The 252,320-nt window shown below is 45.4% G+C and overlaps 12 protein-coding genes and 1 long non-coding RNA gene across 19 annotated transcripts; 6 read left to right on the top strand and 7 right to left on the bottom strand.

Annotated features, from left to right (window-relative positions):
* The first annotated feature begins 14,280 nt into the window (after nucleotides 1–14,280).
* On the top strand, nucleotides 14,281–27,878 carry LOC108931373 (probable polypeptide N-acetylgalactosaminyltransferase 8). The gene is made up of 11 exons (XM_018747117.2): nucleotides 14,281–14,520; nucleotides 21,799–22,150; nucleotides 22,722–22,888; nucleotides 23,276–23,462; nucleotides 23,560–23,757; nucleotides 24,529–24,643; nucleotides 25,941–26,126; nucleotides 26,365–26,502; nucleotides 26,596–26,688; nucleotides 26,801–26,968; nucleotides 27,067–27,878. The coding sequence occupies exons 1-11, from the start codon at nucleotides 14,334–14,336 to the stop codon at nucleotides 27,184–27,186; spliced, it is 1,911 nt and encodes a 636-aa protein (XP_018602633.2). The 5' UTR covers nucleotides 14,281–14,333; the 3' UTR covers nucleotides 27,187–27,878.
* Nucleotides 27,879–30,229: 2,351 nt separating this feature from the next.
* Nucleotides 30,230–57,219, bottom strand: LOC108931570 (cat eye syndrome critical region protein 2-like). The gene is made up of 19 exons (XM_018747425.2): nucleotides 56,809–57,219; nucleotides 42,880–42,974; nucleotides 41,011–41,194; nucleotides 40,672–40,799; nucleotides 40,484–40,570; nucleotides 40,206–40,261; nucleotides 39,749–39,909; nucleotides 38,186–38,275; nucleotides 37,932–38,088; nucleotides 36,975–37,104; nucleotides 36,798–36,835; nucleotides 36,612–36,703; nucleotides 36,383–36,509; nucleotides 35,278–35,669; nucleotides 35,024–35,167; nucleotides 34,126–34,897; nucleotides 32,439–33,894; nucleotides 32,253–32,333; nucleotides 30,230–32,152 (listed from the first exon to the last, which is right to left on the bottom strand). Exons 1-18 carry the CDS (start codon nucleotides 56,926–56,928, stop codon nucleotides 32,276–32,278), a joined length of 4,287 nt encoding a protein of 1,428 aa, XP_018602941.2. The 5' UTR covers nucleotides 56,929–57,219; the 3' UTR covers nucleotides 30,230–32,152; nucleotides 32,253–32,275.
* Nucleotides 57,220–58,757: 1,538 nt separating this feature from the next.
* On the top strand, nucleotides 58,758–62,446 carry LOC108931571 (uncharacterized). The gene is made up of 4 exons (XR_001965923.2): nucleotides 58,758–59,547; nucleotides 60,384–60,690; nucleotides 60,828–61,439; nucleotides 61,890–62,446. It is a non-coding gene; the product is annotated as an uncharacterized LOC108931571 (long non-coding RNA).
* Nucleotides 62,447–63,241: 795 nt separating this feature from the next.
* On the bottom strand, nucleotides 63,242–68,206 carry LOC108931451 (V-type proton ATPase subunit E 1-like). Its single transcript, XM_018747201.2, has 9 exons — nucleotides 67,946–68,206; nucleotides 66,628–66,693; nucleotides 66,412–66,521; nucleotides 65,476–65,542; nucleotides 65,284–65,373; nucleotides 64,957–65,025; nucleotides 64,762–64,856; nucleotides 64,477–64,564; nucleotides 63,242–64,341 (listed from the first exon to the last, which is right to left on the bottom strand). The coding sequence occupies exons 1-9, from the start codon at nucleotides 67,976–67,978 to the stop codon at nucleotides 64,279–64,281; spliced, it is 681 nt and encodes a 226-aa protein (XP_018602717.1). The 5' UTR covers nucleotides 67,979–68,206; the 3' UTR covers nucleotides 63,242–64,278.
* Nucleotides 68,207–74,219: 6,013 nt separating this feature from the next.
* On the top strand, nucleotides 74,220–81,411 carry LOC108931494 (protein TsetseEP-like). 2 transcript variants are annotated; one of them, XM_018747263.1, is made up of 2 exons: nucleotides 74,220–74,301; nucleotides 80,021–81,411. In XM_018747263.1, exon 2 carries the CDS (start codon nucleotides 80,198–80,200, stop codon nucleotides 80,942–80,944), a length of 747 nt encoding a protein of 248 aa, XP_018602779.1. In that variant the 5' UTR covers nucleotides 74,220–74,301; nucleotides 80,021–80,197; the 3' UTR covers nucleotides 80,945–81,411. The 2 variants fall into 2 exon arrangements, with proteins under 2 accessions (XP_018602779.1, XP_018602778.1); XM_018747262.1 differs by lacking the exon at nucleotides 74,220–74,301 and adding an exon at nucleotides 78,328–78,460.
* A 3,424-nt stretch (nucleotides 81,412–84,835) lies between these two features.
* On the bottom strand, nucleotides 84,836–90,641 carry wee2 (WEE2 oocyte meiosis inhibiting kinase). The gene is made up of 12 exons (XM_018747466.2): nucleotides 90,544–90,641; nucleotides 89,542–89,828; nucleotides 89,225–89,439; nucleotides 89,056–89,107; nucleotides 88,208–88,377; nucleotides 87,834–87,955; nucleotides 87,596–87,742; nucleotides 87,374–87,481; nucleotides 86,922–87,007; nucleotides 86,642–86,812; nucleotides 86,219–86,367; nucleotides 84,836–85,265 (listed from the first exon to the last, which is right to left on the bottom strand). Exons 2-12 carry the CDS (start codon nucleotides 89,800–89,802, stop codon nucleotides 85,097–85,099), a joined length of 1,650 nt encoding a protein of 549 aa, XP_018602982.1. The 5' UTR covers nucleotides 89,803–89,828; nucleotides 90,544–90,641; the 3' UTR covers nucleotides 84,836–85,096.
* A 397-nt stretch (nucleotides 90,642–91,038) lies between these two features.
* Nucleotides 91,039–99,553, top strand: dennd11 (DENN domain containing 11). The gene is made up of 9 exons (XM_029248373.1): nucleotides 91,039–91,743; nucleotides 94,197–94,296; nucleotides 94,402–94,560; nucleotides 94,971–95,130; nucleotides 95,461–95,599; nucleotides 95,924–96,055; nucleotides 96,531–96,681; nucleotides 96,783–96,851; nucleotides 96,973–99,553. The coding sequence occupies exons 1-9, from the start codon at nucleotides 91,500–91,502 to the stop codon at nucleotides 97,166–97,168; spliced, it is 1,350 nt and encodes a 449-aa protein (XP_029104206.1). The 5' UTR covers nucleotides 91,039–91,499; the 3' UTR covers nucleotides 97,169–99,553.
* Nucleotides 99,554–99,627: 74 nt separating this feature from the next.
* On the bottom strand, nucleotides 99,628–105,576 carry agk (acylglycerol kinase). The gene is made up of 15 exons (XM_018747467.2): nucleotides 105,317–105,576; nucleotides 104,441–104,480; nucleotides 104,210–104,289; nucleotides 103,121–103,196; nucleotides 102,932–103,024; nucleotides 102,816–102,848; nucleotides 102,624–102,718; nucleotides 102,470–102,539; nucleotides 101,983–102,062; nucleotides 101,744–101,801; nucleotides 101,465–101,612; nucleotides 101,241–101,335; nucleotides 101,068–101,138; nucleotides 100,864–100,948; nucleotides 99,628–100,753 (listed from the first exon to the last, which is right to left on the bottom strand). Exons 1-15 carry the CDS (start codon nucleotides 105,424–105,426, stop codon nucleotides 100,622–100,624), a joined length of 1,266 nt encoding a protein of 421 aa, XP_018602983.1. The 5' UTR covers nucleotides 105,427–105,576; the 3' UTR covers nucleotides 99,628–100,621.
* Nucleotides 105,577–105,967: 391 nt separating this feature from the next.
* On the top strand, nucleotides 105,968–122,522 carry nup205 (nucleoporin 205). Its single transcript, XM_018747547.1, has 42 exons — nucleotides 105,968–106,033; nucleotides 107,074–107,216; nucleotides 107,647–107,818; nucleotides 107,946–108,090; nucleotides 108,216–108,375; nucleotides 108,473–108,701; nucleotides 109,190–109,354; nucleotides 109,612–109,787; nucleotides 109,874–109,990; nucleotides 110,119–110,256; nucleotides 110,414–110,564; nucleotides 110,758–110,966; nucleotides 111,072–111,254; nucleotides 111,364–111,414; nucleotides 111,529–111,738; nucleotides 111,853–112,090; nucleotides 112,768–112,957; nucleotides 113,228–113,348; nucleotides 113,456–113,537; nucleotides 113,619–113,783; nucleotides 113,932–114,056; nucleotides 114,186–114,300; nucleotides 114,383–114,532; nucleotides 114,652–114,726; nucleotides 114,936–115,093; nucleotides 115,203–115,283; nucleotides 115,436–115,627; nucleotides 115,739–115,940; nucleotides 117,963–118,061; nucleotides 118,348–118,496; nucleotides 118,812–119,003; nucleotides 119,318–119,439; nucleotides 119,541–119,679; nucleotides 119,813–119,939; nucleotides 120,052–120,125; nucleotides 120,832–120,963; nucleotides 121,082–121,208; nucleotides 121,300–121,466; nucleotides 121,631–121,760; nucleotides 121,856–121,981; nucleotides 122,067–122,143; nucleotides 122,225–122,522. The coding sequence occupies exons 1-42, from the start codon at nucleotides 106,006–106,008 to the stop codon at nucleotides 122,375–122,377; spliced, it is 5,985 nt and encodes a 1,994-aa protein (XP_018603063.1). The 5' UTR covers nucleotides 105,968–106,005; the 3' UTR covers nucleotides 122,378–122,522.
* Nucleotides 122,523–122,778: 256 nt separating this feature from the next.
* Nucleotides 122,779–157,849, bottom strand: fgd4a (FYVE, RhoGEF and PH domain containing 4a). 4 transcript variants are annotated; one of them, XM_018747539.2, is made up of 18 exons: nucleotides 157,716–157,849; nucleotides 143,247–143,336; nucleotides 136,883–137,023; nucleotides 136,260–136,422; nucleotides 134,493–134,916; nucleotides 129,660–129,749; nucleotides 129,297–129,442; nucleotides 128,982–129,138; nucleotides 128,251–128,389; nucleotides 128,007–128,065; nucleotides 127,474–127,620; nucleotides 127,195–127,367; nucleotides 127,075–127,105; nucleotides 126,366–126,449; nucleotides 126,149–126,274; nucleotides 124,528–124,671; nucleotides 124,301–124,441; nucleotides 122,779–124,207 (listed from the first exon to the last, which is right to left on the bottom strand). In XM_018747539.2, the coding sequence occupies exons 1-18, from the start codon at nucleotides 157,804–157,806 to the stop codon at nucleotides 123,953–123,955; spliced, it is 2,601 nt and encodes an 866-aa protein (XP_018603055.1). In that variant the 5' UTR covers nucleotides 157,807–157,849; the 3' UTR covers nucleotides 122,779–123,952. The 4 variants fall into 4 exon arrangements, with proteins under 4 accessions (XP_018603055.1, XP_018603057.1, XP_018603056.1 ...); XM_018747541.2 differs by lacking the exon at nucleotides 157,716–157,849 and adding an exon at nucleotides 146,770–146,844; XM_018747540.2 differs by lacking the exon at nucleotides 143,247–143,336.
* A 4,625-nt stretch (nucleotides 157,850–162,474) lies between these two features.
* On the bottom strand, nucleotides 162,475–201,983 carry bicd1a (bicaudal D homolog 1a). 3 transcript variants are annotated; one of them, XM_029247734.1, is made up of 8 exons: nucleotides 201,368–201,983; nucleotides 178,486–178,698; nucleotides 171,953–172,105; nucleotides 171,411–171,866; nucleotides 169,236–170,372; nucleotides 168,558–168,709; nucleotides 167,788–167,998; nucleotides 162,475–162,649 (listed from the first exon to the last, which is right to left on the bottom strand). In XM_029247734.1, the coding sequence occupies exons 1-8, from the start codon at nucleotides 201,584–201,586 to the stop codon at nucleotides 162,644–162,646; spliced, it is 2,547 nt and encodes an 848-aa protein (XP_029103567.1). In that variant the 5' UTR covers nucleotides 201,587–201,983; the 3' UTR covers nucleotides 162,475–162,643. The 3 variants fall into 3 exon arrangements, with proteins under 3 accessions (XP_029103567.1, XP_029103568.1, XP_029103566.1); XM_029247735.1 differs by lacking the exon at nucleotides 162,475–162,649 and adding an exon at nucleotides 163,190–163,529; XM_029247733.1 differs by lacking the exon at nucleotides 162,475–162,649 and having other exon boundaries at nucleotides 166,971–167,998.
* A 12,795-nt stretch (nucleotides 201,984–214,778) lies between these two features.
* Nucleotides 214,779–230,277, top strand: slc23a4 (solute carrier family 23 member 4). Its single transcript, XM_018747170.2, has 12 exons — nucleotides 214,779–214,826; nucleotides 216,294–216,434; nucleotides 216,793–216,950; nucleotides 225,905–226,064; nucleotides 226,499–226,680; nucleotides 227,282–227,402; nucleotides 227,601–227,757; nucleotides 228,028–228,281; nucleotides 228,536–228,700; nucleotides 229,169–229,277; nucleotides 229,550–229,645; nucleotides 229,850–230,277. Exons 1-12 carry the CDS (start codon nucleotides 214,779–214,781, stop codon nucleotides 230,113–230,115), a joined length of 1,857 nt encoding a protein of 618 aa, XP_018602686.1. The 3' UTR covers nucleotides 230,116–230,277.
* An 880-nt stretch (nucleotides 230,278–231,157) lies between these two features.
* Nucleotides 231,158–235,968, bottom strand: LOC108931416 (protein FAM180A-like). Its single transcript, XM_018747169.2, has 4 exons — nucleotides 235,888–235,968; nucleotides 235,665–235,809; nucleotides 232,217–232,314; nucleotides 231,158–231,484 (listed from the first exon to the last, which is right to left on the bottom strand). Exons 1-4 carry the CDS (start codon nucleotides 235,966–235,968, stop codon nucleotides 231,158–231,160), a joined length of 651 nt encoding a protein of 216 aa, XP_018602685.2.
* Between the last annotated feature and the right edge of the window lie 16,352 nt (nucleotides 235,969–252,320).

Below are 252,320 nucleotides of genomic sequence, written 5' to 3'. Positions count from 1 at the left end.
GAATCAGCAGCATGATGTTCTGATGGGATATCGAGGGTTATCAGTTTTCCTGATTTCTTTTACATTTTCTACATGTCTTCAAACGAGGCTATTCTCATAAGGACAAGAAGTACCGTGTGTACAAATGAAAGTATAGAATTCTTGTTTGAGTGCTTCTCCACACTATGGACAAAAACAATAGATAGTACTGCACAAAAACAAAACACTAAATAATGCCAGTAACAATAACAATAACAATAACAATAAATAACAATAGATAGCCAGAATACTTAAAAGTGAGGATACTTAAAAGTGACAGTGCAAGTAATGTGCCGGTGTCCTTGGAGGGGTCAGTGCAATTCTAGCTGCAAAAAGGTGGCACATTTGTGAGTGTTGTATGCTCGTACAGCAGTGGGGTAAAAGCTGTTCCTGTACCTAGAAGTGCGGGTTCGAATAGACCTGAGCCGTTTTGCAGATGGCAGGAAAGAGAAAAGTGCCCGTGCGGGGTGACTATGATCTCTCATGATGCACATCGCCTTTCTGAGGCAGGGTGTGGTGTAGGTGTCCTGTATTGCTGGTAGCTGTGTGCCCATGATTTCCTGTGCCGTTTTGACCACCCTCTGCTCTGTAGGGCTTTCTTGTCCTGTATGGAGCAGCTGCCACCCCAGGATGGGATACACCCCGTGAGGACGGACTCCACAGCACACCTGTACTGTAGAAAGTGGTGAGGACTCTAGTAGACATCCTGGCTTTCTTCAGACGCCTGAGGAAGTGGAGGCGTTGATGGGCCTTTTTGATGGTCGATGCTGTGTGCTCAGTCCATGTGAGTTTGGCAGTGCGGGTGACCCCGAGGAATTTGAAGCTGTTGACCCTCTCTACAATGTCCCCTCCTATGTAGATGGGTGCATGAACCGTATCCTGTTTCCTGAAGTCAATCACCAGCTCCTTAGTTTTAGCAACATCGAGAGACAAGTTGTTGTCCTGGCACCACTCTGCCAGGAGCCTCACCTCCTCATCATTGTTGGTGATCAGGTCCACAGTGGTGGCATCATCAGCAAACTTTATGATGGTGTTGGAGCTGTGACTGGCCACACAGTCATATGTGAACAGGGAGTATATCACTGGGCTCAGGACACTTCCCCGTGGAGTGCCAGTGTTGAGGAGGAATTTCTGCCAATGTGCACACACTGGGGTCTGTTGGTGAGGAAATCCAGGATCCAACTGCACAATGCAGCACTCAGTCCCAGCCCTAGTAGTTTCTGGATCAGCTTGGTTGGGATGACAGTGTTAAATGCTGAGCTATAGTCTACAAACAATAGCCTTGCGTAGCAGTTTTTATTATCCAGGTGAGACAGAATGGTGTGAAGTGTGTGTGATATCACGTCTTCAGTGGATCTGTTGTGGCGGTGGGCAAACTGCAGTGGGTCCAGAGTGTCTGGGATGGTGTCCTTAATGTATCCCAGCACCAGCCTCTCAAAGCATTTCATTGCAATGGGGGTCAGTGCCACTGGGCGATAGTCATTAAGGCAGCTCACTTTGTTCTTCTTAGGAACGGGGATGATGGTGGTGTTTTTGAAACAAGTGGGTACAGGTAAGCTTTTTAAGGAGGTGTTAAATATGTCCGTGAAGGCAGTAGCCAGTTGCTTGCTGCCAGTTGCATGTTTTTAAAACTTGTCCTGAGATTCTGTCCAGACCAGCAGCTTTGCAAGTGTTGACTCGGCTGAAAGTTTCTCTCACTTGTGCCACAGACACGGTGAAACTGGAGTCATGCAGCACAGTGGGAACTCATACTGGAGGGTCTTTGTTCGCTAGCTCGAAACGGCCGTAAAACACATTCAGTTCATCAGGGAGAGACGCACCGGCACCTGTCAATCTCCGCGTCTGTGGTTTATAAATTATAATCTGTTAGAGTTTGGATTACCTGCCACAACCAACGTGCATCTTGAGTGCAGTTAAACTCTGATTCTACCTTCCTGCTTTATTCCCGTTTCATGCTGGCAATGAACTTACATTTCTTGTACGCGTCCGTGTCTCCAGACTGGAATCCGGAGGTACACGCACAGATCTTATTTCATTTACATTTATTCATTTAGCAGACGCTTTTCTCCAAAGCGACGTACATTGGAAAAAATACAGTTTGTGCATTACATTAGGAGAAAAAGAGACATCGTTGCAGACATGTGATTCTTAAGTAAACCTAGTTTGTTTCTTTACACTTTATGCATCGATGTTCATCGCACAAGTAGGTGCACAAAACTCAGGATAGACGAATCCTTATCACCTTCCTTTAATTTTTTTTTAAAGGTACACAAACGTTTAAATACAATACAGGAGTAGCGGCTCTGTAAAGGCTTATCTGGGCATGATTACAAAGTTATAGTGCATTAACATTTACACCATACATGAGCTGGAGAGATCTTGGGCGAAGTGAGACTGGAAAAGATGAGTTTTCAGACTCTTCTTGAATGTAGACAGAGTTTCAGCAGTTCTGAGTGAGAGGGGGAGGTCATTCCACCACAATGGAGCCAGAACTGAGAACCTCCGCGCTTTGCCTTTCGTGCACGGGACCACCAAGCAAGCAGAAGTAGACGAGCGAAGGGGTCTGGTTGGGGTGTACCGGTTGATCAAGTGTCGCAAATAGCTAGGAGCACTTCTATTGATGCATGTGTAGGCAATAACCAGGGTCTTGAATTTGATCCAGGCAGCTATGGGAAGTCAGTGCAGAGAAACGAGTAGAGGAGATATATGGGAATGCTTTGGCAAGTCAAACACAACTCGTGCAGCAGCATTCTGTATCAGCTGTAGAGGTTTGATGGCAGTAGCAGGAAGGCCACACAGGAGAGAGTTGTAGTAGAGATGCACGAGATGTCACCATGGCCTGGACAAGTAGTTGGGCAGAGTCAGTTGTGAGGTAAGGATGTATCCTGCAGATATTATGCAGGAGGTATTGCAGATATTATCTGGAGGTCCGGGCTGTGGCTTCGATGTGCTGAGAGAAAGATAGACTTGAGTCAATCGTCACTCCTAGACTCTTAGCCGAGGAGGTAGGCAAAATGAGCGAGTTGTCCAGTTAGATCGATAGATCATGACAGGAAGACAGGCCAGCTGGGAGGTGAAGAAGCTCTGTTTTGGAGAGGTTGAGTTGGAGGTGATAATCAGACATCCAAGCAGAGATGCCTGACAGGCAGGCAGCAATGCATGCGGAAATGTCTGATGCTCCGGGTGGAAAGGAGAGGAAGAGCTGAGTATCATCAACATAGCAGTGGAATTTGAATCCATGGGAGGCTATGACCGGGCCGAGGGAGGAGGTGTAGATTGAGAAGAGAAGAGGACCTAGTACCGAGCCCTGCGGGACACCGGTTGAGAGAGGCAGAGAAGAACAATTTCTCCTCCAGAACTTGATAGGATCTGTCAAGCAGGTAGGATTCAAACCATCTTAGTGCCATTCCTTTGATCCCAAGTTGACTAAGAGAGGAGAGTAGAATCCAGTGGTTGACAGTGTCGAATGCTGCAGACACATCAAGGAGGATGAGGACCAAGGAGAAGGAGGCAGTTCTAGCCGACTGGAGAGCATCAGACACCGCCAGAAGCGCCGTCTCTGTGAAGTGACCAACTTTGAAACCAGACCGATATCCGTCAAGGAGATGGTTCCGGTTGAGGAATTCAGGTAGTTCATCACAGGCTGCCTTTTAGACAGGAAGGAGAGGGGGGGAGTCTGGTCTGTAGTTATGGACCAAATTGGGATCCAGGGAGGGTTTCTTTAATAGAGGTGATATGAGAGCAGTTTTGAAGGCAGCTGGGAAACAGCCAGAGGAGAGCGAGGAGTTGGTGATCTTAGAGATGAAGGTGGAGAGTTGCAGGGAGATGTTCTGTAGGAGTGATGAGGGCATCAGATCAAGCGAGCAGGTGGTGGATCTGTGTGATATCAGGAAGTCTGAGATTTCAGATTCGGAGAGCGGTTGGAATTTGGAGAGCACGACTTCACAGTGTCATTTCCGCGAAGGACCGGAGATCAGACCCAAGTGCAGGTGCTGTGTTTATCGAGGGTGAGACAAGAGAATGGTCGGGGTACAAGCGTGGGTCAATCGAGGGGCGAACGTTGTCCAGGGGATATCACAATACTCGGTAAACCAGAAAGACGAGAGCCAGATGGCAGGGGACGGGGATAGCAAACGCGGAGATAGGAGCAGGATAAAGAGAAAACAATAATGCAAGTGACAGAGCACAGGTGAGTGGTGAGCAGTGTCCGAGGAGGTTCCACGGTCTGTCCTCTAACAGGCTGCTCCTTTTATTGCCTGCTGATGATCGCCTCCAGTGAGAGGATGGGCACACCGCCTGGGGCGTGACACACAGGGAGGTCCAGCGCAAACCGGGCAGGGTGATGCTGAGATCTTGTCCGTGATTGCATTGACTTTGTCTCTGAAAAACAAAGCAAAGTCGTCAGCAATGAGAGAAGAAGGATGAGGGGACGGAGGAGGACACGGAAGTGATGAGAAGGGCAAAGAGTCTGTGTGGTTTTTTTAGTTGCAGACTGTATTTTGTTGTGGTAGAAGGAGGTTAGCTGAAGAGGCAGAAGAGTGAAAAGTAGCTAAGAGTTGTTTGTAGGCATCCAGGTCCGAGTGAGTCTTGGATTTTCGCCATCTTCGTTCTGCAGCCCAGAGTTTGGTCCCATTAGGACATGATGTATCAGTCAGCCATGGGGTGGCACTGGGGCGTGCTGGTCTGGAAGATAGCGGGCAGAGAGAGTCAAGGGAGGAAGATAGGGCAGAGAGGAAAATGTTAGTGGCATCATCTGTGGATAGATCTGAGAATTGTGCAGCAGAAGGGAGAGCGGACAGCATAGCAGAGGCAAGGCAGGAAGGCGAGAGAGATTTTAAGTCGTGGCGGAAGGTGACAATGGGTGCAGAAAGAGGCAAGGGATTAGTGGCGAGGCAGGGTTGGAAGGAAATGAAGAAGTGATCAGAGACATGCGGCGGAGTGACAGAGAGGACAGGACACAGGCCACAGTTGCGGGAAAATACAAGGTCAAGACGATTGCCTGCTTTGTGAGTAGCAGGGGACTAAGACAGGGAGAGGTCGAAGGACTGTAGGAGCAACGGAAGGCCACTTACATGAATGTCGTCGACATGCAGGCTGAAGTCACCCAGGAGAATCAATGAAGTGTTGTCCTCTGGGAGAGAGCTCAACAAGATGTCAAGGTCATCCAAGAAGCAGATGAGAGGGCCAGGAGAGCGATAAAGAACAACCACAACAAGAGTGATTGGGGCAGTGATGGAGACAGCATGCCATTCAAAGGAGGACAGATCATGCAGGTGGAGAGGGAGAACAGAATATTCCCACCGGGTTGAGATGAGCAGGCCTGTGCCTCCACCTCTGCCGGAGGGACGAGGGGTGTGAGAGAAGGAGTAGTTAGTGGAGAGAGCTGCAAGTGTGACTGTGTTGTCTGGAGTGATCCAGGTTTCAGTTAGGGCCAGGAGGTCCAGTGAGAGATGGGAGGCGTAGGCTCGTATGAAGTCAGCCTTTCTTACCGCAGACTGGAAGTTCCAGAGTCCCACGGAAATATCAAAGCAGGATGGAGGGTTTGACAGACGAGGATAAACCAGGTTACTGTAGCAGCGGGAGCGTCCAGGTATCCGGTGGTAGGGACATCACACAGCTCGGTTGCCATACACAACTTTAATGGTCGACATGTTTGACGCAACATCCCTCGCGGAACGCGCTGCTGGTGGACTCCCACAGATAGACTCCCTTGTCTTTGCACCCACATTCTTCGCACCAAGAGGCTGTCGCAACCGCTGCCTCTATGGGTCACCAGCTGCTATTTAAACCAGGCTACTTCCTGTCACCTGAGATCCCTAATCGAAATTGAAACTACTTGACGTAACATCCCTGCGTGAAGGACATTGATATCCGTTCAATTCCAAGAACTGCTTGTCCGGACAAACCGGTTCGCGGTGCCCTGCAGCCTAACCCAGAAGCACTGGGCGCAAAGCTGGGTTGGCTTACTCTTTGGGCAGGACATTCAAACTACATGCTCTATTTTTTCATTAGTTTTATTAACAGCAGTGGGTCACAGTAACAAAGAGACAGAGACAGCATACCGACACTGAAGATCTCAAAATGTTACTAATTATAATGAAGACGCACTGGAACTTCAAACACTGAACTGCAACTGTATATCCATTTATCCCGATATACAGTACAGTATCCTCAGACTTGGTGCTGATGGTTCAGTATCATTTCGCCGATAACTCTAAGTTGACACTAGATGGTGCATAAATTTTCGAGGTGAATTTACACCTATTCCCTAAACAGTATAACGAGAAACTGCTACAATGGCCTGTAAGAACATATGTGCGTTCTATTCAACCCACTGATTACGCTTATAGCATTTTTTCCTGTTATGGGACTGAAGACTATTTAGACAGGGACTCTTTCCTTTTGGTATAAATGAGCAATTTGTCTGGGAGGAACCAAAAACAGGATAAGGTTCTTAGATCCCTGTTTTTAGTGTCCAGTAGTATAATTTCAAGCATGTGGAATATGTTTTCTAAAAACTAATGCCAAAAGTATGTTTAATCTAACAAAACTTAATGGGAAATGCAAAAAAATCGACATAATAAAATTTTGATTACATTGTGTAATCTCACGGAGAACAGCTCTCAGGAACTGACAAAGTACAGGCGATAAAAAACCAGATTCCATGGTGAGTTTTTCCTGTTGGCTTCTTTATAAAAGTACACTTGCATAACTGTAGACAGGTGTGTAGGATCAGGCAGAAATCTGAGAAGCAGGTAGCTCACTGGTGTTCACCAGAGGTATAGTTGCTGTGGTTCATGGCATATAAGCTAAAAGCGAATTTAACAGGAATACATCATGCATAGCTCACAAGTTTGTTCAACTTAGTTACGCAAATTAATACCCTAATATAGTACTTGTTCCTCAATCATATGCTAAATATGTGTGCCACCTGTATGCTTAGCCACTCTGTGGGTTTCCTACAATTTGCTGTCCTACAGCTCCGAAAGAATGGTCTGATTTTTGGTCACTAAATGCAAAATGTTTCATAATGACCAGGTTGAATGTTTGGTTTTTATTTAAATAACTAAACTACAGAGGGGTGTGGTGGCACAGTGGGTTGGACCACGGTCCTCCTGTCGGGTGGGTCTGGGGTTCAAGTCCCACTTGGGGTGCCTTGTGACGGACTGGCATCCTGTCCTGGGTGTGTCCCCTCCCCCTCCGGCCTTATGCCCTGTGTTACCGGGTAGGCTCCCGTGACCCCATATAGGACAAGCGGTTCTGAAGATGTGACTAAACTACATGTGTGGAATAAATTTATATGAATGCATTTGGCTGTGCTGGCATTATGCAAATTAAGAGTACTTTATAGGCCTGAAAGACATCACAAATTACAAGACACCATCCCCCAGCACCGTGTCAACTCAACAACTAGCTGACGATTTGAATGAGTTTTATTGCAGGTTTGATAAACCCTGTCTCACACCCCACACCCATTCAGACTCTCTCTCCACGAATCAATTAACACCTCCAGTAACCCCCATCTTCCCACCTCCTGCACCTTTGATCTGTGAAGAGGAGGTGCGTCGGGTCTTCGTCAAACAGAAGACAAGGAAAGCACCAGGCCCAGATGGTGTCTCACCGGCCTGCCTAAAAACCTGTGCTGGCCAGCTGGCCCCTATCTTCACAAAGATCTTCAACAGATCACTGGAGATGTGCGAAGTTCCTTCCTGCTTCAAACGCTCCACCATCATCCCCATCCCAAAGAAACCCAAAATCACAGGACTTAATGACTACAGACCTGTCGCCTTAACGTCTGTGGTCATGAAGTCACTTGAAAAACTGGTGTTGGACTACCTGAAAGACATCACTGGACCCTTGCTGGACCTCCTGCAGTTTGCTTACCGAGCAAACAGGTCTGCGGATGATGCAGTCAACATGGGACTGCACTACATCCTGCAACATCTGGACAAACCAGGGACTTGGGCGAGAATCCTGTTCGTGGACTTCAGCTCAGCCTTCAACACCATCATCCCACACCTCCTCCTGTCCAAATTAACCCAACTCTCTGTGCCCACCTCCATCTGTCGGTGGATCACCAACTTCCTGACAGACAGGCAGCAGCTAGTGAGGCTGGGAAGATGTTCATCCAATACTCGCACGATCAGTACTGGCGCCCCCCAGGGATGTGTGCTCTCCCCACTGCTCTTCTCCCTGTACACCAACGACTGCACCGCTAAAGACCCCTCTGTCAAGCTCCTGAAGTTCGCAGATGACACCACACTCATCGGCCTCATCCGGGATGGTGACGAGTCTGCTTACAGACAGGAGGTCCAAGAGCTGGCTGTCTGGTGCAGTCATAACAACCTGGAGCTGAACACGCTCAAAACACTGGAGATGATTGTGGACTTTAGGAGAAACACCTCATCATTATCCCCACTCACCGTCATGAACAGCACTGTGGCAACAGTGGAGTCATTCAGGTTCCTGGGCACCACCATCTCACAGAACCTGAAGTGGGAGCTCCACATAGACTCCATTGAGAAGAAGGCCCAGCAGAGGTTGTACTTCCTTTGCCAACTGAGGAAGTTCAACCTGCCACAGGAGCTACTGATGCAATTCTACTCCGCAGTCATCGAGTCTGTCCTCTGCACCTCTATAACTGTCTGGTTCGGCTCAGTTACGAAGTCAGACATCAGAAGACTGCAGCAGATAGTTCGGACTGCTGGAAGAATCATCGGCACATCCCCCCCAACTCTCCAAGAACTGCACTCGTCTAGATCAGTAAAAGGGCTAGCAAAATCATTCCAGACCCCTCACATCCAGGCCACTTCCTCTTCGAATCCTTGCCATCTGGCCGGCGCTACAGAGCACTGAGCACCAGGACAGCCAGGCATAAGAAAAGTTTCTTTCCTCAGGCCATCTAATTCATGAACACCTAAATCTCTCCCCTAGAGAGTAAACCAGTGCAATACATAATGCTATTTATATTTATATTTATAACTTTTTATCACATCATATCTCTTCTCACACTCCCTTGCATTTGTAACCAGTGAGTATTTTTGTATATAATATTGGGTACTGTATATTTTTATATATTTTCATCCCTTATTCACATACTCTATCTTCTCATCTATCTTGCCACTGTCATTCTGTCTGTGCTGTGGAAGTTCCTGCCACCAAGACAAATTCCTTGTTTGTGTGAACATACTTGGCAATAAAGCTCGTTCTGATTCTGATTCTGATAGTATAGATGTTGCTGAACGTTAATGTAAAGATTATTGCAAAATGGTGTTCATTTTGCAGATGCTCTTCTCCAAAATGATGTACAGACTAAGTTATACAAGTATTTCATAGTACTGAGTTTATATCTGTTCTTTTATGATTGTTATTTTGATTTTGTCTCTGGCAGTGGTTGACATGTTTTCCAACTAAAGGTCACATGCTGAAGGAGTTTTTAAATTTTGTCTTTCTTTTTCTCTCTGCTTTCAGCCTCACCATGCCAAATGTTTTGGTTCTTGTTTTGATCCATCATCAAGAACTGCTCGGGGCAAGCCGGAGCCCCACCTAGCAACACAGGGCACAGGGCCGTGACTGGAGGGGACTCACCTAAGACAAGATGCCAGACTGTCATAAGGCACCACAGTCTGGATTGAACCTTGTCCCTGTTCCCCAGGGCCACCACACAGCAAGCCCAGGCTGAACCTGCCACGCCACCACACTTCCCTTGTTTCTATGGCAGGCTTTGGTATAGATTGTTAATTAGTCTCTGTTCCATTTGAAACATTCAAAGGCAGTTAAGTAAAATGTGAAAGTCTTTCTGATGCATCTGATAGTTGTTCATTTGGCAAATTCTCTAGAGGCAAGGACATGTTTATTTTTTTCAACCAAGGCTTCTGCCTTGTCATTCTTACTGTCACACAGAGCAAACTGGAGGGGTGGGTGTGGACCCAATTGCAGGATCATTTATTAGAAAGATACTTGGGGCTAGGCAATACTCTGAGTTGGGGGCAAGCATGGTTCAATCCGAGGCACAAACGGGGTCCGAGGGGAGAATCCGAAGACATGGTTGATGACATCTCAAAGAGGTTTCACAACCGGCAAGGAGCTGGGGGTGGTTTTTCTAACTGACTGCTCCGATTGCCTTCAGATGCTTAATTGGAGCCAGGTGCTGCTGGTTGTGGTGCGGGCATGGTCGTAACACTTACATAATGGCGCTTCTTGTTCAATGCCTTTGATATTAATAAGCCGTAAGCAGCACATCTAATCACGGTCACTGACTTTTGCAACTGTGGCATCATAACAGCCTTTCTGTTATTCTTGTTTGGTTAAGTTTAGAGAAGCTTCTTCACCTAGACAGTGTGGCTGTAGTTTCATATTTTTCTTCTTCCATATGATGGACTGGACTGAGCTCCGAGGTGTGTTCAGTGCCTTTGAGATGGTCTTGTACCCTTTCCCAGATCTTTGCTTCTCTATAATTGTATTCCTGACTTGTTTTGAATGGTCCTTTGTCTTTATTTTAGTTTGCTTTAAGGAAACTACCATACCTACCTCTACCATATTGTTGGAACTCATTTAGAGCAGGGGTGTTAATCCTCATAAATTAACAGAGACAAGGTGATCCATTCAGTTCCTACACAGAAGGAGAAACCAACAAATTGTTTAACTTCGGGGGGGTGCGGTGGCGCAGTGGGTTGGACCACAGTCCTGCTGCCTGGTGGGTCTGGGGTTCAAGTCCCGCTTCAGGTGCCTTGCGATGGACTGGCGTCCTGTCCTGGGTGTGTCCCCTCCCCCTCTGGCCTTATGCCCTGTGTTACCGGGTAGGCTCCGGTTCCCCGTGACCCCGTATGGGATAAGCGGTTCTGAAAATGTGTGTGTGTGTTTAACTTTGTAAGGTAATACATTGCACCTGAGCAGTTAGCCTTATTTTCACGAAGCATTTGAGTACTTTTTAAGTATTATCATTATTTATTTTTTAAATTTTTTTTACATTTTGAACAGTTTTCAGTTTATTTTCACATATTTTACACTGTTTTGTACATCAACCAGCAACATTACTTTATGTCACTGTGAACCCATGTTGCTTTTTTAAATGACATTCACACAGGATAAGATGTTACAAACCATGCACATATAACAATGCCTATTCACAAGGTCCAGTCCAACTGACCTCCCCACCTTGCACATGAAGCCACAAAGAAAAACATCCAGCACTGCCATCATACATCTCCATAACTCAGAACCAAGTGGCTTAATTTCCTCCCCAAGTACCACATTGACTCACAAGCTGCCAAATATGCACCTTCCTTTGTCAATGTTTCATTGATTTAAAACAAATAAAGTTTGCAGAAGCAGCCAGGTATTTTGTATCTTATTTATAATATTGTTTGTATCTCGAAAGTTCCATACCAGGAGGCGTGGATGAGGTTGTGAGGGCAAAGAGAAGCTGTGCATGGACCATAGGAGGCGCAAAGGGGCCGGTTGTCTCTGACGAGATTCCGTGGAGAAACGGTGGTGGACTGGCTACCTTTATACTTGATCTGGTTGATCAGGGTCAGGTACCTAGGGCGTGGTGCTGAGTGTGACAGATATGCTGTTTTTTCTTTTGTGAAATTTTTTTAAATTTTCAAAAAGGTGTTTTTAATGAAAGGGGTTGCGGTGGCACAGTGGGTTGAACCACGGTCCTGCTCTCGGGTGGGTCTGGGTTTCGAGTCCCGCTTGGGGTGCCTTGTGATGGACTGGTGTCCTGTCCTGGGTGTGTCCCCTCTCCCTCCAGCCTTATGCCCTGTGTTACCGGGTAGGCTCCAGTTCCCCGTGACCCCGTATGGGACAAGCGGTTCTGAAAATGTGTGTGTGTGTGTGTGTGTGTGTGTGTGTGTGTGTGTGTGTGTGTGTGTGTGTGTGTGTTTTTAATGTTTGTAGAACAAGTCTCAATGGCATTACAAAAGTGTGTAATGGAATTTTGTTGACAGACCTTTGTAGGAAGTCCTCCAGTTGCATGGTCCATGGAGGTTAACAAAGACATTTCTAGCAGTCAAATTAAAGAATTTAACTGCTATTAGACACTGTTGAGTGATGACAAATACAAGATTCTGGCATTCATTTAGTCCTTAAACAGCATTCCACAGTGAACTTCACAACAATAATATTGCTTGTCTCACTTTGCAGGCCCAGGCTATAGAGAACAGATATAAAGGGTGCCCAGAGGCCTACTTTGATAGGGGAACCAGTTATAATAAGCTTCAACTCATTTTTCAAAAATACAGTGGGTACAAGAAGGTCATGAGGCTTAATCTGCAAGAGTGTTTGGTGGAAGGCTGAACAAACTGGAAATAATTTCAGTTCAGTAAGCCTCCTTGTCTTGAGTCAGCTTTGGCTCAGATGTACACACACACACACACACACACATTTTCAGAACCGCTTGTCCCATACGGGGTCGCAGGGAACCAGAGCCTAACCCGGCAACTCAGGGCGTAAGGCTGGAGGGGGAGGGGACACACCCAGGACGGGACGCCAGTCCGTTGCAAGGCACCCCAAGCGGGACTCGAACCCCAGACCCACCGGAGAGCAGGACTGCGGTCCAACCCACTGCGCCACCGCACCCCTGACAGCTCAGATGTAAAAAACTGTAATAAATGAATATTTTTTTTAAATGCCTACAGAAACGAAAAGGTTGAGATTCTGATAGTAAATCACAGACTTCCGTCTAATAAACCAACAGACACACTCACCCGGCTCTTTGTCTTTGTGACATTGGCACCTGGGTAGGTGCCAGTCTTCTCTATTGCATAACACACAAAATATTGATAAGCTAATTGTTTCATCTTAAATAGGAGGGCCTAAATTATAGTTAATCATAGTTGTAGCCTAAAGTAAAGTTTTGCAACACCTGTTAAAAATTGCCTTTTTTTCTCAGTTGCATTAATTCAGCTTCAGACACTTACACCTAAGAAATATATATTTTTATTGTAACAACAGCAAAACTGGGTCACAGCAACATACAAAGGAAATGACAGAGAAATATGGAATCGACCACAAATGTGAAACCAGGTTGTTTCTCAGAAGTGTTGACTACTATGAGCTATTATTTGTATGCAGTATGCAGAGCTGTGTCATACAGGTCAAATCATAATATTATCTGAAAAAAGAAAATTCACCACTAAACTCTATATATAAAAAAAATATAAATACGGATTAACTGCACAACACAAAACAAAAAACAAAAACAAACCCAGACTATGAACAAATACTTTTACAACACTTTCCTTCTCCTTTGAGAAAAGCCACCAACTATATTTACCTCTTCTTAATCTTCATCCTCCTTGACCTGTCTGCTGCATGTAACACTGTCAACCGCCGGACTCCATTCTCCTGTCTTGCACAGCTTAGCATCAAAGGAACAGCACTGAAATGGTTTGAGTCCTACTTATGTGGTGGAGTTTAATAAGCTGGCCTAGCTCCTGGCCATCCCCTCAGCCTCTCTCAGCTGGTGTTCCACAGGGCTCAGTGCTGAGCCTCCTACTCTTCTCCAGCTACACCTCTTCCCTCAGCTCTGTCATCACCTTTTACATTGGAGCTCCAAACATTTCTTCATGTATCGCCGCTTGCCTCTCGTACATCTCTGCCTGGATGTCTAATCAGCACCTGCAACTCACCCTATTCGAAACAGAGATCCTTCACCTCCCTTGTAGCATAAACTCCTGTACTAACAACATGCTAATATTAACAACTTGCCCCAGCTTCAGCTAAGAGTCTGGTCCCGCAGCTGACTATCATAATATACGTGCATCTAAGATTGAAAATGTGGAGCAGGAAAATAAATGATAGATTCCTTAGTTGATGGGAATGGGTACTAAAACTTAAGCAAAGGATCACTTGGTGACTAGATTACTTGTTGTCACATCCCTGACCGCGTGTCCAACCACTGCACCTGCAACGCATCACGGAGACCTGGTACGAAGAGGCTGCCCGGACACCCCAGACCGCGGAACATCGCCTGAGCAACTGCAGCCCTATGCTATCATTCCGCGTTTCCCCTTCCGTTTCTGCTAGCTATGACTTCCCTTGCTCCTTGACCTTTTCCTCACGTCTCCTTGACTCCGGCTCCCGAGTGCTCCTGTTAACGATGAATGACAATCGACTGACCCTTGCCTTTCCCCAACTTTTCTCTTGCCATAAATATGCACCTGCACTTATGTCTCGCCTGTTGGCTCTTTGTTGGGAGCATGACACTAGTTTTTCCTGTTCTTGACCAATCTACAGCAGACTTTAAGTACTGAATACTCTGAGCGCTACTGGCAGGAACAAAGCATCCTCAGAGCTGAAAGTGTGTAACCATGAGAGTGTTAACATGGAGCTTCAAACGACTGGCCTTATATGGGGCCCCACTCTTTATTGTGGTCTACCTGTTTATACAGGTTGGAAATTTGAAAAATAACAAAGAGGCACCAGGCACCCAGCAAGATGGGAACACTGACATTCTGAAGAAATTTTCAGAAGTTGAAAACAATATCATCAAAATGTGTGAGTAAAAACAGGTGATTGTGATAATTTTCTAGGTAGAGAGAGGAGAGACTGGCTTAATTAACATTAATTTTCAGACATTTTCTTTCAGATTTTTTTTTTGGGTTTAGCACTTAGTTATAATATTACAAATGGATGTAAAGTGACTGACAAAAGTCTTTTTTAATCTAAAATTTACAGAAGGGTTGGGCAGCCACTGGCACTTGGACCCCCAGAGGTTTTTTTTTCCTCCTTTGCCTTTCCGTTGGGAGTCTTCTGTTCCTTTCCACTGTAGCCAGTCGGCTTACTTACAGGTTTAATAACTGCATGATTATTGCAGGAATTTTATGTATAGTCAGCTATCTGTTTCCTATGAATTTGTATCACTGTCTGAGAAAGCACTCAATAAAAAATAAATTGAACTGAATTTATGTAAAGGTATAGTTCAGATGGTGGGCACAGAGAGCTAAGAAAAACCAAATGAAAGCATTTCTGCATATATGTTTTACATAAAGCAAGCTTTGTACAGGCAAGTAGGACTATTTACATTTATCACATCTAGTCATTTAATCAAAGATGGTACTTACATTATTCCAGGTAAGTAAATGTACAACAATTTAGGTGCCTTTGTTTGTTCAACTACTTATTTGTTCAGAACTTCTTCAGTCAGAATTCCAACATTTTGATTTAATTACTCCCATTTTAATGTCTTAAAAGTGTAATTATAATGAGTTAGTGTGATGGAGTGAATCTGTAATAAACGTGTAATGGAACTGTAATAAAGCCCATAATTATGCTGTTTTGTACCCGCTGGATCATTGCACGGAAGAGAAATGGAGAAACTCACTTGCAAGTAAGCAATTTATTAACAATTTACTAAAAAAACATAGTAAACACAGACACAGTAAGGGGAAAATGACCAGGAAAGGGAGTGAGAAAATAATCAGTTGAATATACCGACAAATAAATTATTCACCAGTGTAAAGATATTAATGTACAAAGCTAAACTTGCTTTTCATTATAATATTCCTTTTATTTCACGATTTTCGTATCAGTACAATAATAATCCTTCTTTTCCATTTTTCCGCTCAACATTTGTGAATTTCGCCCTTTTATCTTTTATAAGAACAAGAAAAAAATTACAATTAAGCAGACGTAATGTGAGCAGTTATCAAAATCAATTTTTGACACGTTTTAATATAAATAAAGTGTCAAACTAGAACAAACAGGGCGGGTTCATAACACAGCAGTTGCGCCGCCGGGATTTAATCGCGTTTTCCAAATAACGATCTAAAATCTGTTGTGAATAGGAGAAGAAAATAAGGAAAAGCGACAAACAAAAAACAAGGGGGAAAAATAAATAAAGCAGTATGATGATCAATACGGAATACCGCACAGAAACACTTGTACAAAAGAGTTCATTCAGGTACAAAACATGTGTGACCACCAAGGGGGGTAACTAAAGACAGGAGTCCGCAAACACAAATTTTACTTCTCTAAATTACAGTCGGACTTTTCCATTAATCGGTTCATTTATTTCTACAAGAAACCAACGCAGTTTTAGTTTGAATTATGTAAATGTGAACGTAATTCATGAATTTTTCTCAGTCAGTGTGTATAAGATTTAACGTACAAAAAATTAGAAATGCGCGCGCACACACACACACACACACACATTGCTGAGCAGCCGTCATTTATACCTCTACCCATCTTTTCAAAGCAAACTTTTGCACTGGGCGGCACAGCGGGTAGCGCTGGTTGCCCGCAACTTGAGGCGTGCGACTGAACGTGGCTCCTTCTGTGCGGAGCCCCCGCGTTCTCCCGTGTTCGCGTGGGTTTCCTGCATGTGCTCCGGTTTCTTCCCACAGTCCAAAGACGCGAGTGTCCGCTAAAGCGGAGATTGTTAGTCTTCCCGGAAAAAGGTTTCAGAGAAATACCAGTCCGTCGCTGTGCCCCCCCCTTTGGGGAAATGATTTGTTAAATGAATAAATGTAAAATGGTATTCTCTTTGCATCAACATTTTGCTTGGGCGGCACAGCATGACCTGCCAGGTCCAGGGAATGACAAGGCTGGTAATAAATGTGGAAGGATTTTTATTCCTTAGTCCAGGATTTAAGTCAAAATACTGAGTAAACACAAGTATCAGAGGAGATCAAGCAGAACAGGAAACACACAGTAAAACTTGCAAAAATGAAACCACCCAGTTATCTTACCAGCGCCATCAGCTAGGAGCCTCTTCTCTCCCTCCGCGAATAAAAAAAATCTAATTCCAACTTCCTTCTCCAGTCTGTCTTTTTAACGTATGCGATCATTGAGATAAGTGGAAATGAGCCCTAGATTTAGCCTAACAAGCCCATGCAAGTTGTGGCTGAGAGCACTGGGAAGGGGTAATTGCCTTTTTCCACCATTACATCATGATGTAGTGGCCCCAGCAGTGTTACCAGAAACAAACTCAGAAGATATGGATCTGAGCAAGTTCTTTTTCTTATGAGCATATATGTCTTCCCTCCACCAAGGGTGCGCACAGTCGTTGTGACAAGTTTCCAGCCACTCCTGGCACTTCATGTTGAATTTAATTCATTTTTTGTAGATCACTCTTTTCACACAGTGACACAGCACTTGAACACAGGCATAGAAGAAAGAAACAAATACATCGGACAAGGAAACAAACTACAGAACTAGCATAATACATTATGAACGCTTCTATAAAACTATAAATATGCCTACTGGCCAAGGAGGAAAGGAACAAAAATGCCCAGCTGGATGTCGAGGGAGACAAAAGAACCTCTGTTCCCTCCTGGGCACACACAGACACACACACACTTTCCGAACCGCTTTTCCCATACGGGGTCGCGGGGAACCGGAGCCTAACCCGGCAACTCAGGACGCAAAGCTGGAGGAGACACACCCAGGACGGGACGCCAGTTTCCCTCCTGGGCATTCTAGATTAAACAACACTTCTAAATCAGATTACAAGTAACAAACACATTGTGGCACGCAGCGCCGTGGGTTTGGATGGGGCAAATAAGGACGCGGAAGCAGTGTTCATAACAAACGATTTATTTAAACACCAGTACAAAGGAAATAATGCTCTCGGTCCAAGGACCCCTTTTCCTCCAGGACCTGCGCTTACAGCCAGCCTGCCTTAGCACCCCTAAGCTCTCCCTAACACGGTGGCAGACATAGTCAACCCACCATTTCCCCCCGACGTAGCCCCAGCGGTTACGGACATTATTTACAGATTTCCCATAATGCAACTATTTACATTAAATCAGTAACGCGGGTAGTTACAATATTGTTACTGTATGGTATCTTAATTTCCCAGTTGATCATGCCTCATCCATCATGGCAGTTTGGTCATCATCTTCAGTCAGCATGGGGTGCTTCTGTAACAGCTGGCCAGTAGGGAGACAATGCTCAAAAAGATGAAATTGTTAGTAACTTACAACTTAAATAAAAAAGTTTAATACATATTGACACATTGTTTACCCCGCCCGGTATGGGGTCACCGGGGCCCCACCCTGGAGCCAGGCCTGGGGGGGGGGCTCGCATGCGAGCGCCTGGTGGCCAGGTCTATGCCCACGGGGCCTGGCCGGGCTCAGCCCGAAGCCACGACGTGGAGCCGCTCTTCGGTGGGCTCACCACCTGCCGGAGAAACCGTAAGGGGCCGGTGCATTGTGATTTGGGCGGTGGTCGGGGCCGAGTGCCCGGCCGACCCAAACCTCGGGCGCCAACTCTGGTTTTTGGGACTTGGAATGTCACCTCACTGGCGGGGAAGGAGCCTGAGCTGGTGCGGGAAGTTGAGAGATACCGTCTAGATATAGTCGGGCTCACTTCCACTCACAGCTTGGGTTCTGGAACCACTCTACTCGACCAAGGGTGGACTCTCCACTATTCTGGCATTGCCCAAGGTGAGAGGCGGCGGGCTGGTGTGGGCTTATTAATAGCCCCCCAGTTCAGCCGCCATGTGTTGGAGTCTACCCCGGTGAATGAGAGGGTCGTCTCCCTACGCCTTCGGGTCAGGGAACGGTCTCTCACTGTCGTTTGTGCTTATGCGCCTAGCGGCAGTGTAGAGTACCCGGCCTTTTTAGAGTCCCTGGGGGGCGTGCTGGAAAGCGCTCCCACTGGGGACTCTGTCGTTCTACTGGGGGACTTTAACGCCCACGTGGGCAGCGACAGTGATACCTGGAGGGGCGTGATTGGGAGGAACGGCCTCCCTGATCTGAACCCGAGCGGTGAGTTGTTATTGGATTTCTGTGCTAGTCGCGGTTTATCCATAACGAACACCATGTTCATGCATAAGGGTGTCCACCAGTGCACTTGGCACCAGGACACCCTAGGTCGGAGGTCGATGATCGACTTTGTATCCGTCGGCCCCGGATAAAAGCGGAGGAAGATGGATGGATGGATGGACATATTGACACAGCCGTGGGGGGGGGGGGGGGGGGGAACAACTGAAAATACAGCCAAGTGAAATTAAATTTCGTGGTGATATCCCCAAGTGAACATGTAAATCTGCAGTCTGGATTTGAAGACTGATATAGATAGGGCATTTCTGACAGTAACTGGTAGACTATTCCACAGTTTTGACAGTTTGTTCTGGTGTGTCCCCGGATGAAACACAAATGGCAAGAGGGAAGCTGTCCGTAATAAAATAAATAGCTTTTTGTGTTGACTAAGGTGAAGGATGTCAGAGGATGGCTGAATGCATCTGTCCCCGCAGGATAAGAACACAGGCAAACTAAGAAGCGTCTGCATCCAAAGTGCCCGAAATGTCCCTTTCTTCTTCACATCCAGGAAACACATCCACAAATTCCCCCAAGAAGGCTAGCACGACATCCACAGATCCTTTCACAGACCTCAGATATCACACAGCTGAAGGAGTTCTCTGAGGAGGAGTGGGGGAAAAAAATTCTCTAAGTTAAAGTAGGAGGCAAACAGACAATTACAAGAAATGCCTGCAGAAAGTGATTTCTGCTAAACAGGAGACCAGCTATTGAAGCTAGGGAGTGTACATATCTTTTCCACAGCAACTGCAATTCTGACCTTTTTGCAGTCTATTTTGTTGAACTAGATCACCTTTATCTCTCAATATTGTTCAAATGAAGATCAGGTATGCTGAACAACACCCGTCGTTTCATGCGGTGTAGTTGCTTGTCATCTCAATGAGCTCACTTAGCTCAAACATATTTTGGAGCTGTCAGAACCATGCCCACACGTCAGCGATGTCACAACCATGCCCACACCTCAGTGAGAAGCATGTGATAGTAATCAGACTAACTACGTATAAGAGCACCACTCTATGCTTGAGGAATTTCTAGGTGAGAGGGATTCCTGTGCTGGAGCACCCTGGGGCCATGGCCTTTGCCCTGTTTGCATGCCTTGTTGCACAAGCCCAGAATCCTTGCTGCCAAGTTTCAATTCCCTTGTCTTTGACCACCATCTAGGTTATCCCTTTTGAGGGATGTATGCCCCTTGATAAATGTCTTTTGCCTTGCCTTCAAACAAATAACCCACAGATCCTGTACTTGGGTCTTACCTCCTGCCCCTTGCCCTGGGGATTGGTGATAGGAGCACTTTAACACATCTTCAGTCAATTTTTTTAAATTTCTTGTTTAGTCCTGGATTTTTCAGCATTACCTTTTTATGTCCATGTTATTATCATCCTCTTTATTTTTTTAAATAATTTGTCTTAATTCTTGTTCTTAGCTGTGTGTTATGGTGCATATTTACACTGCAGAAGCATTGGAAACTTTCAAACTGTAATACAGATTCAGAGTTTCAAATAGATAAACAGGATATCTTGGACTCATGGCTGATGTGTCTCAGTCAATAATTTAGCAATCAGTGTGGAGATAAATCTGCCAATAATTTACATTGATTCATTTTGCTGAAGCTTTTCTCCAAGGCAACTTACAATTATTTACCCATTTATGCAGCTGGGTAATTTTTACTGGATTAATTTAGGGTAATGACCTTGTTCAAGAGTCCTATGGCTGGAAAGAAAATTCAAATCTGTCACCTTTTTGAACTAAAGGCAGCTGGTTTAACCACTACACTACCATTGCCCCTGGTAAAATCTGATAATGTGATATGATATATCCATCACCTTGTTTGGCATAAATTCCAAACAGCCTGTACCGTAGCAGAGAAAGCAGTCAATACAGATACAAAGGAGAAACACCTGGACTATACCACTGCAAAGTCTTGAAATACTGATTCTCTTTTTTTGACTGAAACCTGCAGCTGTGTTTCTTGTACTTTCACGGTTACTGTAAATAAATTACGCTTGGATCCATTTATCTTGGGGTATGGTATGTTACACCACTTGAAGATCCCCAAACACCTCCTAACTTTTCACCAAGCTAGAAGAGTTTTGAGAATCTCACAATTTTCAGGTAGCAATCTTGTGAAATTTCTGAATAAAAGGTTTTAACGAGAAATCACCGCTGTCCAAAAAAACATTGCTGCCCATTTCAAGTTTGCTAAAGACCACCTGAATGTTCCACATCACTGCTGGAACAATGTTCTGTGGACTGATGAGAGAAAAGTTTAGGTTCTTGGCAATTGCACACAGCATTATGTTTGGAGAAAACAAAACACTTTCTCCGAAGTGTGAAGCAAGGTGGAGGGAGTACAATGGTGTGGGGCTGCTTTGCTGCCTCAGGACCTGAAGGAATGGCAGTCACTGAAGGGCTAGTAACTTCCAAGTTGTATTGGAACATTCTACAACAGCATTTCAGGATGTCTGTCAGCGAGTGGCTTCTTCTCAGCAGATTGTTTATTCTGTTGTGACTTCATCGGATAGGTCAGAAGACGGACAGCTGGTAGTGTAGTGGTTAGCGCTACTGCCTTTGGACCTAAAGGTCACAGATTTGAGCCTCACCTGCAGCTGTAGTACCCTTGAGCAAGGTACTTTCCCTAAATTGCTCCAGTAAAAATTACCCAGCTGTATAAATGGGTAAATAATTGTAAGCTTAACATTGTAAGTTGCTTTGAAGAAAAGTGTCAGCTAAATGTAAAGATGGCTAGACTTATTTCCAAACTTGTAACAACTTTGTTTGGTAAGGAACCGTAGCTTTTTAATATATAATTCAAATGACGCATTAAGGTGTTTCTTGTGTCAGGTGATGGGTTCTGGTGAAAATTTTATAGGACAGATTGCATTATGTGTGCTTATAGGTTCAAATTCTTGTAATGAGTGACAGAATGTGAGAGCAGCTTGTATTTGTAAAAATCTGTGATTATTCCCATGCCTAACTATACTGACCGTTCCTCAAATTCTGCTCTTCTTCCTAGATGATCTTGTCAAAAACCTTGAGGACAAACAGGATAAGATTGAAAAAGTACTTGTGATGAGAGCAGACACTGCTCTAAAACAACCTCAAGACCCATCAAAACAGGAAGGTCAAAGGAAGGAGGAAGAGGACACCGACACAAACAGAAGCATGAAGAAAGGCAAAAAAGGGAATATTAAGAAGAAGTATGCACGGCTGTTTCCCAACTCTTACCTGTTCCAGAAATGGGGGTGGGACTTGCCGGAAGATGACCAGAGGGTGGCCCAGGATTTGTTTGAGCAGTTTGGCTACAACGTGTACTTGAGTGACAGACTGCCTCTGAACAGACAGCTCAATGACACACGTGATGCCAGGTGCTGTCTTCACTTTTTTTCCCACTTCCTTCTACTCCTCTTTCTTTCAATAATATAACTTTTTTTTTCACAGGATTTCTAACTGCCATCTCTGTGGAAACTAAGATTGTGCTCACTTCATGGCCATACTTTAGTTCTCTTTGGATTGTTTTGACATTATTTTTAAGATGTCATTTGATTTTTATTCGACTGAGTTTTCAGATGATCCTGTGAAAAAGTTTCGAGACGTTTCGGTGACAGGTGTATAACATGCAGTCTTGTGAAAAACCTAATTTAAGCAGAATTGTATGTATCTTTTATCAGCATTTGAAGTCATATTCTATAAAATGTTCATTTTGGGTACAGGAACAGTAGAATCATTTGTGGCAAATTTTGACAAAACAGTTATCTGGCTCTGGCATAAGGTTTACATAAATGGACATACCGTATTTTGAAATGTACAGGCAAAAAAATAAAATCTTTTCTTCACGTTACACACAAGCAAAACTTTGCTGTGTCCAGGAAGGCAAATTTTCTTTGTAAGAACAAAGACCATAATCCCCATTTTTTATTTTATATCTAAATTTTCAAGGTGTTTGGAGAAGAAATACCCAGAAGATCTCCCTACCGTCGGAGTGGTCTTGATCTACCTGAATGAGGCCCTGTCTATCATCAAGAGAGCCATCCGTAGCATTGTTGACAAGACACCAGCCAGACTGCTCAAAGAAATCATACTGGTGGATGACAACAGCTCCAATGGTTTGTCTAATGTTAAACTATCTAATGAAAGCTTGGACAGCTATCCAGTGTGGTGATCTTAGCAATAATAAAGCAATAATAAAGTAGCATAGTATTTGAAAACCTAAAGGGGCTGGTTGAAGTCCCATTCTACACTATTGCTGTAGTACTTTTGAATATTGTATGTAGCTTGAATTATGCAAGGAAAAATCCCTAGCTTTGAAACTGGGTAAAATACTGTAAGTTGCTTTGGAAAAAAGAATGCGTTAACTGATTCATTAGCAATAATTTTGGCATCACAAAACTCTAGCCCAAGTATAGACTGCTCCCTTCACTGCTTGTATTGTCTCATCATTGCATTTCTTTCCATCTCCATTTACATCACCGTGGTTCATTTTGATCAAAAAGAGGACCTGAAGGAAAACTTAGACTTGTACATCAAGTCCATAGAGAAGCAGAACCCAGGCTTACATTTCACCAAGGTCAGACACAGCCAACAGATGGGACTTTCACAAGCTCGTATCTCCGGGTGGTCGGCCGCCACTGCTGATGTTGTGGCCATTTTAGATGCGCACATAGAAGTCACTGTCGGGTGGTAAGCCTACAGAAAATATAAACCTGTGTTTTACTTAACTGAGATTTACATTGAATTTAAATACATATGGTTAATCATCATGTATTTACATTCCTAGGGCAGAGCCGCTGCTGACTCAGATCAAAGCAAACCGAACCACGGTGGTGTCACCCGTGTTTGACAGAGTGAACTTCGACAACCTGAATGTTGTTCCATACTACCCTGCTTCCCATGCCTTCGACTGGGCTCTTTGGTGCATGTATGAGTCTTTCCGGCCCGAGTGGTACAGCCAAAATGACCCATCGCTTCCAGGAAAGTACGCAATCCTCACTTGCTAAAATACAAATTTAAACCATGAGTGATTTTAAAAAGTGGGAAATATTCCCAGAAAAGTCTCCATTGAGTGGAAAAACGTTCTACTCGCTCTATTCCTCGTTCTACTATAGACAAATGTTTTCCTTGGTTAGAGTGGTACTAGTAATACCAGGGTCACAGATTCAATCCACTTGCCCTTAGTGCAACTTCTATTGGGATCTATAAAACTTCTGCCTATTGGATAATCTTTTTTGTATGGTCAAAACGCTCGTGAGTCATGGCTCTCATGAAATATGGTATACTCAGGGTGTGAGCAGTCTTTTTCTGATAGGAGTGTAATGTAATCATATATTAGTAAGTACTGTACATCAGTAGCAGGGGGCATGGTGGTGCAGCAGGTTTGGCTTATGCCTGTTCTCCAGTGGGTCTGGGGTTTGAGTCCTGCTTGGAGTGCCTTGCAATGGGCTGGCGTCCCGTCCTGGGTATGTCCCCTCCCCCTCCAGCCTTGCGCCCTGTGTTGCTGGAAATAGACTCTTAGTTTCCCGATCATTAATGACAATAATATGTTAAGAATATTGATAAGGTACACTTCTCTTGGCCCATGACAAGATGAAATTTGTGTTTTGTTCAGGCTCTCTGAATGTCTTTTATGTTAAATTTGATGACAGTGGAGTTGTTTCAGATGAGTATACCAAATTCCTCAGTCCAGCCCACACTGACGCATTTAGATGTCTGAAAATGTATTCTTCCGCTGTCCTACTGTGTTCGGCAGGAGCCCTTCGGTGATGGGAATTCTGGTTGCAGACAGAAAGTTCCTTGGAGAAATTGGTGCCTTGGATGGTGGGATGAAAGTGTACGGAGGGGAGAACGTAGAGCTGGGAATTCGGGTTTGTTTTTTCATATTGTAATTCATTTTCATATGTAATTACATTTCATGTAATTACAAGAGTGCTACCATCATGCTTTAAGACTTGACTCCTAAATAATGGTGCCTTTCACTGAATTTGCCAGAAAGTTAATGCAGGCAGTCCCCGGGTTACGAACGTCTGACTTACATACAACCCTACTTAGGAACCATCCCCATACTGACCAGAAATTAATTTTTTGTCACTCTTAAGTAACAATCAAATGAAAACTTCATAATTAAGCCTATTATATTAAAAATTCAAGTTACATACAATGATTTGTAATAACAAACAGCGATACTTTGCAATGCTTATCAAAACGTTGTGCGTCCACAGCCGTTCGTCGGCTTGTGGGCGCATGAGCCTGAGGTAGCACTAAGACCTTGTTCTTTTCAGTCGGACTGTCACACCCATGACCTCGCCCCGAATGTCCGTACCTGTTTGAAATCAAAGCAGTGGGGTATAAAGAAGCTGCACCTGCACACCCTGGTTGGGAAATCTCATTTGAGGAGCTCGTCTCTCCAGCACTCTCGCGTGAACCCACGACAACCTACCCATCTGTCCAAGTCCCTCATTCTCCTCATTCCCTCGTTCTTCTCGCTCCCCTGTTCTCAATCCCTCCTCATTCTCCTCACTCACATGAAAACGATCACGATTGAAATTAAAGTGGAAATATTTAAGCGATCAGAAAAAGGTGAAACGCCAACGAACGTTGGAAAAGCGAACACCAAAGTTTCTTTAATGTTAATACCTTTTCTCTCTCCTCTTCCTCTCGCTATTATAAATACTGTAGTAAGTTATTATTGTTATCATTATTACATCATTATATTGTATTATTACTGTATTGTTATATTAAAGACGTTAGTGTATCCAGAAGTGTTTCTTTAAGGTTTTTATGCATAGAAAGGAACACGATATATTAAGACAAAATCTGACTAACTGACATTAGATACCCACCATACCTAACTGTTCCGACTTACAGACAGACTGAGGAACAGAACTTGTTTTGGGGACTGCCTGTATATCAGAAGAGTTTACAAAAAATTCAAACTGAAAAAACATTTACATTATATATTTTTTATTTCATAATGAACATAATAAAACAAATAGCAAAAGAAGATTGCTGTTCACAACAGTAGAACGTTTTTGAAAAAAAATCACCTGTAATGATGTTTCAGCAAAAAAAAAAAACAACAAAAAAAGAAGAAGAAAGTGGAAAACACAATGCACTTCCTGCTTTCAAAACCTGAATCAACCATATACTTGTATATTTATGCAGGTGTGGTTGTGTGGAGGCAGCATCGAGGTGGTGCCCTGCTCCAAGATTGCTCACATTGAGAGGGCTCACAAACCCTACCAGCGTGACCTCAGCATCACCATGAAGAGGAATGCCCTGAGAGTGGCCGAGATCTGGATGGATGAGTACAAGAAAAATGTCAACATTGCCTGGAATCTTCCACTCAAAGTACAAGTCCTGCAGCATACGTTTTTTTTCCTCAAAACAAGAACTGCTAACTTCCTTGAACTATGACATGAGCTGCTTTATTGGAAAGTTTAACTCTAAAACGTCCCCTCTTCACAGGTTCCTTCACTTATTTGGGTGGTCATAAATGCACATCTGTGCCCCTTTTTCAGTTCAAACCCCTGGCCCCTAACTAGACTATGTATGCCCCCTACCCACATTCACACTTCCTCTACTTCAGGATCATGGCATCGATGTTGGTGATGTGTCTGAGATGAAGAAGCTGAGGGAAAAGCTAAAGTGTAAGCCCTTCCGGTGGTACCTGGACAACGTGTATCCCCAGCTGGATGACTTTGGTGATCTCATTGGCTATGGAGGAGTATGTTGTTTTTACATAATGAACCAGTTCCAGCATGTTCAAAAGAACTGGATTTCTGTTGGCTCAACAATCTGTATTGCACTGTGTCTCCAGCTGAAGAACCTTGACGCAAACCTGTGCATAGACCAGGGTCCAGTGCCTGGCCACGAACCCATCGCCTATGGCTGCTACTACTACAACCCTCAGGTAATGCCCCTACACATCAGCATCTGGCCCCGGAAATAGAGTGGCACAGTGGTGGAACAAGAACTCTGGTGTTACCATTGACCTCACCTGTCACTTTACTGCGGTGTTTCAGCGCACATACTACCGGACAAATGGGGAGCTGTACATTGGTGGTATAAAGTCCCACAAGTACAACAACAACAGGTGCCTGGTGGACCCTGGTACAGGCAGTACTCTGGGTTTATATGATTGCAAGGAGGCCCAGAAGGAGGATATGTCCCGCCACTGGGATTTCAAACAGGTACAAAGCTTGGTGGTAAGATCACCATCCAAAAGCATGTCGATTCCACTGAAAATGCCATCAGTAGAGGATCACCAATATTCTTGTGTGTTTTTCAGGGTGGAGCTCTCAGGAACAGAAGGACAAATAGGTGTGCAGAAATGATCAATGAAAAACTGGTGGTGCAGAACTGCACAGGACAGAGATGGGAGATTCTGTATGACGTCAGTGCCCCGTAGTCGCTCGACACACCAGAACCTTTTGTGAGATGAATTAGAATTCCTGAAACAGTGAAGACAGAACAATGCAGTTCAGATGCATATGAACCACAGGATGCACAGTTAGATGATTACTTAAATTTTCTTCATGGAATATATAAATATTTAGTTTAAGGTGGTGGATTTACTGAAGTATTATGGTGCTAATAACAATACAGGGGTATTTGTCACATTCAGAACAGTAGAGCCATGTAGCAAGGAGTTCGGCTTTCTTTTTCTATTAATAAGTTGAGAAATTGGTGTCCTCTTGTATGGTGAACTGGGTCATTTGTCACAGGGGGCACAGCATAGTTACTGTAGTAAAAGAAAAGTTTTGCACAAATACTGAAAGGCAGCATAAATCTTAATTTATTCTCATAGTCACTGATATTAAATCCCTGTCAGAGTATAACTGCTATTTTTGTGCCTTAATTTTTTTTTTTCCACGTGGGAGTCATATGAAAGAAAGAGCTCTATTTCTCTCTTTTCAGTTTTCTGCTAATCTTGGGTTTCCTGTCTGCAAATTTTTATTTTTGTTTTCCATAACTTGATAGGTGTGAACATTGTACTATTAATTACAGCAAGTTTGGGTGACATTTTCTGTTGAAATTCACCACTTGGAAGCTCGAGAGTGTGGTACAATAAAATATTTGAACAGTTATGTATTACTTCAATAAACCCATCTTTGCTCAATGTGCCATGTGATTCTTGAAACCGGTTTGTCATGTTTCATTTTCTTCCTGTATGTAAATTAGAATTGTGAAAAGTATGTCAATAACAAAGTGTTTCAGAGGAAAAGACTTATGTTTGTAAAACTTTGCATAACAATACATTTGCAGACATCTAAAATATTTGTACACTTTGAATACACAGTTAAACAGGTTTGGGTATAATCCTCTTTGTTCCAGGTAGAACATAAGGTGCCAGCAAGTCTCCTCCAGCCCTTGTGATCATGGGCAAGTCAGCTGACTTCATTCCAGCTCTTAAGGAGGCCAAAAACAAGGGGTACCAGGGGCAATGGTACACCGGTACACCCCTGGGAAGTAAAAAGAAAGGGAGAACAAAGGGTAACATTACAAAGGTAAAGAAAGGCATAACGAAGAGAATGAATGACGGACAATGCTTAGGATGAGCAAATATATAAACTATAGGTTTCGAGAGGAAAAAAAAATGACTAACGATACTCCGAAATTGTAGCTAAGATGAAATGGGAAGGAAGGAAAAGCAGGAGACACAGGCTCAGTGGAATGGCATTGTCATAAGCATTCAAAAGACCATGACCCAAAAGTTTGTTTTTTTCTTTGGTTAAACAATAACCCAAGTTCTTTTTTAAAAAGTTATGGAATTTAATGTGATTACCCTTTCATACTTTGAAAAGAAATATATTTTACTGCTATGGTCTACAACTGTAACTATCTTGGTAAACATGTGGATGATGAAATCATTTTCGTTTTTTTCCGCTGGAAAAAATTTCACTGTTTAACTTAATTTCCTCAAGGACTACATCCTCAGCTTGGGAGTAATTACCCTTACCAGGCATTATCTGATCCTATTTCGTTCCTGACGAGAGAAATTAAAGCAAGAGAGTGCAAAACAGAGGGTGCAAACACAAACACCTGAGTACTCAGGAGAGAGCGCCGGACTGCAGCCGAGAGCGCGGCAACACAATTCGTCTTACAACCTCACACAGCCACTTGGTACAGTTTTCATGTGGGACCTTAAATTATCACTTGGTACCAAATATCACAAGCTCAGACCAGATATGGCAGATCAGATACACAAAAATCCAGAACAATTAGCAATAGTAATAATTGCTGAGTGGGGGGTGCGGTGGCACAGTGGGTTGGACCGGGTCCTGCTCTCCGGTGGGTCTAGGGTTCGAGTCCTGCTTGGGGTGCCTTGCAACAGCCTGGCATCCTGTCCTGGGTGTGTCCCCTCCCCTCCAGCCTTATGCCCTGTGTTGCCGGGTTAGGCTCTGGCTCCCCGTGACCCGGTTCTCTGTCTCTGTGTGTGTGTGTGTGTGTGTGTGTGTGTGTGTGTGTGAGAGATTGCTGAGTGGATATATTCAAAAAAAAGAGTGGTACTGGGAGACTAGATGGTGGGAATGAGTGTGCAATGCTTGGGTATATCAGCATGACATCCTATCAAGAATTCTCTGGCTCCTTCTTATGAAGTGACAGTTGTGGCATTCAAAACAAAGAGGACCTGTCACCTCCACAGGTTTCTTGATGAACCTCAAGGCTTCAGCAGTGTTGCTATCAATGCAGGATTAGCAGAAAACAGGACCCATCAACTATACAAAGGCAGGCCAGACCGTTTGTCAAGAAAAGATGAAGTGTGAATCAGCACCCAAAACCAGGTTAGGGTTCCTGGTGATGGCACAGGACTGCCAGATGATGCCTGGCATAGGAAGGTACTTTCACAACCAGTGACCCCCAAGTGAAATCACTGATGAAACATACAGGTATATTGTAAGATACAAGATGTGTAAAAATAAATAAATAAATAAAAAACCCTCTAAAATGAATCTGAAAGTTTCACCCCCCTTGTGTAATTCAAGTACATGGATGCACAGGCATTTTATTTTTGCCAGGTTATTGATCCATTCGTAACCAAATGTTAAATTTTAGATTAATTACATTAGTGTACAAATGTGAACCTCTTTGGGAGAATATAAACAGGACGAGTTGTACAAATAAAGGAAGCCAGAAAGAAAAGGGGGGGAGCACATTCAAAAACCATAAAGAAATTGTGTAAAAGTTATTTATTCTAAGAAATGTACAGTTTAGAAAATATTTAAGTCCATTTTCAAAATAATCTGTCAGTCAGATACGAACTTGTAAACTTCACATGGGGAAATTAAACCAGAAAGTCTTTTTTTTTTTTTTTTTTTTTTAATATATTTATATAATCATCCGACTGAGGTAAATGTTGACTGTTTGAACAAAAAAAACCATATTTATATTAAGAACAAAGTCAAAATATACAAAATTTAAGGAAAAAATAAATATGATTCACATTAAATCCAGTCTAGTTTCCTAGTGCAGACAATAGTGAGGGTGGAAGAGCACGTTTCAGATTTTACCCAGAATCAACAGCAGAGGACAGTATAAACAATTCCAAGGCAATAAACCTTTTGCTACGCGGAGAGCTTTCACCTATCTTTTCGGCAAAAAGTAGCGGTGACAGCTCTTCTTTGCCCTGTCTGACTTATCTGCTCCACACACGGGAAGCATCTGTTCCCTGGCCACAAATTAATCCTGTTGCCAAGGAGACCACAGCATCCGGCTCCAGGAGGCACTGAGGGCGGGACATCTGGGAGTGGTGGCGACAGGACAATGGTGAGCTCTCTGAGGTAGTTTAAAACTCCATGGCCACCACGCCAGAAGGTGCCCGCGCTCATGGAGCACAAATTGTAAAGGAAGCAATCGGGAAGTTGTTTAAGCTTTTTAATTAGAAAAATAAGAATATATATAACTGACTGAACTGACACTGGGCAAAAGAACTGGGAGGGAAGAAACATGTTTGGAAAAAGACAAGATGTTTGTCTGGTTAAGTCATACGGAGCTGAACTTCCCGCACGTGCTTCCCATCAGAACACTATCACATTTTCCTAAAAATAAGACAAAATGCCCAAAGATAAAGCAAAAAAGGTCAAAATCCAGCATTGTAGTAACATCCGATTGCAATAAAATGACCACGGCTCCACCGGCTTCACAACACAAAGAAAGTTCAATGAAGTCTCCTGTGAAGACAACCTGTCGTCTGTTGCATGAACTGATCTCAAATGTCCGTATATCTCATTTTTAAAATACCCGTATTAAAACTCTATACCCTGAGGACTTTAGATCATTTTATGGGAGAACTGGATGCCCACAAAAAAGTATTTTCTGTAATACTACGCGCTACAGTTAGTACTAGAACTCTGCACTTGTCACAGTATGAAGCAGCTACACATGAATTTCCATTCCAGGACAAAAGTAATTTTTTCAGAAAAATTACACAAGGATTTTGATGCATAAGTAGTAAACATACTCCGCCTCCTAATAACTGACAGCAAAAATCATTCCAAGTAGTCAATAATCCTCCTGGGATTATGAGAGAAAAATTTCTCAGTACATAATTTTTTTTTCATGGCAGGGAAATGAATGTGTACAGTGTTTTGCGGTGAACCCTGTGCAGTGTACGTATCTACATTAGCAGAGACAGTAGTATGCCATGGACATAAATATATTCACGGTGACAAACAAAACCGCAAAAAATTGTTTTAAAAAAGTTCAAGGCCACTATTTTGAGAATGTGAACACGAATTACACAGTGCAGTGAGCCTATAGTCTTTAAACATTCTTAGAGCGAAGGCGACGTTCAATGCGCCCAAATACACCAAAACAGCGCCCGAGTAGATTGAGAAAAAGAAAAGCGCAAATGCCCGACCCATTCCGCGTCCATTCTCACGGGTACGTGAGCTGTACATACGATATGATTACTTACACATACATTCAACGAGTAAAAGGCAACACAGCAAGACGCCCTTTGTGGGTTCGGGACCTCTACAAATGGGCGGAAGAGTCTATAGGGTTTTAAAGAATCGTCTCTAGGCGTTGGCGGGACCATCGCCCCACATCATCCTCCATGCTCATCCATCCAAGAAGTCTGTCAGTGGTTGAACAAGATGAGGAGGAGGGATAGGCTCAGGATGAGGTGATGCAAGGAAGACTTGGTACTATGGCTGGTGGAAAGGCTCTCACGGGTGCAAGTGGCCCTAGGGGTGTGTTCACTGTCCAAACCAAGCAAGAACTTCACACAACTGGACTGGCAATAAATCCCACCGCCTTCAAAGCACAAATGCAGCATCCCATTCGGTAACACTGACAGGCAGGTTGAAGTCATCGCCATTCTCAGGGCAGGGAAGGAGGAGCTTGTCTTCAGTCGCATCACCATCCCTCTGCTGTGGAGATCAGAGTAGAAAGTTTCTGCCCTGGTTAGTGACACCAATGTACTCCAACTGTGCCCACCCACATTTATACCAGTACATTAAAGGTTCTCACCGGGACCGCTCCCAGCATGCTCCTCACACTCCCTGCTTGCTGCCAGGGTCCCTGGGAGGTCCTGCACACGTCACCTGCTGCCTGTTGTGCAGATATGACACGTCACATATCAGCATGCACACCAATAAGCAAGGACTGACAGTACTAGACAGATACCAGAACGTCAGAGTTGGAGTTTCCCCTCACCCAGGATGGAGGTAGTGCTCCTGAACCGTATTCCTCTGTTGGACCATAATTCCCTGGAAGTGGCCACCTGCTCTGGGGTGTCTGTACAAGGTCATCTGAGACTGGCCAGGAGGGTAGGGGAGGTGCTGCAGAGCCTCCATCAGGTGTGGGTGGGACCGCTGGGCAGTGTAGGGACCGCAGGGATACGGGTGGGCAGAGTAGGGGGGGCGAGGCAATGCATGCGGTGGTGGAACATCACCCTGGTGCACTCCGGGTTGTGTTGTGCGCGAGTCATACAGGAAGTCACCTGCATAGGGGGGTTGGGCTCCACGGTGACGCACTGCTGCATTGTGGCTATCTAGGTCCAGGATCTCCTTGGGGCTCTCGGGCTGCTCCGGGCCATTCTCCATGTGCGCTGGCTTCAGGGGGCTGCCAGCCTCCCGGCTCTCAGGCACCGAGCCGGGGGAGAGTAAACCACCCCCGGAGCCCTCCGAACCGTGCGGGGATGCGCTGCTCTCCTTCGGACGCCCGTTAACATTAGAAACCGTCGGCACATAGGCACCAGAAGGCACGGGATGACGAGAGTGATATGGGGAGCGCTGCCACTCCATTACTGGGAAGCCACCCCTCTTACTGCTCTGAGGCTGGGGGTAGTACTGCGGTTGCTGGTATGGTGAGAACATGCTGGTGTTGCCCTGGTGATTTGGAGAAGCCATGCGGTACGGGTATGCTGCTCCCTGCAGGTGATAGGTGGGATACTGCGCAGCACTGGGGTGGGGGTTCATAGGCTGGCCAGGAGACTGGCTGCCGAAGGCCTGATGGTTGGTGCCCGGCAGGGTTCGTCCCATGGGGATACCATACTGTGCGTGGAGTGAACCTGCAGAACCAAGCTGGCCCTGGGCTACATTTTCCTGTCCCAGGTGATGGGCTGCTTGGGGCTGTGTGGGTCCCCTGGAGGCCAGTCCCAGCCGAACCCTGCCCACCAGTTGAGTGTGAAGCTCTGATGAGAAAGCCTGTGGTTCAGGATGGCCATTGGCCATCCCAGGTGACCTTATCATGGTGGCAGCTGCAACATTCTGCTCTAGTAGAGGGCTGCCACTGGGTGCCTGGTCCACACTGTCCCCTAAGCTCGATTGGCTGGGTACCTGGGGCAGAGCGTGAGCGTGGGACGCAGAACGTAGGACAGTTTGTGGAGGAGAGTTGTGTGCTCGACCATCCTGTGGTGCATTCTGGGATGCGAGAGCTCTCTCCGTTTTGCAGGTTTCAGTGCCCTGAGGGTGTCCCGGTGCTGCCCCTGGCCCTGCCTCCCCTCTCTCTTGGTGTCTTCCCATGTCGGGGGCGGATGGGCTCTGCAGTGACCCACAGATCCGATTTGGGTGTTCCGTGGGGCTGGGGACAGACCGGCGCTCCTGTTCAGCCTGGACTGGGGTCACTCGGGACAGCTGGACGGCCGATTTGGACTCAGGTGGCGTCAAACCTGGTGGGACACAGAACACGGAAAAGTTCAGTTTGGTGTAACGGAACAAGTTATTTTCGGTGTGGGATGAGAGCTGAATATTTCAAGCTGATCACGTAGGTTCAGAAATTTTTTTAATTTTTTTTTTTTTTTTAAATTTTATGCCACAGTTCTTCCATTTAATGTCAAAATATTTTCTTCTATCTTGACCGTCATTGTGAATTCTTCTGCACTGGCTGACAGCTCTCTTACCCTGAGGTGCTGAATCCAAGTTTTTAGTGGGACAGCTCTCAGCTGTGGCTTCCCTTGCAGGACGAATCAACTGCATTTCTGAGCGGGGCAGATGCAGCGGGGCAACTGGGGCAGGGGAAGCCTGCGGAGGCTGCTGAAAGCCCCCCAGTTGGTGTTGTGGAAGGAGTGATGGACACTGGGGTCTTGCGGGTGGCCTTGAGGAAGCAGACAGCTGCTGAAGGGCGATCATCTCTGGACTCTCCAACATGGAGGCCAGGAGGGGCCGGGAGTCGTGCGGTGGCCCAGGGCTTGGAGAGCTGGAGGTAGGCATCCTGTACTGCCCATTGGGGGCATGATATCGCACTGTCTGGTCTGGCCAGGGCTTTGTGGGCGCGGGCGGCCGTCCCATGATAGAGCTAAAAGGGCGTTGGGCAGATGAGCTACTCATGACTTGATCCTGCATCGCGGGCCTTGCAGGCCGCTCGTGCCCTTCAGCGTTCATCCCCGGCCATGCGGCAGGCATAACCGCCACAGGCGGGCAGAAGCGAGCAAACGGGCTGTTTTGCTGCAGAACCTCTGGTACTGGGTGTCGACTCCCGGAAGTATAAGTCACCTGCCCTTCAGGAGATGGGCTGCAGAGGCCCCCGGACTGTAGAGCTATGGGACGTGGACCCAGAGAGGGACCATGAGTTGGCCCCAGATACGAATGCTGCTGGTGACAGGGATGCAGAAGTCGAGCCTTTGAATCCACTGGAAACCTGGGGCCCAGACACTGGCCATCGCCAGAAGAAGCCTGAGTAGACAATTCAAAATAAAAATGAGTAACAATAAAATGACTCCGAACAGGGTAACAATAAAATGACTCCCAACAGGGTAACCAAGCATTAAAATAAAATTCCCTGGAGGAGAGCCTGCACACCTGCATGTTGAAGTTGGGAGGTAGGCGCCATGTGTTCGGCTCCCCAGGCTTAGGCTCCGGAGGTCTCTGCCTAGGGAAGGAAAATCTCGAATCCATAGCCATGCGTTGGGCAAAGGGTGCAGGGCCATGGGGGTGGTGGGCCGGCTAAAGAATCGACATGAGTACAGGGTCAAAACTACATTTATTTAGAGTACTGATATCCATCATCAGAGTTCTGAACAAAGATTTTTGGCACCAGTGCATGTAGTTCATACCATCTGAGTTTGGTGGAACATGTTAGGATGAATGTCAGATGTAGGGCGAGGCTGTCCTGGCTGGAAGGTATGGTCTTTAGGCATCTCGTTGGTCCAGGGTGAAGGAGGGGGCTGGGGGCGCACACGTCTGTTCTCTTCCTTTGGGCCGCTACCTTTGCCACTGCCGCGGGGGTCATTAAAACGGCGAGCCTGTTGCTCGCTAGCCCGGACCAGGTTTTCAAGCCCGGCCTGACCCCCAGTTCTCTGCCCTCGGTTCCGGCGCCGCTCCCGTCGATCCCGGTCCTCGTTGCCGATGTTGAACTCCTCGTCCGTGTCACCCTCCTCCGCTGGGAAGTGCTTCAAGAGGGCCTTGGTGAAGCAACGCTCCAAAGACTCTGCCATCATGGTGTACTCTGGGAAAAGGGAGGAAAGCAACTTCAATCCCGTGAGGACATTGTAAGCAGGCAAAACGAAAATTTCAATCTTTCTGCTTTTAAGAGAAATTGAAAATACCGTAAGTTGAATACAAATATTCTTTTCGTTTCTGGGGTAGTGACCAAAATCATCAGTGCAATTTGCATCAAAGTTCGAATGATCAGAACTTATGACAGGAATTAAAGTAGAATGAAGCCCATTCTTGTGTGTATTCTTTTCTCTCTCTTCTCTCTCTCTCTCCCTCATTCACACACCCCCTGTTCTTCAGCAGGAGCAGCACACAGACCAGGTCAGGGGGCAAGATGTGACCTCTGAACCCTGTTCCCCACCATCCACAGAGGGGCTTCAGAGGAACCAGGCAGGAATGTGTTTCAATGGAGTCCCACTGGGCTTCATTCCCGCCCGTTACTGCCCAATCTTCAACATTAATCAAAGTCAGATGTCCATGGTCATGATCTCTGCAGAGACCCGTCACAAGCAAGAACTCAACTATCTGTAGACATGTCCCCACAGTCCAGCTTTAAACACACCAGTAAGATCAAATGCACTGTCAAATGCAGTTGCAGGCACATGGCTGTCATTGCGTGCAAACATTTAGGACATGTATCACACTGGTTCGTTTCTTACTTTTCTATCAACAGCTTCTCGGCAAAGACTTCAAACCATCTGGGTGAGAACATGGTGCCCTTACCGCTGTCCTCTCCGTTGTATTCCTGGCAGTTGTCAAACATGAGCTTCACATCAGACACAAATTCATCCTTGGCGAGGTACTGCCCTTGGTTCAGTTTCTTCTCAATGGTGGAAAGGTCCATTGGGGTCTGGGTACACAAGAACTTCCAAGTTCATTCCTATACATTCGTGCATTCAGAATAAATCCTGTTTGTGATACAGCTTGGTACAACATTCTCACATTTCCTCACCTGGATGATTTCATGATAGTTGGGGGCATAGGATTCATCTACTGGCTCTAAGAAGGGCCATGCATCCTTATGGGCCTTGAGGGCTTCCAGCACTGGACAGACCGATGAAAACATGATCAGTTAGGAAGCCTATTGTTCATTTCTCAGAGAACCTGGTTACAGCTCTGACTCAACGTCCCAGCCTACCTTTGTATAAAGCAGTGTAATCATCATCAATTTCATACCTGGGGGGAGCAGAAGAACACGGATAATCGTAAATATGATATGTTGTCTAAGTGCAACTTCTCCAGGCTGCATTTTGGAAATGTAAAAGCTTCTCTGAGGATAAAGAAGCCACAGCAAGGGGGTGCAGATCGCCCTTACAGTTCCTTGGTGCGACGGGCACGGCGGATGGGTGAGTGGGTGTCCAGGTGCAGCAGTTCAGGTGGCAGCTCCTTGCCTTGTGACAGCAACCATGCCTTCTCCTCCCGCTGCTGGCGCCGTCGTGCACGTTCTGAGGGAGGGAAAGGTACATAACTGAGAAATTCTCCAACATTCCATTGAAGAAGTCATTGGAAAAAGAACAATTTCCAACATACAATAAAAATGCCTTCAGGGCCCACAAACATCTGACATGACCAGTCAGGTAACACAACGCAGGAGTGATTTTGCCCTGATAAGATTCCAAGTGGCACAGCACCGCAGCAGGAAACGCATGCACCCCAGCAACTAGGCTGTGTGTTCGAGCCTGGGTTTGATACCAGCTCTGGCTGTGCAGGTTTGGTTGTTCTCCTCATGTTCATGCGGGTTTCCTCCAGGGGCTTCGGTTTATTCTAACAGTCCAAAGATATGTTGAGTGAATTTGGGAACGTAAATTTCCTTCTATGTGACTGACTGCGTGATGAATCCACTCAGCTTTGAGTGAGCAAATGATTACAGGTAGTTCAGTGCAATCCAATATTCTACCACACCTTGTACAAAGGCATCAGCTAAATAATAGTAACAACAACAACAACAACAACAACAATAATAATAATACTACATTATTACAAAGGAGGAGGACTCCTGGAATGATACCTATTCGACTCATGACCAGAGCAATAGACAGATTGTGTCATAGTTCAGAAAGGGTCCAATAACCCAAAGCAACAAAAATTTGTTATATAGTACTCTATCTTAAAGGTAGACTCAGTGCGTTCACAAAGCTATAAATAAATGAAGTGACTAAGGCCACTATAACCCCCTGTAAGAGAGACCATTTCTTCTTGCTCCACACCCTGTGCGGTGTTTCCACAGATCCTGTATCTAGCTTCCAGGCATCAGTATCCCAGCATGCCTCACCCTCCACTGCCTTAATCCTCTCCTGCTCCTCACGCTGCCTCTCCTCCTGCAAGAACCTCTCTTCTTCCCTGCGCTGCTCTGCCAGCAGTGCCTGCCGGTCTGCATCCTCCTCCTTGCGCTTCTGTTGCTCCACGTTCTCAATGGCCCTCAAGGTCTCCTGATGAAACACATACACACAGACATTCAGTACTTAAGTCCCACAGGGTCTCTACGCAGGAGTCTACAGAGGCCCTAGCGGTGGACCCGCCCCTCACCTGCTCTTCACGGGTGAGACGGCTGGAAGGTGGTCGGTGTGAGCTGCGAAGTGGAACGGGATCTAACCGTTTCTCCTTCTGTTCCTTCTCCTGCAACACCAGCACGAGAGCAGCTCATTACACCCACAGACACACACATGCACAGATGCTGACCCAAAAGTCCAGGCACTGCCCTCAGATCACCGGTGGAAGTCAAGAAGGGTCACGTGCCTGTGGGCTGCACACCACCCCACCCTCCTGCTCTCTACTCACCCCTGAATTTGCCTTCCCAAACAGGCCGCAATTATCACTGATTATCTTTCAAACCTCTCGAAAAAGCGGGGGGTGGAACTGCGCCGTGTGGAAACATTTTTCAGGAATAGACCACACATGTATTAAGGGGAAAATGGTCCTGGTGGACAGTGTCTTCTTCAAATTGGATGTACAGATTTACACTGAAGGAGGAGCTGCCCTGAGAGCGTGGTGTTGACGAACCAAATTATGTAATAAATATTTCCAAATTTTTGTAAATTACTGTATTGGAATATATCAATTTTAATATCGCAGACTATTTATCTTTGGTGTCCAAAACATGTTTTTTAAAACCGTTTTTTTTCCATTTTTGCTTTGTGTATCACACTTTTGTCTTTTTTGCTTTTTATTCTGCATGTCACAGCATTACAAGACCATGCATAAAAAAAGTTGCACATCTGTTACGCAAAATAAACATATCGCATAACATAACAAACAAATTACTTTGTCCAGTAAGCAAATTTAATAATTGTGTGGCTATTTCTGCAGCTGGCTGGCAACAAAAATGGCGAGGAAAAAAAAATAATTGGTTGCTCACCCCTGCATTACAGCATAGAGGGCCACTCTGTTAACAATGAGCGCAAGTAACAAAAATGAAAATGTAGAAAATTTGAGTTGGTTGGAAATTGGAAATTCTGAAATTATTGTCTATATTTGGATCTGTGTGTGTGTGTGCATGCAACGTTCTCTGCAATTGGATTCATAAAACCGAAATGTTGATCTCGAACGGGTGATGTCACCACTTTAGAGGCGGACCTATGATGCCCATTGAGTTCAGATATTCAGCCAGCATTTCATAACTTGTCAGACCAAAGAGCTGTCAAATTTTACATTAAATTCTCGGTTCAATCTGAACGTGTTCTCATTTAAAGCAGGTCTGACTCCGTACCCAACAAAAAAAAGTTAAAAGTCTGACACTTATGACTGAGCAACGCCATTTCTCCATTTTTGTGAGGTGCCATGAATTACAGCTGCGGCTACACTGAAAAATAAGTCACCTGTCTATGAATTACAGAATATGAGCAATCTGGTGAAGTGCCCAGACACCTTGGGCTGCTTGCAGCTACTGGCAGAACCTCCAAAGAGGGTGCAACCCCAGGACCCCCACCCCAGTGTCAGTGCCTGGGGGAGAGTCGAGCCACATGACCCTGTTAATTGGCCCGTTTTTACAGACACACAATGTGTTCCAAACATCGCCACTCTGGGAAACTCATTTCAGGGCATCGAGGAAGGTAAAAGGGGTGTGTTTGCAGCGGACCGCCACATTCAGACCTTGTGCACGATCATGCTGCTGATCTCTGGCAGGAAGTTCTGGCTGATGATTCTGTAGAGGTGACGAGCTTGAGGGGAGGTACTGTCCTTGAGGTTGTTGGCTAGGTTCACCCACTGCTCCTCAGTGTCGCACACCAGTGACCAGGTACCACGCTGCCGCTCTGAGGGGGCACAGGAGGATGGTATTATCATCATCATCGCCACTAGCAGGGAGGTGATCCACTAAGGACAGTTTCCCTTTGAACTTTAACTCCTCTGACCGGCATGGCGATATAAGATGTGATGCATTGGATGCCTTTTATATTACAGTATTAAAAAAACGGCATAAACAATTTCTTCACTTGTTTCCTACACTAATCCAACCATAGAGGCTGCAATTTGTTGAGAAAAAAAGCCCATATGTTGCTTCTCGTGGTCAGCAAAGCAGGAAGGCACAGCAGTAAATGCGTCCACACACCTTCGCCTGGCTCCTGAGTTTCCACGCCATTCTCCGTGACCACGGTGTCCACCTCACTGAAACAAACAACGAACGGGCTTAGCCGACACAGTGACCCTTCTGCGTTCACGTGTTTTCAAGCATCAGACAAGCAGAGGGATCAATCACAGCGATATGGATCAAACATCTCTGACAAAGCCTAAATTCCCAGCTAAGATCTGAATTAGGATTTTCCCCAAACACCGGTGGATGTGTAAAGACTGCTCTGCAAGAACACCACAACACTGGGTAAGCCCTACCTCAGCCGCTGCTCTTCCTCCAGCTTCTTTTTCTTAGGTGGCCTCCCCCTCTTCCTTTTCTCTGGAATCTTGACCTCGGGGATCACGCTACACAAACATGACACCTACTGACAAACCTTCCCCGACATGCCGGTGAAAGCCAACATCTCCTCATTAGATCAGAGGAGGTTCTGATAACGTGTCCTCACCTGAGTTCACCTGGCTTCGGCCTGACCGGCTCCTCCTTGTACATGCGTGTGCCATAGAAGTACCAGTAGAGGGCGCCATTTCCGTCCTGCCCTAGAGGCTCCACTCGCAGGCTGTCCGCATCCAATCCCTGAAAACGGGGTAAGTAATACACTCCAACCTCCGGACTAAAGCAGAGAACACCACCAAAAAGCAAACGAAGTGAGCATGTGTGTACAGGCTACCTTGCCCAGGATCTACTAAATCAATCATATCTAAAAGGAATGTCGCAGAAGAGGGAACAATGGGCCGAAGCACCGACATCGTGCGTCTCGTGTCCTGCGAAACTGCAGAGCTCGCACCTTGAGCAGGTCAAAGACATCGGCGGCGTCCAGCCGGTAGTCACAGAGGCGGTGCAGCAGCTCCACCTGCGTGCGGGGAGGCAGCACCTCGAAGGGGCCCTGCCGCAATGGATTAGGCTTTCCCTCCTCCAGCTCCCAGCGGTAATTGATGATGTCATCGAGGTATGAACTGAAGGACTGAGGTCTATGAGGAGCGGGGTAAAGTGGACGGATAAGTCACGTGGATTATCATGGGGGAGGACATGACTTAGTGGCACTCAGCACTTCTTACCGTGAAAACCCACGACTACAGCCTTGCAACGGTCTCTGGCAGTTAACGTGGTGCCGCCGTTCCCTGGGTGGGACTTATCATTCATTCACTTGCAAATGATGCCCTTTCAGATGCATTTGTTTTACAAAACACACAGTATGTCCCCATTCCTTTAAGGCTTTTGTGGAAGTCTCATAAAAGTCTAATCTATGCCAATGTACTGTAGTGGTCTTTTCAAAAGAATGCCATGGGTTTTGGTACTGAGTCGGAACGCCGTTATCGCATATACTGTGGAACAGGTAAACAGGCACCGATCGCTGGTCAGGCCTGACCGATGCGCTGGGACTTGTCAAGACCTTCGGTTCCTACTCAGATGCACGACAGGCTTGGGGCAGGCTGAGTACTAACTCAACAGAAGGGGGGGTGGGTGAGTGGCTTATCTCAAAAGAGCAGCGCCCTCTTACACAGCTGCAAGCCGCCCCCGCCCCCCACACCCACAAGCACCACGCCGGCATGGCGTTTAACACGTGCAGATGAAAAAGACAGCCTCCTGCAAAACCAGAGTGGAGCACCCGTCCCCAGAATACCAGCAGCTTTCTGGACAAGACACCCCATCGTGTCCAGTTAGTGTGCCAGAAGGCTGTCTGGTCCAATAAAGCGACCTGTCCCGTCTGGTTAACACGCAGCCCAGAACGCCAGCAGCTGTCTGGTCCAATACCTCATCTCCATGTCTTTGGACCAGATCGTAGCATAAGGCACAAGTTGTGTTCCATCTGGCAGAGGAGACTTGAACGCTGCACTCGAGCTCTACACTTCCCAGTTCTATAAATCCCCACCTCTCTTCAAATTATTACTAAACACAATTCATTACCTTTTTTAATTTATGGTCCATTCAACTGTATTTAGTTCATTCTGTAAAGTGTATGCAGTCGCGTAACAATTTATCAGGTGTAGAGGGGACCAAACTATTAGCAACAATAATCAATGCATACGCAGGCTTTCAGAAAGACCGGGGCCCCCATTAGAGCTATCTATGTGCCACATAATTTATGAAACATTACAGACGTAAATGTAATATGAAGCACTGACACTTTTATTCATCTGATGCTGTCCTCCAAAGCAACTTACAACATTATGCTACTTATAATTATTTACCCATTTATACAGTTTATGCCAAGTACCTTGCTCAACTGTATTAAAGCTGGAAGTGAGATTTGAACCCGCAACCTTCAGCTCCAGAGGCAGCAGCTCGAACTGCTGAACTATGTCTTGAAACCACTTCAGTAAAATCACTAGTTTAACCCCTCCCCAGAGCAGCCTTGAGGGACCCACATCAAACTCAACACACGCTCATGTACATGCTCCACACTTCCTACAGGAGATTCCCAGTGATATAGTCATATCCTTTTCCTGTGGATCATATTTACTTCCTGGCCAGAACAAAAAAGTAGCAGGAAGAAAAGCAAAGGGTGTTTATGGGTTAGTGACAGGAAGGCAGAGGCACATGTCGTTTACACGCACACACTGACAGCTGGTCGAACGGGATTCCACGTGTCAGGTGGGCTGTCTTGGTCGGCGAAGATGATCCCTGCGTAGGTCAAGGAGGGGCGGTCACTCACGTGATGTCCGTGCGCTGGTAGCATCCCTGCAGCAGGGAAGCGATGAGCTCCGCCAGGAAGTCGCAGTCCTGCTTCAACAGTGCCTCCTCCAGCTCCTGATAGAGGATAACGGCGGGGGTAGGGTGTAAGAGAAAGAGATCAGCCATGACCGAGTCCTACAGAGAACAAGGTAGATGCTTCCATTACCTCTACAAGAACACAGCAAGGTGACCATTCGAGAGCTGCCAGCAAGGTGTCTCCATAGCGAGATATTACATTTATATCTATTCATTTACCTGACGATTTCCTCCAAAGCGACTTAACATTGTAAGGGACTTACAATTATTTACCCATTTGTACAGTTGAGTAATTTTACTGGAGCAATTCAGGGTAAGTACCCTGCTCAAGGGTTCTACAGCTAGACGTGGAATTCAAAGCTGTGATCTTTGGGTCCAAAGGCAGCAGCTTTAACCCTTGCATGACAGGGCTCAACAAAAACACAGCGTGGCTGATCAGGACAGGCAATTTGCTTCAATGTTTGTAGTCGGACAGGTAGAATCCTTCATTGCTTGGCATGTGGTCGAAATACTTAAGAATTTGATGCAAACGGCCGTCACAATAAAGAAACCCTGTGTCATCACTAATTGCCTCATAATTTTCATTCTAATGCAATTTTCTTGCTGGAAAGAGCCCAAACTTGATAAAAGAATGCAAAACATCCCAAATATCTTGCTTTTTTGGGCATATATATATACACACACACACACACACACACACACACACACACATATATATATTACACTAAGAGAAACAAAAGTACACACACAAAAACAAACATTGATTAATCTGATTCATTCATTCATCCGTCCATTCATAAAAAACATGAAACAACAAGAGTGATAGAGGGAAAAGAATATCACAAAAAGGAAATAACCAGACAAAATATATGCAATAGTTTCACAGGGATATTTAATGGTAAATCTTGGTGCAATTCTCACCTGCTTATACATTTAAGATATTTACAGTATATTTATACTTTTTCGGCCATTTTTTGATGTTGTATTAGGAGCCTTTCTGTAAGTACGATTCCTTCTCACGATGCTCTGATCATCTCACTTTCATCACCGTTAACTTGGATATTTTGCATCTGGACATTTACAGATTTTAGTTCTTTCTGACATGCCCAACACAGAATTGAAATTTCCTGTGGATAACAAAACAAAAACAATTCGTGCTGAGCCCTGCATAAGACATCAAATTTTCGACAGGGCGATAAACGTACCCAACACCACAGATAGGGGCGAGCCAAAGCTGTGTGTGTGCATGGGTGAGGCGCCTGGTTTTGTTTATGTCTGTTTGGGTGTTTGTGTGTTTAAGGCAGCAGTGGGGAACAGTGTCACGTTTAGCCTTGACCCTTGACCTGGGCATTAACCAAGAGAGTAAACCCTAGGTACTCAAAGGCCTCAAGAATGAGAAAGCACAAAACATCTAAGACCACATTTAGGACATGCCTTCTCTTTCTGCCTCAGTCAATCAGGGGTTCGCAGAAGAAATACACCTCCTTGCGCCTCCCTCCGCAACACACCTCCTTTCGCGACAGAACCTCAGGCAGCAGCCGCCAGGAGAGAAGATCAGGATGTCTGACGCGGAACATCCAACCACCAGCCGCTGATCACATGATTGAGGGTTCAGTGGAGCCGTGGGGCTGTGAGTCCCCCACCCCACGTGACATCAAAAACCACCCACGGACCAGATGGACTGCTTGGTCACTTTGATCAAGGCACGGAAACACAATCAGGACAGCACTGGAGCAAACTTAAGACCTCCAGAGACGTCTAGGACAGGCAGGGCTTGGACCTGGTGAGAAGTGGAATATGGACCGGACCAATTCTGCAGGTACCATATATCAAAAGAGGATGACTCATACAAGGCAGCAAGTGGCACATGGTCAGAGCTGCAGTCTTTGGATCCAGAGGATGCAGGTTCAAATCCCACCTCCTGCTGCTGTACGTTTGATCAAGGTAAAATTACCCAGCTGTACAAATGGACTAAATCATTGCAAGTCACTTCTAAGAAACGCACCAGCACACAAACATCCTCCTCCACCCAGCTGACTGCGACACCATAGGACAGGAACCGTCCCTTGATGAGATCTCCACTTTGATCGCACTGGGGGGGGGGTTTCAGCACCACCCTGTCCCTGCCTTTGAAGTGCAATTCAGCTGCTTAGATGGTGAAGTGGAATTAATACTGCTGTAGTGTGTATGTGTGTTCAGTTGAACATTTAGCACAGCCCCCGAACACAATACAGAACCGTCCACAATCAGGCTCAGCCGGAACACAAAACGCTTGACTCATTCGGCTCCAGCCGTTGCAGCCAAATTCAATCCGGAAAGTTCTTGCAGCAAAGGCACGGAGGAGCTGCGGTGGTTAAGGTGTCCTCCCTGCCTCTACACGTCCCCTCACCAGGTCTGCACAGGATTTACACACAGAGCCACACTGAGTCACAGCCATGCCATCCACCGCCGCCGCCACCACCACCCCCTGCCCAGCCTCCTCCCGGCGGCCGTGCAGGAACACGATGAGCCACCCGAGCCGTGCGCCGCAAAACATGCTGGTGCGAGAACGCGCCGACATTTGCCACGCTGCCAGGATGACATTCCACCTGGAGTCACAGATAAAAATGCTGGAGATTTCTCACGCTGAGTACAAGACCCCCACCCCTGACACAAACACCTTCTCAAGCAATCGGCTTCAAGGTGTTCACGTGTCACCCTGGGTCCAACAGTGCCCCAGAGCCGGGTCAGCCTCCGTATCAGGAAGACCCGCAGGAACAGACACGTTTTGCCACTGTCCTCCCACCAGCTCTTTCTGTCAGGAATGGGGGAAGGGTGTCAAAGCTGGGTGGGGTGGGGGAAGGGGGGGGGGGGGCTCCATCCCGCCACAGGGTCTGGAACAACCCCCATGCCGACCACTTCTCCCCTCCTCAGGGCCTCCTCAGCATCAGCTCTGACAGCTGAAGAAAAACAACGGGGCTCTTCCTCCCACGAGACCCCCCCACCCCACACACACACACACACACACACACACACACACACACACACACCTCCCAACCCCAAGCAGGACAAAACAAAAACCAGTCCTGGAGCACAAGCACTCAAAAGAAGCAGGTCAAGAAGCGGTGGTGGTCCCCTTCGATAGACGCCATGAAGAAATCGAGTGCGTCTGCAACCGGGAACTGACATTTCCTAAGAACCGCAGTCAACCGTGTTTAACCAGACGGTGTGGAGAGTCTGGCCCAACCGGTCCACGTGAAGTGGCGGAACAGGGCATCGCACACCGTTCTCCCCCACGAAGAAGATAAAGAAGGCATCTGCCCTCAACATGGGGCAGTCACCTAAGGACCAGTGTGGTCCAGTGACCCAACACCCTACCGGATGTGACCGGAACGCGGTACACAAGTCGTAGATCAGGTTTCATTTAAAAACTTATTCATTTATCTGATGCTTTTCTCAAAAGTGACTCACAACATTAAGCTACTTGCACTGATTTACCCTTTTACACAGCTGGGTAATTTTACTGTATCAATTCATGGCAAATACCTTGATCGAGGGTACTACAGCAGTAGATGGGATTCAAACTTGTGATCTTCAGAACCGAATGCAACAGCTCAAAACATTACATTAGATTCATTCATGTAGCAGACACTTTTCTTCAAAGCAACGTGCATCTCATCAGCAATTCAACATGTGCATTACATCAACAAAACTGAACTCTAAGCTACCAGTTCGCAGCACCCGATCACAGTGCAGGTTCCCCTCTGGGTTTCTACAAAAATAAAAATCTTGGGGGAAAAAAACCTCACTAAATAAACTGTTTTATTAGAAAACCAGGACATCTGCCACCTGGTATATTATGTAAACACTGTATGACACATTGCCCCCCCGCGCTTTCGAAATGTTGTTTTGTAGGTGACACCAGATCTGGCTCTACACAGTAAATGCTACATATCTATTATATCTATTATACTATACCTCTTTTCTCTTTATTTTCAGTCATTAAAGTATATATATTTGTTCTGTGCATATACAGTACTGCTTGAAAGTGTGAGATACAAACCTAAATGTTAAATCTTTAAAAAGACTAAATGACTATGATTTACACCCCTGACTCTACTTACCTACTTGGTTTAACCAATGCAACTTGGGCTTCACTTATTTTAGCACCTGCACTGCTTCTGTGTCTCTACCACACACACACACACACACACACACACACACACACACACACACACACACACACACACACACACACTTTCCTCTAAAACAACATATGGAATTAGTCATTATACACCTATTATATCACATGAGAAAGATTGATTCTCATTAAATAACCATTTTGTTGTAAAACAAGAGACACGAGGGGTTACCACACTCTCAAGCAGCAATGTACAGCATTCACATTAAAATAATCGAAATTTTCATTATTTCCTTCGATGCACCTATTTAGAAAATTTAAAAAATTGCCATACGCGTTTGGAGACACTGAAGTCTCAGGGGTGTCGGACTGATCCTTGCCCTGGGGGGTGGGGGCAACACAAGTTCCAGAGACAGTCCAGCACAAGCATGGTAAACATGGGGCAGAGAGGTGCCAGTTACATCCTTAGCTAACGTGAGGAAGCACTAAGATCAGCTCAACAAAGCTGCTGGACTTATGGACAACTGAGGCCACCAGGGGGCGTAGCGGTCAGAGCTGCTGCCGTGACTCAAAGGACACAGGATCAAATCCCACCTGCAGCTGTAGTACCCTGGATAAAGGCAGTCACCTAAATTGATACAGTAACACTACCCAGTTGTCTAACAAGGTAAATCAGTGCAAGTCTGTTTGGAGAAGAGTGTCAGATAAACAAATGAGCATAAATGTGACATCGAGGGTTCGGGGCCCGTAGAGCAACAATACAATGAAAACGGAAAGCATGCCATCAAAGCCAGTCACGCCAGCTGTATTTACCACGGTGAGCTACTGAGTCCTGGAGCAACGATGGGACCCCTGCGAACACGGTACAACCCAATACCCTTTTCACATCAAAGCTCCAGCACAAAGGCTGTGAAAACGACTCAACCTAAAGAGGCATTTTCTGAAGCTCGGCATTTTCTCGCCACCCAGGGTTCCTCCTGAGGACCCCCGCCAAGCAGCCAGGTGGGGGGGGTTTATTGGGTGACAATGGGGCAGCCGGCAGCCCAACGACCTCGATGCCTTCCACAGGCATGCAACCGGTGCCCACAGTCCCGAGGCCCGGATCGAACGCTCACCGCACTCCCCCCCAAGAAGCGCCTTATTGCTTCTTTACTGGATCAACCGGCCTTTGCTAGGCAACAAAGTCCTACCCCATCCCTTTAACACCAGGAGCTTTAGTTTTATTACAGATTTCAATGGATGAGTCAGTCCCAGCCCCCCCCCCCATTTTGATCATGGGGGTGTATCCCAATGTCAGGGCCAGGTGTGATGTGAGCAAAGAGGTGGAGGTGGCAGGGAGGTGGTGTTTACGCTGGGGTGCGAGGGCCATTAACTCAATGGGTGTGGGGCTTTCTGGAGCCAAGCCCCCACCCGAACGCTGCAATGGTGAGCAAGAGGTGCCTTTCAGAGCTGAGACAAGGAACCTATATACTCTTACTACTTCCGGAATTTTCTAGCACATGACTACAGGCCAGGCCCCCCCCAAATTGCCAATTCAAAGCAAAGACCTACTTCTGGAAGCCCCTTGCGGAAGAGGGCCTCAAACCCAGTCAGGTGCGGTTCGAGGCACTCTCCTGCGAGCAGGAGCAACATCCATGCGGAAACGGACAGCATGCGGCTCTCGGCATGACCGCGTCCCAGACCCTTCCATGAACGACCTTCATTGTGTTTCTCGCGTTCGCAGATCAAAGACTGGATTTAACAAGATGCTCATGACCGTAAAGTAGGCAAACGGTCCAAAAACCGGTTAAGGAGCTCCGAAATGTACGTGTTAAGGCTCCACCCAGCACAGGTTGAATGGCACAGTAAAACATGATTTTTACGCTATCAGATATATTTACTGAGAAAGTGGTTGCAGTTTATCCGTCAGCAGCTAAAGCTTTTATTTTATACACAAATTTTGTGAGCGAAAAGTGGTGCCCCTTGTCATGATTGCTGTTACGGCTGAAAATTATGTTAAACTTTTCAAACATCTACCTACGGGGCGCCAATGTATCACTTACTGTATCGGTAAGGTAATTTTTACATGGCTGTGTGGATTCGTCAGCCATGGAGTAAAACCACACAAGGTGGTGGTCACCAAACATGCTACACACTACTGCTGAAACCCCATTAAAGACATTCCCAAATATTCAAGAAAGGGTCTCTAAAAATGTGAACACTAACCATTCTTAACTGTAATACAAAAATATATATTTTAGAGATTATAGTATTTTTAATGTTTTATCTTCAGCATTTCTGAAATAATAAAGTCAAATGTTCATACTATGTATTGCACAATGTAACAAAAATTTGTTTTTTTTTTTTGCATTTTCCAATCAGTTTCCTTACATTAATCATACTTCTGGCAACAGTTTTAGAAAAATATTCTACATTCTTGGAATTAGCGATTTTTGGCACCGGCTTCCAAGCACCAAACAAGCCAGTACCTTTTAGGATCCAATGCTTTCTAGAATGTTCTAGTGCCTTCTAGAATCTTCCAATGGTTGCGAAGTTTCAGTGCTTTCCTACAATATTTCAGTGCAGAAAAACTGTGTCATTGTTCTGTTAATGAATGGCCTTTAAAATCCTACAGTAAATTGTTCCTTATAGGTGTGAGGATAAATTCTCAAATTCTTGAAAAATTTTCTCAGAAATAATGTAAGCAGGATTCGGTGACTAAAACAACCAGTGGTATTGTTGTAATCAGTAAACTTTAATGACAATCATTGCAAAAACTGATAACTTTGAAAAATTTTTACATTGAGTACGAAATTTGATATTTTTAGTGTATCCGTTCCAGAAATCGTAGGCGATACGAAATTTTGGATTTCGTTTCTCAATTCAGGGCATCCGATTTACCGGGGGAGGGTCCTTTTCTTCTAGAGTAAGGCAACAAGAACAACAAGTGTAAGGTTTCTGATCGGTAAAAGATCTGCAGCAGCAAAATGAGCTGAAGATTAAGATCAACCCGCAAAAACAGCCGTTTGCTCTTCAGGCAGGTGAAGTGTGCATAGAAGCACACACCATGAAGAGATACAAGCTAAGTGAGATCAGTGAGCACGGGGGGGGGGGGGGGGGGGGGGGTTGATTAACCGGTCACACATGGACCGAGGAGAGTGCGGTCTCCAGGACGGAGCTCCAGGACGGGGGAGGGAAGGGAAAGGAAGGGAAGGCAAGGGAGGGGAACAATCACACAGCTGAGCGGATCCAAACGGGTCCAGCTGCTTCGTCTGAAAAGATTCAGGAGAGGGGAAAAAAGGTGACCCAGTACGGCTCGGAACGCTCAGACCCGGGGGCCGCATTCAAAGCGGAGAGAGCGCTCACCACCCCCCACCCCCACAACCTCTAAAAGGATTTTACAGAACAGGTGATGTTTCCCCACAAAGAGCAGTTTCCCCGGAACAGATGAGCCGATCCGGCTGGGCTTTTGTTCTGTGCTGCTGGGGCTGTGCTGCCCCACACCCCCACCACCAACCCACCACCAACACCCACCGCACTGCCCCGCTCCTCTTCCCTCCCCTCCTCACCCCACCCCCGCTATACAGGAGCACGATCCCACACCCTCTTCCCTCCAGGGCCGCGGGGTTACATTCCTGGAAATGTGGTCACAGGGCAGGGTCTGGAGAACTTACCAGTCCGGTGGGGGCTACATGACTGGGTCGGACTCACCTGGCCACACATCAGCGAGACTTTTTAATCACCAAAAACATCAACGGTCACCGTGGCGACGTTACTTTACTGCACATTTTGACATCCCAGACGACAGTTTCCGGGCGAATTAATGACGCCAGAGTCACCAAACGGTCAGCTGCGGTCCAACCCCCAACCGGCTCTCTCCTCGCACCTCCCCAAAGTCTCGGAACAAACGGAACCCTGGGAAACAGGAGCGAGGGGCGAGGGGGTGAGGCAGACTGGAGACGGAGACACGAAGCCGTGGGGAGAGCAACAATGAAGGCGGCTGAAACAAACCCCCAGCGCAGGCTGGCCCCTCACCCCCCCGACGCAGGCTGCCAAACCATCTGATGCACGTACCGCTGCATGCACTTGTCAAGTCAGGGTCCCGCAGTGGGGTGGGGGCCTGGAGTGGGGGGGGACCGCGTGTCAGAATGGAGCCAAGGGGTCGGGAAAGATGCTGAGTGTGAGAGTGCATAATGAGGGAACGGCTTAGAAACACCGTGTGAACAAGGTTATTGTGCCAGACCGTGTGTGTGTGTGTGTGTGTGTGTGTGTGTGTGTGTGAGTGAGAGAGAGAGACAGCTTCAACACACTCCAATAATGAGTCTGCACACGCAAAAGAGGCCCGCGAATGTAGTGCGGCGGCCTTCGGTGGGAGAGCGCGTGACCTCGACGATGTGCCGGTGCCCCTACGGTCACATGCGTTGCGTGTTTATGGCGCGGGTGGTGTCACCTGCGTGCGGTCGTACTACCCCATCTCGCTGGGGGCTGGATGACACTGCGGTTGCGCACAGAGCTGCGTCAGCTTTGGTTGGAGCAGAGATGGTTGTGCAACTGTCTGCGGGTCGAGAGCATTTGCGTGTTACGCAATGCTGCATACCGACGCACACGCATTAAGCATGTATGCTGACAGCGTGTGTGTGTGTGTGTGTGTGTGTGTGTGTGTGTGTGAGAGAGAGTGAGAGGGTGGTTAAAACAAAACCACGCAGAGTGACAGGCTCTTGCTGTCTCCTTGATGGACTCCAGTGTTGAGGACTACACGGTCACTGAAGGGGTAAGGTCCTCTTTATGATGCGGCGCACGCCTCCTGGAGCTTGAGCCATTGAGCCATTAACTACGGACGACTTCGAACCCGCAGCCAACGCTCACTTCCTCCTCGAACCACGAGCCACCACCATGTCCTCTCCCAGCATCTTCTCCTCTCCCTGCTCCGCCCTGAGATGTCATCAAACACTTTAAGGACATTGTTTTTAAATGCGACCGTCCTCAGCCCCTCTCCACCATGCATAATAGGGGTAAATCCCTCTGACAATCCAGAGCCGTACCCTGCAGAACCCCCAACCCCTCACCCCCCACGCAAACAGGAGCGCTCAGCCAGGGCATCTCCGCCCTCTAGGGAGGGGGTACCATCTGTGGGTTCGTCATGGTGCTGCCAGGGTGGGGCAGGGCTGCCTGCCGCATTGTGCCCTGGCAGGACGAATGTGGGGCGCTGGCACCAAATCCACCCCCCCCAGTTGTGCAGGGAGACAGAAGGCGGGGGGGGGGGAGTTGTGGAATCGGCGCCTCCCGATAAAGCAGAAGTGGAGAACCAAACTCACTCTGCATTTTCTCTTTTTAGTTGTACGACTTGAAATAATGATGTGGGAAATGTGAATGGCAGCACTGGTAAGAACGAAGTACACACTACGGTAAAATGTTAAGGAGGAGGGGAAAAAAAAAAAAAAAAAAAAAAGATTACAAGCAATATCAGAGGTCCTTCAGAGAACCCATGTGGGCTGTCTGCCAACCTCAGCGGCTGTGCCAGTTTACACCCCCACCAACATCCCCCCCACGGTGCTCCTATAACAGCGGGAGGCTCAGCTCAGCCAAGACCCCCAGCAAGGTGGCAAAGCACAGCGCCCAACTGCACTGGACAATTTGGCAAATCAGCATCCTGCCATAAAAAGGGTTCCTCAACCACAGCGTCTGGCCTATTTTGAGGCACATGATAAAATAGCAGTGGGGGATGGGGGGGCTTCGTTTCCGACCAGGCAAGGATAACCTGTCCGGCTGGATAACGCAGGGCAGTGGGGGCGGGGCCATGTCTTGTACACTCTCCCCTCCCGAGCTGTTTCTTGCTGGGCATCCAAATCGATGCCCCTGAAAACAAACCCACTGGCTACCAATCACACCCCCCCACGCTGCCTAAAAGAAACCACCGGAAATAAAGGCCAATCCCACCCCCACCAACCCGTTCTATAGATGACATCACAGAGATAATGAAGATGTATGTTCACAGAGTGTCGCTCGCATCACCTCACATCAGCCTGAGGTCCCACCCCGGCCACAGCAACAAGGAAATGGCATCAGCGGCAGGTCCAAACGCTGGCCAAGTGTCCATTCTCACACCCTGGAAACCATGGCAACGCCAAGGAAAGCTGGTCACGGCACCACCAGTCCAGCATAGTAATCCCCCCTGCACCGCAGCGCTCTCATCGAGACCCACAGTGCCGGTGTGTTCCGGGTAGATAACGCAGGCCTTGTGGAGCCATGACAACGGTCACGTCCAACTCGGCGGGAGCAGGTACTGGGCACCGGGGGTGGGGGGTTCAATCTGGACTCAGGGAATGTCAGGGGGCAGCACAGGCAAACACACGCTGACTCACACAGGCAAAGAATCAACACTGGGGCAGGGGGATGGGGGGTGTTTACTCAGGGGCGCGTCCTATAAATCCCACACCAGTGTGGTAACCCAACCCCAGTCGGCACAAAAACACCAGGAAAGGGCACCGAGGAACCCATTTCCGCCAATCTTTTTTTAAAACCACCTGTCACCCAAATCCAACCATCTGCTTCATAACAAACAAAAACACGCTGCTTACACTTGAAACGTCAAGGGTTAAATGAACTCGCTCCGCAGCCCAAGCCGGTGGTTTACCGCACCCAGGACAACACCTCTGGGCGCCGGGGGATGTGAGCTCGGCAAGAACAAAGCAAAGGATGGAGCCCCGCACTGCCATACCTCAGCAGGCAGTGAGTGGCAACATAAACACACCTGATACAAGTTCACCCAGAAGGGAGCCCTCGGAGGAAACCGCCTCTCCACGTGACCCGGAGGCGAGAGTTCCCGGGAGATCAGCGCTGCGGCTGCCAGGGAAACAGGTTTGAATCTCTAACAAACAGCACGCCGACTAAGAAGGCAGCGGAGCACCAGATTCCTGAACTGGTTCGACGCTTAACTCGTGCAACACGTCTGAATCGACATCGGTAAAGTGGAAACTACATAAAAACCGAACACCAATATGTGACATTTATTTTTGAACAATTAATACGGAAGCAGTGCAACTTGGAGCAACCTCAAGTGCAGAGACTGTGCAGAGACTATGTCCTCTGGAAGGAGCAGGCTTTGGGTTCACGTCTCGAGCTGAAGACAAAGTAGGGGCGGAGGTGTCACTCGCACACCTCTCAAGACAAAACCCAGACCTCGCGACCCGACCCACCCCCCGTCCAACGCCTCTGCGTGCCGCGACGCTGCATACGCAATCCTCTTACACCTGGATTTAAACACGTTTTACTGAACTGTCTGACTGCTTTTTATGGCGCGCCTATTTTGGGCAACACATTAGGGCTTTAAACAAAACCCCACATGGTGAATTACTACCAAAGCCCTATTACGCTTTATCAGACGCAGTAAATGACCCTAAATCCAGCCGCCTTGATCGGCAGTTTGGCTCGTGTTACCCTGCTCTTTGATGTGTGGGCGCCTGCCAATAAAGGAAACCATCTCCCATCCCCGATGCGTCGACGGCACGTCAGCGGCGCTGATGAATCTGCGGAGGGCAGTGGGAGTTGAGTGCTGACTCAGACAAGCCCCGCCCCCGCCTACTCAGAAACGATGAGAGGCGCACCTTTCAAACGCACAAGTGGTGTGTCATCTCTTGAAGCGCAAGCTGCAGACAGGTGATGGTGCGCACATTTTACTTCACGTAGGAGGGAGATCGTCGGTCGGCATTGAACTTGCATGGTGCATAAAACCAACACGAATGCCTTATTAAAACCTGACACAGGTGAGGATGCTTCCATTGGACTCCTGAGTCGCAAGCTGCAGAACTTGGAAAACCATCTTGGAAGTACATGTTCTTAAGAAGTTGACAAAGGGCCTGGCCTGATGACTTTGCGGTGATTTTGTGACCCCCCCGAGCCGTTGTCCATCACGCGCGGTGGGGTGGGGGTTTGTGACATGAAGCCACATAACATCACGACCGTTGTGGAAAAAAGGACATTCTGGAAGGTTTAACTGCTTCTGTCCAACAAAACATGGAATTTCATTTAAAAAAAACAGAAATCATTCTGCTTACATCATCAATTCTCTAGGCGCAAAAAGAAGTTTGAGCGTTTTTTTACTCAACAAAACTGGTTGATAATGCCAACTATCAATGACTGCTACGTGGAGGTATTTTCCTCATATTGCCATATCATCTCATTACTGTCAAGTGCTTCAACCAAAACATCCACGAGGCTTTAATTAGAACATGTGATCCACTCGAGACCTTCTCTAAACTGATGGATGCTGTACAACACACGTGGTAATCGTTTATTCCATAGGTGCGAAAATATCAAAAGCCTAACGGTGACATATCTGGAACCCTTAACGTCTTAATGTGGACGGGAGGACTCCGGCACGCCAGCAACCTTTGCATGTCACCTTGGATGAGCGATCAGCCTAATGAGATTAAGGCTGCTCCTTGAAACTGCCTTCTTAAAGCACCCAGACGTGTGTGTGCGTGTGTACGTATGCGGCGGTGCAAGTTCCACCGGTGCGGAATGTCAAATTACTTCCCCCCCCATCAGAAGGACCACAAGGCAGGAAAGCAACTATGAGCCCACCTCCCCAGACTCTCCAACCGCCCCTGAGCGTGGCTGCCAAAGTACCTGCGGCGCTTGTGTCACCGCAGCCATCAGGTTGTGGGGTCGCCGCCGAGGGCCCGTTGACGAACATCAGAAAGCCGGTGCCCCCGGAGCCCCAGCTAATTAACAAAGCAGGACCCCCAAGTTCTCTCGAACCAAGAGGAGAAAAGCAGCCTGGGGTTGCAACCCCCTCCTGTTTCCCCAATAACAAAGAAAGATGGCCAGTGTGTGTGTGTGTGTGTGTGTGTGTGTGTGTGTGTGGGGTCCCTTATTAAAGCACGATGTTGACCTTAATCATTCCGCTGCTGTCCCATAACCAGAGAAGGCCAACTGGGCTTTGAGGTAAAAGCCTGGGACAAGCATCCGATGGTAGAGAAGGACCAGAGCAAAGACAAGGAAGGGCACAACCGGAGGGACGCGCGTGTCGGCGTCTCCAGCAGGACAACTCGGGGAGGGGGGGTGGGGGAACCGAACTGAGCCGGAATTGGCCTGATCCTCTCAGGCACACGGCACACATGGCCAATGAATGGAGTCCTAAACCCGAATTTCGAACTCGAGTCCCAGGGAAAGGAAGGAGGTCGAAGCCCTTTGATCCGAATCAATCCAAACGTGCGGAAGAGTGGAGGGAGGAGGAGAAACGAAGAGCGCGAGAGGGGGGATCGATCGCAGGACCGGGAGTACCGGCGGGACCCCCCAGGGTCGAGCAGCGTGACCGTCCCCCCGCGTTACTTCCCTTTACCTTGTTACACTGCGTCTCGTGGAAACAAACCCACAACAAACAAACAAACAATGAGGTCAGAGGGAAAACAAACAAGACAAGAGTAGAGCACGAGGACACAAACTCCGATCCGATCCCGCTCCTAACCGCCGTTCAGCGATTAATACCGCCGTTTTGTTCCGACTATCGAAACAGGACGCGCGCGGATGATTGTACAATCACAATGTGTGAGTAAAGTTGTTGACCGAACGACCCCCCCCCCCGCGCAAACACAAACACACACACACACACACACAGGCGAGTTTAACACGAGCGCTGAGGTGAAGGGGGGGGCGATGGGGGGGTGCAGCGGACCGTCACCCGGGACCCGAACGGGACCCACACGCGACCACCAGGTGATCCCGGAGCACCGTAGCCGCGGCACGAGCTCTTTTTTTTTTTTTTTTTTTTACCTCGATCTCGAAGTCCGGCAGGCTGAAGGCCGTCCTGAACAGGGAGCAGAAGTGGGCGATGGCGGGCACTTCCCACCAGGACTGCACCTCTTCCACAGTTAGCCTACATCCCTGGAACATCTTCCAGCCGAGAGAGGTCCGGAGGAGGAAAGGAGAAGAAGAAAAAAAAAAGAGGGCACCGCTTCGTTCGTTGCTCACATTAGAAAAGAAAACGAGAAATAAACTTAGACAAGAAAAAAAAAAAAAATCGCTTCGCGACCAGCTCGTTTGCTCGCGCTCTCTCTCTCTCTCTCTGACTCGCGCGCTCGGGAGAGGGGGGTCGGCGACTTGTTCAAATCGGACAAAGTTTTTGTTGTTGTGGATGAGCACGCGGAGCCTCCGTGCAGTCAGTTGCCATTGCAACGCCGCGAGCGCCGCTCCAGTCTGCTTCAATGAGCGTCGCGCGAGCGGCGAACAGATGGGCGGGAGATACCAAGTGGGCGAGCGCGCGGGGGGAGCCTTGTGTCCAAACGGTCAACGCGACCCCCGCAGCGGTGCCCCGCGGGCCCGTGCGCTGCTGTTAAGTGTCTTGTAAGAATTAAACACTTGAAATATGAAAACGCGCCGGCTGCTGTTACAAAGTACGGCCGTTAAACGCGTGCCTATTGCGGTAGGTGCGGACCCCCGTTTAAAGGGAAAAGTAGTGAGGGTTGAGCGAGCTTGAAGGGGAAAAAAAAGGCGCTACGGCGGCGTGTCCCGAGGACGGTGTCCTGTGGTGTTGGAGCGTCGCGAGGAGAAAGACTGCGCGCGAGAGGGACGAGGGGACAAGAGGGGAAAACTCGTCCGAAGAACCGAGAAGAAGAGATGGAAGAAGGAGAGAAAAGACAAGAAAAAAGGGCGGAGAGGCACAGAAACGGGAGGAAAAATTGCTCTTCCTTTAAGTGTTGGATACTTACACAGTTACAGTACTGGTATTATATTCAGGAAGCATTAATAGAGATAGCCCGCAGGTGATCAATTTATTTATTGAATTTATTCTTATTAAAATATTGTTTGATTGATTCATTCGCCTTGACGTTCTTCACTTTTGTTCCCAAGGTTCCGAAGTAAGAAGATGGGAGCTCTTCACTTTTTAAAAATTATTGTAAATTGAAGAGTCTCCCCATATTACTACACACAGGTGTCATTTCTAGTTCAGTCACGCCTTATTACCCCCCACATCCACCTCCTAGTATCTTCAAATACACATACATGATACAATACATAGTGTTTAATGGGAATAAAGTGGCTATTTATGGTTTAAAATTGCCATGATATTTTTGAGGATGGAACACTTATGTAAATTAATCTATATATAATAAGCATTTCTGCAGAATCAGTTTGTAATATGCTGTGTTGTAATATATTAAATAGATATTTTAGGTGCAGCATGAGGACAAAGAGGCATTGGGCCAGTTAGCAGCTGGGCCCACACACACACACACACACACACACACACACACACACACACTGCAGTGTGACCCAGTTTGGCTCAGTGACGCTCGTGTTGTTCCCCCATCACCTCAAGGGCAGTGGCAGACAGCTGTCATGCTTCAGTCGATGCAGCGATGGGTTAGGGTCCTCGGGGAGACCCCGTCCCCGGCTGTACCGCGCCGTTGCTAGGAGACGGAGCGCGAGGATGTCCAAGGTGGCCGAACTTTGCTCGGTCAGTGGTTGTTCATCCATATGAAATGCCACTTCAACAATAGAGCAGTCTACAGCGTTTACACAACCGCGTTTCGTTTGGCCGGAAAATGCAAAATTAAACTTATGACGTGCGGCAAAATTCGGTGGAAAGTTCTTTCCTCACTGATGATGTGAGCGCATGGGTTTTTGTGAACCAGAGCCTATTTTTAATAATCACATACAATGTATATGAGACTTGTGTTGGCTGTTGATTGTGTTGGTCTTTATGTGTGTGTACACTCTTTTTTTCCATCAGAAGCCAAGTTTAGGTGGGATGGGGTGGCAGGTTTGACCGGTGCCTCGTTGTGTGGCAGGTCTGGCCCTCCAGTACTGCTTGGGGTGCATGGCAGCTCCGTGTTTCTCCCTGCGTTTGCCTCCCCCAACATGCGGAGGAAGGACCTGGTAACCCACCTCTGTTCCTCCCATGACTTGCCTTGAAAACCACACAATGGGTCGGGTTTGACTCAGCCAGCATGTACGTACGCACCCAAGTTTATCCCTATGTTTTCTGCCATCTGCAGTGTCTGAACCCACACAAAAAGTTTGGGAATGTGTGTACATTCTCCCCACAAGTAAAACATATTAACTGCTGCAGGAGCGTAACAGTGATTAGAGCTGCTGACTACAGACCCAAAGGTCATATGTTCATATCCTCCCTCAAGCTGCAATATTGTTGATTAAGGTACTAACCCTCAGTTGTTTGAGTAAGATTACCCAGCTGTATAAATGGATAAATAACTACAAGTAGATTAACATAAGTCTCTTTGGAGAAACATATCAGTTAAATGAATAAATGTAAAGATCCAGTACATCTCACTTAAGGTTATACCGATGCTGCTGTTACAACAACCTCAGATTCTTCTACCCTTTCTTCGGTATTCTTTCCAGAATGATCCACATTGCCTCAAACCCCTTGTCCTCCTGCACAGCCTCTTTCTTTATTATTAGAACACGGCCTAGTGGTTCACTTGCTCACATTGCAAAGTGAAGGTCCCTGCTTGAAATCCCACTTCTGCTGCAGTACCCTTGATCAAGGTACTTACCCTGGATTACTCCAGTCCAAGTACGCTGCTCCACAATTCTGTAAAGTTATGTGACATAATAAATCACCTTGGATAAGGTGTTCCTTAAGTAAAGGTTAATAATAATAATTACATACCATGTCTTTATTGATCGTAGAGTTATGTAATTAGCCAGTGTAAAGATGCCACACTTTAATACTGGCAGCATAGTGGTTAGCGCCACTGGTTTAGGCTCAGAAGGTCGTAAGTTCAAATCCTCCCTTCTAGTTGTGTTACCCTTGAGCAAGCTACACACTCCACGTTGCTTCAGTAAAATTACCCAGCTGTATAAATGGGTAAATAATTGTTAGTTTCTTTGAAGAAAAGTATCAAATAAATGTAATGGTGTTCAGAAATTGTGTTTCATTGTATGTTACGGAAACCTATCTGGGCACTGTATCAATAGGTCTTCAATATGAAGCTTCTTGCTGAATATCATAATTCATGGGGCTGCTGGTAGTGTAATGGTTAGAGCTACTTCCTTTGGATCCAAAGGGTGCAGGTTTAATCCTCATCTCTAGCTGTAGTACCCTTAAGCAAGGTACTCGTTGCTCCAGTAAAATTACCCAGATGTATAAATAGGTAAATAATTGTAACCTTAATACTGTAAGTTGCTTTGGAGAAAAGCATCAGCTAAATAAGTAAATGTAAGTACACTCCTAGAAGTATAAAAATGAAAACAGAAATCTGCATAAATATACTTCTGTATAATTTTGCTTACTTTTCTTTCTCTTTCTTGCTGCTAAACTTCTGCACCAGTTGGGATTCTGCCACCTGTGCCAGTTTCACTTCTTTTTTTGATTTCCGCAGATTGTTTTCTGCAGAGGCCGCCGTTGTGTCAAAGTGCCTAGTTGCAACCCGAGACCCCATGACCTGGGGTCCGCCTCCTGTGGCAGCTGTCACACACTCTTTCTGTCTCTCACCGGTTCCCTGGCCCTGGAGATCCCGCCTCCACTATGAGGGGGCATCCACAACGCTCCAAACATAGAAACTAGCAAACGTGAAACTCCAAAGTAGATCACACCAAGTTCACGTTCCGAAGGCTAAGGACATGGATTGTCACCAAGGGCTGTCTTTTCAAATCCCATGAGAATACCCTTGATATAGGTACATTAAGGTAAGTCACACTCGGTGGCAGAGCAGATAGTGATGCTGTGGCTGTGAGGTTGGACATGGGTTCGATCACCGCCCAGTCTGTGTGGGGTTTGAATGTTCTCCCCACATTGACATGTGTTTCTGATGAACTGTTGTTAGGTGCCGTCAACTGGATGTCGACTCACGGCGACTCTATGAATAGTTGTCCTGAAAAGTGTCCGGTCTTCCGCCAACTGGCTAAGATTTGGAAGTGGGGCATCCATGGCTATGGACATTGTGTCGATCCACTGCACAGCAGGCCTTCTTCTTCTACATTGACCTTCCACTTTGCCCAGCATGATGTCCTTTTCCATTGACCATTCTCTCTGCATGATGTGCCTGAAGTAAGAGAGTCAAAGCCATGTCATCTGAGCTTCCAGTGACATCTTTGGTCTGATCTGCTGCAATACCCACGCATTTGTTTTCCGGGCCGTCCAGGGTAAACGCAGGATTCTTCGCCAGCACCATAGTTCAAAGGCGTCAGTTTTCTTCCAGTCCATCTTCTTCACTGTCCAACTCTCACATCTGTATGATGTGACCGAGAAGACCACGGCTTGAACTAATCGGACTTTTGTGTAGAGAGTCACATCCCTGCACTTGAGAATTTTGTCCAAGCTCTTCAAGGCAGTTTTGCCAAGAGCAATTCGTTGTCGGATTTCCTGGCTGCTTGTTACTTCTTTATTGGTTATTAATCCGAGTAGACTGAAGTTATCGCTAATTCTCCTACATCAGGTATGAAGTTTTCCAGTTTGCTACTTGTGAACAGCTTCATTTTCTTCACGTTGAGATGCAAGCCCATTTTCAAGCTATGTTCTTTTGGTGAACTGGCCATGGTAAATTGCTCATATTGTGTGTGTTACATGAACAGATGGGTAAATGCACTGTAGGGAGTTTAATGTAGCATGCATTGTAAGTCACCTTGGATAAATACTATAAATACTCGCTGGATGTCACTTTAGAGAAAAGTGTCAAAAGGGAGAAAAGGAATAAATGGAAATATACATCCATATACTGTAAGATGTGTAAAGTGTTGTTTTGGATAACAGTGTTGGCTGAGCAACAAATGAGTACAATAATAAAGTATAGACGCACATTGTAAATCCTGAGACAGTCTGAATATTGCAATATTTCACCCTGGCGTGTGTGTATATATATTTTTATTTCTTTTTTTCACCTCTGCAGCCTTGGATGACATAGAAGAGAATTTCAGCAGAAACACTGCGCTGTATCGGCATCCCCAGCGCAAGCAGAGTCTGAGAGAACTCTGAGCAGAGAACTGCTGGCTGCTTCATGCTGCTCTGTGGCTGAACCCTCCCCCTGCCCCAACATCCCTTTTAATGGGGAGACTCCCTGCTCCTCCGCACTGGACCTTCCCTTGCTCCCCAGCGTGATTGTGCTGGGCAGAGGGAGACTGGTTGCCAGGGTGATGAGCAGGAGACAGGTCCCCTTCCTGCAGCCCTTCATGGACGACTGCGCTGCTACACACCTGGACAGTGACACTGAGAGGGGAGGGAGGAAGCTTTCATTTAGAGCATGTTGAAGGAGTCAAATTATAAATGCCATAGAACCCTTCCATATGCTGGCTTGAATATACAGTAAGTATACCTGTACAGGATGATACTTGTGAGGCTTCCACAATCTGCTGTTGATTTTTGTAGTATGCAATAATACTAGGGACTGTTACAAGAGTGGGTGCTCACACCAGCATGTGAATTTTTTTCCTTGCATAAAAAGGCTTTTTGCACCCAACAGAGAGAGGTGTGTGTGTGTTGGGGGGGGTACTATAGTCTCACTGGTTGCATTATTTCCATACAGCGAGACTCCCAAGAGCAGGTCTCTGCCACGTGCTGTTCGACAGCATAGTTACGTGCCGAGGTGAAGGTGTGCGAGACACACGGGATTTTCCCCATGCGCCAAACCACTGAGTGCGTGGGCAACTGAATCTCTTCCTGTTGCGGTCACTTAAAAGATTAGACAAGTTTAAACGAAGAAAAAATGACTGTGAGCAAAAATAGAGCTTAGCACTAGTTTACTGGGACTTTCGTTGGGTGGATGAGGTACAACGGAGAGCCAAAACAGTACTGGGTCAGAGGCTACTCTTTACGTGAAAGAGAAACAAATCTGAAGAGAGGAAACCTTCCACTCTGGCATTCACCAACTCAGCTGGCTATCAGCCTCTGAAATCACATGTGTTGGTGGCACTGAGCCTGGCAGCCCCCAGCCATGCAGTACCAACCTTCCACCACAAGAGGCAGCAAAGAGCAACTTCCAGGCCCAACATCTGTGTGCTCTTGTATGATCATTCAGCATCAGTTCCTCGGTCATTAAGTTCTGGGTGTCAGAGCATCGCCTGCTTGGGAGGCAGCATTAACACTGAAAACACCTGCAATCTCAGCCTTCTTCACTGGTGTTTTCCCATCAGTGTGTTCCTCACACCACCTTACCGCCATGCCGTTATTTACCATGGGGAATACTAGACTATTCTTTCCCGATTTCACAACGGTTGGAGAAAAACAAGCAAGAAAAAGTTTCACTGTTTTTGCAACAGTGTTTATTTGGTCATAAATATATTTATAGTTCCACATATACACACACAATACAGAATGGAAAGAAAGAGGTCCAGGACATGCTGCCAATAGACAGATGAGGTCTCGTTTTCCTTTATGCATGACGCCAGGCTGCAAGAGGCAAGTCCAGGAAAACACAGGCTGTTCTTGGGCATCAGAAGTGTGCAGCAAGTACAACAAAGGTTCAGTTATTACACAACTGGGTGACTGCAGATGTGTAAGATGAGCCCATGTAGACAATAGATATCCACTTTCACATCTGCTGGGCAGTTTTGATGCACCAACAACATAAACCAGTCTTCTGCGGCCTGGCGGGGAAAGGTGGATGGAGTCGCAGCACTAAACTACTTTAGGACAAGCACCTCCTTACTTGTGACCGATGTGTCAAGGCGTTACTAGTAAAAAGGTGTGTCTTTACAGTAAGCAGGTGGGATTGTCCTTCAGTTTCGCTCTAATGATCTAGAAGTCGAGCTCGCGGTGCTACAGTTCATTACAAATATGTTCCAGATGATCGCAGACCACTGACTCAATCCCTGGTGTGACAATGGTCAAGGACTTGTGTGATGAAGTTGGGTCTTCACATCTCAGTTCTATACTAGAAACAGGGATCTCTACTGTACACACATCATAAATTACGGCACTACTGTATAACATTCCTTAAACCCCAAGCGAACGCAGAACCAAACGCTTTTCCCCAGCAGCACCGCTAAAAGCCCGGGCCCCGGCTCACACCAGTACTTGAACGGACACGTTGAGCAGATGGCTGTGTGTTACTACTAAAATAACCACATTTCTATCTTATTTTACTACAGGAAACACTGACAAAACAAAAACGTCACCACATAACAAAAAGGGCCCTTTTCCCACAGGACACACGCACGCACACACATACACACAAACAGAACCATCTCAATAAAATAACTGTCAGAAACATCTAGTGGCTTTCATTCCTGCTGCTTTAAAGAGATGCCACACTTCTTTACCACAAGACAGCAGAGTCCATATTAATCCAAGAACTTGCGGTTTGGGTTGGCGCCGAACAGGGCTACTCGGATCTCTGGCATCATCTGCGCCAAAGGGAGAGGGGGGGAAAAAAAAAAAAATCTATTAGTACTAGTGAGCATAGGTCATTTTAAATTATTGTATATGAAGGTCTCTCTAAGCCTGTCCTTGAACCTGCAGCACTCTGCCAGCTGCCATACCTGCTGGGCCATGAGATCCAGCCTGCTCTCCAGGGTGTTGGACACCTTTATCTTCCCATCACCATTGTAGATCTCAATCCCTCCAGAGCTGGGGACACAGGTACATTTACTCATTTATCTGACACTTTTCTCCGAAGACACTTACAACGTTGAGCTACTTACTTTACATCTTAATACAGCAGGGTCATTTTACTGGAGCAGTTTAGGGTAAGCGCCTTACTCAAGGGTGAACAAGAGTTATGAGATGGAAAAGGTTTCCAGAGATAATTCAAAATGGGTTCCTACATGTCTGAAGGCAGGAAGTTCTCCTGGTCGATGCGCACTTCAAGATTGTTCTTTGCAGCAGCTTTGTAGATTGGGATGGTTTTCTGCACAGAGGCCTGAAAGGTAAACACATGCGTGCAAAAATGTGGTCAGAACACCTGCTGTTGTCTCACATTCACTACATGTCATCTGCAGCGCGGCGAACGGATCTCTGACCTGCACCAACGCCAGGTCCTGTTTGCGGCAGCGAATGGTCACTTTGGGCTCCAGCAGTTGGTAGAAACCCTGAAAACAGAAGCCAAAAGACAGTCCTTATGAGAGACAGGACAGATCGTGGTCCCGCTGTGGTCGGAAACATGGTAGCGAGCTACCAGACTGGGAGATGCGAATATATATTTTCAAATTGTGGAATTTTCCGTCACGTAATTCCGAGAGACTTTCCAAGAACTACCACAAAATCTCAGTGGATGAGTCTCCGGTGCAAAAGACATTGGACGAAATTAGTCACACGTGACTCGTCTCAAAGGCCAACGGTGAACGTACCTGTAAGATCAGACCCTCCATCAGGGCTGGGTATCTTGACGGGTCTTTTGCAACATTGGCCAACCTCTGACGAGCCTCATTCAGCAGGTCCTGGATACAAATATTGGGGAGACGCAGCCACGCTTTCAGTGGACTCTCAGAGTCACGAGTTATTGAATATTATAGCTTCATCTTCGAAGGATCGCATCATACCGCAATCATGTCATCGCGGGCCTTCAGGACCTTCAGCCTGGCCTGGTTCATCAGATTGGACATCTGACTGCAGGGAGGGAACGGTTAAAGCGTAATAAAAATATAATGAAGTCCTGCACCGAAGCGGAAATAATTCTCTTAGAGTTCGAGTTACGAGTATTTTCTACATTATTTTTAATTGCCTTCTTTTTCTTAAACTTACCCGTTTTTCTAGAAATTTCTGTCTGCAGCAGAGTGAAAATGACCTGCGTTTCCATGCCTAGCAGCCAGTATAGGAGTACAGCAGTGAGGGACTGTGTTTAGTCAACTCGCTTCCACAGTGTTTACAGCTCACATCTAGTGATTGACCTTTTTCGTCAAGTGACAGCTTTAATTTTCATGGGGTTCAGAGGCAATAAAAATGCGAACATAAAAAGTCAAACGTTTTTAAAAATATACTCCGGCTTTAGCGAAAACTTTTACGGAAAGTAACTGTAAATCAAGGGATGCCTGTATTATTAACCCTTTGTTTGTGCAGATAAGAAAGTCCTAAGTGGTCAAATGTTGCACGGGATGAATCGGTCAATGTCTGAACAGAAAATGTGGAAACGATAGGTGTTTTCTGTCATTTAAAATCAATTTCAATGTTGCTGTTTAATCATCTTATTTACTACAGAATTAGCTGAGATTTTTAGATTACCTGCCTAAATACTGAGATGTCTGTATTACTAAACTTTTGCTGGTTATGATTTAGTGACAAAAGCGATAAAAAATTCTTCTGCTGCCAACTATGCTTGTAAATTGAGGAACCAGTGTATCTATCTTTAAAAACATCCCTCTGCACTGAAATATTCTACACAGGCACACACTTCCTACTTAGTAAATTTGGAAACTCCAGACAGTCTTTTTAAACCTTGCGCTTCTTCATACTGCCTGGTGTGAAGTTGGGTGACTCACATTTTCTTCTGCTGCTCGATCTGCTTCTCTTTCTTCTCATAGTACTCCATGATCTTGAGCCTCTGGGTCTGCACTAGGCGACCCTTCTCAATGTTGAACTCCTCCTCCGCCTACAGGAGGCGACACATGCATGTAACCATGTAACCATCTCACCACTTTCCGCATTAATATCTTGCAGAATCACGGTACTGTGTCCGTTTCAGTCGAAAACTTTACCTTGGCATCAATTTCCTCTGCTTTCTCATTGGCCTCCTGCTCAATGAAAGCCATCATGTGCTTGATCTTACAAGGGAAAAGAAAAGGGGGATCAGAGATGCAACAGAGTATCACGATTTGGGGGGGGGGGGTGCACGTTCTCCTTTACTGATCCCAGAGGACATTTGCAAAACTGGGAAAATCTGCCTAAGGAATCATCGATATGTGGGCATCACATCAGTTATGGAACCGTGGAACAACGAAAGGTTTTCAGGTCAGGCTCCGCCGTAGCTCCAACAAAGGTACTTCACTAGCATTGCTCCTGCAAACCACTCAGCTGTATAACATTTACATTTATTCATTTACCAGATATTTTTTTTCCAAAGTAAATTTAAACATGGACACAAAATTATATACATGTATAGAGCCGGGTCATTTTTACTGGAGCAATTCAGGGGAAGTACCTTAATCATGGGTACTAGAGCAGGAGGTGGGATTCAAACCTGGGTCTGGTAAGTCCAGAGGCGGCAGCTGTAACCAGCATGCTACGTGGTGCCCGCAAAAAAGTAAGTTTGTATAATCATTTGCCTAAAAGCACTTGCTCAGTAACAATCAGTAACAATTAAAGGATTATAGGATTAATACACAAGTTGATGATGCCCTTCAAAGTGGAATTCTGGTCATGTTAAGGCCTGAGAGAAGCGGTCAGACGGTCATCATGACCACGGCCAGTATCGGTGGACTCGGGGAAGGCCGTGTGGCAATCCCCACCCACCCCACATGACATGTTTGAGCACATGATCAGCATGTGTGTCTACCAATGAGACCTCCAGAGACTGTGGTTTACACATGTGTAACAACGCAGTAATACCATCACCACTCTCACACACCCCTGCGGTGGTCGCTGTATCTGAAAAGGCATTAAATGGACACCCTTTACAGTATGATTTCACATATTATGATATTTCATTCCACGATGCTCTCTGTGTGGGAGGAACACTGTTGTCATATCTCACACCTTTGTCCATGGAGACTTACAGTGTTAGACAATTTACTCTGCCATTATTTAAAATACGGCAGTGGAAAACCCAAGGGATTGCCACGACCTTCAAACAGGAGCCCAAACCACTACGCCACCTGGTGGCCCGTAACCAGCAAGGACAGTATGAAGAGGAGACCTGGAGCCAGGCAAGTGGTGTCATCATGTCCGATCGTGGTCAGAAAGCCAGCTGTCAGGTACCGTGAGAGTATCCATGGCTCTGACGGGGGAAATGTTGACTAAAATGAAGATGAAGATGAGAGACGAAGATGAACATGATGAAGCCCCTCCCCTCCGTACCTGTTTCTGCACGTCGGCATCGCTCAGCGCCATGTCGCCGCTAAGAGGATTTCACGTAGATTTCTTGGGAAAAAGGCACGAGCACGTAAAAATGTCCACGTAAGTTCAGCGCGGAGTCAAATCTGCAGCGTTCAGCAATTCTGCCGGAAGTAGCTCCGCTGTTTCTTCGATGCGATTTCAAGGGAGAATGAGCGCGACGAGCGAACGACTCCTCCGCTGCCGCAGTCACGAATTCGGCAAAAAAAAGACCACAGTGTCAACTGACTGTGACGTAGCGTCAACATGGGTCACATGATCCGCACTTCCGTGGAGGCGAGGCAACGGCAGGCCCGGTCACATGACACTTTCGCGTGAGCGAAGGGTCTGCCGACCCTGGTCACATGATACCCCCTCGCGCAAGGTACTTTCGCAGATCCGGTCACGCGATGTACATTTTATATTGAAAATTCCTGTACTGGAAAAAAAAAAAGAAATATATACGTACATAAATATGTACCGATACTGGTCTGGTCTTCTTGTGCGTATTGTAATATTTTAAACTATCTGTAGAATGTGACCGGTCCAAACTATGAAGCTTTTTTTATGCAGTCAGTCAGTGCTCATTTTTGTTTTTTATAATTGGATAAGTCGCGTCAGTTTGAGAATAAAAATAAACTAAACAGTGACACTGTGAAAATACAGTGTTTTCAAAAGGGAAAGACCACAGTGAAAATCCCAGCTTAAAACTGACGAAGCGCCAAGCACTCAATTCCTTACCCAGAATATAAACTTAACCACACGGATTAAAAATATACACTTTATGTGACAAGTATATGATTTTTGCACATTATGTTATGTGGTAATTTTATTTTCACAGCAGGTATTTTGTTCCATACTGTATTTCCTGTTCCCTCTTAAATGCAATGCAAGTATTTGACTTCATGGAGCATTTAAGTAACACAAAAACAGTTATGTATTGTGTTACAGTTACAGAGTATAGTATTGTATTATTCATATATTACTATTATCTGCTGGAGATCAATGGCTTATATACACAAATTAGCAAGATTAGTAAATATAGTCAGTACTGTAAAGCAAGTGCAGAATATATAATCCAACCAATTTCAATAATCGCTTTATCCTGATCAGGGTCACGGTGATCCAGAGTCTATCCTGGAGGCACTGGGCAGGTAGACCCTGGAAATACTGCTAGCCCTATGCAGGGTAGCCACACACACGCCAACACACAGAGCCAGTTACCTATTCGTACATTAAGGGCAATTTAGAGATACCAGTTCCCCAAAAATGCTTTCTTTGCAGTGTGAGCGGAAACCAGAGCACCCAGAGGAAACCCGTGCAGATGCAGGGAGACTGCGTACTTGATACAGAGAGAGCAGGGCTCAAACCCATGTTTTCTCACACCACGAGGTCCTGTGAGATGGCAGCATAGCTCACCGAGCCACCCATGAAATGTATTATATTAATGTAATACATAATATATTATAGAATGTTATTCACTATGATAAGCGATAGTCTTCCAAAAACAATTTGCTGTGTGATTGTGAGACAAATGGCTGGAGTGCAGGGACCATCAGCACGTGAAACGGAGTTGCAAAATGACCAAAATGTGCCGTATGACAAATTGCCCCATGTGATGATCGTCCGCGATTTCGCTCTGAGTCTCTTTCTTTGTGAAGATGGAAAATCACCGGCTTTTCATCGAGGCGGGGTCCAGAGGAAAGCAGATGGTCAAGAGCCACGAGGTTGTGCGATAAAATGAGGAAGATGAGATGTAGATCTGGCCTTCCACACGAGACTAACAGGATTTTCATTTTCTTTCTGAACAACCTGTAGTGATAAAAACACACACACACGCAAGCCTCTTGTCCCAAGGGGGATCGCGGCAAACCAGAGCCTAACCCAGCAACACAGGGCGCAAGGCTGGAGGGGGAGGGGACACACCTAGGGTGGGATGCCAGTCCATCTCAAGGCACCCCAAGCAGGACTTGAACCCCAGACCCACCAAAGAGCAGGACCCAGTCAAACCCGCTGCACCACCATGCCCCCCAGTGATAAAAACCTGAAAGCTTAAAACCCAGAGGCCTTTAAAGCAGAGGTCCACGGGGGTCCACTGCAGTCCCTGGGGTTCTTCAACTGCCATTATCACAGAGTCCATGGGTCCACATAAGATTTTGTTTTAGTGCTCACCGCGCAATCTGCTACACTTAAAACCAGATAATTGTTATACACTAGATGTCAAAAAAAATGATAGCCTGGGCGTGGGTTTGAATACGACTCAGTTTGCGTGTTCTCGCTATGTCTGCATGCGTTTCCTCCAAGTGCTCTGGTTTCCTTGCACAGACCAAAGACATGCACTTCAGGTGCCCTGGTGACACTAAATTGGCCGTAGTGTGAGAACGGGAGCTGCACTGTGTTAAGATAACTAATGTAAACAGCTGAAGCACACACACATTGTCTGAAACCGCTTGTCCCGAGTGGGGTCATGGTGAGCCGGAGCATAACCTGGCAACACAGGGCGTGAGGCTGGAGGGGGAGGGGACACACCCAGGACGGGACGCCAGTCCGTCGCAAGGCACCCCAAGCGGAATTCGAACCCCAGACCCACCAGAGTGCAGGCACAGGCCAAACCCGCTGCACCACCATCCCCCGTGTCCATTTTAATTGAGTTTGGTGATATTTTCCATAAACGTGTGAGCTTTGGGGCTCAGGAACACATAAAATCTGTCTGCATTGAAACTAATGGGAATTACACCTTTGAGTTATGGGATGATTTTCCAGGAACGAATTACCGTCATGGGGGCCCGCCGCTGTTCTGGACCCTTTGTGCCAGAATACAGCAGCCTAGATACCTGCGTTTGAGGGAGTAGAGATGGAAGAAAGGATGTCTAGATGTCTGCTGCCGCGATGCTGTTGGTGAGGTTTAAGTAGAGCAGGACCCCCCCCTCCGACCGCACCCCCTTGGGGCAGAATTCGCTGGGTGAGCGAGCGACAGTGAGAAAGAGAGAGAGGGCGGAGTGCGCGAGCCCTGGTTTCCGCTCGGGCCATTCTGTGTTCTGACAGGCTGTCGTGTGCAATCACCGCTCGCTGGCTTGCGATCACGCCACCGCACACACACCACCGCACGCACTCTGCTGCGCACCGCAGGGGGTCCAGGGCGTCTGCACACGGAACCCACGGCCCAGCCCTTGCTTTGTGCACCTCCATCCGTCTCTCATGTTGGTGTGTTTTCTCTCTTTCAGTGCCTGTGAGTGTGTATGCGTGTGTGTGTGTGTGTGTGTGTGTGTGTGTGTGTGTGTGTGTGTGCGCATCGAGCAGACAGCAAGGCCGTGCCACCCTTGTGTGTGTGCTGTTTGGACGGGGTCTTATCATGGTCTGGATCCTCTGCCACTAGACCACTAGAGAGCGAAACATTGCTGATTCACACAGTTTCTTTGTACCACAAGGAATTACAACACAACACAACACCACACCCTCCTGTCATTTTCTGCCCCCAGAGCTGATTCTTGATCATCCCACTTTACTCCAATCCAGAGCCAAATCCCTACGAGTTCAAACCATTTCCAAACCAATTGTACGCAGTATATTTTTATTAACCTTTATTCTGCTCACACCTTTGTCCAGGGCCATTTATAAGTTCAATAAACTCAGCACAATATCGTACTCTACAGATGGGGTAGTAGATAGGACCGCCTCCCTAGAAAACACACACGTGTGAAAACATGGGAATGCCCTCCCGATAAGCGACTGGAATATAATAATAAGGGTTTAATAAAAAATAATAAGAGGAGCTTTTGGGAAATCCCACGGTCATGTCACCATAGAGCTGTGGCCTGGCCTGCGGCATGGCAGTTAAAACCTTAACCTTGCAACTAATTTCGTTGCACTGCACTTAACCTTGCAATGTGCCTTATTATTATCATTATTATTATTATTATTATTATTATTACAATTGAGGACACTTCCTGATACACTGATAGTGTTTTGGGTGATGCTGTCATGCGAACAGCAGCCACCAGGGAGTGCCATGCTCAGGCATTCACTTTATTTAAATATTAATTTTAAAAGGTATTTGGATTTGTTTTAAAAAAGTATTTGCATTTTTGTGACTGCTTGTTCCGAGTCCAGGCCCCGGAGATATCCCAGCAGGACAGTTGTTCTGGAGGTGACCGGGGGATCAAGCGTGTCCTGAGTGTAGAAGGAAGACTGCTGCGCTGCAGAGATGAACAGAGACGGGGTGGACAGAGATAATCTAACGGGACGCTGCTCTAATCCTAGTGGTGTCCCTCCACATCTGCCACCGGTCTGATCTCGCTGCACCTGCTGGATGTGAACCCGAGGAGCATGACTGGACCAGCGTGCATGTGCACAACAGGCAACTGGGCTTCACCATAGCTCTGTGAATTCTGTGAACCCTGTGGCCATGCCCACTCCTCAGAACAGCAGATCCCTGGGGGTGAGAGACATTGTAAGCCTCCATGTGATCCATAGAGCTTTGAGTGACAGCTGTGGAGTCTGAGGTCATCACTGACCCCCCCCGACGAAAGTCTGCCCGGTGATAACTCACACACACGCACACACATTGACTGAATCCACTCATTCCAAGCGGGGTCGCGGCAAACCGGAGCCTAACCCGGCAATACAGGGCACAAGGCAGGAGGAGGAGGGGACACACCGAAGACGGGACGCCAGTCCATAGCAAGGCACCCCAAGCAGGACTCGAACCCCAGACCTGCAAGAGAACAGGACCCGGCCAAACCCGCTGCACCACGGCACCCTCCTGCTGATGATAACTGACACTATATGAAAAAAATGACTGTGGAATCAACATTTAATTGCCTTTAATGCTGCTTTAATATTTCTTAGATCGTGAAACATTCTCGTCGTGCACTACCGATTTAATAAAAGTACGTAATTTTTCATGCAGTTTTATAAACATACAGACAGAGACAACACACAGAAATTGCGACTGTCCACGTGCAGAAAACAAGGGCAAAGGGGTACAGCATTTCAGAGGTGTCATCACATAACTCTGTTTAGTTCCAAAAGGGTGTCCAAACATTCCAAAATTCATTTGAATTATTGTGAAGATCCAATGTCGATTTTTCCCGTTTACAGAGGGAATTTTAGCTGTTGCTCTTAAACCAGATCTCCTGCCAACACTAATAATTATTATTTTTTTAAAAAATCTAAAAATTGTCATAAAATGGATCATTTAAATTTTAGAATGAAATTATTTTTTATAATTTATACACACACACACACACACATTTTCAGAACCGCTTGTCCCATACGGGGTCACGGGGAACCGGAGCCTACCCGGCAACTCAGGGCGTAAGGCCAGAGGGGGAGGGGACACACCCAGGACGGGACGCCAGTCCGCCACAAGGCACCCCAAGCAGGATTCGAACCCCAGACCCACCGGAGAGCAGGACTGCGGTCCAACCCACTGCGCCACCGCACCCCCTATAATTTATATAATTTCATAATAATTTTGTTTGAATATTTATTGGAATATTCATTCAAATATTCATTAATCTGAGACATTCATTGGAACTTCTTTGGAAGTCACGTTGGAGAAAAGTGTCTGCCAAATAAATAAATGTAAATAAATTTGGCTCCTATAAATTCAATTTCTATTATAGGGGATTTTTTCACAGCGCTCTAAAACCAGAATAACCTACGGGCAGAATTACGCGAAGCTGGGAAACAGCTCACAGCACTGAGAAGGTTTAGGGATATGATCTCGGCATCATGTACGGTTTTCATAAGTGTCGGTACCTGTTCTTACGACTGGGGGAGAGTTCACCACTTTTACCGTGCAATCAGCGTATTCATTTGTGCGAAAGTTCCCATGAGCCGTGTGCAGCCATGCAGCGCTGTTGTGCGATTGTATAACAGTTCCATCGTTTGCTCCTACGGCAGCTTCGACGTGTCTGGTGCTCTGCGACGCGAGCGAACATTCGGCGCTAACCGTAACCGTACAAACTCGGTCACTTAGACTAATTTGATTAGAGCCTCTTTGGGCAAACGGAGAGAGGGACTATTGTGTGCTGCGTGAGGGGCGACGGACATCACTCGACAAGGAGGAGAAAAACAAGGCCGCATTCCTGGGCTGTGTTATGTTAGGGATGGAGCAGAGGTGGGGTGGGGATGTGGGGGGGGGGAGCCAGAGAGAGAGAGAGAGAGAGAGAGAGAGAGAGAGAGAGTGGAAGTGACAGCGAGTGCACTGTGTCCTCTGTTCCCATCACTCCTCAGCCTCTCTTCATCCCGAGTTCTCGCCCGTATCTCTCCAGCAGCTGCTCCTCGCCCGGGTCCCTCCGACCGTGAAGGGAGTTCGTCGCTTTCGCTTACGCTTGGTAGGATCTTCCTGTTCCTTCTTTCGGTGCCTTTGGACTGGATGGGATGGGAGCGCAGTCTAACTGATGGGACAGCAGGGATGGGACGCGGTCTCGTTCCCGTTAGGGCCAAGGGACGCTCTTCGTTCGGGTCCACGGCTGCTCTTATGTAGGTCATCGCTGGGTTGCCGGTTCTCTACAAGCTGCTCTTTGAACGTGGGCTATTCGGCAGGAAGGGCAGCGTAGAGCCACATCGCCACTGGTCAGCAGGGGATAAAACAGCCGTGACTTTGGATTGAGGTTAGGATTCTATGCGCGTGTGTGTGTGTGTGTGTGTGTGTGTGTGTGTGTGTGTGTGTGTGTGTCCATGTGGAGATGTACACAGATTATATTGCTGTTGCCCCATCTGGGTGTGTATCGTGGCTTTTACGGGACAACGTTGGCGAGAACATTTTCTCACAGTGCCTCGGGCTGCACCAGGCTGCAACGCTGAACTGGGTTCGAGACGTCCGGGATGGCGCGGGGACTCCGCGCGTGAGCTTACAGTGCAGCAAACGTTCTTTTTCACAGCACGTTAACTGCACCGACGGCGCGCTGCCCAGCGCGCCGCATTGTGCGTGCGCCTGTTTTTCTATTTCTCCTCGGATCATCTAGAACCCTCCTAATGCGGAGTGATGGAGGTCGATCGGCTCATCTTTGACTGTCGATGCTCGAGTCCTAAAATTCGCTGCGCTGTAAAGTATAACTTGTTTTTCCAACAACTGGTTTGTTAGGCGGTTGTGTTGCCCCTGTTGCCGGGCAACCTGAATGCTGAAAGTGCTTTTCGGAAGGTTCCCAAAGCTCTGGGCCCTGAGGTGTGTTAGGAGGGGCAGCGATGTGACTCTCTGGCCCCGGTCGTGTCACTGTGTCCTGTCGCCTTACATAAGTGGCATTAGCGCTGAGTTCAAATGTGCGGCGTCTCTGCGATGGCAATCAGCGCATCGCTGGGATATAAACTCCGGTAAATAAACATGCCCACCTTTATCCTTGCCAAGGCTACAAGGGGAAGGATCTGGAAATAAGGCTTGTAGGCAGTGGCCAAACGGCTGCAGGTGTCAGTAGGATTTCATCCCCCGTTGACCCTCAGTGGCTGAACCTCCACGTCAATCTGCTCCACGGCGTGTCGTGTTCCAGTTGCCAGTTACACAATATGTACAGTGGGATTGTATTCCTCCTCCACTAAGGACCATGAATGTGAATGGTGAAATTCAGCACTGGGTGTCCAGATATAACTATGGTTTTGCATGGCCTGCAGCTGGTCCCCAACTTACAAAAGCCATCGGTACTGAGAGCTTGTTCATTACTTGAAAAGTTCATAAGTCGAATGTGACGCGATCGTTGCCAGTCCTCTATCCAGCTACCCACGTAATGTACCTGGTTAAAAATGAGTGACTGTACTTCCAGAATCGTTTCTGTGTATCTAGATATAACTCTTTCTCTGTTGGTGAAATGCACTTTTGTTGTCTGTCACGTTAAAGAAAAGCTTTTTCTATATTACGCACACACCGTCTGAGATTGCTTGTCCCAAGCGGGGTCGCGGCAAACCAGAGCCTAACCAGGTAGCACAGGGCGTAAAGCTGGAAGGGAGGGGACACACCCAGGATGGGACGGCAGTCCATCACAAGGCACCCCAAGCAGGACTCGAACCCCAGACCCGCTAGAGAGCAGGACCCGGTCAAACCCGCTGCGCCACCGTGCCCCCGTTTTCTATATTAATAAATGTAAATTTCAACAGCCCGGATAGCTCCATGGGGCAGGAGGAAACAGCAGAGATTTTCAGGCAGGAACATGGAGGTGCAGCACACTGTCTTATTGCCTCTTGCACTGAGGGGAAAGACAGCCTGTCCGTTTGGTGAGCCGGGAGGGCTCTCGCACATACTTACCTGTTCTGAGTCCTCTGGCAGGGGGATATTAAGCATGGTGTAAATAAGAAAAGCCCAATGAAGGACCCTGGTACAGAGCTAGACAAGGCTGTTGGTGTTGATTTGCAGCTGCTCCATCTTTTCATTTACCCAACACATCATGGTCTATCCTTTAATACCCAGTAAAAGAACAATAAAATAAATAAAAAGACAATTCAAAGAAATTATCTAGAACCTTAGTTATTTACTTAGCCCATGCTTTTCTCCAAAGCAATTTTCATTGTTAAGCTGCTTTCCTAACTATTTTCCCATTTGGAACGCTGGGTAATTTGTTTTTACTGCAGCAATTTTGGATAAATACCTTGCTTAAGGGTACTATAGCAGATCTGAACCTTAAACCTTCAGATGTGTGTAATAACTTGAACCATTGTGTTGACTATCAGTCAACCTCAGAAGCAGCTCCCGTTGTGGCTGTAACTGAACCCTGTTTCCAGCAAGAAGGAGAGGCAGCGCTTTACCAACAGCCCAAAACTGGTAGATGTAGAAGTCAGATGATCATCTGAACCTCGCTCACCTTCTCTTTGTTCCATTGACCTTTTGGCGTGCATCGGGGGAGGTATGGTATGTAGAACACTGAGCAAGTAAGAGATCTCCTGTATGGATCACGGTACTCTGAACATGCACACGCGAACACTGCGGAGATCACATGTTAGATGCCTTATAACTCCGTGTCTCTCGTCCTCCTGCATCTAGATTTAAACCTCCATCGCTGCGCCCTTCTGGTGACGCACATGTGATGAGTTACATATGACTGCCCTGATAGAGGCCCATCTGATCTCCTGAAAATTTCCACCAATAATTCCACAGTCTCCTTGTTCATTTATTGAATTAATAATGGAGAATTCTATTTTTCTGAAAGAGCAACATATCGATAGGCTTTTCGGAAAAAATGGACAAATAAGATTAAGGACAGGAACTGGGAGCCTCGGCTCCCCCGAGGTGAATTTACTTTGTCTTCGTGAAACTGAGTGGTCGCAAATACGTTGCCCTCAACAGAAGCCGGCGTCGTTCGGTTCACCTTTATTAGTTTATCTATAGCTTCTGCCGTGTTTTACAGCAGGCAGTTGGCACCCCTCACTTGCATAGTCAAAGCACTGTGTTTTACCGCACTCTCTTCCACTGAAGGCCATTGTCGGAGAGCATTCTTCTGAGGCTATCGCACCCGAGTTTCGAGCTTGATAAGCAGTCGAAGGTGCAGCAGCTTTAACTATAAGGTTAGTGGCTCTCTGCTCATCTGCTTTCTCCGGAAACACCGAGTCGAGGGATCGCGTCCTGACTTCGGCGCAGGGGTGTGTAACTGAGGCTCCTTGTTCCCCTGTGCGAGCCCCTGCAGATTACATAACTCCCATGCATGGGCCTCCATCTCACAATATCTGCTACTGCAGAAAGAGAACAGCAGGTATCACTGTGCTAAAGTACAGTGTACACAGTTATATACAGATGGTTGCTGGTTCAGGTCCCTGGAAGGCTGCAACATTTATTCATTTAACTGACACTTTTCTCAAAAGTGACTTACACTGTTAAGCTACTTACAATTCTTTACCCGTTTATACAGCAGTTTAGGGTAAGTATCTCGCTCAGAGGTGCTATAGCGCAGTGGGATTTGAACCTGCAACTCCTGGAGCCAAAAGCAGAGGCACTAATCACTATGCCACCTACCACCCCCATGGATGTACAATGCCACTTTTATTAATATTTTTGATTCCCCCAATATTTGTGTGTAACTCTGTTGAGGAATTTAGCTGATATTTTGCCCCCCCCCCCCCCCCCCCCCCAATAGCTGACAAGTTATTCTATTTATGGTGCGAATAAGAGAAATAATTGACTGGTGAATCCAAGGAAATGGCCTTGTGTGGTTTATACGGTTTATACCAACCTACCAGAGCAGGGAAATTGTCCCACCCTTGTCTTAGGGAGAAGCCGGGACCTGTCCCTCCACCCTCACAGGAATGCTTGTGTGAGACTGGTCCCGGGGGCAAGGGAGGAGTCATCCTCATGGAGGTGTACACAGCGCGAGCAGGTTCCTCACCACCCCCGGGGATAGAACCGCAACTACGGCTATCCCAGAACACATGCATGACAAAAAAGTGCGCCACGATCAAAGCTGGCTGCAGTGGGCCTGGAGAACACACGCAGCGAGTCCACGCACACCGACGGCGTTGGGTCGCTACTCGGGAGGGGTTCTCTGTCTCTGTTTTCAGGAACTGTGTTTCAAAAAGGTATGTTCATCGGGTACGCTCCATTCGTTCTTCTTCCTCGTCAGAGCTATAACACGTAGGCGATGTGAAAATCTGGGGAATGGAGTTACAGTAGCAACAATAATGTTTAGTGTGTGCATGTGTGTGTGTATGCATGCATTTAAGAACTCTTGTGATGTCTGAATCAAGAAAAAATACATTTTTTTTTTTTTTAAATTATTATTATTATTATTATTATTTGGGTTTCACAGCTTTTCAGCTAGTATTAATACAATATCTGCTCAAAAGTGCTTTCGAGAGAGGGCAAAATTTTATTATATGTACAATTTGTTACACTTACATCTGTCCTATGTGAGTGATCCACAATTCTAGTTCCAGCAGATGATCACTGATTAGTGTTTTTTGGGGGGAAAGGGGACAGAGAGCCTCCTTGGTGTCACGCATGGGCAGAGTCCATGTGATCTCAGAGGAATGAGACAAATAAAACACTCCCGCACAAAATCCGCTTAAACTTTGCGAGGGATGGGAGGGTCCTCCGGCCCATTAATCTCCGCAGCCCTGCGTCACGAACACAGCTTGTTCAGAGGCTGTCTGTCTGCCAACAACAGCTGGGGAGGGATGGGAAGGGACAGCGATGCCCCATCGTGGGACAGGGGTGGGGCGAGGGCACCAAAAAATGGGGTGACACAATGATAAACGCTGGAAGAGGCATAAGCTGATGGGATGTGGGCTCTCACACAGGTGCTCGTGTGTTGGAGTCGCAGGATTAGTGTGTTACTTTAATCCAGACCATTTTACTATATTCTCTACATTGTCTTACCCTACCCTCCATTCCATCGGTGTGGAATCGTGCTAAATTTCTACGGAGACCGATGCCACGTTCAAGGCCTATAGAGAGTAACGTGTGTAGCAGTTAAGAAGTTTCATTTTTTTATTTACATCTGGCTTGTTTTTTACTCTTGATAGATTTCATTTAACTGAACCCACAAGGGTATTTGCATATTAAATACTGAACCTGTTTTGCGCTGTCTGTAACCACATGCTGTAGTTACACCACTAGCACCGAGTTATCCATGTAAAAGAGATGCGTATCTCTCCACAGCCTGTGCCACAGTGCCTATATCTCTTAGTAGATATTTAAAGACTTAACATGTCATATACCTGGGTTTTGGTTATTTGAATTGTAACATGATGTGTTCTTGTCATTCACCACCATAATGTCTTAAATTTAATTAAATGATTAATTTGAATTTAAATTAAAAAAAATGTATGTTACATAAATGTAATAATAATGAAATAATATAATCTAAATAATTAACTTAGTCCCCCCATACTACTATAATCTAATTAAAAAAAAAACATATACAGTACAATGAAAATAAAAGCTGATTCTCCTATTCCACCACTAGGGGTCAGGCCACCCCAAATAAAGAAGTTTCAACTGGGTTGTGGTGTTGTTAATGGCTGTCTTTGTCACAGCTGCAATTCTTAACCTTTTTTTCAGTTGGAAGCTGCTTAATTTGATGAAACGTTGTATTATATAAACACTCTGGTGTCCTTTTCTTTCTGCATCTTCCCCAGAAAAGAATCTGGGTTTGATCTCCAGTGAGGACAGCGTCCACGTACATCCTGTCTGAGCAGCTCGGCCCTCCTGCTTCGCTGCCGGACATAGGTGACGGCGGTGAGCTGAGCTCTTGGCAGACAGATAGCCCGTCCATCTCTCTGTCGAGGACAGAGTCCTGGTCTCAGCTGGGCATCATGGACCCCGAGGACATCAAGAGCCTGGACGGCACTGAGGGTGGGGCGCTGGCTGAAGAGCGCAGCGAGAACAACTCGTCCAACTCAGACATCGTCCACGTGGAGCGGGAGGAGGCTGAGCTGCTGGAGGCCGATGCTGGAACGGAGGGGGAGGCCCCCCAGGTTGCAGAGGCTGAAGTCCTTAAGCCAGAGCTGCAGGAGAGCGTGCTCGGCGTGCTGGATAGTGAGGGTGAGCTAGCGGAGCTCAGCACCGAAGCCCCCCAGCCGGACCCCACGCCAATGAACCCTGAAACCCCAGAGGTCATCGAGGCTCCGGAGACCCTGGAGCCCACCGGGTCTGAAGACACAGAGCCCGCCCCACCAGGTAACGGGGCAGAGGAAGCCGGCCCCGATGGGACAGAACTTCCTCCTGCGGAGGTTCCTGATGAACTGGGGTCCCTGCCCCCTGTTCAGGATCTGCCCCCTCCTCTGGAACCAGAACCAGAGCCGGAAACAGAAGTGGAACCAGAGCCACAGTCGCTGGGAGGGGAGTCCCAGCAGGATCCAGATGTTGTACTGGAACACGCACCAGTGATGGAAGGTGAAGCCCCTGCCCAGGAGACCCTGCTGGCTCCACCTGAGGAAACCCCAGTGCAAATGGAGTCACCCCCAAAGTCAGAGCTGCCCATGCTGCTGTATGGCGGCGCTGCCCTGGTCGCCATAGTTGCAGTCATAGCGTATGGAACTGTGGTCTATAGAAGAAAGTAGAACCGTGCCCCACCTGCTGGGGATGCTGGGAGGTTTTGGGAAACGTTCACCCTCAATTTAATCCCACTCTTTAGTCTCGCCTCCTTATTGTCCCCTCTTTCCTTTACAATTTGGGCCGCGTCTCATGTTTTATGACCGGGTGCGTGGCGTTTGAATCTGGGCTCCGTTGGGGTTTTATTTTGGTCATTTAGTCCAGGCTGTCAGTGCTGTGATCTGGTTTTGCCCATTTCTCTGCATGGTCACAATTTTACCCATTCGGGGGAGTTGGGTAGATTGAGAAAGAGCTTTTGGTGTGATGTTTCACACCCATGTAGTCTTTACATGTCTCACATAATCCAGTCCAATGGGGTTTGTCCCCTGCTGCTGGAGAAGGACAACACAGCATTATATTAAATCATATATTATAATGAAATCATCCCAGCTGAAAGTATAGAGCTGCTTGAAAGTATGTGAACCCTATAGTAACGGTCATTATTTTGTATAAAATATTAAAATAAACAACATGAATAAATGATGATGATTTACATACCTTATTTTACTTATGTACTGGGTTTAAATGATGCAACTTGGATTTCACCTGTTTTTGCACCTGCGCTACTTCTACTACGCACATGATTTCCTCCAAAGCTACGTATGGAACTGGTGGTTACAAACCTATTACGTCACATGAGAAAAACTGCTTTTCATTAAATAACCATTTCATGGTAAAACTAAAGGACACAAGGGTTTCACGCACTTTCAAGTAGCACTGTACGTATCAGGAAAAGAAAAATATTACAACATACTACTGAAGAGAAGCAATGAGAACAAACTGCAGTAGAATACAAAGCGTGCACGTCAGTGTGCTGCAGTTCAACATCTTGACATCTTCTCCTCTCAGAAAAAAACGTTAAATCACCAGATTATTTCCCCCCCTAAACCAGCTGGCTTGGACTCACATCCGTATTACAGTCTTATATAACTGCAGATGTTTAGACTGATGTGCTGATGTTAAATATTCTGTGACTGTCATAAAATGCAGTCCGGTTTGAAATGTTATGCGTATGTTTTTTTTTAACATCCATTTTCAGTTCTTACGGCACGGGGCTTGTTTTGAATCGCCGATTTCACACCGCGGTACGGGAGAATCTAAGCTTGGAAATCAAGTTGAATTCTTGCACTCCTCAGATGAGTCACTTGATGAAAGCAAGTTTTTCCGATATGGTTTAATGACTAAGTTCTGAAATATTAAGACTTGAATATTATGACTATATTATAGCCATACACATATACAGACACAAGCACACATATATACATATAAGATATTATTATGACATTGTGACTTGTTCTGAGGTATTAAGACTAATACTATGACTATATGGGTCATATTTAGATAATATATTTATTATATACTCTACTATTATAATTCCACATCACAGCCTGGAATGGTTTTGTTGTTGCTTACTATGTTTATTTACAATTTGTTTTTTCTGGGAGGGGGGATGAAGAGAGCCTGAATCCTTAGAGTCTAGTTTTGAAACTTATATGTGGATGCACTTCATGTGTCTGAGAGTACATGAGAACCTGTGGCCATCTCCCAAAATAGCTAACACAGCTACCACACTATACTCAGAACTACAACCAAGAGTCTTTTTTCAGTTTTTTTTTTTTCTCTCTAAACTTTCCCAGTTGACTCGGGTATGAGTCGTGCCATTCCTCCTTCTCTGCTGCTTGTGGTGCCTGACTAATTGCGTCATGCTGCTGTAACCCGACAGAGAACAGTGCCTACCCCCGTGTGCTTTCCCAGAAGAAAATGTACTTAAGTACCACGTTTATTTAATACATAGCAAAACAACTCCGGAGGGAGAAAGTGCATAGCGTTGATCCACCGGTAACCGGGTTTAATTAGGCTGGAGGGCATCGGCACCTCAAGGATTCCAGCAAGCGTTTGAGTGGCGGATGGTCCTCGCGCGGGCAATCAGAAGGAGCAAGACATTCAGCTCCGGCAAAGGGAGCAAACAGTTTGTGATTCTGAATTCAGAAACTCATAGCCCTTGTCTGTTCTGCAGACTTTTTCTGCTTATTGTCTTGTACAATGTGAATATGGAGAAGAATTAAAAACAAGTCCATGGGTACAGCAATTACGAGGAATATGCTTTCCTGGAGAGCCCTTGCGCGGTCAGGAGTCTGTTTTGAGAATTATCAGGTATTTGTTTCCTTTGTAAAGCACAAAAGCCCATCAAATTAAGAAATTAATTTGTTTCTGAAAATGGTGTGGATACTATAATTTTGGGTACCAAAAGCCTATTTCCCATTATTTTAAGTGGGAAAAAATAATAATGCATTTCCAACCCATCTGATTTCCCAGTTTATCTTTAAAACACTAACACACCTACACTGTGTACTGTATCATATAAAACACATTTAGATTTGTTTATTTAGCAGACAGTTTTGTCCAAAGAAAAAGAACAGAACAATTAATTGTCAGTTGTGGTAGTTAGAGGAGGGATAAGACTTGGCAGTCATTCTTGCACTGATACTGCACAAATGCATCGAACCAAAGCAAAAAACAAGACAGGAAACGGTTGATGGTACACTAGCACCAACTACTGTACATTACTGCACTTTTGCTTCACTCACTACTCATTCAGTTTTACTGGTCATGGTTTAGATAAATTTTATTATACAGATTTTGTGTTCCAGGAACCAAAAAGTGGGAATCAAAAGCCAGGAGCCTTTATATCGGAATTTCAGATGAAGAGAGTTCATAAACTGAAGAATGAATGTAGCATATCGGCCAGTGGTTAAGAAATTATTTTTCAGCACCATGCTAACCCTAGCACGTTTGGGTTAGTTGTACTGAAACAATAGACTATGTAACACTGGATTGTTCCTGGGGGAAAACTACATGAGGAGGTCTGTGTATGTAAACAAAAACAGCTGCTTGGGATGAATTCTGTAAACAGATTTTTTCTTTATTGAAACTTCTTACTTAGACAATGCAGCCCATAAGAAAAATTCATTTTATAGCTAATGTTCAAAATGTACACTTCAAAACCATGAAAAATAAAGCATATGTTGAACCCCATGGGAATTGCCTTAATATGGTGCTTAAATAACAGGCAGAGAATTGGTCACACAGCTGAGTATTTTTACCACAGCAACTTGCAGTAACCAGTTTTGCTCAGGGATACTGCAGCAGTGATGGGTGAGCGACTTGAGCCAACATTCTTCAGATTGTAAGTGCACGTTCTTAAAGAGTAGGATACCTGCCTCTAATGAAGGCGTGCACTGGTGTGTCACCTATAGCCATCAGTCACTTTGGAACACACCCAACCAATAGATAAACCATCCTGCTCAACCTAGTGCAGCCATGAGAATGCGTGGAGAAAGCATTTTGAATATTTTCAGGTAGATTCTTTAATAGCACTGGAAAGCAACAGCTAAAGCCAAGATATGCAGGCTGCAACTGGTTATAACAGCATACCTACGACTGTAGTTCTAATTGCTCAGGACACAGTATCAGTTTGCTCCAGAAATATTGGCATCCTTTGTAAATGTGAACAAAAAAAAAAAAAAAAAAAAAAAAAAAAAAGGCTACAACAATGTTTCCATTGTTCATGAGCTTGGTCTTGTGCTTAAATTATGAGAGAAATACAACCTTTCACTGAGGAAAGGGTAAAGAAATCTTTGCGAAATGGTTGATTTTCCTTAGCACACCCCAGTCAGAAGTAGAAACCTGATGAAATTCTCATGAATAAAATTACATTTCTATTCATATTTTTGTGAGAACTTTCAGGCTTAGTCCAGATTTACCAGTCACTGCAGACTTTTAAACGCTGCAAATGTTTTTTGAAAGTTATAAAACTGACGTATTCCTACTGAGCGTATCTGGGAAAGAAAGAGGCACAATACAGATAAAACACATAAAACATTTATTTACATAAGTAAAAAATAAAAGCATGTTAAAAATGAAACTAGTTGGTGCCTTCATGCATCATGGCAAAGATACTGCAAATCCAGTATTCCAGTGTAGCTGCATTAACAACATCTAGAGGTACTTAAAATTAGAAAAATTAGCACCTAATTGCTGGATGGATCTTAATTCATGCCAGCCTGCTGAAAAAGTAGATGCCTTAGCAGTTGGGAAGGGAGACACCACACGAACCCCTCTCAGCTGTATTGTCCCGGGCAGTCGAAGCTCATGGACCTGGTGACCCTGCGACCAACCAGTTTGCGGTCCACCCTGGGCAGCGAACCGGGCTGCAACCTGGCCTGCTGCATTGGGGGCAGCTGTTGCTGCTGGGGTGAGAGAAAAGCCAGCCGGGCTGCCTGGAGTTCCCTGCAGACCAGAGGAGAGAACGAACCCTTCTAATGAGAAGTAAACCTCATGCATTTTCAACCCCAGGCTGAAAATGTACTACAGCAATGTAAATACAAAGATGAGAAGACTGTTTGCTCAGGGCTGTCTTGGTTTGGCAGAAAGATGGAAAGTTGCAGGTTTCCAGAATTATGTCAATCATTTTAGGAAAATCAAGTAAAACAGTGCTTTAAATAAATTGTTCCTATTGCATTCCAATCAAACTGGAATCATTTACAACTTTTATCAGTCAAATATGATTTTTCATTTGACTGCCCTAAAGGTTCATGACATCCTTCACACTAGGCATCTGGTCACATAAAAATGATCACCAGGTTTTTCTTTTTAAAAATAAATAAAAGTGTTTTATTCTAATTTTGTGCATTTTTGGTGTGTCTAGTCAGTTCTGGCAACCATAGGAAATCAATGGGTGACACTATAATAAATAAATGCTAAATTCAAGATTTCACGCGCACGCACGCACACACGCACACACGCACACACACACACACACACACACACACACACACACACACACACACCATTTCAGGTAAATGAGTTCTACAGATCATAAATTCCAACCACAGAACATGTGATATTGACTGGAAATGAAATTGGTTAAAAGGTATAACATTGCATGATACTCCAGGTTTTACAATAGCTTTACCAGATGTCATAATGGGATGTCTAATTTTGGACAGGGACACCAAAAATGGAACGCTGTTCCCAACACCTCAAGGGTTAAATCAAACATCTGAAGATTTTATTATACAGTACTACACTTCAAAACTTAGTGTGTACACACCTCAAATAGCCAAAGATCCTTTGAGTGTTACAACTAATAAATCCCACTACTATACAAATAGTCACCCAGAAGGGCATAAGCTTGTCTTAAAAGTTGGTATCTAGGCTCCTCCGACGCGTCATTTCCTCACCTCTCCAGCATGGCAGTCCGAAACTTCTCCACACTGAGCTCCTTGCGCAACTGGGCGGCTACCTTGCCAGCCCCTTCCCTGCGCAGCAGCGGGTGTCTGCACAGCGCAGATGCAGACGGACGCAGGGTTGGCTCGGGGTCGAGCAGCACCTCAAATAGTGCAGAAGTCCAATGACACGCAAAGGCATGGTACAACATCTGATGCCTGTCTCTCATATGGACCAAACCACCACTTACTCAATGCTCTCCTCTACAGAAAATCCAGAGAAAAGGACATTTACTCCATCCACAACTTTAAACCATGGCATTCTGGACCGTTGAACCACATATCTAACCCAACCTCAACTTGCGTTTCCATCACATTAATCTCCCAAGTGAAGAATGCAGTGATGCAACCACAGGCTGGCAGGACCATAGGTTGTACCTTGAGAAGGCTGAGAAATTCAGTGGTGAGCTTCTGGGGTAGGGGGGGTAGCTGGGCCTGGCGCAGACGGTGCCAATCATCCCCGTTCTGGGGGAGGTGGGGTGCTCCAGCAGCCAGCAGGATGGTCAGGCCCAAGGCAAAGATGTCCGCTTTGGGTAGGTGATCATAGCGCTGCATCCCAAAGCGGAGAACATCGAGGCTCACGTTTAGCCAGCATGCAGCTTCCCTCCATTCCACTTCTAGAGCCAACTTAATGGCTCACCACCTCACCAGTGCTTACCTCATGCAGGACCTCGTTTGCCAGGAAACGGCTGTCCCCCTCTTCCACCTGGGGATTGCTGCTGGACGTGACGTGACCCAAATCACCTGAAGGAAAAGCTAGCTTTTATCAGATCTTAGCCAGCAAATCATAATACAGGTGGGAAGAAATGGTGACCTGCAAACTGGATTGAGAAGGGGGGGGGACTCCATACAACACCTTTCTCAAGCTGATATACACTGCTAGGTAGACTACACTAAATTTCATTGTTAATATAATATCTGAATGTAAAAGGGAAAAAATTAAAACCAAGCCAGACCCCTTATTCGGACAATTGCGCCACTATGCCGTACTCCCTGACCTAAACCGCATGGTCCATTAAATTTCCACAAAACAGATGCTTACTGTACTTTCTATAATTACAAAGAACTGACAAGCAAATTTTAGCTTCATTTTTTTTCCTGAAACAATACCAATTTTATAAACCACGCCCTTTGGGGCACTCCCATCATCATCCTCTTCACTCTCTCCTCCGTTGTCCTCAGCGCTGAAGGCATGCTGTCGGCAAATGAAGATATTACCTAGAAACAGCAATTTAAGGTTCACGGCCACCAAAAAATGAATTTGAAAAACTTAAAGTACATAAGAATGTAAGGATATGCAAGAGTGCTTGTGCCGGTGTATTCATTTCTCACTGGGCTTGATGTCCAGATGAACCAGGCCAGAGCTGTGGATGTATTTGAGCCCCATGGACACCTGCAGCAGGAGATCTCTCAGCTCAGGCTCACCAAACAGCTCCCCATGTACCTTTTTTTCTGCTATGGCATCACTGAGACTCCCCCCTGCACAGCAGGGACAACAAAGTACTTTGAATATTAGTCAAACAGAAACGATGCCCTGACAACACGTTGCCTGGGGGGCTGCCCGCCCTACCGTCACAATACTCATTCTGGATGATCATGTGATCGTCCTCCGCCCAGGCAGAGTAGTATCGGACCACGTGGGGGTGGTGACCCAGCACGGCATGGGCATACACCTCCTTCAGAGCCAACTGCCTGGGAAGAGAGAGACGACTTCAAACCAATGCCAAACACACTTTCAATCAACATGTGACAGTACTAGAGACAACTAAATTTGGTAAGCAGTTGATTGTGCTTCCACTGTGGCAGGATTTTAGAAACCCAGCAATGTAAAAAGAAGAAATTGTCTATCATGGTGCCAAGATTTTTACGACTAACAGTCCCTAGAGCTCCAGATCAACAATCTGTTCTGCGCACAGAGGCTCAGGAGTCATGGTAGAGACTCACTCGTCAGCCGACCCAGCAAGGGGGCGACGCAAGCGCTTTATGGCGTACAGACATCCATCCAGCCTCTTCACACACTTGTAGACTGTCCCGAACTCCCCCACACCGATGCGGCCAAGCTCCAGGAACTCCGTTTCGTACCGTGACAGCATAGAGGGCTGCACCGCCTGCCTCTGCAGTCAATGAGGGGAGGGCAGAATGAAGCGAGATGTGCAACCCTGGTCCTTCAGGCTCATCATACTTTCATATTTTATGTTAATATTTTTTATGCTTTTCTCCAAAGCAACTTACAATGTTAAGGTACAATTATTTACCCACTTATACAACTGGATAGTTTTACTAGAGCAATTTAGGGTAAGTACCTTGCTCAAGGGTACTACAGCAGGAGGTGGGATTCAAACCTGCAACCTTTGGGTGTAAAGGCAGCAGATCTAACCAGTATGCTACCACACTTTCATAGTTGTAGTATTCTGGGCGAGATTTTACCTGTTTGGCAGGTAAACGTATCCCAATAGGCAGCCAAATGCAAGGACTGTCCATTCAAAGTGAAGTTATTACCATTGGACAAGACTATAAATAAATTTAATTCCCTGGCTCAGTTAAATATCCCCAGGCTAATATTTAGCCACATGTTAACATTTACAGTACAAAATAAGAGGAATGACAAGTCCTGCAGGTCTTCGGAATTTGGGAACGGCACACATCGAGCGTAAACAATAGAGGGTCTGGAGATAAGAACATGAACAAACATTTTAGGAACTGATTCTATCCATATAATCTTGGGACCAACCAACAACAGAATGGGGAGGAAAGGAGGGGAAAAGTAAAAACAAAACAGCAGGGTTCCATACCTTTGGTGGAATATAATCCTCATCATCCAACAAACCTGTATTCCTTTTCCCTCTAGTGAAAAGTTAAATTAAAAGGGTGTTAACATTTACAGTGGCGAAAAAGGATACTTCTCTCAAGTTTATTAAGAATTAATGGAAAAAAGCTTTAGGAGATAATACACTGCCTTACCTGCTGCGGACAGCTTCATCTTCATTGTCTTCACTCCTCCCAATCTTCCGTTTGTTGAGTTCGCTGCCCTTGCGGAAGGTGTTGGGGGTGAAAGGGTTCACGTTGACGGCAGGCACGTAGGCATGGGGGATGGCGTCTGCAGAGCTGGGAAAATGCAGAAGCCCACTGCACAGTTTGCTGCTAGAACTGGGCAGGGATGACTTGGAGAGCAGACTCTGCAATGTGGGGGAGGCCAAAAAGATCACACATCCGTAGTATTGCGATGGCAAAAGGGCACAAAGAATTCTGGGTGCAGCGCAGCAGATCCCAGCACTGACTTTAGGTGTGCTGGGTGAATCGCAGAGCCTCAGTTTTCTCCAGGTGACGTAGTGTAGAGGCGAACTGTGGATTGAAGGCGAAACAACCCCACTGTAGGCATGGTGGCGCAGGACATGTGGGGTTTCAGGAGCAGAATCCAGGTAGTGCTCCTTCCTCAGCTCCCAGTCATCAAGGCTGCTGTCGCTGTTCTCGTCTTCGCCGCAGCTCGAGAAGTCCAGCTGCTGAACGGTATTGTCATTCATGGCCGCCACCAAAGCCATTTGCAGATGAGCCGGCAAAATGTGCACTAATGACAAAATAGAGACTCACGATTGATTCAAGTAGCAAGTGAGATACTTCACAGTATCCTTTTCAATACTGTAGAATGTTTATATAAGGCTATGAAGGCAAAGGGTTATTGAGGGTTAACTAAAGTAAGTTTAAATGTATTCATTTAACAGACACTTTTCATTATAAAAGAAAAAAAAAAAAAAAAAAAAACGTTACAACAGGTTAAGAAATTCAAGGCTGAATTAAACCAACATCAAAAATGAAAGCTCCAAAATCCAGAGGCTCATCCCTAGCCCAGACATGGATAGTTAAGCCCATCAGAGGTAAACAGGAGTACTATGAGTATGATGAGATAAGGAGATCCTTCTGGTTGCCGTATTAAAATGGAATGGCAGAACACAAAACTAAAATTACCTTAGTTCTAATTTTTTTAACAAAATTAAAATATTATAAGATTCTCAGTTTTGGTTCTGATGTAATGGAACAACCTCCTTCTTTCTCTCAGTCAGAACTGCTGAATCTCTCTCAACATTCAGAGAAAGGATCTGAAAAACTAATTTCACCCCTAATCTCAAATTATCCTCAACAGAATTACATTACTTGTCACATTTACATTTTTTTCACTCATGAAATATTATTTGTACTCCCCACCAATTCTATACACAACTACCCATACAATATGTACTAAATAGAAAAATTGCAAGAGGAAAAACATGCAAATACCAACTTACCTCCAAACAAGACTCGCAATCAGACGGACAAACGCCAAAGGTTCTTTTAATTAAGAAAGTAAACCTATTGGCCACGCCCCCTCCGGCCTTCCAATAGCCACGCCCCCTTCCCTCCAATTCCACGCCCCCATCATAAATACGTTTCCAGAAAAAGTTTAATCAAAGGAAAATACATTTAAAAAATTGAGTAACCGTTTGTTGTGCGCATATTATAAACAAAGTGCATATAGCATCCAGACCACGTTGAAAAACACCACTAGGTTACACATTGCCAATCGCAGCTACACATGATTGAAAAAAAACACATAAGTTTCAATACAAATAAATAAGGCTTTACGTCAGTTTTAGGGTTCAAAGGCACAGCTCTTCCCCGACCATTTTACGTCGTGTATATAATAACTTGCCAATAACAATTAAGTCAATCACAAACATTTCTTAAAATTATTTCAAATGGAATTAAAATGTATCGTGACGTCCATTTCTTTAAAACTAATATTAATATCGGCCTTAGTGTGTGAGGTCGGTTGAGTTTGAAAACGTTTCCAGTTCTGCTATTAACCTTATACATCGTGACACAACAAGCGCCGGCTGCCAACTCTCTCGCACCCTCGCGCTGGGGGTTTAAACTTTAAAAGCAAGATCACTGCGATTTGTCGGCGACGATGATGAACGCACGTGAGCAGGAGCGACGTTCATTACGCATGCTCGTGGCTCCGCCCCCCATCTTCCGGCAGCGAAGCGCCCGATTGGGCAGAAGGATGAGGGGGGGAGGATTGTGCCCACAGACAGCAGGAGAGAGGAGTGCGAGGTGCGGCGATGTCACCGCTGCGCGCTGTGGCGGAAACCGCGGTCCTCGCGTAGAGATAACGGCGCTCAGGCTTCCGGAGACGCGCTCCGTTCTCATTGCGGTCCTTCAGCGAGAGAGCGGAGGAGTGACCTAGGAGCCCGTGGGGAAGATGGTGGAGCAGTCGGACCGCGCACCGCTGCTCGACTGGGAGGAGGGGGGCTTCGGTTTCGGCGGCGGAGGCACTGCGGCGGTGCCCGGGCTCCCGAACGGAGAGGCGGCCGCTCCTCCCGATGAGCCCGGAGCCGAGGCGCGGAGCCCCGTCGCCGGCGGACTGACCGAGCGGCGCCTCGCTGGATGGGAGGAGAAGGACCAGATCGTGGCCGTGTTCGTGGTGACGTTTGACACAAGATCAGGCGAGTCACATTATGTTTAATTCTTTAAAATTTCCACCACTGACGGTCTAACGGGCGAGATCATTAATATTTATCTCACGCTTTTCTCCAAAGAGATTTAAAATGGTAAGTTCTGACAGTTACTTACCCAGCTGTTACTGGGGCAATTCAGGTACGTACCTCCTCCTCCTCGCTCAGTGGTTCCACAGGTGGAGGTGGGATTCGAATCTGCAACCTTCGGGATCAAAGGCAGCAGCTTTAACCGCTACGCTACTAAATATGTCTCATAGTCTATGTGCAGTGATACAAATACAATCATGTTGTTGTTGTTTTCATTCCTGCCTTTCTTACCAGATCCCTGTGTCCAAGGTGACTTACAGTGTTAAGTAATTAACTTTACCATGATTTACCCATATATACAGCAAAGTGTTTTTATTTTACTCTGTCCAATCAGGGTAAGTTTCTTGATGACGGGTCAGGAGTACTTCAGCAGGAATGGGATTCACGCTGGCCAAAACCTGATTAGAATAAAACCCTAACCAGCATGCCCCCTGCTGCCCCTGTGGTCCATGTGCACTTTGTGAGCGTCCATAAGTGGGCTTAGGAGAACTGTGACCGTAGGCGGTTGTGGTATGCCACCCGGGCCCAGTTATGGTGTTGAACGCGAGGTCCGGTCGCGAACCCAACACGCAGACGCTGGTGTGACTCAGGGAGCGCTCAGTGACGGCAGGATGAATGTAGGGGTGGGGCTGGCGGTAAGGTGGGTTGGACACTGTACATGTCCTGATGGTTTCAGCTAACATCTCCAGTCCTGATTTGGGGACGTCACGCACGCAGTCGACAGCCCTCGGACAGATGGAACGGCATTCGCCGTGACACGTGCCGGCCGGCGCTCTCTACCGCCAGTGCTGGATGATGACGTGGAGAAAAGAGGAGGGAAGAAAAGGTGGCAGGACAGCTGAGGAGTCAGTGACTCTAGTGTGTAGGAGTAATCATTGGGCTGATCGAGTGTGTGTGTGTGTGTGTGTGTGTGTGTGTGTGTGTGTATGTTGGGGGGGCAATGCATGCGCCTACCTTGTTTTGCCCAAGGTGTCACATGACTCAGACACGTCTGTCTTATCTCCGGGGCACTGACCCGTGGCCACATTCATTCATTTCTAAAGAGGTACGTGTGCAGCAGGCATCCTGCCGGTGCACTACCCACAAGGCACTGCTCCACCGTTGCCCTGCGTCCGTTGGCAAACGCCAGCCGGCGCCACGTGGCCAGTTGTTCGTTTGCGTATCTGTCCAGTTAAACAAACCCAAAAAAAAAAAAAAATCCCCCAAGTTAGCCACATTTTCACTTTGCTCTGCAGTCTCCCCCCCGCCTTATGAATGTAATTTGTTCTTGCAAAACCCTTCATAAAGTGAATTCTTGCGAATCGAAGACGAAATTAATTCTAAATGGCAGACTTTGCATGTTCCTGAGCCCCACAGTTGAAATCCATTTATGCTAAAATATGACCAAATCCTGTTCAGATGGACAGTTACTTTAATAATCTACCCTTATTAGTTATCATAGCAGTGCAGCTTCTCTACATGAATTACTGTATTATGTGCCATACATTTATCTGTTACTTTGCTCCAAAGCAACTTACACTGTTAAGTCACTTACAATTATTTACCTATTTATACACCTGGGTAATTTTACTGGAGCAATTCAGGATAAGTACCTTAATCAAGTATTATAGCAGGAGATGGGATTCAATCCTGCAACCTTAGAGTTCAAAGGCAGCAGCTCTAATCACTACTCCACCTGGTGGCTAAATAGTGTCATCTCAGAAATATGGAAAGAGCAATAACTGCCACTCCGCTACCTCATGAAGTCTTAAACGTGTTGCCCCGTGGTACGTGTCTCATTTGACGGCTACTCCTGTGTGGCCTGTGAGAGACCGGCCATGGTTTCCATGGTTACCGTGCTCAAGGGTGAAAGCTGTGTGTCAGCCAGGCAGTGGAAGCAGCGCAAGCACAACACTTGGAATTGTGGTTCCAGTTCAGACTTCCTCTTCTTGTGCCTTCGTGAGAATGGCTGAAAGTTAGACGGAAAAAGGGAAGTGGAATCAGCGTACAGTGCCGCTCGAAAGTGTGTAAACCCTGTAAGGATGGTCACTGTTCCTGTATAAAATATTAAAATAAGCTTATAAAATCTGAATCTTAAACGTATAAAATGAGTAAGTGGCTGTGATTTACACACCCGATTCTGTTTTCTATTTATTGATTTTTGCACCTGCTCTACTTGCACTTGTTCCTACTACTCACATGATTTCCTCTAAAACTACATGTGGAACTGGTCGTTACACTCCTGTTGTCACAGGAGAAAGACTGTTGCTCATTAAGCACCCATTTCGTGGTAAAACTAAGGAATGTCGAAGAGGTCGAAAGTTTCGCTGTCGCGGCACAGTGACGAGTTTCTGCGTTGCTGTTTTTGCGGACAGGTAACACAGTGGAGTGGTGTCTGCCGCAGGATGTGAACCTGGAGGGGGTGGAGTTCAAGTCCATGGCCAGCGGCTCCCACAGAATCGCCAGTGACTTCATGTAAGGGTTTGTGCAGACAGACTGGGCCCAAACACGCAACATCCGTGGGTTTGCAGGTCCCTGCCTCCGCGAGCTGCTCTGTTCTTATGCGATTCCTATCTGCAGATACTTCCGTAAGGGGGGCTTCTTTGGCCTCGCGTGCTTTGCCAACATGCCTGTGGAGAGCGCTCTGGAGCGGGGGGCACGCATGAAGTCAGTTGGAATCCTGACCCCCTCCTACACCCTTCTGTACCGTTACATGCACTTTTTGGAAAACCAGGTCAGGTGAGTGGTTTTTGTGGTACTGCGGTTTTTTGACGGTGCCCGTTACCCGAGTTTCTTAGAGCATTGAGTCCAAAACGAAGTACAAAGTGATCATGATGCACGGCGTGACGGAAGTTGTGTTAGGAGGTCTGGAGAGCAGCGGGTCAGGAAAAAACCTGTTTTGTGCCCCTTAAATGTTGGGATTCAGCAGTTCTGAGGGCGAGAGGTAGTCTTACCACGTCGGAGCTGAAACCAAAACCTTTCGGCTTTTGATTTTGGACCCTTAATAAGCAGCACAATCCAGGTTATTCTACACCAACAGTTGTTTTTGTCTGTGATTTCTGAGGTTTGATTTGTACCTACAGAATGTCCCTATATAACGTGGTATTTTTCCACACTGTAATCAGTTTAATGTGTGTGTTTGATCACAGGCACCAACTCAAGTGCCCGGGCCAGTACTCCCCACTTGAGGCCTTCTACGAGGACAAGAAAGCGATCCTGCCCCCGACGGGGAACGGTCTGGTTACCGCGTGCCCCCCTAGCACTAAGGGGGTCCCACACAATCGTTGCTGCATGAACCCCGAGATGAAGGTGGGTGGGTGCTTGTTGCCATTCACGTGCATCTCTTTTATTCCGATGTAGGTGCAGGTCATTCCTGTAACATACTGTACCTGCATCACCTTATTTTACTGGAGCATTTAATACCTTGCTGGAAAGATCCCGAAGCAGAGGTCTTTCTCAAGGTCTTGAGCACACAACCATTTATGACCCGAAGGTTATATGGCCTGTAGCTGTAGTTAGCGTTGGCGATGTGTGCTGATGGATGAGTAATAAGTAATAAACAATAAGCAGGTGCTTCTAAAGTATGTCTCCCACTGTCCTTCACCTGTGCTAAGGTAATGGTGTCGTTTGGCCCTGCAGATCACACACCCCGCTGGATGCATGTCCCAGTTCATCCACTTTTTCGGGGAGCAGATTATGGTGCTGTGGAAGTTTGCTCTGCTGCGGAAGCGCATCCTCATCTTCTCACCCCCACCCATAGGGGTGGTGTGCTACAGAGGTACCCAGACACACACACACACACACACACACACACACACACACACACACACAGACTCTGTGGGCAGCTGGCTGCATAGCGGTTATAACATCTGCCTTTGGACCCGAAGGTTGCAAGTTTGTATCTCACCTCCAGCTGTAGTACCCTTGAGCAGAGTACGTACCCTAAGTTGCTCTAGTAAAATGTATCCAGCTGTATAAATGGGTAAATAATTGTAAGTCACTTTGGGGGGAGAAAATTGTCAGATGAATGAATAAATGTGTGCTTTGGGTGCCAAACATATAATGTTTATCTCAGCCCTGACTTTTATGTCCTGCCCCCCAGTGTACTGCTGCTGTTGCCTTGCCAATGTGTCTCTCCCCGGTGTGGGTGTGTCAGTGCCTGAGCTCCGCCCCTTCTTCTACATCAACGTGGCTGACATCTCCGCCTTGGAGACGGAGGTGTCCTATGTGGCTTGTGAGTTCAGATCTGTGGGTTGTGCTGTTCCGGGGATGCGATGGGGTAGAAGGTCACTGAGAATGGGGTTTATTCAACTGTTATTCAAGTCTTTGACTAAAGGTTTGATTTGTCCTCATCTGTTTTCTTGTTAAACCACAGTCCAAATTGTTTTCTTTAGTTCGGCATCATAGGCTGATGACTCTTACATAATTGCCAAGTGAAGGTATTTAATTCCGTGGCCCTTCTGTAAACACATGTATGACCGAAGTGTTAATTTTTCTATTGGAAGAAAGTCAAACATTCGATATATATGACGGTTCAAAGGAATTTGGGAATGTTTGGAACTTCTCAGACGATGCTGTGTTGTCTTATTGGTGAAGTATTGTAACCTTTTGACCTTCAGCCCTTTTATCTGTGTTTCTGGACGTATGTGTGGTTCTCCGAGGGACCAAGAGCGCGTGTTTGACTTCCCTGTCTCGTCTCCCGTGTGAAGGCACCACAGAGAAGATCTTTGAGGAGAAGAAGGACCTGTACGATGTGTACGTGGACAACCAGAATGTGAAGTCCCACAGGGACAGCCTGCAGCCGCTACTTCGCCTCAACAGCGCCGACCGGGAGAAGTACAGAAAACTCAGCGAGCAGAGGTAGCATTGGACTTGCGACTGCGGTGACGGAGTTGACTGCGGTGACGGAGTTGACGGTGGACATGTTGCTTATCATGTTGATGATGTGTGGTTTTTCTCAGACAGATGCTTCTGTATTCCCACGAGGTGGACGGAGACTGCACCTCTAGTGAAGAGGACCTCTTCATCTTGTGAGTACATGTCCAGGCAGCCTTTGGGTTTACGAAGCGGACGTCTCTGGATCGGTGGTCATCGCGACATTTTTTATTGATTACGTACTGGGATACTAGCTCAGCTTTTCTCCAACCCTAGGTTTTTCATGGAGCAGAACAATCGGATCTTCCAGACTCTCTCGGAGGTGGCGGGCAGCGCAGACCCCACCCTGACAGCGGAACACGTGCGGGCTATGGGTCTGGACCCTCAGGGGGACCGCACGTTTCTGGTGGACCTTCTGGAGCTCTACGGCATCGATGCCATGCTGGTCATCGACAACCCCTGCTGCCACTGAGGCCCGGAGATGCCATCGTTGTACCAGCGCCCCCCACTGGGTGACCCGGAAAGAGGATTCAACCACTTACCTGCCGAACCAGCACCGTAGAACCTGCTCACCGTAGAACCTGTGTTTGTTGTAGAGCCGTGAAACTACGTTTCAACATGCCTGTGAAACTTGAGACCAGCCCTCTTCTGCTCAGCAGTCTGGCTGATGTAATCCACTCGATCAAGTTGGTGTTTGTTTCTTATCGCCGCTTGGTACGACGCTGCCTCGTGTGTCTGGCCTCCTAGAAGACCCAGCTTCCATTTGAGAAGGAAGAATTTCAACTTCCCGTTTCTGTTTCCCCCATCGCCTCTGGTCGCGGTTGCGAGGAAACAAACAAGAACATTCGTATTTAAATGATTTCAGCGTGCCTCTTCCCGTCGCTTTCATCACCGACACGTACTTTATTCGCTTGTCAGAGGAGTGGTTCCATTTACACCGCTTTCCTTGATAAGAGATTGTGGAAAATACTGCGTTTCGCAGCTCCTAGGAGAATTGCTGTGCAAAACTGCATTCCAGTTTAAAACTTGTCTTTCTACTGGAGGGTTATTTATTTTCAAATGTTTACTTGTGGGACCAAAGTAAATTTGGTTATGTTTTTAATAGTCCATAAATCCCCCCCCCCCCGCCTAGTATTTCTGGAATTTTTCCACGCCTAAAAAAGGAAGAGGGGTAGCATGGTGGCGCAGCGGGTATAACTGCTACCTCTCAGCGCCTGGGTGGCATGAGAGAACAGTGATTTGAGTGTCACTCAGTCTGTGGAGCTCACATGTTATCCCTGTGGCTGCATGGGCTTCCTCTGGATGCTCTGGTTTCCTCCCGCAGTCCACAGACATACCTTTCAGGTGGATTGGTGACTCTAAAGTTCACTTAGTGTGTGTATGGGTGAGCATTTATGGCTACCCAGCAATTGAAAACAAAAAAGAGGGACGTGTTGCAAGGGACACGTATTGCGTGGGACACCCAGTACTTGGTTCCTCGTTGTTAAGCGTTAGCTGGATTTAAGCGGAGGCGAGTTATCCTAAATGATGGGAGTTCAAAACCACTGTAAGTCATCTGTCAACGGGCGGCAATGTTTATAATTAGCATTTCTCTGGAAGTTTACCATCCCGGTTTTAGAAGAGAAGTGCAGAACCCATCACGTGATCGGAGGAATGCACCTTTTGCTGACCCCCATGGTGGCCCGCAGTTCGACAGAGTCTACGTTCCTGTTGACCCCGTGAGTCGTGGACAAAGCACGCTCAGTTCTGTGTTTATGATGGGGAAAGGGAGCCTCAAACGTGCCGCGTGTTAAGGGAAAAAGAGGATCCGCTGTCTTCACTAGGTCCTCCAGGTGGGTAGTTATTGACGCGTGTTCCCTTTCTGAGGATGAAAACACCGTATATGTATTTAAAAATGTGACTGCAGATGTGGTGCTTATTTAGCAGTGACCTTCCCTCAAGGGTGCGAGTAACACAAGTTCAGAGTAGCAATGGTTGTTTGTTGTCGTTTGCTAATAATTTATGAGTGTGGATGGAAATGTTGAGTGTTGAACTATTTATGTATTTGACCATTATGGAATTCCAGAGCTCAAGGACGTCAAGGAAATGCTTCCTGTACAAATGTGACCTCTGTTTACTTGGCTTTTACACTGGGGGCAACTGGTGAAATGAATGTGACTCACTGATGTCAGCCATGCAGTTAATTCTTGATCACAGCCATTAATGTCTTTGTACAGCTTTTACTGTGAACGGGGGGGTTGTTTTGTAATTATTGTAATTACATGTGACGTGAAGCTCGGTTAGGAAGAGGCACTGAGAGGGAAGCACTGGCTTTCTGCATGCCGTTTCTGTCCTCAAACCTGCTTGTCCAATTACACTAACCAGCTTACCTAATGAATATGGTAGTAATAACAGTAAACCTTGGCTGTGAGTTCGACTGCAGACACGTGGAACATTAATGCCCCGATTTTGAACAGTGTTACTGCGGTTACTAAAATTTCGTTGTGAAGAGTGCGTTCCCACCGATGTCAGTTGTGGCAGTGATGAGAGGGAGGGGATTAGACCTACTCCCTTGAACCATCCACCAGTGGCTGATAAAGCCCATCTGTTTGGGTTCAGGGTTTGGACCCCCCTTTGGACCGGAGCAGGATTTCTGATGGGGCTTTGGGGTTAGAGATCACTTACACTAGTTGTCATAGAAACACTGATTATTTTGGTTCTCAGGAGCTATTTTTATCTAAAGTGACTGCAGAGTTGTGTGTGTGTGTGTGTGTGTGTGTGTATATATACACATACATAGTGACCTATGTTTCTTAAGGGTATAATAGCAGAACCTTTTCTGGGAGTTGATGGTAACCTGACTGTACCTGTTGCCCCATTGAATGCCTACAGATTTCTCGAGATACAACGTACTTGTGTAAGAATGAGAAATATGTCTCCACACACAAGATGTTGCATTACAAAAAGTCTTGTTTATTCAGACTGGACCCACTTTTGCTCCAGTAGTGGAAAAATCACAAAGCACACAAAAAAAAAATGGCCTCGGCCAAGAATGTTTTCTCGTTCAGCCTTTTACCGAGGGTCCACATCGGTCATCAGAGAAACCGATGCATAAACGTGAGGAGGGAAGTGACCTTCCATATCACACGTGTTTAGTCAAGCTACAATATTCTCTGTGAATGTGAGAAACTACACTACTGCTGCATGTCAACACTAACAGTGTAACCCTGAACCACACATGGAACTTGTCATCTATTACAACCTAATAACCAACTGTATAAATATAAATTCAGTGGTTCCATAACGTGGACCCATTTTGTTTTCAAAGCTGTAATGTTTATTTAGGGTCATTCTGAAAAAGAATAAACTTGCCGCCCTTTCATGTGAACTTTATCTAGACTGGTTCCATACAGGTGTGTTTCATCAGCTGATGTCTGCCCCTGAGTCAGTGTGTGTTTAAGCCGACGCCCCTGGCACGGCAGCAGTTTGGACAGACATGGCACCATAAGACTGTTCAAAGAACACACTCCCTGTACGTGTTTATTCACCTTGTTCTCTCAATACAGAGCCTCACGGTCCATTTTACATTTACAAGGTGCACTGCTTTATACAAAAAAAAAAAAAAAAAAAACTTTGCCAGTGTACTGTTACTAGGTTACAGGTACACACAGCAAGTTACAGCATTACTGGGGCATGGCCAAATGCTTTTGGAGAACGGTTAGGAAAGATTTTAAATTTACTACTATATAAACCGAAAGCCTTTTTCCAAGTTGTAGAAGAGAAGGCTTTACAGCTTGGGATTTTGGGGAATACCCTATTTTGTTCTTTATAGCAGACTGCTTCATGAACATATTAGACAGATGGGAGGGCTGGAGCAGTAAGGGTAGGTACATTCACTGTACTGTTGAGGGACCGCGGTGCCCCGTCCAAATCTCCTGCCCTTTCCTCAGTGTGCGTGCGTGAGCAGCTCCTGCCGCCGTTCTGCACTGCAGAAGAACCGCAGCTTCCGGGGCAAGAGCCTCACCTCCACTGGCATGGCTTCGTATTCCTCGTTGTCGATATTGAAGAAGCCGCCCCCCTGTGGACAGATAAGGAAATGCAGCTACTCAGGGCCGTGCAGCAAATGTTCGTTTGTTCGTGTTGCCGTGAATCCGAATGGCCGCCCGTCTGCAGGGGTGCGTGTCTGACCTGGGGCAAACCGAGTTGACAGACGCTAGCTTCCAACTGCTGTCCCTTCACTGAACACTGGGCTGGATCCTTGACCTTCTCGCTCCTACGCTCGTTGCCAAAAAATACTGCCATTAGATACCATCAGATAAGGTACCATTGAACTAATGAGGGGAGGGAAAAAAAACATTTTTAAAAAAAAAAAAAAAAAAGCTAACCACTGACCCAATGGCGATGAACTCTCCCACAGTAAGGGAGTCAGGTTCCATACACACCACCATGGAGTCTTCGGGACGCTGAAGGTGCCATAAACAGTGATCATGGTGTCTCTGCTGTCACAGTGGATTCATTAAAAAAAAAAAAAGCCCTCCTGATCTAGTACCATTGTAGATGCTCACCTTCACTGCAGGGTTCCTGTTCTGCGTCATGATTGACAACTCAACGGTGGAGATCTCTTTCTGCTCCCAGTGCTCTGGCTCCTCCTGCGGACACTCTGTGAGCGGGATTAAGAAAACAGGTGGTCTGTCAGCTCCCACGGCTGCCACAGAAACCAAGCCATAGCCCATCTTGGTCTCACATGGAGACCATGTGCACAAGTTATCTTTTGCACTGGAGACCTCACCCTCCACAGGGGGGTTCCAGAAGTGCTGCAGCCGGTGGATGATACGGCGCAGCAACCAGGGCCGAGGTGGCCTCTCCGTAGGCTCATCTGGGGGCCGGGGAGTCGGCATTTGGAAGGACAAAGATGCCTGCCGGTTCTGAGGCCATTCCTGGTGGATGGATCAATAAAAATATAGACACACGCAATGGTGGAAGGCTACATAAATTGTGTATGAATCCATGAATATAAAACTGCATACTTGTGGTTCTGAGGTTAATGGCAAGATGGGAAAACACTCACCCTTAATGTGCTGAACCAGTGGGCTGCCTTCGTCTTCAAAGGTCCGAGGTACCAGTACCTGAAAGCCATGCAGCCCAGTTAGAATATCTATTTGAGTGTAACGTTTAAAAAGACATGGAAGCACTGGCACATGTCTTTGTGAAATTCATCCATGCAAATTCACACACCTTCAAGGAACTTGTAAAAGCTAGAAAAAGGAGGATACCAGATGTTTTTAATTCAAACAGACGCATTCTTACTTGCTGAAGGAAGTGGCCACGTCTCTGAAGGACCCCCAACGCAGTCCTATCAGAGCAAACACTGGCTGATCCTTCTCCCCCTACAGACACACACACACCCCAGTCACTATATCAATGGAGAACAGCATGCAGTTGCTGCCCAGAGCTTTCAGAAATGTATTAATTCACTAAATTAATGCAATTTACCAAAGCAGTTTATATTTTGAGGTCAGTATACTAGGTTACTTTCAATCATTTAGACTTTAATACACCCAAGTAATTTTAACTGTGTCAATTCAAGGTAAGTACCTTGCTCAACAGTACTACACCAGGAGGTGGAATTTGAACCTGGGCTTTTAGATGCAAGGTAACCATTATGACCACTACAGTACCTGCTGTTCCTGGCCCAATTTGCATAAGTACAGTCACATTAGTCACACAATAACAACCACATCCCAACATGACAATTTTCCCCCCTTCCACCCGGACCTACAGCTGAAATTCAAACCTTGATCTGCAGCACGTCCAGAGGTACCGTCTCCCCCTTCAGGATGGACAGTGTAGCTGCAGTGATGTTCCTTAAAGCACACAAGAGAGATGAGACACCGCGGTCATCGATGATGACCTGATTTGCCTGTTTACAGGGTACTATTAACACTTACTTGACTCGGTTGTCAGTGGGCAAATGTAAACTTTGACTCAAGGAATTCTGGGAACCCAGGGGGATGAATCCTATGGGAATTTTACTAAAGGAAGCCTTCAAAAGAATAAATAATATGCATTAAAATTAATCACTATTTTTTCCATTAATGAGTGCAGAAGGCAGCTGATGCCACAACAGTGTTGCTATTCACCTGATCGCTTCTTCGCAGAAGTCCAGTGATGACCTGTGGGTAAGAAGGTACAACGAGGACAGCATTAGCAGCAGACGTGGGTAAATCAACAGCAATTCACACCAAAGGTGAGATACCTCCTGCAGAGTGCCATCACCCCCAGCAACAATAAGCAGGTCAGGATGTTCCATCAGCTCCATCAGCTTCTTGGCCTGACCTTCATAGTCCGTCTGCAAAAGGGGGGGTGAAGTGGTTAGAAGTAACTAAAGATGATGCACTATGTGTGCACAGACACACACAAGTTTAACCAAAAAAGCAATATGGACCTTCACAAGTTTCACTTCCATCCCAGCCAGGTGTAGGATCGGAGCTGCATTCTTCTCAAACAGATTGTTGGCTTTCCTGTGAGTTGAAAAATTAAGAGGAAAAATTAGCTAACGCACTGTGTGGCCATACAGCACAAAATATCGAAAAATTATCGGTTAAATACAGGCAGCCCTTGATTTACAAACCCACACACACCGTCTGAAACTGCTTGTCCCAAACGGGGTCATGGGGAGCCAGAGCCTAACCCGGCAACACAGGGCAAAAGGCTGGTGGGGGAGGGGACACACCCAGGATGGGATGCCAGCCCGTCACAAGGCACCCCAAGCGGGACTCGAACCCCGGACCCACTGGAAAGCAGGACCCGGTCCAACCCACTGCGCCACCGCGCCCCTAATTTACAAACCTCTTTATCCAATATTTCAGGATAACCGCTCATGGTTTTGATACCCAATTTTCAAATTTCAAAATTTCGATCAGGTTCATGACATTTATCCAATGCGTCCAAACTGAAAAGTCACACATTGTGCGAGTGAAGCCAAAGTTCAAAAATGTACTATAGTTAGTGCCATCAGGTGTTTCCTCTTGGTTTCCAGTCTCATTTTTACTTTGTGCAGTTTCCGTAAAGTGCCCTCCCTCCTCCACCCACCACAACTCACAATCAACTGTTCGTGTCTTCACTCGCTGAGCACAGTAAAAATACATTACAATAAATTCCATCTATCCATTGTCAACGACCGCTTGTCCCGAGTGGGGTCACGATGAGCCGGAGCCTAGCCGGGCAACACAGGGTGCAAGGCTGAAGGGGGAGGGGACGCACCCAGGACAGGACGCCAGTCCGCCGCAAGGCACCCCAAGACGGGCCACACAGCGGACACCGGCTGAACCCGCTGCGCCACCACACCCCCCCATTACAGTAAATCGTCTATTTCAAATTGTTGTCTGTATTAACAAATTTCATTACTGAAGCTTTGTTGCCATCTACTGGTTATAAGGAAAGCTATTTGTTTCTGAAATGTACTGCCTAGAAACAGGATGTTACGGCTGTCTGTGCTACTTTCTGCCCAATGACACATCCCTCTTACCCTTACCCATTGCAAGCAGCTGGATTCAGAATGACCGTAGCCTTTCTCAGCTGCTCCTGCGGCAATATTAGCTGACGACCAAACTCCTGAAATGGAAATAAGTTTGAAATAAATATCTTGAGACAGTGCTCCACATCAACACGGAATATAGGTACAACTGAAGCATCATGATGACAGAGGACATGATCGCAGAGCTACAGAGAAGGAAAGAATAACACCGAGTCAGCTAAATCTTACCCGGGCTTCCAGGCATGCCTCTCTTCGTAGTACACTGTCACTGTAACACATGTCAGACGAAACAAACTAAATATATTTACATTTATTAATTTAGGTAATGCTTTCCTCCTGAATGCCTTACAACATTAATTTACTTACTAAGTCTTACAACACTGATTTACAAATTTATACAGCTGGGATTTTTTTTTTTTTTTTTTTTTAAAAAACTCTGGAGCAACTCAGAGTAAACACTTTGATCACAGGTATTACAGTAAGACCTGTGCCCTTCGAGTCCAAAGGCGGCAGCTCTAACCACTACGCCACCTGCTGCCCCTATATAGGAATATATTGTACATCATCAATATTTCCTTGTATTGATCGTAATGTAAATGGGGGCAAATGGTACCAGGATGCAGAGGCTGCCGGTGCCTCAGAGTCAGTTATATTATATGCGCATTTTAACCGTCTGCACGCAACATGTAACATTTTAGACAATAATAAAAACAAACCTCAAAATTCTTAACAGAAAATACTTTTGAATGAAATCCCTCACGAGGTATTTCTTGGTGACAACAAGATGAAGAGCACCATTTTTTTCCAACAATACTTCTTTCGCTTAGCACTTCATCCTACAAGCTTGATATGTAAAATATATTATAAAAAAAATTATATATATTCTGTATTATAAATATATAATATATACACACACACATATTAAAATAATAATCATTTTACACGTCACATTAGTCGTCGCCAGCAGCTGGCGTGATTCTGTTAGCAGTTATTCTGTGATTTGTCAGAAGATGCTCCTTGGCGCAACCAAGCAAAAAGTTATAAGAAATATGGGACTATAATTATCATGTATTATTAATTTATTTTGATGAGGAATTAATTTACCAGTGTTTCCCGTAGAGCCAGTGACCCCCGTAAGAGAACACACACACTGCCAGTGCGGACTTCTTCCAGTGGTTGCGCAGGGTCCGCAGCACCTTCAGCACGCGCGCCATGATCCCCGTGCCCTGCTCGCGCTCACTGCACCGATCGCACGGTCACTCATCGGCCCGCAGCCCCGTATCATCGCCCGCTCACCGGCCCCTCCGAACACATGAGAACCGCCAGGTCGGTGCGCCGCTCAAACCACCACGAAAGGAAACCGACGACGTTTCACAAAGGTTCCACGTTGTGAGCTGGAGTGCAGCTCCCCTATAAAATGGTATCACACGAACTCTATAAAAATAAACAATTAAGTATCCTTTAACTAATCACTGTTATTTAAAAAAAATCAATAAAACATAGGTAATTTAAAACGCAAGAACACGTTTAATCCATGACACACAATTGGACTTCAAGTACCAAGAGCAAACTTCGCGCGTGAATAAACGCAGGACCCCGCCAGAACAGGGAATGTAAAATTGCGAGCAGAATTTTTATTAAACATAAAACACGAGGAATCTTTTAAAATGTTTACATCGTATTGCAATGAATCGAACTTTCTTTGATAAGCTAAATTTCACAAGAAGCGTTAATCTGTTGTGTTTTATAGCGGCAGCGTGTTAGACAACTCTGCCTGGCGCCCTCAGCTGAAGATGGCGGCGCAGATGGCGGTAAATTCAGGTAAAACTTTTTATTTTTATTTAAATTATCCGATGCTTTCCAAACAGATTTCTTAATAATTCTATTTCTGTCTATGCAGTAACCTCGCTGCGTAGGCTTTTTCTTTCTAAATTGCAATTTAGTAGTGATAATGCTTTCAATTCGCGGAGGCTTTACTCACGGCGCGGTCGGTGTGTGTGTGGTAAGCGCTCGTGAAGAGTCAACTTGGCAGGTAGCTAGTGTAGTTAGCTGGCTTTGCAAACGTACATTTAATAAGTAAAACGGTGGAAAAAGTAGCTGGGATTGCTGGAAAAGTGCTGCTCACGCGTCATTTTGTGTATTTCACTTTCATAATATGCTGAATGATATGTTCAGGAAGTCTCGTGTGTGTGTGTGTGTGTGTGTGTGTGTGTGTGTGTGTGTGTGTGTGTGTGTGTGTGAGAGAGCGAGCTCCTGCATTGGCCTTTTTCCTTACTTAAAACTCTTGCTAATGTCATCATTATTGCCGTTCTGACTACAGACAAATCCTCTAACTGAACTGCTCAGTGCGTGCTACAGAACTTGTCCCTAGTTTATTCATAGATCATGATGAAGTTAAATTCAATCTGCAAGACTATATACTATAAATTAAACACAGTTAGATTCTACACTGTGAAAATTGTAGCTTTTGTTTCTGATATTTGGGGTAGCAGGTAGCCTACAGTTACATTTACATCATGTGGTTAAATTTATACTTGCATATAAAGTGTTTACACACAGTTGCTGCCTTTCGACAAGGTGGACCGGGGTTCAAATCCCCTTTCCTGCTGTAGTTCCTGTTTTAGTAAACTCCTTAACGTTGAATTGCTTCAACAAAAATTGGCCAGCTGTCTAAACACAAAAATCATTGTATGCAGCAGCTTAACATGTTAAATTTTGTCTCTGTAAAAAGCCTTGGATAAATGAATAAATATAAATATTTGCATGTATGTCAGTGTCCTAGTTGATCAGAAATGACTACCACAAATAGAAGTTTTAAGCCTAGCGTTTTGAACAGTGTACTACTTTCCCCGTTGATGTAGGAGCCAGTCTGTGGGGGCCAATGAAGGAGCTGTGGGAGACTGTGGAGGGGGCTGTATGGAGGAGGCAGCCTGAGAGCGTCCACCTGCTGGACCTGCAGCTCAAGAAGCACAAAGCACAGTTCCTGTCCCTCTTCAAGAACCCGGTGTGGGACACATACTTGTCTTAATTACAACAGACTTTATTTATCTGTTAACGGTCTGTTCTGGTGCTGACTAGAGCTTTGGATCGGCAAGCAGTTTATATTTATTTAAGAAGCATCTAATACTGCTGTTATCTTTAGTTTGTACAGATCAACAATGAGGGGCAGCTCTTCTCCTTCGCACAGCAAGGTGTTACACTAGAGTAATTGAGATTAATCCTGTTTCTAAAGGTTACTCTTGCAGGACCCCTTCTGGGGATGCTACCCGTACGTGTTTAGTATATTTCCCTTAACCACTATGCCACCTGCTGTCAGTAAATGTTTACTAATAAAATGTAAAATTAAGGGTCAGAGAAGGAAATTTTATGCCTCTGTGCCTGCTTATATTTGTATTTGTATTTGTATTTGTTATTTCTTTATTTTTGTCTTTCAGCCAAAGAGCCTGGAACAGAGAGAGAAGGTGCGGAAGGCCAGCACTGAGGGTATTTCTATTCAAGGCCAGCAGGGTGCCCGACTTCTTCCTGAACAGCTCCTTGCAGAGGCCTTCATTCTTAGTGACCTTTTTGATATCGGAGAGCTGGCAGCCCTGGAGCTGCTGCTGGCAGGTATGGCTCTCGTATTCAAGTGATAAAGAAGCCTAATTTGCATGAAACTGATATTATTGTATAATTAAAATGGTAGCAAATAACGTGGCATGTTCCCTCCCACCTGTTTCTCTCACTCCCTTTACAGGGGAGCACCAGCAGCCTTATTTCCCAGGGCTAACACGGGGGCTAGTGGCTGTGCTTCTCTACTGGGATGGGAAGCGATGCGTGGCCAACTCTCTCCGTTCACTCATTCAGTCCCGCCACGGCAAGACTTTCACTCTCGATCTCAGGTTTGACATCCAGCTCAGAACCAACTTCTTGTGTTACTTGCTTTTTGTAGTTCTTTTTAAACAGAGCAGCTTTTGATAACCCAAACTTGTGTTTATGTGTTTTGCTGTTTGGTGGGTGTCCACAGTTCTGAACTCGTGACCTTGGCCACGCGTTTCACAGATGAGCTGATGAGTCAGGGCTTGACAAGACGCATCCTGACACTGGTGTCAGAGATCAGTGTGACACGTGAGTTTGAGCGTCTGCAAAAGGAGCGTGGCTTGGGCAATGAGAAGCACAGGAAAGAGGTGAGAGGGAGCTCCCACTTGCATAGCAAGACTTTAACAGTTCTCCCTCTGCATTTATCCACCAGCATAGTGAGTCAAAAGACCTTCCCTTTTCCAGGTTGCAGACCTCATTAAGGAGTGCCGTCAGTCACTGGCTGAGTGTCTGTTTTGCTGGACCTGCCAATCATCCCTTGGCAAAGATGACACCTTGGCCCTTATTGGCTACTTGGAGACGGTGACAGCAGAGGCTGATGGCTCACTGGACAGCGTAAACATGGCTCTCCTTATGGCTCTTCTGTACTGCCTGGATGTCACCTTCCTGGAGCAGGGATCTGAGGACAGAGATGGTATGCGTCTGCTCCCAGTGTCTTATTATGAGCATCTACAGCAGCAGATACACACACACACACACACACACACACACGCACGCACTGTCTGAAACCTCTTGTTCCGAGCGGGGTCACGACGAACCGGAGCCTAACCCTGCAACACAGGGCACGAGGCTGAAGGGGGAGGGGACACGCCCACATCCAAGCGGGACTCGAACCCCAGACCCACCAGAGAGCAGGCACAGGCCAAACCCACTGCGCCACCGCACCCCCCCTACAGCAGCAGATAGTAACTAGAAAAATTACCTACTTGTCTAAACAGGTCATATACTGAATGTTTACAAGAATAAAAGGATTGGTAATGGTGTTTTTTTAATCTAAATCTGTGTTTCTTTTAATAGTGAGAGCATAAAATTGAAATTTCTTAAGATGAAACTATATATGTACTTAATACATATTGGGGTTATGTTTCCTTTGCCATTCATACTATTCTACCTTTCTTACAGACATGCTGCAAACCCTGCCCCTGCTGACTGAGAAGCAGTACGTGTCTGCAGTGCACCGCCGCCTGGTAGATGGGCAGCCCTGGAAATTGCCGGGCTTGCAGGCGGTGGCACGCATGGCCTGGGCCCTGGCTCTGCGGGCGTTGTCCCAGCTGCCCCAGGCAGCAGGTATATGTACATTTTCAATTGTATTTGCACAGAGATGGAGTCACTGTACATGCATTGCTATTTATATACACACACACACACACACACACACACCGAACCCTTCTTTATGCTTGTGATAATGTTGCCTTTTTCACACCTTCATCACATTTTGCAGGATAAGTTCCTCAGTAAGAATGGATCTTAGGGTTTCTTGGCTGGCTGGTAAAATATAGTGGTGGGCTCTATGGTTTTGAGAGCTCTGTTTGTCCTCGTCACAGCTCTGGTGGAGTTCACGGAAGGGGATGAGTCTTTGGCAGACCAAGCTCTGCTGGATGGAGTCTTCCTGTTCCTGACAGAAGGAGTGCTAGCAAGTGAAGGCTTTGCCCAGGAGGAGTTTTATGCTCGCCGCCTTCACTCCCTCATCACAGACTTCCTGTCACTCATGCCCATGAAGGTGGGTGTGGGTAAGGTGAAACCCTGTCAGGAGAGGAAGGTGCTGGGAAAGGTGAGTGTCAGCACAAGATGTTTGTTGTGTCGCAGGTGAAGCATTTGCGGAACCGTGCTGATGAAGATGCCCGACTCGTCCACATGGCCCTACAGATGGGCAGCGAGCCACCTGCCTCCCTGCGCAGAGACCTGGATCATCTCATGATCTTGGTAAGCCTTCAGCTGCCTTTGCTCCCACTCCCCTTCTCTTGGTATTCACATAACTTGGAAGTATTTGTGGAAGCACAGCGTGCACATTCTCTCTGACACTCTCCTGTGTCATGCGCTTTGATACCCAGATTGGTGAATTCTACAGTAAAGGCTCCTTTGGCCTGGAGCTTGCGCTGGATTACTGGTGCCCTTCGGAATCTGTCCACCACACCTCTCTCACTGGCTCCTACCTTGGTGTAGCTCTTCAGAGGCCCCCACACAAGCAGGTCTGTCTACCCAGTATATTTCCTGAAGCCCAATGAAACATCTGCGTTAGATATACTGAATGAGAAATACAGGCTCCTGTCATGCTCCTGCTGGTTTTTGCCTTTGCCTTGATGCCTTGTGTGTGTGTCTGTGTATCTTTGTGAAACTCCTCTTTAGGTTGTTCTGTCCAAGTTTGTGCGGCAGATGGGTGACTTGCTTCCTCCCACCCTGTACATCCCCTACCTGCGCATGCTGAAAGGCCTGGCTAATGGACCACAGTGCGCCCACTACTGCTTCAGCCTGTTAAAGGTCAATGGGGCCCCACACGGTAATGCACTTTTCACAATTAATAAAAGCTGAACCACAAATTTTACTTAATAAGTAACATTCGGTTAAAATTAACGGAATAATGAATCATAATATGATGGAATAACTGTACAGCTAGGTTGTCTGATTTTACCACATCGTAACTGAGTTTTTCCAGTGATTTAGTTTCCTGTAATGGTTCTGTGTTGTTTCAGGGGAGAACCTGCAGGGGGCAGTAACGAGCAGCCCCGTTTCTTGGGAGCACTTCTTTCACTCACTCATGTTGTACCATGAGAACCTGCGCAGGGACTTGCCAAGTGCAGACTCGTCACACTATCGCCATCCACCACTCCGGGGCATCACACAGAGGGAGCTTGATGGCCTGTCTGCTTTCCTCCAGCTGCTCACCACTATTGTCACCTGGGTGAGGGTCCATGGAGTTGTGGGGTGAGGAGTTACCTCTTTTTCTACACTTCTCTATACTGACCAAGTCCTGACTACATGTGGTGCATATGTGCCTTTTATCTAGAGTGAGAATGCGCGTCTGGCCCTATGTGAACACCCCCAGTGGACACCTGTGGTCGTCATGCTGGGTCTCCTGCAGTGTAGTGTACAGCCCATTCTCAAAGCAGAGCTACTGCGCTGCCTTGCTGCCTTTGCCAAATCACCTGAGATCGCAGCCTCTCTTTGGCAGTCTATAGAGTACACTCAGGTCAGTGGGAATCCCATCTTGGGGGTGGGTAGGGGAGGTTAGTCACTGTCTCTGCAGCTGGAACTCCTTTCAGTGCAGAATGCATGTTCACTGGGGTTTTTGTCCACAGATCCTGCAGACAGTGAAGGCCCCAGGACAGAGGCAGGCTGCGGGGATCGAGGTGAGTGGTTTCTTTTCAAAAGTGTTTTGCACTTTGCACTGCATATGTGGGATTAGGCATATGCTTCTGTGAAAGTCTCCCTGCCCCCGGCCACTTTTCGCGTCTGCTTTCCAGGTTGAGCTCAATGAGATCGAGTCCAGCTGCGAAGAGTACCCCCTGACCCGGGCCTTCTGTCATCTGATCAGCACTCTAGTGGAGAGTGCCCTGCCTGTTAACTTGGGGGCAGGTCTGCGCCCCCCTGGGTTCGAGCCCTATCTGGCCTTCCTGCGTGATGCTGTCTTTCTGCCCTTTCCCACTCGAGCTTATCGACGTGCGGCAGAGAAGGTAATTGCACTTCGATCCGTGGAAGAAGGAATCTGACACTGGCATAGGGGCCAGAACGGATTGTCGGTCAGATTTGGTCACTCATGTAGGGTCTCCATGGGGGTCTGTTTGCAGTGGGAGGTGGCTGAGGCTGTACTTGAGGTCTTCCACAAGCTGCTGCGTGACTATGAGCCCCAGCCCAGCGATTTTGTACAGGAGATGGTGGAACTCCAGGGTGAGCAGGTGCCCAGCTACAAACCCCCTGGCTACAGCCTGATGTTCCACTTGCTCAACGATTCGCCCATGCTCAGCCTTTGCCTCAACCTGCTGGAGGAGGGTGTGCGGCAACTCGACACCTATGCTCCTTTTCCTGGTAGGTGCCGCCCTTCCTTGACGTTTCCAACATGTTGGATATTTACACATACAGTGAACATATGGTCAGTTGTTATGGGCTCAGATCTAAAGAGGTAGTGATAGTGGGGGATAGTGATTATGGCAACAGCATATAGGTAAAAACACACTTTTGCTAACTTAAGTCCTATTAGCTGATTAGTACCTGACCAGCTGCGATGTACAAATGTTGTTCCTTTGAATGACAGTATTAGCAAAGAATTCATAAGAATGATTCAGTAACAATGGTTGAACATACAGGTGGTCCCCAATTTACAATGGTTCGACTTACAATTTTTTTTGACTTTATGATGGTGAGCTGGCAATAGACATTTAGTAGAAACCTTACTTCCAATTTAGATCCCCTCCCGGGAAGCGATATGCGGTGCGATACTCTTTCGCGATGCTGGGCACTGGTAGCGATCTGCATCTCCCAGTCTGTCATGCAGAGGTGTGTATTAGGTGTATTAAATGCATTTTCGACTTAGAATATTTTCGACTTCCAATGGGTTTCGTGGAACTTTACCCCATCGTAAATCGGGACCACTTGTATTCAGTTTAATAAAATCTGACAGACAACTCAAACTCGCGCTTGACGTGCTCTGTATTTGTGTGGTTTCCTTGAAGATAATTAGAATTACCTGGTGCTGTTGTATACAGGTAAAAAACACCTGGAGGGCTCTGTGCTGCACTGCCTCTGCCTCCTGGACCTGGCCTTACAGAAGCAGCTGGTGTTCATGGATCTGCTGCGAGAGAGTCAGGCCTCCCTGCTGGCATCTCCGCTCGAGCAGCTGCTGCAGGGCATCAGCCCACAGAGCCGTCGAGCCGACCACATCGTCAACATCGCCAGGTCAGTCTGCAGCCCATCGTTCCCTCTGCCATATGCTTTTGATAGTTACATAAGCATCATTTTTTTTGCAAGTCAAATATTGTTTGGTATGTGTGTGTATGTACAGCTGTATTTTTTTCAATTTGGAAAGGGAGTAATAAAAGCATGTTATTGATTTTGTGGTTTTCTGCTCCTAATTCACAGTCTGTTTTGCATTGTAGATACTGTGTTTTTAGGCAAAGCCTAAGCTCAACCAGTGACCACAGCTGACTTGTTGTATCTTCATCCCAGGTACCTGTACCATAGCACCTCAAACCCAGAGGTGGCATTCCAGAGTGCCAAAATCCTGCGCCACATAGCCCGCTATCCTAACATCCAGTCTCGGTTGGTGGGAGACTTCATGCATGATCAGGTGAGGCTGCTTTTTACAAGTCGTGCGTGCAACTGCACAATGTGACTTCACTCCTCTCCTTGTACACCAGTGCCTTTTGAGTAAGCTGCATTTTGTGTGGTCCTTAGGCTGTTAGTGAGAAGCTGATGGCAGGCTTTGTGGAGTGTTTGGACAACGAGGAGGCAGAGGAGGGTATAGAGAAGGTGGATGGTAAGTTTATTGACTGTTATTACTGATTGCTATTAACCTGTTGACAAACAGAGAAAGTAGTTTTCTGCCTGTTACCCACAGAGTCAGAGCTGGAAAAGCGAGTGGCAAGGATTCGCCATGAGACCCAGATCCACATCCTGAACCTGCTCATTACTTCCCTGGAGCTCAAGGCTCCCAACCTCGCTCTCTATCTGCTAGGCTATGAGCTGAAGAAGGCTGTGTCCACCACCAATTTGCAGGATCCTGGTACGTGCATACAAACACACACACACACACACACAGCAGTCTAGAGCTGAGCGTTCACATTCAGTCACACGGGGAACTCCTCTGCACACGGGGGCTCAGATGGACGGAGGCTCTGTTTTTGTACACATACTGTGTGTGTATTTGTTAGGAGTCTTGGGTTGCCCACGGAGCTGCTTGCATGCCATCCTGAGTCTGTTGCAGAGAGGCAGTGAGAGGCGTTCTGGGCCTGTGCTGACACGGCAGTCCCCACACCTTGCTGAGCTCTGCTACCAGGTACAACAGCCCCATCAACTTGTACCAGTTCCCACTGCTGCTGCCAGGCATCTCAAGGAGCGCATCTGATGGCAACAACTGGGTTTCAATCTAAAACAGTAACCGTATTTATCTGTCTGGCCACCTCAGGTGATCTACCTGTTGTGTGCATGTTCTGACACCTCTGGTCCCACTATGCGCTACCTGAGGACAAGCCAGGATTTCCTGTATTCTCACCTGCAGCACCTGCCCTTTGTGATCCCAGGTATTTTGTCGTTCCCCTTTCAGATTTGATGTTGGCACTAACTTCTCATTTGCCAGACCTCTCATTGTCTGTGTTCCCTCAGGAAATGAGATTGCTGGGCTTTCCCAAATGTCATGGCTGATGAAGACGGCGGCCATTGAGCTGCGTGTGACATCCCTGAACCGCCAGCGTTCACACACGCAACGGCTGCTGAACCTGCTGCTGGATGACCAGCCGCACTCCCAGCTCACAGGTAACATGGTGTGGTTAAACATGCAGAGACGGATACATTTAACAGCTACATCCAGAATGCATTCTTAAATTTTTGTCCAAATTACAGCCCTCCCTCTCAACTTCTATGTATTTCTCCAGCTGATGGTGAAACTGGGATGGAGGAAGAGACTAGATCTGTCAGCGGCTTCCTGCATTTTGACACAGTTTCTAAAGGTTAGTCGAACACATTGGTATTTCTCCAGTTTTTAGTCTCACTTTTCAGTGCAATGTTTTTCATTGTTCTACTCATCAAAATGAGTATGAGCTATCAATATATATCTGTTAGTTTTCTCGATGCATAAGAAAATTTATTCATATCAGTTATCAATGTTCTGTAAGTCAGGTTGTGTTTGCGTCATGACTGTTGTGTGTTGCTTTTTAAGTCCGCAGGAAGCTCCTTAGTGTTCTTGATGCCATCAGTTTCAGCCAAGAGGTCCCCGAGCTATTACAGCTGGACTTCTTTGAGCGTGCTCAAATCGAGCAGGTCATTGCCAACTGTGAGCATGTCAGTGAGCACGGACACACTGTTTGCAACGTTAAGGTGCTTATCCTAAATATGGTGTTTTCTGTGTAGAAATGTTGGTCTCTTTACCAAAGGATTGCATGTTTTCAGTATTGGTTGAGGGTCTCATTGCCTCTTTTTCTTGCAGTTGCTGCACAGAGTATTGGTTGCAGAGGTCAATGCCCTCCAGGGAGTGGCAGCTATTGGTCAGCGCCCTTTGCTCATGGAGGTAAGTGGTGTCCACATTTGTAGGTGAACAGAACCATACAGCATAAAAGAGTCACACTTGTGAACAGACCTGTTTAGTTCATGAATGAGCCAAGTGTGGGTCACATGGCCCCCAGTTATCTTGACCTCTTTGCTTCTGTCTGTGTCCCCCAGGAGGTGAACTCCATCTTACAGCAGGTGGTGGAGAGGAATCGTGTTCGGCGTAGCCTGAGTGCCAAGCGTCATGCCCTGCAATCCTGGAGGGCGCTGGTAGAGACTGTGCTGACCGCTTGCCCCTCTGACCTCATCCCAGCCGACTCCCGGCAGCTCATCATTCGGGACCTACTGCTGGACCTCCATGACAAGGTGGGTCATGGTTTCCATACCTGGTTTCCCGGATATCTAATCTCTATGCTCCGCTTTTTTAAATTTTATTTTATTTTAATTTATTTATTCATTCCATTTCCCTCCCTTCAGGTGCTGTCTGAGGATGCTGCGGGCGAGCTAATGCCCATTGTAGCTGGAGTTGTCTTCACCCTCATGGTACACCTCAGCCAGTCAATCCTCTCAGAGCAGGGGGTGGGTCTAGAGGGCAAGGCTTCCTCTGGTTTTGCCTCCATTGCCAACTCTGCATTGCACCTGATTCTTCGCAAGTTGTTAGATTTCATCCTGTGCACAGGTAAATTTTTGTCCTTATTCCCGTTTAACAGCTGTAGCACTGTAGGATAAACAGTCCATCTTTGGATGATAGACTTTTTTAGATGGACTAAGGAGTCAGAGTTAAGAAATAAGTTCATCCAAATAATTTTTTTTTTTATGTCTAGTTCTGACCACAGCATGCTTGTTTATACTTTAATACCATCATACAGAGTATATATAGAAAAAAATAATTATGGGTAATTGGGTAGTGAGTGAGGCTAGTGCCTGTTGTGTGGTCTGGGGTTCGGACCCTGCTTGGGGTGCCTTGTAATGGACTGGCGTCCTGTCCTGGGTGTGTCCGCTCCGCCTTCGGCCTTGTGTCCTGTGTTGCCGGGTAGGCTCTGGTTTGCCACAGCCCTGCTCGGGACAAGTGGTTGTTGACATTCGTTGGTTGGTTGCATAGTGGGTGAGAAATTTGAAAAAGAACTAGAAACATTCCTAAAATTCATTTGAATGTTTATCGTGCGGGGGTGCGGTGGCGCAGTGGGTTGGACCACAGTCCTGCTGTCCGGTGGGTCTGGGGTTCGAGTCCCGCTTGGGGTACCTTGCGACGGACTGGCGTCCCGTCCTGGGTGTGTCCCCTCCCCCTCCGGCCTTACGCCCTGTGTTGCCGGGTAGGCTCCGGTTCCCCCGTGACCCCGTATGGGACAAGCGGCTCTGAAAATGTGTGTGTGTGTGTGTGTGTGTGTGTGTGTGTGTTTATCGTGCAAAAGGTCAAGTGAATAATGTAAACAAACTGGATTTTAATGGTGAATATGTAGCAAAGCACAATATTTGTTTCCTGAGCTCATACACAAAATTTGCTTCATATTTATAACATTCATTTTAATGCCCCATATTAGCATCTCTTAACCATAGTGCCTGATTATTAACTTCATAAAATGTTTCAGTGGATTTGTGATATTTGTTTACTGGCAGCTGGTAGTGTAGTGTTTAGAGCTGCTGCCTTTGGACCCATAGGTCATAGGTTCAAATTTTACCTCCACCTGTAGTACCCTTGAGCAAGGTACTTGCCTTAAATTGCTCCAGTAAAATTACCCAGCTGTGTAAATGGGTAAATAACTAAGTATATTAACACCATATGTCCCTTTGAAGAAAAGCATCAGCTACATGAAGTAATGTAAAGAAAAAGTTGTATACATCATTGGAGCAGCCTGAATTACTCAGTATCTGAAATGCAATCAGAAAGTCAACATAGAAAAATCTATCTTGCATCTAATTTCCTGCACTCTGCTAGTGGTTGTTTCATTTTAGCTGGTCCACAACTTCATGGTGATGTATGGTTAATTTCTAAAGTGAATTGGTTATTACAGGCACATTGAGATAATGCCCATTTGAGTTTACATTTATTTATTTAGCAGATGCTTTTCTCCAAAGCGACTTCCAATGAACTCTATGCAGTGTTGTCAGCCCACACACCTTATTCACCAAGGTGACTTGCACTGCTAGATAAACTACTTACAATGGGTTACTCATTGTGAGTTATGAGAATTTGAATTTGAGGGGTACATTATGCAGTTGTAAATTCACTCAGCTTTGAATACAAATGTAATTATGAAAGCACAACTTGTTGGCTTCACACCACCTTTTTGGTGGAAACGTTGCTGAAGGAGTTGCCTAAAGAAAGTGACGTTCATATAGCAAATGTTGCTGAGCTACAGCAGGTCTGCATGAAGGAGAGGGTCAAAATACCTTCACAGCAATGTGAGACCCTGGTCAAAGGCTACAGGAAGCTGTTGGTTGTAGTCATTGCAGTTAAAAGAGGTGCAACCAGTTATTTTATGTGGACGGTGCCCCCCCCCCCCCACACCTATGATTACACATTTCATTATCTTCCACACCAAGCAAATGACAGACAAAACTGGTGTTGCTTTTTCCTTTCCGAGGCTCCGTTCATATTCTATTACATCTTACAAAAATGTCTGATCAACTCTGGAAAGAAGAGCAAATTGTGCTTTAATATGTAGGCATGCTAATTTTTCTGTAATGCATTTGTCTACAGGGGGAGGGTTCCAGCGCCTTCGAGCCCATCTGTATGGCTCTCTGCTGTACTATCTGCAAATTGCTCAAAAACCAGAGGAGCCTGACATGCTGCAGACAGGTGTGTGTGTGTGTGTGTGTGTGTGTGTGTGTGTGTGTGTGTGTGTGTGTGTGTGTGTGTGTGTGTGTGTGTGTGTGTGTTTGGACAGCACATGGGACACATACAGGTATACAAGCAAAGCAGACAGTTTACTGTTATTACTCCCAAGATGTTTACTTGCGTTTTTGTTTACTTAAATTATAAGTATTGATGCCACACCCCCAACCCCCCCCCCCCGGCACTCTAATTTTATAGATATGTGGTCCATGTTAGATATGTTGTTTTTATATGTGACACGTGTTCCTAGGTGGATCCTCCATGTGGGAGCGGCTAACAGCCCCCGAGGACAATTTCTCCAAGCTGCAGCGTGAGAACCTGGCCATCATTGAGAGCTACGGGACAGCGCTCATGGAAGTAGTGTGCCGGGATGCCTGCGATGGCCATGAAATTGGCAGGGTAGGAGCCATCCTCTACACTTGTACCCCTAGCAGATGTTCTTCCTGGACGGTCACACTTGGCCCACACGTTCTCTTACTGGCTCCTCTCATGACTGAACTAGAGGCTGTCAGTTTGAAATTTTGTAATGGTACAGTGGGCCTGATGATAGAGCTCTTTATACCCTCATATGACAAACATTTCATGTCCTTCTGAGCCTTTGGTCACATTTTCTCTGACCAACTAGGCTTGCAGTGGAAGTCAGCATTCACATGGTGCTCTGTGTGAGATCCAGGCTGCCAGTGGTGTAAGCTGTATTGCCTCTTCTCCCGTCAGATGCTAGCCCTGGCAGTTTTGGATCGCATCCTGTCCATCGACCGGCAGTGCCAGTGGCTACTCTATATGTGCAACAGTGGCTACCTGTGCGTGCTGGTGGAGAGTCTACGGCAGGATGACTCTGCCCTGCAGGCACTACTGGGGCCCCAGCCCCCACTGCTCAAGCCCCTTTACATATATGAGTCCAAAATGGTGAGGAGTTTAAAAAAAATAGACGTGTGAGTGGTTACACACATGTTGAGGAATCTATATGGATTTATATTGTCTGACCTAGATCGCCTTTCCTGGCTTAAGCCAGCATCTTGTTGGCATTGCTACTTTTTTCATATTGATTTGTTATATTTAATTTGAGAAGTAAATGCTTGCTTTTGTTTTTATTTTTTGGCTTATATATATATTTTACATATTAAATTGTGTAACAGCTGTAATTCCCTGTTGAAGTCTATCCTTGGTGTTCTCGCAACCAAACACTTATTGTGTCTGTCCCTGGGTGGTTCACACCACAGGCTCTCCTGACACGGGTTGCCAAGACAGGCCAAGGTGCTGTAGAACTGCTGCGGTGTGGCCTGGTTTCTCAGCTTGTTGAGTGCCAGGTGTACGACATGCTGCCTGAGAGCGATCCCCACAGGTAGGGCAGGGCACTGCATTGCACACAGGAGCTTACCTTTGGAGAAAAAATGTGATTTTTTTGTGACTGCTATTCCTTTTGGACTTTCTGCTCCGATGCAGGGTGTTTGGTCAGAGGGACCCCACTGGCTTTATACCTAGCCCGCTGGATCGCTACAGGCAGATCCTCCTCCCAGCACTGCGTCTCCTCCAGGTCATTCTCACTTCTACCTCCACTCAGCACCAGCAGGGGGCAACACAGGTAAATGCACATTTGTCACCATGTGGTACGAGTGACAAGGTTGAATGCCACGATGCTGTTTTGAGAGTTTCAAAGAGATATTTTATAAGCATTTAGTGCTTAGTGTTGTCAGGTTGTTTGCATTTATGTTCAGGTGCTGCAGTGGCTGATTGTTCACTCAGACACCATCCAGTCCATCCTGCGCTGCCAGGAGCTCAGCATGAGCTCTCTACAGGAGCTCTCCCTGCTTACTGGCATCATTAGCAAGACTGCCTTGCCAGGTTAGTGTCTTTTGCATATCTGTTTTGCTCACAGTAAATGCCACTTGTGCTGGGGGATTGGTGGGTTTGTTCATCCAAGTGCTGTGCTGTAATGCATCTTTGTGCGCTCCAGGGACCCTGGAGACCGGACAGGACTTCCAAGGTTCAGCCCTGGTGGAATTGCAGGGGCACATTGGCCGCTTTCAGGTACAGAGATTTACATCATTGTGTTGCCCAACTGGAATTTTCAAAGAGCACAAAGTGAGAACTGTGCTACACTCAGATTGTGTAGAATGGGGCCTTTCTTCTCATTGGCCAAGTCTGCTAGGTTCACAAAGTCTTGTTACAGTGCTAAGAGATCTAAACAGGAGTTTAGGAATCCTATTTAGTTGTTTTTGCTTCCATCTAAACAATGTTTCATAACATTGCCATTTATTTGGTGTGTTGTGTTAAATTGAAAATGTTGGTATTAATTCTTCCTAATGTAATGCACAAATGGTATTTCTCTGAGATGTACGTCGCTTTGGAGTAAAGCGTCTGCTAAATAAATATATACATTTACTCATTTAGCTGACACTTCACTGAAAAGTAATGAAGTGTTACAGTAATGTTTGCAGCTTGCTAATTTTTAAGTGCATTAGTTCAGGATCAGTACCTATATCAGGGTCAGTAGGAGGTGGCAACAGTTCTAACCCCTATCCTGGCAGTACATATCAGTATTTAGTCGCTTCCTGCCCTGCCACATGCAAGGACGAAGTATGATTCAGTGTCAGACATGCTTTCTGAGGGTTTGCAATGTTTTTGCAGAAAATTAGAACACATTACCATGGAGCAGTAACTGTAAGGGGTTTGAACACTAGACTCTGGTATATAGCCATAGGAGAGATGGTACTGAAGTATTTCTCCACCTCAGCGCCAGTGCTTGTCCTTGCTTGGCCGGCTGGCAGGCAGCGAACGAGCACGACTTCTTAAGCTGGCAGAGGAGAGTAGCTCCCCACGGGATCCAGCTGATCGCCGGGAGGAGATGGAGGTGGCCATGCAGCAGGTGAGACTGTAGACAAATTTTTTTTTTTTTTTTTTTTCCCCCCCCCCCTCCCCTCCCCTCCCCTTTTCCCCTGACCAGTGGTTGAGCTGTGTAACAACACACCCCTCCCTCCCTCCAGATCTGTGCCAATGTGATGGAGTATTGCCAGAAACTACTTCTGCAGAGCTCTGCCCAGGCCCAGTTCAGTGTGTGCCTCTTTAGTCCTTCCGTTGCCGAGCCAGCGGGCCGCGATGGGCCACGCGCAGGTCAGAACCCTCCACCTGAATGTGTGCTGCAGGTAGCCCACTTTGCATGTGCTTACAGGTGCACGAGGGTTACATCAGTCTGTCTCTGTAGACCTGCAGGGTCCCTCGGCACCCTGCTCCCGTGTGCCCAGCCTGGGCCTTGTTCTCTTCTTGCTGAAGAACAGTGCTGCCGACTTTTTCCGCTTCCACCAAAGCCACCGCCAGAGTCTGGATAAGCTGCAAGGTCTTGAACAGCTGCCCCCAGAAGAGCTGAAAGAGGTGCCTCCTGTAGCCATCTCATCTTCACTTTCCCGTCATACTTAGTTTTGCACCACTGTTAACTGCTGTAGTCTTTTGGTTGATATTTTAGTTGTGTGTAGTCACTGCTTTCTGACTAGGACTGTGTTTTTTGGCCACTGGCTGAGTAGCTATTTCTCTCTCAGCTGTGCCAGGCTCAAGTGTCTGGCTCCGGGGGGGTTGACAAGATTTCCTCTGTCCAGCGGAGTGTTCTGGCCAAGAGATGGCTTGTGCAGCTCATTAACAACCGAGCCAAGCTCCTCTCCCTGTGTTCCTGTATCCTTTCATTGTTTAGATGGTATTTATCTGCTCTAGCACCACCTTGGAGGAGGCGATAGAAGAAACATTTCCTTGACAGCTTTTGTATTCAGATATCATTGAAACCTGCCTATTTGTGTTGTGGCGCCACCTGGAGTACTACTTGCTGTACTGCACCCCCAGTGACCCTAAGGATTCCTTGCTGCCCAATGTCAGTACATACAGGGCACGCCTTGACGGTTGGTATAAACCTTTTTGTTGCTCATTGATAAAGTTTAAACACTTAGAACTTGTTCCAAATGGTCCCTTTTACCTGTTGCCCAGATTCCTTTTCTGGGCAGTCCAGTGGTGTGGCCCGCAGCCTAGGTCTGTCTCGTGTGAGCCAGCAGGACCTGGAGCAGGTGAGTGGCTCTTTGTGGGTGTACTGTGCTCTGCTACTCTGATATTTGGTCATTTATCCTGATCTTCATTTCTGCATATAGCTGCAGACCGATGTGTCTGTCTACTTTGGGGAGTCCCTGCAAAGAAAACTGCTGGATGTGGAGGGCCTGTACAGCCAGGTGCGTTCACGCTACACCTTCATCCAGGCTCTCGTCCGCAGGATCCGTGGTCTGCTGCGCCTGCCTAAGAGCTGACCTTCACCCCCATGGGCCTTCTGTCTGTTAAAGATTGGGACTCATTCTGTTGTAGTTACCTATTATACTGGTTCACAGAACCTATGAAATTTTTCACTCAAATGCTTTGGTCTTGTTTTTCTAACAAAAATAAAAAGATTGGGTTGTTCAGCTGTTTTTTGTCTTGACTTTGCAAGCTTAGGAGTGTATTACACCTGTTTAATTGACCCTTTTCTCAATAGCTGTAACCTTAACAGTGGAAGTAGCTTTTCGTTACCCATCTATCAAGCTGGGTAGGTGCAGTGGAACAATTTCAGGTCAAGTACCTTACTTAAAGGGTCCAACAGCCAGAGGTGGGGATCAAATCCCTGGCTCTAAAGGCAACAACTAACAGCTATCCTTATTCGTACCACTCTTAGAAATGGCTACACTCAGATCCTGTAGGGTTGATGTGGAAGGTGAGGGCCCACTACTTGAAAGCACATTTAATTTCTTATTGCTTTATTGGACCATAAAGTGCACTAGCTCATGTCATTTTGGAAAAAAGAGTGTACATGAATCTGGTCATACATTCAGATTTCACAACAGAAGTCATACAGCACAGACATGTATTATGTAAAGGTTAGAAGTTAGCTTGAAAAATCCTTGCAGCAGCTGCTATTCTAGTCAGTCCTTCCATTTGCACTCAGGTACAAGAAAAAAATATCTATACATATGGCTTAACAGAAGTCCAATAGAAACAGGGCAGAAAACAGTTAAATACCCAATGTGTACTCCTCACCTTATCCAAAGTCCTTGATTGATTCCTGTGAGAAACAATGCATCAACACAGCAGTGGATTGTACATTTCAATAGTTAACACAGAGCAGAAACACCCTGTTCTTCAATCACAGCCTAGCACAATGTACATTTGACACTACTTACCTTAGCTTGAGTACTCCACACTGTGGGTGATGTGCATAACTACAATGCTACTGGTTACAGGCACCTCTGACACAAAGCAATGTACAATGGGTTGGGGGGGCATTGTTTGAACTCCACATCTGCACCTGCCTTGGCACTGAGGAGATCATGTTTAATAATTCAGCTCAAAACATCAATGTCAAAAGCGAAGTTGTTTCCTGGAGATCACTTGATTTGTAATAAATTTTGAGAGGCTCTTTTCACATCCATGGGCTCCAGTTGCAGTGTCTTGTTGCTCTGATCTAAAGACAACTCGCACCATGCCCAGTAAGTCATGGGGGTCTGAGTCCCAGCTTGCAGTGGCATCCTTCTCCATCCCACTCCCTGCTGGAGAAGAGCGAGAGAGAGGGGGGGGGGAAAAAAAAAAAAAAAAAAAACTCTGATGCAGAGTTGGTGTGCTTTTCACACACAGCAAGCAGTGCCTTCAGCATATTGAGGAAAAAGGATGCACAAGGTCCATTTGTACCAAAGGTGACAAGGCTCCAGCAGTCGATCTGAAGGAGGAGGAAAGGGCAGATGCCTACAGGCAACAGGTGGTTGCAGCAATTCTAGTGTTGATTCAGTAGACGGTCCCTGATGAGAAGAATTAGCCCGAATGTGGAGAAAACAGCTGTCGAGTCGTGTACGAGTTCCTCAGAAGTTGTTCACCCCATTGTCCTCGACACCTTCTGTGCCACCTTCAGTACAGGGAGGTGCTTCTGGCACCTCACCTATCACGGCAACCCGGATCACCCGCAGCCATCGCTGCTTCAGCTCCTCACTCTCCGCGTAGAAGCTGTGGACCGATTTGGACTGGGTGAGGCGGAAGCTATGGGGCACGTCAGCTGACCGGGGTCCGTCCTCCACAGCGTAGCCAAGCAGAGGGATGGTCGACTGTGCCTTCACGTCCTTGGAGAAGCAGGATGGAGAGGTGCTCAATTTGTAGACTTGCACAACTTCAGTGTGTGTTCTAGAGAGCTCTAAGAGAACCAGGGTTCTCACCTGAGGAGCACCATATAGGTACAGGACCAGGGCTTCCGTCTGGGGGATGACACACCACATTTTTTGCCAAGGCTTGGTCTTTTCACTGTACTGCAGGAAGCCGCATACAATGCTGTTCCCCGAGAACTGGGCTGCCTCGATCTATACGAGAGTAGAAAAAACGGCACCATTAGACACTTCAGAGGGGCAAGTAGGACTACAGTCATCTGCCTCGAACTGTTCCTCACCTCAAGGATGCCCTTCTTCTTGGCCCTTTCATCACTGTCCAACTGGCCTGACAGGATGGAATAACAGTCCTTGCAGACCTTGTTCACCTTGTTGTTGTCATATTCCAGTGCAGCCTTGTAATCGGAGCACTTCCAGCACACCACCTGAGAAGAGGAAACGAAGGAACTACAATGCATCTGAGACACGAGATCTCTAATGGCTCTCCGCATTACCTCCTAATCCACGTGCACAAATATGCACGGTGATTCCTTCTGTTAGACATTCAAGTTCCAATTTTTCAAAGAATATCTTACAATTTAAATTGTGCATTGTTCACCATTCTATTTTCTGAAATTCGCATCTGTTGCAGAGCATGAATGACCTGCACTTCCAGTTGCCAACATTAGTTGCACTAATTGCACTCGGTAAAAACACGTTAGAGTCGTGGGACCGTCTTCATTCAACAGTTCACAACTTGTCTCGTTTTCCTCTGTATTGGCGGTCAATAAGAAATGCTGCGTATGTTTATGGGATTAAATCAGTCAACAGCATTCACTTGGGGTTGGTGGAGGGAAAGCATTTTATTTTCAGTCATTTTAAAGTGGCTCAGTGTTACGTCAACTTTAAGCGTAGCTATGTCTAAGACTTTCACGTACCTTAACCCATGCATAAATAGAGGGACTTTGTTTCAGTGAGCTTTTATTGACTGTGTAAATAAAGTTTAAAGTAGCCTAAATGTGATTAAAATGTGATGAGCGTCAAATCTTTATGGGATAAATCAGTTCACAGTACAGGTATGCGCCGCTTAACAATGGGATTACGTTCTGTGAAACCAGTCGCAGTTCGACTTTGTCGTTGAGCGAACACCATGGAGTGTACAGTACTGTCTTACATTACGGAACTAAGTAGAAAGAATACACTCTAAAGTAACAATGAAAACTACTGTAGAGTAAATACATAAACCAGTAACAGAGTTATCATCATCATCATGTATTATGTACTATACACAAATCATATATCCTTCCATATGTCTGGCAGTGCAGTTGGTTTGTTTACAAAAGACGCTTAAAACGTGAGCAACGCATCGCGTTACCACCCATACGACGGCTACGACGTCGCTCTTCGATAGGAATTTTTCAGTCCATTATATTTTTATGGGACCACCGTCGTACATGCGGTCCGTCGCCGCCCGAAACGTCGTCAAGCGGCGCATACCTGTATTGCATAGGCGGTTGTGGAGATGAGTTAAGTTAATAAAGGGTGTTGTTACACTACAACGTAGTGGTGGATATCCAAGGACTGAACCCCCCTCTTACACTGTGCTTCCTGGATACAGCTAACCACCACTGCCCCGCACCAGATAAGCCGTTTTTGATGGACGTGTGAGCAAAAATAAAAAGTAAGGAAAAAAATTAATTTTCATGTGACTAGAGCTATTTATTACTCAGCTTTGGATTGTGACATGGTAAACGAAACTTTGAAGTTATGGACAATTCAAGTTACCAACACATTTCTGGTCCTAGTGGTGTTTGTATGTTGAAGACTCCAGAATTGTACTTTTACACTTATGGAGCCAGATCAGATTTTGTACCGGATCACGCATTCTGGGTGGACAAGGCTTCACGGGTGCAGTCCACTCACATAGCCGCAGGCTCGACAGTGATGACGCCGCCGCGTCAGGGCATTGAAGGGTTCCCTGCATTTCATACACATCGTCACCTCGTTGTCTCGGATCCAGCGGGGGGCACGCTTCCCCAGCTCAGCGGCCTTCGCGCACAGAGAACACACACACATTCTGAGACACCATCATTTGTTCTCTGGCTCTCCTCATCTGGACGACCAGGGAGGGTACACTGACCGACACTTCCACGTCCACCTCTTTGGAGGCCGTTTTGAAGGTTTCGTTCTTCTGGTGGAAGATCGCAATTGTCTCTTGAAAAGCCTGCCAGACACAGGAACATGCAGTCATCCCCTGAGGTGAACACCCTACCTGCATTTACCCATTTCAACAGCAGAGCAAAGTAAAACACGGACGCATACGTGCATGCATGCACTTGCGACGTGTCTGGTACGTCATAGCTAGAAAAGATGGCAGGGAGGACAGTAATAGAGTAATTAAAGGGCAACCGCCTTGTTTTGTTGTGTTACAATAATGCTAACTACTGAAGTAACTCCATTTTAATTGCATTTCTCGACATTTTATCAGAAATGAACCTCGGTGCAGCAAGTGGTAGGTAACAAACTAGGTTTACTTGAGACTTTCATGTCTGCAGCTATATCTCCTTCTCTTAATGTAATGCATAAATTGTACTTTTGCTGAGATGTATGTCGCTTTGGACAAAAGCATCTGCTAAATGAATAAATGTAAATGGTGGCACTTTTGGGGCTTGGGACAATTTACCATTAAAACCAATACTTATTATATCTTTGAGCTAAGAGAATACACCTTAGAAAGTTACAGTCAAGAACACATTATATTCATAAGTTAGGGAGGGGGAGCGTTTCCCGATCAGCGACCAATTAGTGACATAAAGGATCACAGATCCAAAGGGTATGAATTTGCATACCTTTATCCAGTCCTCTTTGTCCTGCTCCGAGCTAAAAAGCAAAAACGTGGCTTTTAAAATTGACGAAATTTTGACACTGCCATCACTTGACTTTGTGTAGAAGTTACAACCTGGGCTCACCTGGCCTGAAGTTCCAGGGACCTCTCCTTGCCAGACACTTGGAAAGTGTGAGGATAGTCTTCGTTGGAGGTCTCCACCACCTTCAGGCCGTCGATACCGATTCGCGTGCGGACGGTGTACTTCTGCCCCACTAGGCTGAACTTGGGCACGCAGTACAGCAGGACGTTGTTGAACTGTGGAAGGAACGACCGTTATGTAAGCGACGCCTATACTTCCACCGATTGGAGCAGGTGCTCCTAAATTGTTCAGGAACTGTGTGACGCCCCCTATGGTCCTCACCAGGAAGAGGTACCTCTCCATGGCTGACGTGTTCCTGGCTGCAAGTTTAAGAATGCTGCCCTCCTTGATGAACTCGTTGGAGGCATTGACAATATCTCCTTCACCCCCCAGCATCTCATGGATCTCCAGCAGTTTCTTTAGGTTCTCCTGGACAGAGTACAACTTTAAATGAATGCCAGCATGGATACTTCAAACACCATCAATGCTGTTTGGCAAATCGTTTTTGCGCCAACCTGATATAAATCCTTCCTCATACTTCCAGTCAAAGAGGATCAATAATTTAACACCAACTAGCAAAACCAGCCCAACCAAGAGGAAGATCTCGCCCTGAACTCTACTGCAAGCCTGAGCGAAAGCCAACAGTTGCCCTGTGTGGCTGAGCTGTGCGAGAAACCTTCTTCAGAAACTTCAGAAGAGTTCTGATGCTCTCATGTAACACCCACCCACCCACCCACACCCACCCACACCCACACACACCCCCAACCGTACTTCAGCCCTTACAGTTTCCATTCCAACAGGACACCTGCACTCACCGTTTTTCGGATGGCACTGTTGGAATGAGTTGCTGCCATAGCGATGATCTCCAAGGACTCTGAGGAACGACACCCAACACTGGTATAAGCCTGTGTCCCACAGGGGAACTGAAGACTGAAACTGACATTGAGTTTAAGAAAAACAGGTACTGAAAACAAAGGACAACTCCTGTTGCCAAGTCAACTTCGGCTTCTTGGAAAAATGACTGTGGTGTGCGCGCGCTGCTTTTTGAAACCCACTCACTCTCGGCATCGTGACGATCTGAGGCGTCTTGGGGCAGCTTCTTCAGGTAGTCCTTCAAAAGCATCTCATAGCGGGGTACCCGTTGCACTGGTTCCAGCATGTGGTGCTGTAGGGTGAGGCTGGCACACACCTCCTGGCTCTGTAGCCCCACCCACAAGACTGGAGCATTACTGCACCACTATAATCCACAGTGCTGAACGACTCGTATAAAACTTAGATGGCAGGTTTTGGCCTTTTTGCTCTGAACTCATTATCCTCCTCATTTTGTTTTTCATAAGATATACAACTTTCAATGGAAAATGTTAACGTGAATAAATCACAAGCAGAAAAAGTGGAAAAATCATGATGGCTGCAGGATTGTTCGATAGTGCAATAAAGTAGGACACAATGGTACATCGCTATACAAAGGTAATGAAGAGGCACAGCTGTAGTTGAATTTATACCGATGAGTTACAACTTGTGATATTGCAATAAATTCACCAATTTTTCGTTGAGTTTATAGCAACATCAAATAAGATATAACTCATACTGCAATAAATTTAACTACAGCTGTGATTCTTCATTACCTTCGCAGAATCTCTAACCTGAACCACTGGAAATTCTCAAGATCCAGATGTTTTCATTAGGTCACCACTGACTGGCTGCCATGTTCCTTGATGTTCTAGCAAAACCTCAGCTTCCAACAGTTTGGTGGCAAGATGACTTGATGCAGCGAAGGACAATCTCCACACCTGAATGTCTTGGATGATGGCCTTGAACAGAGGTGACTTTTCTGTCCAGAGCTTCAGGAGTTCCATGGCATTGTCAAAGTTCTTCACATATTCAGCATACATCTTCAGGAATGGCGTGAGCTTCAGCAGTATGTCCCCGATCCGTGGACAGGATGACCTGCGGCGACGGGAATACGAAAGTCCTAAACAAACAGTAATTTGTCCAACTCACCGATTAGGAGTCATTAATCTTAAGACTGAATAGTTTCCAATTATTTTAAGATTCGTGCTGGTCAGCAGCAGCTGCTGTAACGGAGAACACCAGTTTGGCCTCACCATTCGCTCATGCGTTTCTCCAGGTCGGGCAGCAGAAACTGGGCGTGGAAGACGTGGATGGAGGAGATGTTGGAGAAGATGTTCCTCACCACATCTGCTGGGAAAGTGCCTTTCATGGCCTCCTCCATCAGATTGGCACAAAACACCTGCAGCAAGACAAGTTCTTTAACTGCACTTCGATTTACCCAGTACGCCACGCAGCATCTGGGTGAAGATCATCGCTAATAACAGTGAAAATGGAGTTTACAGATATATACACACGTGCACTGCAGCATTTAAAAAAACTAAGACATTCCAGACATAGATTCTAAACAAAGTATGTGTGGAGCGAACTGTGCTTGCTGTTGACCCAGCATCACTCACATTATCCAGCAGGTTCAGTCTGGACACGTAGGCCTTCTCAGTCATCAGGAGCTCGTTGGCGATGTTGTACAGTTTCTGTTCATTCGTTTCCTTTAAGAGGCAGAAGGAACGAGTGTTGGCATCACACTTCGCACAGCAACAGCTTAGGCCTCCCGACACACCACCTGGACTCGTACCACGGACCTTACCGAGGAGGAGCTGCTGTAGGCTATATGCTAAGGTCTTTGTCACCGTATGTTTTATAGTTTCTCTCCACTATGGGTGATATCAGAAGAAACAGGAAGCAGTAGTGTGTACATACACACACACACACACACACACACACACCTGCTACCTACAAGACCTGATCACTCACTACACCATGCCCAGACTGCTACTCTCCTGCATCTCCGATTGCTTAGTGGTTCCACATGCAAGTCACCAAAAAAAAAAAAAAAAAAAAAAAATAATTAAAAAAAAGCACAAAGGTTCTGGCTATAACGTAGAGGAACGATCACCCTCTGTCCCTCAAAACTGTTGAATCTCAACATTCAAAACACCTTTCCGACTCACTGTTCACCTGATCTTCCGTGTGCTTGATAAAGATGTACTATGTTTAACTGAAAAATGTACATGTGGTTTGTAAATGGACTGTACTGTTGTATTGCTTTGAGATATACATCACCTTGTAGAATACACACACACACACATTTTCAGAACCGCTTGTCCCATACAGGGTCGCGGGGAACCGGAGCCAACCCGGTAACACAGGGCGTAAGGCCGGAGGGGGAGGGGACACACCCAGGACGGGACGCCAGTCCGCCGCAAGGCACCCCAAGCGGGACTCGAACCCCAGACCCACCGGACAGCAGGACTGCGGCCCAACCCACTGCGCCACCGCACCCCTTCCCTTGTAGAATATCGTATGCCAAATAAATAAATGTAAATATTATCTGGGGTAGCAAGTAGTATAGAGGCTACATTTGTTACCTTTGGACTCAGAGGTTGCAGGTTTCAATCCCACCTTCTGCCTTTGAGCCAGGTACTTACCATGAATTACTCCAGTAAAAATGCCCAGCTGGATAAACTGTATATACCATTTAAGGAAAAAATAAGGTAATCTTCAATTTGATGGCAGCAACACGTCTCAAAGAAGTTGGGACAGGGCAACGTTCACCACTGTGTAGCATCCCCTCTTCTTTTAAGAACAGTCCGTATACGTCTGGGAACTGAGGAGACCAGTTGCTGGAGTTTCGGGAGAGGAACGTTGTCCCATTCGTGTCCGATACAGGATTCTCGCTGGGTCTTCTTGTATTTTTCGTTTCGTGATGCGCCAAATGTTTTCAATTGGCGAAAGGACTGGACTGCAGGCAGGCCAGTTCAGCACCTGGACTCTTCTACTACGAAGCCACGCTCTTGTTATAGATGCAGTATGCGGTTTAGCATCGTCCTGCTGAAATATGCAAGGCCTTCCCTGAAAAAGACGTCGTCTGGACGGAAGCATATGTTGCTCAAAAACCTGCATATACCTTTCAGCATTGATGGTGCCTTTCCAGATGTGCAAGCTGCCCATTCCATAGGCACTAATGCACCCCCATACCATCAGGGATGCAGGCTTTCGAACTGAGCGCTCTCCTTTTTAGTCCGGAGGACGCGACGTCCATGGTTTCCAAAAACAATTTCAAATTTCGATTCGTCTGACCACGGAAAAAAAGTTTTCCACTTTGCCTCCGTCCATTTTAAATGAGCTTTGGCCCAGAGAAGACGGAGGCGTTTCTGGATCATGCTCACGTACGGCTTCTTCTTCGCACGATAGAGCTTTAACCTGCTTCTGTGGATGGCACGGCGAACTGTGTTCACACACAATGATTTCTGGAGGCGTTTCTGAGCCCGCGCAGTGATTTACATTACAGAATCATGCCTGTTTTTAACGCAGTGCCGCCCAAGGGCCTGAAGATCACGGGCATCCAATATTGATTTTCGCCCTCGTCCCTCGCGCACAGACATTTCTCCAGATTCTCGGAATCTTTTCATGATATTCTGTACTGTAGATGATGAGATATTCAAAGTCTTCGTAATTTTACGTTGAGGAACATTATTATGAAATTGTTCCACAATTTGTAGACGCAGTTTTTCGCGGATCGGTGAACCTCTGCCCATCTTTACTTCTGGGAGACTCTCTAAAACACACACACACACACACACTTTCTGAACTGCTTGTCCTATACAGGGTTACGGGGAACCGGAGCCTAACCCGGCAACACAGGGCGTAAGGCTGGAGGGGGAGGGGACACACCCAGGACGGGATGCCAGTCCGTCGCAAGGCACCCTAAGCGGGACTCGAACCTCAGACCCACCGAAGAGCAGGACCCGATCCAACCCACTGCGCCACCACGCCCCCTCTCTCTAAAACACTCTTCTTTTTATACCCAATCATGTTACTGACCTGTTGCCAATTAACCTAAGTAGTTGCAAAATGTTCCTCCAGCTGTTTTTTTTTTCGTAACACTTACTTTTCCAGCCTTTTGTTGCCCCCGTCCCAACTTTTTTGAGACGTGTTGCAGCCATCAAATTCAAAATTACCTTTTTTTTTTTCTTTTTCTTAAAATGGTACCTTTCCTTAGTTTAAACATTTGATATGTTCTATTGTGAATAAAATACGGGTTTATGAGATTTGCAAAATCACTGCATTCTGTTTTTATTTACATTTAACACAGCGTCCCAACTTTTTTGGAATTGGGGTTGTAGTAAGTGTAGCAAGCAAATGAATATACCAATACTAATATAGTCAGCTATGAATATACTAATGCATGGTATGTCCTATGAGAAGCAGGCTGCATGAGAACATGTTTGCACCAGTTGGGCCAGAAACTGAGCAGATACCAAACATAAAATTTCCTCTTTGGAACCTGTAATGTGCCGTTCCGCTGGAAGGAAGAGAATTGAAACAGGTGGTCACTCAGTGTCACACAATAGTGCATTACATGGGTGTGGGCGACTAACCACAGGTTCAAAGAAACTGACAGCACTGAAACTCTCGAAAGTGCAGAAGGAAGAAGAAAAAAAAAAAAAAAAAAAAAAAAAAAAAAAAAAAAAAAAAAACCTGCATCCAAACCAGTGGACGGTAAGGTAGCACGGCGAGTAGCACTGATGTCTTGCAGCGCCTGGGTGGTGCGAGACGATATGGGTTCGATCGCCGCTCAGTCTGTGTGGAGTTTGCATGTTCTCCCCGTGTCTGCGTGGGTTTCCTCCGGGTGCTCTGGTTTCCTCCCACAGTCCAAAGGCATGCTGTGCAAGTTCACCCATCATGTGTGACTGACAGAGAGAGAGTGTGTGTTCCACTCATGTATGGATGAGTAACCCATTGTAAGTAGTGTATCCAGCAGTGTAAGTCACCATGGTGAATAATGTGTGTGGGCTGATAACACTACAGAGAGCTCGTTGGAAGTCGTTTTGGAGAAAAGCATCTGCTAAATAAACAAACGTAAGGTGCGCCCAAGACACTGACGAAAAAACATGGTTAAAAAATTCAAAGAATATAGCAAACTAAATGATCTAAAGAAGCATTTGCAAAAGGAAATGCCGAGCCGCCTTTACCACACAGTAAGGAGCTACCGTGGTGTAACACTTTAAAGGATGGAAAGTCTGGGGGAGGGAAAAGGAAGTCAAACATTAAGGCGAAGGGGTAACACACAAAGCGCTCAATTTGTGAAGATGGTGCAACACAGACACAGACCAGTCAGCTAAGTGTGACTTGAGCTGGGTGTCACATACCAGATGCTATGTTAAACCTCTACCATACATGTACAAAGGTGCTGTCAATGAGGTAAATTGCCCTTTAAGCACCTATTCATCTTCTCACAGTTTTACATAGATGAGCAGACCAGAAATTTGTATGTAAATTAATATTTAGATTTGTGACAGATCATCCTGTTCCACTGCATGTGACCTCAAAAGATGCATAAGTGGTGTCTGGTTTACACCAGTATACACCAACAGACCATGTCTATAATGTGGTATGCTGCCATATGTTTTTTTTTTTTAATTTATTTAATAATAATAATAACAACAACAACAAAAACATTTCCATAGGAGGATTTTTTTAAAAAAAAAAAAAAGTGTTCTCTATAGAAACTTATGTTTTTTTTTTTTGGTTTAAGCAACACCTAACAAAAATATAAACATGTTGTTGTGTAAAGCAGGGTAAGTCAGAGCCCAACATGTTTATATTGTGCAATATGAGGGGGGGGGGATACAATTTAAAATTTATCTGATACCGTTCTCCAAAGCAGCTTAAATTTACCCATTAATGCAGCTGGGTAATTTTACTGGAGCAATTCAGGGTAAGTACCTTGCTCAAGGGTATTACACTTGGAGGTGGGATTCAAACCTGTGACCTTTGGGTCCAAAGGCGACAGCTTTAACCACTACAGTACCAGCACATGCTTTGCAACATCAGGAATACAAAGAGTATTTCATGGTAATTAAAACTCTCCCAGATCAAGACAGTTCGTGCAAAGTCATTACCTTAAAATATTTACAGCGTGCCAACCGTTATCTGGAGACGACATCTTTACATTTATCAAACTTTCTCTCCAAAACGGTTTATAATATTCAGGTACTTACAGTTATTGACCCATTTATATATCTTGGTAATTTTTACTGGAGCAATTCAGGGTAAGTACTCTGATCAGTTCCGCTCCCCGTGATTTGAAGCTCGTACCAAAACGAAGTAACGGCATTTATAATCATGCAGCAGTGTGTGCCGATAGGAGAGGGTGTGCAGAGCGCAAAGACGCGTCCCTCTGCTTCCCTTCGCCGTTGAGCCACCCTTTCCCTTGGTCCCCCGCTCACCTTTGGTTCCGCTTTCTCTTCCTCCTGAGGAGAGCTGCTGTCCTCCTCTCGTCCTCCTCGCTCCCGAGGAAGGCCCTTCGACTCGGAGTCGGTCCTGTCCGTGTCAGACTGGCCGTCCGAAGACTCGTCCCCGGCGTCTCCGTTCACGAGGACGGCATCTGCCTGCGGGGCGCCGCGTTCCTCCGGAGCGGGGGCGTCCTCCGACCGGCCTTCCGAGGGCTCCATCGGAACTAGCGCTCCGTTGGGGGCTTGCTGAAGGTCATCTTTTGGGGCATCCGTTTCGGAACCCGTCTCCGTGGTCGGCGCCGCTGAGGGCGGCGGAGGCTCCCTCGGCCTCTGGGGGCCCTTGCACGGCAGACTGCTGCCGGAGGACACTCTGAGGGCCTGCTTGAGCAGCGGGCCGTCCCTTCTCGTCTTGCTGCAGCTGTGTGTGAGGAAACAAGAGCGTGAAGCAGATGAGCAGAACACCAATCTACTCTGTGTGTGTGTACATGCAAGTGTGTGTGAGAGAGAGAGAGAGAGAGAGAGAGAGAGACACACACGACATGCAGAGAGCGAGACACGGATTAACAAGCAGTGTCACTTCGGAAGTATAAATAAAGCAGAGGAGCCTGCACCGCTTCCTGTACAAGCACTTTGAGGATGACGTCTGAACGGTGTGGGAGGAGCAAAAACTTTCAATGGGGGGGAGGGGAAGAAGAAAAAAAAAAAAAAAAAAGTGAGCAGCACTGCAGGGAGACCTGGGAGAACTTGCCGACCTCCTAAAAGCATCAGAGGAACCAGAATTGCAATCCCTCCCAAAAAACACACGCAAAGCTGGACGCTCGTGTTTGTGCGTGCACGCAGGACTGAAAGTGTAACTGCTAAATATACAAGCGGCTATTTTTAGACATGGTGCAGAGACATCCCCACAGCAAAAGCCTGCTTATTAGATCAGTTCATCAGCTGCCTAACGTTAGTCTTTCTCTGACGACGAATTGATGATTTATCCATTTATAGAGCAAGATATTTTACTGTGTCATCTCAGGGACTGGAGCCTGTGGCTGGAAGGGGATTGAAACTGGGAACCTTTGTATTACAAGGCAATGGTCCTGACCAGTATGGTGTGCTATGTGCTGTCCATTTAATCAGAATTAACACACACACACACACACACACACACACACACACACACACACACACAGGGCACCTGCCATCCACCTCCAGTGACGACAAATAAAGGACTGGGTGAACCAACTGCCCTCTCTGTTAGCGGTCTTCCAGGTGACTCCGTGTGTGTGATGACCGGCAGCCAGGGCAGAGCGAACGGCCTAAAAATACAAGGGTGCAGCTGGTACTGTAGGAGTTAGCACCATTGCGCTTGGACTCAAAACTTGAAGGTTTGAATCCCACCTTCAGCTGTAGTACACTTGAGCAAGGTACTTACCCTAAATTACTCCAGTAAAAAAAAAAAAAAAAACTCGCCCGGCTGTATAAATGGGTAAATAAGTAGCTCAACAGCGTATGTCGCATTGGGGAAAAGCACCAGCTAAATGAATAAATGCAAATATAAAATGTAAAAAACACTTTATGAGGTCATCACTGAGCACCACTGATCAAGAGTCATTTTCAGTTTTACTCATATTGGCAAACATCTTTCTTCAATTCCCCTCGAGAGGGGGAGAGGAGAGAAAGGGGGGGGGGGGGGGGGGGGGGGACCAAGAGATACTTTGTAGCATCACTCCTCGTTCGGTATCCTGTCTCTCCGGTGCAGCTGTGAGAAGGTACCTGTTCTCCTCAAACTGACTGATGAGGGTTGACACCTTGGAAGGTTTCTCCTTCAACTTTCCTCTTCCTACTTCCTCCATCCTGGATCTGAATGGTCCCGTACGTAAAGACGCTGGCCGCGGATCCGTCACCGCGTTCTGCAGGTATGGCGGCTTTGCAGGCACTGAGGGTAGGAGAGGCAAGAAGATTAAGACACTAAAACAGGCATTTTCAATGAGCCCGGCTGTACCTCAAACCACCACACGATGGCAGCAGAAACAACGTCACACATCATACAGCACCGAGTGACCCATGCGGAATCATTTGAATAAGAGAATAATTCCGCACAAAAGTGACCAGATTAGCTACAACTAAGATTCATTTTGACTGTCCCCATAACTTATGCTCTGAAACTGAGAAAGAGCAGTCTAATTAAATCTGCGGAGCAGAACAGAAAGTCTGACCACATATGCGGACTGCTCCGCCTGAACGGTTTACCGAAAGCCGAGGTGGTCAGACAAATCTAGGGACGTTGAAAGCGACAATGACTGAGGGATGAAGCATTGGACAGATCAGGTTGGGTCGCGCGGCAAAGTAAGTAGAGACACACGATAGAGGCACAAGGCTACCAGGGGACCACATACCTGGCGGTTTGCAGTGGAGCGAAGGCCGAATGCGGCCTCTTCCATTTACGCTTGCCTGGTTGCTCTCCCCACACCTGCGGGTCCGGAGGGATCTCACACAGCGGGGGTCTCGGAAACGCTGCCCATCGGGGTCAAATGAGGCTGTGAGGAAAGAGGTTTGGGGTTGAAGTGAGGGGACGGCATTGCAACACACACACACACAGATGAATGTGCAGTAAGAACCACACACTGATACGATATTCTCATAATAATTAAAGGCATTTCAGCAATAAACCCAGCTGATCATGTCATGGCAATTTTACAACAAATTCCCCTCCATTCCTGAATCGCAAAATGTCCCACTGATGGAAAGTGGATGTTTATAACATGATATAAAATTTCCATAACCCAGGCAAAGTTTGACATATCATTCATTTTCAGAAATGAAAATCTGGAAGAATCTGACACACGGATTAAATTTGCGAAGCAACCCAAACAAAATGCAACCATTTCATAGGGGACCGAGTCCTCTTGCAGGCTAAACCATCTGAAGATCTGATGCATATTTTAAAAAAAAAAAAAATTAAAAAAATTGTGTCCCAGGGATGTCAAACAGGTTTTCGCAATTCAGGTTCACCAGATTCTTTTTTCAAGGCTGTTTCCTTCTACGGTACATATGGGCTGTCAGACTCTGGAAGCAGAACTGCTATAATTAAGACAGACAGTTTTCACATCTTATAAGATATTCTTTCTTGTACCACAAAGAGGTTATGCGTCTGAACGGCTGTAGAAAGTTTAGATTCCACACCAGTTGCGCCACACATGGGCACGAATTACAACAAGCTGCGGTGCGGTGGAAATGTGATGAGAAGCCCGCGTGTAATAGCCCAACATCTGTAATTGTTATATTTTATTCCTCATTTAGTACCGCCAATTATCATATTAGGGACAGCCGGTAGAGTAGCGGTTAGAGCTGTCTTTGGACCCAAAGGTCTCTGGTTCGAATCCCACCTCCAGCTGTAGTATCCTTGTGTAAGGTACTTAGCCTAAATTGTTCCAGTAAAAAGTAGCTTAACAATACGTTGCTTTGGAGAAAAGTATCAGAAAAATGTAAAGCGTTTACCTTTAGACACATACAAGGCAATATATAAAAATATATTCAACAGAAAAAGAGCTTTAGAAACAAACATTATCACCAACGCTCATCTTATACAGCCACTTCAGTGCCTCCCCATAGATGACCCACGACACTCACAAACACAAAGAAGATCATGTCAGATGGTGCCGTGAAGCTGTCGGGGGATCGGGAGAGAAACGGGTCTGGAGGCCTTTTTTTCTTTATATACAGGGAAACTCAGCTGACGGCCGTTTTGGGAGGGAGGGGAGGGTGCGGCACGAAGCCGACAGCGAGTTTGAGAACATCTGCGAGGATACGCGGCGTAGAGGGTTACACGGGACGTTCGCGTGCGGACCAGATCGGACGTTTCCATTCCAGCGATGCCGAGCGCAAAATCTGGACGTCTGACACGATGGTCCCGTGTCTGCGGATCAGCCGCTGCTCATTAGCGCCCACCGAGCCCCCGGCCCGCGCTCCTAAATCGATCACGTGCCCCGGAGACAGCCGGCAGCCCGCAGCCCTTTCCATGAAAGGTATGACCGAGTTAAGCGGTTAGACTCGGCGCACGTTCGGCTCCGCTGACATCGCACCTTGAGCGGAGGTTCGAGAGGCCTTCGTGGATGGGTGGCATCTTCTCCTAGACCTGAACGTGGGCTCCCTTTCGGCAGCGAACTCCCCACAGGAGTCCCGGGACCTCTTCTCTGACGCCGGTGGAGAGGAAAGTCAACGGGACGGGCAAGAAGCGACTCACCGGGGCAGCAAATACAAACACGTGATTGTTAAGGTTCTCTTCATGGGGGCCCTCATCCAAAAGCAGTAAAAAGTAGCAGCATCTCCACTCTGGGAAACACATTCCCCTCAAACCAGGATTCAGGGGGTGGGATTTGCACCCACGTCCAGATTCCCCCCGGGCTATAAGCCAACTCTGCAGGAAGCCGGAAAGGCGGGATAAGCCCCGGAGCCCAAAATCCGCTGCACTGACTCCAACGGCTTCCCTGCGTCGCCCCAAGACACCTCCCGCACAGGACCAGCAGGGGGCGTAGCGGTTAGAGCTGTTCCCGTTGGACTCAGGACCTGGATTTCGGTCCCACCCCCTGCTGATCAAGGTACTTACTCTGAACTGATACAGTGGAAAACTCCCCAGCTTTATAAAAGGGTAAATCAGTGTAAGCAGCTGGACGTTGCAAGTGTGAATAGGAGTTTAAATACAGGAATTGAAGCCAGCGGCAGCAACGTTCCCTTGGCCCTTCCCTTCAGGATGGGTGAAGTTTCTAGAGCACATCGTTCACCACCACAGCGGACGGGAAGCCGATGCCCCGCCGTCCCACAGCACGCTCGTCCTTCGCGCTCATCCCTGCGCTCCCGCACCGGACGACAGAGCGCGCTCCGGTAAAGTCATTTGCGAGACCGCGCTCGCGCTCACAGACGTGTCGCGTCGCGCACCGTCATTTCATAACGTACGCTCTGCCTCCGAAAGCATGAGGGTGTCTACGCCCACCGCAAATGGAGAAGCGAAATGGTAAACCGAAGAGGAAGAAGAAACAAAAACAAGGCGGCGAGCGAGGCGACTCACCGTGCCGTCCCCCCCCAGCAACACGCAGCAGCTTCTGGCCCAGTGAGAGTCGAAACACACACGCACGCACGCACACACCTATTGCTCCTTAGGACCCATCCTAGTGGGAGCAGGGAGGGGTGGGGGGGGGGGGGGCTGCATCTGGGCTGATGTGTGACAACAAGTGGGAGTGTCTTCAACAAGCCAGGACAGACCATAGCCAAGCATGGGAAAAAAAAAAAGTGGGTGCTTAGTAAGTGTGTGTGCGCGCGAGAGAGAGAGGGAGAAAAAATTGATATATTATAAACTTGCACTGGCAAAGCTGAATTCACCATCAATTCACTTAAGACACCAAAGACCCCCCGCAGACATCCGATGTTGCAAGGGTTTCACGAACTGATGGCGACAGCTCAGTTGGACACCTAATTCAGTCGGCAGGTGAGGAGAAGATAAAAACTTCCGGCCATGTACTAATAATATGTTGTTATTAATAATAATACTAAAAGTGTTTATGGGTTAAAAAAAAAAAAAAAAACCTGAGACAACAAGTAGCACAGAGCTGGAATAGTCATGGTCCAGTCCCAAGTGACCCACCCATTGGAGGAGGGACAGCTGGAGGACGAAATGAGAGCATTTCTCAAACACAGGCACGAGCTACTCACGAAACATGCAATTTTTAGATTAATCTGCTCAGCTTCACAGGGCTGCCAGATTTTTTTTGGGGGAGGGAAATAAAATTTGGTGGGAAAGACCGTATCTACAGGAGACCAGCGGTTGAGAGGCACGTGGGAAAACATCAGCGAAGTGTTTACCGCATTCCTTCCACCGTACAGCCAGCGTTACTGCAGTCATCTCAAGGGCCGAGAGGCTACGGGAAATACATGAGACGCATCTCGGTGCCTCTGTGCGTGTTTGGGGGGGGTTGTCAATCAGGCCTGTGCCCGTGGTGAGCCAGTTCCACACCGCCCTTCCTCATACACACCTGCATGCTGCTTTCCCGCACTGGGAGGAGAAGAACTGGTTTGGTGTTTTCCTTGAAAAAGGCGCTGCATTACATAATGCCAATGCACCCAGAAGCCTTTGCTCTTCCAAGAGATCCAGCTGTTTGACCATGTAGTGCTTGTCCCACAAAGTGCCTGGGCTGTACACTCGGACGAATCGGTTTGAATCCGGATCCGTTTGCATGATCTCCCCGTGTTTCCCAAGAATGCTCTGGTTTCCTCCCACAGTCCAATGATATGTTCCAGGTGAGCTGGTTATTAAACTGCCCATAGTGTGTGTGTGAGTGAGTGAGTGTATTGGGGTACACAGAGATGTGACTGAGTGTAGGGAGTTCAGCGCAGTGTACCTAACACTAAGCCACCTTGGAATATTACAAAAAATATTAAACATCTGTACACCGGAAAAAAAAAAGCACTGAACACACAAATGTAATTGTCACATACATCAACACTGGAATGAGGTACTGGAAGAATTTCAGAAATCAAAAACAGAAAACGCCGATAAAAACCTCTTCCTGCTTCCTACAACAGGCAACGCTCCTATGACACCGAGTATAAAATGATGCGCGGACAAAGTCGCACAAAACGTCACCACGTCTGCGGTCAAATCCCGCGAGACGTAAAACGGAAAATAACTAAAGCGTTCTGCTTCCACCGTGCGCGGTACCGAGCGACACTCTTACCAAGGAGCGCGACACGTCTTCCCACATGAGAAAGTGCAGCTCTACGTTGTCAGCCGCCCTACAGGACCGGGCCAAACACTTAAATATATTTTACTATGGTATTCCCATCGATGACATCACATTTACATATTTAGTGGACACTTCTCTCCAAAGCTACTTACAATTATTTACCCATTTATACAGCTGGGCAATTCTACTAGAGCAATTTAGGGCAAGTACATTGCTCGGGGTACTAAAGCTAGAGGTGGGATTCGAACCTGCGACCTCTGGTTCTAGAGGTGGCAACGCTAAACACTACTCCACTTTTTTTTTTTTTTTTAAATATACTGTATATATACACATACACAAACACACAATATATGAGAGAGCTGAGAAACATTGTTCTGTGTGTCGCAACACAGAGCTGCATTGAACCTGTATTCAATTAGAGCTGCTGCCTTTGGACTCAAAAGGTACCAGGTTTGATTCCTCGCCTCCTGCCGGATTTCCCAGAGTTTACCCTTGATTGTCGCAGTAAAAAATGACTCGGCTGTATAACAGGGTACATCAGTGTACGCAGCTTGAAGAAACACCGTAAATCGCTTTGTCGAGAAGACGAACGAGCAAATACAGCCCCATTTAATGAGGATGACACTGCTCACCGAGGCCTAGGGTGGTTGGGGGGGTGGGGGTGTCACCGTGAGCCTCACTTGCTCCGCAGTCCCGGGCGGCCCAGCTACTCCGAACCCGGTAGCAAGCCGGAGCCCCTTCAGCCGCGAAGCGCCGTGTCTGCCGGGCTGAGAGGAGCAGGCTGAGGTCTGAGCCTTTACCCAACTTCCCCATTTATCAGCCTAACTTGCCTTCCCATAATTCCCCTTGTCACTTCGCGTTGACCGTAAGCTTGAGAGTTATGACAGTTGTGGTTGTTTTCAGCGGTGCATTTTTTAAACTGGGAGTTTTTGTACACGAGGTCTATATTTGGATCCGAACGAGAGCCTGAGAACAAACGGTGGGCGGTGTGGCATCGCTGCAGAGAGAGCGACCCGGGAGGCTGAGGGTTCGCCGCCCAGCGGTGTCGAAGGAATTTTAAAGAGAAAACGCTCTCGGACTTTTTTTGCAACCCTACCGCATGAGCTGGCCAGCAGATCAGAAGGTGGATGGTCAGAGATAAGTCTGGCCCATCCAACAATCAGAACCAGAATCGAGAGATAATTAAGGGAGCAGACCAGCACACACTTTTATCTCTGTCCCTCCTGCAGGCCTTCAACCACCCTTATGGTAGAAGGACACCAGTTATGAGTGACCGCTGCAGAACTTCATCACACAATGATCCTGGGAGGGTGTAAAACATACGGGGAATTTTTTTTTCCCCTTTTTACCAGCCATCCCCTCCGTTTAAATGTTGCAGGGTTCAGTTAAGTCAATTGCAAATTTCCTGTCTATAACGGACACTATACTGACACTTGGGCCACCTGTTATGGTACACACTGGGGCTCTGGGATTACACACCTTCCTACCACACACACACACACACACACACACACACACACAGAAAAAAAACTAAAAACTTGCTTTGAGTGCAAGAATAAAACCCAGAATAGGACTTCCTTTTAGCACATCCCACGTTATGCACTTTTGCAGTTTTATTCCAAAGTGAAGACTATTAACAAACGCAACTATGACTGAACTGAAAGCAACACCCACCCACCCACCTTCTGAGCCGCTTGTCCCATACGGGGTCGCGGGGAACCGGAACCTAACCCGGCAACTCAGGGCGTAAGGCCGGAGGGGGAGGGGACGCACCCAGGACGGGACGCCAGTCCTTCGCAAGGCACCCCAAGCGGGACTCGAACCCCAGACCCACCGGAGAGCAGGACCCGGTCCAACCCACTGCGCCACAGCGCCCCTGAAAGCAACAATCAAGTATTATTATAACCGGTCAAAAGCCAGTACATGTGTCCTTCTGGTCATCCATGGACATCAGTCACCTTCAAGGTTCATTCAGAAAGGTCTTTATTCTTTATAGCCAGGGTACCGCGGTGAAGTTCCATACCTTTCTGTTGAGTGATCTTCAGCTCCACACAAGTGTCATCAGCAGCTCTTCTCACCCTTGCAGCCAAACTGTTCTGCTTGCCTTTCTTCTCTGAAACAAAAGCCAACAAAGATGCATCTCGCGCGCAGCAACTACGAGACCCGGGGTCCCCCTCTGGTGTTGAAATGCAGTACTCTGTTCAAGATGACAACCCACCGATAACGTACAGGCCGACGGAAGTTACAATATTTTTAACGACGACGAAGGGGGAATGGAATGGCAGACGTGTGCTCCACCTGCAGTTTTTCCGGTCATGCGACACTGGCTGCCACGAGGAGGTGACAAGTACTCAAGTATGAGGAAAGTAGGCGCATCAAGCCAGCGTCTCAACTACATTTGGCTTTTCAAACCACGAAAAGTTAAATAATCAAAATATTAAAATGATCTCAAATTATCTGGTTTGCAATAGACAACTACAGCAATGCACGACGACGACAGGGGTGTGACACACATCCGACTGGGGGGGGGGGGGGGGGGAGGTGTGGGGGAACGGGGAGTAAAGCCAGAGGATCATCTCTTTGTTAGGTGTTCGAGATCTAGGCTTAGGGATTAGAGCTTCTTCACTGACCATCTGGATGTATCCCTCTAGAGAAGCCTGTGAGAGGAGAGTGGTCAGAGCCAGGGGCGTGAGGCTCGCTTGCTTACAGCAGAACCCTGGACCAGGCCGAGACGACACCCACCGTTGGGTGAAAGCAGCTCCGCAAGCGCCTTGAATCAAGGGCATCAAAACAGAGCAATGTCTTAAAAGCATCTTAGAGAAGAAGGGAGGGGGAGGGGGGCACACCTTTTAAACCAAATCATCAGCTGACCACTTCGAGTATGAGCCAGTCAGTCAATCACCAGGGCTTTGACCAGAAAGACCCCCAACCCTCAGGATGCAACACATGGAGCTTGAGGTTAGAGCTCTAGGGTTTGTGTTACACCTCCACAGAACCCAGGCTCCTCATCTACCCAAAGGGTCGGAAAAGCTCTAACCACAAGTGAACCGGCATCAAAATAAGTAAAAATTAACAGCCTCTATTTCACATTCCTGCAGCGTGTGTCGTGTTCTTTTGTTCCGTGCAGGTGAGCGTAAAGGGAGCCCAGAGCCAAAAGAAGCTTCAGGAATCCAGATGCACAATACGCACAGGGACCTTATGAAACAAGGAGCGTCTACGAGAAATTTGGGTCTGGATTCGCACGACAGCGCTGCGTTCGCCAAACTGGATAGAGCGTTGGCCCCAAACGTGCACAACATTGAGTGCGCAAACAGACTCCATCAATCATTAATACGCAGCGGGGCTCGCCTGCCCGACCCAACGCGCGTTTACCAGAAGTATTTATAGCGGCCCTCAACATCACGAAGCGTTAACCGCTTTCGTAGCGCAATGGTAATTTTGGAATTGAAAGCAAAATTCACCTCGCTGCAAGAAACCCTGAACACTCCTCGAACAGTTTCAGAAATACCAAATTTATGAATTTTTAACGTGGCCAATGATCGCGACATGCGTGTTTATTTTTTGAAATGGCAACACGGGGAAATCTAGACAAATATTCATAAAGGATCACTGGGTTGAGATACATTTCAGTAAGAACAGTCATAGGGGAACTGGGTGGAATTGCGTGTTGATGATTATGTATATTAACGATGATGGTATTACCCTAACGGAAGGGTCTTTACATGAGTCCATCTTGGACAGAACACTACCCCAATATACACCCCAATACCAATCTGTAGAAATTGTCTTCCGGTTCACAGATGTGGCCTTTCTCTGAAAGTCCTTCTTCAAAACTCACACGCGCTTCCACTTTTCCCACTCGAAGGTGAAAGCACGAGTCACGTCACGGCTCGGGGCCCCCCCCAGGACTCCGATCCGGCGAGCTCTGGAAAAGCCTGGGTTCGACATCGAGCAGCAGCGGCGCCTATTGACGTCGACACCCTCCCGGGGAGCCGCGGTGTCGCCGCTGTCCTTGTAGGGCCAGCCTTCCGGAGAAGGTCGAGAACCGCGGTCAAACTCGTCCTCGCCGGAGGGAAATGTTAAAATGACGGATTGAAATATCAAATACCGCAGTAATAATACAGAGCGGAGATTCAAAAAATGGGGCCCTCGAGGGCACCACGCAGCAACTCCGCCAACGTTTGGCTGTTAACACGATGGAAAAAATGACAGTACAGATAAGCAGCTCAAAAATGTGCTGCCTGACCTCACGTGACTGAAGAAATGAGGAAGTGGCTGAAAGCGCAACTGCAGCACAGGAAGTGTCAGCACAGGGTCCCTCTGCTGCCCTGCGATCACACGTACGTCGCCGACGCGGCGCACTTCGCTTGGCCACACACGGAGCCCATGCCCGTACACGCAACGTAAGTTTGCCCGGCGTATTCACACCGAAACGGAGCAAAACCGCTCCTGACCGCTTTTCCCAGCAAGGCAGGTCCACCAGAACGCAGTGAGCTCTGAACCCAAGTGCAGCTCCGAGCCGCTCGTTTCGCCCCCACTCCTCACCAGAATGCCTTGCATGCGAACTTCCTGGCCAACATGATGTTGGTACAGTACACATACATTTAGAAGACCTGTGGTTTGGTAAGCCACCTTGCCCGTCCCCCCGCCCCCACCCCACACAAAATGGTTTGCTGTCTAAGGAAAGAGGGAATCCTCTGACTAATAATACCACCTGTGGTCCCGGAGCTTGACTTTAAAAACCAGCAGCGGGCTCCACGGCAACTTCTGAAGCTGCACATCTGTTATGCAAAATATTCTTATGATCTATAATCAGTGCTCCAGCAGGCACCTTCTCACAGGCAGCGCCGAGGTCTCAATGCCCGGATGGTGCGGTCGGAGACCGGTTTAATCCCGTGCAAAATTCACACTTATTCATTTTTGTGACGCTTTTCTCCAAAGCGACTATTTACCCATTTGTACAGCCGAGTAAGTTTACTGGAGCAATTTTAGGGTAAGTACCTTGCTCAAGGGTACTACAGCTGGAGGTGGGATTTAAACCTGCAACCTTAGGGTCTGAAGGCAGCAGCTCTAACCAGCACACCACCAGCTGCCCTGCTAGTCACGTTCGACACGTGTGTATGTATGCAGCACATTACACGCTACGCTGATGTATAGCAGGGTGGACAATAGTAGGAAGTTCAGTGCAGTATGTAACGTTAGTTACCTTGACTAAAAGTGTAGACTAGAATTTATTAAATCGCTGCGCCGGTTTGGAGGAAAGTGAAATGGGAAAAAAAAAAAATTTTAACTTACATGTAGTGAAAAACCCCGGACGCTGTACTAGGTGATCTCTGCCGAAACTCGATGACTTTTTCACCTTCCTTTACCAGCAATCTGTCCTCCCCTTTACAGAACACACACGCGCACACACCTCGAGCGTTTCGCTCAACCGCAGCTTTCCCAGCACGAGGAAGTGGCTGCAGGTGCGTCCCGTCAGAACCGCACGCGGACATATCGAGGCTATTGCAAAACGCGCTCCTTGCGATGACGCGAAGCGTACCGACCTGACGGATGCCCTCCCCCCCGGAACCAGGAATCTGCACCGGCTCGGATCCTCCGAAGCTCCTGGTCCAGATGCCTTGGTCAGGAACCCCAGTCAGTTCAAGAGGAATTTCTTCTGCCCCGTCTCTCTGACAGAGCCTGCCCCTGACGACAGAGCCTCCTACCGGAGTGCTGCCACTCTCCGCCCGCCTCCTTTCGTCGTCTCGCCTTTCCTTGTGCCCTTTCTTGCAGCCAACCTGATAACGGCGTACCGATGGACAGACAGCATATGGCTGGGCAGGACACCAGCCAACCCTGGAGTAAATCTGTACCCCTCCCTCCCTCCCTCCCACAGCACTGATGCATGTGCCTTGCAGAAGAGAACGAGCACAGAAAAACATACACGACTGGAACTATTGTGCTTGGGGGGGGGTACCATGGGTCACGTTCATCTAGCACTACTGCTGGTTAGCAAATGTAGATCCTCTTCCTCCATCAAAACGGATGAAGTCCAGTTGCGCGGACTCTGAGAACGCAGGTTTGAATCCCACCTCCCGCTGTACATCCCCTGAATGAGGCACTTACTCTAATTTACGTAAACCTTTATGCAGCTACGTGTGATGTACATTGGTTCATATGGTGGAAAGTAACTGTGCTTTAGAATCACATGTCTGCATCTGTCTTTCTGCTAATATAATACACACACTGTATTTTGTGTGAGATGTACACCACTTTGGAGAAAGTTACCCAGCGGTATAAATGGGTAAATCACTGTAAGAAGCTCAACATTATGTTACTCTGGTAAAAAAAAAAAAAAAAAAAAAAAACCATCAGATAAATGAATACATGCATGCAAGCATCACAGAAGTAAAAGTGACGGGTACAGCTGTCAGAGGAACCCCCTTCAAATCAACACGGAAGCCGAGCACGAGCGCAGCCATGCGTGCGCAAGAAAAGTGTCCCACTTGGCTTGCGTGCATTCTGGGGTCTTATGAACAGTGAGAAAGAGGAAACCACGGTGTGCTTTGGAGGCCCTTGCTAAATGATGATGACCTGGTCAGTCAGTAATGGACAAACTGGACCTAATATCCTGAAGCACCACACTCGTATTTGCTAGAGAGGTACGAGTAATACCTCTCTGGGTGTCTGTTCTCGAAGAGGAAGGAAGCTAAAGAGAGAAGACGAGCCTCCTTGACACCTACCCAAACCAGACTGACTGCTCCAGTGAGGTACAGGGGTAGGAAGCTGAGTCACTACTCACGGTACACACCCTTATTGATCTGACTCCTTTGTCTAAAGCAACTTACAATATTACATAAGCAACAGCATTTGGCCATTTATACAGCAAAATATTCTTACCATATCAATTCAGGACAGAGTAGCACAGCAGAAGGGGGACTGAAACCAAGAACCTTCATTCCTTAGCATTACAATACTTGTTGGCCTTTAAAACTTGGGGGGGCCCGGTGGCGCAGCGGGTCCTGCTCTCTGGTGGGTCTGGGGTTCGAGTCCCGCTTGGGGTGCCTTGCGACAGACTGGCGTCCTGTTCTGGGTGTGTCCCCTCCCCCGCCAGCCTTGCACCCCGTGTTGCCGGGTTAGGTTCTGGTTCGCCGTGACCCCGCTTGGGACAAGTGGTTTCAGACTCTGTGTGTGTGTGTTTATAGAACTTCGGTCAGATGCATGGGGGGACAAATGAAAGAACTAACATTTCCAACTGTGAGGCACGTTCTCTGTGGAGATACCTCAGGAGCACTCTGGCGGCTGTAGGAGCCATGCCATCATGTTCCCCCTGTCATACCACAATCTGCTGACTTCCAAAATGACACGTGGCACACATGAGAACTGGTCCAAGTACAGCGCCCTGAGGAACACCCATCTGGGAAACAGCACTAATTACAGAATTCTGCAGACATAAACCTTTCCTCTGCAGGGTGCAACTCTCCTCCCATTTCCACAAGGAGCCTGGTGAAGCCCTTCACTTTAAAAACCACACAGCCATTACTATACAGCAGGCGCTAAGCCTGGGGATGATTAGACATTTTTACTAGCAATTAGGGATTTTCCTTGCCTCCCCAAAAAACGTTACAGAAATTCATTACTGGCCTCAAACACCACAGCAATTAAACTATAAATGAACATAGTCTACATTTACACAGCAGGGCTATTAAACATCACAAGCAAAATATCCCACAGTCAACATGAAAGGGGAGCTCTAGTTGGGGGGGAGGAGGGGACCTGGTCAATGCCACGGCTAACAACTGACATTTGTTTAAAACTTTAAAATTCAGACAGATAGTTCTGATATGAAAGATGGACAGGATTTAAAAATTAAATTCCATACAAAATAATTACCTCAATAATAGAAGTGCGATGGTTCAAAATGCAGATTTGTCCAAAGTAAAGCTAAATAGCACCAAATTACTACTATTTTGGGTAATTTCTTTATGCTGGAACCTTTTGGTGAGGGTGCTTCCTTACACGACACCCAGGTAGCCTCGCTTTAATTACTTGTTAGAATATTCTCCACATAGACATTTCCTTGTTTTCAAAATTGGGCAAAATGCACCTGTCCTATGAACAACCAAAGACAAAAAAAATGTAAACCGAACCCTGAATACTTTTTTTTTTTTTTTTTGGCATCCAAAGCAGGCTGATGGACAGTGGTCCAGATCACGTCAGCATGGGGAATGTGGTCAGTTCCGTGTTACTGGGGAAGAGCACACGGTTTGGAACTGGTAAGTAAATCCAGTTCCGGGGCTCTTCAAACTTAGCCAGGAAAATAAAGGTTGAAACCAGATGTTTTATGCATCACTAGTGGCCGTTCTCCCTCGCCCCCCCTGGCCGCTTCCTGGACGATCTCAAGATCTCGTGCTCCCTTTCCACGGACAACACGGATCCTCCTTTGTGACTTCAGCTTGCATGTCAAGGACATTCACGCGACCAGCCTTCTCTCACTCTTGGAGTCTTTTGACCTCCCTACGTCCAGAAACTGTGGCTATTCTGTCCTCTCCATCACTCACGTGTCTGACCATTCCTTCATCTCCCTTCAGCCTCCCATCACCATTATTAACCGCACTTCCACCTCTGCACCCTCTTGTCATGTTCCACCATAAGTAAACATCTCTCCCACCCTCATCCCTCTACTCTGCTGTACTACCTTTCATTCCATCCACCGCACAACAAAGCCACAAATCTCCCCCTTTCTGCCCTAATCCGGCTCTTTAGACTCTCTGTCCTTTAACTTCTAGACCAGCACATCTCAAAGGTAGCCCAAGGTTATCAGATTTACTCGGTGCCAACAGAACCAAACTCCATCCTGCTGAACGACAACGGTTGAAACCGAAAACTCTCCCACACCGAGTGGTTTACACACAGCTCTTTGCATCCTTACACTCTGCTATTTCCTCAGCAAAAACCACCTTCATCCAAAACCAGAAGTCTGAAAGTTCTCAGTTTTGGTTCCAATATTGGTGGAATAAGCTCCCCCTGTCACGCAAATGCTGAATCCCTCTGAGCATTCAAGAATAAAAGATGTTTTGAGACCAGACTCACTTCTCTCCGGATCTCCTGACTAACTCCATAAAAATACATCGCATCATGTGTCACGACTACCTTTGCATTTCCTACGAACTCTACTGCTACTCATATATGTTACTGCTGTTCTCCGTTTTAAAAGTTTGTACTTTCTATGGATTCTACATACATCTAACCGTGTAAGGTATGCTGGTTTAAACAGTGACTCTACTTTGAGAATCGAGTGTCTGCATCCACACCTCTGTTGGTGAACCGCGCTTTGTTGTGGAATTTGTTGTTTTGGAGAGAAAAAAGGGTTGCGAAATTAATAAATATAAATGACCCATTTCTGGAAACCACAGTAGGCATCTCAACTGTGAGGGCCTCACTTTTGAAAAGCAGTTCCATTATGCATCTGGTGTGCAAAACCATACATGAAAATGCAGTGCTGAAGACAGAGCTAAATCTGAATGAGGAACATCTCAGTGACCAGCAGAGAATGGGCCCCCCAAGCTACCCACCCAAGGCCCTGGGCGCCACCTGACCCCCACGAGCCTGAACGAGGCCCGATCCTCCATGCACCACAGTCCAAGCCTTGCTCTTGCAGGGCCGGTAGACGGAGACGGCCGCCGATTTCCAGATACTCCGCTTTGTGGAGCGATCAAATCAAATTCAAGGGTTAATTAATCAATTAATAAATTAATCAAATTCAAGGGTTGAATTTGGTTACCGAGCTTAGCTCACAAACACTGCTTTCAGAGAACCGGCGGGTGGGAGCAGAGAAGTTCAAAAGGCAACGCAGTCCAGCATCACACTTCGACACCCACCAAGATGACGACCCAGGGGAAGCAACTCGGCAACCTGTTGCTACTAGACATGAGATCAACAAAGAAGCCATAATAACCCAGGTGACAATCACTTATAGGCTGCAAACTTTCTAAAGTCCATTTCTGTCTCCACATCCCCTTTCCTCAGCACCCCTTCTTATCAACCCCAGCAAAGCACAATCAGCAGTGTCCCAATCGGCAAATCGCGGTACGGCAAGCGTTTTGCACACACGGGCGGCGACGTTTTCAGTTCTCCTTTATGATAAACAGAGGAGCTTATCTAAAAGGCGGCAGCGATAAACGAACGAATGAAAGCGGCGGAGTATTTTGCTACAGCAGGCCTGTCTCGTGACCGCAGTCAAACCGCGCAGCTCTTTTTTTTTCTACAGGTGTGGCTTTACATCAAGGGCACAAGGTTACACAAAGAGGTGTTGGAAATTAAGTATATACTGTATACACCACATATGCAGACAAAAACCATCAGCTCCGCACCGTCATGCGATCCGTTGAGCTTCTGAACTTCTGAGAGAACAATACATCTGGCCATCTGTTGTCCATCTTGCATAACGAGACATCAACATATCACGACGGCGACAACAAAGTCTCAGTCTAAACATTTCGGCACACAGAAAATTACTCATCTCCTTATAACTCCTAAATGGGTTCAGGAAACATGGACATGGACACCCCCCCCAATCACTGCTGGGAGATTTAAACATACAGATGTTCCACAGGGCCTTCAAAATACCATTGTTTCAAGATGTAATACCCTACCCACCAATGTATTTCCAGAAAGCAACATCACCTATATTATTTGCATGCAGGGGGGAAAAAAAAAAAAAAAAAAACAGTTTTGGCAAAAAAGTGGATCAGCAGATTACTGACATCACTTTTCACCCAAATGACAATTTTAATTCATAAAAGGATTACTAGGAAAACAAATCCTTTAGAATCTGTCATGCTACTGGGGCATGAATGGACCTTACTACCCTAAAAGCTGGTGTCCCAGTTTATACCCAGGCAGAGAGATCAGAAAAACCAGACTTCGAACCTGCAGTTCTCTGACCATCCGAGACCTGCATCAGTCTTGCTGCGGTCGCAAATGGTCCATAAAATCCTTTGTGTCGTTTACCACCAAGCAGTTTGTCTCATCCGTGGCAAGAGAGACATACTAAAGAAAAGGGGGACAAAGAAAAATCAAAGTCACCTCTGAATGAATCACTGTGCATGATTATTGCTTCTTCCCCATACTCTATGGAGGTTATACAGTAGCATGCTTATTAATACATTAATGCAGTATTGGAAACGCATTACAACCACGTTTAATAATTTCAACCTTAGATGCGGTGTTATTAAGTGAAGAGACAAGCAGGATGGGACATCGCAGTGTAAATACAGCCTACTGAGACTGGGTGTGCGGAAACAAGAGCAACGATTGTGCTTTCAGACACGAATAGGAACAGAGATTTTTTTACTTCCTTTTTTTCTCTGCAGTTACTACAGCCCTGGAGGATGGGCTATAAACTCAAAACACAACCTCATTCCCTTGAGTTGGGGCAGCTTACGGCACCCTACGACCCATAGATACACTCTTCCGGCACCACCCAGAAGAACAGCAACCAAAGCTGCCCGCCACCCCAACCCTTCTACTTACACACCTCAGGTGTGAGAAATCAATCACCTGCTCAGCCAATTAAATTCCAGTTAAACCTCATCGCTACAAACAGGAGCAGTGAAGCCAACAAGCGTCTTCAAACCCCTTTTCCATACAGTTTGTCCTGTAGAAACTATTACTGCTGTAAGAGAATAACTGGTCTGGATGAATATTTGGACAAGACCTTAATCCTGATTCACAAAATTTTCCTGTTTGTACTTAATTTCTAAATTCTGAGAAATGTTATAATAATCAGTATTATTGTTATTCCTATGAAAAAAATGAGAAATGCTTTTTAATTACTGTATTTCAAAAGGCTTCTGTCAGAGCAGCTATACTTTTTCCAAGCACAGTAACAGTTTCTGTTCTTTCGCTGCTCTGAAATCACTTTTACTAACAGGGCTGGCAGGTAACCATGGCAATGGGTTGGTAAAGCTATTTCCATTTAAATTAACCAAGGAGCAACACATGGTTTTCAGGTAACGTGCTGTTAACTGCCAGAACTGATTGCCAGAAATAAAATAACCTATTTATTAGTCAATTAACTGCATCCAAAGTGGTGCTTATTGAATTTGGTTATTTTTGCCATTGCTGATGAAAATAAAATCAGGTGTTGCAAACTAATCGATTCTGCGCAGTGTTTTCCGACTCTCACAATGACTGCAAATTATACTACAGGCCAACTTTAACAGATCTGTTTCGTCTAGGATTGATGAGAACCAGAATATTCAGCCCACTTAAAAAAAAAAAAAAAAAAAAAAAAAAGTTTTATAAAAAAAATAATTAAAAAAACGGTTAGGTACGATATGCACAAGGTCTGGATATTTTATTTACCATCATTAGCACAGGATGCACACACAACTCTTTAAGCCTGGCAAAGACTTGATGCAGAGGGCCACGGACAGTCGCATTAAGGTATCAGCACAGCTGTGGGATGGGGGTCGACAACGGGCAACTTAACTCTACAGGCCTTCGTTGCAAAGAGAGACACGTTTGTTAAGAGGTGGTAGATTACAAACCTTCACCAGCAGACGTTAAACTGCATTTCTGCGAGCGAACAAATGACGCTCCGTGTGCTGCCAAAGAGCGGGCCAGCTGTCAGACAGGGGGCCGTGGAACAGATAATCCAGCCTTCGGGTAAAAAGAGTTTTGCTTAGGCTTAAAGAACAAAGGGCAGGGCTTGGGGTCGGTTGCATTATGTAGCACGACTCACCCCCCAGGAGAGGTGCCATCTGGCCGCTGCGGGACGCTCGGCAGGGAGCCTCTCGATCAGACATTACAGAGGGAACAGCGGGCATCATAGGTGCCCCCACCAGCTGGAAATGTGTCTATTAAACGTTTTGCAGGGGAGCCTGAACCTCTGACCAGAATGTGTTCAAATCCACGGTCTATTCGAATTTAAGGGTGATTGTGCCCAAGTTTTGATCTGTGAGGTATTTCACTGATTTTTTTTTACTACAGCGTACAATTAAATGACCAACAAACAATTCAGCAGTCAGATTGCAGGACACACAGTCACAAAAGCAACAAGATTTTTGGCTTCCCAAACAAAAGTCAATTAGGGACCACTTAGACTCCTGTCTTTTAATTAATTAGGGAACACACACGATACAAAATCATTTTCTTTAATAAAAATTAATTTAATAATAATGTAATAAAAAATTTGAATACTTTTTTTTAAATAGAGATCAGATGTGCGTCACTTTGGAGAAAAGTACCTGCTACGCCAATAAATGTAAAATACAGATTTTAGAAACATACAGATGATGAAGGGAAAATGTGAACTTGTGCTTTTTTTATGTCATTATTTATGGAAACGTGTGTGAAAATTATACAGAGAACACACCTTTATACTTTAACCACTGAAGAAAATGCCATGAGCTACATTTATTTTCAGGACTGGGGTTCGTTACATTTTTCTAATCTTTTTGTCGTTTTATTGTCTTTACTGCCCTCTAGTGGAAATTCAACGACTGTACATGAAGCAGCCTGTGTAGAGCAGACATCATTCCAGAGCTGCATGGAAACTGCAACTGTCCCAGCCAACTTAATACGAGCAATTCATCAACGCAATTAAACTTTACAATAAGAGGGCAAATAATAAGCAAGTTCTAAAATGAGAACTACAGAGAAAGCAGAAAGTTCTCCAACCAGCTTGTGCGCGACAGCAACGGGCGGCCTAGGAACCGAGCTGTAGGAGGCAGCGTAAAGGACGTGAAAAAGCCTCTTAAGAACACGACAAACTTCTCGTTTCTGTCCATAATCCCCACTTCTCCGAGATACAGAGCTAGAGAGAATTAATACAGTACAGTAAATGTAAATGCATAGTACATGTCCCCCCATGAAACTATTTGCACTCGCTACACAGTTTCCCAGTAGGCAGAAGAGCTCCTGATCTCACGAGCGAGAAAGAATCGAAACAACGAAACCGCTTTGGGATCCAAAAGACTGCTAAACAAATTCAAACTGTTCTGGTATGATTTTATCACCATGTCAAGACTGATAAGTACTGGTAAAGCTCGACTCAGCAGGGCTCCTACCTTCATTCATTTGAGAGCTGTCTCCTGGAAACAGGCTCTTTTACTGGTTAACACACACACATTTACCCATTATTACACCTTTGAGTTGATCTGTTTTTGTACACACACTCATTTTTACAAATACGGTCTCATCTGAACAACGCTTGGAATTTATGGATATAGGCACTTTGGAAGACATTAGAAAAGCAGGTACTTTTCTTAGATTAACCATATGAAACACAGGACCAATGGGACTTGGCCCCCCTTTCAAGAAGCACCATGTGCTTCATGCATGATCATGATCAATAGCTATGTAATAATTATGAGCACTGGTTAATGGTTATTGGTCAAAAATGTGTACTCTTCAAGAACATTTTTCACCGCGCTAAGTTACCGCTCAGCTGTAGGAGCACGTTTTGGGCAAGAGAGCGTTAACCGCGTAAAAGGGGCGTGTGACTTGGGGTTAGGAACAATAAGAACAACAGGGCCACGGGAGCTGTCGTTGAGCCCGCTGAGCAGTGCAGAAAGCGCTCCTTATTCCCATAGTTGGCGCACACAGGCCCATTGTGAAGCTCCCGGATTGAGCCTCATGCTCACATGTCCGGGGTGGGTCGCTGCGTTTCACACTAGGCTGCTCACGTACAGGGAGGGAATAATTTTAAGACTGTCTCGGGGGGTGTGTGTGTGTGTGTGTGGTGGGGGGGCGTGAAGTGCAAGAACACGACTAATCAGCAAAGCAGCAGCCTGTGCACTGGTTCACTGAGGGTTTAGAAAAGATAAGCTACCACTTTGCATGAGGAAACACTGAAATGCTGGTCCTCCTATAATAAAGAGCACCCCTATAATAAACACAGCAGCGTGTTATGTAATAACGAACACGCTGAGATGACCAATACGTGATACACTCAGCGAGCGCTGCGGCAAGAGAGCCGAAAGGCCGAAGAAAGACGAGCAAACCTTTGTAACAGTTTGTCTGACCCCTAAAAATATGAAGCGCATATAAGCAGCAATTTTTGTCCAACGCTTCATTGCATTTACTGACAACAGGAAATGGCGCGACATGCTTCTGTACACATGTAGATGCTTATCGAAGGAACAGAACCCTTTGTTTATAGAAGGAACAAAAAAAAACTGGTTTTGGACAAATCTCTACTTAATTAAATTGAAATTAATCTCGATTTGGGTTAAAGGAGGGGTTCAGTAAGTATTTTTCCTTAGAGCGCACAAAGGCTTTTCTTTTCATGACCTTTTCTGGAAAATGTCAAAAAGTCGTGTTTCCACATGAACCGAGTTTCGAAACGACGTTCTTCACGGTCGATCCAGCAGCTCCCGCTGTGGTTAAGGCATCCCCTCAGCCACCCGACACAACTCCCCTCTGTCTCCTGACTCCTCACATCACTCACTGGTGTCCGGCACGTTGCCCAGCTGCTACTCCAGCTTTCCCTCACGTGTGTGTACTGAGGGGTGCTGCCGATGACACAGCATGGAGGCCCCACTGGACAGAGACAATGTTCCACAAACCAAATCCCTTCATACAGGACGCAGAAAGGCTCACTTTTATTTTATGGTCCTGCAGCAACCCCCCCACCCACACACACCCCACCCCACCCCCAGCAGTCTTCTACATGGACTGCTTAGTCTTTCCAGGCTCAAGACATCCATGTTTTCTATATTTTTTAAAAGCCATTTACTTATTCATTAAAAAAAAAAATTACTTATTAATTTATTAGCACTAACTGCTTGCCCATCAGCCGTCCTTCAGCTCCGGAGTCTACCCGGGAATGACTGGGCGCAAGACCGGGTGGGGGGTACACTGGGAAGTCCGTCCATCACAACATTGAATTATTACTTAATTATATATTAAATTATTAATTATTTAATAGACCTGCCCCACCCCCCCAAAAAAAGATACATACATCACACGCGCAACATTCAGGTATTTCTCGACAATCCATTATTCAGCAATATTTCAGAGAATTAAAATGTTGGTTGAGCGCCAGTGCGAAGCGCTTGTTTATTACACTTCTTCACAGTCAAACCCTAAAACGTGTGAATAATGGCCTGGGCTCGTGCAGCACAACAGTCGCACATCAGACAGTTGTGACTCTCTTTTCTCTCATAAGTGAGGGCAGCGGGGGACAGAGCGCGTGAGCCGACGCAGTAGAGAATGACGCACTTCGGGCGCCGGGAATAAACCGGTGGCACCTGGAGGGAGCGAAATGAACTTAACGACGGTACTTCACCGCCCCCCCCCCCCCGCGCCACCTGCGCTAAAACGGTGCGTTAGTAAGTTCATAATTAAATACTGTCAGTACTTGAATTCTACATTAACGTTTTCACCACTATGACAAAGTTGTCCGGCTGCATGATGATGTGATGTGTGCGGCACCGGACATCGTCGGCCGGCTACTTCTTACGGTGCTGCAGATCTAGTTACTAAGTTAAAGCGCGTTCACCTGCAGAGCGCGAGCGTTCTCCTTCCTCCTCCTCCTCCTCTTCGGTGACGGTGGTCTTCTTCCTGAACGCGGTCCGTCGAAACGCGTCCATAGTGCGATGTGGACCGCAGGCTGACACGCGCCCTCCCCCCCCGCGCTCGAGCTGTCAGTGAGTGAGTGAGAGTCGAGAGCGCGCACAGCTGAGCTGCCGCTATGCAGGGGGGGGGACGAACACAATCGCAGGAGCGGCGCGCACTGCGCTGACCGACTCTCTGTGTTCGGTGTTCAGCGGGTCTAATATGATCCACTGCGTCTGGCCACTGTTGTGTGTTCACTATCCACTGTGTTATCCAAAGTGTGTCCAAAAAATTGAAATTTGTACACCGTGTGTGCGACTGAAGCAGAAGTGCAATAATGTACTATAAGTGGCACGTCCGCATCCAGTTCTGTCTGTTGATGTGTTAGCAATGTGAGTGTTGCTTTAAGGGAGTGGAGCATTATGGGAAATGTATGAAATTCTACTGTAGTGTCTGTCTGCCATATTGGGTGTAGTATTTGAACGATTGCAGAGACAGCAGAGCAATTAGCAGGAAAAGATTAGTTGATGGGCGTTTAAGTGGATTTGCAGCAATGTGCAGTTTTAGAAAGCTGTTCATAATAAAGACAACGTGCTCAGTGGATCCCTGCTTGGTTTGTTGCTCATCTTGCAGAGAACTCGATCAATTAAAAAGAAAAGTGGAAGTACTCTGGAGCAGTAATGTCTGTGTGTTTCATTGTGTAGAAATCATGGGTTGATTGTCATATAGGTGTTCTATATATTTGGGTTTTTGGATGGACTGGGAGCACATTGTTGGTTTTTTCCCATTTAAAATAATGGGAAATATTCTTTTTGCATCCAAAATTTTGATATCCGCACAGTTTTCAGGAGCAGATTTAATTCTGTAACGTGAGGGATGCCTGAACTGTACTTTGACTCACTCATACAGTGTATTATACAAAACAAAATGGTCAGAGTATTCAGTTTCTGTGTGGTGTTTCTGAGTGTTGGTGTTCAGTAACAGAATTACACATGTTGAAAATGTTTAGTTTAAAAAATATTAAATGTCTCTCTCTCTCTCTCAAAATATTTCAGTTATTATAGCTATAGTCAAGATGTTTACTGATCCTGCCCCATAAATAAATCAAGGGATGTCTGTATTAAGCTTGGATTCATTGCAACTTGGTAGTTAAAGTGATTCTGTTAAATTTACTCATTTAGCGGACACTTTCTTTTTCTAAAGCAATGTGCAACTCGGAGGTAAAAAAAAAAAAAAGGTGGATTTAGTTTGTAAATCAGTTTGATTCTAACAGGCTGCTCATCACAACTGTGTTTTTTAGGCTGAAGAATCAGTACACTGGTAACCTCTAGTCATGAATGTGCAATCTCAAACATTGACAGCACTCAGAAATATGTCTAAGGACAGTTTATTTTTATTGAAACAGGTAGGTTTTATGTTGTTTAAATGTAGTAAGAAATGTGAAGAGTAAAATCCATTGCAGTGTACTTCTGCTTGTCTGTCTGATTTCTTGCACTCATAATTATTTTCTCCACAAATTCAGGACCCCAATTTGTTAGGGGGACATTTGGATTGGATTCTTTAAACAGAGTTCAAAAACTTAACTAGTCCCAGGTCTTGAGATAGATCTTCCTAGTTTTCCAGTTCAGCACCGCACTGCAATTTTACAACCAAGAGCCATCAGAGGCCCACCTATACCAAACGACTCCCAAAGGGGTCAGTTTTACTATTCACTTGTACAGATGAAACAATATTAAACTGAAAAAATAAATTAAAGCCTTGGCACAAAATATGAACAACATATTAATAGAGACTATATACATAAAAATCTCAAAAGTTCAGAAACGCCCATTGGCCAACAGCCTGTTCTCAACATTCTGCTTAAATACATAGGAATAACTGCATGATCAAAACAGAAAATTACAGATTAGGGATAGTTGGTTAGTCAGTTGCAGGTGGCCTATGCAACTCAAGGATGATTTTTAAAAAAATGTAATATTAATTCAAAGTGATTACCATATCCTCAACTTCATTAATTTCAATTTTACCTACAGTATTTTGTGTCTGAGACTTAAACAGCTGTTTCCAACCAGCATAGTTCCCCGTAAGAGAATTGTATTATATCACACAAGTCATGTCACGCTGATTGACATTTAGGAGGGAAATACACAGACGTGGGTGTATTTTGAAGACTTCCTAATTATCTGCAGACAAATCAGATCCATTGTTATTTTTCATATGGCTTAAAAAATCTTAAAAGGTCGGACACGGGATTGCATCACTGCTCAGAGGAAAAAAAAAACACAACTTTGACTTTAACACCAAAAAAAACACAACTTAAAAATACATTTATGAGCATGAATAAAACAACAAACATTCAGTTTGAAATTGGTGGTGGCCATATGACTGAGGATGAATGCTTCAAGTGTTCACTACCAAACTGTAGTGTGGACAAACAGGTAAGAGGACTGTCGAGGAGGCAGAACGAAACGATAGGGGAGGGGCTGCAGGGGAGACACTCGGATGGGTGAGACGAACCGACACCGCTGTGTCCTTCAAGTGGAGGCTGACACGTCACCCGATAAGTGAGGACAGTGCAGCTCATTACATGCAAATCATCACCGGCTTCTAACTCTAACCAGGACAGGTGATTAGGTCCTGATCTCTTACCATTACACTTTACATCGTGTCCTATTAGGATACGGATCCCGTTTCAACAGAACGTGTTCAGCTCTCGAAGGCTCATGCGATTAATCCCTGCTGTCAACATGCTATAATTTTTCATAACGCTTCATAAAGTTCTGACATTTTCATCAGCCACCCTGCGGGACTATCATTTCAAGTAATGATTAAAAACTATAATGACAAACGTAAACTGTTACTGTAATGCATAGCTCAGAATTGTGCTTGTAAGAAAGAAGTAAAGTACAAAGCAGGAATAGATTTGCCTGAAACTTCTCAACGGAGTTACTTTATAAGGAGGAGATTCTTTACAGCACAGGGTGGCTCACCATGGCATAGTTATACTCCTGGGTCCAGCTACTTTTTCAGCAAATGTACTGATTTAAAAACCATAAACATACTGTAAATCCAACAAAAATTTTAGGAAATTTTTGCAGAGAGCTATAGTGCTGCTTGACCGTATGTGAACCCTATAGGGATGGTCATTATTTTGTATAAAATATCAGAATAAACTTGTTAAATCCATGTAATGAATAAATTACTATGATTTACATCCCTGATTCTACTTACTTACTTGGTTTAACCAATGCAACTTGGGGTTCACTTATTTTTGCAGCTGCAGTACTTGCATGTTTCTACTACACCCATGATTTACTCTAAAGCTACATATGGAATTTGTCATATATACACCCGTTAAGTCACATGAGAAAGACTGATTCTCATTAAATAACCATTTCGTTGTAAATCTAAGGGACAGAACAGTTCACACACTTTCAAGCAGCACTGTAAAAGTGGCAGTTGCAGAAGTTTTCCATTAACATCTCTTGCCATGAATGTATTCCATGAAGCCAGGTTCTGCAGCACCTGTAGAATGGTCACAACACAGTTCACAGACCAGTCAACTCATTCCATCACAGGTAATAAGAACCAGTAAAATGTGGCAAATGTTAGCCCAGTCTTCAGCTCAGTGAAAGACAATACTAAGGGTCACTCCAAAGCCAATCCACTTTGTGCAATATGTGAAGGCCACACTCCGGCCTACTGGTCTATAGTGTGTCATAATATAATATGACAATCATTCCAGCTTTCAGTTAAAAACAGGGCTCTAAAAGCCAAAAGAACGAAAGTTTCTTTGAGGACAAACAAGATCACCCAACCAATAAAAAGAATAAGAATAAATAAAAGAATAAATAGAAATATGGACTTACTTATCTTTTTTTCTCAACAAAGTCATTTAAAAACAAAGCACCCCTTTAGAGTATGATATATGACGCAGCTGCAAATTGCTCTAAGCAACAATGCCGGTTCTGATCAATTTTTCCTAAGCCACTTTACTAAGTCAGTTAGATGCCCAAAAAATCTGAAGTATTTGCCCTTTTGATTGTGAAATCATACACAACAATGGTCTTACTGTAATTTCATTAGAGGAAAAAAAAATCACATCACTTCCTCTCTACATAGGCTCTGATAGTGGAACCAAAAAAGTGCTAAACATTACATTATTTTTTACATCAGAAGCTGCACCCATAGCTCAAGTGTTCTTATTTTACTACATAAGGTTCATAAAGTGAAATAATAAAAAAAAAAGCACCATAACAGTCAAATGGTTATAACAGGGACCTTCTGTTAGACTCCACATGAATCTCTATCCAGTATTTTTTTATTTTTTTTTGCAAAATAAAAATATGCTTTGACAATGGAAACCTTCTGTGGGTCAGTCCGTCACACTCTGACTTTGGAATGCCAGAATCTCAAGAGCAGTAAAACAGCGGAAAAAGCACAGGCTGGCCCTAGGCAGGTCGAAGGTCACACACTGGAACCCTTGTGCTAAAGATTGTCAACTCTCGCCACCAGGCAGGGACACATTTCTCAGATGAACAAGGAAAGAAGGAATAAATTAACAAACAATATTGAAAAATATCAACAACAATTAGATAAATAAAGGCATTATTAAATGGTGTCAGTAGCCGTTTTATTCTCTTGCACAAGCCCTGAAAGTCTCTGCCTTCTCAGCACTGTCCCTTTCCTGGCCTGTGCTGTCCTGTTAAGACTGGGAAAGGAGCAGGACCTGCTGGGGTCAGAAGGGTGGACAGGTGGTCAGGGTGTCAAGCCAGGGAAGCGCCCCTGTCCCAGGTTCTACAGGCCAGGAAGCTGCTGTTGCTGTTCCTGCTGGAACAGGAAGCCTGGACCATGTTGAGAGTCTTCACCGTGTTATGACTGCCGGGCAGAGGGGGGGTAGGGGTGGCCCAGAAGAATGAAGCGGAGCAGAGGGGAAAGAAAAAAAATATAGATATATCCTCTGGATGGTGGTATCAGTGCATCAGCAACAACAACAACAACAAAAAAACAAGTAAACAAACAGAATAGGGGTCCAACAACCACAAACAAGGCTTCAGTGCATAACATCAGGAGACACACATGGTGGACGTTATTATACTGAGCAGAACACGCCTGTTCGACATACTCACACACATGCAAATAAAGTTCTGGAGCATTAGGCTGATTTTGCCCTCACAGCACCACTATGCAGGAGGGCCTTTGTAGGAGCTCGGAGAAGAGCTGTATTGAGAACAGTTACATTCAGTTGTGCTCATATAACACTAAGGTGTGACAACATGCAGCAGTGAGAAGCGGTGCGAAAAGTGTCAACACTCCAGCATTATGCCCTCTGTGGGACCAAAAGTGCCATTGTGCCATGCCTTGTTTGCCTTTCCTTCCAGTCCCAGGGATTTGGCGTACAAGAACACGTGGGTTCGGGGGCATTTTCTGATCCACTTCTGCGGTGGTGGGAGACACTATGCATGTGGGTTGAGCTACAGTGCATATGGGTGGAGCTACTGTGTATGTGGGTGGAGATACAATGTAAGGGGCGGAGTTTCCGTGCATGGGGGTGGAGCTACATGAGCATATGGGTGGCGCTACTCTGTATGTGGGTGGAGATACTGTGTTTGGAGGTTGTGCAATTGTGTGTGGGCACCGTATAGCGCTGCATCCTTATGGTGATGTTACCTGTGGACTACGGGGGGGTACTCCCTGGCCTTAGCTGTGGGGAGAGTGGCGACAATGGGGCAGCAGGCTGCTGACAATCTAGGAGAGACTGATGCATTAGACACATACAGTATACAGAGGGCCGACACTCAGGGTTTTCAGGACACGGTGACACTGAGGACAACGGTGGGAACTGCCTGAGGAATGGCTTGTCAGAGAGAAGTGCCACTGAGCATCTGCCACTGTAGTGTACAGCGCTGCTTGAAAGTATGTGAACCCTACAAGGATGGTCGTTATTCTTGTATTAAATATTAAAATAAACATGTAAAATCTAAATGTTAAATATTAAAATGAACTTATAACATGAATAAATGACTATGATTTACACCCCTGATTCTACTTACCTGCTTGGTTTAAACAATGACATTTGAGGTTCACTTATTTTTGCACCTGAACTACTTCTGTGTTTCTATCACACACATGATTTCCTCTAAAGCGACATATGGAATTGATCATTTTACACCTATTATGTCAGACACTCCTATTAATTATTATTATTACACACCTATTATGTCACATGAGAAAGACTGATTCTCATTAAATATCCATTTTGTTGTAAAACTAAGGGGAGCAACAGTTCACACACCTTCAAGCAGCCCTGTATAATAAAACACCAAAAATAAAGTAAAATAATGAATAATCAGTAATGCGATTTCCAAGTAAGCAATAGTGAGAGGACAATTATACTGTTCTCCAACCCAATGTGGGTCATGGGTTGGTGGCTCTCACACATGCGGGTGACTGGTGAGCACTAGGTGAGAAGTCGCCTGGTCTGGGGCTCAGTATTCTCAGACTAATAGGATGTCTTTGTCCTGCCTCTTCCACCAGAGACCTGGAAACACCACATCTTGCAGCTTCGGCCATCTCCTGGGCCATGGTCTTCATCGGACTGAGATTATGTGGATGTGAAAGGGGCGTGGCCTAATGTGCTGCCTCAAGAGGAGCACGCGATCGGTACCACGTGGGAGATGTGAAGGACCCTGATTCCACCAGAAGCCTAGCAAGGAGCTCATTAGGCAGAACCTTGTCAACTGACTTATCAAACCATAAAGCACCACCGGTGATGTATTAGTTTATTTATTGATTACTTCTCAATAAACATTTTCATCAGCATGGCTCAAAATGTGCATTTAATGCTAAATAAAAAGCCTCAGTTTTTGCTTCTGGTCCATGGTCTTCATGCCCATTATCAATTGGACAAAAGGGGACATGATTTGCTGAAGGCCAGTCAGTATTCATTTACAGGAGTGGGGGTGGGGGGGGGGGGAGATAAACAGCACAAATTCACGTTTCATGCACAGTAATATGAAAACACAACACAGAACACCTCGACTGACAAGTCATTCCTCACGTCATCCCACGAAGAGGACAGACTGCTTAGTATAACACTCAGGAGCACATATGATTTTGGGATCACACGACACAAGTGCAACAGAAGGTGAGACATATTCAGTAAAGAACATTTATAGGCAATATACCACATACACACTTTCACAGCAGAGACAGAAAACCATATAAAGGAAAGATGAGAGGACATTTCACTGCTGACATACTGCTCTAATACCTAACAGAACAATCTATGGAGTTTGATCAATGCACAGAAAAATCTAAGCTGTGAATATCACATAAATCCACTGTGGGGGGAGTTATTGTTGGACAAGGAGGATGATGATGTGGGAACCTCCATCTGTAGCCTTCACATTCAGTCAATACACCAAAATGCGTATTTTGATGATTGAAAGTACGTTGAATTTGGGAATTCTGGGTAAAGAAAACTAATTATTTCATAATTTAGTTATTTTTTTAACCAAATAAACCTTTGCATCTGGACTAAACAGCATTTGACAGATGGATGTATCTCATGGGACATGATGAAACAGAAGCAATGACGTCGGAGAGCATTGACATCCGTGACGTTATGTCGACGGCGGTGACGATTGGCGCGTACCCGCGTCAGCACGGCGTGGGTGAACGGGTGGGGATGAGTGTATTCCGGGGTCGCGAGAGTTGGGGTGACACAGACAGATGATCGCACTGGTTCTCCTCTTCTCTGGACTGCAGGCATAGCTCACATCCCAGCATCCTCATTTTGAACCAAAGTCCCCAAACCGACCTGAAGGCCAATCCACTATCCACAGCATCTGCATCCCAGTAACATGCTGCTTTTATATTACTGCAATTTAAAATATTTTAATAATATGTATGATGTATGTTATTATAATACACATAGTATATGTGTATATATATTACAAGAGTCTAAGAATGTGCACTTTAAATGGTGCAATTGCCATAGAAGAAAGTCAAAACACGGCGCAGTTTGCGATGGATTCAAACATTTCATAAATAAACCTAATCTCTTCAAATTTGGTTTCATCTGCAGAGTACTTTGCAGACACGATACTTTTAATTTCTTCTGTGTACTGTTTTTGCCCTGCAGAAAAGATTTTTAGCTCAAGCAAGATGGGGAGAATGTCATGGGTTAGGGTTAAGTTTTACTATGATATTACAGAGTGAAATTACTACAAAGCGTATTCATATGATATGAAAAAAAAAACAAATATAACGATATATGCAGAGGAACATCTGTCAAATGCTTTCTACCCCAAAGCAACTGAAGATCCTAATATTGTACCCAGAATAAAGCTTTAAAGTTTTTTTTCCAAAGAGAGCGAAATAACAGCATTTATTTTGAATTTAAAGCAATATTTTTATTTTTCACTTCCAAAATTCCCAGCCAGTTTCACTTTGAGCAGACTTGAATTTAACCAACGTTTGGTTATGAGGCAGTGTAAAACAGTCCCTGAGATCAACTGGTATAGTTTGATATGATCTGTCCATAAAGCACACAGACATAATCTTCTGAAACACACTACATTCTGAAGCAGTGAGATACCAAAAGGTAAGAATATAAATGTCACACTCCTCCACACATCAACCAATGCCCTTCAGGAATTCTGACACTGTGATTTCTAATGTCAGCCCCCGGGTGACACTAAAGGGACAATTAACAAATTTAGGCTCATCAAAAGTGCATGCAATTACTGTACTGTATTAAAAATGAGAATTATTACATATCTGTAATAATGAGCAAAAATAAACAAAGAATCTGCAACACAGCTGCCAGCATCCATTACTGCTGATATATAATAAACTAGGAAACCAATATTATATATATATATATATTTACTGCACAACACTTTATATTTGAAAATTGTAGCAATTAGAATAATATACCAATAAAACACGAAAAAGATGTTTAAAACAGGTGAAGAGGATATCAAAGCATCACCCTGTCCAGTTTGCATACTTTTTTGTAACCAGCATCATAGAAAATATTCTCCCTATTAAAGTGTTATGAGTAAGCAATATAGTTCACCTAAACTCAAAAGTAGTCCTTTTACTTTTAGTAATAAAGCATAAAATATACAGCAAAAAACTTTTCAAATACATCGTTGTTTTCCCAATAGACCAATTTTACTTCCGCTGCAGTTCGAAATGGACCTAATTTCTTTGCAATTTTGATGTTACAGAGGCAAGACAGCACATGCAAATGTGATGCCACTGCGGTGGCTCTTGGATCGTGGTAAAACAGAGTCGGGTAAGTGAAGAGCCTGAAGGAGCCAGAGCTGGCTGTAAGGTAGTGTGCTGCACGCTGGGAAACAGCGTTTACCGGAAGGCTGGACCTTGTGCTCCATCTCTGGACTGATCCCTGAGGAGAGTCTCGCTTGACATTCGCACCCGTGCCAGAAGTCTAGAGACACCGGAGAACTGAAACCCAGCCTGTGCGTCTGTCTGTGTCACCCGTCCTCAGTTCCTGTTGAGCGTTAGGGCGGGGGATGATGGGAAGTGAAGGCACGGGGGCCGGAGTGGCTGGGCATAGTCGGAGAGGTGATTAGAGAGGCAGTGGGTCGCGTCACATCTGTGAGGGTTCGAGTCCTGCCAACGCCCGGCGCCGAGTGCCTGGCCCCCAGGACGGGCGACCGGTATGGCGAGGCGGGGGCGGAGCTCGGGCCGGCTGAAAAACGCGGCTCTGCGACTGGGTGGTGCCCAAGATCGGTGCCACGAGAGAGGCTGCGGAACTCTAAATTGAAGATGTGGGGGTCTAGGCTGAGTGTCTGAACACCCAGGCTCCACTGAGGGTGACCCAGGAGGAACGGATGCGCGGTGGGGGACCACAAAGTGCTGGAGGGAGGGGCCTCCAGCGAGGGTGGGCTGGATGGGGTCACGGTGGGGTAGGCAGGGTGGCCCAGAGGTGAAATGAGGGCAGATGCGGTGGTGGGGCTGACGGCTGCCGTCTTTCCACTTACTTTGGGAGGGCTGGACTTGATCTTGGCCACCTTGCTGGCTCGGCTGCGACTCGTCTGTTCGTGGTCGAACTCGAGGTCCTCGAGCCGCTGCGTCAAAGCCAGCTTCTGCTGGATGGCCATCCGCAGCAGCGAGTTGAGCGTCTTCTTCTCGTCCTCAGCAGCTGCCAGCTGCCTCTGCATCTCATCCAGCTGCGTCACATACTCGTCACACCTGGAGGTGGAATGATTGCGTTAACGGCACGACCCCGGCGGGGTGGGGGTCACACTTGGACAACTGCTTGTCGCAAAGCCGTGTCACGTGGGATCGTCCCATAAGAATTAGTACTACAAATCGAACAACTGGACTCCCAAGCAGGCCCGTAGTCTTGCAAGTGATATAAGTGGTTGCTTAGTGCCCGGAACCCACAAGGGGGCGCCTGTGAGCACAATATTCCACCCCTCCCAGAATAACGTTCCGTACTGCCTTTTCACGAAAAAGCTCAGTTTAATGCATGGTTCAGGCAAAAGTTTTGAAGATTTTTGTGGAATTCTCTTTACAGTTGTTTTTTCAGCATCTATCTATCTATCTTATTGCTTATTAAAAGATTTCTCATAGGATGTTGCTTAGGGCCCGCATATGTACAGAAATGGGTCGACTCCCACCGTATGGCTGGATCACAACTGTAAATCCATTTCATGTTCTATTTGCTTTGCTGCCTATTAGCAAGGCCAGTGACTGAGAACGGCCTGGATATGGCCTGGCGGTAACGGTCACCCCGCCAGGCACTCACCGTGTTGCAAACATAGCTCTCAGCGAGGAGAACGTAGCGGCATCTTCCTTCAAGGCTTTGAGCTCATTGCGAAGCTTCATCATGGTTTCCGTAACCATAGATTTCTCGTTCTCATACTTGCTCTTCAGGTTGGCCAGAGCTACCTCCGCAGTCTGCAGGGAACAGGAGCTGGTCAGCAGAGCTGCATTACATTATCTTCATTACTGTTGACCACCATGGGACAAATATGCAAGAAACTGGACAATATCCGTAACAGAATTTACTGTTAAACTTCAGCATTAGTGCATATTTTTTCTGAAACAAAAGGTGTAGCTACGCCCATCTCTAGGATTGCCGGCTGCGCCTGAATAAAAGAAGAGGGTCAGGTGCGGTCAGACTGTTTTTTAATGGTTGTCGGAGGACAGGAGTTTGTTGCACTGCGGTGGATGAGCATGGATATCATCACTGACAAAAGCTGCTCTTTTTGTGTTTTATATTTTTATTTGCACTGTTGCCGATGGATGGATGGGCTGTTTATTTGGTGCTAATAAATAGTCCGCCCTGCACCACCTCACACCTCACACCTCACAACAGGTCACTCCCCTAACTCCCTGAATGCATGGTGTGCTAGAGCAGGGCAGCCACGTTAATAAAACGGCTCATCCTTGGATTTCAGAAATCATCTGGAAATCAGCTCACCTGCTTGTTGGCCTTGAGAACCAGCCTCAGGGTGGCGATCTGCTCCCTCTTGGTGCTCAGAAGGGACTTGAGCTTGAGAATCTCCTCCATGCACGCCTCCTTGTCCTTGTCAGAGATAGGCGCCAGCTCGCGGGCAGCGGCTCGCTGACGGGACAGCTGCAGGGAGCGGTCCACGGCCCGCTGCAGGTGCTTAATCTGGTCGCGAATGATGGCGTTCAGGTTGTAGATGTTCATGGGCTCCTTCCGTAGGTCACCACCAGGCTCCGGGGTGGGAGAAGGGGACGGGGAGAGCGAAGGAGAGAGGCTGATGACCGGCGAGCCCGCAGGGGTGCGAGCAGGACTCGCCTGTTGCTCCTTTCCGCTCTCTGATGGGGGGTCGCGGGACGGTGAGTCGCTGGGACTACGTGGTTCGGTGGGGGTGGCAGCGAGTCGGCGGGCAAGGCGGGGCGACAGCAGCCCACGCGGGTCCTCGGGCCCCTTGAGGCTGCCGCTGCGTGCGGCACGGCCCTGCCGGTAGTAGTCCAGCATCACTCGGTTGGGGGTCTCGTTGTTGCACAGGCAAACGTGGTGGTAAAGTTGGGCCAGCTCCTCGCTGAAAGTCACCAGCTCGTCCTGCGCGGTGTTCAGGAGGGCGTGGCTCTCGCTGGCCACATCCGTTGCGCTCCGCAGCTCGGCCTCCAGGCTCAGAGTACGCTCCAGTGCCTCTCGGCAGCCGCACTCCGACTGGGTGACCTGCTCTTCGAGCGCCCGCAGCCGGCCCTCGCTACGCGTCCGTTCCTCCGTCTGACCCTCCACGCTCTGGTTGTACTTCTCCTTCAGCGCCTTTAGCTCCGCCTTCAGGTCGATGACCTCCGTGACCGCCACCTTGTACTTGCACTCCAGCACCTCCAGGCCACAGGCGTCCCCTGTGTGGGCGTGTCCGTTGATACTGGCGGAGTCAGGGGAGTCACCCTTCTTCAGTTCCTCCTCCAGCTCCATGCGTGCCTCCTTGTCGCAGTGCAGGCGTCGCATGGCATTGACACGCTCAGTGAGCCGATGCACGCGCTCGTACTGCTCTGTTAGGGCACCCTGTGTGTGTTCCAGCTGTGTCTGGGACTCCTGAAGGTTCGTGAGCAGCAGGGCCTTCTCGCGCTCAACCTGTAAAGGAACGGGGTGTTTCTATTACCGCAACGCTTCTGGCCAAAATTATTTGCTCACAAACATTTCAGCTCACCGAGAACCATGGACTGGGGACTGGGGACAATGCACCGGTAACTTGGCATTAGTCAGTTCCCACTGCCTATTGCACACCCACTTGAGTGTATTTCAGTGTTGCTACCATGTGTGACTGCGGGTGCACAGTGGTGCCGTGGGTTGGACCAGGTCCTCTTCTCCAGTGGGTCTGGGGTTTGAGTCCCGTTTGGGATGCCTTGCAACAGCCTGGCGTCCCGTCCTGGGCGTGTCCCCTCCCCTCCAGCCTTACGCCCTGTGTTGCCGGGTTCGCTCTGGCTCCCCGCGACCCCGTATGGGACAAGCGGTTCAAAAGGTGTGTGTACCATGTGTGATTTTTGCTTTTAACTTTACATGTATTCATTTAGCTGATGCCTCTCTCCAAAGCAACTTACAATGTCAAATTACTCACAACAATTTACCCTTTTATACACACACACATGATCTGAAACCACTTGCCCCATACGGGGTTGCAGGGAGCCGGAGCCTAACCCAGCAGGGTGTAAGGCTGGAGGGGGGAGGGGACACAGCCAGGACGGGATGCCAGTCCATCTCAAGGCACCCCAAGTGGGGCTTGAACCCCAGACCCACTAGAGAGCAGGACCTGGTCAAACCCACCGTGCCACCTCACCCCCCTACCCTTTTCTAGAACTAGGTAATTTTTGCTAGAGCAATTCAGATTACGGATACTACAGCAAGACAGTGGAATTCAAACCTGGCTTCTCTGAGTCCAAAGGTAACAGATCTAACCACTACACTACCTGCTGCCCCAGATTTTAAATTTGAGCTCTTTGCTAAAATATTCAACACATTACAGTCATCATCAGGTGGACACCTTGATACTGGAACTCACGGCTCATGCTGCTGTCATTGAACTGGATTAAGCTGTACTGTGATATCTTTTCACCCAGACCTTACCACCATGAAGATGTAGCCCCTGACCACTGATCTCCAGCCTTCACTCACCTGCAGGAGCTGCTGCTTGAGCTTCTGCATCTCTGACAGGTTGAGCTCACTGAAGAGGTCTGAGACTGGGTTCAGGGCCTCCCCCTTCCTGCTGACTGACCGGAAGTCCCCATTGACCTTGGCCACATGCCCATTGCACTTGTTGCTGTCCTCATTGTTGGGTGAGTTGGAAGCAGCTGTACCATTACTGCCCGCCTCCTCTGACAGGCGCAGGCCATCAGCGAGGGCCAGGTGGGCACTGGCCCCATACACACTGTCACTCAGGCTGACATAGTGTGCCAGCTCCTTGCGCAGACCGTTCTTCTGCTCCCGCTCGTTCTTCAGGGTGTCCAGAGCCTCCTCCAGCTGTGCCGCTGCAATTTCCTTCAGCCGCAACGCGTCTTCTAACTGGCTGTTCAGCAGCACCGTCTCCTCCTCCAGCACCTTAATCTCATGCTTGAGGCCCTCGAACTCCACCTGGGAGAGGAGGTGCAGGAGAGAAGAGTGATGGGACCTGTACTGTGGCGGGGCATCTCTGCCACCTCCTGCATCTGTTCACCCACCTGGTTCTGCTTCAGTGTGGACACCAACTTCTGCAGAGTGATGTTCTCCTCCTCTAATTCGGTATAGTCCTGAAGGAGGCGTGACTCCCGGAACTTGTACTCCCGAATTTCCTCCTTCATCCTGTTCCGCTGCAGCTCCAGCACCTCATTACTCTGGGGGAAGTGTGGGTGGGTAGGAGAGGCGGGGGGACACCACTCAGAGACAATTCTGGGAATATCGGCTACAATAAGAGAAGTTCTCAGCATGACATGGGATGAAACAGTTTCAGTTAACTCAGTGGAAAAGGCAACACAACTCAGTACGACACAACTCAGGTATCTTTTGACTAACTGTAGGAGCTGCATTTGGCTGGGACAGAGCCCTATCGGTGAAGACACGCCTCCCAAGTACGCTTCAGTTTTAGAGCCCGTACGTAGACTGATGACGGTCCCTCTAATCTATCTGAAATGCCGTGGAGTGTTCGGGTTAAGTGCTGCACTAATAACGCAACATGTGGCCTCTCAAGACTGCAGGCGAAATTTATATTGAGAAACTACTCTGCCTCTCCAAAGGGTGGTGCCACTGCTACAGTGTTTGCTTTTACAGCAGTAACTGTTGAGACTCTGTTGAAAACAATTATTTCCCCTCAGGTGGATCCCTCTAGAACAGCAATTAAAAGGGTCTCCAATATCCTGTACACATGAGGGTGGAGAGCACATGGAAGGCTCAAAGGATCGCAAGTGAGTGCGAAGGAAAAGGCAAGGCGAGGAGAAAGCCATACTCAACCAACCACCCCTTCATTTGCAGGGAGTTCACGTCATAGTCACACAAATCGGTAGAAGTGCTGTATGGGCTGTCTGCAGCACCCTATTGCCTTATTGCCTATGTATGCTAGGCAGCTTCTTCATTAGTTATGGGACAGGAAATCCACATTGCTTCAATGTCTCAGAAGAAAAGTATGAACACAGGTCTGCAGAAACTGTGTTTCTCTTTTGTTTGTTTATCTTATGCTTTTTGTCAAAGTGACTTAAGAATTATTTACCTGTTTTTATACCTGAGCAATTTGGGGTAAGTACCTTGCTCAAGGGTACTACAGCCAGAGGTGGATTTTTTTAACCTAAGTCAAGGCATCAACCCTAACAAGTATACTATCTGTCCTTGCTTTCATTCTGACCATGCGTTTCTTGATGAATGACGCCTGGATTCTGGGTGGCCAATGCTCTGAGACGTGTCAAGTCCTTCAGTGGACCTAAAAGGCACACAGAGAAGACCAGAAGGACCTTGGGTATCAACCCTACATAATTGCTGCTTTCTTTCAGGGTTCCACTGCAGGATTCCATGACTGTCTCTCGAGCGTACTAGACCGAGGCCATGCATTTCAGAATTCCAGAAGCATGTAGGTATAATATGAATTTTTGAAAACTGGTGTGGATTCTTCAACTGCGTTTCCAAAATAAGTTCTGAAGATATTTTGCTTTGCCAATTAAGCACATATTTACATGTGTGTTTTTATTTGGTGACAAAATACATTAACCCTTTCATGTCAGCTTACCTCTGTGTGGGGAGACCACTAAAAAGAGGATGTGCAGACAAGGAGCACATATCTAGAATCATTTTCAAGCACACACACACACACACACACTTTCAGAACCGCTCGTCCCATACGGGGTCACGGAGCCTACCCAGCAACACAGGGCGTAAGGCCAGAGGGGGAGGGGACACACCCAGGACGGGACGCCAGTCCATCACAAGGTACCCCAAGCAGGACTTGAACCCCAGACCCACCGGACAGCAGGACTGTGGTCCAACCCACTGCGCCACCGCACCCCCCATTTTCAAGCACCTCCTGCTAAATGCTGCTACTGTATAAATCATTGATGTGGGAATTTTGCAATTATATCCTCAGGGGATAACAAACATTGCACATACCCCTACTCACAGTAGAGTTATTCTCATACATGCAGCAACTCATGAAATTAAACTATCGATTTTAACACTATCAAGTAAGGATGAAAGGGAATCATTCATATGTATCATCCATTGATGAACATCCCGTCATGACCGCACTGATAATAGAGAGGGAAATCCAGTCATGTAGTTGACTGGTCACTCCAATGTATAATACATGTGATCTTTGAAAATAATTTTCACACGATAATCTTGTCACACGTAAAATTTTTTTTTTTTTTTTAAATGTGCCACAATTTAGGTTTGAAAACATTTTAAAACAAGTTTTAATAAAACATTTTTGTGTTCTGTCTTTAGAATTGCGTCCTAGCTTTTTTAAAAACACATTTCACCTAATATCCTACCACTATGAAGAAAAATTACAGATGATCTTAATGAGATAAACGGACTCAGTGAGAACGAGTCTTGTGACATCCGGTGACATGCAAATTAACTAAATTTTATACTGGGGGCATAATATTGTGCTAGATATTCTGTCAACCAAAAACATTATCGAATAGTAGTCAACCACATTATACACAAATAATGTCAAGGGCAAATTGCCCTTGCTATGCCTATGCTTTGGATTAATACACAGTACACAAATAGCTCATGCAGCAGACCTGATGACAAATCAGATATTGAATTCTAAATAAAATTGGCACTGAATTAAGCAGAGACCTCAGGGAAGGGGAAAGAAGATGCTTATGCACAAGTTGCAACAGCCTATCTGTCATTGACAGCTGGCCGCTATCTACAGGACACGACGGAAATCCAGTCAGAGAAATGTGCGGAAGCGTGAAAATCTGACCACATTTGCACAGCAGATGTAATCATGCGCGTCGGCGGCTTGTCCGCTGGAGACTCTCATTGTTCTGGCAGATTAGATTAAACTTCTCTGTAATAAATGTTTCTTTAACAGAGACACAGCCTGTTGGCTCATTAGGACACTGTGATTCCCCGTGACAGGCAATACAGGTTGAAAAATCTAACGAAGCAGGTGTGACCTGAAAGGTCCGAATTTCAGGTGGGAGGATAGCTGCTGTACGCTTTAGCAAGACACCGAAATCCGAAGTTGACGTACAAAGTTGACAGTCCAGAAATTGTCACTCTCCTGCACAATTCATGGTACCAGATTTAATAATTTGGGTAGGTGATAGAATTCAATCATTTTTCTTACAAGTATTAAAAAAAGATGCAGGTGTTTTCATTGTCGCACATAAAAAATATATTAATTTTGTACGAACTGTACAAAATACAATTTACAGAATACGAAATTAAAATTGTAAAAAATTGCACAAAATACATTTATATTTTCTACATTTGAAATAATGGTAAAGCAATCCCATAATAATGGGAATTTGCCTCAAAGGGGTTATTTGTGATAAATTAACTCCACTAGCCAAAGAATCAATGTACAGGGTTTAGAGAGGCATGAAGGTTCCTGAATCCATGATGTTACATAACTAACAATTAATTGCCTATTTACACAGCAGGGAAATTTTTTGCATCACAATTAAAAGTAAGTATTTTGATAAAGAAACTTACCGCAAGAGGCTGCATTTGAACCTGGGTTCTTAGAGTATAAGACTGTTGTGCTGAACACTAAACCACCTGATGCCCCTTTTGAACTAAGCTTCTCCAGGTCTATCAGCTCACAAGTACTTTCCCATGGTAAGGTGAACATACACTAGTAAATCCATGCTTAGTATATCTGCAAGCGCAAGTTAGCATCAGAAGCTTTAGAGGCAAACTTTGACTGCGGGTAGACCTTTTCATACTGATCCCTGTACACCAGCAGGACTACCTGTTCAGACACGCATTCAGAGGAACTTCAAGTGACGGTGTCCAGATGTGGGACCATGATTCCAGTCCCATTTCTCACAAAGACACAGCTTAGATGTGCCAGTTGGGATCCACGTTAGACAAAATGAAAGGACACGGTTAACGTGAACCCCTTGTGGCTGCAGCATCTGTCTTCTTAACGAAGCCAACGGCCCATATGATAAATGAGCAGCTTTCCATGCATACTAATGAGGAAGATCCCTGAAAGGAAGCTCGTGAGGAGGGCAGGCAGGCCACTGGGGGCCCCAGACTCCTAAGAGATGATCACAAGGCCAGGACTGTGACAGTGATCAGTAGAAATGGGACTCCAAAGAGAGGAAAACTCAGCAAAATCCACAATCGGTTTCCATGGAAACTCTGCACATGGCATTGCTACATACGTATGTGTAAGTAATACCCCTAAGTTTAAAATAACCAGCAAAGAGCATTTTTTGAACATGTTTTCACTGAATTTCAGATTTTCAGGTTTGTCGTGACGATAAATTTTACGGAGCGCACTGGGTCCTCATGTTATAAATAATGTACATCTGAACATAAAACATGTACAATGCATGCATATATTTATTTTCAATTAATTGTATTTTTTTCACTTATCTGATTTCACAAATTTCACCTCCATTTCCACAAACAGCCATTAGTTGGCATCGAAATGCTCCCAAACAGCGTACAAATGTGAGACTGGATCGGTTGTTGGCTTTCACAGGGAACCACCGCAGCCCAGTCATAACAAGATGATTAATGCGCCACATGATTATGGGCAACATTTTCATTTTTAGTCCGTTTAAAACATTCAGTTTTAGTGTACGTCAAAGTCTTAGAGCGTGTTTTTTTATTTAGGGTTGCTGCAGCATAACTGTGAATTTCATAGAAACTACAGAGCAAATAAATTAAGGTGCCTGTGTATTATTGCACCTGCTTGGCTGCAAAGGTAATAAAGCAAAGTGAAAGTGACCAGATGCTAAACAATATGGCTCAGTCCAATTCTCGTTGCCAGTTTTGTCGTGTGCCCAGTAACAAACGAGAAGTCGGTTTTTACGGTCAAACGCTTTTTCACACATTCTCCCGATGCTATCCTCCCTTCTAGTCCCGCAGCACCCAATTCCCAAGTGGTACATGGCACTGTCTTGCACGTACAAAGCAAAACACAACAAGGAGGGTCTGAACATGAACTTTTTTAATTTTCAGTAATTTTAAAAATAGAAAATTTGAATGTTGCATCAGGTTAACATAATATAAAAAAATAAAAATCCTGCAAATAAACTGGGATCCTGTCTATGATCTTCCCTGCCTCATACCCTGTGTTTTCAGTGTAGGCCCTGGAACACTGAGACCCTCTACTGAATGAGCTGTTCATGAGAATAAAATAAATAAATAAAGCCTTGGAGTGATTTTTTAATTAATTATAGCTTAATGCGTGTTTTTCACTAAAACTAATTATTGACTAATTCGAAGGATGCCTCTATGATTATGTTTTCACTGACTGCGATGTAGCAATTAGATCTGCAAATTACATTGGACTTAAGTAGACTTTTGGTCCCCACTGTTATTTGAGGAACCAGTGTATGTGTTATTTTCTATGCTGATCCACCTGTAAGGGCACCTTTAGTTTCCAAGTGAATGTAAGAAGCAGACCGGTTCGACATTTGTCGCTGAACTCAGAGGTGACATGCAATGATCACTCGGGATACACTACGCTCCAGAATGAACAAACGATTACAGCATGAATGAACAGCTCTGGGGACGGTGTGTGGAGTGGGCTGTGGTGGGCGACAGTCCAAATGCCGCCTCCCTCATGTGCAGACCTCAGGGCATTTCGCTGTTCAGCAGCTTAGCGCCGGATTTACCGCCCACAATAGGGCCAGTGTCGTCATTGTCTGACCCGAGGCTGACCCACGCCCAGACCCTGCGAATGACCCCCGTGCTGCTCCCTGGGTGACCCCACCCCCAGCACACTCCACGCAAACCTCCAAGCCGCTGCTTCATGCCGGAGTACTCCGTGAACCGTGTGTCCTCAGTGGGACTTTCTCCATCAAATTTCAGTAAGGCTGAGAGTAACGGAGATCATCCTTATATTAATTTCAAACACCTCAACCTCGGCTATTCAGCTTTACCCTGGAGTCCTGAGTTCACCAGGTTTTCCAGTGCTCAGAAAACTGTGTTACGGGAATTTACACGAGACGCTCATTCGAATCAAAATATTAATTTCCATGCTAGAACAAAATCCACACGTACTTTGCCCCACCAGGACCAAGACTTGGACGGTTCCAGTCGAGGGAACCCACGCAGACGCAGGGAGGACATGCAGAGACTGGGTGGGGATCAAACCCACATCCAATAATGCAGCCAAGGTGCTCTGAGACACCAGCGCTACCCACTGTGCCACCCATCACCGTACCATGCTGTTAACTCAATCACCATAACCAATTAACCGATCACCAGTGACTCAATCTAATAAGATGATCCAAAATTAAAGAGTGTCAAGGTGGTACCTACTGTAAAAGACTGACAGAACATTGGCTGAAAGATCATTACAAGAATTCCTTTTAATGCAATAAACCCAATGTAAAAATATACATACAGTATATTCCTCACAACCTCCGAAAAATCAACTCACTCCCAGCCTTTCAACCAAGCTGAAAAATGTGACGTTAATAATACATTTCCCCCACAAGGCTTCTGCAATTAAAATATAACCTTTAAATACGCACAATTAATAATATGATATTTTTTAGAAAGGAGGAGCAGACAAGAGGAAGGGTACCTCTCTGAGCTCCTGTAGGAGGGCACCGAGCCGCTCGCACTCCGCCTGTGCGTTGGAAGCTGTCGCGCGGCTCTGTTTCACCTCAGTCTGCAGCTCGAGGAGGCGACCCATATAGTACGCCTCCCTGGAGGCCGATTCTTGCAGGAGCGTCTCCTCGTTGGTCTCGCCATCCTCTGCCACCTTGCGCTGGTTGGAGTACGCCTGCCCGAATGCCTGCGGGAAACAGACGGGCCCAGGGGTTACACAATCAGAGGTGGGGCCATGAGAGAGGTCATCAGAGGTTAAGGTCCCATGTCACACATTCAAATTTATACGCAGTATTATGCCCAGATATGCCCATACAGGTTACAAGAATATGGCTTAACAGGGAATTTCATTCAATTCTCCAACTTTCGCTTTTGAGACATTCCTTTGCATTTATGTGGACCAAATTTGGATCCCTTGCCTCTCAGCCGCTGGCCAGAGCCACCATGCAGTCCTCTTCCCAGTGAAAGTTTGACTCGTGCTGCATTGAGCTCTCCACCTCCATCAGCCCTTGTTTGCCAGTTTCACCCGTCATAATCTCAGTGATCATGACCGTTTGGACTGTCCAAACCATGTCCACTTTTCCACTGAGTGTCAATTCATTTGCATTGTTTTCTTTGATTTCTTTTCTCTTTACCATTTGATGGTACACACACACATTTTCAGAACCGCTTGTCCCATACAGGGTCACAGGGAACCATAGCCTACCCGGTAACACAGGGCGTAAGGCCGGAGGGGACACACCCAGGACGGGACGCCAGTCCATCACAAGGCACCCCAAGCGGGACTCGAACCCCAGACCCACCAGAGAGCAGGACTGTGGTTCAACCCACTGCGCCACCGCACCCCCTATCCATTTGATGGTATTAAAGGCTAAATTAATTCATAAACACACAGGCCGCCCCTGGTGTTACTACATGCTAGATTCAGAGATAAATATTCAGAAGTGCTTCTAAAGAAGGGGGTGCAGTGGTGCAGTGGGTTTGACTGGGTCCTGCTCTGCGGTGGGTCTGGGGTTTGAGTCCCACTTGGGGTGGTCTGCGACGGACTGGTGTCCCATCCCGGGTGCGTCTCTTCCCCCTGTGTTGCCGGATTAGGCTTCAGTTTGCCACAAGCGGCTTCAGACAGCGTGTGTGTTTCTATGAAAAGAAATTTGATTAATCTGAAGTAACTGTGTCTATTTAAATTGGATTATTTTACCATGAATTGTGCCAATTAAAAAAATAGTTATTGTTGAAGCAGTTAAAAGTAATGGTAATTACATGTCCCGTTCATGAAAAGTCATCTTATGAAGGGTTTCTCAGGAACAAATTACCTTTGTAAGGTGGGAGAACACTTTATTTACTCATTATGAATCATGGTGTGATCTTTTGGTATTGCATTAACATGTCAACCTTGGCTAAACCAAAAGCAAGGACTACACACACACACACACACACACACACAATGGCTGAAGCCGCTTGTCCCAAGTGGAGTCGCAGCAAGCCAGAGCCTAACCCGGCAACATTGAGCATGGGGCTGGAGGAGGAGAGGACACACCCAGGACAGGACGCCAGTCCATTGCAAGGCACCCTAAGGAGGACTCAAACCCCAGACCCACTAGAGAGCAGGATCCAGCCAAAACCACTGCGCCACCACGATCCCCACGCAAGGACTATCATGGACTTATTACTGCGCCATTAATAACAGCTCAGATTCTTACGAATATAGAAATTTGTTGTCCAGATGTAAGAATGTTACCAACACATTGTAGTCATGTTCTTTCCACTTCTTAGCACAACGGGGTGTATCTGTGAAGCCTGCCATACAATGAGGCACCAAACCTGGCATATGAGAGATCATGTTTCAGGCTTCTGTGCCAGTCAATAGCAGCCGTGTCTCAATCTTCCTGACAAGGGTTTTCACACTGGCCGCAATCTGACTGCCACAGCAAACGTATCCTGTTCCCATGGTGGGCTGAGCCAACAGTGCTGAGCTGTAAAAGGCGTGTGGTTCAAAGATGGCTAGGCTCTCCTGGAAACGGAAATACTGCCACTGCAATTTCAGTAACAGTCGTGCTAAAGGGGGAAAAGCATCACCAAATTCATATAATGAAAGAGTCAGACAGTCCCCGTCATTTGGTGCGTGCCAAATATATTTGCACAACGGTTCTTCCAGTTTCATTAAACAAGCAGTTGTGAAAAAGTAAACAACGACTTCCAATTCTGCCCATTTACTATTATTAAAGCTATTTATCCAGAATTGTCCCAGTTTAATCAAAATTATACTGGGACAACACCTTTCGCAAAGACCCCTTCTGCAAGCTGAACTTACAATGTTTAGACTACAAGTCCAGGATCTTAACCACTGGCCCACCCACTGCTCCTGCTGAACTAAAAATACTGATTTCAAACTAAACACTAAGGACCATAAGAGTATTTCAGCAGCAAATTTTTGTGACAGCAACTCCCAGTCAGTACTTTTATGTATTACATTAACATTAGATTTTTATTTATTCATTTATGAGACATACATCTCTAAGAACAATACAAAAACTCAATTACATCAACAGAAGGAAAGGTTTGAATGCAGACACCTAATTGTTGAGTACAGGACATTTGTCACATTTGTGTTACCTTCTGTAGTACCTACCTAGTATTACTTACTCCAAAACCCACTGAATAGCATCATACTGAGAGTGTATGTGTTATAAACAGGGTGCTGCAGCCACAGGGCTCAGGAAACCCTTAATATGAATGTAAACTCTTGATTAAAGCCAAAGGGATAATCCCTCAATGACGGTAAATCCCACTGAGTGACCCAGTCAGAACTTCACCATTGGCTTTAATATATAACTGGAACAAGTTCCTTTGGAGGCCTCCCAGTGGAAAAGGAAAAAAAAAAAACAATCCTGAGATTAATGGGAGAGAAAAGAAGAATTATACTGGGGGTGAAAATCAATCAAGTGACTTGAAGACACCTGTAGCTCATGTCGGGAATACTCGGCGTGCATGTGTGTGTGTTCCCCTCTTGAGGTGCAGGAGTCTGGGCTTCACGGAGCACAGGGTTTATTGGTCTCTCAGCACTACAGAGACAGACTTTCAGACTCAGCACTTAATTGTTACTAAGCCCATGTCTTTTGTGTTGGAATTACCAAGAAATGCCTGGAAACACTGAAATGTGCAGTATCTTCTCACGGTTCAATGAAAAATGATATGACATTCATATTTCAGTGTGAAAAATGGCTGTTAAGATTATTAACAGGAGAGGAGATTGTGGTGGACTTCAGGAAAAGAGAACTGACCTCAGTCCTATGCTCATAAATGGCGAGGGTCCCCGGTTTCAAATTCCTGAGGGTGAACATTACAGAAGACCTCTTTTGGGCCACACGTACCTCTACTGTTATTGGAAAGGCACAACAACGCCTCTATTTCTTGAGAAGACTGAGGAGGGTGAGACTGCCCCAGGATCTTCTCGTGAATTTCTACAGATGTACAGCGGAGGGTGTACTGACGTACCACATTACAGCATGGTACACCAGCTGCACAAGAGAAGACCAGAAGGTTCTGCAACGGGTCATCAGGACTGCTCAGAACATCATTGGCACACAGCTACCGGCAGTTGAGGACATTTATCTGTCCAGATGTCAGAGCAGAGCTTCCAAAATGATCAGGGACTCCACTCACCCTGCACACCACCTTTCTAAACTGCTCCCCTCTGCAAGGCCATACAAGACAATTCACACATTACATTACATTCACGCACCACAAGGATGAAAAACAGCTTCTTCCCCAGAGCTGTGAAACAGCTCAACACTGCCTGATTTTCACCTCCCAAATACACACATAATACATTCAATTACACACGCACTTTATTGTCTGTCTTTTATTTATTTGTTAGTCTTTTATTGTCTGTTCTCCTGTCTACCCGTTACTGGTCTACTGCATTATTTTGTTTAAATTGTTTAATTTTCTATTTTTATACCTAAGTGTTTGTGTTTTATGTTGTTTCCTCCTACTGTCTTACTGCTCTACTGTATTGTTTAATATTCAATTTTTATACTTACGTGTTTGTGTTTTATGTTGTTGTCTAAACAACTCAAGGAATACCACTATAATTTCATTGCATTACACAGCACAGCAGTACAACAACAAAGTCTTCAATTCAGTTTACACACTAGCTGAAACTGCTTATCATAAGCAGGGTTGTGGTAGGCTGGAGCCTAGCTCAGCAACACAGGGCACAGGGCTGGAGGGGTAGGGGACACACCCAGGATGGGACACCAATCTATTGCAAGGCACCCCAAGTAGGACTTGAACCCCAGACCTGCCAGGTAGCAGGACCCAGCCAAATCCACTTCGCCACCACACGCCCTCTCCCAAGTCAGTTCAATTCAATTCAGTTTACATTTACATTTATTCACTTAGCAGACGCTTTTGTCCAAAGCAACATACATCTCAGCAAAAGTACAATTTATGCATTACATTAAGAGAAGGAGATATAGCTGCAGACATGAAAGTCTCAAGAAAACCTAGTTTGTTCCCTACCACTTGCTGCATCGAGGTTCATCATTCAAGTAGGCGCATAAGACACAGACAAATCCCAATACCCACACCAGTTTTTTTTCTTAAGTATTATAAGATACACAAATGAGTTCAATTCAATTCATTTCGATGTTGACAATGTGTGGAGACTTTTTTGCGGATGAGGTAATCCTTAGGGATGTCATTTGCACACAACATCTATGTGCTTATTGAGACACATGTCTGAATTCCTGTCCAAATAGGGATGAGCTCTATCATGAAAAACTCTCAATGAACCATTTTGCATGATGAATGTTAATGCGCACGCACATTGATATGGCGAACAGAGGACAAGGCGGAGGCTGGACCGAAGTGCAGGATTGTTTATTCACTACAAAAGGACTTGGCTTGTTCTCATGATCAGGGATGGGCGAATGATCGGTCAGTCGGCGAGCTGGACAGAGGCGAGGATCCGATGTTGTGGTTGAGGGACGAGGCGCGCGGGCGTAACCAGGGAGACGTGGAGCAATACTAGGGGATGATGAGGAACAGGACTTGGGTTAAGCAAAGCAAGGTAGGTTTGAGAGCGCAGAAGGGACGGCTGTCTCAAGTGAGATTCTGCAACTGGAGAGTGATGGAGTGGTGGTTTTTATAGCCAAGTGCTCAAATTAAGGCCAAGCGCTTCTGGTTATGTGCGAGCGTGGTCATGACACACATTAATTCACAATACATTTTCAGCAAAATACTGTAAAAATCCTAAATATTAGCACATTACTGAAATAAAACAGTGGGTCGTATTTTACATAATTTTTCTGAAAATATTTATAGTAATATAATAGGATAAATAGAGATAAAGTTTTAGAGATAATAAATATTTTGTAGATAACAATAGTATTAATACTAATAGTCATTATTAATATTAGTTATGATGATAACAATATTATATTATATTATACTATATTATATTATATTTTAAAAATCTGTTATATTAACTACTTTCTTTTTCTGACAACTGTGGCAGGAATAAATGTGTTTTACACCCTTTAAAGATCCAGTCTTATTTTCAAATCAAACATGCGCTTCAAATTTGATTTATGTATCATCATGACAAAGAACACACTTCATGCATCTTATTTCAGTCCATTGATTTTAGGCTGGTTCAGTCTAAAGCTCATTCTTCCTCATTAACATTTGAATGGATCACTCCTGCGTGTATGAGAGCTCTATAATCCACATGCGACAAAGAAACACGTTTGACACAATACTGAGCACCAAAAGCAATATTTCAGCTGCAGCTCTTTTACTTTTCGTCCGGTTTGAAGAAGGCGTTAACGTTCACCGCAGGCGAACCCATCCACTCCTGCAAATTCAACTGGTGAGGCCGCTGGCCTGTGCAAGGGGCTTAATTCAGTCGGGTGCCAGTGTCAGCCTGCTGGAGGCATTGACATCAAGGAAGACATGTCGATGAGAACAGCAAGGGACCCTCGAGGCATCTGCCACAATTCCTACCGTCCAGTCAGAGCTCTGCGAAGACAGGACTGGGACAAAAAAATGGACAGGCAGACGGCGCCCTAAGCGGTTCTGGTTCGTATTTCTCAGATGTCACCATCTGTCAAGAAGAGTAACCTTCATAAAACTGCAGTTTTAACTAAACAACTTAAAGCCATTTTAATGAAGACATACATAGACTGGGCCAGCAATTACACCAATCGGTTCACCTTTGAATTTCAAATTGGAGCAGTCGGTTCAATTTCTTCTGTCTCTTCATCCCGACTTTTGCAAAAATCTGTATTTTTCCACCTGATTTCATTTGTGCAGAAATTAAATGGGAACATTTCAAAAACAGAGACAGCAGAGCCAATTTACTTTTCAAAACAGAGGTTATCTTCCACGCATCATCCAGGGCAGAAGAAGTCTTTAAGGACTCATATTCCTTTATTTTCAGGGGAGCTCCCGTATAAAATTTTTACAGATGCGGGTGCGCTGTCTGTCAGAGCTGAGATTTAGTTTCAGGGTCAGGTCAGAACTCCTCCTAAAGCCAATGTGCACCCTGATTAACTTTCAGCAAAGTGCCAAATGCCTTCCTGCAGACCCCCAGCAGAGTGACGCATAAACACCACAGGGAGTTTTCAGATAGTGACACAGTGAATTCACAATGTCTAATTCATAAGTTCTCATTAGCGGTACTCTGACTACCTTTGGACCCATGGTATTAGTCTGAGAATAATAGCTTAATTGTTTTATTATTGTTTTTTGAAATGGATTTATTTGTGCTGATCGTCAGGCAACTTGTTACGTTTTTAGGAATCTAGAGATAAGATGTTATTTTCCATTCTTAAAACAGAGTGCCAAGTCCAGTAAGTCCAGCGTGACCTAAAAATAGTGCAGTCATAAATTTCATCATTAAATCTCAGTCTCCATTCAATTGTATTACTATCGCAATGCGCTTTTTTTTTCACGGTAATCGAGGGAAATGTCACTGTTACTGTAATTATGGTTCTCTGTTAATATGTCTTATTTGAAATGAGCACCAGGTGTGGCCTGGATACACTAATTCAAGTGGTATGCAGATCATGGGGAATGTGTTCACCGAATGAACTGAAAGCAATGTTAACCCAGCTGAGAACAAGAGTATGAATTTCAGGACCACGGAGAGGGACAAGTAGCGTTTACAAGCCTTCTGTCCGAGTCATCAGCATCAGGGAAGACTCATGCCCATGATGGCACTCATCTAAGCTGATCGTAACTACTGTAGCCAGAAAGTTGGGAAGCATCCCTCAACCCAGATGCAAGAGAGCTGGGAGTACATTGACCTGGAGCATGTCCCATCAAGCACAGGACGCAAGGTAGGGCGCACCGCGGACGCAGTTCCAATTCACACCCACCCCTTGGATTATCAGATGCAGCAGATGAAGTGGTGAGGGTGGTGCACAACTTTTTTTATATTTTAAACAAAAAAGTCACAGATCAATTCTCTACTGCCTGGTAAATGGCTGAACTCAGGATTCCCGGCAGGCACTACCGTCCTTTGGTGGCCTCTCTCTCTCTCTCTCTCTCTCTCTCTCTCTCTCTCTCTCTCTCGCTCTGTCACACATACACACACAAAACACACACAAGGTGATTGAAAGTCAAAGATCGTTATGAAACACTGTCCCCAAAAACCTGGAATGGCCTGCTTGTACCAGCAGAGCAGCCTTGTGTGAAAGTACACTCACGAGGCCATCCGTACCCTGCACCACGACAGCAAGGACCGAACTCTCATGTCTGGGCTTTCTGTGCTTTCCTCGGCTCAGTGAGCAGCCTGAGAAAATCTATTACATCACATCCTCTTACTGTGCATCAGATACTTAGAAAATATTTGTAGGAGAACAACAGGAACAAGGAGACCCCAGAGGGAGCTTTCTGAGGGAGGCTGCAGAGACAGCTGCAACGACAAGACAAAGGAGCAGGCCAGAAAAGCACATCACTGTGAGCTCGGCATGAAGGATTAAACCACAAAAAACTAATGCAAAATACACAGTAAAATATTGCTTTGTTTGACATTTACTTCATTTGATGTACTGCTTTTGGAGTTAAGGGTACATTAAGTTCATTATGAACTTAACACATACATTAAAGCCAACTGTCAGAACATTAAGACAGTTTTATCAGCAATTAGTCTGAAGTTTTCTGTCCGTTGTTGATGCACTTCATTTTGAGCTGGACATCACTTTGGAGAAAAGCATCTGCCAGATGCATAAACGGACATCTACATGTACCATTGTGCAGAGAACTGTACAAATGCATTATGGGATAGGAATGACCAGGGTTCTTGCTAGAGGGCTTGCATAAAACATTTTCTGTCACTCGCTGACATGTCTTAGCAATGTAACCATGTAGAAATGACAAGGATACTGAACTGGCCGGTTAGGGAATTTGAGCTTTTTGTGTAATGGAGCTTCCTAGGAATCAATCAATCGCACATAAAATTGCCCATTATCTAGAGAGACACCAAGTCTGTTTTGCACACATTCACTAAGTCACTTTGGACAGATAGATAAAAAGTAATTTACTGCTCTGCTGGACTCCAAACAGCAATACTTTTCGTCCTGGAATGAGATATATGGGAACTCTATACACATCCTCTAAAATCCTGAAACGGCAAAATTTCTGGAACTCGGTTGAGGTACCTTTTTTCAGGCAGTATATTTGAGCTTTGGAGGACATAATCAGTGAAGTCTTTTAATTTCTTTGTTATTATAATTAGTAATCCCGGGGTAGAACAAACTAGCGTAATAATAGATGGATACGTTTTGTTCAGTCATTACTTTCCGTGTCTCTGTGGATATGCAAATAACTACAGTCCAAAAATAAAGTGAGTATGCTGAGTAAAGGAAGCTTTCCCTGATGAGGATTTCTTGTATGTGTCAGAGGAAACATGGGGTACAAAACAAACATCAACATCAAGGATGACTTTTGCTTCACCTCACTAAAAAGCACAAGAAATTAGTGAATAACAATGAACACATCACCACTGACCTTCATCCTAAATGGCAGTGGAGTAGTTCATAAATAACTGAAGCCAGAAGAGAGACTCTTTCTGGCATAAGATCCACACGCAATTCAATTTGTACCTAGAGAGCTCTCAGTTACTGGAAAGAAGGACGGATCAAACCTTCTCCCAGATGGCCAATCGCACCTTGCAGTTCTGGCCCAGAATTCCCTTTAAGGTGTATCACACAGAGACAGATGCATTCCTCATTGTTCTGAATGGAAGGAGAGCAGGTTCATCAGCCAATAAATTTAAATTTGATGAGTTGCTCAGCTGCTGGGTGAAAAATGCTATTCAAGCTGGTATTGCTACACTCAAAGATATAATTTGTGTATTTAAGTAGGAGTATTAAATAAATCTTCTTGTAAAGCAGAATTCTTGTCACTTGAATGGGTGTATCTCAGGGTAAGACTACATGGACTATACGGCATTATTACGAAGCATATTTTTTTTCTCACAGATACACACACACTGTCTGAACTGCTTGTCCCGTACGGGGTCATGGGGAGCCGGAGCCTAACCCAGCAACACAGGGCATGAGGCTGGAAGGGGTGGGGACACACCCAGAATGTGACACCAGACTGTCGCAAGGCACCCCAAGCTGGACTCAAACCCCAGACACACCGGAGCGTAGGACCCGGTCCAGCCCACTGCGCCACTGTGTCACCGCACCCCCCTCTTTTTCACAGATAGTGCAGTAGAAGTTTATGGAGTAGAGATCAGAAGAGAAGTGGGTCTCCATGATATGTGTTTTGAGACGCTTCTTCAATGTTGACAGTAGTTCTGAGTGACAGAGAGAGATCATTCCACCACATTGGAGCCAGAACAGCGAACCTTCAAGCTTTTGGGGCTCTTGTGAGTGGGACCACCAAGGCTCCAGATGTTGGAGAAGTGTAGCTCACTAGCTGGGCCATGGGGACTGATCAGGTTTTGTTGGTACCGGGGAGCAGATCCACTGATAATCTTGAAGGTCATAACCAGATTCCTGAACTTGGTGTGTCCAACACAGGCCATCCTGGTAAGCGAACGGGCAAACCTCAAGAGGGAGTCTTTCACACACAAGTTGTTAAACAGTGTACTGAAGATCGAGTCCTGAAGGCAGGCTTGGCTTCATCTATGTTCACTAAGGCTTAAGAACAGCTGCTGGATTTGGGATCATTTAGAGCCCAGCAAAGAGAACTAAAAATAAAACTGTCAGGTCATATGCTTTAAAGCTCTAATAAGGCAACTTTCACTGGCTCCTGAATGAAAATGGGCAGGACTTTTTAGTGAATGTGCTGACCTCAGGAGACTCACAGTGTCCTTAGTGGGCTGCAACGCTCTCGGTGATCTCTGAGATGTGCCCAAAACAAGAAGTGACAGATACAACACACTCTGAGCAGAAGGTTGCGGTCCAGGCTTTGGCCATGCTGGAAGCAGTGGTGGTCACGTCACAGCAGGCAGGACACTTTGCCAGGGGCTGAGAGAGGGAATTAAACGGGCTGGAAAGGGCAGTGTGAGTCAATGTAACACATTTGAAAGCTGTGTCCTGGCAACCATCTGACTCATCAGCAGCGCTGAACAAAACACAGCACACTGGTTCTGGGTTGCACTGAAGATTTACCAATTCCTTGTGACCTTGAGGTCATTTGACTTCAAATCTAAAACCTCAACCACAGATGGAAGAGATCTGCTGATTTGATGGCTGCTGCTGGCAGGGAGAAATCAGGTGACAATCACCATGACCAAGCAAATCCCTCAGGACACTGGCACTGCACAGATTATTGACTGAGTTCAGTTGAAGTTCCCTCCTTGCCAAAGCCAAACTGACTTTGGGTTGCAGAGCCACCCCTGATTGTTTAGTAATTCAGAGTACAAAGAGATCTGTTCTGGACTGTGGCCTCCCTCCACTCAGAGACAGAGAATCTTTACATTTACTTATTTAGTGGACACCTTCCTCCAAAGCAACCTCTAATGAACTCTATGTAGTGTTATCAGCCCACACACCTTATTCACCAAGGTGACTTACACTGTTAGATACACTACTTACAATGGGTCACTCATCCATACATCAGTGGAACACACTCTCTCTGTGACACTCATACACTAAAGGTGAACATGAACAGCATGTCTTTGGACTGTGGGAGGAAACCAGAGCACCTGGAAGAAACCCATGTAGACACAGGGAGAACATGCAAACTCCACATAGGCTGAGAGGGGATTGAACCCATGTCCTCACACACCACCCAGGCACTGTGAGACAGCAGTTCTGCTCATTGTGCTACTGTGATGCCACCATTAATCACTGACTGTTGATTTTGCTCTTAATAGAAAGGATGCTATTCACAGAACCGTGCAGTTACAACATACACTTCTTTTTTCACACTACCCAGCAATAAGTACTGCTGTATTCTATATCCAGCCTGAAAAGACAGTGAGTGACAGAGGCTGGTAAAAGCCCACAGTATGGACCCCACAGCAGAAATCCAACAGGTATGACCAAACAGGTATGGAGATATTATGCTCAGCTGCACTGTGAGTAAAACACGACGGACGGTTCCCAAGACGTACCCATTTGGGCTGCAAGACTATAAATATCTGGGAAGTTTCATTTAATACCCCCACTTCGGGTTATGAGGCATTTCTTTGTATTTATGAGGACGGAATTTGAATTTTGTGTGCGCATCCTGACAGCTGAGCGGCGCGAGACACAGTTACCACAAGCTCTTGTCACGGACAGTTTTTGGCGTGTTGCGTTCAGTTCTCGCCCTGAATCAACCCTTATTTTCTGCTTTTACCTGTTATAATCTCAGTGATCGTGGTCCTGTTTGGACTGTCAAACAATGTCCACTTGTCCACTGAGTGTCAATTCATTTGCATTGTTTTCATTCGTTCTTTTACCTTTACCTTTCTGTTTTGCTGCCTACAGCGCTGTCTATGTTGTAACATGATAAATAATAATTTTGCCCACTTTGATCACATTTGATGACATTTCAGCATAAATGGATATCAATTTTAGGGCTCAGAAAGATATGCAATTTTTACCATTGAAACTAATCGGTAATTATATCTTTGGTTTATGAGAATTCATATTACAAAGGGTTTTTATGGAACAAATTATGGTGTAGTTCTCTGGATGACTGCAGCAGCAATTCCAGATGAACCATGATCTCACAGCACTGGGAAGCCCGGGCAGCACTGGGAGATCCATTCAGTCCATTCAGAGTGCACAATACTATCTAGGGTCATAACATTGGACTAAACAGGTCCTGCATTTTTTATTTTTTGAGAAATGCTGCCTCTCTGAGACCTGCTGGGAGCTGCTTCTTGCTGCCAAGAACGACAAAGGAGTTTTCAGGGTGAATTACAGCTCTTTTAGGGAAATAGCCGGGGTGCTTTTCAGAGGGTTCGAACAAACAGGAAGTTCAGCACGAGTGTCTGTTAGTCAAAGATCTTTCTGATATGGGTTATTTCATATCTCAGAATTCACACTGTATATATGTTTTAAACCCATGGAAGCAGACTGAATTGATAGTTTCCACATATTGTGCTGCACTAACATACTGTAGGTCTATCAGGGATGTTTCACTGCAGCAAAACAGAGTTTCTTTTTTTTACTTGGCGCTACAAGAAACACCACTGGAAAATTTTGCACAATGAAACCAGCAAGAAAAACCACAGCCTACTTATACAACAGCTCACAAGCAGGAGTTTATTCAAGGGTTGGAAAGCACAAGAAAGACAAAGAGCCTACATAAGCCGGGCCACAATCCTCATGTGAAACCAGCCAGACCAGATTAAGGGAGGAAGAAAAAAGAAAGAAAAGCAGTGAAATGAAACACCCCTCTTCTCCTTCATTTTTCCTTCATTATCATCATAATCTTGTTTGTTGCTTAGTTAATAGTTTTACCTGAAGTGGCATACAGTCAAACCCATATATACACAGCTTGACATCTAACTGATCATTTTTGGCCAGTCTCACCATACCCTCATCTCCTCCTCTCATTGAATTTATTTTGACTGCAGCACCTCCATATGAAAGTAGTCCTGGTTCAGTGGATTTCTCTTCAATCCCTTCATACAGTTTTCCTGTGTTTTTGACATCTTGCTCACCACCAAAATCCCAGAAAATGGTAAATACTATGAGAGGTAGATTTAAATTCTTCAGAAAAAAAGATATTCTTGAGATAATTGAGAAAGGACCCACGTTACCAAAGATACCTTCCGTAGCCAGTGGGCTCCAAAGACAAGCAGCTAGCTGCTCCCTCTTGGCTCCAAACAGAAAATGTATTATTATTATTATTATTATTATTATTATTACTAAGAGAGAGCCATTTTCCTAGTGAACTTACAGGGGCACATTAATACATAGTGAAAAAATGCTTACAATGTTCCAGGATAAGATACTCCAATGTCACTAACATGAAATCAACTTAGCACTGATATAAACAACCCTTACCAGTTAAATATATATTTTTTGATACAGTTCACTTCTGAACAAATTGACACACCAAATAAAAATTATCACTAAGAGTGGTAAAAGAACCAAAGACAATGAAAAAAGTGAGCTCCACTGAAAGAAGTCATCTGGAAACGAAGGAAAGGAAAACAAAAAATTTCCAAGTCAAGGAACTAGGAGAAAAATAAACCCATAGAGGTAGAAATACCAGTTGCTGCTCACTCCTCCACCGAGCAGCTGCAAGACATTCGTTTAACCGAGCCTCTGTTTTAACCCACAATAAGTCCTACAATATATCTGGGGACTGGAATATTCACAACAAAGCAGCATCATAAGAGAACATTCTGGAAGTTTCTACATGCACAACGCAGTTCTTTGCAGTGCACTACAGGTCTTGTAACAAGAAGCAAAAATCAATTGACATTTTATACTCCCTCCTAAGACTGTCTGACGGGACACAGGCTGATGCTGATATAAGGGAAGTGATGCTCTGCAGTGTCGAAGACACCCCATATCATGCTGATTCTGTCACCAGAGGAAGAACAGGAGGGGCGAGGAGATCTTCTCAGTGTCTGAGGACAATAGAGTGGCACCAGAAATCCAGCCAGCTCCATGCTCCTTTTGTCTCCCTAAACACGGAGTCCTGTTTATAATCAGAAGCCCCATTGCAGATCATCAATCCTCTAATGTAATATCACTCAAAGAATCACCCAACCTGTACAAATATGTCAATAAATGTAATGCATTTCCCAACATTTTATATACAAACTGTGCCCTTGCTGTTCAAAGTATATCTGAGCAACTCTTCCTCACGTTAAAATTTTTCATGAAAATCTCGACTTTATCTAATACGGACCCCAGTTTGCCCCGGCAAAAGGATTTATAAGTAAAGTTTAAAATGTAGGAGTGATTATTTACCTTATGCACGTATGTACAGTGAGGGGGGGGTGCAGCGGCACAGGGGGTTTGGTCAGGTCCTCCTTTCTGGCTGGTCTGGGGTGTCTTATGATGGAGTGGCGTCCCATCCTGGGTGTGTCCCATCCCCCTCCGGACCTTACGCCTTGTGTTGCTGGGTTAGGCTCCGGTTTGCTGCGACCCCACTTGGGACAAATGGCTTCAGCAAGTGTGTGTGTAATGTATGTTGTAGCGCGCCGGGGCAGTCCGAAGGGGGGGCGAAGCCAGGGAAGGAACAACGGCAGCTGACAGTAATCAACGCTTCTATTTTTTCCCCCGGCTTGACCAGTGAAGGGAGTGAGTCTGAAGACTTCATGGGAGAGACGACCTTGGGAAGTGAGACAGCACGACCCCGAGAGCGACAGCGACCCTGAACTCCACGTTCCCCACCGAGCACCCCTATGAGACATCAGTTGCCTGCATTCGCGTTTCCCCCTCCCCCAGCTTTCTGTGAGCCCCGCAACCAATACCCCCCCCACTAGCAACTTGCGCGACTGCGTTCTTACATATGTACAGTAGTATGTTTACGTTTATTCATTCAGCAGATGCTTTTCTCCAAAGCGGCGTACACCTCACAGGAAATACAATGCATGCATTACATCAACGGTTGTACATCATTGACGATGTACATTATTTTACATCGTTACATTAACATTGTTGTACATTGTTGATGTAATATGTGCATTACATCAACGTTTATCCTTAATGTACGTTTCTTCGTGTCTTTCATTATAAAAGCTGCCATACAGTCTGAGGGAAAATGAGGCTCCACTTTACAGAAGGCACTCGCTAAAAACCTTTAGTATACTGTTTTTCGCTCTCCAAACATTCCAGGAACACAGGCCAGGGGCCCATCTGGCCATGGAACAAAGTGCTAACTAGGCGTTAATTCTACAACCCCCCTCAGACATCCAGCTCTGCAGGAAGTCCCCAACTGCAGATCGGCCCTAATGCAGAATCGCTCAAGGCACATAAGCACGTAGACACACACACACACACACACACACAACCTCTTGCAAATACACCCTGTCTCGGGATTTTATCAGTGAGCACCAGTCCAGTCTTGTCAACGCTTTCATGTGTCCCGGGAGTTTAGTCTATTGCACCATCTGTGGAGCTTCTTGTCAATTCAGAGTCCTTACTGCCTACTTGGAGACATTCCTGCATCTTGATGAACAAGAAAATACACTCCAATAACTTAAAGGATGGCGTTCCACACCGGAAAATAACTCCTATAGCTGGAGAACAGGCAGTAACGCAGCAAATGGGTATTACTTCCTATTAGTGCACGAATGGGTTTATTGCAGATTAAAAATACAGCAGGCAAACTAATCTTGTGTAATTTAGTTCCACTTTAGAAAGTAAAATGGAAAAAGAAAAACTGAGACCACATCAATTGTGGTGTTAACAGCCTAGCGGGTTCTTTTCAATTCCAATACGCTCATTAATATTTCAATACACGATTTAATATTCATACAGACAAGCCTAAAGAGCAGATATCTCCCAGGAGGTGAGAAGGCTTCCTGAATTTGCCGTTTTACAGGGATATCGCACGGCACCAGGTTGAGGTAACAAACACAGCCAGGCACTTTGAAGCAACCCTTGCAGAAGGAGCCTCTGGTCCACAAGAAATGCATGTTTTCAGTGCCGCTGCTGACACTCTGCCACCAAGATTTCAGCAACCAAACACCTGGCATGAAAGCAACATGTCAATCCAGGGATCAACAATTTTTTTATACTTAGTTCTCCTCACAACAGGTATATTATATTATATTATATTATATTATATTATATTATATTATATTATATTTATACATTTTAAAATGTCCCACAAAATGTTGTACTTGTGCAGTCTTGGAACATATTGGAAAGACAAAAATAAATAAATTCCTTTGTGTAAAGTATCTTTGTAAATGGCATTCAAAGTGAGACAATCAGGGCATAACAAGAAAGGAAGTATACTTATAAAAAAAATCCCAAAAATAAATAAACTGCCCAAGATATTGTGGCTGTTTCACTTTATTCTTGACAGATCTGTGTGACTTCAAGCAAGAAAGCGAAACTCAGATTTTTAAATAAAATACAGATGATGCAGGTAGTGACATCACATGATTTCTTTTTTTAATGATGCTGATCGTTGTTTTGCAGTTACTTGCTTAATATTTTACCAGAATTTATTGTCCACCTATCATCAGACAGGTATCAAAATAATTCTACCAGTCCGACTATGAAAGTTAACTAAATTACCTGTCCTGGACAGACAGATAACCGTCAGTGTCGATCCCTGTGGTGGGAATCAAGCGCACGATGCACCATAGTGAGAATGAACCTACCAAGGACAAGATTTCCCACCTGACATGTATTAATACACCACATTAGTCATATCCTTTCAGGGAAATCACCTGTTCGTATTAATGATGGCAAACAAACAGAAAACAAGTCCAAAGAACACCGGCGCTGACATGTCCGTGACTTTCACCGGCCACTGGCTGTAAGGTCTGTAAGGTAATTTCTAGCACTTTGTGGACTGTGTACTGTAATGTAATGTGTAACGTAATGTTCTGTAAGCCCATATCTGCCGGTTTGTGCATTATCCAAAGCTGGAGAAACACATTTGTTAAGTTCCAGAAAGGCAGTGAACAGTGAATTATGTATTATGTCACCAGCATCCCTTCCACATGCACTTGGCAAGATCAGAAACTGGACTGAGCTGCCTGCACATTTCATACTGCCTCCATTTATACAGCAAAAGAGGAGTACAGGTACATTTATCAGACAAAGGTGGAATTAAGACGGGCTAGTCTCCGAGGCAGAATCGACGGGAATATTGTCTGAACTGTCTCGGTGACAGAGCTGGTTAAATGGGCAAAACCACAGAGTGCTCACTAACAAATGCAAAGGAGCAATATTTTAACTTTTCTCATGCTTCAGATGACAGTGCATGTTAAATTTGTACATGCTGATCAGTGCAAACAACTGCAGTGTAACAGAAAACAAAGTCCCAAAAGAAAACCTCAGGCTGGTCTCAACAATCAGAATCAGACTGGGTTTTATTGGCCAGTGTGCTGACGCACACAAGGAATTTGCTGTGCTTCTAGGTGCCTCCGGTATTTACAGGCAAACAGACAGTGGACGCAGAATTACAGAATGAATAAAAAACATATGCACAAAGCATAGAAACACGAGAGTATAAATAGTAGTATAAATACTAAAAAAGTAAATAAATAAGTAAATTACAAAAGTGATGGGATATTGTTGCACTGACAGGAGACCTATAGGGGAGTGTAACTGTTCATGAGGGTGATGCCCGAGGGAAAAAACTGTTCTTGTATCTGGTCGTTCTGGCAGACAGGGCTCCGTAACGCCTGCCGGAGGGGAGAAGTGTAAAGAGTCTGTACCCGGGTGTGTGGGGTCAGTGACGATTTTGCTCGCCCGCCATTCTGGACTTGTACGGGACTGGAAGGGTAGGCGGGAGTGCACCAATGATCTTCTCAGCCAATAAGGGGCATTCTATATGATCTCATTTTAAGTTTCAGTTTCACGGCCATCTCATTAAACTGCGGGTCAGGTTTCAGAGACAGAATCTACCAGACCTGACAAGGTCAGAGGAATGTGAGATGGAAAAGAAGAAGTCAACATCTGGGGTCAAGGGCACCTCCAGGGACAGACCCCTGTGAGACAGAGACCTTTGTTCCTTTCTGAAATTTAGGCTTTTATTAATGATTCGCTATTAAAAGGCTGTTATAGAAATCCAACGCTTTAAAGACACACTCATTGGGCTCACTGCAGGCTTGTCAAAATATCAGTCTTACAAAAAATATTAAATACGTGCAGTTAAAAAGATCCCTCTCTCCCTCTCTCTCTCTCTCTCTCTCTCTCTCAAGCTGCTTGTCCTAGGCAGGGTCACGGTGAACCAGAGCCTAACCTGGAAACACAGGGCACAAGGCTGGAGGGAGAGGGGACACACCCAGGACAGGACACCAGTCCATTGCAAGGCACCCCAAGCGGGACTCGAACCCCAGCCTCGCCAGAAAACAAGACCCAGCCAAGCCCACTGCACCACCGCATCCCCCCAGGTGAAAAGCTGAACAGGGGGAAGCTGAGAGGTAAAATCAAGAAAGGTGCAAGTATGATGCAAGAGAAGTTGCAACATAAAATGACACATAATACAGTGAAATAGTCAAAGAAGCGTTCCTAAAATAGCTTAATACAGCAGAGTGAAACATGCAAACATGTACAATCGCTCCGTGTGCCTTGTTCCCTCACCAGTGCTGATGATCAACCCACAGGGCATGCGCATATCCTTGAACCTACCGTAATTCCACCGGGGCAATGCAATGTAAGTGCATGGCTCAGTATTTAAGGTAAAGATCTGGCAAAGGGAGCCATAGAGACATAACTCTCTCTCACTGAGGGAAACGATGACTTATTACTGACAGTGAACACAGCCGCTGCACACAATTAGTTCCACTGGCTTGCAAATGTGCCAGAGCATGTGTGTAGCGCAGCATGGATTATGACCATAAATTCTCATGAAATTATGCAATTCATTCAAGGAATTATTGTCGCGTTTGTCTATTATGCCATTTAGTCTAATGTCCAAATATGGGGTAACTAATAGGGCTTATATTTCAGGCATGACAGATTTACATAGCACCGTATTTTACAGCAGTAAGACTGATTAAATATTCCTTGCAGGGGTACAACAGCAGGAGCTTTTGTAGGTCGGAAATGTATGAATTATGTACGTGCTATGAAGCCCATCTGTTTTAATATAATAGGGAAAAATCCTTACCTTTGATCCCCTGGTTAATGGTACTAAGGGAAGGGATCACGTCTACAAAAAATGCCATGATGCAGACTGTCAAACTGATATTTGTGAGTAAGGTTTGGCACCTGGCCTATGGGCAATTCCATTGCTTATTAGAGGCCCACTTCTCCTATATTAATTAAACCCCATCGGTACAGAGCACCAGCTGCCTTCCGCTAACGGTCCCGTTAAGTCTGAAGAGCCCAGCAATGTTAGAATCAGGACTCAGCAGCCCAACACTGATGCGGAAGCAAACCCGCGCCCTTTCTGCGCCTCTCAGCTCGTCTTCATTCTTCCCAGGTAACCGTGACAACCGCTGTCAAGCCGAGACCGTATTTTACTTGCGCATCACAAATCTGCAGTGTAGCTGATACGCTATACAAGGGCTGGATGGCAAATCAAGCAAGAGTGGGAAACAGACGAGTACGATGGACAGTTCGAAATTATTCCATTACAGTACAATTAGTTTTCACACGGTTGTAAAATGTTTTCACTCAGTATGTGAAACATTGGTCAAAAACCATCAGTTAGTTGTCAATGTTGTGAACATTTTTAACTAAGAAAGGTCCATTTGGCTAAACAAAATACTGAAATGACTTTAAAGGATGAAAAAAGTACAATTAAAGGGTTGATCATACTGGAGAAGAGCAACATAATCCTACAAATACTCCAATTCTGAGAAACATAAATAATATTATCAGGCACCATACAAAGGACAGACAGAAAAAATATCTTTGAAAACAGTTCCCCCTCATATTTAACATATGCAATGTATGTAAATATATGCACATTTATTATCAGTGTATTGTTCCATAATTCCCATCCCAGTTTATATGCATTTTTACATTCATGAATGAAATTAGCAAAACACTTTACAGTGTTTTCATGAAGTAGTGCAAGTACTACACAAATAAAATCTGAAAGGGTTCAGCGTTAGTTCGATACTCTTGTAATTTGTGTATATTATGGGTATTTCTGTTGTGGTTAAGTGGTTAAGATGTTAGGGGACAGGTACCATAGTAAGGGAAGATATGGATGTCTCATTATAGAGCAGGAAGGTGCTCAATCCTGTCACAACTCAGTATTTATTCTACACTTTTTTTTAAAGCTTGTAGCTCCTCCGCCACCCTAAATCAAGCAGAAAAAAAAGAGAATGACAGTTTTCGGATGGCCCCCGGCTCCACTCGAGAAATATTGACCAAAGATCCCAGACGTGGGAGAATTCAGTGTTGCTTGGACGCAAGCAGCCTTACGCACGCTGGTGTCAAGGTGCCGCGAAGACCAACAGGAGGAAATTCGTCATAGTGGCTGGTGAGTACGGTACTTTACTGGCACGACAAATTAATACACTTACACTGTCAACGTAGTGCTTGAAAAATTGTGCAAACAACATTCATTTCAACGAAAAAATAATAAAAGTATTTTTTTAAAAATACAGTTAAAAAAAGACATAATCAGGAATAAACATATAATTTCCTGTCTCTGCCTTTTTTAAAACTCCATTTCCTTCCTCTGTTCATACCCAAACCCTTAATCCAGTTTTCCCCCTCTTTCTCTAGAACAACTGCCTGATACTAAATGTTTATTTATATTTATTAAAGGTAAATATAGAGGACTGACTAGCAGATGCTTTCTCCAAGACAATGTAGATCCCAGAGAGCAATGGATGTAGGCCTTTTTCTTAAACAGATGATGTACTACATAATTATGAAGCACATAGAAGATCAGAGGAAAAGTGAATCTAAAAGAGATGTGTTCTGAGACCCTTCTTGAATGTTTAGAGGGATTCAGCAGTTCTGAGTGACAGCGGGCGGTCATTCCAGCACATTGATCCGGAACAGAGAACCTTATTACGAGTGTTTCTTTTCAGGCAGCGCATTGTCAAGGCTACCAGCATAAAAGCAACTGCTGCAGCTGAACAACAGGGAATGCACTGCATGCAGGGAAACTGTCAGCGCTGATAGCACAGGAAGGAAAACACTCCCATTTCTAGAAGCGCAATAAAATAGCTCCTGGTTGCTTATTTATTGCAATTTCAGTGTTGCTTTTACACATTGATGCCACACTTAGAAATGTGCCAAGATACGAGACACATAAGGCCCGAACATGTGGTGAATATCAACTACTGGAGGCATCCTGGTGGGGGGTGGACTGAGAACGCTGTGTAGGCACAGCACCAGAACGCCTCGAGGACTGGTCAAGAAAATGATAATGGAGACACTGGGCCCACCGACGACCTCACATCCACAACAGAGGGCAGAACGCTTTCTTTTACCTCCATTTACTACGTGTGTTAAGATGAGATCCAGGTCTATTTATTAATAGCTCTTGAGGAATTCCAGGGGCAGAACACAGAATGACAGAAGCAGCCGAGGTCTTTCCCGCTTTGATTAATCGGGTCTGGACCCTGACGGGAGCCAACGGAGCCTGACTGCACCATAAAGCACTAAGCAGAGGGTGGGGCACCCAGACGGGGGGCCAGCGATCCTGTCGGACACAGCCATACACGGTCGCACGAGTCCTCGCTCACTAATATTATTCAAAAGTATTATGATCTCAAAGACAAAAACATTGTAACAGTCCTGAACAATACAGCTACTCTGTATTTATTGTCGGCATAAAACAACACCGAATATACTCAGCAGAAGAGATATTTTTCATATTCCTGATCCAGTTTCTGTGTGAACTGTACAATGGCCTCCGCAAATATTGCACTCTGAGATAAAAACAATGAGAAAAGTAATTTATTCCTGTACTTCAGAGTTACTCCCCTTAAAGAGGCCACACGTAGATTATGTGATTTATGGGTTTTCTCCCAGCAATAGTTTTCAATTTGCTTTGGTGGGATTTCCTTCTTCTAAGTAATATTCTGAACTGATGTGACATTTCCCTTTGTGCAGGTCTGTGTCACTGGCAGGATGAGGGAAACAAGGGAAAATGAGGGAGAAGCTCTTACTGTGGTAAAGGACTGACCAAACAACTTTCTTCAGTTTGCCGGAAAGCGGACGAGGTTTGGGAGACACAAGGACTGTTCAGTCCATTCTTTTCTCACCACCGCGGGATTCAACCCCATCCCAGTAAAGACGGACAGCGAATGCAGTTCTACAAGAAGGGGGGACGGTGAGGACAGGACGGGATGACAGTGTTTGAGATCAGGGGTCGGTATCGCGCGCAGAAAAAGTGCCGCATGTTCTCTGGCACAGTGCAGTCTCTCCAAATGACACTTCCTCAGAAGAGACAGAAACACACACACACACACACACACACACACGCACACAAGCAAATGCAGAAGCACCGCGGTGCCTGGTGTAGAGAGAGCCGAGCCTCATCCCTCAGACACACCCTGGACACACTGGGGGCCAACGGAGCTGAAGTGGTGAGCGATGGAGAGGTGATGATCAAGGGCTCCAGTCCCAGCCCTGCTCTCGGTTAAGGCACGCGAAATAAGAATGCCCTGCTGCTGCATAAATGGGTAAATCAGTGTAAAGTAACCTTCCAAATTGCTTAGAACAAAGGAGTCGGTTAACAGTTAATAAAAATGATGATGGTGGTGATGATGAAGAAGATGAAGATCAAGATGATGAAATAGACAAATAATAAGAATAAGAGCAGTAACTAAATACCTCCTGCAGCCTCTCCAGCTCCTGCTTGAGGCTCTCCTGGTCCGCCTCCAGCTCCGCGTACTGCTGTTTGAGGCTCTGGTTCTCCTCGAGCACCACGAGCCCGCACTCGGCCGCGCGGATCTTCTCCCGGTTCGCCTCGGCCAGTTCGCGGGTGAGGCGCTCCACCTCGGCGCGGTACTGCTCCACGCTCTCCCCGCCGCATCCTCCCCCGGCGGCCATCGCAGAAACCGCGAACAAGCCAGGAAGCCTGGCGTGGCGAGGATGATGATGATGATGCGTCCGACTCCGAGATGAGGAAGGAAGGATGACGATGATGATGATGATGATGCTGGAAGAAGAGAGAGGAAGGAAGAAGAGCAGCAGGGCGTGGAACGGCGTCCCCTCCTGGCGGCCTCTCCGCTCCTCCCGCCCCGCCCCGCGTTCTGCTTATTCACAGCGATGCGGTCGCCATCTCCCCGCTCCGATCCGGAGACGAGGAGGGTACCGAACCGGCGTCCATCCTCCAGCCCGGTGACGTCACCGCCTCCCTGCGCGCCCCAGTCCCCCGCGCGCCGCTCGAGCGCATCTCGCCGCCTGGCGCCGGGAACGCGGAGCAGAATTCCGCTCGAAAATGACCGCGACGCATCGCCAGTAGCAATGTGCACGTGTGGGCTGCGGGTGGCCTGGTGGCTAGGGGCTGTTCTCGCCCACCCGCAGTTTCCCAGGTTCGAATCCCGTCCTGCCACAGATACGGTCCTTATCCTGAATTGAAGGAGTAAGCGTACCGCGCTCTAATGGGTAAATCCGTGTGAAGTCGAGCATCGGATCCCGTGTGTTCCTGTGGACCAGAGTCAGACCAATAAATGATAATAACTAATAATAATAAGGGGATGCGGTGGCCTGTGCCTGCTCTCTGGTGGGTCTGGGGTTTGAGTCCCGCTTGGGGTTCCTTGCGATGGACTGGCGTCTCATCCTGGGTGTGTCCCTTCCCCCTCCTGCCTTGCGCCATGTGTTGCCGGGTTATGCTCCTGTCCGCCGCGACCCCGCTTGGAAGCGGTTTCAGTCAGTGTGTGTAATAATAATAACATGGTAAAGGTGTGAACTGTCAGTCAACCCACAGATGAGTTTGTTCTCATTGTCCCAAACTGACCTGTTATAAAGGAAATAGTGTGATGATTACTAAAAGCACAGTCCATGATGCTCTCTCCCATGTCAGAAACCCCAGTGAGTGTTTGGGAGTAAAACCCTGCTGACAGAAAGGTAAAGGGAGGTGTGGAGCAGCTGCACACTAGAAGTTCCTGGGCTGAAGGCAGCTGACTGATTAGGATTTGACTTTGGCTGTCCTAATGAGGACCTGGCTGTGCCATAAATTTTGTCTGGGAATAATTTGTGTGTGTGCGCACACACTTGCATGTATATTTCTGTTTGTGGTATGGAGGCTGAATGTGAAAACTAGCAATTCCGTTTTTCATATTTGCTGGTTTTAGAAGCCGATAACTTGCAGTCTGTTCTGCCAAAACTTCACCGGCCCACCGGGAAAAGACCCGAACCTCCCGATGTCCACTGTCAGTCTGGGGTTTGACAGGTGTCTCAACTCAGGGTGTCTAGTTTCAGACCAACCAGTGCCAGTGAATAGTATCTCTCCGCTTATGCTTCCTTGTCTTCTTGCATGTGATAACAGTAAAAAGGTTAGCCTGATGTCATTTTTTATGATTCTCAAACCTTGTGGTTGCTGTTAACGTGGACCTGAATCCAAAATCAGACAATACATTTTTGTCCAGTTGTTACATCTACTTGTTGAAGTTGTACGAAATACTAGTTAGTAACAAAGGTAAATAGGCTTAGTCACTGTGTATTATAAATGAGCCTTTTGGGATGCTTTTGGGATAGGACTGAATCCCACTCTAGCACCCTTCATCAAGATACTTACCTTGAATCGTTACACCATGCTGTATACATGGGCAAGACATTGTGAAGCTGGTTATCTAAAATTGCTGGACAAAGGCATCGGCTAAATAACGCTTAATAATTGTAGATGCTTCTATCAGTGCAGGATTATACAATTACATCAGGTATTACACTAAAATAATGGTTGTTATCATGACCTCAGTGCACTGGGTCATTAATTGTTCCAGTTTATGACATTTCTACACAGTGGATATTTAAGTTCAGATATGATTTACAGTCCCCACAGTCAACCTGTTTGTTGGGGGGAGGTCAATACTGTCATCTGCTGGATGATATGAACAACACAGCCAAAGAATAATAATGAGGATCAAAGATGATTGTTTTCACTCCTGGTGTATTAGTCTTCTGGTTTTCTTATGATTCCTAAATACAATGAGCTTGAGTGTGGACGTCTATGTGCATGGCTGTACATGTGTTCTGTTGCATGTTTATGCACACCTGTAATCCTGTCTGGGGGGTGCGGTGGAACAGGGGGTTTGGCCAGGTCCTGCTATGATTGTTAGATAAGATCAAAATTAAAATCATAATCCTTCGCTCCAGTATAATAAATTAACCGTCTAAAGAATCAAGTTGTCACGTTCATGCCCACAACCCAATTGACAGCACCTGACTCCAGTTCCTGACTAACTGCTCACCCTTTAGAAGACCCTCCTCAGCATCCATACCTTTGCAGAATCTCGTCAGGGACAACCGCCCTTCCTCGTGATGTCTCGTTTACACGCATCTCTAGTTCCCAGTTCACATTCTCCAGTTACTGACCCTTCGCTTTGTTTCCCAACCACGTCCACGGATCGTCGTTCCAACGCCGATCGTCACTCGACCAACCCTTCGCTTTGTCCCTTGACCATGCCCGTGAATCTTCGCTTTGAACCCGACCGCCGATAGACCGACCCTTCGCCTGTCCCCGACACCGAGAACTTGCCTGATCCCTTGACTCCAGACGAACGACTCTGCACTTGGGTTCAGCCGTCCCGGCTCCCTCGGTTCCGCGTGACACAAGTGTAGTAATAATTGCACAGGAAAATACATTAACACCAAAGTCTGTGTGTTTCATTATGTAATAGCTGTTACTCTTCCACAGCCTATAGGAGTACCCACAATAGAGTGTATGATATTCCAGTGGTCACTGTTAAATTTGTCCCACACTTCTGTAGCTTTCCTTGAGTTGAACACCATCCATCCATCCGGGATTCACTGGGTGCAAGTCTTGGGAGGAGGGTGCACCCTGAATGGGAGGTCAGTTAGTTGAACAATTAAGATTGAAGATGGGAGCAGATCCTCAGTCCCCAATGTCTTAAAATTGGCCCCACCGATTATATGGGCTCTGTGATAAACGGTTAAGTATTAAATGGTATTTCAGAGGGAAAAGTGACATCAAACAACCAGCTGAACTTTCAATGAAGTGCACATTCATGACGATAAAAATGAAAGCTATAACTGTACTGGAGGCCATATAACTTCTATTTACAGAAAGGGAGCTTTCCACATTTACATTTATTCATCTTAGAGACACTTATCAAGGGGAAACACACACACACACACACACACACACATATTCTGAACCGCTTGTCCCATATGGGGTCGCGGGGAACTGGAGCCTACCCAGCAACACAGGGTGTAAGGTCGGAGGGGGAGGGGACACACCCAGGACGGGACGCCAGTCCATCGCAAGGCACCCCAAGCGGGACTCGAATCCCAGACCCACCGGAGAGCAGGACCCGGTCCAACCCATTGCGCCACCGTGTCCCCTCAAGGGGAAACAAAATGACCATAATGAGAAAGATACAGTTAGAGTGGTAATGCACATATATTAGTGTTTTTGACACTAAAAGGTTTGAGGGAACAATGTACTTTTTTACACTATTAGGAGAGAAAAGTTAAAAAAATGCCACCAGAAAATGTCTTTATACAGAAAGAATGGAGGGACCATTGAGGTCTGTGATGGAACCAGGAGGTGTTTTTGTCGAAAAGCTCGAGCCCTGGAGTGTTGCCACAGCTCCCTGCCGGCACTGACCCATCCAAGATCCCGGATGGATTATGATAGAGCACGTTTGACATCTTTATGGGCCAATAAACCAATTGAGCAATATTATAAAGCTCAACACAATGCAGAATTTACAGCCCTTGGGGCAGGAAAACAGAGCATAACTTTGATAAGAACATAATATGAGTGGTAGACCATGTGTACCTTTACACACAGAACACACACACATTTTCAGAACCACTTGTCCCATACGGGACCGCGGGGAACCGGAGCCTACCCGGTAACACAGGGCGTAAGGCCGGAGGGGGAGGGGACACACCCAGGACGGGACGCCAGTCCGTCGCAAGGCACCCCAAGCGAGACTCGAACCCCAGACCCACCGAAGAACAGGACAGCGGTCCAACCCACTGCGCCACCGCACCCCCTCTACACATAGAACATTTTGTGAAAATAATTATATTCGGAATAAAACACTTTTAATTAAAGAAAAAAGCTATCTTTGTTTCACTGTCTTCATATTTCCCTTTCTGTTTTTAGAATTTTTTGTTACATTTAGTCCAGGAAAGCTATATACATATTGCTATATACATATACATAAAGTATATACATATACACATAAAGTATATACTGTATATACCATGCTTTAGGTCATATATATGTATATATATATATATATATATATATATATGATGTAAACGATATATATCTCATTGTAGCAAGCCGAGGCTGCCTGGGGAAGGGGTGGAGACGGGGGCAAAGCAGCCACAACTGGGGCTGATTTCACTCCCTATTTCTTCCCCGGTGCCCAGCAGTAGGGAGAAGAGACCGAGGAGGAGAACGAGGCGAACCTGAACCTGATCCCTGAGATGACGCCAGCATCCCGACCAACCCGACTCTCCCAGCCCACCTGACCCGCACGAAGCCTTTCCCTACCTGTTCCCTGGTCCCCCTTTCCCGTCTCCTTCCTTCTCCCCTGTCTAAGGGCAAATAAAAACCCACAGCAAGGGGCGACTGCATCTCCTGTCTCCTGCCTCGTCTCTTACACTCATATAAATATGTTACATATGTATGTATGGCGTGAGAATTATACATAATATATATCCAGACATGCATACATACATATCTATATATATAAGATGTATGCACTTCAAGTAATTTGTATAGATACACACGTATGTGCAGAAATGTATATTCAGACTTCTGGCCTACATACCTGCGGGATTGTGTTATCTTAGCTGCTTCTAGCTGTCTCAGCTTGTGCCAAGATGACTCAGTAGTTAGACTAGAAGAATTAGGTTCACAAGAAACCACCCAGATTAATCTGAGGATTCTTCCTTCACCGGTGGGGCCCTTGGAGGATGTTTAACAGTGATTTGATGTGAGTCTTTTTCTTAATTTCTTTCATAATCCCTTTTGGATGCTGATCTCAGTGGACTGGGTCACACAGCTGTGTCCTTAAACAAGTCACAAATTCGGCCATCGGATGGAGGGGTCTCCTAGGAGCAATGTTGTGGTGGCCTGGGGAGGCAAGAGGAAGGCAGGCAGAGGGTGGTGGCTGGGCAGACAGACTCTGTGTTGCATAGAAAAGGAACCAGGCTGCACTAGTGCAGATGAGGGGGAGGCAAGGAGCATCCTTTCACTCTGCACATTCAGCATAAAGAAGGATGTTATGCACAAGTATTTTTTTGTCTTGCTGCCAAACACACAATATTGTGTACGGTGACTAACAGCATTTAAGCATTTTTAAAATAAGCAGTTAATTTTTTGAAGCAGATGGGAGATCAGGAGAAAAGTGGGTCCAAAAGAAATGTTTTTGAGATCTTGGCTTTGAACCTCTATCTGAATTCCTCCTATAATCCAAAGATATGTTTCAGGTTAACTGGTGATTCTAATTGCATTTAGTGTGTAGGAGTGAATGACTGTGTGTGTGTTGCCCTGTGACATATATATATATACCTCATTATTTTATTCTGGTAAAAAAGGAGCAATCCTTAACTCAGGGTAGGGCAGCAGCAAACATTCAAGTTACAACTGAAGTGTTCTAAACTACCATGTAACCTACTACTCTTGTTGAGAAATCAAGGTAAAACTCATGGTATCATTAAAGGCAGAGTCAGACTGGTATAATTACCACATGACCAATGAGGCCGAGAGTCACTGCATTGCAGGGCCAGATATGTTCAGGCCCAGTGACACACTTTGTGTGTATGGGTTGCGTTGGACCTCTACCATACTCCAACATCTCTTGTCACCGCCATTTGGCTCTACGGCTCTGGAACCATATCCGAGCACAACAACACAGGAATCAGGTCTGGAACCACACGTTTATGGTGCACGTCACTGTAAATGAGGAGCAGATCGCACCCTGTACCTGTACTCGTCTCTCGGAGAGCCATGTACGAGCCGCCAGGTGCTCGCGTGTGTGGAAGTCAGGGTAGCATGTGATCCTGAACACCCTCTAGTTCCCTCAGCTGAGCTGCACCGAAGGTGGTCCTCGCCCGACAGGCCTCAGTCTCTGCTGCACACAGACACACGGTGGTTTTAACAGTCAAAGCACTGACAATATGTTCAGGCCCTCTGCTGCTCCAGCCAGGCCCCTTCACAGCATTTTATGGGCAGCTGCTTTATCAGCTCACTGTCTGTAACACCAGAAGTCATGAAGGTTAAAAACTGCTGATTCTGACCCCATGGAGCATGGTAGAGCAGCAGGTCCTTCTGGCTTGCGCTTTGCTTCTTCACTATCTGTCGTCCAGGTGCAAGAACCCCAGTAATAGAAGAAGCAGGGTGACTCCAAGGACGGGTAATTTTGCCCTGAGGAGGTGAGGAGCAGCACATGGAGTCATCCGCTGCTCCACTCCAGGTGTCAGGAGGTCCAAGTGTGTGTGACTGGACACAGGGTTTTGGTGACATCTGGCCACCAATCTGGTTACGGACTCTGAGATTAAACAGCACCTCTTGTTGACTATGTTTTTCCTGCCCCACTGCAGAAAGGAACAGCTTACATGGGTTCTTTCCAAGGGACGGAACTTTTCCTAAGACAAGAAACACTCAAATAATTTGATCACAGAGGAAAGATTTGCTCATGAAAAAATGCATTTAAATTTTATTATTTTGTTTTCTCAAACACAATAAAAGTGTATTCTGTTTAATTATTGTTAATTAGTAAGACAACGATTATTTATGCTACTTTCAATGACTCAGGAATTGATTTTGAATCAAATCCAGTACATACTGTAGACAATGTCTTAGACATTTTTTCAATGTAAATATTAAGGAAGATACATTTTACATTTTAAAAACAACACAGCACATTTCTTTTCATATAAAAATTTCTATAATTATGTCTCTAGTTCAGATCATTTTGATGAAATCAGTCCTGATTCACTATAGTTTGACAAAATTATTGTAAGAACAGTTATCCTTCAAATGTAACAGTAGCAAGACACACACACACACACACACACACTTTCTGAACCGCTTGTCCCATATGGGGTCGCGGGGAACCGGAGCCTAACCCAGCAACTCAGGGCGTAAGGGACACACCCAAGATGGGACGCCAGTCCTTCGCAAGGCACCCCAAGTGGGACTCAAACCCCAGACCCACCAGAGAGCAGGACCCGGTCCAACCCACTGCGCCACCGCACCCCCTCAGTGGCAAGACTATACAGACAAATTATACTTTCATTATTAACATGGAAACTTTTGTTAACCTTAACACATTAGTAAATTGTTCATGTTCAGTTCTAATGGAATAATTCAGAAGAAAGAAGAAAAATAAAAACATCGCTCTGAACTACGCTATTCTCTGAATCGCCAACATTGTTCCTTTTTATATTCTTATCTCTCATGTGATTCTTTTAATGAAGACAACCACCATAACTGCTCTGTAATTTCATAAATATTTCCTAGACATTGACGTTACTAGCATTTTGGAAGATAGGGGGATATTTACTCAGTTTTGAGCCCTTGTGGTCCCTTTGGGTTTCCCTCCATGTGATAACAACCCATGTGTTCCCCAGGCTGGATGGATTCCTCAGGATCTCCTTGATGAAGTGGGATAGCATTTTTTGGAGACTCCTTGTGTCCCACTTGTTCAGGAGGAGTTGCTGTGGGTGCAGGAACTCAGTCACATCTTGATCATCACAGATCCTCAGTCTCAGGGCACTGCTACTCATCTCCTTGGCTCATGGTTTGAGTAATTGTGTCCAGTGCAGAGTGCAAGGGTTGAGTGCTTAGCTCTCTTCATATCAGAACAGATAGCTTTTTCATCTCTTCTGCACTTTTTGTACGGTCTTGTGTGCTCATCTTCTAAATCCACTCGCTGTGGCTGCTCCTTCCACTTCATTCCCCAATTCCTCTCGACAGAGGTGTATCTCCATCAGCAAGTTGACAATGTTTGGGCCAATGCTGTGCAACTGTGGAGACGAGGCGAAGGTTTGTGCAACCAGAGTGCCCATAAATAGCGTCCTCATTGCATCGAGATCAAGTGTATGAGCTGCTGGGTCCCTCTGAAGTGATGAAATGCTCTCCATAAGTGCTGCGATCCTGTGCCACCACATGTCTTAATTTTCCAGACTCCCTATTTGTTCTCCCATCAGCGCTGTCATGGCTATAGTCAGCCTTCTTCAGTCCAAAAATATTTTAAAAACTGTTCTTTTCATGATCTTCATGAAATGGTTACAGTATTTTTTTCATATCTGTATTTTGATCTGGTTAAAAAAAGGAGAAAAGGAAAACCAGAAATAAACTGGTGTTCATTTGTTTATCTTTTTTCCTGTGTGAGCTCTGTGTCTGCAGTGTGCAAAACAGTGAGCTCTGCATAAATTTTGAAGACATTTTATGAGTCTGCTCTTTGACTGAAACACTGTGCTATAAATACATTTATCAGACATTTTTCTCCAAAGCAACCTCCAAGGAACTCTATGTAGTGTCATCAGGCTACACATTTTATTCTCCAAGGTGACTTACACTATTAGACACACTACTTACTATCCATACATCAGTGGAACACATTCTCTCTGTCACTCACACACTGTGGGGGAATCTGAACAGCATGACTTTGGAGGGGGAGAGGAAACCAGAGCACCTGCAGGAAACCCACACAGACACAACATGCAAACTCCACACAGACTGAGTGGGAATCGAACCCATGTCCCCTTGCACCACCCAGTTGTTGTGCGACAACAGCACTGCTTACTGTGCCACCGTGCTGTCTGTATAAAATAAAAAGTTAAGTGCTTAATGTCTTGCTTTTATATTAAAAATAAGAATCACAGATGTATTTTTAAGTATGTTAACGTCTGGCCTTTTCAAAATTGTAAGAGACACTGTATTTCTTTGATGTGACCAATAATCCTGCAGGAACCCCATGTGGTTTTACGGATCAAGTTCGAGGGACGTTTTTAATGGTATATGTCGCCACCTAGCGGACGTCAAAGTTAATGTTGACGTTGATGTTCATAAGACTTGATACCAATGAGTTGGAAAACAAACAAGGGTACATATAGTTTATTAAGGTATATGAAATGACCTAGCATCTGAAACTAGTCTGATGTGTTAGACCATGATAGTACTTGAAGGTATGTACTTGCCTGATGTGTTTCCATTTTGACTTCGCTGAAGACAGGAGTGGTGTGTGAGTTCGGTGAGCAGCGTACAAAAAAATATTTATTTGTGACTGACAGGGTGTTGCTAAACATGGGGGCCTGTCTGTTACACCCATTCCTCACATAGCATGGTTAATTTATTCTGTCAACTCACCTCTTAATTGAATTCCCATTTCTTAAGGTAAAAAATTAGTTGTCCGACAAAAAAAGGTAAAATGAATTAAAATACCAAAATAAAGTGTATTTTTTTGCACATGGTAAAGATAACGCAAATACATTTTACAATATTTATCCCCAAAAAATAATATTTCATTTGTCTTTTAATGTTACATTTTAATTCTATAATTGGATCTTATGACTGCAAACAACAGCACTGAGTTCCAACCACTAACTAACGAAACGGGCCTGGACAACAGCTGTAACATCCTAAGACTATAGCTTTACTTTGACACATGATGTTTGACATTTACATTAGGACAAATCCACACAGGTCCCCTGTGAACACATTAAAGAGCTCATGAGGGGTGGGCAACCCTGGTACTTGGATCCCAACAGATTTAGTTTTCTGCTGTTCTTTGCAGTTGGAAGCTTTTTGTTTTCCTCTCCTCAATTGCCAGCTGGCTCATTCACCGATGTCTGTCGCCTTAGTGTCTGGATATCTGTACTGTACCATTTCCTTCTTTGCTGTACCACTCTCCAAACTATGTTCAGTGCTCTGTGTCACCCTGGTGCTTTATAATAATAAATATAGTTAAATTAATTGAATTACTGTAATTCATTCATTATCAATAAGAACTTGTCCAGCTGTCCAATGCAGGATCAGGGAGGTCCACAATCCAGAGTCCTAGTTCTAGTCTGATCTTTTGTTGAGTGCATTTCATTCTGCTTTGCAATCCTCTGATCATCATTGTGAAACCTTTTAATGGATGATCTTAATGTGAACAGAACGCACAATTTTTACATGCACTTTCAGATGCCAGATTGCACAGCATCTTATTTAATATTTACTTTAGTGAAAGATGGAAGAGTGCAGGTTGCAGCATATAGACACTTGCACAGATTTGATATGAAAAGAATTAAAACACATGAAAGTCTCCAGGATCCAGTTTGATGTATTTGGCTCGTCCTAGAAAAAGAATTATAGATTTATGAAGTCTGGATTTTATTTCTTGCTCTTGAAATCTGTCTGAAAGGAAACAGAAAGTCCTTTGTTTTTCGAAAGAATCAACGAAGCACTGAAATACCAAGCGGAGATTACAATAAACTCACGTGAAGTACATGGAACAATTTTTTAAGGCTGACAAAAGATTTACCCAATGCAACAAAACGTGACCTACAATATCTATATATCTATAAGTTTGTATATGTATGTATGTACATATCTGTTTGTCTGCATGTCTATATATCAGTATATCTGTATATTCATATATCTATATATGGTATATATATATATACATTTAACTATTTGTTTGTAAATGCATATGCATGTAAGCACCTTGTTAATCAGTCATATTAAGTGATATCTGTCAACACTGATATAGTTTTGGGTGACTCCATTCCCTTTTTACGATGTGTAAATTGAACAGGTTTTACTGAAAATCAGAATAAAATAGAATAGAGATATAGTGGATAACACATTCTTCTGCATACTGAGACTGTAAATAAATGTCTTCTTCTAATAGGGAGGGACTTCTCTCTCATCAAGCCAAGACACGTGAGTCGTGAGGACTGGAGCCCTGAAACATGTGACTTCAAGCCTGTTTGGAGTTCACATATTGCTCAGACTGGTATGTGAGTAGCAGGCAGCCTGCAGTGGGAAATGATCCTTCTGCTTCTGAGCTTGCGGCCACGCCCTTTAATAGGACTACCAATACACCCGAGGAGATGCTCAGGTGATGAGCAATGCATAGTGGATGGAGCTACTGCCTTTAGACTCAAAGGTTGCAGGTGTTTGAATCCCACCTTCTACTGTACAAATGGGTAAATAGTTGTAGGCAGTTTAACATAAAGGGATTTTGTTAATGTCGATTTCTTCCAAATGGCTTATTTCTACTGCATGTTGCACATTTATTTTGAACTGTGTAAATCTATAGAATGTTTTCCTCATGAGCTGTTGCATGGCAAAGTCAGACATATGACATTTCCTGTGAGCGGTTGCATTTGCAGCAGGTGGTGACACTTGCAAAGGGTCAAGACAGGGGCAACGTTATTGAACAAGCCTGCATGGACAGAGAATACACCGTTATTTCATGTGTGTGTGTTTTTGTGTGTGTGTGTGTGTGTGTAACTGGGGGAGATGGGGGCTGGTGAAGCTCATGACAGAATTCTACTACAGTCTCAGGAACAGGATCTCATATGATGCTAGTTTACAGAACTCCCCCAAGACATGCAGCTTTCTGCAGTGCAGTGATTTGAAAACCTTAGGATGGCAACAGACTCAAACTCTGCACCGAACCCACCAGCCTTTTGAGTTACATCTGCTCATAAAGGTCAACACATGACTTATTCGTGACTAAACATCTAACCACCGGGAAAGGCTCCAGTTATTTTCACTTTATACATCGTCTCTGAAAGCTCAACACAGGAACTCTGCAGTTCTTGATATAACTTCTGACAGCTGAGAGAATTCATTTAAAAAGCCTTCCTGGATGAAGAACACATATCTTAGGGTTTGTTTCTGCTGTTATTCAGGCAGGAATAAATCCTAAAATATCTTTAATAATCTTGAGCTTGAATCTGACTTGCAAAAAAAGATAGACTGGATGCCCAGGAAGATGGGCACAACTCATAACTGGACATACTGATAGTGACTGGACTCTTATTGCTGTTCCAGGTGGGGGAGAATATCTATGTAGCTCCTCAGTAGTTGGCAGTTGAGGAGAGGAAAACAAAATTTCTCAATACAAAGGGGAGAACCATAAACCTCTGGGGGTCCAAGTACTTGTGGCAGTTGGCTCCTCCTGGACATTATTGTGGTGATGGGGACCTGTGAGGATGTGTCCAGCACAAAAGTCCAGTAAGTCTGTCAGGCAGAGCTAAACTGCATGGAGGCAGAGGTCATGGTTGCTGATCCCATTGGTCGAGGAAGGCAGTCATTGGTACCCTGCAGCAAGGTTGCAAAAAAACTTTAGGGGATCCAGTAAATCAAAATTCTTATATGTGCTAATGAAGCATTAACCCATCGTTAATGTTGCAGTTAAAGTTAACATTATAACAGGGACATTCCGTCACTTGCACTTTACACCAGGTGTAAATGATGACGAGGGGGTAGTTTCAATGCGTCATTAACATATTTTCTGTGAATCATTCTCAGTGTGACCTCTGATATTCCTGGCTTAAGTTGTTCAGTTCTATTATGCATTTAGATTTGTTTGTGCTGTTCTGTTTTATAAAATCTGAATTTCCTCTTGGTGCAACACATCTGGCTTTGGTGTGTGTGTGTGTGTGTGTGTGTGTGTGTGTGTGTGTGTGTGTGTGTGTGTGTGTGTGTGTGTGTGTGCCTGCCTCTGGCTGTCTACACATCCGATATAACTGGCCTCATATGACCTGTTGTAGAGGTTTATTGTCTATAATCTGACAACACCAGTGGTTTGTAGGTATTTGGTCTCTTGTCTCCTGCTGTCTCATATTAAGCCCCTACTTTCTGCCCCATCCTTATAGTATGTCTTTCCAGCCTCTTGCCTCCCTCCATCTTTTCCCAGTCCCTTTCTCCAACCCTCCTTCGTTCTTTTTCCCCTTTCCTTCCTCTCTCTCTCTCTCTCTCTTTCACTCTCCCACCCCATGTATCTCTCCCTCTCTTTCTTGTCCCTCTCTCCATGCCCTCCACACCCTGTGCTCTACTCGTGGTTCACGTTCCCATGCTGAACTCTGCTCAATGGCTCCTGAGAAGGAACACAATGGTCTGGACAACTATGCCTTCACTGTGAGTAGTAGTGTAATGTAACATAACATAATATGATATGAGCTCTTTATGCTGCTGCTTTGTGTTACGTGCATTCAAACCGTTCATAGTTTTGACTAACATACAATTGACTATAATATTTTTATCCTAGTTATAGGATTTCTTCATTTATTCTGGGTATGGTTTGGTTCCTGGCAAATGATCTAAGAACGAGAATATCTCTGTTGGCAGAATTTCTCTTATTACTGGTAATGAAATTTAAATGAACATTATAGTCAGTGAGTTATGTGAAACTGGGCAAAGTTGCAGAAGTAAACACACCGAAGTGATTAAATAGGCAGTGCTTAACTGCATATTGCATTGCAAAATTCATGAAGCACTAGTGGTCTCTGATGAGGGTGACAGTTTGTTGTCAGAGGTACTGAACCTTAATGCCCCCAGTTAAGATAGAGGGGTTGTCATGCAAGGGTACGATGATTGGAGCTGTGGGGGGCTTAGAAGAGGGTTCACTATTTTGGGTAGGTATCTGGTGGGCTCTGCGGGTCACATTTCCCACCATCTGCTGTATCTCAGGAGAAATGCACCTCTTTTGCTTTTTTACGAAGATCGTTGTTTGGACTACTGGACCAGTTGACATGTAATCCACTTTCATTTTCACTTACTCTAAGATGAAATACAACAGCTGTTTTTACAGGATTAGTAATATTCATGTGTATTTTATACCTGCACTGTAATACAGTGTTGGTTGAAAGCATGTGAACCTCTTGTGTCCCTTAGTTTTACCACAAAATTGTTATTTAATGAGAATTAGTTTTTCTCATCTGACATAATAGGTGTATAATGACTAATTCCATATGTAGCTTTAGAGTAAATCGTGTGTAGTAGAAACACAGAAGTAGTGCGGGTGCAAAAGTAAGTGAAGCACAAGTTGCATTGGTTAAACCAAGTAGGTAAGTAGGATCAAGTGTGTAAAACATAGTTATTTATTAATTTTATAAGGTTAACATTTAGATTTTATAACTTTATTTTAATATTTCATACATTTTCTACATATTTTATAATGACCATTCATATAGGGTTCACATACTTTCCAGCAGCACTGTATAGGGGTTAACTGATACTATAGTGGTTAGCACTGTTGCTGTTTTATCTGAAGGTTGCCTGTCTGAATCTCACTTACCAATGTAGTACCCGTGAGCAAGGTACTTACCCAAAATTGCTCCAGTAAAATTACCCAGCTGTAAAAATGGGTAAGTAATTGCAGGTACCTTAACACGGTAAATCGCTTTGGAGAAAAGCGTTTGTGGAATGAATAAATGTAAATGTACATGTGACACCAGAGCACATACTGTTATGTCTTGTTTTTATTACCACCTTCCTTGAAGCACATGGCTCGACCTTAATATAATTAACACAGATAAACAATTTTATCTTCACCACACTGTACTGCATGGGAGACTGAACTGCACTTTTTGCCATCTGACTGAGGGGGTGGAACGCTTCTGTGAGCTTCCCGATGGTGAAGGCCGCCAGGCAAAGGATCTGTCAGAAGAGGATGACCGAAATAGACTGGCATACTGCGTCACAGATGTCCCGCCCTGGTACCTGTGCATCATTCTGGGCATTCAGGTGGGAGCAGTTTCACAGCAGAGTTAATAATTAGGTTCTAACATATTGATCAATGAAGCTACTTATTAACAGGCCCTGGCATAAGAGTCATGTTGAGCCATATTGGAAACCCGTGATTTATATTGTTTTTAATTTGTCACTCTCACATTGCAGTACCAGCGTGAGGTCAGTGTGTAGTTATAATTACCAGTTATAACTAGTCTTTGGTCACCATGGCTACCAAACCTGGCCTGTCTTTGCAAGACTGCACTGCTGAACAATAAAATATGCCCTTCTTACTACACATGTTGGCGATGTTAAGCACTCTGGTCAGTGTCAACATTGATCACCCCCCCCCCCCCCCCCCCTTCTCCCTCAGCACTGCCTTACGGCGTTCGGTGGCATCATCGCCATCCCGCTCATCCTGTCCCAGGGACTGTGTCTGCAGCATGATTCCCTCACCCAAAGCCACCTCATCAGCACCATCTTCTTTGTGTCGGGACTCTGCACCCTGCTGCAGGTCACTTTTGGCGTCAGGTAGGTCCTGTACTACCTCCCTGGGGGGCCGGAGCGGTCACTGAGATTTGACCATTGCAGTCGTGAATAATTTCCACTTTTAGGGTAACGGCTTAAACTTCTTCTGCTGTTTAATGTGGAATTTAATCAGAAACCTTACTGAGGGTTTGAAAGTTGAAAGCAGCACGGTTTTTGACCACAATGCAGATTCCAGCGAGGAGATTGTACATAGTAATGTATCACTGGCCAGAGTTGGTGACATTTCCAAAACACTTCGTTTCAGGTCTTGGTTTAGCGGCCACTGTACACACACGGTCTTGTGAACTTTGGTAGATGGACTCTAGTGCTTTATGATCCCAGTGACAGTTTCTTTTAGCGCAGTGAGCCTGACCAAGGTTCTCCCATGGCGTGTAATTCTCTGATTAGTTCACAACTGGAATATGTTACCTCCATTGCACATGTTGCACATTAACCTAATAAAACCAAATGTGATTCCAGCTGTTTTATCTGTTCATTCGCTGCTGTGCTCCGTGGAGACACACATATTTGAACTAGATATGACACCCATATATATTTAATTTCATATATGATGAGATTAAAGCAACAAATGTAGTATAAGCAGGGATATAAGAAGCAACACTGTCTTGATGATTTTTAATAAATCAGAAATTATCTAAGATTAAAGTCTTGAAAAGTGATGAAAAATTCCTGATTTGTGGTGGCACTACTTAAAGACCTGAAGTGACCAAGTCAGGCAATTTAAGGAGCTGAAATCAATAATGTGTCTTTAATGTTTTTCTGACTTTATCCCAACAAGCTCTCTTTTGACTTTGATTCAAACTATGTATTTGGTTTGCTGCAGGAGATTTGAAAGCTCACCAGACGAATGCCAAGGCCCTCCAATTGGCTAGAGCACAGTTATGCAAGTTAATATGCAACACAGCATTATTGTTTGATTTTTAACTAAGCTCTGTTGATTCACTGTAGAATTCTGGGAAAATCATTTACAGTCGCCATTGCGCCAGGCTAACCCGGTAAAAGAGAACATGGTACATTTATCTGACACTTCTCTCAAAAGTGATATTAAACTGTTTACAGTTATTTACCCAGTTGAGTAATTGTACTAGAGCTATTTATGAGAAGTACCCAGGGTACTGCAGCTGGAGGTGGGATCTGAACTAGCAACCTTTGGCTCCAAGAGCAGCAGCTCTAACCACCAGTCTCCTGATAAAGGGTGGTCCCTCATTGTGTGTATTAGACAGTACGATCTATGATTACTACTGTACAATGAGATGAATTATGTTGTATTAAAGGTAGGTTCAGTGAAGTAACGTGTGAAAACCACGCCAAGAGTACAGGACATTATATATCTCATTGCAGTAGGGGGTCATTGTTCTCAGACTGTCACTGAGTGTGGACACAGAGGATACAATGTGGGCTCTCACTGTGCCAGTGCTCCATTCTTACCACTGTACAAATCAGATTAATTGGGCTTTAATAAAAATGGATTAAATGGATTAATTGAAAAAAGTGACACTGAGGTATTGGATTTGAAAACACTAACTAGCCTTTCCTTGTGGTTTATTCTGAAATCTGGGCAAACCACGAAACGCTACAGCTTTGGGGGTTTTTACCACTTACTGGACATATGACTTTAGGTGAAAAGGGGACATCAGAGTGCCCTCAGTGTTTTAGAAAAGCCTTTGGCATAATTAATACTCAATTTAGCAAGAGAAAGGGGCCCAAAGTATTACTGTAAGTGGTATTTTTTCTCCTCCTGTGATTCATTGATTTCCGGTCATGCGACTCGTAGTGTATAAATGAGGTCTGCCAGTCCCAGTATGTGCTTATATGAGTGTGTAGACTTGTTTCAACAATATATATATATATATATATATATATATATATATATATATATATATATATATCTACTGTGTATATATACTGTACATATTCAGTATATATATATATTTATATATATATACATAGACATATATATACTTTTATGTATATGTACAAAAAGCTGGATCACTCTTTTCGTGGCATGCCTGTATCTGTGTCTATCTGACTAATATTTTTGAGTATGGAGTCTCGTGATTCACGATAAGGTCACCCGAGCTGCATTTTATAATAGCAAGCAAACCAGCAGTCATGCCGGAATGATTTCAGCCAACCACGAAATAATGAGTTGCGTACTGTAGGCACTATTCACGGAGTGTGACCTCTTAAGATGAGGAGGACTGAAGTTTCAGAGCTGCACAGCTTCAAGAGCGGTTACAGTTACATGAGGGGCTGCTCACTTCTCAGTTTGCTGAGGCTGGGACCTGTAATAGGATTAGGCTGGAATTTCCATCCGATTAAGGAGGAATCCAGCTCACTCAAGGCACATTCCGCAAACCCATTCTCACTCAACTCTCTTGGGCCTGATCTCCCTTGGAACCTTGGACATGAGAGTGGTTGAGGGCAAGAAACACCATCAACCAGAATCTCAAACCTTAAACAAACAACTGCACCTGTTTTTAAGCACCTGTATAGTATCAGTCAAAAGTCTGGACACACTTCACCGAACATGTTTTTCATGATCTCAAAAATATTTCAATCTAAAGGCTTGTGCTTAAATGCTTGAAATGTGTTCCTATGACAAACAAAGATTATGAGGTTGAGATGATGTATGAATTTATTTAAAAAAAAATATATATATATAGAAGGGGGTGCGGTGGCGCAGTGGGTTGGACCGCAGTCCTGCTCTCCGGTGGGTCTGGGGTTCAAGTCCCACTTGGGGTGCCTTGCGGCGGACTGGCGTCCCGTCCTGGGTGTGTCCCCTTCCTCCTCCGGCCTTACGCCCTGTGTTGCCGGGTAGGCTCCGGTTCCCCGTGACCCCGTAAGGGACAAGCGGTTCTGAAAATGTGTGTGTGTGTGTGTGTGTGTGTGTGTGTGTGTGTATATATATATATATATATATACTTTGTAATGCCCTGAGGGGCATGGTGACTCAGTGGGCTTGGCCGTGTCCCACTGTCTGGTGGGTTTGGGGTTCAAGTCCTGCTTGGGGTTTGCTATGGACTGGCATCCCATCTTGGGTGTGTCCCCTTCCCCTCCAGCCTTGTGCCTTGTGTTACCGGGTTAGGCTGCGGTTCACTGCGTTCCCACTCAGGGCAAGCGGTTTTTGACAGTGTGTTGTAATGCCCCCCTGAACAAGAAGTTTTCATGTAGAACTTCAGTGAAATTTAAAGTTGGAAAATATCACCTGACCTAAACCTCGTAGAACTGATTCAGGGTTAGTTGGACGTGACTGTGAAGGAAAAGCGGAAAAAAGAGCTCAGCATTTGTGAGAATTTTTTCAAGACTGTTGGAAAATTCATCCCAGGTGGCTTCTCACGAAGCAAGTTGAGAGAACACCAAGAGAGTGCAAAGCGGCCATCAACACAAAAGGTGGCTACTTTAAGATTTTTTGCATTATATTTTGCATTGCATAACTCCGTATCTGTTATTTCATGCTTGTGACATCTTTAGTATTATTCTATGTATTCATATAATTGTAAAAACAAATGAAAACCCTTACTGGTTAGGTGTTTCTATCATGCTGTCGCACCGGAAGGACCCAAGTGCAGAGCATCGTAGTTTAATAGGGGAATCCAAGAAATAGTCACAAAACAAGCCAAGGGTCGCCAATGAACAAATGTAATCAAAGGGACAAGCTGAAAGCCGTAATCCATGAGGCAAGCAGGAGATCGTGGAAACCGTGGAGTCGAGAGGAGGAAGGGAGAGGCGACGGGAGAACAGGGTTGAGGACGGGTAGAACAGGGAAGGTAGGTAGATTGGTGAGCACACGAAGAGCGATGAGCAGGGCTGAACAAGGTTCCGCGTCTGCGTGTGCTCCGAACCTCCCTGTTATACTTCCATCCCCTGATCCGCCGGAGGTGATCCTCATTGCGCTGAGGGGGACGTGACAGTACCCCCCCCCAACAAGCAGCTCCAGCCACGCTGTGACGACCAGGCGGACAGCCCCGGGGCCTGGGTGCGGGACAGTCCGGATGGTCTCTATGAAAAGCACTGATCAGGTCCAGGTTCAACACATCACACGCGGCCACAGCCCTCAGCCCTCCCCGTCAACCAGGTATTGGAGGACTCCACCCTGTCGACGGGAATCCAGCAGTGCTCGGACCACATAGGCAGGCGTTCCTCTATCCTGCTGGGGAAGCGGAGGTGGCGAGTCAAGTGGTGGTTGGTGCAAGGACGCGGCGCAGGGCTTGAGAAATGATGAGTGGAACGTCGGATGGATCCTCAGGTGTTGTGGCAGCTGGAGGCGGTAGGAGACCGGAGTGACATAGCGTAGAACCTTGAATGGACCAATGTATCGGGGACTGAGTTTTTTGACAGGTATGTCCCCTAAAGACCCCTGGTGGACAGTCAGACCCTCTACCCAGGCAAGAAGGAGAGCGGACGCCTCTGGCGGTCCACCTGCTGATTCACTTGGGCCTGGCTACGAAGAAGGTGTCGTCGGACAGTCTGCCATACCCTTGCGCTGGCTCGGTACCAGGCGTCCATGACCGGGACGTCGCAGGAGCCGGGCTGCCAGGGAAACAAAGGGGGCTGGTAGCCTAACATGCACTGGAATGGGGTACAGCCTGTGGAAACATGAGTCAATTAGGTATGGGCATACTCGGCCCATGGTAAGTATCACACCCATTGTCACGGTTGTTCGTTACAGTAACTGCGCAGGAACTGGCTTATGTCCCGGTGCAGTCGTTCAACTTGTCCATTTTCCTACGGATGGTATCCCGAGGTTAAACTCACGGAAACTCCCAACTTTCGCCAAAAGGCCTTCCATAGTCGGGATGTGAACTGTAGTCCCGGTCAGATATGATGTCCTCCGGTAGTCCAAAGAGGCGAAGCACGTAGAGAAACAGGAGTTCCACTGTCTCTAACACTGTAGGGAGTGTGGGAAGGGGTACCAACTGGCAAGCCCTGGAGAACCTGTCAACCACAGTCATGATAGTGGTCGTACCTTCTGAGTTGGGAAGGTCTACCAAGAAGTCCAGTGCGATGTGTGACCATGGGCGATTGGGCACCAGTAGGGGTTCCAGGAGTCCAGCAGGTTGTTTGTTCGAAGGCTTGGCCTGGGTACAGATCTGACACGCCCAAACGTAGTCCTGAGTGTCCTCGGCTAGCGATGGTCACCAGAAATATTTCTGCAGGAGCATCTGGGTCTTGCTGAACCCAAGGTGGCCTGCGGCACGATGGTCATGGGCCCACTGCAAGATAGTGGCCCGCATCTGTGGGGGCACATACTGATTCCTGGTGGGCTTACCTGGGGGTTTGGGCTCGACTGTCTGGGCTTGGGTGAAGTCTTGAGAAAAGTCCAATTGAAGAGGAGCTATGAAGCAGGTCCGGGGCAGGATAAAGCCTGGGTCTCATTCGGCTGGTTCCCACTCGTATGTGTGGGACAGAGCATCGGCCTTGGTGTTTTTACTGCCAGGCCGGTAGGTCACCGTGAAATTGAAACGCGTAAAGAAGAGGGTCCATCTGGCTTGTCGGGGGTTGAGTCAACTTGCCATCTGCAGGTATTCCAGATTTTTATGATCTGTGAGGACAACGAATGGGTGTCAGGCTCCCTCGAGCCAGTGTCTCCACTCTTCCAATGCCAGTTTCACGGCCAAGAGATCCCGGTTCCCGATGTCATAATTTTTTTCTGCCTGGGACATCTTCTTAGAAAAGAAGGCAGATGGATACAGTTTGGGCAGATCACCCTGGCATTGTGAAAGCACGGCCCCTACCCTGGTTTCTGAGGCGTCCACTTTTACCACAAACAGCTTGTCTGGATCCGAGTGACGGAGGATAGGGGCTGAGGTGAACCGACATTTCAGGGCCTCGAAGACTCGTTGTGCCTCCTCCGTCCAGGGGAGTCGTCCTGCCTTGGTAGAGGTTAGGGCTGTCAGAGGGGCGGCCAGGGTGCTGAAAGTCATAGTGAAACGCCGATAGAAATTGGCAAACCTGAGAAATTGTTGGAGGGCCTTCACAGTGGTAGGTCTTGACTGTTGGAGGACAGCCCTGACCTTGTCCGGATCCATGACTCTGCCGTCCTTACTGAGCACAAACCCTAGAAAAGAGACCTGCGTTTGGTGGTAAAGGCACTTCTCTGCCTTAACGAAGAGGCGATGCTGCAGTAACCGGCGCAGCACTTGACGGACCAACTCCACGTGTTGTTTCCAGGATGGGGAGTAGATGAGGATGTCATCTAAATAGACCAGAACTCCGTTATTGATGAGATTCCAAAAGACATGGTTAACAAAAGACTGAAAAACACTGGGGGCGTTAGCAAGGCCGAACGGCATTAATAAATCTTCATAATGACCCAGGGCAGTGCTAAAAGCAGTTATCACTTGTACCCCTCCCGGTTTCAGATAAGGTTATAAGCGCTACGCAAGTCTATCTTAGTGAACTACTGTGCATGATGCATGTGTTCAAGGGCAGCTGTGATAAGATGCAAGGGGTGAGGGTATTTCGCAGTGACGCTGTTGAGACCCTGATAATCTATACAGGGGCGAAGGCCCCCATCTTTCTTTTCCACAAAAAAGAAACCAGCCGAAGCAGGGGAGGTGGAAGGACGTATAATACCTGCCAAAAGGGCTTCAGTGATGTAGCCCTGCATGGCCTGCTGCTCGGGTATGGATAGGGGGTAGATCCATCACTCCTGGGAGGAGATCGATGGTGCAATCCCAGGGCCGATGTGGAGGAAGTACTGCTGCTTGCTCCATACTGAACACCTCAGTCAGGTCCTGATATTCTGAGGGAATGTCAACCTGCGGGGGAGAGTCTGCACACTCGACAGAAATGGCTCAGCAGGAGAGCCACAAGCACGTTCCCTAATATTGCGGCCCCCACGACACCAGTCCTCCCGTGCTCCATTTAAAGACCGGGTCGTGCAGGGATAGCCATGGGAAACCAAGAATGACCGGGGTCTCGGGCAAAAAAATCAGGTAGAATTGTAATTGTTCTTTGTGTATAGGACTGGTCTGGGTATCCACAAACCCCTTTCCCAGTGGCTGTCTGTCCAAGGCGTTCAACCTCATCCGGACCTTACACAGGCATCTGGGAACCTGGTGTGTCTTTGCAAACGAGGTGTCCATGATGCAACCTGCAGCCCCTGATTCCACCAATGCTTGGGCTTTAATTGTGGTGGTGCCCCAGGACAGAACAATGGGGACCATGAGACGGTTGCATCTAAGGATTCCACTCACCTGGGGCTCTGGATGGACCGGATAGTCAACTTGGAGATGCCCCGGGTTTCCGCAGTAGAGACACAGGTTGCTTCGGAGTCTCCACTGCCGTTCCTCTGTGGTGAAGCAGCCATGCCCTAGCTGCATGGGTTCAGATGTTTTCTGCAATAGGGAACAGGTCGCCAGAGTGGGTCTCAGGCTAGGCTTGCGGTCCCGGGCGAGGTTGTCAAGTGTGATGGTGGTCTCGATAAACCGATTGAGCGTCCACTTTTTGCCCCAGAATGCCAGCTCCTTTCATAGCCTGGGATTCAGTCCGTGTCAAAAACAGGCGAGTAGGGCAGTCTGGTCCCAGCCACTGAGCTCTGAAAGGGTCCTGAACTCCACCGCATAATCTGCTGTTGAGTGATTGCCTTGCGCCAGGTCCAGGAGGCATTTGCTGGCAGCCTGGTTGATGCGGGAAGCCCAAACACTGCCCGGAAGCAGGCTTTGAAGTCCTCATATGAGTACTAGGAACAGTGCCCCCATGCGGTGGTGGCCCAGTCCAGCGCTCGACCAGTCAGGAGAGCAACCAGGTAAGTAATCCGGCTCTGCTCTGAGTGATACACCTGTGGCAAGCTGGAAAAGATGAGCTCACACTGTAGCAGAAAACCAGCGCAGCGTGCAGAGGTGCCATCATACCTTGCAGGGGTGGCCAGCCGTGGGTCTTGTTTGGGCGCTGGCCCAGAGAGGGCGGAAGGGGGTGCATACTGGGCGCGCTCAGTATGCGGTGGTATCCCGTTGCACCGGAACGCGCTGATCAGATTCTGCAGAGCTTTGTGAAGGCGAGTGAGAGCTTGTTCATGCGCTCCCAGCAAAGCTCCATGAGAAACGAGTGCATGCTGGAAGCGCTCTGATTCTGCTGGGTCTGACTTTGAGGCAGAACCTTCTATCATGCTGTCACACTGGAAGGAAGGCATCAGACCCAAGTGCAGAGCGTTGGAGTTTAATAGGGGAATCCAGGAAATGTAGTCACAAAACAAGCCAAGGGTTGCCGATGAACAAAAGGGACAATCCAAAGCTGTAATCCGTGAGACAAACAGGAGATCGTGGAAACCATGGAGTCGAGAGGAGGAAGGGAGAGGCAATGGGAGAACAGGGTTGAGGACGGGTAGAACAGGGAAGGTAGGTAGATCGGTGAGCACATGAAGAGCGATGAGCAGGGCTGAACAAGGTTCCGCGTCTGCGTGTACTCCGAACCTCCCTTTCATGCTTCCATCCCCTGATCCGCCGCAGGTGATCCTCGTTGCGCTGAGGAGGGTGTAAGAGTTTCCAGACTTTTGACTGGTACTGTATCTACAGTGCTAAATGTACATCCTTCACTGTTAGGAGTCATCTGATGGAAAATACACACACACACACACACACTTGTCCCAAGCAGGGTCACGGCGAGCCGGAGCCTAACCCGGCAACATACGGCGCAAGGCTGGAGGGGGAGGGGGCACATCCAGGACGGGACGCCAGTCCATCACAAGGCACCCCAAGCAGGACTTGAACCCCAGACCCACCAGAATGCAGGACCCAGCCAAACCCACTGCGCCACCATGCCCCCACAATGGAAAATATTCCAATTGGTTTTGTTACTGATCATCGACAACTGATAACTAATAATAATATTTTGTCTGAAGCTCAAATTCATCCCTCAGTTGTTTAAGTCCATTTAGAGATTTGTGCTTCTTTAAGAAATTAATACCTGTAATTTCCCCCTTCTCATACCAGGCTGCCCATTCTTCAGGGAGGGACATTTACCTTCCTCTCCCCGTCCCTGGCTTTACTATCCATGCCAGAGTGGACGTGTCCAGCCTGGACCCAGAATGCCTCTCTGGTGAACACATCTTCGTCTGAGTTTGTTGAAGTATGGCAGAGCCGCATAAGGGAGGTGAGGTCCGCCCAGTCATCCGCTGCACCACTGTACAGCACCTATTCTCTTTAAATTGGTTTTTCTCACTGTAGGGGATGATTAATATCTGACAGTTTTATGTTTATTTATTTAACTGACCCTGTTCTCCAAAGTGAGTTGCATTGTTAAGCTGCTTACATTGATTTACCCATTTAGAGCTGGGTAGCTTTACTTTATCAGGTCAGGGTAATTACCTTGCTCAAGGGAACAAAGGCGGAAGGCAGCTTGGGTCTTTCATAGCCAGCTTTAACCACTATGTCATTTGCTGTTGACTTTGAGTTTGTGCTTCACTTTTTGTTAAAAAAAAATTGTATTGTCTATCCCCTAGTGTGTTTGTCTCTGCCTTGTCGATTCATCCATTTCAGCGTCTTTCTTTTGTGTCTTTGTGTCTCTCTGTGTGTCTCATCACACAGCTGCAGGGTTCTATCATGGTAGCTTCCTGTTTCCAGATCCTGGTAGGCTTCTCGGGGCTCATCGGCTTCTTCATGCGGTTCATTGGACCCCTGACCATCGCTCCCACCATCTCGTTGATCGGGTTGTCACTCTTTGAATCGGCTGGAGCCAATGCCGGAAACCACTGGGCCATCGCTGCCATGTGTGTAACTCATCTCATCACCGTCGGAGTCCAAACATGGCTCTCTTCTGCCATTTTTCTCCGCCTTGCTCTATACAATAGCATCCAAAATTATTTTTATTTTTAGCTACGTTGAAACTGTAGTCCAAAATAAATGACAGTATCACCAATTTATTCAGCTATGAATGTTATTCAAAAAATTTTGGGTAAACTTGGGTGAGGTAAAGTAAAGGTCCAGTAAACAGTTTAGCATGGCCTCTCTTCACATTACAGTCCTGACATACACGCATCTCTCACGTAACAGCAGGCTATAAATAATGCCCTTTGTTACAAATATGATAAAATATGTTGGTTTTGTCATTGCCGTGCACAAAAATGTCTCTTGTTTTGGTTTTCAAACTAATTTTAGGAGGCACATTTTTTGTCCGTAAACCTATTATTATTTTTTCCATAAGGAATAATGGTAATGTGATCCCCTCACAACAGGAAATTGCCAAATGGAGCAATTTAAATGAAGTAAATTAACCCTGTTAGGTCAGGGAGAGGTGTGCAAAAAACATAATAAATATGCACAGGGTTTCAGCTTCAAGTGTTCTAAACACCTGTGTCTTTTCTGAAACAGGACGACAACCTTGATTGTCATGTTTTCACAATACCTCCGACGCATCACGATTCCTGTCCCCACCTACAGCAAGGCCAAACGATTCCACACTTCTCGGGTGTACATTTTCCAGATTCTTCCTGTAAGTCCAAAGGGCAAAGTTGACATCAGTGATAAACATAGATAAAGATAATAATCTGGAAGGGTGCAACTAGTTTATGGCTAATGTGATAAAAACATTTACGCCATTGGTCAGTCCTAATTTCATGATCCGTGGCTTGGTTAATCTATACTTGTATGTGTATATGTTTTGTGTGTGTGTGTGTTTTTCCTGTCACAGGTGCTCCTTGGCATCACACTCTCCTGGCTCATATGCTACCTTCTTACTGTGTATGAAGTGCTGCCGTCGGACCCAAGCAAATACGGCTTCCTGGCCCGTACTGACATTAAAGGAGATGTGGTCGGACAGGCCCCCTGGTTCAGGTTCCCCTACCCCGGTATTACAAAGAGTTTTCTCGCTAATCCCTCTCTAGAATGAATAAATATGGCAGCACACCTTTTTGGAAACACAGGGCTTAGGTTTCAGTAACAGAATGAGCTTTAGGTTAACATCAGTACTTTGATGACATTTATTTTGACATATTATCATTCACTCATTTATTATCGTGTCTAGTTGTAATTTTAGTGCTTTGCGAGTGTAATCAACCAAAATGATTTCTTTGGAAGAAAGGCATCCTGGATTTCTATGACTGATTTTTGAACCCTAGGCCAATGGGGTGTACCAACTGTGAGTTTGGCAGGGGTGTTTGGGATCCTGGCTGGCGTGATCTCCTCCATGGTGGAGTCAATAGGCGACTACCACGCATGTGCCCGGTTGTCGGGCGCCCCTCCTCCACCCAGGCATGCCATCAACCGAGGTGTGGGCATGGAGGGAGTGGGCTGCCTGCTGGCTGGAGCGTGGGGCACAGGAAATGGGACCACGTCCTACAGTGAGAATGTAGGGGCACTGGGCATCACAAAGGTGAGGACAGCACTGCTTTTTCACTGACATTGTAAGTGGTAGAATGTACTGTACATTTAATAAAATGTAAGTTTAATTAAAATAAAATGTAAGTACCTTTATGACAAGGGGTTGACTCTTAAAGATTGCCAGTGGGTAGAGGTGTAAGTCTGGGGGTCTGGATATAGCTCAGGACTGTGGTATATTATAATATCTAGCTTTATTTTGGCTACTCGGGGACATGTTACAGGACTGACTCAGTGTCCTCCCTGCAGGTGGGGAGTCGGATGGTGATTGTGGCCAGCGGGGTCCTGATGGTCATCATGGGGGTCTTCGGAAAGATAGGCGCTATTTTCACCACAATACCCAGTCCAGTTGTTGGTGGCATGTTTTTGGTCATGTTTGGGGTCATATCTGCTGCTGGAGTTTCCAATCTGCAGGTATTTTAGGATACGTGGATTTACATTGACCGATATTACTCTAGTCCAGTTACAGTTGGGCCACTGGTGGTGCTGGGCCACTGGTAGAGCTGCTGCCTTTGGACCCAAAGGTTGCACAGTTAAATCCTATCTGTAGTACCCTTGAGCAAGGTACCTGTCCTAAATTGCTTCAGTAAAATTACCCAGCTGTATAAGTGGGTAAATAATTTTAAGTATCTTAACATTGTAAGTTGCTTTGTAGAAAAGCATCAGATAAATGTAAACTAGAACTTTTTGAACGAGCGACGAGCTCTTACATTGTGCTTCAGAGCAAAAACTGATGCAAACAGGGCAGCATTGACATACCTGTGAGTAACACTGACAGCTGGAGTTAAATGTGTTTTTACTAATTGAAAAGCGTGTAGGATTCGATTGTGGTGCAGATTCAAGGTTGATTTTCGCTTGAACCCTTTTGTTTTGTTCCTCCAGTATGCAGACATGAACTCCTCCAGAAACATCTTTATCTTTGGATTTTCTATGTTCACTGGCTTGGTAGTTCCTAACTGGATTTTTAAGAACCCCTCTGCCATAGCAACAGGTAAACATATGCAGAAAAACATAGTAAACAAGTAAATACATGTTGGTATCAGTTAGAAACAGGTGAAATGGGACGAGTTTGCAGGAAAAACACTGAGATAGTGGAAGATTAAATTAGTGTGGGTGTAGGTTGAGCTCTGTAGTCTAAAGGAAGTAGAAACACAGAAATCTGAGTAAAACAGTGTTAAAAGCAGAGTAGCTGAAATATTTACAATGTTGTCGACGTGTAATGAATGAGGTCCTGCTGCATAACTCTTACGCTTGTCTCTGCAGGTGTCGTGGAAGTTGACCAGGTGCTTCATGTGCTGTTGACCACCAGCATGTTTGTGGGGGGGTTCCTTGGGTTTCTGCTCGACAACACGATTCCAGGTAAACAGCCCCTGATTTTTAAAGAGGACCTGTAGTACATATATGGGTTTAAACCAGGGTACGAGTACAGGGTCTGAAGTAAAGCTCTTTTGAAGTCCCAACTCAGGGACTAACTTTAAAAGCATTTAAGTCTGACATTAAATGGCGAAAGAAACAGAGACCCTGTTGTGTTCTTTCCTGCCCACCTTACTTGGGACCGACTAGGGTCCAAACGTGAACGAGGCATCGTAGCATGGAATGAAGCCCACCATGAAGATTTGGATGACACTCTGGAGAGCGGCGAGGTCTATGACCTTCCCTTTGGTCTGAGCTCTCTCTCTTCCTCCTCCTCCTCCTGCATGTGGCGCATGCCCGTCTGTCCCCCCATAAGGCCCAGGGCACCGACGGAACCCCAAAAGGACTCTTTGGAGAGCAGGGAAGGGGCTGGAAAAGCTAATGCCACACAGATCATTGTGGGAGTGGCATTGTGAATGCCTAGAGGTCACTGAGATGCCTTGGACATCATAACCTGAATTAAAGACTTCAGTGATTCTGTATGTCATACATCTCCCTGTTTTTGCTATTTTATAGTTGTGCCACATGTTTTTTCTCTCTTAACTTTATTATTTTCGGCATCTGTATGTCCTTAAATGCACAGTTTTATTTGTAGACAACAGTCACAGTATCTAAAATTCTACATTTATTTTTATTGGTAAAACAAAAACTTCAGAACTCAGTCCAATAATACACACTTTTTTTACACTGGTGTGAAAAGGGTTCTGTTGTAAATGCTTTTAAGTATATAATAAACATATTTATCGCAAAGATCATTTTAAATATTACTATTTTTTCACAAAGAGAGTTACTTGAATAGCAGTGGTTTACACTATAAATAGTTCGTAGAAATCTGCTTTAAATATGGCAGCGTGAATTTCGCATTGGACTTGTATCTGCGTTCCTCATTTACACAGGATTCCTACCAGATGTTTTAGAAAGAGCTGCTTAAGGTCTGATTTTCAGAGCAAGTCAAAAATCAAAGGCAGCATCCTGAACTATCCACCTGAACCCACGGGTCAGAGGAGGGCCAGGTGGTGCTTGAAGTTCTTGAAGTTCAACGATGGTTAAGCTGAAGGTGGTCTACATTAGGTTCCATGAGGAGTTCGCTGGTTTTCCCTGGAGAACAGCACCCGTGCCAGAGGCTCCATTAAAATATCCAGCTGCATAAATGAGTAAAAATTTAAATAATTTCACATTAAAGCACCAGCTAAAAACCTAACAATAATGACAATAATGCACAACAAGGGTTATTACAGGTGTCAGTGCCTCTGAGAGATTAAATATCAAGATTAAACAGGCTTATTACATTCAAATAAAATACAACTGTATTTACTGAGAACTAAAAATAAAACTTGAAACTTTGGTCATGTCCAAATCAGTTGGAGGAATTTAAAAGAATTTAACAGATCTTTAATATCCTTATCATCCTTCTGCAGTGCTCAGCGTTGTGTTGTACGCATGTGTAGAGACTAATATCTATGCAGTGGTGATGTCTTGCTTTATGGCCTCGTATAGATTAAGGAAGGACTCGGTCCAGACGTCCTTCTGGTGTCCGGCTGTGTTAAGCATCCTGTGGGCTGTGTACACAAAGGTCAGCACAGTGCGCTCAAAGTCCTCCCTGTGCAGGATGCCGGGGTGGCGCAGCAGCTCCGAGGTCAGGCGCCGAATATCCGTCAGTTTCCGAGGTATCACCTCGTCACAGATGACCTGCAGCTTCTGGATCCTCCGGAGCGAGTTCAGCTCCTCATCCTGCACGCTGAAGGGACTGTGTTCATCCTCCATCTGTGTGCCTGCCAGCAAGATCTATGGGTCGGGGAAGTGAATAGCACATCTGGGGGGAAAATTACAGCTGACACATTTGGAACACTCAAAAAGGCCTTTAAAAATAGAATGTTCTGGAAATTTATTCTGAAATGAGGGTGACATCTAAAAGGTCCAATGCCCTTAACAGAACCTATTGTAACGACCCACGTTGCTGGTGTTCGAGCGGGGAATGCGCTTATTGTAAATAGTTGCATTGTGGGAAAAATGTGAAATGTGGGTGCACAACCACTGGGGACACTTCTGGAGGAAATGATGGGGTGACCGTGTTTGCCACTGGGAGTGCTAAGTGGGGGGGGGGGAATGCTGGCTGGAGGCACAGATTCTAGAGGATATGGGGTCCTTGGACCAAATGCACCATTTCCCTGGTACCAGTGCTCAAATAAATTGTTCCAGATGAATGTTGTTCTTGCCTCTTTTTTTGCCCCATCCAAATTCATGGTGCTGCAGTATCATTACTTAGTGAGATTTGATCAGTAGTAAAACACAAAAAGCTAGAGTAACAATATAATACCTTGTATTACAGGCTACATCTATGTGTATGAAGCTGCATTCCTCAAAATGAAAAAGTTTTAAACTAAGGGCTAAAGCAGAATGTTTAAAACATCTGGGGCAGTGTTCACGCTGTTTTATGAGGTCAGTCAAAATGAGCAGCGAGGTATGGAAGCTGCTAGGAATGCTTTATATATCACTGCTGGCATTAGAAAATCTTACTTCAAAGAGCAGATTGACATCGTCTATGGAGTTCTGAAAGATGGGGTTGACCATCGACGGGATCCCCCGTTTCACTCTAAAAGCTGAGGGATACAGGGCTGAGAGAGAGAGATAGAGAAAGACATGGAGAAGAACGCAAAATTGAGATTTAAGGTTCTTTACTCATACAGTTGATATGTCACACTTCAGGAGTAAACGCCATGCAAATGATGATGACATAATTGTGTTTCGGATGGTGTAAGAACTACACATGCCGTGGCAGCACCACACACCTGTGACCCCTAGATTTATGTAGGTGACGCTTATCTCCAAAGTGACTTACAATGTTGTTGTTTGCTATTATAGGCATCCCTTGATTTACAAACTCTCTTTATCCAAAATTTCAGTGTAACAGCTCTTTGCTTTTGATACCCAGTTGGTGACTTACAGGATAAAACAATCACTATAACAGAATTCATGTAAAGTTTGGGGACAGCTGCTAACATAGTGGTTAGAGCTGCTGCTTTTGCATCAAAAGGTTGCAGGTTTGATCCCCACCTCTGGTTGTAGTACCCTTGAGCAAGGTACCTAACCTAAAATCGCTCTGGTAAAAATTACCCAGTTGTATGAATTGGTAAATAATTGTAACCTTAACATTGTAAATTGTTTGGAGAAAAGTGTCAGCTAAATGAATAAATGCAAGCGGGTCTGAAAAATGGATGGTAGGTTCAGCTGTCGCCCTCTATGTGGTGGGTCTGGGGTTCGAGCGACAGACTGGTATCCCGTCCTGGGTCCCCTCCCCCCAGGGATGTGTTCCAAAAAAAGGAAGTTGTGAAGCGGACATGCAATAATGTACTGTAATTGGAGTGTCTACAACCATGGAGTGAGAGCCTAACAACAGACGACTCCCACTCCAGACCAACCAAAGGAGAAAACATCAACTGGGTGACCAGGAATGTCGGGCCCATAGGCTATGGTAAACATCCCACATTATTCTCAAGTGAGCCAGCTATCATGTGGGCAGAGCTGAATCATAACTCAGCAGAAGAGTGAAACTGCACCAGATGGCCGCTCTCAGTGGCTGTCCAGCCGTAGGACACCTGGCACTGTGCCGTGGTTTCATACAACTCATCACATCTAAAATAACAGCACAGCATGTTATGACAGCAAATTGATGGCTTCTGGTTTTTTTTTTTTTTAAAAAAAAAATCAAAACCAGCCTTTCAGATGAAACATGCCACCCTCTGCCCTTTGACGTGAACGGACTCATTGAATATGTGCAGTTTCTCCAAATATCCATTCAGTTCAGTTAAACAAAGTTCTTGTAATGTAACATTTGCACTTATTCATTTAGCAGATGCTTTTCCTCAAAGTGATATGACAGACAGGGTCTTTAGTACAAGCGCATAATAACTCAATAAAATCAACAAAAAGCTCACCATTTCAACACTTCTCCAGCACTTTGAGTAATTGCACTCATACATCAGGCCAAAGTGGGTGTTTGTTATGTATCTGATTCAAAAGAATTCCTCATTCACCATGGATCTGATACCAAAATCACAACCCAAACACAGCCTAATAGATAAAACATGATCTACTTTGGGAGCCCAGGCTGATGCTCCCTTTCATGGTACTTGTCTTATGTCTCCAGAAATGAACTGGAATGCATTGCTGACTTAATGAAAATCAAGGAAGTATGTTCCAGAGAAAAAAGTTCCAGAGATGAATGACAGGAAGCAACAGGAACTATCATCCAGAAAGGGAGCCAAGGAAGCACATGGCCAAACAACCATAGATACAGAGAAATGACAAGTCTGAGTTCGGAAAGTCAAAAATGTGGCGTGGAGTCTGGAGACGCATGACACAGGGACAGAGTCCAAGATGGAAGGGATCACAGAATTGTAAGGCTGAATGTTAAAGAATCAAAGATCTAGAAGGTTCTATAAGCAGTGATGGATAGAGATGGACCAAGAGATCCATAAATTTACGTAAGCAGAGACTTAAAGAAGTCAGACGTCAGAGAAGCTCAGGGAAAGTTGAGAGACACACAGTCAGAGATAGAAGAGGTCGGGAAGATGGAGCACAAGGGCCCAGAAAACCACAGTGAAACAAATGTTTACCCCATAATCTCATAAAAATGAAAACATTTACATTCCTGTCAGAACTTCTTTATTTCCCATCTGGACATTTAAACCGATTCTGAGCATTTTCCTCTTATTGCCATTTAATGCATTTAAACACATACATATATTCACCACATTTTTATTTAACGTTAATCATATAGAATATAAAAAGTAACTATGTTTTCGCTCACGTCTGGACATGCTTTCTGTTTGTTCAGCTTAGTACATAACGTTTTGGTGTGTTCAGGAGACTCCTCACAGCGCAGCCCAATTAGATTAGCGCAGTATAAGTATGGTCTTGATTTGGGATTTTTTTCTGCTTTCATTCTGCCGTAGAATTTAGCAAGCGCAACGGCTGACGCAGCAAAACACACATCTTTTACACAGGTGCGCAGGTCAAATTGCGCAGCTAAAACTGAAAGAAGCCCTTCGTGTACAAGTACATTTTGGTGTTCTGAAGGTGTAGATCCAGTTTGCTCCAGTCCATTGTTTCGCAAAATTTACTACCCAGAACATTTCAGTGTGTCTCACAAGCTTGAAAGAACTAAACTGGAAAAACGCCTGAATTTTCTCCTTTTCTTAAAGCAGGCTAAGCTTTTTTCTCTTAATGGACTGGCAGGGAAATTTCGAAGAGTAAACATTACTGCAGCCTATTTCTGGAAACTAAATACGCTTGGATGCGTGCAAGCTCACACATACTCAGACAGACACACAGAGTTGTTCGACACGGAACCGTGTAAATAAGGGTCGAGCGCATTCTTGCGGAATTATTGACGCATGCATCCATTTGGACTATTTCCGCCGAAACAGGTCACTCCACCTTTGCTCACCGTGAGCATCTGCGTCATGCTGCTCAGAATTATCAGAAGTGTAAACCTCTGTTGGCACTTTGTTGCGATGAATTTGTGGTCACCAAACTTAGCCAGGACAACCAGAAATGTGCTGCGTAGCCTTCATTGTGATCTCTAGTCAATACCGATGATCCTTCAAATATCTACGTTCCCTCATTTATCTGACGCTTTTCTCCAAGGAGACAGCGATACCCTACCTACAGCTTTTTACCCATTTATACAGCTGGGGAATTTTACCGGAGAAATACCTTGCTCAAGGGTGCTACAGCGGTAGGTAGGATTGAAACCTGCCACCTCTGGATCTAAAAGTGGTTGCTCTAACCGCTGTGTAACCAGTTGCCCCATACCCGTACATTAAGCGGACCCTGAGAATTAGTGCTGGGGCTGTCACCGCGGTACTGGCAGTGACTTCCTTCCCTACAACCCTACAGTCCAGAGTGCATCAGGTGCAACTTTTATTCACAGCTGCGTGCAAACAGGGCTGCAGATCCTCACCTCTGGTCCTGCGTTGAGCGTCGCACACCTGAGCGCCGCTGCACATGAGAAGGATGATGACCGCTGTCCAGTCCATGGTGCGGCTGCAGTCGTTGGCCGCGCAGCGTGCTCCACCCTCCGATGAACGGCGGGAGACGGACGATCGCTGACACACACGCAACCCCTGGCGCAGAGCAGCTTATCGTGGCTCCTGCTTTCTCCAGCGCTGCCGCTCCCCACCTACCTTCCTCCCCGTGTCATTCTTCCTCCCTTCGCCTTTCTCTCCCCAGCGCACCAGTGCTCGTGTCCAGCAACCACAGGCCATCACACCGGCCATCTGGAAGCCATCAGTGGCCTAGACAGCTGGCCCTGGATTCCCGTTGCAGCTGCTTAGTATGCCATTTGTCAAACAGACCTGCACCATCCCTGAAGCAGCTGATCCAGCAAAATCATTATGAGGAACATCATCATCAACATCTTAGTTATCAGATGAAAACCACTACGGAGAGCAGCCTCAGATCTTCCTATCTGGCAATATTGTGATTATATATTCTGTATATATTCATTTTTAACTTTGTGAAAGGGATCCGAGTGTTATCACAATAGAGTGCTGTGTAAAAGCAAACCACTGTATTTTCCTTTCTTTTTAGAAAGGATCCAGAACTTTTTACCTGGTTTCTGAAGAGTTAGGAGAAAATCAGTACTGTCAGAATAAATATATATATATATATGTATAATCTTTAAGTATACTTAACTTACTTTAAGTACGTGTACTCTATATCATATATATTATCTTTCTGTTAATGTAATACACACATTATATTTTCTATGAGATATATATATCACTTTGGAGAAAAGCATCTTTTAAATACACATGGAATCTGAAACTGTTGGTCCTGAGAGGAGTTGCAGCAAACAGGAGCCTAACCCAGCAACATGGTGCACAATGCTGGAGGGGGAGGGGACACACCCAGGACAGGATGCCAGTTTGTCACAAGGCATCCCCAGCAGGACTTATCCCCAGACCCACCAGCGAGCAGGCACAGGTCAAACCCGCTGAGCCACCGCACCACCTCACCCCCTCCGAAACGCGTATAGTATAGAGTATTAGTTATTTTATTATGTTACTAATTTTCCACAACGTCACTGCTGTAAGGCCTTTGACAGATACACACACACACACACACACACACACACACACACGTACATATGCACATACTGTCAAGGGGAACATGGAGGACACTAGACCCAAGCAGAGGATCATTTATTCAGTACAGAGAGATCAGGCAGGAACTTGTGGGCAGGGAGAGGTGAATAGTCGGTCCATCGGCGATTGTTGACTGTTTATGGAGCTGGAGAGTGAGGATCCAAAGTCGTGGTTGAAGGATGAAGCAGGTGGTCATATTCGGGGAGTCGAGGAGCCAGGATAGGGGATGGTGAGGGAACAGGCATGAGACGGGGTGCAGAAGAAGGCTACAAGAGCACAGATGGGCCGGTTGTCTCAGGAGAGACTCCGCAGTGGACAGGTGGTGGACCGGCTCCTCTTGTCCCTGTTCATGCTGATTAGGACCAGGTGCCTGGGGTGTGGTGATGGGTGTGGCACATAGTGAACATAGCCATCAAAAGCTTGAAATTACAGAAATTTAAATTTTTTTGAAAAAATTGATACTTTTTCCTATATTTATATAGTAGTTTAGTGTTGAACATAACTTTTGAATATTGTGAACACATGAAAAGCCAACTAGGTTCCTCCACTCAGTTATCCACCCTAGAAGGGACACTGACTACACAACCACCTAGACTTTAGACGCATGCTGTCATAATATTCTGCCAAAAAAATGTCGATGCTACTGCATATCGAAGTACACATCGAATCTAAAAAAACATTAAAGTATTGATTTTCTCCTTTCTCAAAGCTACAGATCAAATGGGAGCCTCAGCACTGCAATATCGTTTAAAAACAAGGCAACATACAGATGGTTGCAATAAAGTACAGTAGTTTCATTATTTGTATTCAAGCCAGTGCTGGTTACTGCCTAATTCTGGTGCCATAAATGAACCAATGCCCAGCTAGATGACTCCCGCATCAACCACACCGAGTAAGTCAAGCACAGGGTTCCACCTGTTTCTAGAGCTGGAGTGTCTGAACTGAGAGGCCTTTCTCATTTATTAGTTATTTGGATAGTGTTACTACTGCTGTCCAAACTTTATTATTATGGAATAGTCAGTGGTGCAGTGGGTTGCAGTGATGATGATGATGATGATTCTAGAGGTCGCTTGAATTTCCACCACGTCGCTGCTGTAATGCTTTTGAAAACGGCATCAGTTCTGAATGGCTCTAATAGAAATACCCTGCTGTTTCAATTGGTAAACAGCTGTAAATCACTTTCGGTGAAGCATTAGCTAAAGGGGAAACGAGTGCTATGACTTCTTCTGAGGGAGCTGATAGCAGAGCAATCAGAACCGTCACCTTGCAGTCGACTTTGAATCCTGCCTCCAGCGGAATACCCTTGATCAAGGTACTTGCCCTTAATTTGCGGTACTGAGGTACCCTGGTGTTTTTCTTTAAATTGTAATTATTCCAAATATCTTAGGACAAAAGCCTAAAATTTTAAGTCAGCCTGGACAAAGTTGTCTTTTTTTTTTAATTAATTTTACTCATCCAATTGTCAGTATCTAATTTTATTTGCAAAATATTTAATTTATTGAAAAAATGAGTTTAAACTGTATTTGGTAGCTGTTAAAATTGCCAGAGTGTCATAATATTAAAGGCCTTAACTGAATTAAAATAAATTTAGTAATTTGAGTAGTCTTTGACTTGGTACTTTTTGGCCTTTTCTCAAGTATATTTTTGTATATTTTGGGGGCAGGCAGTGGTGTGGTGTAGTGGTGCAATGGGTGGACTGGGTCCTGCTCTCTGGTGGGTCTGGGGTTCAAGTCCCTCTTGGGGTGCTTTGTGACAGGCTGATGGTGTGTGTGTGTGTGTGTGTGTGTGTGTGTGTGTGTGTGTGTGTGTGTGTGTGGTTTTGCTTGAGTACTCTGTTTATTTACTCCACCCACCTCTGCTCGGAAGTCTGAATTTTTGTGACAGGAGCGTTCATTACATGAGGCAAGTCTTAATTATCAAGTTACCAAGATGTGTCATTTTTCAATATTAAAGAATCAGCTTTTTACAATGATTTACCCATTAATACAGCAGGGTATTGCTATTGTATCAATTCACTTATTACTTTGATGAAGGGGACTTCGATAGGAGTGGGGCTTGAACCAAAGACCGTCGGTTAGGACACCAACTGGAACGCTACCCACTGGCCCGAATTTCCTGTTTTTGTTATGATTCGTCTGAAGCTGTAGGGACACAGGCGGTCTGACTTATTCAAACATCATCAGAAAGTACATTCTTGGATTGTACATGGATGAGCTGCTCCTGAAAATGTGGAAAAACACTGCCGCTTCCATGTGCTATTAGTGATGGCTTTGCTTGAAAGAAGCCCTGCCGTTACTTTGTTGTTCATACAGTTCTGTTTGAAAGTATGTGAACCCCTTGTGTCCCCTAATTTTACTACATTCCATATGTGACTTTAGAGGAAATCATGTGTGTCGTAGAAACATACAGTACAAGTGGTGCAGGTGCAAAAATAAGTGAAGCCCAAGATGCATTGGTTAAACCAAGTAGGGAAGTACAAATAGGGGTGTAAATCATAGTCATCTATTCATTTTATGTTTAAGATTTCACATTCAGATTTTATAAGTTTTTTCTAATATTTTATACAAGAATAATGACCATCCCTATAGGGATTACATACTTTACACCAGACGCACACTGCTACATGTTCCTACAGGGCCTGGACAAAATAATAGAAGCTTATAGAAATAACAAAAAGACGAGAAAGTAATAATGACAGCTATAAACACAGCTGCAAAGGTGACTCATATTAGGCTGATTGCCAATGAGCAGAATGTGTCAGTTGTAAGAGCTCTAACAGTTAGTACTGAAATAAGTGAGTTTTCAAAGCAATTTCAGGAAAGTAGCATTCCAGAGGGGCCCAAATTGCAGGTACAGTCATCATAAATATGGCTGAATTATTTTGTGCATTCAGGATACGACACCAATTAGGCCTAAATTAGGTACATTAAATAAAGCAGTAATTTATGCTTATGTAGTTATGCGTTTTTTCTGCAATCAGAACCGTTTTTTCTGAAAATATTTGCTCTGAATAATAGAGCTTATACAGTATGTCCATTTCCTTCTCTGTGACTGCCATCTATTTCAGCCAGAGAAAATCAGTACTGATTTGCTTATGCAGGATAAGTGTTTTTTTTTGTTCACCAAACAAAACTGTTGAGGTTGAGATCAACAGCAGTGTTCCATTTTTTTTTCAAGGGGAATTCTGAATAGAGTGGGCTGCTTTGAGTGAAGCTCTCCTCTTTTTCAGATTTTTTCTCTCACTACCTAAAATGTAGTAATGCATGATTAATGAAAGTAGGCCGATCATCAGGTATTCCTTCCAGTTACTGACCTTTTGACTTGCTATAAATGGAAAGATATTAAGAGCATAATGAATAGAAAATAAAAATGTGATGAAGGCCCAGGGGTGACCTGTGAGGTGTCCTTCCCCTTTGTGCCTCTAGAGGGCAGTCTAAAAACACCAATGTACCATGATTTAGCCCATCTTACCTGGGCTGTTCTTTGGACTGTTTTTTATCTGACAAAGAGTTAAATTTTAGTGAGATTAAAATCTTCACACAGAGAAACAGTAAGATGTAAGAGCAAATATGAAAAAATAAAATAATGTGCACAATAATTATCCCTTGTTATAGGCATTTTCTATGCAAATATAAAGTACTTAGTAGTAGGTAATGAGGATAGCTGGTACTGTAGCGGTTAGAGCCCTCCTCTGTCTGTAGTACCCTTGAGCAAGGTACTTACCCTATATTGCTCCAGTAAAATTACCCTTATTCAGTCATTTGAAAATGCACTCATTACTCACATAATGATCTGCAAGGCAGGGTCTGGCTCACAAATATACATCTGAACGCTGTTGGTTAAAATGTAGCTCCTGTCACTGCTGTAGTGTCCTACAAGGCACATACCCTGAACTGCGCCGGCACAAATACCCTGTTGTACAAATTTAACCATGAAATTGGAAGTGAAAGACAATCATGTAACATCTTGCACACATCCTGCCGAAATGCACCCATCCCCTAATGAAAAATAGAACTATGTTGCACGCTTGCGTATGCGCTCCCAGTTTTGCTTTAGTGATATACACATTCGCTGATGAAGTCCACAGAAGTCAGCAAGCAAAAAGGATGTGTTGCTTTTGGATCCCAATAAAATTGATTTGATTGGAAACTGTAAAACATTAAAATAAAGTTTTATGGCAATAATGTTAATTAAAGGCTAAAAAGTCAATTGTAACTGGAAGTGAGTGACAAATATGTAAGTGATTATATATACACTTAAATTTTCCCGTGTAATATCAGGGTGGAAAACACATTTCCCAGTGTTCCCTTTAAGCTCCATCTGAAACCTTGAGGACAGCAACAAATGAAACTGAGCAGAAAACAGAAAAATTAGTTTCTGCTCTTGAATTTTTTTTTTTTAACATACTAAATTATTTTCATTTAAATAATATAAGCTTCATTTAATATAGAATCTGGGACAAGAAGTTGCAGAAGGAAAAGATTATGTTTTTTTTGCATAGACCTGTTTCAAATGTGTTCTGATTAACACGGAGAATAAGTGTTTGACCAGTGGAAACCAAAGCACATCCTTCCTCGTACACACAGCCTTAATTACACTTTCCCCTTTCATTTTCTTCTCATTTCCAGACAAAACAAAGTCTTAGAGAAACCATTTTTAGAAGCCAGCGGTTACTTTCCTCAGGCGACCTTAAATACAAATAACTTTTTTGCACTAACCAAGACTGCCGCTCATCACTGGGGAATTTAAGCATCTACAATCTAGCATGACCAGCAAGCTATTGTCTGTCTGCTTCTCGTAGATGGATTTATCTTTACTGTAATTACTCACACACATGAAGACAAGTCAATAAGAGCCTTACGATGAAGGAACTAGGCCAGTCATATTGTCATATTTGCAGTACTCCATGTCTATTGAGGATAGTCACAGTGAGAATGTGTTTTGAATTCTGGATACAGGGTAATTATTTTGACAAATGACCCATTTTTCCATGCAGGATATTACTAACTAGAATACAAAATTACTTCAAGACCCCCAGATGATGAAAAATGATATATATTTATTATATATCTATATCTTTCATTTTTCCAGACTATATATATGAGATTGCTTCTGGAATATAGGACACATGGCTGATTGATAACTACTGCAGTGTTCACAGCAGATGATATTATGAATGTCATAAACAAATATAAGTTACTTTTGGGGGGACGAACACAGTTTCAAAAAGAGACGTGCAATAACATGGCCCTTTAGTTAGTTTTCATACTTTTGTATTTGTACTGGAAACTGTAGACTGTGCTATTTATTACGTTTGTACTGCTCTTGCCTAAATGATGTGGATTTGACACAAAGTCACGACTGAGGCATTCTCTCATCCATCTGAAACTCTTCTCCTGCTCTTCTGGCAAATACATCTGCATCCGTATGTAGCCAGCTTGGCTAACTGAACACCTCCCATAAACTCCAAGTACTCATCTCTTATTTCAGACACTACTTGCATACTTTATATTTTCTTGCACTGCTTCATGGAAAATGTTGTGTTACATTCAAATGCTGAGGTCTGCCGTCTTTTTTACGCATGGTGTTTGAATGTATAGAACTCTCTAATCTGTTGTGTATTGCTACTCTGTCAAAAACACCGGAGGTCCTCAATGACAGGTGTTTTACAAGACTGAAGAACAGCAATCTCTGGGCTTTGCTGAGAAAAAGACTGGTAATCAAACTGTTTGCCATTTGCATAGTATGAACATGCTCTCTTAGGAGGCAGGCAGTGAGGGGAAGATGTGAGGCATTGGATCTCTTTGTCTGAGAATCCTAGTCCTTCCAGCTGCTGTCTGAAGACCTCCAGCTTTGTCCAGCCCCGCAAAAGGGCAGGCAAATAAAACAAAGATTTATTCATTCGGTCTGTTGGACGAGCCTCTGTGATTTCCTTCTGCTCCCACTGTCTCATATCCTCCTCATGGCGTGCTGTCCCAATTTCCTTTTCAGCCACCTTGGCATGCCACGGTTTATTTGTTTCTTCTCCTCTGTTCCTGAACATCTTGGGGAAGGGGGCCATCCCAGGAAGGAATATGGTCAGGAAGGTCAGGACGTACGCAAAGAGGACCTGTTATGTTTTTTTTTTTTTCCTTTCCTGACGAGAAACCTGTTTACTGTCTACTGTCACAGTGTCTATTCTACTGAGACAGGTTTGGGCACTACTGAATCCAAAATTTACCTCTTTCACAGGGTGCGCGGAACATCTTTTTTTGCATGCTTTGTTGGATATGGAGTGACATAAAATAACATCAAGGAATCACTGACTAGATTTTGTTGGCTTTCAGAGACAGCTTTATGTCATTTTTTATGCCTGACTAAGTGATTCTTCTTCCTTAACCAGGTGTATCTGTGTTTTTCATATGGCTTTGGTGTAGCATCCAGCAGATACACCAGGCTGGAATTATTGGAGTATTTATGTTGATTTTATTTAGTGAATCTCACACACACATTTTCAGAACCGGAGCCTACCCGATAACACAGGGCATAAGGCCAGAGGGGGAGGGGACACACCCAGGACGGGACGCCCGTCCGTTGCAAGGCACCCCAAGCAGGACTCGAACCCCAGACCCACCGGAGAGCAGGACTGTGGTCCAACCCACTGCACCACCACATCCCCTCAACAAATCTCACTTAACTAAATAGTTTCATTCCTGCAGGAAACACTTTTTCACTGTCAGAAACCAATTTCATAAAATATAATTCGTAAAACATATATATATATATATATATATATATATAGAGAGAGAGAGAGAGAAAGAGAAAGAGAGGGAAAAAGTGGAGCTCCTCACCATAGAGATGGTTGATTCATGGGACGGTCAGTTTGAAATGTGTTTGTGAAGAGAAGTTCTCTGTTTCTTTGAGCTGGCGACATGTTTCGAGGAAACTTTAACCTCTAACCTTTCTTGAAATTTACAAGAAAAAGACTGACATTGTGTCATGGTCCACAGTTAATTCACAAGCTCCTGTGGTCTCAACAACGACTACATTTCTAGCATATAAAAAAAATGTTAAAAAATGCTCCACTCTAAGAGCTCCAAAATAATCCTTTAAAAGATTATTTTTTGAAGTTTTACTATAACCACTCTACTGCCAGAAACAAACTAAACCAGAACTATGCTATGTGAGCTGCCTGCCAGTGTAAGTCGCAACAGGGAAATGGTATCAGGCCTAGTTAAGTCATTTCCATTAACTGCCGAGTTAATTACATAAATATGTAACAATGGGAGCTTGCACATGATGGTAGAGTGAATAACTTCAGAGTCTGAAGTCTAAAACATGGAAAATGTAAAACCACCTAATATAATATTTGGAGTGCCAAGTCAGCCTGTCTTGGCTGTTTCCGGTTCAGTGGAATTACTGAGTCGAGATGTTACAGTATGCCCAGCTGCCTCAACGAGACACACAGCGAAAGGAAGAGCTGCCAACCTCCCGTAATTACACACCATCCAGCAAAGATTTATTAAAATGCTTGAATGAATGAGTCAGATGCTCATGAATAGTACTAATTTAAGGGCTAACCATTTCATTAATTCAAAAGCTCCTGCACAGAAACACAGTTTGACGGTACAGCTGCATATATAGCAAAAGACTAAATACACGGATTATAGTGCTGTGATCCGTGGATGTACTCAGGAGACGAGGCGAATGGTCAGAAGCCGAGGAACGAAGAACAGAGAGTGAGAATGGAGGAGATCGGGACATGAGCGCTAAGGAGGACGTCGTCTCATTGAGATTCCAAGAGTGTGAAGGAGCCGAGCAGGTTACTTTAAAGCCGAGGGTTCTAATTGTCATCAGGCACTTGATGTCTTCAGGTGTTGTCGATCGCAGTGTGGGCGTGGACATGACAAAAAAGTTCCGATACCAAACCTTTGGATACCAACAGCCTATTTCCCATTATTTCAAATAGGAAAATAATACTGCATTCTCAGCCCATACAAAACCCCTAACCAATTTTTTCATGGATATCACTGAAACACTGTAAACACTTAAATAACTAGCAGTGAAGATCAGCTGATAGCGAGTTGTGGTGGGTGGAAAGAGAAGGAAGCTTGGCAGTCATTATTGCACTACACAAAATCCATTTTCTGTAGTTTGCACAAAAGCAAACAAACAAAATGAAAACAAGAGAGAAAAACAACAGTAAACGGTGATACTTTAGCGTAAGATGTAGTGCATTACTACACTTCCACGTCACTTATGTGAGTTTCAGTTTTTTTTGGGACGTACTGTGGATAGACTTTGCTATGATTTTTCATTCTGAAATTGAAAATTGGATATCAAACACTAAAAGCCGTCATACCAAAATTTTGGATGAAGAAAGTTTGTAAATTGAGGGATGCCTGAATATATTGTAAATATGAAAGTGCTTGGATTTAAATAAATAACATGAACAGAGCTTTCACATTTGCAACATACTGCTGCAGATGTAGCCATTTATACAGGTCGAGTAATTCAGATAAAGTTCTTTCCTCAGCAATGCAGGAACAGGACTTGAACCTTTCGTTTGTCTTTAGCCACCATTCTTTCGATGATAATGATTTACAAATGTCCACTGGGCCAGTAATAGACAAAGGCCCTGACTCCATCTAGTAGCAGAGGTTCCAAAAGGGATCAGAATCTGCTTCAATTCATAATTCAAGGTTAAGGGCAAAGGCAGGAGAACAGGACTGAAGGAGAGCCGCCAGTCAGTTTACATTCTGTGGGAAGGAGAACATTTCCTATTCAAGCCACTTCTGTGGTAGGAGCAATTTTTTGAATTAAGTTTTCGACACGATCTTGAAAGGCGACCTGCACACCCAGCTGTTTCATCTCCGTGGTTGAGAAGTTTCCCCTCCGAGTGAAGAAATATATCTCACAAGGATGTCTGGCCTGATCCATCCTTGTATAATTTCATGAGAATAACAAAGCTGGTTTGGACGGCGCTTCTGCAGCACAAGGTCTTTGTAATGTTTTCTTTTCATCAAAGTTTCACTTTCATTTGCCTCTTCCAACATTTATTTGAAAATTCAAAGGATCAGCGGGCATTTCATTTCACAAAGATTGATGAGGACTTAAAGAATGTGCCAAAGCAAACGGCAGCTTCTTTATGGCTTAAGATGTATGTGTGTGTCTTCAGAAGTAAATGATTAACAACTGAACAAACAGAAAGTCCGCCGTACAAATTGAAACTGGTGGGTCTGTGAAACTGGTAGCATCAGAATTTGACATGGTACATTTGTCTAGTGCCACACCCTGCTGTCTGTTACATATTAATGCGTCCATTTCAAATAACCGTATATTCAGTTAGTGTCACAGTGATCAGGAAATATAGCTGACAAGGCAGGATGTGCCTTGAACTGTAGGTCAGTCCATCAAAGGGCAACCGCACATACACACATTCTCTTGCATGGTTGTACATTGCACACCATTTACAGTCACGGTTCATATGAACAGCATGTCTTTGGAATGTGGGAGGAAACTGGAGGACTCAGAGGAAACCTCACAAATGTAATGTTTCTTAACATGCAAATTTTCTCATGAGGCTGGACATTTATGGATGGTTTGTTTTTAATGAGATTCTAAGTTGCAGGTAAAATAGTTCTTATCAATATACTCAACTGACACTTAATGCATGTGTAAGAAAAATAAACTATATGCAAATCATATTGCTTCTGCCATGAATAATAAAATAAATCCTACAGACTACAATTTCAGCTGTGGAGCTTAAAATGAGGGGGGCGTGGTGGTGCAGTGGGTTTGGCTCGTGCCTGCTTTCTGGTGGGTCTTGGGTTCAAGTCCTGCTTGGGGTGCCTTGTGATGGGCTGGTGTGCCATCCTGGGTGTGTTCCCTCCCCCTCCAAACTTATGCCTTATGTTGCTGGGTTAGGCTCCAGCTTGCCGCGACCCCACTTGGGACAAGCAGCTTCAGACAACACATATGTGTGAGCTTAAAATGAAATACAGTTAAGATGCAAAATGAGTAAAACCCAAAGGATCCAGAGGTGGACACAGTGTGTTCATCCTCAGTCTGAATGAATTTGGCCATTTTTATAACTCTGCTGGCAGACAATGAAAAGTATACTAGTTACTCAAAAACATACTTGCTCTTCATAAAATATTATACTCAGAAATATTTTGTCCCAAATTCATGTCTCAAATGTTCTTAAAATCATGAACACATTGTTTCTAAGGAAAAAGATGTAATTTCTTTTCCCCTTGTGAGGAATGTTCATCTCTTATACAGTAACTTTTTCTGTGTGTGTGGGCTGTGTTTCAGCCGGCAACAGCGATGAACACAACAAATCTCTCTGTGATATTAATACTGCTTTTGGGCATGAGTTGGCTTTAAAGGTGAATACAGGCAAGAACTGATCAGGTCAGACATCTGTGTTATGAAATGGTTGTTTTTGGCTGAACTGTGTTCTGCTGCACACGCACTGGAGTTTTACCTTAACTTTGAGGTCATGCTAATACATCTGCACAATATTTGTGCCACGTGCCAACAATTTTTTCTCTGTAGACATGACAAAGATGAGCAAAGGAGGTATGACCTTCACCAGGCTAAAGGAAGAAGGGTATTTTATTGGTGATATCGTCAAAAGCCTTTTAGCCTCAATGGTTGGGTAATATGAGATGATGATGACAAGTCAATACTTTATAGTCATTGTATGCGATGCAATACAACGAAATGTTGTGTGATAGCCCTCAGAACAACAGCAGCAGAGAGAAAGAACACTTAAAATAAGTAAACAAAGAAATAGATAAATAAATAATAAAGAGGTAAATAAGTTAGAATTAGACAGAAACCTTGAAGTCCTTTCATTTAGCTTTTCTAATGCTAATGTAGCCTCGGCTTGTGGGGAAATGTATGGCCTACTGCGCCAACTGTGTTGTTCACACAGACGCATAATCCTCCTCCTCTGCTTTTCCTGGAGTCTGTCGTCTGATCTGCTTCTGATCTCGTCCATCTTGTTGGTAACAGACCTGGAGTTGGCGAGGAGCAGCCTCGGAAGCTCTGGTCTGTACGGGTTGGCCTGTAGCCGAGCACGTGGCCCGGCTCGGGTCCTCGCTTCTGTTTCCTCTCCCACCGTTGCCCGCACTATCTCGCTGGTGGGATGGAAGTTTCGATGGTCTCTGGGGGCATGGCATAGGGTCTCCGAGAGGATGAAAGTGGTGACTCTGCTGAAAAGTAACTGAGATTGGTAATATGGGGTGTCGGTATTATCGGTATATCGGTAATGTGTGCTGAAAGCTACTGCTGCTCTAAGGGAGAGCCGAGCCGCTTTGTCTGCGTGCGCCGCCATCTAATATAAATGCCATTGAGCTGAAGAGGACTCTTGTAGACTACTCTCATGGTTTTCATTGTAGACATGGCATGGAAGTGGTTTACTGTTGTTTTCTTAAATAAATGTTTTTGGACTTTGGGAGGATTGCCGTACAAACATGGGAAATACATGGTGCCACTTTTCTCCATGATACGACACTAAATCAATGACAACAGCTACAACAACAATAATAACACCAATAGTTTCCCTTGCTTTGGACAACAAGTTATCAGTGCAGTATCTTAAAAGCCTACAAATGACTGTGAATCAAGGTGATATGGTATCACTATGCTTTTACAATTTGAAAAAAAGAAACAAGAGAGATGCATTTATATGAGACTTGTACATTTCCAAATTGGAAGCAGGATGTCTAGCTTTTGTCCAAAAGAAAACTGGGATAACTATTAACTTGGGATGGAGTTTGAATGTAGGTTTATTTATGGCATTGGCTAGCTGTAAACAAAACAAATAAAATAAAATTACTTTTTGCACACGATCCATGCTGAAATTAAAGCTGCCTCTGCACTACTATTTTGCTTTGATATTGCTTCTAAAATTTTTAGTCCAAGCCTGTCAACACAGTAATCTCTGTTGGTTCATTCAAGTTCAAGTCCAAATGCCATATGATCAGAAATGTAATCTTTGTCATTTTGCACACGCACCTGGTTTATTTTAACAAGAGCCTCTGCTCTTCAGGAGGGTACTTTCTGAACAGGAGCCTGAGGCTGGCTTAGCTGAGCCGGAGTCGACCATGTGTTCTTCATATTCCTGTCCTTTACCTCATGGACACTCACTAGAATGCCGTGTATCAACACTCCATATACTGTGTTCTTTACAGTATTAATTAGCCAGGAAACATTCAAAAATACAATCGTCTGAAAGATCTTGAAAATCTAGGAGAAGAACTTAGAGGTTGACAGCTCAAATCTCCATGTTTATTTTCTGCAGCCTCTTCAAAGATAGTTGTCAGAGGTATTATCCACAAATTTGGGGTTAGTTGAATGCTTCCGCTGGAGCCGGTCTTCTTCTTGTAATGGTTGCTATTAAAAAGCATATGAAAAATCATGCTGTTTCAATAGGCTTCATGTGAGAATTTGTGTAAAAACTGTCAATCTGAAAAAAATTACTTGTGCTTGCCGTTCTGAGAAGTTCAACACTGCGCATATGAAGGTTGGCAATGTCCTACCCAGTTTTGACTTTCAAACCCGTCTCTTCAACCTAACCACGACCACATGTTTAATAACAATTGCAAGTTGCTTTTTTCTGCATGAGAGAATTTCAGAGATCTAAGCAAAGCTGAAAGAGGCTATTTTTATCTAAGCATTTATATCATCCACTTTTATTACCGTCTTATTCTAAAATCCCAAGCTTTGCATTCCTTGACATCGATATGATAGCATCTGTCTCATCCACTACTGAAAATATTAAATGTTAAATGATAAACTGCTGAACATTGAAAAAAAAAAATATTCATGGTTATACTAGAAATTTTAGTACTGTTATTGACAAAGCCAGTGTTCACATTTTTATTTTTTTGAGATGGGAAATGTTGAAATGAAACCTGTCTGAGAAATTGAAACCTGTCTGAGTCATGCAAACATTTATGTACATTCATGCATTGAAAAGTTCAGTATTATACCCCAAGAAAAAATACCATTGCAGCTTGGTTAGAAACCAGAGTAAGGTTAACATGGTCAGATTAGCTCGATAATATGCAAAAAGTAACATTGTGGTGCAGTATCTTGTGACCTGATTCTATCTGCATCGCCATTTTCCATACAGTGCTTTTTCAGTAACCTGAGCACCCTCTCAAAAGACTTACCCTGCTGTGGACACATTTTAGATGGAGACTGAAGATAATGACAACATGTAAAGGAAGCCAGCCGTACCAGGAGACCTCAACCTCCAGCACCACTAAAGTACAGCAGCTGATAATATGCAAATATGAATGCATTTGCTGTAGATGTAATAGCTAGTACTAGTTAAGCCAGGAATCCCGTTGAAATGCTGTGAAAATCTATCAAGTCAAGGAAGAGGAAAGGAATGTTGCTGTTAAGCCACTAAGCAGACATCCATCTTTGCATACTCAAAACTTTGCTGCAATGTGGGAGTAACTCCTGTCCATAGCTTTAAGGTATAATGATCTTAGCAGTTGTGTTCATACAGGTTGCCTGTTGTTTGAGAGATTTTTGAAAAGAGGACATTATTCTCAACAATTGTTCATTTCTCATTGGGATTCAGGTTTGCTCAGATGGAAACAGTCATTTTTAAGGAATTATTGGTAGCAGAACTGATGAAAAATTCAGGGCAATTATAAAAAAAGAGATGTGGAATATATGTTTGCCTTCTTACTGTGTAGAGTGTGAATACACATAAAGTGTAGCAGAGAACCACACCTATAAACATGACTGCAAGTTCCATCAGTCATCAATACCTGCTTCTCCAATGCAGGGTAACGGTGGTGTGGCGTCTATTGAATGTCTTTGAATTATGGTGTTTGTGAAGAATACAGCATTTACACTGGACAGCGGGTATCCAAAAGGTATTGGAGGAGATCAAGCTTGAGTTTTCCCAGAAAGCTAAAGACAGATTGTTACAACAAAGATGTCATCAATGGAAAGGTTGAAGGTCAGCACAAAAGAGAAAGACTGGCAATGTAACGGATCAATACAGAAACCACAACTATTGATGCCACTCAATGTAACAATAATTAGCCAATGACAAAAAAACTGAACACAGTCCGAGAGAGCTATCCATAGGGTTCCCTTGAGTCGACCTTGACTTGACAGCACTTTAAGAAAGACTTAACTGTACTTTCTTGTTTTGCAAGTGACGTCTCTATTTTGAGCCAAAATAAAATCAAATAACTTTTATTGTAGCCACAACACGTTTTAATGATTTGCTCTACTGTGAACCCCAAAGAAACATTCTGTATGAAAAATGTGAAAGTAATCTCAACAACTGTACAATATTTCATTGTAGAATTAACGCAATGGAACACAGAGTTGCTTGTACAATACTTTCCATTTTAAATGTTGGCTTTTCCCATATTTTATTCATTTCGTTTAAGTCATATATATTGCATTGCTAAGTGCCTTGGGGGCATTTCTCCCTGCTCAAAGTTGTTTATTTGGAATGGAATACACACATGGTGCAGGATGAACAGCTGTGCGAAAAAACTTCCCACAGCAAATGCTTTATGTCACATTACGCGGAGGTGGTGGACCTCTGGAAATTACAGGCTCACAGACACAGAGAATGCCATCGAGTTTCAATCCAAACCGCAACTGGCATAAAAAACAGAGCATATGCTGACACTTTTAGGCTTCATACTGCTCTGAGCGGATGGATTAAGTCATTAGGCAGTGCCTTGGGTTTTTTCTCCATTATTTGGAGGGCCAAGACATTGGCGAGGGAAGGGTCACTGAGCAACGATGACTCTGCGGCATCTCTGAACACACTCCTCTGCACAACAAAGGCCATTCTGATTCTCTGAACCTTGATGGATACAAGTAGATTCACCTTGCAGGACTCAGTATCACTATATTAGCACAAACTGAAAAGTGCAATGCAATGAAAACTAGTTTAAATCACCAATGGATTTAAAAACATCGTTCCGGAGAAAGTGCGATCATTTGAGTATGAGTTGTTGCAGGAAATAAGATTCAAGCAGAATTTACAAATAAAAAATATTAAAAACTGAAACGGGAAAGGTGGGCTAAAAGGCCTACTACAGTTTGAAACATTACAGTGTGGCTACTTTCAAATCAGCTGTGCTCCTTTGGAGAATATTGATCGCTTACAGTATGTTATGAATAGCAATACTCTATATTTACATTAGCACTCCACGTGTAGAATGGGAATCAGTTTTTATTGGCAATAGAGCAAAAATAATTTCAAATCATATGCGATACGTGGATGGCTGACATATTTTAAAGTTATATATACAAGTAGCGGCATTGTGTGCTCACAGAAAGAGCTGTTTTTCATTAAAAAGAAAGTAATGTTATAGGCTCTGTTACAGCACAGGGCTGCCTTATGTGGAGTTCCCCTGGAATCAGTGACATATGTACAAAAAATACACATACGACACTGCATTCAAGGCACACCAGCGGAGGCGGAGACC

The sequence above is a fragment of the Scleropages formosus genome, chromosome 2, assembly GCF_900964775.1.
Source record: "Scleropages formosus chromosome 2, fSclFor1.1, whole genome shotgun sequence".
NCBI classification, from domain to species: domain Eukaryota; kingdom Metazoa; phylum Chordata; class Actinopteri; order Osteoglossiformes; family Osteoglossidae; genus Scleropages; species Scleropages formosus.
Note: the sequence above shows the minus strand (reverse complement) of the source record. Positions and strands in the feature narration are given on the sequence as shown.

Coding starts and splice junctions, on each gene's coding strand:
- LOC108931373 (XM_018747117.2), top strand. CDS start 14,334: ATGAGAGTGTTAACATGGAGCTTCAAACGACTGGCCTTATATGGGGCC. Junction 22,151..22,721: donor AATGACACACGTGATGCCAG/GTGCTGTCTTCA, acceptor TAAATTTTCAAG/GTGTTTGGAGAAGAAATACC. Junction 26,127..26,364: donor CCTGGAATCTTCCACTCAAA/GTACAAGTCCTG, acceptor CCTCTACTTCAG/GATCATGGCATCGATGTTGG.
- LOC108931570 (XM_018747425.2), bottom strand. CDS start 56,928: ATGTTCCAGGGATGTAGGCTAACTGTGGAAGAGGTGCAGTCCTGGTGG. Junction 40,262..40,483: donor GAGGAAGAGCAGCGGCTGAG/GTAGGGCTTACC, acceptor TGTTTGTTTCAG/TGAGGTGGACACCGTGGTCA. Junction 38,089..38,185: donor GTCTCACCCGTGAAGAGCAG/GTGAGGGGCGGG, acceptor GTGTTTCATCAG/GAGACCTTGAGGGCCATTGA.
- LOC108931451 (XM_018747201.2), bottom strand. CDS start 67,978: ATGGCGCTGAGCGATGCCGACGTGCAGAAACAG. Junction 66,694..67,945: donor ATGCCGACGTGCAGAAACAG/GTACGGAGGGGA, acceptor TTCCCTTGTAAG/ATCAAGCACATGATGGCTTT. Junction 66,522..66,627: donor CAGAGGAAATTGATGCCAAG/GTAAAGTTTTCG, acceptor CGCCTCCTGTAG/GCGGAGGAGGAGTTCAACAT.
- LOC108931494 (XM_018747263.1), top strand. CDS start 80,198: ATGGACCCCGAGGACATCAAGAGCCTGGACGGCACTGAGGGTGGGGCG.
- wee2 (XM_018747466.2), bottom strand. CDS start 89,802: ATGGCTTTGGTGGCGGCCATGAATGACAATACCGTTCAGCAGCTGGAC. Junction 87,008..87,373: donor GGGCGTGGTTTATAAAATTG/GTATTGTTTCAG, acceptor CTTTTCCTTCAG/GTGATTTGGGTCACGTCACG. Junction 86,368..86,641: donor AATTTCTCAGCCTTCTCAAG/GTACAACCTATG, acceptor GCACTATTTGAG/GTGCTGCTCGACCCCGAGCC.
- dennd11 (XM_029248373.1), top strand. CDS start 91,500: ATGGTGGAGCAGTCGGACCGCGCACCGCTGCTCGACTGGGAGGAGGGG. Junction 94,561..94,970: donor TTTTTGGAAAACCAGGTCAG/GTGAGTGGTTTT, acceptor GTTTGATCACAG/GCACCAACTCAAGTGCCCGG. Junction 96,056..96,530: donor GGAGGTGTCCTATGTGGCTT/GTGAGTTCAGAT, acceptor TCCCGTGTGAAG/GCACCACAGAGAAGATCTTT.
- agk (XM_018747467.2), bottom strand. CDS start 105,426: ATGGCGCGCGTGCTGAAGGTGCTGCGGACCCTGCGCAACCACTGGAAG. Junction 102,849..102,931: donor GTGATGGCACTCTGCAGGAG/GTATCTCACCTT, acceptor TCTTACCCACAG/GTCATCACTGGACTTCTGCG. Junction 100,949..101,067: donor GGAGAGTTCATCGCCATTGG/GTCAGTGGTTAG, acceptor CAACGAGCGTAG/GAGCGAGAAGGTCAAGGATC.
- nup205 (XM_018747547.1), top strand. CDS start 106,006: ATGGCGGCGCAGATGGCGGTAAATTCAG. Junction 112,958..113,227: donor CACATCGTCAACATCGCCAG/GTCAGTCTGCAG, acceptor TCTTCATCCCAG/GTACCTGTACCATAGCACCT. Junction 113,538..113,618: donor GGGTATAGAGAAGGTGGATG/GTAAGTTTATTG, acceptor TGTTACCCACAG/AGTCAGAGCTGGAAAAGCGA.
- fgd4a (XM_018747539.2), bottom strand. CDS start 157,806: ATGGACGCGTTTCGACGGACCGCGTTCAGGAAGAAGACCACCGTCACC. Junction 136,423..136,882: donor GCTCCACTGCAAACCGCCAG/GTATGTGGTCCC, acceptor TCCTACCCTCAG/TGCCTGCAAAGCCGCCATAC. Junction 124,208..124,300: donor ACCTATATGGTGCTCCTCAG/GTGAGAACCCTG, acceptor TGCTTCTCCAAG/GACGTGAAGGCACAGTCGAC.
- bicd1a (XM_029247733.1), bottom strand. CDS start 201,586: ATGGCCGCCGGGGGAGGATGCGGCGGGGAGAGCGTGGAGCAGTACCGC. Junction 170,373..171,410: donor TCAAGCAGCAGCTCCTGCAG/GTGAGTGAAGGC, acceptor GTTCCTTTACAG/GTTGAGCGCGAGAAGGCCCT. Junction 167,999..168,557: donor AGAGCTATGTTTGCAACACG/GTGAGTGCCTGG, acceptor TTCCACCTCCAG/GTGTGACGAGTATGTGACGC.
- slc23a4 (XM_018747170.2), top strand. CDS start 214,779: ATGGCTCCTGAGAAGGAACACAATGGTCTGGACAACTATGCCTTCACT. Junction 214,827..216,293: donor TGGACAACTATGCCTTCACT/GTGAGTAGTAGT, acceptor CATCTGACTGAG/GGGGTGGAACGCTTCTGTGA. Junction 226,681..227,281: donor CACTGGGCCATCGCTGCCAT/GTGTGTAACTCA, acceptor TTTCTGAAACAG/GACGACAACCTTGATTGTCA.
- LOC108931416 (XM_018747169.2), bottom strand. CDS start 235,968: ATGGCCTGTGGTTGCTGGACACGAGCACTGGTGCGCTGGGGAGAGAAA. Junction 232,315..235,664: donor CGCTCAACGCAGGACCAGAG/GTGAGGATCTGC, acceptor TCTCTCTCTCAG/CCCTGTATCCCTCAGCTTTT. Junction 231,485..232,216: donor ATGTCAATCTGCTCTTTGAA/GTAAGATTTTCT, acceptor CCCGACCCATAG/ATCTTGCTGGCAGGCACACA.